The sequence below is a fragment of the Prinia subflava genome, chromosome 1 (assembly GCF_021018805.1).
Source record: "Prinia subflava isolate CZ2003 ecotype Zambia chromosome 1, Cam_Psub_1.2, whole genome shotgun sequence".
Classification (NCBI taxonomy): domain Eukaryota; kingdom Metazoa; phylum Chordata; class Aves; order Passeriformes; family Cisticolidae; genus Prinia; species Prinia subflava.
This window is the reverse complement of record NC_086247.1, coordinates 105572665-105840633: the sequence shown is the minus strand read 5'-3', so window position 1 is coordinate 105840633 and position 267969 is coordinate 105572665. Positions and strand designations below refer to the sequence as shown.

The 267969-nt window shown below is 40.0% G+C and overlaps 2 protein-coding genes and 1 long non-coding RNA gene across 3 annotated transcripts; 1 reads left to right on the top strand and 2 right to left on the bottom strand.

The window, feature by feature from the left end:
* The first annotated feature begins 24938 nt into the window (after positions 1-24938).
* Positions 24939-55535, top strand: DCLK3 (doublecortin like kinase 3). Its single transcript, XM_063406402.1, has 5 exons — positions 24939-25223; positions 38405-40290; positions 48386-48518; positions 49418-49585; positions 50525-55535. The coding sequence occupies exons 1-5, from the start codon at positions 25163-25165 to the stop codon at positions 50719-50721; spliced, it is 2445 nt and encodes an 814-aa protein (XP_063262472.1). The 5' UTR covers positions 24939-25162; the 3' UTR covers positions 50722-55535.
* A 56387-nt stretch (positions 55536-111922) lies between these two features.
* Positions 111923-183808, bottom strand: STAC (SH3 and cysteine rich domain). The gene is made up of 11 exons (XM_063406389.1): positions 181829-183808; positions 158289-158565; positions 139593-139693; positions 137370-137451; positions 135837-135952; positions 131442-131523; positions 128206-128270; positions 127235-127323; positions 123210-123261; positions 122947-123084; positions 111923-114937 (listed from the first exon to the last, which is right to left on the bottom strand). Exons 1-11 carry the CDS (start codon positions 181943-181945, stop codon positions 114839-114841), a joined length of 1218 nt encoding a protein of 405 aa, XP_063262459.1. The 5' UTR covers positions 181946-183808; the 3' UTR covers positions 111923-114838.
* A 6114-nt stretch (positions 183809-189922) lies between these two features.
* Positions 189923-233075, bottom strand: LOC134562792 (uncharacterized). Its single transcript, XR_010083269.1, has 3 exons — positions 232632-233075; positions 230393-230499; positions 189923-191665 (listed from the first exon to the last, which is right to left on the bottom strand). It is a non-coding gene; the product is annotated as an uncharacterized LOC134562792 (long non-coding RNA).
* Between the last annotated feature and the right edge of the window lie 34894 nt (positions 233076-267969).

Genomic DNA, 267969 nt, shown 5'->3' with positions numbered 1-267969 from the left:
AATATTTTGCCTTTAAAAGGGTTCCTCTTTGTATACATAACAAATTGCTTCCATAATTACCTTTAGTCAAATACTTTAACACTTATTATTATGCTCAGTGTTGTGGAAATGGGACATTTTACTTGGGTAAAAATGAAGTGCTGCTGGAGAGTGGAGCTATGTGGGTAGCAGTAATAATTTTCTATTGCATTGTAAAAGTCTCTTTCCAAGTGTTCATTCTAAAAGAAATTTTATTCCTAAGCAAGCATTTCTTGATAGTTTGGACACATACACTGATGAAATGTAATGCAAGTCATTTGCACTGTATAGAAGTCAAGAATTAAGGAAGCTGGATCATTAATGTAAATTATTTGGCTTTGTTTTCTCTAATGATGGGTATTTTGCAGCAACTTTCCTGATTAGTTTCCCAGCTTCACTATTTACATTTGTAGCAGTAAACACTACCTAAACTTTTTAAGGACAATTACAATCTCAGAATCCATGCTGGCCCATTTTAAAGATTGAATTGCTATACTTTTTCTTTCTTTTTATGAAAAAAAAACCCAACATAAACATTAACACAAAATACCAAGCAAAGGGGAAACAAAGAAAAAGAAATAACAACAGAAGTTACCAAGAACTTAATCTCAGGTACCTTTCCTTGCAGCAGAGACCTGTGATTCTTGATGTGGTTCCATGCAACCCACTGGTTTTTCTCTGATTTTGAATCAGCACTCCCAGATGGAACTTATTTCAATAACATATGAAATACTGACTGCTAGACAAAAATAATTGCAATTCAAATCTCAGAGCTTACAGTTTCAGAGGTATATTAGGTCAAGATTTCAGTGATGTTCAAGCAGAGATGGGAAATCCAGCTGGATTTTAAGACCTATATCGCTGCTTTAAGGTATTTTTCCCCTATGCTGGTCTGGATAAATAAACATAAATATTCCTTTTCCATGGCAATCTCTTCAGATAATAGCACTGTCAGTGCAGTGATCCTATTTACGTATTACATTAGCAAAATGAGTTTGTCCAGATAGACCCTTGGGTTGTGGGATTTTTTTGTTCTGGTTTTTTTTTTCCTTATTTTTTAAAAAACCTTTGTCACCTCTGGTGGAAGTCCCAGTGTTCTGGCACCAGCTAACACCTATGACTCAAAGGCCTTGAGACCCACGGCAGGTGCCTTGGTATGTGTGAGATGCATATTGCACTGAAACCCTGGAACTAAGCAGTGGATACAGGCTGTCGAGCTAATCCACCCACTTCTGCCTGTCTGAGCCATGATGAAAAGAATTTTGAAAAGGTCTCAAAAGCTCAGAAACTGGTGACATAAAATGCCTCTCCCTGGTGATACAGAATGATACCTAAATTTTTGTTTAGTTTAGAACTATTTGCTGCCGTTGGAAGGTGGTCCTAAAGGTCCTAAGGATGATAAGTCTCCAAATTTCAGACTCCCCAAGAAAAGAAATCTCTTGTGTTGTTGAACCTCACATTAATACAAAGGACTGTGTGGTAAATGATGTGTACTTTTCACCTTTTTCCTTTATTTCTCTTAAAAGCATTTTTTTATTATACTGCCCACAGTTTTATTCCAAAACACTTTCCTAACAGTCAGCTGCTACAAACTCTGACTCAGCAAATCATTTAAACACCTGCCATTTTAAGCATTTGCTTTGATTCTTAAAGGGAAGCCTTTTACCTCTGTACTTACTGAAAACATAGGAGGAAAGTAGTTGTCTTATCTCTGTAAATTAAAAGGTTTTCCTGCCAGAAATCCTTGTGACATTATTTGCTGAAAACCGATTAGGAAGCACCCTTCCTTACATGAAAGGGACTGCAGCTGTTGCTATTGAGCTTCAACCTTTTTTGTTGAAGTATTGGGAAAGTTAAATACAGAAAAGATGAGCTAAAAATATGTATATATAACCAAGAATAACAAAATGGCAACTAAAATAATGATAGACAGGGACACTGCTATATCTGTACTCACTGTAATGGTTATTGTTGATCAGCATAGGAAGGGTGTAGACCTGCTAGAATGAGTCCAGAGGAGTGACATGAAGGTGATGGGAAGGCTGGAGCATCTCCCATGTGAAAACAAGTATAAGAGTTGAAGTTGTTCAGCATGGAGTAGAGAAGGCTCTGGGGACACCTTAGAATATCTTCTACTACCTGAAAGTGTCTTGCAAGAGAGCTAGAGAGAGGCTTTTTACAATGACATGTGATAGGGCAAGAGGGGAATTCTTTTAACTGACAGAGGATAGGTTTAGATTAGAGGTTAGGAAGAAATTCTTTGCTGTGAGGGTGATTAAGGCATTGGAACAGGTTGCCCGGAGAAGCTGTAGATGCTCCAGCCCTGGCAGTGTTCAGGGCCAGGTTGGATGGGGCTGTGAGCAAGCTGGTCTAGTGTGAGGTGTCCCTGTCCATGGCAGGGGGGGTGGAACTACATGATCTTTGAGGTCTCTTCTAGTCCAAACTGTTCTATAATTCAGTTTTCATTAAAACCTTCACACCTACATTTACTCAGCAAGACCCAGAGACACATTGGTATTAGATTTAGGGAACAGGAGATCCAGGCTTAACTCCACAGGGCGTGTCTGTCTGTTAGCTCGTAACTCTGAAATGTATTGGCAAAGTACCAGGCAGCAGCCCTACTCTTTATCTTGATGTGGTAGATGGCAGAAATTTTGAGTATCTTCCCTAATGCTCTCTCTAAGAGCTGGTTTGGTGGGGAGTGTGGGGAGTTTGCATACTTTATTTTGTAATTTTCATAACTACATTTGAACACCAGGATATCTGACTGTACACATACTCAACATCAGTGTGAAATACCTCAATAGTCAGATACCTAAACACCAAAGCAGTTGAACTGTCAGATTAATAACCATTACAAATAAGTGTTCCGGAGGATTAGAGCATTTATTTCAGTTTTCTGGCATGGATTTCTATAACTTTTCAGCCTGTCATCTGAGCATGGTACATGCATGTGCACAGGTAGTGTGTATTTATGGTTTATGCTGTGTTCATCCTGCCTTGTTGCAAGAGGATAGGTTGCAGTGTTTTGGAAGCCTGTTATGGTCATTCTGTGCTGCTTGATCTATGGAAATAGTTCCAGTTTCTTTGGAAAGAAACTGGTAGGAGATTCTTACCTCCCTACAGCCCTTCTTCTGCTTAGGGCACACACAAAGTTTCATGGTTTAAAGGTGTAGTTGCTAGTGATTAAAATAAGGTTCATATGTAGATATTTAGAAGTTACTTCCAATGGTCTTTTGATCAACTGGTTTCTCAACTGTCCTGTGTAAACCCATGCTGAAACTTTGGCAAACAATTGACAGAATTCGGTTGCCTCTTCAGCATTCTGCAGGCAAATAAATAGTAGTGATTCCAGAAAGTAGTTTTCATTAGGTCCTGTAGAAGTAAATCCTTGGAATTCTCTTTTGTGAAGGGGTGAGTAGATTTTTACTGAAGCTACATTACACAAGTTTAGTGCTACCTCTCTCTCAGTACTATTCATTGTAGAATTAGCTGGTCTGGTACTGCATTAACAGTAGTTATGGACAGGGTCTGCAAAACTAGAAGAGCCCTCGAACACAGAGTAGCTTGATGCTGAAGCAGAATAATTCAGGTGCCTAATTTCTGTGGAGAAAGTTGGGTACCTTATTATGATTTATGGAGCAGAAGAGCACTGAGCTGAAAGGTGCTGGTGATCTAAAATGGTGTTTCAGAAGACATGCAGAAAGGAAACTGCTGAGTACAGGTGAGTTACAGACCCTTGGTATCACTGGAGTTTTGACTGGGGGAGTCTGGGTGAAGGAGTGTCTGAAGTGTGGAGCATGGAAAGCTTCAGGCATCTCCCTGTCAAAAGAATAGAGTTCTTCACTTCCACCAGGAGACAGACAGGAAAAGTTTGCTTGGAGGAATGTGTGATGATGAATACTTATGTAACAGCTAAGTGGCTGGAATACTTTCTAGGCTGCTGAGACAGCCAGGTTTCAAACTCAGCCCTCCCAGGAAGATGCTCTGAGCCACTGGATGCCAATTTGCCTAGAAAACATTCACTGCAGCTGCTGCTGAAGGTGTCTAATTCAGGATATTTTGAAGCCAGAGAGAGGGTGGAAGTGGGACCCATTCAGGAAGTGAGTACATACATTCAAGTTGTGGGTGTCAACACAATAGTCCTACACATGAAAAAGATCCACCAGATCTTGGAAGGGGACCTGCACCTCTAGTGCTGGTGGTGCCTGGTTTCCTTTCTTTGATAAATGCTGACTTCATTGTGCAGTGAAACAGTTTCAGTAGGAGAGGTGGGATTACCAGCAGCCCCCCAGCCAGGCTCATCCCTGTTAAGTGATAGGTGGATGTGGAGTTAAGCCTGGATCTCCTGTTCCCTGGGAGAACACTCTGATCACTCTGGTTCAGGAGCTAGTGAACAGTAACTGCTTTATGAAGATTCCCATGGTATGCAAAAACATCAGGGAGTGCTTTACTGAACTAAAGCAGATGATAAGGAGCTGCTTATTTTCTGGATCCTGGTTGGACTTGTGGGGTAGGTGACATGCTGAGCTACTGTGTTTGTCAGAATATGGGAGTTCTGGGCATATAATAGAGGTTCAAGATTTCATGGAGGCTGGTAATGACTCACAAGTGTCATAGATATTTTTTTTTTTTTTAGCGGAACCCACTTTCATTATCTTCTTTCTGACATTTTAAGGGTAGAAAATTAATTACGTTAATTAACAATGTTGTCCCAAGTGTGATGCAGACCAGTATCTTGCGTTTGACACTGGCTGGTTGCTAATCCTACTCATTTTCTTCTGAAGCCCTTTCCTTCCTGTCTTGGTTTGGAAAGACAGATATCTGTCAGGGAAAGTTGGAGCTCTCCTTGGAATGGAGAATGTAAACCTCCTCCCTCCAAATTATTATAATTTTGAAAGTAGGGGCTTTCAGGCTAAAAGATGGGAATAGGAATAACAGTTCTTTACTAGGAATATTAAAAATACAAATGCAGTAGTACAAAAAAACAAGCAAGCAAGCAAACAAAAGTCCTGGAAAATCCTGACAGAATCAGAGATATGACCTGACACCCTGTTGGTCAGGGTGTTGGAAGCAGTCCAGATAAATTCTCCTGGAGTAACAGATGTTGTTCTGTGGAGTAGAGATGATCCAGTAGAAAGGTGGTGGTGAGATGGATCCAGTCTTCCTCTGGGAATCCAGTGGAAAACAGGCTGCCTGATGTTCCTACATCTCAGTTTTTATCTTGATAGAAATGGTTGGCTGCTCCCCCACTGGGTGGAGCATCTCACAATGGGATGATGTAATGTGTCACATCACTGGTGAGCCTTAATGGCCCATTAACAGAAGATATCCCCCCTGGAGGGTGGACAGTGGTGGAAGAGATAAGAAACACTGCCCCACCTGGTTTTAACAGCTGGCCTATTATCAGAAGGCCACCCCCCTCCCCCCTGGAGTTACAAGAGATAAAGAAAAACATCTCCCAACTGCTTTCAACAGATGAAATAGAATACACCTTTTTTTTGGTTACATAACCCAAGACACTTCCCCCAGTCAGTCTGCTGCTGTGTAGCATACAAGTTCCAAGTGACATTACCTTCAAGGTAAGGAATGCTGCCTCATTCCCATACTGGTGGCCATCCCCATACTGATGATGCTGCTCCTGCCCTTGTGTCCTTTAAATGCAGATACTAACATCGCTCACATAACTCCATCAGTTTTGGAATTGGGAGATCTTAGGGCAACTGGTGCTTTGCAATCTTGTATGATAATCTTTCACTGGAGTAAGTTAGTAGTGCTATTGAGTGTATTTGAACCACGATTACTGGGCAGATATAAAGCAATTGAACACTTTGTTTTAACAAGTAATGCAGAACCATGTTTTTCACAGTTGCTAGATAAAACATGGTCAAGTTTCCCTAAAAGATGCACTTTGAGCAGTTAACAAGGAACTCTTGGCTAGAGACGTGCATAAAGAACAGAAAGATCAAGCTGAAATAAATAAGCAAGTGCCAAAAAACAGTTTTCAAGTTGCTTTGCTTGTCTCTGTAAATAACGTGCCTGGATAACTCTCACTTTTTTTTGACCCTATCACTTTGAATGTCTCTGCTGTTCAAGCCAATCTTACTCAGGCAAGATTAAACACCAGCTAATAGGAAGGAATTTCCTGATGTAACATTCACAGTTTGTCACCATTCTTTACTTTTGCTGGAGGAGTCTGATGTTTAAAAAAGGAATAAACTTGTAGTACAATGAACTGTACCTGTGAGCTGGGGTATTTATAGCTCTGTGCAGCAGCCTGATTGCAGGGGCGAAGAAAAGGCTTTGGTTGTTGTGTGGAGTATGTTTTGCATTGTGAATTAAAATTAGGTTACTTGTTTTTACTGATCAGTGAATATTGATATGGAGAGGGATTTTTTTTCCTATTTCCACCATATGCCTAAACACATAAGTCCTTTTTCATGGCCTCAACTTGCCTACTTTGTTGTCTAGTTCATAAATTGTTAATTCTGCCTGGTTTCTGCTGGAGGATCTTTCTGAAGTTCTTGTGGTTTGTGAATAGGCAATAAAAACATGCTGAACTTCTTCTCCCCTTTTGAGGACCTAGGTTAGACAATCCCCTTTGTCTGGCAGGAGCTATAGCTCTCTTGAGCAGCTGTCAGGATTGACTGAATCTTGTCCAAGGCTGGGGTCATCACTTGGGACCAGTCATTATTCCCCAAATGAAAAACATTTTCTTCAGGTGTAATGAGTTTTTAATAGGAACTGTAATCACCTAGTAATTTAGCCTGGGCCTCTAATTGGAAACAGTGATGCATGTACTTGTCTGACTGAAGCCTTTTGATTGAAATTGCTAGAGTACAATCTGAAGAAGCTGTGTTGTTATGGAAAAAGGGACACGATCTTTCCAGGTTCAAAGTTGTAGTATGGACCTACATCCCCATGTTTCTTCTAACTAAATTGGGACGAGAAAGAAGAGAAAATGGCGTGTCTTGTCTGATGCTTATCTTCTGAATGTTATCCCAAATTATGGTTCTTTAACCCAGCATGCATGAGGTCATTCCACACATGTTCCAGAGTTGAGATATTTATAGTACTGCACAAAAGCGGGTGCTGGCTGGCAAATCCACGAAGCTATCACGATGGCTATCAAAACTTTTTGCTATTTATACATTTTAGCAAACAAAGGCATTAATGTTCACTTGCTTCAAGTTACACAGTTCTCTTATTAATTAGTATTCTCTCTTTTATTGGTTGAGTCCCTCAGTTCTTATACTGATTAGTCCACATGCTCAATTTTTCTCCTCAGTGGTTTTCTTGCATCAGTGGTCATGAACTCCCTCTGCCAGAATCACCTTTTCCCACTCAGAGCTGATTTCAGCACAGTTGCTTGAGTTGGCTTCTTAGTTTCTTCGTTATATTGGGAGCTTTTCCAAATGTCCCTATGGCCTGTAAATCTGCATTCTTTGTATGTCCTATAGTAGTACATCCTTCTCCTCTAAGTCTGAGATCACTGAAATGTTCAAGCCCTAAATCTTAACAAGGCAATTCCACCAAAAAGTAACTTACCTTTCTAATGCCTGAACATCACAGCCATCCCCATTTTGTAACTTGTTCTGCAAAGTTTGCTTAAAAAATTACCTGAAAATGTGGAATAAAATTATCTGTCTACCTAGTTTGATTGATTGATAGACCATTGCAGGTACTTGCGGGAAAAATAGTTCCTTTGACCATAAAAACCAAAAAAGTCCCAAATCATACAAACCTTTTTCTTTATGAAAGCCACAATATACAGAGTAAGAATGAAGCTAGAAAGTTTTTGAAGTTAAGACGTTTCACCTCAGTGGTAAATGAGACGACATCTCTCTTTTTTGTCTAATTTATCTTGTGTTTTCTTTTGTGTTTTCTCTTACAGCACCATTGCAAGTCCAGACATTGACATCTGGACCAAAATACTATCTGAACACAGGTTTTGATATTCTGCTTAATTATACATGGTGGGCAATTTTGTATTCCATGACCACAAACTTTCCCCCACTCCTCATACTGCCAGATGCACAATTTAGAATTGTTGCACACTGTGGGCTTAAAGCCATAGGATTGCATAGTGTGCTTATTGAAATATGATGTTTTCTTATATACCTTTATTTCCTGAGTCTTTTCAACTGTCTTCAGCCAAACCTAGTTTTTCTCCCTATCCTGGAATACTTGACTTACTGCTTTCTTTAAAAGAAACAGAAAATCTGGAGTGAGCACTTCCTTCCAGGAGCTAGGTATTAAAGATAAATACCAATTTGCATTAAGATTCAGGATTAAACCTCAAAATTTGGAAATAATGAGGCATATGACTGAATTGGACTGTTTGTGACAGGGAAAAGTGGAAGAAAAATAGTTTATTGTTGGATATCCTCTGTTTCTTCCCGTTCCTAATAGATAGGGTGGAGGTGATCAGCAGTGAACACCATGTGGGATTCTACAGCAGCTTTTTAGTCATCACCTAATAAAATGGGCTGTAGAAACCTCTTCTTACACAGGGGATTAGCTAAGAAGAAATGTCATATTTCAAAATGAAGCACTTGGGCAGTGGGTGTGTGTGGAGGAGAGAGTGGGATCATACTGTAAAAAGTGCTCACATTTTTAGCCAGACAGCAGTTCTGCAGCAAATAAAATCTCTCTCTCCAACAGATGGAGGAGAGGTGAGTGGGAGGGAGGTTTGGAAGCGCACTTTGTCATTTCTGTTCGCTCACTGCTTCGTCTGCAAGGGAGAGTGCATAAAATGCCAGTTGATAAAAGGGTGGATTCAAAAGTGTAGCAGGCTCAAGGAGGTAGAGGCAACTGTCCATGGAGCAGCTCCCATCTGGGACTGTCAAAATGCTTTACAAACAGTGGACAGCTGAGCTTTGTGATATCCCAGTGGACAGGTATTGATAATTCCTATTTAGGGATTTAGAAATTCAGGAACAGAGAGTACTGACAAGATTTAGGTGTGAAAGGATAATGATTTGTAGGGCTGGACTTTTTGCTACTGTCATCTCCTGCTTCCAGTGCAGGACCTCACTCCCTGTATGTTGTTCAGACTTTGACTAGCTGCCTGGACTAGCATGGACAATTCTGCCTGACCCAGCCTCTCCGTGAAATACACTGCCATTTGCTTTCCATGATCAGGCTTAATCTACCTGTCATTTTCATTAGAGCTGATGACTTTAAATCTCTCCTGGAAAGCAAATGTTCTCATCTGAAAATGGCAGGGATGGAATCACGAAGCAAGAGTATCTGTACTGTTTCTACCTGCAAAGATTTTACTTATTCCTCCCTCAACATTTGTTTTAAATAGGGGGGAGGGGTAGTGAAAAATCATCTCTGATAATTTGTTGCAATAAAAATTAATTAGCTTTCCACATTCCCTCAAAAAAGGGCTGCCGTTTTAAAACAAGGGGAAAACCGTGGTTGCATGAAGATATATGTATTTGGGTGAAATGTTTAAACATGAGCTCAAAGAGAGCTGTAAGTTCTGCTGCCCCTGCACTGGAAGGAACTTTATTTGCACCCAGCATAGATGCTTCCAAACACATCTTAATCTTATTTATACTTATGGAAAAGTGGAATCAACCTGGTAAAAATCAGATTACTTTCATTGCCATAAAAGGAAAACAAAGAAAACCAGAGTCAGATTCTTCAGGTCTTAGTGCAAGGGCAGTCAGGTCTCTATGTACAAGCTGAGATGTACTTTCTGAACTACTCTGAGTTTCTGACCTGTTCATCTAGTCAGAAATCAAAACTGGGATGTTCTCTTGCCAATTGGACTGGACGTCGATACTATTGAGTAGAAGGCTGCAGGACAATTAACCTCTCGTTTGCTTTCTCAGGTTCTAGAAAGTGTTTATTGCTGTGGCTGGGAGAGTGTGTCTCTGTATACAGGAGGATTTCCTAAGCTGATGTTCTCAAATGTAAAGACTGCTGTTTTTCAGCCTTTGTGACGTTATTCTGCCTGTGTTGCATAAGGGCCTGGTGTTCTGGCTGATTGATTAGGTAACAAAAACACGGACTCATCCCCTGGGTTTATGCTTTTGAACTGTGATATCTCAGATCAATCAGTCCTGTTTGTTGCTGCCTTCCTAAATTGAGGTAACAAAATATATTCTGACAACGTCTGACATTCATCATCTGACTATATTTATAATTGGAAACTATTTATATCTTTGCTAACTATTTATATCTTCAGTGCTGACTCATAAAGCAAGGTATTTCACTGAGGCTGAAAGGGAAATGACCCTGCATCTTTTTCAGCTTATTTGTCATTTCATTTTTTCATCCCTCTTTGGGGATCTCTGTCCTACTTTGTGTCACACATATTAGCCTTGGCTGATTGATATGACAAGATAAAAAGCCTTGAGCAAAACCAGCCTTATAAACATTGAAAGAGAATTATTTTGCTTCATGTATCAGAAAAATATCTTAAGCAGAATGAAAGAGCATTAACTGACCCCTTTCCAGACTAAGTTATGAGTAGATTAACAAAGAAATTAAAATGTATGTTTGCTGGTTTATTTTTCTGCCTTGGTATGAAAAGACAGACTAAAACAACAGTGGCTTCAAAACAGGCATGCAACTGGGCCCACTGTCACGAATATTTTCTACTAAAATGTGTTTACTGCTTATGTCCCGAATATTGCCATGAAAATGTATATTGCAGATTAGAGTTATTTACAAAATCCTTGTAAATTACGCTGAGGACAATGTCTGTATTTGCTGTCAGTCACAGAAGTCCAGTCAGTGTAATGGGTGAAATCACCTCCTGTGATTTGGTGTGTAGGATTTGCTGAAGGAATAAATTATATGCTTTTTTCCGCATGAAAAGCTAAATACAATACAAGGACCATTAGAACTTGACAAGTTGATTGGGTATTGAAACCTGGGTTGAAGAGAATTTACAAACTAATGACAAACCTTTAAGGGGAGGAGTTAACCTCCTCTGATTCTAGATGTCTTGAAGGACATATGACCACACAGAAATGCTTGTTTGAATAGTTTTAACTTCAAAATATAATTCAATAAATGTGTTGCTATTATTCGTAGTATTCCATGTAATTATATTTATTTGCTTAAAGTAATCAAGTTTTTGCCTATTATATATAATTGATATTTTCGTCCAAATTAGCTTAACCCAAATCACGAATAGAAAGGAATCCCCATAGAAACGAAAAGCATTATCTGCCTTTTTCTAATAGAATACAGTGTAACAATTAAGTTGTCCTGGGGTGACTTTATGATGCTTGTATCTTGTATCCCCAGTTGTCTGTTCTGTTTATGCTGGACATTAAGTCCTGCACCTTTGTGACTGGCTCTGAGAGTGAAGCAGGAGAGAAGACACACGCAGTTTGTTTTCAGAAGGTGCTCTTGCTCCCTGCGTCCTCCTCCTGGGCTGTGTTGTCTGCAGCATGGACAGACGGAAGGAGAGAGCTCTCCTCCACTTTTAGTTAGGTTTTTTTTTAACTAGCTGAGGCAGAGAAGTACCCCAGACTGTGGCTTTTCCTTTTCTTGAAACTGTTCAAGTTTCAAACCTGCTCTGGACTGAAAATCCAGAAAAACACTGGGAGCTCACACCTGTGGCCCAACGTGGCCTGGGATGCTGCATTCCAGCACTGGAGGGACTGATAAGAGACTGAGCGAGCTGAGCTACCCCCAACAACAAGGACTTTCTGAATCTGCCAGCTCTTCAGAACAGCAAGAGGTTTTATTGTTTAATATTATTCATTCTTTATGCTTGTGAATACTTTGCTTGGTAAATAAACAAGGTTTTTCCCACTTTTCTCGAAGGAGATTTTTGTGTCCCGAACTGGGTGGGGGAGGGGCCACTTGAATTTGCTTTCCAAAGTGACCCCTTCAGAAATTTCCTCCCTAAATTTCCCCTAAACCAGAACACTAATATACATTCTTCTAGTTACCAGAGAAAAGGTACCAAATTTAGTAGAAACTCCTCACTTGCAAAACAGCATGCCTTAATAATTGCTAAAAGTGAGAATTAGTCTTCAGAAAAATAACTAAGTATAACCAATGTGAGATAAGAATAAAACCACATTTTAAATCAGGATGTGTTCTTTGCTGAACTAAATCATGTTAAAATTAGCTTTTCCAGCCTTACCCATATGTTACCTTTCTCTTTGAGCTCTTGTAGGATTTCTGTGCATTTGATGTTAGCTGCATTTGTGAGTTTCTTTTTTTTTTAGGTTTTCTTTTTGGTACCAGTTGAGTAATGAACAATTAATAGATGACCTCAAATGATGTGCTGATCTCAAATGTACATCTTTCTTTTCTGTTTTGTGAAAGCACATTAAGGCAAATGTGTTCAGTGAATGTGTTAGGCACTCAAATGCCTGGTGCTTGGCTCCACAATGAAATCCAAAATCTTCTGTTCAGAAATGTATACAATTCATGTAGAGAATAAAACTCTTCAGGATGCAATCCAGTGCAGCCATTACACTTATTTTATGAGATCAGCTAAAGCATAGAGCTGCCTCAAGCTAGGCATGTGGAAATAATGGAGAGGAGAATGAATCTCTGCCTGAGGTGCTCTGGTGTCTACGTGGGATCCATCTCCCTGAGACAGTTCCTAGAGCTCCATCTTGAAGACAACAGTGAAAAGGTGGGACCATTTGTACACAAAATGGTAGCACAGAGAGCCTTTTCTCACCCAGAATATTCAGACCATCAATATCTCCCAATCTGAGACCATAACACAAAGCCAAACAGGAAGCAAGGCTCCCTCTTAAGCCTGCTCCTTTCATGTAAAGAGTCATTAAGAGAGTTCCTTGGTGAGGAAGTCAGGGGGTCCAAGGGACCAAGATCTTGTTGCCCAGTGCTGGGGTGGTAAAGCCTGATCACTTCTCTGTGGTTATGAATTCTGCACTAAACAGCTTCTGAATAGAACAAAGGTGCTGACAGAACTTAGACACAGCTGAGGGAGAGGGGTGGTGCTTAAGAGTGTGATTTTGGTTTGGTGAACTTAAGCCTCATTTCTGTGACTTTCAGCTCTTTCTTAAATCTAGTTCTTGGTCAGTCCTCTGAGAATTCAGAAATAAAAGAACCAGCTCCCCTTTGTTTCTCAGCACTTGAATACTAATTGTTTCCCTTTGGATTTATGCCATGTCATCTAATATTCAGTGAATAAACAAAGCTGTAAGTCATGTGCAATCATCCCCAACCTACTGGAGTTATTAACAGCACCCACTCATGGACTTTTTAACAGAGATTCAGCTTTCCTTTAAATTCTGTCTTGGAAAAGTGGCCATAAAACTTCCCAGGCTCAGATAGGCTCTATTCTGAAAGAATTCTTATTGAAAACTTTCAGTATTTACCACAGCACGATTCTCTCTAAATTGTCCTCCTTTGGAGTGCTTGCTGAACATTCAAAACTAATAAGCTGATATATTGCCTCCAGAAATTTTCTATTCCCTTGCAATATAGTTGTTTTTTTTACTGTAACACAGAAATATGATTGAAACCTTAATCTTTTATAAGTCTAAAATAAATTAATTCATAAAACTGCCTTACCCACCCCCCAAATTTAAAATATAAAGCAATAATTTGTTGACATGGTGCTGCTCTCTTGCTTATCAGCTCACTGGGGAGGTAATTTTTTGTTACAATCTTGATTTTCAAGCACAGTTCACGCTCACCACATGAAGCACTGAGTAGAAAGAAATAATGGGTGTAGCTTCCTTAAATCTTCCAGTGGAAAGGGCAAGGGAACAGCCAGTCTGCACTCTTTTCAAAACATAATATTAAAAATGGGTCTGAACAGACTGAATTCAGTTCCTCATCTCCAAATCTTGGGAGTTTGCCACACACTGGGCAGTACTGATGTATGACCAATGTGTGCATTGGCACATGTATGATCTATGTATGTAGATCTGTATTTAAAAACACCTGAAACTCCAGATATTCTCAACCAGTTATGTGAAGTAGGTGAAATTTATACATGGAATACCCATTTTCTCTCTAAAGAGTAGAGTCCCTACATTTGTCCCTAAAATGAGGAAAATGATCCATAAAAGATTCTCATCTGCTTGGTTTAAGCAGACAGACTAGGAGTTTTTACATCTTTAGTTAAGGCTGACTCTTTCTTTTGTTCATATTTGATGGAAAACTCAGTAGATAATTCTAATTACTCAGATACAAAGTAGGAATATTGATCTACATCTGCAGTTTCACACAAGTGTCTCATGTATGCCACATGTATTTCAGCACCTGCTTCTTGCAAGGGAAATGCATCCTTGGAGTGTGTTTCACAGTCTTATGGTGGTCTTCAGCACAGGCATGGGAGGATAAAGCCTGACTAACAACTCTGATCAAGATTTTGTTGTAAACTTCACTCTTTTCTCTGCAAAACCCATAAAGACACATGCTGTATTTGTATCTTGTTAAGTAAATAAAATATATAGCTAGTGACATGTAGAATTTCTCATTCAGATTAGCTGGCACATACTATCCACAGGGCTTTACTGGTAATGAGAAGAATTTGCCTGAATAGCAGAATATTGTCCCCAGGCTCCCAGGCTGAGGGTAAGTAAAACAGTGCAGGCCTGTTTCTAATAAACATAGAGGAATTAGAAAGTGATTGCTTACTTTGAACTGCTTCACTTCTGCTTCCTTGCTTGAGACAGATTTATGGATCATTTAAGGGAGGGATAGGGGACAATTTAGAAGTGAACTTCAATTTTTGGAGACTTTGTATATTTTTTTTAGACAAACTACTGCTTAACTAGATGAAGTGATGCAGACAACATGTGCTTACTGCATTGTTGTGCCTTTGCTTGAAGCGAGGTGCCACATGGGCTTTTGTGAAGTGATCTGCAGTGGATCTAAGATGGCTTTAGAGAGACTGAATTTTCTCAGATGGAAATTGCAACCTGTTTTTCTTTTCTCACCTTTTCACCATTAAACTGTCAAGTCTAATTGGTTTAGACAGAGAGTGTCAGAAACACTGGAAAATGAGAGAAGTATAAATTAAAGGTTGTAGCCATCTGTAACCATAACAGTAAATATCATTGCCTGTACAGTTAACACTTCATCTATGTCTGCTGCCTGAGAAGACTGAAAAGCATTTATGCCAATGCATTATTCCTCATTATTCTGCATGTACAGCAGAATTTCATCCCTTTCAGCAGGAGGAAAATTGTCTAGTCTCAGGTCTTTGAGTTCAAAGCAGTTTAAAATCTTGGCATAGCTGTTAAGGAATGAAATTTGAGCAGAGGTCTGGTAGAAAGATGGTTTTCATCTCTTACAAAATGGCTAATTTAACACTGTAACAGGTCATTTCTGCAACAGAGCATATACATTAACTGCTTTGGTTTGAATTTCCCATCAAAGCAGGACATCAAAAATAGCATTGGGCAGAGCAGTAGAGAATGGGCTGGAACCACAAATCTATGTCAGGGAAGGAGGGACAGAAAACTTTGACAGAACATCTTATGCCAAGTTCTATTCCAACAAAATGTCTCTGAGATAGGGGCAGCTCTGATCTGCCTGATCTGGGAGGTAGAATGATGGATTGTGCCCACACCACCTGATGTGTGAACTCATTATGTGTCTGAAGGACAAGTGGCAGGGGAAAGGCTGTACTAGGCAGAGTCCTCTTGTCTAAGTAAGCATGGTTTGGGATGCCTCTCAGATTTTCTCCACTTTCTTTTACCACATCATGAGGAGAGAGACAAAAACCAGAAAAAAAAATCTTTCTGCAATGCTAAAGCACCATATCAAAAATCCTAATAAAGCTCTTAACTGGCTGTTCTTGCCTTTTATGTCTTTCTCCTTTACTTGGGTATATACTGGCACCTACATAGAAGCACTTTTAGTACTTCTGCTTACTCTGGGTTTCATTAAGGCCAGTGGAAAACCACACACTTTCTCATGAATTTTCACCTTGTCCAGTTATGTGTATCTCTTACACTCTTGTTTTGTAGGCTAAGTCAAGAAAGTGATGAAATTATTGCACAAAGAGCTCAGAAGCTTATAAATAATGTATTGCATCATATTGGCCTAGGAAGCAAAGAAAGTGCTATCAAAAAAGGTGACAAGGCTTTTAAGATGTTTTTCTGAGGAGTCAAAATGAATGCCATGTGTTCATTTTACTGTGTTTACTGTCCTAAGATTGACAGTGTGTCTGTGCTGTGGTCCCTATGCAAACGCCAGAGAGATTTAAGTGAGTTTTTCTGTGAGCAGGGGGACTAATCAATCCTGGTTTCCTATGAATTGTCCTTTGCCTCCAGTCTGTTATCTCTTCCATTATGCTTTCCTCCAATTTGGATAATGTCAGCCCTCCACTATGTGCTGTTGATGCAGCAGCTGTCGATGGTATCCCGGAAAAACAGGGCTGGGGCTAATGTGAGGCTGCCCATGGATGATTACACATGTTTTACTGCCAGTTGGCTGTCAGCAGTTGCATATGTGAAGAGCAGCTACATCCTGGTTGCTTTGCTCTCGTGAGGCAAAATAATGTGGCTCGCTGTGTGCTAGCCAGCTTGAAGTTTTCACAAAATGTATACAAGGCAGTTATATTTCAAAGATCTACTCTCTTGTCAGTTTTAGTAGAAATTAGTCAGTGCTGTCAAAATTATTGGGCAAAAAGAGGGAAGGAGACAAATGAGAAACTGAAGAGAAACACGTAGCCTCAAAATTCTTTCTTTCTTGGGAATTCAGGCCTGAAACTGTTAATGCCCATATTGCATATTTGTCTGCTGCTTCTTTAAGTGGTAATACTGGTATTTTCAAGATACTCTTTCTCAATCAGGAGGGTCAAGCATTTTTTTATGGTAATGTAAATTCTCACAGAACTGTAGCTGAGATTTAAAAAAAAAAATTAGTTGTTAGATTGTGTGATTAATGGAATATAAAAAGTAGCCAGAACAACTTCTCCTATTTTGGTTCTCTTGCTGATTTGATATCTTGTTCATCAAAGTCCAGAATAAATAGCTAATTCTAACTGGGGCTCCCAAAAGTTATGGCACCAGTGGCACCAGTTGTCCTAAGCATGCAGAGAAGGAACAGCTGGTGACTGTTTTTACACATAGTCGTCCTCTAAATATCAGAGGGAGCTTTGCAATATGATATTATTATTTTTACCTCAGTAATACCAAGATGTCCTAGCTGAAAGTGGAGCCTGAAGGTACGGTTTTTTGGATCTACAATGCTGTAGGAGACAGTCATGTCCTCAGTTTCCCTCTATCCCTTTCCTCCAAAATATCACAGCTGATTAGGAAGAGGAAAGGAAGGTGCCACGAAACGAGGTGCCTTGTGCCAGGCTCCAGAGCAGATCAGTGTTGTGTGTGCTGAGAATAGAGCTCAGTCTCCTGCTGCCCAGAGTCTCTTCCCTGGATTCCCCAGCTGCATCTCAAGGTCCCAACTAAAGTGTTGCATTTCTAATACGGTGTTACAAAACTCAAAAGTTTTAAGGAAACCTTATTAAGAGTTCATAAATATGGACAAGTCTTGAAAACACAAAATATCTGTGTACAGCTGAGCAGTATTCATTCACTTCAATGCAAGGTTGTTAAAATCTTCATTGAGACAAGGAAGGGAGGGAAGTAATTTGTTTTCAAGGATTCTGCATTCTTGCATGCTTTTCTGACACTCATGATTTGTCATTCGCCTGTGATTTCTCATGAGAATTACATTCCTAATAAATACATTTGTATTTACATTGTCATTAGCATAAATGTGTGAACACTCCGTGCACTTACCATGCACAGGCTTGTCTTGTCTCTTGGCCTTGTCAAAACAACACGTTTTCTTTTCCCCAACATATTCTATTCTTTAATACACTCTTCTATTCTGTAGAATGCTTCTTCCTTTGTTACTGACCTGAATCACAAATGGTCTTCATTTCCCTATTCTTCTCAATTAAATAGCTAAATGCAAGTTTCTGTGGATGTGAAAAGGGTTATGAATCATACAAAAAAAATATGTTAATTTCTTGTGCATGCTGTAATCCATTAGAAACATTCTTATTCCATTTGGCCTAACCTTGTACTTTCTTCCTATTATAAGTGACAATCATCAATTAATTGAAGCTTAAACTTGGACCCAGCTCAGGCTGTAAGAACCCTGTGTTGCAATGTATTCATATAATTCCAGGTGCCACTTTACATTGTCACCTCTTAATATTCCTGTACTATGACAATAACGGATTGAATAACTGGGATTTCAAGGCAGCCTTTTGGGGGTTAGTGTAATAAAAGTGAAGGTAAGTTACATGCTCTAAATTCTCCTACCTATTGAGTACAAAGCCCTTTTGCAGGGACTTTTTATTTCCATATGGAGAGAGATCTGGCTCTCTTCAGCTCCCAGTAAGAGCAGGCTGGTCCTATCTTTCCAGATGGTTTGACCTGACTGGTGTGATTGCTTGGGAGACCCACTGAGGTCTCTATCTATGAATATCTATGAAAAACCTGTGTAGGCTTTCCTCATGAATCCTCCTTGGGGAGAAGTTTCAAAATGCTGAATCCCTGTGTGCCTGAGTTCCTTCCAAGTCATATGTGCTTTTTATGGTGAGATGGGGAAGGCCATCAGGAACACCACTGTGGCCGACTCTGCAAAAGCATGGGCAAGAAACAAGTTCTGTCCTGGGTAAGAAATGTAAAAGCGATGCTGCAAGCAAGCAGAAAGTAGAGGTGATAGTGCCCTGTTTGCTGTCTGAATTTTAATTACAGCGGAATGTATTCAAAAGTGATAAGGGAAAATATGGATTCTTTATCCATTTTTCCTAAGAATCATAATCACTATTAATCAGACTAGAGCTTGCATACAGGACAATTTTCAAGTATTCTTAATGGAAGCACAGAAGACGATGTTTTTTATAACAATGCTAAAGTCCACATTTTGTATTACTTGGGAAGTTTCTCAGATAAAATCTGAGTTTTCAAATTCTTTCTTTTCCCACCAACCACACACATTGTTTGCATGACAAGTCTTTATTTCAAAAGAGAAGTGAGAGAATTTAATGAAGATCTACAGTTATATTACACAGAAGATTGACTGCAGTATCTTGGCCCCTCCCTTCTGCATGTATGAACACGACAGGTTGTGGCCACATTTCCCAAAAATGCAGCAGAGGCTGGGCAGCTTGAGTCCTCAGCACTCCTGAAAGCAGAAACACCTTCCTTGTTTTGGCTTTTTCATTCAGTGCAGAAGTGAGGAATTTATTTATTCATTGATCCCAGCTGCTGAACATGGAGAGAGAAATGTATATTGCTCTTCAGTTTACCTGAAGAGGTACCCTGAAAATCAGTGATGCCTCTCTTGCCTTCCCAGTACAGCCCCTTTGCTCTGGTGTCACTCACAAGCCCAGCCTGTTTATCAGTACTGACCAGTGTTAGATTAAATGACCTTGGGGTAAAAGATGATGTCAGACTGATATTGCTATTTCTGGTTTACTGCTCTGTTTTTCCCATCCATCTCTATTTTTCTGGTAGTGTTCCATTTCTACAGTAACAATATGGATGTGATTAGTAAGTATGAACTGCCTGCTTCCAAACACTACAAATTGTGTCATTTAAAAATGTATCTGTACAAACACCGTCTCACACTGTTAGCAGCCAAATTTTCTGTTCCCTGAGCCATCAGTGGCAGTGAAAACCAGTGTCTCCAAGAAGCTAAGGTTCCTCTTCACTTTACATGAGGCATGAAATAAGTTGATATGTAGCAAATAGAAGTATTCACAGCAGGAACCATGTTCAAAACTTCAAAGCAAGGAAGGGAGAGTAAATTCTGAGCAAGGAGTGTATTTTTAAAGCTATACTGTAGCCAGGGGATATAGCTTCTAAAAAGTCCACAAAGAGCTTACATGGATATGTGAATACCTAGAGTACTTTCAAAAAAACCACATCAAATATTTTAATGACAATGGCAAATATTGAGGTACACAAAGTCAGGCAGTTGGGGTTTGGATTCTATTTCTGTGACTTGATATGTGACCCTCATTGAGTGTCCCCATGTTTGAAACTAGTTACTTTTAGTATTCACTGTTTTTCTCCAGCTCCAGGTTTTGATCAGGTCATCTATTAATGAAGTACCTAGGTGCCTTATATTATTGTGCAGGGTTTCACTGAATGTTGATGACCTTAGCGATACTTGAGTGAAAGACACTATTAAATGCAAAATATAAATATAATAAAAATAAATAAAATGTAAAATGTCCCCTTAGAGAAGTGTCCTAATGATAAGTATGGCATTCTGTGAGTCTTACTAGAAGTTGTAATTCTGTATATATTGTTTATCACAGGTAAAGCTGAAATCTGATGTGTCAGGGGATGCCAGGCGGTCACAATTTCTACTCATTTGATACCAATGAGTGTCTCTTTAATACATGAACACTTTCTAAAACAAGTCATGGAGAATTATCCCACATCATCAAAACATTGCCATTTATAATACACCTATTATCAATGCCCTTTTCCACTGCAGTTTCTAATTATCTGAATTTGACACTGATTAAGTATTTTCTTGACTTAGAAGCTGAAAAAAGGCAGTATGTTAAAGGAAGATAACAGACCTTACTTTGGTGAGAATACAATGCTCTTTTTTAAATATGCCCTTTGAATAAAACGTTAATTCTGGAAAGAAGTAGTCAATTACGTTCATTATCTTCTTTCTCGGTAGGTAATAACTTGCCAAAGTCTGGTTTTCACCTTGGATATCTGCTGGCCTGCTGACTGTAGCTGAGGAGGTTTTGGACCCTGACTTTTTTTATCTGATCTTGTGAATTTGTTCAGTGCTGGTTTTATGTAAATGCCCATAATATCACTGTTCTGGCAAAATTATACATTGTCTTGATTCCACTCTAGTATTAGAATTTGGTTTCTATTGGGAACTCTTTCCTTCATGACATTTAAGGAGTAGCATGGATGTAAATGCTTTGATTTTTTTTAAAATTTATTTTTGAGGGTGGAGGGGAAATCCTGTGTTTTTCACATAGAGCTTGGCATTTGTTTTTTGTTGTTTGAATAATGCCTGTCATTTTTGGTATTTTACTGATGACTTTTGATTTCTTATTGAAGAGGTCTGAAATATTAGCTTATGGAGTTCAAACAGCAGCAGACAGTTAGCTACCATCACCTTCATTCAGATTAATTCCTTCATCTTTTGCCCCTTGTATTTCATATACTCAAGTCATAGAAGATGAGATAGAAATGTGGTTTAGAGAGAACTCAGTCTTATTTTTAATCCTCTGCAAAGGTCAGGGGTTTCTTTTTGTCTTTCGTTCTTATATTAAATGCACTGGGTTTCTTTTTTTTTTTTTCTTTAAAGGGAGCCATATTAACTGCTGTCTTATTTATAATATAGGTATTTTTGCAAATAAGAAATAATCCCTGGAAATTCTGCCAGAAGTGTCAAGGTGCCTGTCACACATTTGTATTTCCACCTGTGTGTCAGTGGAAGCAACTTTACACCCCATGATGTGACACAGCTTAATGTGCCCCAAGCAACTGTTGGCTCCTGGGTGTTTGGAATATCCCAGCGACATGGGATATTCATATTCCTCTGAAAAAGATACACACACTTTTCTTTGTAGACTACAAAAAAATTACATTATAGCACTGGGCTCTGAGACTTCAAGCCTAATTTGCCACCTCAGGGGCTATTAGCAAGTTGGAAAACCACCGTATGAATGACTTCCACATAAAAATGACAGACTAACATTTTTGAAACCACATTATGAAACTGCTATTTCTATGCTGATTTAATCAATATCCTAGATTAGATTTCTAGACATTAGGAAGACAACACTCATCAGACTTTGTGAATAAACTGATTAAGTTTAAAGTAGCTGGTTTTTTTTATTGTCACAAAGCAATTTTAATTTCTTTTAAATTATGCAAAACAGAGGCAAATGAATATACATAGTAGCTCTTGCTACTTTTTCCTCACTTGGTATGGTGTGTATAGGTGATTTATCATTTTCAAAGCAATGATAGTTTTGTGATAACAGAAGGGATGATCCTATCTAGGGTGTAAGTTAATAGGTCTACCATGAAAAAATGTGGATTTATTTTTAGTGGTATATTTTAAGAATAAAACAAGAAACAAACAAAATGCAATTTCCAAGCATGATCATCTAGGGACACGAATTCTTCAGTCAGATCAGGTAGAAATTTTGGTTTACCTATCTCCTTTAATTTAAGTACAGCCCTTGAAACAGAACAGGGGCCCACAGAATCCTGGTCTCAAGGGAGAAGAAAAGAGAAATGAAGGGGCGGTTTCTAAGGCAGAAGAAAATTGCTGATTTTAGGACAAGGCCAAAAGAGAGTAGGATTTCTTACTGAAAGAGACTGAATATCCCATTTCCAAGGGTGTACCAACACATCTGTTGTCATTCATACCTCTGTTGGTACTATGTATGAGCTTAAGGTTAAGTTAAGCATACTATGTATGAGGTGTGCAAAACACAGAGATGTGTATTTGACAACTTCCTGCTGATTCATCTGTGAAATTCAGCTTTCTTACAGGTTAAAAGGGTATCATTTAGAAGCAAATCTAGTGGTTCTTGTTTCTATTTACTAAGAAATGGCAAGGAAGTAGCATATGGTTTAGTGGAGGAATGGAGTGGTTGAGGTCACTGGCTGGTTAAAAAGTGGATTAAAGGAAAAAACACTTCACTGATTGATGAAGGCAGAGGTGACAATTTTCCAGAGGGAAGTAGAAATGAGGTGTCTTCAGAAGTCTGTATTCACTCCTCTTTTTTTTTTTTCATTTCAAGAAGAAATGAGAGTTCCACTGATCTAGTGTTTACTTTTGGGTCATGTTGCATCCTTATTTTGGAAGCCAACTGCAGATAATTAAGAGTGATACTTAGCTATTCTAAAGGATTTTGCATCTATCAACAGCAAATCCCTTTAACTGATGTTGTTATTGACATTTCACATTGAAAAGGTCATACACAGAAAAGTAGAATGACCTGGTGGAGGAGTCCCAGAGACAGGAACTGAACATGGTCCCTGATTTCTTAAGACAAGGTTAATAACTGAGATGCCAACAAATGCAGAAATCAGTCATTGTTTAAAGGACTGGGTGAAAGATGTGGAATAGCAGAAGGCTATTCCTGCCACTGCCTTTACTCCAAGATGTCACATGGACATTGGGTGTGTCAGAAGACGCAACCTGTTACACAACACAAACCGCACGTGTGAAAATGACTAAAAAGCAACACCTTAGTTACGCTCCTTCAGGCAGTCCTGAAAATCTGTTGTTTGGAACTAACTTTGATACACAGGGCAAACAGATAATGAAGACTGCAGGACTGGAGCAAGCAACAAGCTCTAGATAACGGAGTAAAGCAGAAAAAAGAAAATAAATATGGAATTTGAAAGTTTCTGAGATTTTAAACAAACATGAAGATTTCAAAAGATGGTGAAATTATGTTACCTTTTCTGGTACTATAATGTATTTGACATTAGGGTCAAATCAGGGTTTTGACAACCTGAGTTTTGACTAGTTTATAAGACAGCTTTTGTCTATGTTTTTAATTTTAAATAGTTTCATTCACCACATAGTCTAGCCAAATACTAATTCTCCACATCAAAGAGTGAGTAAAGCTATTTAAGCTTTATACCCATTTCTTTATAAGCACAGTGAAATACATTTCAGGGAAAATATTGTTCAAGATCTACTTTTACAAAAGTTGTTTGTGTGAGACTCTGTTGCCCCCAAAATGATGAAATACCCTGAAAGTAAAATCATAGAAGACTAGCTATTAAACAGGGCAGCTTGACAATACTTCCAGTAAATGACAAAAATCAGAGTATAAGATAAATGTTTAGCATGTTCTGCTTTGTTCTGTTCATACAGTTTGAGGCCAGAATGATGTAACACTGCATTTTTTAGTCTGACTGGATATCTCTGGCCACTAAATTTTGCATTTAAATCCAACTTCTTTGTTGGGGTACTGTATTTATCAGTTATTCGTACAGTATTTACATACTATTTTCCACAGAGAAATCTTGTGTTATTAAGAGATTTCCAAAGAATAAAATACAGCTTCCCTCCACAATTTGTGCCAGTGATTATTCACTCCCATCAATAACATTTCTCATTTGAATTTACTCACATTCAGCTTCCAGACATTGACTTTCTTACCCATTTCAGCTACAAAGTAGAAGGGCCTTTTAGTTTGTGGTATTTCCCCCTATGTATGTGCTGTTATCAAGGAGCTGCATCTCCTTTTGCAGCATGGTATGGGGATCGATCTCTATCCAAGCCTTAAATCAGCTTTGTGGCTCATCACTTCACTCGCATATTTTTCAGATGTGCTGGCCATGTATCCAGCATCCCATGAGCAGTCTGGATGAAATAAACTCCTTTCTCCTATTTTACTTAGATGTTGGGCAACCAGTGGTTCATGCATCCAGCATGCACCTTATTTACATCGTTCAGTGCTTGTCTTTTTTAATCCAATTGAAGTTGTGTCAGGAGAGGTTTAGGTTAGGTGTCATGAAGAGGTTCTTCCCACAGAGGGTGGCTGGGCACTAGAACAGGCTCCCCAGGGAAGTGGTGACAGCACCAGCCTGACAGAGTTCAAAAAACATTTGGACAATGCTCTCAGGCAGATGATGTGACTCTTGCGGTGTCCTGTGCAGGGCCAGGAGTTGGACTGGTGATCCTTGGACGTCCCTTCCAACTCAGCATATTCTGTGATTCTGTGAATGCTTCACCAAGCCTACTTGGCGTCTACAAGGCGACAACAAAAGCGTTTTCACTCATGAGCGGGCTGGCAGCAGTGTCCCACATCCCGCCACCTGGGGACACCCGCGGGGACGCACGGAGCCCCTCGGGCACGTAACAAACACCCGCGCCCGGTGAGGGGCAAACGAGGACAGCGCGGCGGCTGGGGCCGAGCTGGGGAAAGGCGGGAGTCAGGCGGGAGGCAGCGGGCCGGGGGCGGGCGGGCGCTGAGGCGGCGGGGCGGGGCGGTGCCGCCGGCGGGGCAGCCCCGGGGAGGGGTGCGGGGGTGTGACCGCCGGTGTGGCCGGTGTGCGGCGCCGCCTCCCCGCCGCGTCCCCTCCCTCCCAGCCGCTCCCTGCTGCCCTCGCAGGCGGGAGGCGGCGCGCAGGGACCGCGCGGTGCTGCGCGGGTAGCCCCTGGCCGGAGCCGAGCCGAGCCGAGCCCCCGCGCCATGCCGGCCGCCGCGCCGCCCCCGCTGCACCCCGCGGCGGGCGCCTGCTGCCACTGCCAGGGTGAGTGCCCCTTCCCCCGGCCCTTTCCCCGCGGGCAGCCCCTGCCCCGCCGCCCCAGCACCCTGCTCCGGCAGGTCTTCGGCTGAGGGCTCATTCCGGGAGGAGGGGGCGGGCTGGCGGCGCGGCGCCCCGGCTGAGGGGGACGTGGGGCGGCGGCGGCGGCGAAAGTTCCTGCCCGGGTCCTTGCGTGTCCGCGGGGAGCGGGGGAAGCTTTCGGGGGCGTTTGGGCTGGAAAATGAGGGCTGGAGACTGACGGAGGAAGGTGCAATGCCTCTTGGCGGTGGGATTGAGGCGAGGGCTTTGGGAGGGGAGAGAGGACCCCGAAGCTCCGGAGTTGGGGGTGGTTATTTCACCGTGCTCCTTTAATCACCTGTATTTTGGATTAAAAGGGAGCCCCTTCGCCCCCACAATTTTGCGTTGTAGAGGAGGCTGGTGAGGTGGATTCGCTGGGGAGTGGGCTGCTTTGGGAAGCGGAACGAGGGGCGGCCGCAGCACGGAGAGCCGGTCCCTCCCTGCTGCCGGCTGCGGTCCCGCCGCCCGTGGCCCTTGGCGGGGCTGAGCGAGCACCGCGCCGGTGGCGGGGCAGGTGCGGAGTCTGGGTGTGAAGGCAGAAGGTTTGCCGCTGGGAAAGGCACGCACGGTGTCATCTGTGCTGCCGTAAAAATTGAAGATTTGGAGTAACTTGCACTCTTAATAGTCGGCACGAGAGTATTTCACTCGGAGCGCGAATGCCTGTGGGCTGCTCAGCGCACACCGATGCTCTGAAAAAAAAAAAAAAAGAAAAAAAAAAAAGAAGTAAATAGAATACAGTGAAAAGTTTTTAAACCATTGCACAACTGTGTGTTAAAACACACTTGAGCTGATGAATCTTCCATCATCTGGGTAATCACAACTGCTGGAGGTACGCGAGTTCCAGGCAGGGGCTTAAAAGGGTGGGGAGGGCTCCTGTGTCAGACGGAGATGCTTTGACATGTGGTAGCCAGACCTCTCTCGGGAAGAATGCTGGCTGTGCCCTTGCATCCCCTGGCTTCTGTCGTTATATCGCTTGTGTTTGCTCCTGTTTAATATATGAACAGATATTTATAGGGGAACTACTCCATAACTTTTCCCCGTGCAGCATTATTTTCTGCCTTCTTCAGGGTACATTCAGTATGCAATGTCAGCAGGACTGGACGGGCCACTGGTTTGAGCTAATGGAGCAGTTTTCAGGTTGTGAGACACAGTATTTGGGAACAACCCCATAAACTGAAACTTTAGCTACACCAAGTACTGAAAGGTTTCATTTTTCAAAAAAGAATAAGCTCAAAACCAACAAAAACCCCCAACACCTTGCAATAGTGTAAAAACTTTCTAGTTCCTTCCTCTGAGCATTTAGATTGAAACCCATCCTGTGTGAAAGTATAAACTAAGAATTTATCCTTGAACCTGATAATTTGTTATGCATGCTTTGGATACTAACTTTATAGAGACATGAAAATGTGCACATATGCAAGTTTGCAAGCAAGTTTGTCTTCCCACCTTCTTGTTTCCTTTTCCTTTAGGTCCCCTTTTTTTTCTCTTGATGCTTCCTGTTTTTTTTTTTTTTAATATGATCTGAATGCAGTTTTGACACTTTGAAATGTTGAGAACTCAGCAGACTCCCAAAACAGTGAGCAAGTGAAATGAAGCTTACAAAACATATTACAGCTGCTTTATGTAGTAGAAGTGCGGTTATTATAGCAACTCATGCTCTTCTCAAGAGGTGACTGAATTTTATATCTCAGGAAGCCACCGTTCAGCTCTCCAGATAAAACTGATCCTGCTGAGTTAGTCCCTTTCTTCTAGTATAATGGGTGTGGATCTTCTTAAATAGCATGACCTTTTCCATGAAAATTTTTGTAGGATGTTCAGACACATCAGCTGAGAGTTAGCTTCTGATAAATCTCCATCTGTGGCTTATTAACTTGAATTGGCTAATTGGTCTTAAACTGTCAGCAAAGATAAGATGACTTGGCTTAATTCAAGTTAGTGGCAGCTGTTCAAAACTCTGAATTTGAGCAGTGGTTAAGTTACCTTGTTTATACTGGTTTCTTTTATGCTCAAGTTAATTACCTGGGCATGCTAGCCTGACTTTTGAATGTATCTTTATCTGGTAGTGTCACTACAAGCTTTGTATCTGTTTTCACTGCTGCTTTTTCTGGTCATGTTCCGCAAAGCGTCACGATTTTGGCACCGGCTGGACTTCAAGCGTGTGGTGACTAAGGGAAGTTGTGTGGGATTCATTTCCCCATTTCTAAGATTACCTAGCTTGGTTTGTTTTCTGCAGAAACATCTACAGTTTTGTAGAAATAAGGGAAGTTTGTGATCCTTCCTTCTCTTCTAACAGCTCTAGGGTGAATTGAGTTGGTTTCTGTCACTGATTTTCTTATTTCCTTAAACTTAATGATTCCTTGACATTTAACAACGTTTGAAAATAGTGTTACATAGATTTTCTTGTAAATAAAATTAGAATCTTTCTTGTAAATATAATTAGAATCAGAACAGTATGGTGATTTTAGCTGCCTCATCTGATCCAGATCTCAGTGAAGCTAATGTGAGTCTTTTAATTAGCTTCAGTGCAACTTAGATGAGAGCTGAAAATGTGATAGTTGAAGAGGTGAATGTGACATTTTTCTTCATAACAGTGTACTGTTTTCCATGTTCTTCTCAATTTCAGGTATGAAATTTGTCCTTCTGGAGTGTTCATTAGGTTCTGGAAACAATGAGAAAAGAGTGGGAGCTAATGCCTTGACTGACTCCAAGTAAATTTGGAGTTTTGGTGATGCTTGCACATTGTCCATCTTACCTAGCAGTAGTTGGCTTTCACTGCAAATGAAAGTTGGGCATGTTTACCATCTCCTCTCTGTTGCTAGCATTGTTTACGCACTCTAATTATTGTAAGAATGCAAAACAACTATGCCACATATTTGTGGAGGAAACTCTCAGTAGACATTCTGAAAACACAGTCTCCCACTCCATCAGTAGTGCTAGCCTGAACGTATTTTTCAGGTTCTAGTTTTCTCATCTCCCCAAATAATGTAGTTAATGGAAATGCTGGGAAATGTCTGGTGATGTGAAAATCACGATCTTTCTGCTTGTCATCATTCTTTTGAGTCTAATTAGCACTGGCTTTCAGTTTTCCCTGAGAAACCCATCTTCCTTTATAAGTCCTGTGAAACAATTTGTTTTGCAATGTTGACTTTAATATACGAGTCTCTTCTGAAAAAGTGCTTCTGTAATGATGGGGTTGGGAATTCTACTTTTGTTATGTGAGTTAACATCTCTTAAATGTGCTATATTTACAAAGAAAACTTCTGTGTGATTTCCCCTTTTGCAAACCAGATGGAGAATCAGACTCTGGCGGGTCTTTCCTTTAGTTATGCAACAAGGTTATTGGTAATAAAGGATCTGGAAGCTTAATTAAACTCTCAGTGACACCTCTGCAGGCTCTTTTATTTTCACTGGGTTTGCTCAGTTGCAACGATTAGTCATCAAGTTGAGATTTAGGAAGCAATGCAAATAAAGTCTCCCACAAGAAGAAACAGAATCCTGCTCCTTTGACTTGAGGCATTGTTGGCTAACAGGATTAAAAAGCAGTTGAAAGCCTACTTTGTAATGAAACATGAATAATTAATTTGAAATATATGGTACTTCAGGAGTCAAGAGCATCAACATGAGAGTGAAACTGCCTGTACAGTGAGCCTTGAGAAGCACATGGAGGCTTTGCCAGATGGATTCTGGCAAATGCTACAGTTGTGTAAGATGTTTTTGTTCCCCTCTGTCAGTTCTGTCCCTCTCCTGAATGATCCCTGATGGAAGGTCCTGGACTGCAAGGCTGACTTCCCTGGTTACTGGGACAGACCCTAAAGCAAGCAAACTACAGAAAGCAGCCATGGCTGTTCCCAATGAAATACACAGCCTGTCATCTTTGAAAGAAATTAAATAAATGAGCAGTTTCATAATATTCTTTTTTTGGTTTTATGCAGCCTAAACCAAGCCTCACACCTCCAAAGGCACTGATTCATTTCACGTGCAGTCTTACATTTCACATAGTTCTTTACAGATTATGCATCTGTATACTTCTCTGTAAGACTTTCCTTTATGCTCGGTTTTTAATTTGCTACCCTTAAAATGTCAGAAAGAAGATAATGAAAGTGGGGTTCTGCTCCAAAAAAAAAAAAAGTAAAAATTGTGGCACTTGTGAGTCATTACCAGTCTCCATGAAATCTTTACCTTCATCTGCTGCTCTGGGTGTGATTCAGCTCAGTTTAACACTAACACATGGCAGTAACCATCTGTGTTTGCTGTAAATATTTTATTTTTTAATTACAAATGGCTTGATTTAGAAAAGCTGCAGTGGTACAGTGGGGTGGTTGTGGGCCTGCAGAGGAAGAAGATAAGCACCTGGGAAGGTAATTTTTGCCCAAGCACTGTTGCCAGGTTGGAAAGGGGAGTGTAACACAGAGAGCAACCCAGGCTCCCCTACAGCAGTCCAGACCCTGCTGCTCCCGTCTTGGAAGAGCTGGACAGGAGAACACCAGCACAGACTGCAAAGGGGCTCTGAACATTTAGTGAAGGAGAAGGGGGTGGGGGGAATAAGGCAAAGAAAACTCTAAGTTTATCTTTGAGGAGAAAGAAGGAAAGGTGGTTGCTAAATGTCACCCATCGTGATTCTCATACAGTAAATATGGTCACATGTTGTGGCATGCTGAGCCTCCTACAAGCGTTTTGCTGTGGGATGACACTCACACTGGGGCTGAGGGTGTCACAGAGGCACCATCCATCCTCAAAATGGAAAAAGTCCAGAGCTCCCTTAGCCACAAGGGAGGGTTTTCCAATGTGGGCATCCCTCAGGCTCCCTTCCTCTGCTGAAGTCCAGCCAGCTGCAAAGTTTTTCCATCAGACTGTCATTCTAGACAGTCTCATCCTAGGAACTCCTTTGCTGCAGCATCTGCCTGACCTTAGCTGCACTGATGCTCTTTGTCCTCTATGAGCTCCCATTAACTCCGAGGTCTGTGTCCCAAAACAGGAGGTGAAAATGGAGTGAGATAAGTGGCAAGGGGGAGGAGAGGAGACTCACTTCTTTCTTTCTAGGGTGAGAGGCTGTGGAAGAATGAGAATGGACACTTAATGGGACTGAAAGCTTTGGGGAACTCTAGTTTGCAGTTTGCATGACACAATGTATGTTTGTTCTTAAAATAAAAAGCAGATGTGCTGAAGATAAGGTGTACAATGCAAAGTTTTGAAGTCTTCTTGCTTGCCCTCATGAAGCCAGAGAGTGGGTTCAGAGGTGCGTGTCTCCCATAGTCCTGCAATCCAGGTGTAGCCACTAAGGACATTTTCTTTCCTTGCAGCTGACACTTTGGAAACTCACCTAATGGGACCAGACACATTTGGCCGGGAGAAACTTTAGTTCTGTTGGTGACGTGTGGGACAGAAGGAACCCAACTTGACACATAGCTGAGCTTGCAGGACTGACAATTAAAGGAAAAATAATATTGCATGTGAATTTAAGCATGCTTTATGTGAAATTGTGAAAGAGAAGGAACTTGGAATCCCATCATACTAATTTTATATGATCTTTTAGGGCTAAGACTGTATATTTATGAGATAGAGATATTATTCTGATTTTTTTTTCTTTTTCTATGTGAGCCCAAATTAGTTTTTCTTCACTGAACTTAGAACACTGTCTGAACTGCTGAATGATTTTAATTTTCTACAAATTGGGTTAGACTGGGTCAGCAATTGATCTCCCCTACACTGGTGAATATCAGTCATGGAAGTGCTGGCATGAGTATGACTAGAAATGCCCACTAGGGTAGCAGAAAGGATGATATAGAAATTAAACTGATAACTGATCCCCCTCCCCTTTTTTTTTTTTCATTGTGACAGTATAAAAACTGTTTTTGAAAGAATCCAGCTGAAAAATTCTATCGAACATGGTTTTGTTTTCCTTCTGCTCCAGTAGCTAATGCAGATAAGAATTCATGTAAATACCATGATAAGTTGTTTTTTTTTTCTTTTTTTCTAGTTCAGTTAATCTAATTGAATAAAAAAACACTTCAGCCTTCTAAAAAGACTGAGATTCTTTTAGTTGGTTTTGTAAACCGTGATTATAATACCATATACTTTACAATAATATTTTATTGCATAGTGTAGTTTATAACTGCCTTACCATCAAATGTATTCTGAGCACATAAGGCTTGTTCAGTGTATTTCTTCAATGTATTAAAATGTGTTTCTACAATGCCAGGTGGTTAAAATCTAATATTATTCAGGTTACAAAGTCAAGCTTTTATGACTATTGATTAGCACCGCTATTCACTCAACCCATGTTCCTGTGCATTAAGATATACACATTAATTATATTATCAGATGCTGCTTTTTTTATCCCCAGGGGCTCTGTCTCCATCAGTGATGGAGATTATGTGATGGACAAAGATTTCCTAATAAGCCTCTCCTCTGCTGTTTACCCTGGCTCTTCATGCCTCCTGCTGTGTGTTTTTTGAACCCTGCTGTTAAAACAGCCTTATTAACTTCTGGGCTTTTCTGTCATGGTTATTTCTACAGTAACAAATACGAATTAGCCTATCTGTGGTACCTGCAAAGGGAGGGCTTGTGGCAGCAGAAAATGAAGTCAAAAGTACTTTAATTGGGCAAGAAAGCAACTTGAGATGCCCAGGTCCTGAATTTTGGGATGACTTAACGTTATCTATGTGTTGTGTTATATTACCTTGTGGTCTGAAGTACCTCTCTTCCAGTGTATGCTCTTGCAGCTGTGAGCACTGAGTAGGTTTGTGGATCAGGTCTCAGAATGTTGTTTTGGCTACCAGACTCTTATCCTCTCTGAAAAGTATAGATTAAATTGATTGCTTTGAAACTCAGTGGAACTGGTTGAGATGAAATCCAGTTTTTCAGGGCTGCCATGCCTTAAGCAGAGAAACTGATCTTCCTATAGTTTTTTTTCCACACATTTTTCAGCTCTTCTAGTTACATATATTTCTCTACAACACAGTCCTTAATCCAGTTTACCTGAAAAAGAAGGTCCGGTGTACTGTGGAGTAGGTGTAAGAAAAATTGTATTTATGTCTAAACTGTCTTGTATACATGGAGGAATTGAATTCACAAAAGAAATTCTTTAGGTTGGAAGTGATCTCGAAGATCATCTAGTTTCAAGCCCTCTGCCACAGGCTGGGGAACCTTATACTATCCCAGCTTGCTCAGAGCCCCATCTTGAACAATGCTAGTGATGGGGCATCCAAAGCTTCTTTGACAACCTGTACAGTAAATACCGTCACAGAAAAAATTTCTTTGTCATATCTAATCTAAGTCTCTCCTCAGTTTAAAGCCATTCCTCCTTGTCCTATGACTCCATGTCCTTGTAAAAATCCCTCTACAGCTCTCTCTTAGGTCCCTTTAGGTGGTGAAAGGCCACTCTAAGGTATCCCCAGAGGGCTGGTTGCTTTCTCCCTTAGGGTTGCCTTCTCCAGGCTGGACATCCCCAACTGTGTCTTCATAAGAAAGGTGCTCCAGCCCTTTGATCACAGTCATGCCCTCCACTGGAGCTGCTCCAACAGGTCCACATCCATATGTCAAGAGCCCCAGAGCTGGGTGCAGCACTCCAGGTCTCATGAAAATGGAGAAGTGGGGAAGAGCTACGTCCCTTCTCTTGCTGGCCACGCTGCTTTTGAGGCAATGCAGGATGTGGGCAATAACTAATTTTCTCCTGTCTCACTGAAGACCTTGCAAATGTTCTCTTAATGTATTCCCCTCTTTGTGTGCATTTAGTTCTTCCTGTTATTTAAAAAGATATAAATCAACGTAAGCGAATACAGCAAGTGACAACAAAAGCAGGTAGATGTTCTGTATGGAGAATTGCAAAGGAGCAGACCATGTGAGGATAGTTCTATTGCTGACTTCCAGTCCCATCTCTTTGTCTAAGTTTGGCATTCTACCTGACTTCTTGCTACACTCTCATTCTCATGTTTTGCCGCTTCCCTGTTGCAGTTTCCATCTGCTTCCACTGTGTCAGTAAAGTTCAGGGAAATGGCTATCAGCCGGTATAAAAGTTCGTAGGAACTGCTGTGTATCAGACAGTGTCTGACTATGGTACTATTTGCTTCCTTCTCTGCAGTCTGTTGCAATTCCTCTTTTCTCTTATCCTCACTGTCCAGTTCTTCACTGTGTTTCCTTTTCCATTTTCAATTCCATACGTCTGAGCTGAGTGAGCATTTGGAACGTGCTCAGGCTGGAACTAACAGCAACTGTCCTGCTACATTTGACACTGTCTTGATCCAATCCTTGTGAAATTTGACTTTCTTTTTCTACTCAGGATTAGATGTGGTCAAAACTGATAAAGTGTGTCTGCCTCATGTTGAGGCTGAAGTAACCACCAGTCCTGACTCAAACAAATTCTCTGCCCTAAAATGATGTAAAACATGGCAGGGGAGGCAGAAGAGGGTATGACTCCCCAGAAAAAAATTCACTAGTAGTGTTTCCAACAGTGGGCTGTAGATAATGTAAAATTTACTTGCTGTAAAAGGATGCCTGTGATCATGTTTTGTTTCTGTGCATCTAATCTAGTGAAGTGGGACTTGCCATGTTTCTGCTTCAGTCTTGGGCACTAACAGTGTATACTAGCCCTGGAAGTTGCAACTTTAAATAGTTTATAGCAGGGAGAGGAGAATAAGATGGCACATTTCTAGAGGACTCAGACTGCATCCTGGAGCCAACTGCTGATGCACACTGGTAACCTGTGTGAGCTACGTACTTGGCTGCTCCGAGTTCAGTGCCAGAGGCATTCTTCATACTCAAGTACTTGAAGATACTTGTTAGTACTGTGAAATGAATCAAATGTTTTCTGTTCCAAGTAGGATTATCCTTTTTTCCCCCCCCATGGTCTTTGTTTTACATGCCCTCAGCAGGAATTTTCTTAAGAAAAAACAGACATCTGTGCTGCTGTCCTTTCTCTGCCCACTTAAATAGTGTTTTTTTATCCTATATTGTGATCTTTAGCCTATATTGGGTATATCAAAACAATTCCCAGATATACACGATTTCTGTCATGTGCAAGTTTAGTTGCTGCTAATGTTTTGGGGTGTTTTCATGGTTGCTTTTGTAAGTGGAAGCCTTCTAAAGAAATTGGAGGGCTTAAATAACACTATCTTATTCACAGCAATGCCATACCTATATCTTATTTCACTGCTGCCTTCTGTTTTAAATTGTGTTGTAAAACCCCTTGTAAAAATTTAATTCCCCTTCAACCTGTGACTTGATAGCAGAATGGTGAACCATTCAGTTAATTACTGAAACTGTGATCTCCAGCAGGAGAGCCAAGAAGAATGCAAGCTGAGTGGCAATATTTTAATTAATGAACAAAATCTTATGGACTGGCCAGGGGAAAGGATAAGTTTTGAAAGACAAATGGAAGCAATACATTTTTAGTTGCAATGGGTGATCTCTGGCAAACCCTGTTACTCTGCTGTTTTAGCTGGTGTAGGCAGGCAGTTCCTTAAGATATAGATGTTAATGCTCTGTGTACACAACTTCAAAGCTTAAGTCTCCAGAATTCATTTAATTTTACTCCGTGATCCAAAACACTGCAAGGAAATGTCTTCTAGAGGAATTTTTGTGATTTCTCCCCATGCTTTCCCACCCTCCCCACCCCCACAGTGGGATGGACTGTGATGATCACAGATAATTTTGTAAACTTTAGAAATGAATCACAGAAGCTGTGCCTGCAGGGGAGTACATTTTCTCCCTAGGGAGCACTTTGTGCTTTGGTCATAGGTGCTAAATTTCTTGTTTCTGCTACCTGTTTGAGTCCCCAGATCCCAGCTTGTTCCATCCTCCATGCTTCTTTAGAGCTGCTGTCAGTGTTTGCCCTACGAGACCATCATGTCTTCATCGTGTGGAGCTCTGTTTTCCTCCGTGGGTTCTAGTTTTCATTGCCCTTTGCCCATGTGCACAGTTTAGGTGGCGTGCAGGGTGCCCTTGATCAGCTGTGTTGCCTCACCCCTGCCTGTCCACAGCAGCAGCCTCAGCATCCTCCTTGGCCTTGCTGCACCATTGATAATCCATAACACACTAGAATATATGGATAGGTGTGTGTACAGATAAAACCAGACACACTCATCAATCCATCTTAACATTTCTAAGGAATATTTATATTTAAGGATCATTAGCTCTCAGGAGGACAGCAAAAGAAAGAGCACATTTTATTCTCAGATGTATAATTTGCCAGTGCTTGAACTCATTGAAGTGTGTTTCTCATACCACCTCCCTCTTCCTCCTTCTCCCACTTGTATATAAATATGGAAACAAGATTTTGAGGCAATATAAATTGTAGCTTTAGGATTTGGGTATGTGTGTGACCTTTGAAGGCTTTCTAGAAATGCTTGTTACTGCTTTAAGCACATGCACTTTCATGACAGACTGAGACTTGCTTCTTGTGTATCAGTTAAATATAGCATAACTGGAAAATAACAGAAATTATGACTGAAACAGTTGTAACAGGCAACTGAAATGAATTTTTAATTGTATATAATATATAGTCATTGTGACCACCACTTTGACAAAATTTGACATTTCCCCTTTTCTTGGAAAATATTAGAAGATTCTTTCATGCAATGATTTAAGCATTAAATTAAATGATTAAAGTAATTTCCTTTCTCATCATAGAAGAATATGCAATTCTGCTCTTGTAGTGAACATTGTTACATATCAACTTGCAGCTTTTGTCAAAGTGGTTGTGGCTAGGAATCGAGTCAGTTTAAAAAGAACAAAGCATCCCTGTGTTCTTCTTAATAATGACATAAAACTGTTCTTATTCCATTTGTTACAGAATTAAAAAATAAGCTTGTCTTCTCCTTAAGGCTTAGCCAATTTAGTGAAGAAAGGAAACATAATTGATGCCTGGGTAATTGAAACAATCAACAGTACAACCAAGCACTTAAAATCAATGGTTTATAGAAAGATATGATAATAGCAGCATAGCCAGGAGGAACATAATCTGTGGGAAAAGTCATTATTAGTGCACCATTGTTTTTATTGTTGTACCAAGATTATAAGCAGTAAAAATGTCACTCAGTTCCCATAAGCATGATAAAGCTTTGATGACAGTGGGTATGTAAGAACCTGGACATGTTCATTAAATTCAGAGTTTCCTCAGTTCCTGGTAACTAACATGTTGTGGAGTTGATTTAGATTTCAGAGAACTGTTGTTACAGCTGATTTTTTTATCCCTTCATTCACAGTAAGCTTTATTCTGGGTGGAATGTAAATACGTGAATGTTGAAGAATCACTAGCACGTATGTAGTCATCTTTTGATAACAAGAGATCATCCTTAAAAAGCAGAATGAAGACAGAAATAACTTGTACAACCACCAAGCATTAGTCACATGTAGCTCTTATATAATGCTTACGTCTTCAATCAGCATGCTGGCAGCTGGGCTTCTTTGTAATATTTGTTTGGAGAAGAAGCATCTATCTCATTTGGCAGGGGAAGAAAATGAAGCCAAGAGTTAAGGGACATGCTGGGGGGCACACAGTGCTTAGCTCTTGGGAGTATTACAACTAAGAAGTGTCCATCATCCTGCATCAAGCAGAGCCAGCAGCAGAGTGGATTCTATAGCGGTGTCTCCTAGTGTGCTTTCCGTGCTCAAGCCCTGGCCTATTGGGTATTTTTTGAGGCAGAGCAAGTGAATGCTCTGCTGCAGCACTTCTGCCATTTTCCCTTTTGTTTGTTGTTCTAGGTGAGGAGGTGTATTTCTTCTTCACTCTACTATGCTGCGATGGAAAGGGCAAATAATAGGTAGCATGAAATACCGAAAATGGCTTCTCTGGCACTTGAAACCTAAAATATAGTAGGCATGAGCCTTACACCAAGAGAAAGGCTGATGTATGCAGATTTTCCTTTGAGGATTTGGCCACTGCACCATGACTACGGAATCACAGTAATGTATGAAAATGGACCTGATTGTCTGGGAGATAAGCCATTGGTGTACAGAAATTTCCTTGTAGTGATTTGTTAACCATTCTGACTGTTCTCTTTCATCCTGGTCCTTCATATATATTGAGTGTTTGTTCCCAACTGAAGAGAAAGGCTATTAAATGGAGTTGGAAACACTCTGTGATCTCATTCTGAAAGTTTATTTCTTGAGGCTGAAAATAAATGCGTTGTAAGCAGGTTTTAATCCTAGCAAATACAACAGCTCAGAATACTTTTGGGGAACATTTTTATTCTTAGCTTATTGCTGATAGACAGGGAATTATGTTATAGCTTGGTTTGTCCATAACCATATGTTATGTTTTCAGTTCTTCCTTTTTACAGTGTGTAACAAATGGTGCCATTTTCTTTGATGGTGTTCTAAGATGAAATGTCAATGCCCCCAGAGAATACTCAGAACTTTGTGTGATTTTACATAATATTTAGAATTAAAAAGTCAACCCAAAGTATTGAAAATCGTGACTCCAATTATCAAACCAAACTAAGATGGCCTTTCTTTAAGGCAAAAGATTAAACTAAACTACTATTAGATGACCTATAAAATTACTGTAAAAATTATAGCAAAAAGTAATGCTTTTTAAAATAATTTATTTAATTTGTTATAGAAGGTCCAGGCAAAATGAAGAGGAGATAATTATTTATAAAAATGTAAGATTGCACACAGAGTACCATCTGGTAATTTTAAACCACAAATAATTAGTTTATTTTACTTCATGCAGTTAATTGTGGAACTTGTCACCACAGGGTTTGCAGAGGCCAAAATTGCAATTGGGTTCAGAAAGGAACTGAGTGAGTTTATGGGAGATATATTAATAAGAGAATACTAAACAATCTGGATGCAATTCTGCTATCCTTTGAGGATTTCTGAAAGATGTGGCGATGTAGAAGAAAGATCTGTTTGTGTTCAATATTATTATTTTTTTAGAGACATTCCTCTGTCACAAAATGAATTTTGATTTTCTCACAAACTTGACAATGATTGTAGTTGCAACTATGTGGAGATACTCCTTAGTGGTAGTTAAAAGTTCTTTATAAGCCTTGAAGTCACCTACCCTTTCTCTCTGAGGTCACATGCACTGTAGAAACATGCTGCTGAAAGAGGTCTGATGATTAATGGTCAAAATGATTAATATTCCTGCTTTTTGTTTGCCTTAGGACGCCAAGGTGTGTTGGACCATTCACCACACAATGCGACCTCAAAAGTAAAAGAGAGGAAACTACATGGGACTTGTCCTCCTGTTGGTCGTGGAAACTATGGAAAACCATGTTTGAGTGAAAGCAGCCACAGGTCCTCATTTTTCAGTCCCCAAAATGGTTTTCACACGATACATTCAGAGCACAGTCCTGTGAAGCCAAGGATAATTACAGTGGTGAAACCCGGGGGACGCACGCTCAGGAGGATAACCTTGCTTCTCAACAGGAGATCTGTCCAGACCTTTGAGCAGCTGATGGCTGACATATCAGAAGCTCTGGGATTTCCTCGTTGGAAGAATGACCGTGTGAGAAAGCTGTACAATCTGAGAGGCAGAGAAATCCGAAGTGTTCCTGAATTCTTCAGGGAAGGTGATGCGTTCATAGCTATGGGGAAGGAGCCCCTCACTTTGAAGGACCTGGAGGTGGTATTACAAGAACTTTATCCTGAAAATCCTTATGCTGCCAGTGCTGCCATTCAGCAGGATGAGGAGCAGTCCCAAAAACTGAAGAGCAGGCTGTATGACAAGGCCTCGAAAATAGACAGTGGCTTTGATGAGACAGAAATGACCAAGAACTGCAGTGATGGCTTGTCTTCCCAGCTGGTAGCTGGACATGAAGGAAAAAGTCAAGCCAAGACAAAGCAAGAGGAAAAGATGAGAACCAAAAAAAAGTGGACTAGAGAGAGCTGGGGTGGTGAGCATGGAGTGAAGCCTTCTAGAAAAACACAAGAAACTGAAAGGTACCTTAACCATGAGAGGAGTTCTGAGGAAGGCTTAGAAGAGAGTTCGGAGGAGGTGCTGAGGTGTGAGAAATGCGAACAGGAAAGGCAGGCCAGGGAAAAGATAAGGAGGGAAAGGCAGGCTGAGGCCTCATTTGAGAATAGAGACTTGAACACAGGTGCATGTCAGAGGTACCATGTTGAAAGAAATACAAAAGTCAAGAACTGTCGAAAATCTCCTGAAACTTGCCTGGAAGGTGAGGTTGTCTGGAAAGATAGTAGCAGTAGGAGGATGTGGAAACCACTACATAGGATTGTTAATGAAGGCCTGGAGAAGCAAAAAAGGAGCATTGAGAAAGAAAGGGTTGTGGAGAAGCATGAAAACCATGGGAAGGAACAAGTCAAAATCAGGAAGAATACTGTAGAAGGGCTCCAGCTATCTCATGAAGTGAAGGAAGATAAGGGAAGTAGCTGTGTAATGAGCCAAAGTGGTTGGCTAAAGAAGGAGATTCTGAGGGATGCCGAGAAATTGTCTAAAACACATAGGGAGGGCAGAGAGGGACAAAGGGCTAAAGAGGAAGCTGCCAGAAGAGAGGGGAATGCCACATGTAGAGAGAGTGACATGAGTCGACGAGAAAAAACAGGGGAGCGCAGAGTGAATAAAGAAGACAACAAAGCTCAGGGATTGGAAAGCACAAGCCGGAGGTATGCCATTAAAAGCAGAACTGATGTGGAAAAACACTATGAGATTGGCAGAACTATTGGGGATGGGAACTTTGCAGTGGTGAAGGAGTGTCGCCATTGTGATTCCAATCAGATCTATGCAATGAAAATTGTTGATAAATCCAAGCTGAAGGGGAAGGAGGACATGATGGAAAGTGAAATCCTGATTATCCGGAGTCTTTCTCATCCCAATATAGTAAGCTTAATTGAGGTGTATGAGACAGAAGCTGAGATCTACTTAATCTTAGAGTATGTCCCAGGAGGAGACTTATTTGATGCAATCATAGAAAGCGTGAAGTTCACGGAGCATGATGCTGCTGTCATGATCACTGACCTGTGTGAAGCACTGGTTTATATTCACAGCAAGAACATTGTCCACAGGGACCTCAAACCAGAGAATCTTTTGGTAAGTATTGTCAAACATTTGCATTTGTGCAGGAATTCAATTTATTTTCCTTTCAGTTACGGTTCTTTGAATTGTTTTAAGCAAATCCCATGCAGAAAATGTGCTGTGGCAGGACTGTTTGAAAAAATGGGTACAATTTTGAAGTGAAATTACAATTGCAGTTTGCTTTACACAGATCTCCTGTGCATTGCAGATAGCAGTGGTTGCAGAAAGGAATTCAAGTAAAAATTATCAGACTTTCAGGGATAGTGAGCATTTGTATTCATCAAAAATCAGACCTGTTACTTAGCATCTGACTTTCAGGTGTCCAAGGATGAATCATAAAGCATCTTCCTTGCAGACTGAAGTTTATTAAAATTGCTAATTTATCTTATTTATTTGTTGGACTTTTTGTCCACTGCATTTGTATATCTTGAATACTACTGTGCTGGTCCTCTACTATAGTGATTTCTATCTTGTGACAATTTCTTTGCTTAGAAGCAGAAGTATTGTGCAGTTGACTGAAATAATCTGACAGTAAAATGTTTTGGTGAATACAGCATTTAAGTCAGCTCAAATAGTAACTTCGTGCCAAAGAGAAAAATTCTTGTTTCCATCACATTTCTGAGGCTGCATTCTTTGCATCCAGCACTGAAGTCAATAGAGTTACTGACATGTGTGAATATGCATAGAAATGTTTGTAGTATTGACACTTCACAAGATACCCATTGTAGAACTGTGGCGGTAAACAACTCTCCCTTACTAAGTGTGTGTTATACTCTTGTATTAGCATTCCAAATTTCTTAATGAATAGATAAATAGCAAGTATTTGCCAGTCTCTAACCAATTGGATTTTATCAGCTTTTGTGGAAGTTCATGGTGAGCCAAACAAAAAAAGTAATAGATTATGTAGTCCTATGGGCCATTCAGTGCTTTTAAGAGAATTACTTTTGCACAGAGGTCAGTGTGAATTTCTGGAGAAAAGCAGCAGTGTAGCTTCAAGGGTAATGCAGAGGTTGTACAAGGCTGGGCTGGAACAGTTTGCACCCAAACCTTTAAACTAAGCAATAGCATCTTTATTAGGTCCTGCTATGAATCCTGCTTAGTTTCATGAAAATCTTTGGTATGGGATCTCTGTATAAATAAAAGAATGGATGCAACTGTGAATGCAGTGAGTGCAACTGGTTGGTTTGCAGGAAAAAGTGGGCTTGTAGATCCTGCCTTTGTGCTTTATTTGCACAAAGTTTGAACAAAACTTCACTTAGAACTGCATGGCTTTTTCCAGAAGCTGATTTTCCATTATGAACCAGGTCCTCCTCCTTCCTATTTGCTGAAAATAAGCTAGTGCATGTGAAACACCTGAGATGTGATGCTTCATTTCCCTCTATAATACATAATCATCACAGTGATGTAGATAAGCAAAGAAGGGCAAGATAAAGGTCTGTTCTGGCTGTTTTCACATTTAGTTCACAGAACTGCAAAACAGAATGCTGGGCAGTGGCAGCATTGTGTAGCTCTGAAATAATCATGTTGCCCGTTCTGAAAGTCAGAATACATTTTCAAGGACACAGCAGCTCCCAGACTGTAGGTATTTTGTCATACAAGAACAGCATTACCTAAATACTGCAGGAAATAAAATTTTACCTGTTCTAGTTTCAACTTACTGTTAATTGTGCACCAGTATTAGATAGCATGCACACGAAGTATCCTTCTGTGAAGCAAGTCTATTCAACCATGCAACTAAGTTTATAAGGTCCTGATAATACTGGATAGGTCACCTGCTCTCTAATAAGTATCCGTATAAATAAAGGCCATTTGAGCAAGATTTTGTCTTTTTAGTGTGCTGCCTCTGTCTCTTTAGAGTGACTGAGGGAACAAAGTAGGAAGAAGACCTGCCACTAATCTTACCATCAGCCAGTGCTGAACAGTAACAAACAGTATTGAAGCAAATTTCATGGGTTAGTGGCTGTTGGTGGAGCAGGAGCATCAGGTGATGAAGCAAAGTGCCTCAAGTTCCAGCATTCTGCAGAGATGTCCCTGTTTGTGGGATACCTCTTGTTACACTGAGGATGTTTAAATCTGAATTAGTCTACCTAGACTTTGTACACAGAGGTCAAAATGTAGGTATATACTTTTAGGCTGTTGACTTGGTTTTCCTGTTTTGGGTCTTCTTTTGGTCCGGTGAACCTTGAATCTTTATCTAATGTTTGTCCCCTTCAAGAATATGGGAAATGGAAGAGAAAGGATCATTGGACTGTTTTACTAAGGAAGTGTGTAAGTCTGCTCTGAACCTGTTTTGTGTGAGAATCTAACCCTGCTCCTAGTGACTTTTAAACATATTGGCTAATATAAGAGATGTCAAAGAAGCAGCAATCTGGGAAAAAATATTTCCCCAAGTTTTATGAAAATAAGCAACTGGGGAAAGAAGGAAAATAGTTTCTGTCCCCACAGAAGAAAAGGTAGAAATATACTTTGATGTCTAGTAGATTGTAAAATTATTGACACAGGAGAAAGTTGGAAACCTGATTTAGCTATTAGTTCACTGCACTTCAGTTTCTCTTATGTTACTGTCCTCTAGTCAAAAACTTCTGTGCCAGGCCACCATCATCCTTTCTGCTTTTTCCCCTCCTTCTTTCACTACTGTGTCTGCCCACATTGATCAGGCTCCTTGCAGCATAGCTATGAGGCAGAAGGGTGGTGACTTGCGCTACAAAAACAAAATCTGTTTGACAGCTGGTGTGAAGACAGCTGCTACGACTCCCTCCCATCTGCTAACAGAATCACCTCATTTAGGACTAGGTGTTCAGCAAGAAAACCTTTGCTGCCAAGGGTGGGCAATGTGATGTGTTTGGTCTCACAAATGAAACCAGTCACTTCTTTCATGCTACCTCACGGAGCAAGATTTGCTGGCAAGGTTTTTAGGTAAGGGACTGTTTAATTCTACAGCAGCTGGCATTTCTTCACTTGTGAGTGAGAAATTAATGCCCAAAATGTGGTGTTGTTTTTCCAGATTGTAGCTGTAAAAGACATAAAGTCACCCTTTTTTAGGGGGAAGGGAGAGGGCTGTATTTGTGATTGTGTACTCATCTCCTTGTACATTTCCCTCACATGCTAATGTGGTAATTCTTCAACACTCAACTTTATAAATGTTGTAGCTTTTTATGCATGTGAGATTATCCCCTGCCCCTTTTTCTGTCTCTCAAGTTTTCGTGTGTGTGTGAGAACTTCAAGTATAACCTTTCTTAAGTTAAGTTCACTTAAGTTTTGTGACACTGTTTACATAAATACAAAGGATTGTCCATTTTCTGACACTATTTACATATATACAAAGCACTGCCAGTTTCCTGAGTGCATGTGAGTCCAACTCCTGTTTAACCACGTACCTGTCATAACTTTCAGAATTTTCTGTAAGATTTTTCATAGAGATTCTTCTAGTTAGCAGCAGGGGATGTCTGAAACTCAAATGTGTAAGCAGTAATTTTTTCTTAAGCTCTATCTATTGCCCATGTACAAAATGTCACATGAGGTAACTGGCTTTCATGATGTCCATAAAAAGAATCTGTGCAACCATATACACGTGCATACAGAGAAATATTAGTGTTGTAAATCATCATCTTAAACACACTGATGGATTCCACAAGCTAGATATGAAATCAAACAAGAGCATTAAGTACTGGGAGTCATCCACAGACAGGACAGAAGGAGGAAGATCTTTTTTATTTCCCTTTGGAGATGAATTTGTCCTTGTATTATAATCTTCTGGTTGTATGGCTAGGATAGCTAGAAATCCACAGACAATATTCTAATATTCTGATGTGTCATCTGTATTTGAGTAAGTAGTGTGCAATTGACTGCCTTTAGTCCAAGGCCACCAGATGCTGGCAGTTGAAGGACATGAGTATTTGTATGGCCTGAGCTGGCTGTCTGTAGAAAGTGTATTGAAGTGTTCTGGTCTTTCTTACCTCAGTTAAGTCTATAGGCAGGCAGCACTACTTTTGCTTCATTCTCACCATTGCATGGAATACATACTGTGGATATCAGAGGTTAGATTTCTCTCGAGCAGGTTGTGCATTTCTGTAATACTGCTCTGAGGAAGTAGTCTGGCCTCAGGAATGATTAACAAGAGAAGCCTGAGAAGCTTTTGTTTCTACAGTGAATTTATTCTTTATTATAGTGAATATTTGCATGCTCAAGGTGATGCCAGGTGATGGAAAGATAGACAGAACAGTAGGAAGCTGGAGACAAAGACAATTCTCTGAGCTGACTGAGTTGTTCTGAGCACAGTGTTAGTGAAGCTGCTGAGAAGTTCTGGGCTGAGGTTTTCAGGCTTGCTGACAGGTTACATGCTGTCTCAGAAGTGATTGTCACAAAGCTGTGAAAGTATACCCACTGTGCCTGCTGTTCCTACCTGCTCCGTTGTTAAGTAAAGTGGAAGCTCAGTGGTTTTGTCCTGAAAGAACAGATGGTGCTGTGTTGCCACCTTGTGCTGTAATGGGAGATTAGGAGTCTGGCATCCAGAGAAAATAAAAAGTTTTTTACAAGGCGAGAAATCTGAAGATTTTGGGACTGGGATTAAGACCATTGCATTCTCCACCCTTCCCACCACCCTGCTGTTTTCTAAAAATGTGTATAAACGTTTCAGTATTGTTTGTCTTAGTACAGTAGCATGCAGGGTAGTTGAAATTCCATGTGACATGCTTTTCTTATATAATTAAAAAAAAAAAATAGAATAGGAAAATACATTCATATTTTCATATTGCATATAGAGTTGAACATTTCAGTTGTAAATTTTTGTAACATCTTACCACTATTACCCCTATTGTTAGAATATAAATTCTATAGGTAGATGTTATTCTACAAAGCAAGTGTTACTTTTATAATTTTTTGTCATTTTTTGTCAGTTTGTGTCAACAGCGCATGATGGCAAAAGATTGTCACATAGTTGCCTGATATAATAGAGAAAATGACTGTGGCATTTTAGCTTCTTGCAGAGGTTTTGACTGCATGGTTGTAGTAAACTCTGTTTTCATACTCAAAAATATTTTTCACGGAAGAGCAGCAAAAAAAAAAAACCCAAAATATTTTGCTTAATCAAAACTGGGACTGGAACTGCTGGTTCATGGACAACTTGTTGTCCCCTGGGGCCCCCCAGCTTCTTCTCTGCAGAGCTGCTTTTCAACTGGTTAGCTCCCAGCCTGTACTGATGCATGGGTTATTCCTGCCTGGGTTTTGGCTCTGCACTTGTCTTTGTTAAATTTAAAAAAGTTCTGCCCTGCCTATCTCTCAGGTCTGTTGAGATCCTTCTAAATGGCCACGTAGCATTCTGGGGCATCAGTCACTCCTCCCAGTTTTGTGCATTTTTTATAAAGAAGGTAAAAAAGGATTAGTAGGCTTTACTGTGTTATTTTGTAATGCAATGCTTTTTGTTTCTGAAAAAGAAAAAGAAAAAAAAAAAGAAAAGAAAAAAAAACCCAAAAAAACCAAACAAAAAACAAAACCAAAACAAACAAACAAACAAAAAGTCCAAACCCATTTTGCTTAATCAAAATTAATGCATGTTTACAGTTTCTATAAAGATGATTAATGGGGATTAGTCAACTGTAATGTACAAGAGCAAATTTTGTCACATCTTGCCTTTAGTTATCTCGTAACAGAGACCATCCTCAAGTTTTCACTTTCTTAAGCAATGTCTGATGGCAAAGTATGAGGTGTTAAGCATGGAGTATACCTGTCACATTATATTCCAGTTTGTCCATTCAAAACCGAGTCCAGGTTTACTTGGCTTTTTTGTAGACATTTTAGCTGCTGATCTGTTCCCCGTAGTTCCAGGGACAAACAATTTTTCATTTAAAGGAAATCAGTGACTTTTCTTACCTCTCAAAGAATATTTGAATGTCATCACTAGTATTAGCCATGCTGATTTATTTAATTATACTGCTGTTTTGTTTGTGACTTGGCCTTTGAATATGGAATCCTAGAATGGTTTGGGTTGGAAGGGACCTTTAAAGGTCATCTGGCCCAAACTCTTGTAATGTGCAGGGACATCTTAACTAGACCAGAGCCTTGTCCAATCTGACTTTGAATGTTTCCAGGGATAGAGTATCTACCACCTCTGTGGGCAACCTGTTCCAGTGTGTTGCTACCCTCATCTTAAAACATTTCTTTTTAGTATCTAGTCCAAATCTACTCTCCTTCAGTTTAAAGTTATTGCCCCTTCTCCTATTGCTGCAGACCCTGAGCCTGCCCCATCTTACTTTTAAGCACCCTTTAATTGTTGAAAGGCCACAATAAGATCTGTCTGGAGCCTTCTTTTCTTCAGGCTGAATAACTACAACTCTCGCAGCCTTTCCTCACAGGAGAAGTGCTCCATCTCCCTTTCCCGGCCCTCCTGACTCCAATAGGTCCTTCCTGTTCTGGGACCCCAGAGCTGGACACAGCATTCCAGGTGGGGTGTCACTAGAGCAGAGGGGTAGAATCATCTCCCTTGTCCTACTGGCCATGTTGCTTTGGATGCACCCTAGGATATGTTTGGCTTTCTGGACTGCAGCTGCACATTGCCCTCTCATTTCAGTTTTTCATCCACCAGCTACCCCAAACTGCTCTTCACAGAGCTGCTCTCAATCCATACCCAGCCTATATTGATACCAGGGATTGCCCCAGCTCAAGTGTAGGACCCTGCACTTGTCCTTGTAGAACCTCTTGAGGCTCAACCTTCTTGAGCTTGTTCAGGTGCCTCTGGGTGACATCCCATTGTTCAGGCATGTCAAACTCATCATTCAGCCTGGAGTTGCCTGCCAGCTTGCTGGGGGTGTGCTCGATCCCACTGCCTATGTCGTTAACATATTTAATTTCTTAAAATAACCCTTCAGTAACTGCATTATAAAATACTGCTTAAGACTCATGCATACAAAATTAGAATTGAAGAAAATATTTTGACTACTTGCCAGGTGGATGTAGGAGATGAGAATTGCTGAAAAGGCACAATTAGGAGGTCATTCTGCATGGACCTATTTCTACAACTCTTGCTGTGTGGTGACAATTACTAATCTAGTTTCAGGGCAGCAGGTAGAGTAGCAGAGTAATTTGGAAAGAACGTAAAGCTTTTGTTGGTTTGCATTTTGTTGTTAGACCAGTATGATGGAGATGCACTTTCCACGTGTCTTGGTTTTAGCTGGTATAGTGGCCTACTGTGGATTTAGTGTGAGAATAACTTTGATAACACATTGATGTTTTCGTTGTTGATGAGCAGTGCTTATCCTAAGTCAAGGAATTCTCAGTGTCCCATGCTCTGCCAGGCAGCAGGTGTACCAAAAGCTGGGAGGGAGCATGGCCAGGGCAGCTGACCTAGAAGGATATTCCATGCCATGGAACCTTATGCGCAGTAAATAAACTGAGGAGAGTTGGCCAGGAGTTGCTGGTCAGTGCTGGGGTCAGGCTGGGCTGTGGGTCAGTAGACAGTGAGCAATTGTATTGTGCAGCACTTGTTTCTCTTGGGTTTTATTCCTTTCTCTTGCTCTTGCTCTCTCTCCCTGTCCCCCTTTTCATTGTAGTTGTTACCATCCTACTGTTATGATTATTATACTTTTATTTCAATTATTAAATTATTCTTATCTCAACCCACTGTTTTTTGGGTTCTCCTTCCCATCCCACTGCAGGCAGATGAGGGATGAGTGACTGAGCAGTTGTGTGGTACTTAGTTGCTATCTGGGGCTAAAACACAAAGTCAGTGGCTTACCTGGGCTCATTGCATTTAAGCATAAAGACATCCACAGCATTCTTTGCTTTCCCAGGGAAAAAGAACATTTTTTTTTCCTCAAGAGGAAGTAATAGTATTTAATTGACTCTTGGTTATTTTTTGTGTTCCTTCTATTAATTTCTTGGAAATTGCTATCTGCCAGAGTTTGTAGAGCAAAGTTTTCTTTTTTTCATAATTGCTTATCCTCTTAAATAAATGAGCCCTCCTAGTGTATGAGGGAAAAGGACCACATTCTGAATACTGTTTCCATTATTAGCACTGTTATTAGAACTCCCTCCTGTTTAATTTCCTACTTCTTTTATATTTTGTTGTTTTAAAATGCATCTGGACTAAACATAAATATATTTTGTTTGGATATAGGTTCAGCACAATGCAGATAAATCTACTACACTGAAACTGGCAGATTTCGGCCTTGCTAAGCAGGTTACAAAACCCATATTTACTGTCTGTGGAACACCAACGTATGTTGCTCCTGAAATACTTGCTGAGAAGGGTGAGTGTATATTTTTTTAATTTGTCATAAATCTTTCAATTATGCTGAACTTTCTAATAATGGAAATAGTCCAGAATGTTTCAACCTACTGAGATTTTTTTTCAGTGTAGGAGGGTGGCTAGCAGTGTAATTTGGGAAAGGAAACCTCTTAGCTTTTAACAAACAAAAGCATGACATCAGTATATTTGCATTATTAGTGTCTGTGCTAATATTTCACTCACTTCTAAGCAGATAAGCTGTAAAATATCTTAGATAATAGCTGAAGGGGGGAAGTGACCAAAAGTTTATGTTGCAACCTACGAGTAGCCAGGCCCATTTCATTACTGTAATCCAAACAACTTTCCAGAGCCCCCGATGATGCAAAGTTGTTGTGAAACATGTATGTTAGATTTATGTAACAATTCAGAACGTGTTTTGCATCTCAAGTAATTTTGAAGATTTCATCTCCAAAAAGATTCAGACCTGGAAAAAAGTCAGTTTTGTTGGTGACTCAAGCAAATCTATTTCTGGTTTTTGTTCTGTGGAGCTGGGTTGCACATCTCCAGTTCTATCCAATTTCAATGGAAACTTGGCACTCTTAGTTCTTTTTTGAAGGGAATCTGAGGACGACTATTTTAGAAATATGTACTCTGTTTTCTCAATTAGTCTCCAGCTGACACTGGCCTTGTGAGACAGTGTTTATGAAACATGTGGACAAGAGAGACTGTGGGAGCTGTGGCTAATAATGGGAAGCTTGTAAGCGTGGTGTACCAGCCCCTCATTCTTTTGCTCACCTCATCTTTTTGAGGAACTGAGCAGAGATTCTGTGTTTTTTTCATTCTATTTCCAAGAAACAGTCCCCTTGCAGTTGTGAGTTTTCTTTCTGAAACAAGGCTTATGGTTTGTCCCTTCTTCCTTAGGCTATGGCCTCGAGGTAGACATGTGGGCATCTGGTGTGATCCTTTACATCCTGCTCTGCGGTTTTCCCCCTTTCCGCAGTCAGGACCGTGATCAAGAGGAGCTCTTTCAGATCATACAGCTGGGTCACTACGAGTTCCTATCCCCTTACTGGGACAATATTTCTGCAGGTAAGATTGTGCACTTATAGCAGATCTGAGAAGTGGCAGTCTTCTTCCCTGAATTGGGAAAAACTCTTTTTTCAGGGCAGTGAGCTTGATCAACTTGGGGTGTTTTATAGGTCTCTCCTGTGGGAATCTGTGCTTTAAGGGTGAATTTAGTCCTCTGGTACTATCAATGGCTATGTTTCTGCATATTAGTTCTGAATGCTTTAATGGAGTCCTCAATTCCTCCCTTTTTAAGCAAAAGCAAGGATTTTCCTCATCTTGTTTATGTGTCTCTGCAGAAAAAGGTGTCAAAATAATCTCAAGGGTTATGTTAGATTGTAAAGATGTTATCAAAAATCTCAAAAGCTGAGAATGAAATCCTTGCCCTGCAGAGCACAGTGTCAATTTCCTATTCACAATGGGGCCTGCATGTAGTAGTTTTTTATTTCTCACAGGCTAGTACAGTGTCTCTCGTGCACTCTTCAAAATTAGAAACCTTAAAACTCCTCCACTCCCTGTACAGTCTTCTAAAGAACATGTTCCACAGCATTTAACAACATTTATGCCTCTTAAAGGATGACCCCGTGTTCATTCCTGTGAATGTGAACACTTAGCCTGATGCCTTCAGAACACTTTTGAGATTAAATTCCCTTCACTTTCTCCTCTGTTTCTGAAGGGGAGAAGAACATCAGTCATGGAGATTTAATATTTTCTGTCACTAACTCTAACTGCAGTTGTTGAAATAGCTTCTGGGGATAGTTACAAAAACCATGGTAAAACTAATAAAAAAAATAAGAAGGACATTTTGTGTGGTTATAACTGTCACCATGACAGGATGGGTAAGATTGGAAGTGACTGTGGTGGGTGATGTGTTTCAAACACCCTGCTCGAGCAGGGTCATCCTAGGGCATGTTGCACACCACTGTGCTTCACCCCTCTCTCCTTTGCTTTCTTCCTTAATAGCAGCAAAAGACCTCATCACCAGGCTGTTGATAGTGGATCCCCAGAAGCGCTACACAGCACGGCAAGTACTTCAGCACCCCTGGATCAGAACAGCTGGCAAAACTAACAGCAGGAATTTGCAGAGGGAAGTGACAATAAATATAGAGCGCCATTTCCGGGCCCAGCGCCGAAAGGAAGTTGTTGACGAGGACACATGAAATCTTTCAAGCTCATTTTGTCTTCTGTTTACTGATTAACAAATCATTTATGTTTTCTTTTCTAAATGAATTGGGAATTTAATGTGTAGCTGTTGGTGGCTATTGCCATGCCTTTTTTTTGATTCTGAGATTCTGAAGGACAGAGATCAAATTCACATCCACCTCTCCTGATGTTACTTGGCAGTCTCTCTGTTGAAAGCAGTGGGGACTAGATAAATTCTGGAGAGTGTCTATTATTTTTCTTTAAGTACTAATTTGGGCTTTTACATCTTTTACAAGTGTTTGCTTCTGCAATTGAAGCTAGTGGTGAGGCTTCTCTCATCCGTTTTGTATGATATCCTCCAGGAGTTTTTTGTTTGTAATGTTTTCAAAATAGCTGTCTGCATACACATCTTGCACTAATTCTTTAAACAGTCTTTTCACTAGTTCCTTCTAGCCACAGAGAGGGAAGAATAAAAAGTAAATATATACTTTAGCTGTAGGATGTATTAAACAAGCAGCCAGATACTATATTGTGTGGGAATACAAGCCCTTATTGACTAAATCTGATGTTTTATGATATCCCCCTTGTCAACATCTTTCATTGGGTGTTTAGGGTAATAGATGGTACAATGTTCCTGTTACAAGAAGGTGTTTCTGTGTACTATGGAGTTTTCATTTGTTTTTGGAAGGGGGAAGATATGGTTGATACCTTTTCAAGATTCAAATAGTAAAAACTTTCAGAGAGGTTTTCTTCCTACTCTGGGCAGTAGGAAGTCAAGCAGTTCTAAGGGCACTTTGCTTCTTTTCACAAAACCATAATTATGGAATGGTAACTCAGTTATTTTTTTGTATTGAGTTTTTTCCCTCTTGGAGACATCCATGTGCATCTGTGACTTTTCCATGCTGATAGAGAAGAAAAAACTGGGAAATTGTGACTAAAGTTAACCCTTGCCTTCACAGTTTCCCTTTCATCAACACATTTCATAGCTGAATTGCTTTTTTATACTTTTCCAGTGTAGTTCAGCAATTTTTTTGTTTGGTTGGTTGGGTTTTTTCTGTCTCTTACCCTCGCTGTGACCTTTTTCTCCTTGCTTCCATGAGAATAGGCAATGGGATGAAATTAGACTAAAATCCAGCTTGGGGAAAAACAACTTGTTGGCTGTGGAAAGGTCTCTCAGGGGAAGCAGCAGATGCTCTATTGCGTGTGTTTTTTAATATTTATATTGGATGCAGTTTCAAAGAAATCCTATAGGGGAAAATTCAGCCCAGAGAGGGGCCATGACCTAGACCGGCTTTTGAATCTCAGAACTTTTGATTAAGTAATTAAATTCAAAAGTTGAGTTTTCCATTTCATAATTCTTTGTCCTTGAGTTCCATGTGCTAGCAAATAATATTGATTTAGAATATCAGTGTTGTTGGCATTGAATACACAGCCTGTAGAAATGAAGGAGGGTGTTTTACACTTGAAGAGCTGCTGCTCTGCCTATGTATTTCATAATGAGAAATGTCAGAACCATTTCAGAATCAGTGAAACATTTTCACATCTATATGAACCAGAATATTATTTTTTGGTGAGTGCTAATACTTTGTGTGAACTTGCTGAATAACCAAAAAATGTAGGGTGCTGTCATCATGTTTGTTTCATCTTGTGACTGTTTTACTGCAAGAATTATGTATAAAAGTAGAGATCACTTGATTCTTACATGAAAATTGCACTTTAAATTGATTTAGCTTATTTCTAATACTTACTGGAATAAGACTTGCTGTGGAGTTTAAGAACTGGTGAAACAAACCAATCAAATCTTTACTGTATGCCCAAGTAGTAGCTATATGATATGTCATACTTCTGCTTTGGAGTCCCTGAGTCAGGAAGACTTTTCCTTTTCCTGAAAACAAGAATGGATTTAAGTGCTTCCCTGAGTTAAGGGAACCTAATGTAACCTAATATTATATAAGCATTACATTGTATTTGAGTATTAGTAATAATGTATCCTCTGTTAATTTAAGTCTATTTTGGATAGGAAACTGTGGAAAAATAGCTTCTGATGTGCAATACTATATTTTGTAATTATCTTATTTTTTGATATAGTTGTTTAGGAATAAAGTCTGAAGTGACAAAAAATATTTAATCAACAATGAATCTGAAAGTTTGGAGATTGTGCTACAAGTTGCCTTTTTTCACCCTTAGGAACCTGTCTGCAGCCTTATTCATAGTGCAAAAGATAGAGAATTTGCTTGCAATGATTATAAAAGTAATTATTTTTTCAATGATTTTGTTTTTCTTTCAAGTTCTCTGTATTCCAGACAGGCTAAACATGGACTGTGCCAGGTGGTCACTGCATGGCACCTGTAAGTACAGATGCTGCTCTGGCAGTGCTGAGGCACAGGTTTGTCACTGTTGCTAAAAGATGTGTGGCATTAGGCCCTCCTCCTTCAGGTTGGATGCTGAAAAAGCTTCCAGGTGCTTCTCAGGGTTTTTACCTCTTTCTTTCTCTCCTACTTTGTTATTTCTTCTTTTCTCTTGTTCCTTCCAGTGTTCTTGCTCTGCCTCTGTGCTGTCTGAGGGAGTCCAGGTCCCCAAATATTATGGTTTAAGTTACTTGTAGCAATGAAAACCTGTATGACTTTGGAGAGCTCAGCCTCAAGCTTTGCTTGCTGATGTTGAAAGTAATATTAGACAGGACTAAGACAAAAACTGGTGAAAATCCCCTCTCATCTCCTACTGCCTTTTCCCTCTGTGTGACATTCCAGTGCAGACCTGATCTTTTTGCTCTGTGAGAGGGGTTTCTAATATATGAACCATGGTCATGCTCTGTGATTGAGGATTATCAATGTTCATCCTTTCCTGAGGTTATTCTAATGTATGCTGTCTCCTTGGGTTTTGGAGTCAACTTCTCCTGAACGTTTTCATTTCTTGATTGGTTTCTTTCTCTACAGTAAGTCTGAGGAAGCTCAAAGCTGGGGGAGATTATAGACGCAGAGCAAATTCTTGCTGATTTGTTAGGAAGAAGAAATATCCCTTCTTGCCCTTCCTTAAGTCTTCTGGATTAGACTCTCATATGGCTTTATATTCCACTGAAAATAAAACAAGTTATGGTGTCCCCATCTCTTTAAATACTAACAATGAGGAGAGTCTGAATATATCACCAAGAAGAACAACCCTCCCCCTAAGAGCTAAGTGCAAAGTATTAATTAATATTGCAGACCTCAACAGGAAAGTTCCACCTTCAGAAGATTTGCTGGGTCTAAGGCAATAGAAGGCCTTAGACCTTCTAGAAACAGGCCAGAAACCTGTTTGTTTGCTTTAAGCTTTAGCAAATCAGCTGAGTGGGAATCTTTTCATGCCTCTTAAAAGGTGTTGTTTGGTTCCTAACTCATAATGGAGATCCTGATCAAGTTCTAGTTATTCCAGGGTTATGTCTTTACTAGCTGGAATTGACTATTCAAAGAATATTCTCCTTCTACAAACCAGAGGCTGTCCATCATCTTTAACCATCAACTTGGCTCTTCTTTAGTTGGTTGCAGCATTTAAGCATGCTTGCCTATTTTCATACCCTAACTGTAATATTTTTCAGGTTTGAAGCAAGCACAAAGATCCAAGCATACAGAATTGAGTTATCAATATTTAATTTTATAGTAAAACAGATGTATAATAGACAGAGTTGCTTTTTTAGGTTTTCAACTGCCTGAAGATAAAATGGTCCCTGGATATCCTCTCCCATTTGCCACCAAGGTCAACTTCTTCACTTTCCCATATGCTATTACATTTCATTGGTCCTAGACCTCACCTACATATCTTCTATCACCTGTCATCTGCCTACTGCAATTGGCCTCTTATCCCCTTGGATCACTCCCATTATTGAAACATGGTGAAATCTTCACATATTAATGTTTTTCTTCAGGAAATTCTGGCCTTAGAAATGGGAACGATCAAAAAATTTTGGAAGTGTTTAGGCACGCAAAACTGTGCTAAAGACTGGTGCTTCACATTGCATGGTGCATACCTGCCTGAAAAATGAACAATGGAAATTTGGTCATAGCTCGTATCTTTAGTGTCCTAATATTTGAAAATATGTGCCCAGGAGATTCGTGATTGAAGCTTGGCAGTACAGCAGAGACTGTTTCCTCTGAGACACTGACACTTTAACTTCTTTCATTCAGGGACCATCTTAATCTAAGATTGTTTAGCAGTTGTGTGGAATAACTGAACTCAACCACCATCAAATCTGCCACCTTGCCTCTGACTGGAATTCTAGGTGAATTTTCCTAGATCTCTGTTACTGCAGTTTTTGGCTGTAGGGTGATGGAGGAATAGTGGGATGTTATCCCCTGAGCTTAGGCCTCCCGAGTCTTGGTCCTCTTGTTAAAGTGAACTTTCAGAAGTCAACTGCTTGCTTTTTGTCAAATACACAGATTTGGGGAGGTATTCAGTCTGTTTGCAAATATAGTAGATTTGCTGTGCTTATAAAGTGATCTTCCCAAAGACACAAAAGTATCACACTTAAATATTTTTCCTACAATTTCTTCTGTCACCTGAATTTCTTTTCATTTAAGCAATGTAAGGTAAATGCTTTTTATGTTTCTGGGCATGGTTTTTTTTGTCTTTTCTAAGTCCACAAGTAATGCTTTACTGTTGACATTCTTGCTCCTGGAAGGAATTATGGGCACTTTAACTGGGCTGACAGTGTATAATGGCACTGTTTGTTCTACAACATGGTTTATTTGTAACTAAGCTGAAGGTGTAATTTTCTAAATTAAAATACATTGTAGACTAAAGCAGAAAAGTTGTTTTTCCTCACCCTGTACCTCCAATAAAGGTAAATTATACCATAGATGTTGTGTTTCAGTTCTTTCCAATACATTGGGAAACCAATGGATGGCCAAGTATTTTGAATTTTGTTTTGTAGGGTGTTTTATTTGTTTTGTTTTTGTTTGTTTGAATTTTTTTCTTCTAGCAATGTATCTCTTTGGGAAATTTTTGGTTTAAAAGGTTTCCAATTTCAGTAAGTATGGTCTGTTCCTTCATTTATGAGTAGCGGAACCCGTTCTAATGTTGCAGTCCTTTGAATACTTATAGATGTGTTTTTCTTTGCTGCTGCATGTAATCCCATTAAAACTAGCACAAGTCTTTGCAGAACGGGAGCTGAGATTTATTCTGCCACTGTTTTTTGGCCTGTATTGTGTTAGTCACATATGCTGTGATGTTAGAGCGATCATGACAGGTACACTTAGCTTCACATATGCTTAATGCACACAGGACTGATTTCTCCCATCATTAAATCTTTTTCTGTAAAAGACAAGGTTCTTTAGAAAAAGGTTTGCTTTCTTTGTGGAAACAGGCATTCTATTTGAAATTGAGTTGCTTGCAAAAAGTGGCTTTTTCAAAGGAGACTGTTTCTTAGTAGCCTGTGTATATCTCCCTTCTGTTATTAAAAATGGTGTTTTCCCTCAGGCCTGCAGTACCGTCTGAAGCAGTGGAAATAAAATTGTGTCTAGGATATTGATAGTGTTTTTGAAGAAGCTACCTTCTCTGCATGTGAGCATGTGTGATAAAGTGGCTGCCAGTGAGAAAAGTTTATTGCATATTGGTCCTTAAAGACATCACAGCCTCCTCATTACTCTAAGAATAACTGTAAGCTCTTTGGAATGACTGACTTTTATGATAATCTCGCAAATTTATTGCACTTCATTTTAACAATTTGTATAGGCAGCTAATTAAATCTGATTTAATGCTTTGCTTTTAGGAGTGGGATTCAGATGTGTTTCCTGTGTCAGAAGCAGTTGAAGGCAGAGTCCAGCAGTGCAGTAAATTTGTGTGATTATCATAAAAGTCAGATGCTGTATTCTTGCAGAATTTTTTCTTTTTAAATTAGAACTGTTTTGACAAAGTAGCAATTGGAAAATCAGACAGTTACGGCTAATAACCGTAAACTGTCATTGGAAATACATTTTGTTTTCTGAATTCAGAAACTGATATGAGGAGCTGGAAGCATATTAAAAACCAGGGAAATACAGGAATTATTCCCAGAGTGTTTCAGCAGTTAAGACAATAAGAATATTTGGTGCAGTGAGAACATGAAGTACCTTGGTAGGGCTGAGCAGGTGCTGCAGCAGGAGCTGTGTGAGATTGCTAGATTGGATAAGAAGTGGAGGTCTGAAAAGGGGGTGCTCCTTATAACCTCTGGAAATATGTATTGAATCATAAAAGGTTAATCCTGCATTGTCATTGCTGTCTTTATAAAGCTTTCTAAATTTCAGCCACAACCACTGTGCCGTAAGAAGGCATTTCCCGTGAAGAATTGCAGCACAAAACATTTTAGATACTGTTTAACATAAAGGATTTCAGCAATAAAGATGATTTTCCTAGAAAAGGGAAGTGTATGATTGTTAACCCCTATGGTGAGTTGTCAAGAAAACATTATTGCTGGATTTTCAAAAAGAGTGCAATTTTGTGATCTTAAGCATTTGCAACTACCCAGCTTGCAGTGTTGAGAGCTTCAATGACATTGCACTGCTACAGCATAAAAAACTTATTACTTAACAGCTCAGAAGAAACATTTGTGCCTAGTGTAAGGCTGGAACTAAATGGGCCGAATATGTCTCATTAATTTCGGCTTGCCTGGAAACCTACTGGCCAGAATATTGTTCACATGGTGAGTGATGGATGAAAAATGTGTTATTGACCAGTGTTTCCAATGGAAGCATAAAATTGTTCTTGAAAATGGAGCATGTTGGCTGTTCAGCTAAAAGTCACCATGTGTCCTGGTAAGGTATTATTTCTTCAAATAAAGAAAGGGAGAGACACCATATTAAATAGCCCCTTGTGATTTGAAACAAACAAATAAAAAAGATTCCAAAAGAAAAAAAGGGAGAAATAAAACAAGAAAAGAAAGAGCTGAAGGAAAACATAACTTTTTTTCCCCAAATGTTTTATTTTCCTAAGTAAATCAATGCTGTAGACAAATTTATCAGAGCTTTATGAGTGAAATAAAAAATGTCTTTGCCTTTGCTGGTGTGTAGCATTCCTGTGGTGGTTCCCCAGTTACTTCTGTGTGTCTAGAAATAGTTGATTCCAAGCAGGTACTATGGCAACCACTAGATTATCTCACCTGGATCATAACTTTCTAGTGATGGGACAGAAGAAGAATCCCTTAAAAGAAATAAAAGCAAAACTGCTCCACCATGTAAGTAACTTTGAGCAATTATTCATCCACAGGAGAATGTTATGGAAGTTTATTTTTACATGTTTTCATAACTCACACAGTTAATGTTCAAGGGACAGAAGTTAGAGCTGGATGTTAGAATGTGACAGTAATAAACTCCTCCTAACAGCGGAAGCCTTACATAAATTATTGGCTAACAACTGGTAAGGTTATAAAATCAGAATATTCCAAAACCTCTTTTTACTTACAGAGTTACCTAGGGAAATGCAGCAGAATACATGAGGAAAATAAACAAGGATGTGCAGATAAATCCCTTAATGACTGGGGAAAAAAAATGGTTCTCTAAATTCCGAAGGAGACCACTGAGTGTGATGGTCATTGAAAATGAATCCGCATTTCTTTTATGATGAAATATTTCTTTTACTATTATTTTAGGCTTTGATGGTAGGACTCTTAAAACACCCAAACATGGATTTTAGATTTTCACTTTCTGTGAAACAACAATACAATTTATGCTTTTGCCTTGAAAATTCCACCCTTGTCTAGAATATTTTCTGCTGCTCACTAATCCAAGTTTTAAGGAAAACAAAAACATTTAGTGTTGTATTTCTGGGACACTAAACTTATTTCCTATATACTTGCCAGTAGCAAAGATTCCTTCATTAACATCTTCCAAAATATATGTTTTGAAATTAAAAGATCTGCCGGTATTTCCAAGGGCATTCCTGTGTTTCAATGGGTTAGAGCTGGTCATGGAGACTTTTTTCTCTTAGCTGGAAATAACAATTGCTTGAGGCTTTTCAGGTTTGCAGTTTGTGTGTGTGCATGAGTGTTTTAATGGTATAAATGCTGAATTCTGCGCATGCCCTCTGCTGTGTTGGTTCTTGGGTCTGTCTGCCAGCGTTACTACTTCTCCACACAGCAGAAAAACTCCCCAACCTTATTTAAAGTGCTCTGGCAAAAATAGTGTCAAAAGGTCATTTTTTTAATGAATCAGTGATGGGACTCCTCTAAATTGTACCAAAAACTAAACAGCCTTTATCAGGAGGATACTTTGGATGAACTTTTGGACAGATCCTATACAAGGGATTCTGGGAGGTGAACAAAGAATTCAGCAACTTCATTCTGGCAAGGTAAATGACCAGGACTGACTGTTGCTCAATTTGTTTTCAATGTCATATGGGCTGGGAGAGGAAGGGTAAGTATGGGACAGCTTTGTTTTTTAGTTGGAAACCTTACTGGCAGGCTACAATGGTTTGGATTCTGAGGAATTTTTTTTAATGCCAGTCCAAACTATATTTTGTGAGTTCCAGACTTAAAGTTTTTCAGTTCATATGTGCATACATGTTTGCAATTTGAGTAAGACAGTTCTGTGTGGGCTGAAAAAAATCCTACTTATTTTCATTGGTGTATTAGTTAATATACTTAGTTATTTTACTGATTTTCAGGTGTAGTCTTTTTTTGGTGACGCATACAACTTGCAAAGCTGAATCGGTATTTAACCCCATATAACCAGAGAAATTTAGGTTTTCAGGATGATGCTTTATTTATGCTTCCTTGAAAAAAGATCCTTTGTATCGCTGAGGTGTGTGGACACTTTCCGTTCATGTGAAGTTTTCCTAGGTGTGTGTTAGCTGTTAATAATACCAAAGGCCTTCAAGAACTTGAGCTCGTGTTCATGAGGAGCGAGTGCCTTGATGCCTTAGGGAATGGCACTTCTTTAAAAGCACAAACAACCTAAATTCCTTCCTGGGAAGAATGCTGGAGAACAGGGTGCAGAACAACTGGGATCCAGAATTCACTCATGCTCTGCCTGCTGATCTGATGCTGGTGTGGTTCCGGTGTGGGGAAACATCCTGGTGTGAGATCTGTAGGTCAGGGGCTGTTGCGATCCTGCAGAGGAATGAGAGAGGCTTTGTGTGCACAGAGCAGCAAGGATGTTTAGTTAGAGCAAAGCCTGCCACACATCACTGTCCTCTCCAGCAGCCCTCTGTGGTCCCCAGTAGCCTTGGGTCAAGGTCTGTCCTCCTTGTTTTTGCCATGCCCAAATTTGAAGTCTCCATTACTAGGAACAGAGAGAATAACAATGTAGGTACAGCACTTCATGTGTTCAAAGCTCTTCACAAACACTGAGTAATTAAGCCTCAGCAAGTCCTTATGAGGCAAGTATTTATTCCAGCTGAGTGTTTGTGTCTGCAATCAAGAATATGCTAGACTTCATCCACCTGTCAATCAGCCTAATTGATTTAAATGTCTAATTGGGTAGATTCCCTCAAGTAAATTCTGTTTTAGAAAGGTTAGCCCAGGGAAAAGAATTATACAGGGGAGAAAAACATTGCAAGAGGAAATCCTCAGCCAAGGAAAGGCAAGGACAACTGTCAGTGGTGGTTTTAAAAGCAGCTGGGTAGACAGGAGCTATTTTTTCATTGCTGCAAAGTATCTTCAAAGAGTCTCAAATAACCTAGAATTAAACAGTCAGTCTTTGTAAATGGATTGGTTTCAAAAGGAAAAATTCAAAGAGAAAATCCCTAGTAGTGGCAATGAGTAGTAGTATTAAGGAGTGCAGTGAGGAACTGAGGGAAGCTGCTCTGTGTATGAGTTCCGACTGTCTCATCTGCACTTGGTCTAGAGCTTCCCTTTGCATCTTGCAGGAAGCTGGCATTTTGAAACTAGATGATTTTTAGAGGTCCCTTCTGACCCAAACCATTCTATGATTCTGACACTTCTTCTGCCGTGTTGAATGGTAGTTAGTGTCTAAGTGTGCTGCAGGCTCACATTGCCATGGGGATGTGGAGAAGGGGAAAAAGTTACAAATGGGAGACCTGAGCTGGCAGGTGTTGCAAAGGGAGACCACCAGGCTCAAAGAGATGTTGTGCTATGGTCTCCTCCAGACGTTTTCTGTGACATTTCAGGGAACTAGAAAATGTTTCAGGAAGTCACAGCCCTATCTTCTACCAAGGTATGATTCCCGGGGCCTTCCATATGGCCGCTGGCAAGCCTGGCCTTTAAAAGCTTAAGGAAAAGGATCCTGTCCTTTTCTCAGTCATCAACTGTGGCTTGTGTTGATCAAGGCTACAGTGGGACTGCTGTCTATGCTGGAGTACATTTTGCATCCTCCTTCACTGTCTGTGCCTCATTGCAGAGCTGCGTGTAAGCTACAAACACTTTCCATTGGGTCTTTCCTCCTATTCCACACCAGTCTCATTCCTTTCTGTGTGGCTTCAGCAAAAACAAACCTTTATAGCTTGGGACATTGCTGCTGGAGAAATATTTTTGAGAAATAGTTTTAGTGGGACTTTATATGAATATTTTAGCTACTTTTCTTAGATAAGTGCTATGAGGATTAAGAAGAAGGAGGTCTACAAAGACTGTTTAAAATACCTCCCGTGGAGCAGCATCCAGAGACCCTTCTTCATTGTGGTAGGGGATGTATAAGTAGAGTCTAAAGAGCAGCTTAGAAACAAACAAGCAAAAAAATCCAGTGCCATTCTTCAAAATTTCACTACTGAAGGCAATGCTTATAAAAATCCACAGTGAAAGTAAACAGCAGGTAATTGTTTTGCAGTTGCTACAGAGAATCCATCTTCTTGCCTGCATCCCTTTCTACAATCTGCAAACAGCTTTGAAAAAAGATATGGTTGTAGTTTCAAGCTGACAAGGATTGCAATATGAAATTCATTTCAGATGGAAAAAGAATGAAAATTTGAAAAAGGATGTCTGCAAAAGCACATGACTCAGGAAGCTGTATTAACCAGTGAAAAATATTGCTTTGCGTATTGTAACATCAAGAACCTTTATGTCGAAGTAAAATCCAGTAATGTTACCGTGTTTTAAACACAGATGTTACTTTTGTGTTCACCCATTTCTTATAAACAAAAAGAAGAGTGTTTAAAAACAAAAGTAACTGAATACATTTCCAAAGTGCTTTAAGCATAAGACAGATAATTTAGATGATGTTCATCAAACATCTGGTAAGCCTGGAGAAAAGTATGTTCACAGGTAATATCACTCTAGATTTCTAATAAGCGTGGGCTTCAATTTCCAGTGTCTCTCAATAAAATTGGGCCCTTGTAATTTTAGGAAATGAAAGTTACACTACACTTTGTTACACAACACCTTCGTGCACATGTACTTATTTTTTCCAGTGTTGCTGACTTGTCACAGAAACTATACCGCTCACAGTACAAAGCACTTGAGAGAGGATTTTTCTATTAACCAAAATGATAAAGGTTTACAGTGCTGTGGTGTCTTGAAGTGTCTCTTGACTTGAAGAGCCTTTTCAGTAATTCTGTCTTTACTAAAGCAGCTTTGGTAGTTTAGCAAGAAAACATCTCTCATGGTGCAGCTGCATTTAGGTGAAGTGACATCCGGAAGATAAACAGGACAAGTATGTGCTGGGTATATTCATCCCACATTTGTAGTATTTGTCATGGCTACGGCTGTGTGACCTGCCAGCTGGTCTGTCTGCAGAGGAGAGAAGGTGCTCTTCCTAAACTTGTAAGGAAAATGAAAGTGGAAAGGACAGGAAAGCAAAAAGAAATGAGAGGAGGAAGAGAGGCGAAGGATTGTCTTAGCTGACAGGAGGCTTTTGCCATGGTTCCTGTGACCTATGAGCTAAAGGTGCCTTGGGTGACGTACACATGGGGCTGTGCTGCCAGGCTGGGCCCACAGGCTCCCAGATTAGCCCTGTCTGACCCTTGCCTCCTTCCTGCTCATGCTGTTGTGAGCTCTTTTTATTTGGTGATACTTCAGGTAGCTGGTGAGTTCACTTGCCTGCTTGGTAAGGTCTGTAGTGCCAGGCAGAGCATGACTTTCTTTAACCCTCTTCAATCTTCCCTCTGATCCATTCAGCTCTTATATAAAACCTTCAGAACAGAGTACTAAAAGCAGTGGACCTTTCTTATCCTTTGCACATGGGCCTTGAGGCATAGCTACTGGGAATTATTTGTTATATGGACACTCTCCTTTTTCATCTTAATAGAAGTGTACGTTTTCTTTTTCTTCCCAATGATTTCCATTAACAGCCAATAATGCTTGTATAAATTGTTTCCCACAGGACTGTCTTCCTTGGCAAGACTGAATTATTTAATATATTCCTGCTTCAGGCAGCAGGAGGATGTACACAGAAATCCCACGGTGCTCAGGGAGGTCTTCTCTGGTGAGTCTGCCCCAGGGAACCCAATGAGTGCTCAACTCCAGCCAAGGCCTGTGAGCAGGATATGGAAAACTACTCATGAACATTTGTTAAAACCATACTTTTAAGGCCTCAGGATCATCAGGTCTTCAGAAAAAGAAGTCAAACTTCACTTGACCCCGTGAAACATACTGGGTGTAAGTAAAGTGATGGTGAAAGGAGGGTAGAAAAGGGGAGGTGGTGGCCCATCACTGCCCAGGTCAGCAGTACCAGACCTGTCTCGGCTTGCTGAGGGTGCAGGGAGCTGTGCAGGGACCAGGGGCAGCTGCTGTGCAATGCAGCACCTTTGATATTCTGGTACCTGCCCCCCACGAGCAGCAGAGCTGCTGTCCTGGAAAGCGAGGTGCTGGAGGAGGAGGAGGCGAGTGCCAGCCAGAGTAGGACCGTGGTTTCCTCTCCCAAAGCCTCCAAGCCTCTGCAGCCCTGCACATTCACCTGGTCCCAGAAAAACCCACCCCGTGACTCTTTCCTCTTCAAGACACCTGTAATGCAGGATTTTTAAAATTTGCTCTTGGACTGCCTTGTTTTCATTCAAAAAACACACCCAGGCTATCCATACAGCTCTGTACACAGCTATAGGTTTCTGATGTTTCCTTCCGCTTCAAATGTTTCAGTTTTATTACGGTTTCTGAGGGAGAGAGCCCTGGCTGGGAGGCCACCGGGTGGTGCTCTTGGCACAGCAATGGGGGCTTCAGACGCTGCTCTGCACTCGGGATCGAGCTCCGTGTGAGAGTCTGGGCTTGGCTGCAGCAATAATTTACAAATGAACTTTGACACCAGCAGCTGTTCCTCTCAGGATGCACAAAAATTTGCAGATTTTGAAATTAGTCCAGAAAAACACACATTTTAAATATGGACATCTTCTCACGATGTCTCCCATAAGGAAAAAAAGACCAGTTTTGAAATGGGAATCTTCTTGACAACCCCTCAGCAAAGAGTGTGGTCCGGTGGATGGCTCTGATGATGCTTCGACTTGTGCATAAGGGAGGTGTGTGGGATCACTTGTGCTAGCACAGCTTTTGCTACGTGTACCATAGCTGCCATGGGCAGTGAATGTGGAAATTTGGTGGTTTTGTTTTAAATGTCTCCAGGGGAAAAATGCAAAGATGTCTTCCTTCCGCCTGTTTCCCTGGATAAAATCTCCAGTGTTTTGGTCCCAAGGATTTGCCCCCGTGGAGCTCACATAGTGCCTGTCCTTGTGGGGAATTCCCAGCAGGGATGGTCCCAGCAGCCTGTGCCACTGCTCAGAGCCCTTGGCTGCCTCTGTGGGAGCCAGGCTCACACCTGGAATGTGCTTCCAAAGATACTCTTCTCTCCTTCTCCTACTGAGAATCCTTTAAGGCTTCCCTGCTGGAAACCTCTACAGCCCTTTTATTTCTGGAATGGTTTTCTGTTGCTATCTGTGCCTGTAGAAGTCACCCTTTGGCAACAAATGGCACCCTGTGTTTCTCACCATTTGAAAGCTTGACTGTTTTGGCCACTATTTCGCCCTCACCTCCCATTCAGCTTGTCTGTTTTAGAGATGAAATCCAAGATCGTGCCTGTTGCTGAGATGATTAGAACTGTTGTCAGTGATGTGCCATCTGACACTGTCAGGTCGAAGGAAGGATCCAAACAGAGAAGAACAGGGGACAGTCTTGTAAGTCATGTCCCCAAGTGATAAGCAGATTGGGAGTGGATGGAGATGTTGGAGATAAAATGTGTTATTTTGTTCTCTGTCTTACTGACTAACGTGGGCTGTTTTCTGTCCTTTGAGTCAGAGCTGAGGAACTTTGTTCCTATGCAAAACTAAGGCTGACCTGTGCTGCTGTAGCTTCAGCACTGGTCCTGGACCAGGCATTCCCTATAAGCTGAAATTGCTGGGATAGGCAGGAGTCAGCTGAAATGGGGGCTTGTTGCCAGGCAGAGTGTCAGAGGAGGACTTGGGACCTCAACAAATTCCCTTTCCTCAGCCTCTTTTTCTGATGTTTTACTTCTGCTGGGGGAGACACTGAATTTTTATAGCACTTTGATTCTTCAAGTTCCTCTCAAGTTACGCAGCTTCTTCCCACAGCCTCCAGCATCCTCCTGAGAAGGTGAGGCACCTGGCAGAACAAAGGCTTTTGAGGTGCTGGTGAGCAGTTCTCTTCCTGCTGGCAGCCCAGTACATGGTCACTGCCTTTCATTTTGGGTATGGCACAGGTGCTGCAACAGCACTGGCCTCTCCAAATTACTGCAGGAAGCAGCTGCCCCTATATATAAAAGAAAAGATCACTGGTGCTACTGTTGTAACAGCTGACACTCAAAAACCAAACAAGACACCAGAATGGAACACTGGTTTTTCTGTGTGCAGCCATCCTTTAATGGCTCATGACTGCTCTTAACTGATGATGTCAGAGCCTGACAACAAATTTATTTTTTTATTTCCAGAATGTATTTGGGGAACCTCAGGCATTTATATTTCCCTTGCAATGTCCAGTAAAAGAATTGCAGCCACATCTGGTTCCTGATTCTTTGGGCCATGTCAGAATTCTGCTGGGTTATTTTCGCCCAAATTTTGAGACCCGGTCACCCAAGTCATGGATTCCAGCTGTTCCACTGCTGCTGCAGGGCAGCACTGAGGGACAGACTGCAGGTCCTGTCCCACGCTGAGAGCAGGACTCGTGCCCTTGAATCCAGGGTTTTAGCCTGTGTCAGAAATGGCCATCACTGCGCTTGGTGGAGTGCACTGTGCAAATGCACATGGATCTAATTTTAAGTCTGCTGAAATAAATCTAAATGTTTATGATGGATGAAAATTCATTCTCCTTCTTGAGTTAAACTGACCTTTCTATAGGGATGTCCTAACAAACAGGCAGGACAGGGAGAAGCAGGAGGTTGTTATTTGAGGACAAGTCTGTGGTAGGGTTGTTCACTTAAAGAGCCCACTAGTATGAAAAGAGGGAAAAGACAAGGAAGTTGCCTGGAAGGTGTTGTGGTGTGTGCTTGCAGTACATCCTTCTTTCACAAGAGGTCTCTCTGTTGTCTTCCAAAGCTCGGAAGAGATGAATTTGCAAATAAAACGTCAGCTATGAGGGAGCTCCTCTTCAGATTATTATTATTATTTATAAAAAATGTTTGGGATACATAAAATGGTGCCAGACTTGGACAGGGAAAATGAGTTTCATACATGACTCTGATTTTTTTTCCTTTTCATGGACCATCTCTTTTAGCAACATAAACCATTAGAATTGTTGGATTTCAAAATCAAATGGAATTGAAGTGATCATGCTTGTAAAGAAAATAAGTTATGGGGTCTAATAGACCCTATCCTTCTTATAGTAGATCAAAACTTTCCACTTGGGGTTAAGTGTACTGTTCTGTTGCAACAACAATAATAACACCACCATCAGCAGCAACAACAATTTAAAATTATTGTCTTATTCCCAGAAACCTGAACTAGCAAAATGTCAGTGTTGATGGCTATGCAGCAGCTGAAACTTGTCTGGGTTGTAAACAGTTCCAAATACACTGCTTCCTTTTTCAGTGCCTCTCTGCCGTGTGCTTTGCTGCTAATTGTAGCCTGTGCCCAAAAGCAGAACCCAAGACCCTGAACAATCAGCATTTCTGGTGGAAACCTTCTTCTGCACCAGAAGGGGGTCTGATGTGGGAGTGAAGAAGTCTGAGGCGGGGGTTTGTGACCTGAGGTGGACCATGGGCTGTAAGCCTCATTATGGGCAGTTTTTTATCTTGTGAACATGCTTGTCTCAAAAACAGGGGGTAAGCAAGGGGAGACAAAGGTCTATGAAGGCATCAAGTAAAATGGAAATTCATTTTCTTTATGTTTTCTCTTCTCATGTGTGGGTGGAAGTTGGAGCCCTTGCTGTACAGGCATTGTGTGAAGGACAGAGTCCTGTGGGCACTGTCTGACACTGGCAAGTGCTCATGCCCCAGGCGCTGGGGGTCACCTGCTTCCCCTGCTGGAGGTGGTCACTGAGCTGGCAGGGAGGTTTGCTCTGGGCTAACATTGCTTTCTCTCCCCTGATGTCTCTCCCCTGGTGTGAGTTCTACAGCATTTGCTCTGTTTCCTTGGTGCTGCTGGCTGTTTTTCAGTAAAAGGCACAAGATCCTGGTATTTCTAGACAGGGTGTTGTCTGGGAAATGCTGTGGTGGGCGTTAATGGCTGCCTATGTGTGTGCACAGGTGAGGGATGACAACAGTGGAGTAGTGGCATAAGTAAAAGGACACTTGGGTACTGAAAAGGGTCATATTTTCTCTAATTTGGTGTCCTGGACGCTAAATGGCCTGACTTGAATTGTTGGTAAGCAGTTTGCTTTAAAATACATTTCATTTCTAAAACATACTTTTAACAAGAAATTATGCTCTGAAGATGCTCTTGAAAGAGTTGCAGAAGATGTTCACATGCACTGCTTGAAGGAAAAAAGCTACACATAAAATGTAATATGCTTTGAACATCTTGAGGAAAAGGCCAGAACTCTTTGCAGCCATGAAGAAAATATGTGTTTGTGCTTTAAGTGGTGGCTGAATGTTCAGACCATGAGAATAAGGGAGAATTTTCTAGATAGGCTATGCAGATTTTATTCAAAAGGAAGTCACTGTGACCCCATAAAGTTTGTTAGTAGCTGACAGGTGTCAGGCATGACCCTGTGGCTTGACCCTCCTCTGTTCCTTTTGTTTGCCACTGAAAGGTGGGTCTGATATCCAGCTTTATAGACCCTCCATAGCATTCAGTTGTGTACAAGGAACACACTTGGGAGGGAAGCCTTTTGGAAAGACACTTTTTTTTTTTTTTTTTTAATGGAAGTGCATCCAAGCTTTAGGTCTTAGCTTAATAAAGAATTGTGGGAATAAACAAATTTTGGTTATGAGGGTTGAGGTCAGCCATACTCACGAGTTCACAAGAATAAAACTTTGGGATTGGGTCATTTATGTGTGTTACAAAAGGCTGCCAAGTAGTTTCTGTTATAGAAACAGCTGATTGCACGAGTGCAGAAAATGTCTGAATGAGAGCAGTCTGTATTATCCAGGCATATTTGGGTTTGGGACTGCATCTGTCTTGCCATGAATGGAGCATAAATGGCAAAATGGTTCTATTTGAAGCTCCAGAAACTCCTTAGGTTTATGTACATTTTAAAATTTGAGCTCTGAATTTATCTGCTCTCATTTGAATTGTCATCTGAGTTTACACATCTATTCTACACATCATATTCTTTCAGCTGTTAAAAAAATAAAAAATAGGTTTGAAAGGGAATTAAATATAACATTTTTAAAAAAACAAACATTCTGGGTTGTTTCTTGTTTTGCTCTGTCCTATTTGCTAGATAAGCACCTAAATTCTGATTGGGTTGACTCATAAGATAAAATCATTATATGTTACCCTGTATACCACTTTGATTATCCTTTATGAGATGGAATGTCACACCTGCCCAAGTGTTAAATGTAAAATATTTTTATATGGCATCCTTTATCTCAAAGCACTCCATGAAGCAGTGAAATGGTGCTCTAAACTTCCAGATGATGGGGACAATTACTGCTGGGTGAGTCATGTTTTCAGAAATGATTAAGGATTGGGATTTGGATCCAGGAGCCTGTTCCTCCTCTTATGTTGTCCCCTGCAGTGAGGAATATTTCTGGTGTGTTGTAGGGTACAACTGCTTGGCTCACATGGTTTAAATCAAATCAGAATCAAAGCTCTTATGGTTATCTAGTAAACCAACAATTGGTGGACATCAGTATTAGCAGCACAACAGGTAAATCATGAGACTAGATACTTTCAAGATGCAAATTAGAGTCTACACGTGCCTAAACTTCCTCTTATAAATAACCCTACTAATGCTCTGGCAATGCTGAACTGATGTTTACCTGCTTCTTTTATCACTTCTCAGTCCTGTAAATTTTCATGCATCTTTCTCAGTTGATTCCAAGCTGATGCCTTTCCTCAAGCCTCTACAGAATTCCCCATCCATTTCTGTTTGATCCATCTGATCTTTGTCTTGGGTAAACTCTGTGAACTCCTGTTCATTTTCTCCTGGCAGTGTGAATTTTGAGGCAGGGACTGTCTCAGTACAGGGTTCTCAGGACTTTATTTGCAAGCACTGTTTACTCCTGCATCCCTTTCACATCATCCCTTGTTATTAGGGGGCAGGTGCCCCATGCTGCTGTAATTTCTGCTTCTTCCTAGAATTGGAAGTAACAAAATTAATCTCTTGATAGAGAATTTTAAAGCACCTGAGCGGCCTAAACACACCAAATCGTGTCACTTTGTGAAACTGGGACTCAGAGTCCCAAGATGCAATTGAGAAAGCTGCTCACTGTGATTTTTTCCTAAGGACTCTTTCAGCAAAGAGCACCTTCAGTGAAAAATGCTGTGAGCTCTTCAGCATACAAGTAGAATGTGCAGTTCTAGGTCTTGTAAACTCAGCTGGAGGCCCATCTGCCCGCTGCACATGTTGGATCCTAGAGCATTTTACAAAGGAGTGTAAAGAGGTTGCCCTCAGAAGACAAGCAGCTCAGCCTGGCCAGAGCTGTGCATCGTCCTGTGGCTGGAGCTGGACAAGGAGCTTCCTCACTGCCAACAATGATTCATGGAAACCACTGATGACTCATGGAAACCACTGTTTCAGGTGGCAGAATGACCACTCATGCACACAGGAGCCTTGACCCATGTTCCAGCAGGGATAAATTCCTCATGCTGGTTCCCAGTTAGTGGGTTAAATGTCCTTGCAATCTTCCTCAGGGCAGCAAGGAGCTGTGAGTGAGATGGCTTCCTTACAAAACCACTCAGGCTCAAGCACAGAGTGTTACTGAAGCCTGAGGAACAATCAGGTCCCCAGGCAGCAGCACTGTTCTTACAATTACTGTCTCCAGCTGTATTTTTGAGAGAGAAGTTAGTGTTTGAAGACTGTCTGTGCAGGTGTTCTTGTCTGCATTTTCCTTTCTAGACAGCATGAAGGACACTTTCCCTGCTCTGGGCTAAGGATGCCCTGCCAGAAAAAGCACTGAGCTTTGCAACTTCTTGAGAATATCGAAACAAACAAAATGAGGAGCATAAAAGATGAATTTCCTTTGAAATTCAAACATCAGGGAAAAAAGCACATCTGATATGTGTCAACTTGCCACACAGAATTGTTTTCCGACAGGATCCATTTGTCCTTGCCTGGAAATTTAATCATAAAAGATATCCATTAAATACACCCAGTATTGATAAAGCTATTTAGACACTAGTTCAATAAAAATTAGGCTGCTCTTTCAGGAGTATACGTTCCATTAATGCCTCAAACTCTTTAATTCTAGTGGTACAGGTCAGATCTTCTAAGTTATCTATTTTCCTTGAATATACTTAGAATTTTATTTGAGCTTGAGTGAATCTTTCATTGAATTCAATGCCTGAGATGATGGTAACAGTTCTTAATACCTTTACAAAGAAATTATAATCACCCAGTTACTGTGGTTCAGAGAGCCAAGGCTGTATTTATCCTGCAACAAACTACTCAGGAGTTACATAGTTGTGATAAGGCTCTTTCTTGGTGGATTTTCCTAATGTCTGTTCCGAGCTTAGGGGGAAGCTGCAGGGAATGAGGCACCTCCCTGGTGTATGTCTTCCATCATCCTGCCTTGGACATGTGCCTCTCCCATGTGTTGTCTTCCACCAATTCTTCTAATTCACAGCTTTGCTTCTTTCTTGGAAAAAATGAAGTTGAGATCCTGGAGAATGGCAAAGGGGCTGTTTTCCTCCAGACACAGCAACACAGCTGTGCAAAGTTTTCCATGACCACCTCTTTGCCGCACGTCTTGCTCTCCCTCCGCCGTGGGGTTTGTGGCGCTTGACCTGCTTGTGCAGCCTTCTGGGACACACTGTAATCACAGGCTGCAGGCAGGGATGTCACACACTGTTGAGGCTGCTTCAACCACTCACTGGCTAACTCTCTTGTACAGCAAAACCCCAGGAAAACTGTGCATGCATGTGGAAAGGAATACTGGTTTCTGAGTTACACAACAGAGCTGGAAAGCAGACAACCTGTTTTCTACTGGCTAAGTAGGTGATAAACCTGTATGTTTGCCCCAAACTTGAACTGAGCCTAAACATGAAGGAACAGAGCAGTTTGAGTATTTGCCAGCCTTTTTGCTCCTAAGCTGTTTTACTAAGTTGCTTTGCAATCCCCAGCCAAAGTTAAAAATAATTAAGGGCCTAATCTAGAAGGTGATGGAAATCAGTGAACACTTTCTGTGACTAACAGAGAAGTCCTTTTAGAAGACTATTTACTTTTTCCCTCACCAGGAGCCCAGCAGAAGTAGGATGTGCGTTTGCAGTGGATGGAGATATTGCCTCTGGGATTCCTCGTATCATCCTGACCCAAGCAAAAGCCATCTCTGCCCATCTTTCTGCTCTCAGGACCTAACCAAACTGGCCTTGTGGCTTTGTTCCTTCAACATAGGCTGGGGCATTTTGAGAGCAGTGATAATGTGCTTTCCCTGAGGCTGAAGTCGGGATGTGCTTTCATCCCAGACTCGCTGTATCCTTCTGGGGGCTCCTAAAAGATTTTAAGCAGAAAAGCCTAGTTTTGGGGTTTTTTCTAAGCCTAGAAAAAACCCCAAAACTAAAAGGTCCCATTGTATCTATGCTGTGAGATGAAAATTGGGTCTGAGGTCTGGTTGGAGAAGATGATTTGCTGGCTGTATCTCCAGCTCAAAGCATGCACTCTGTAAGGAGGAAGAGCCATACCCGGGGTTAGGCTACTCCTGTACCTGTAAGGTTTAGTCACTTTGACCAGTTTTCCCCCTCTCTGGGACTGTTTCACAGGTGGGTGACAGCCCTACAATCCCCTTGTCTCACCAGGACGGAGGTGAGCAGAGCCAAAAATCCTCAGCAAAGGGAGTGGCAGAGCTGGAGATAAAACCCAAGAGTCAGACCTGCAGGATCAGAGAAGCATCCCTGCAGATGGAGATTCCCATAAATCTGTCTCTTAGGATGTTCAACCATCACTAACAGATTGTGAGGGCTTCTGTCTGCAGAGGCCAGTGTCCTGTCCATTGACAGAGCAATTTAACTTAGGGAAATTAGAGAAATCTGTATTTGATGGGTAGCTTACTTGATCTACTCGATCTAAGATCTTACTTGATCTTACTTGCAGTACATACAATGATTTGAATTTTGACCTTGATGTAAATGACAATTTGTTACAATAACTGTGTCATGCTGGAGAGTATATCTGAACTGGGAAGGCTCCTTCACAACCACTTCTCCTGGGATACAGGGATTTTCAACATATTCCTTTCATGGCAGTCAATACCCTATTTAGGTGATAGCAAACCTTAGTGACTGTAATTTAGCATCCAGTCTGAAGTGAGGTAACCAATTTGCTTTCCTAATGATATAATCAATGGTGCAAGGGCAAGTCTGTGTTTTTCTGCTTGCTGCTGGCAAGACAAGCAGCAGTGTAACTTAATGAATTACATGAACTGCCTGTTGAGTATCTTGAGAGTCATTAAAGATTAAAAAAAAAAATCACACCTCTCTTGAGAAAGCCACCAAAGTGTTTTGGAGGGCAGAGTAATATCTCCAATCAATTACCATTGGCAGACTACTATGTTGAATTTCTTATGATATTTTTGTAAGATAGATATAGATATATACATTTTTTTTTTTCTACAACCTACCAGTTCTGTTGTCAGTGAGAAACCTGCAGGAAGCTCTCATCTGGCTTTCTCAATGTCAAGAATCTTCTCTGTAGTAGCTGAGCTAGGAGTCAGGGCTTTTACTTTACTCCCATCATTTTATCACCCACTTCATCAATTTTATTTACCAACCTTGCCAATTGATAAGTGCCTCCACTTTCCATTGGTGCCACTTCTATGCCCAGGGAAGTGGGTGAGCTCACAATTCCCACAATATTACACCACAATAGCTGCAGTGCCTCTAACCCATGAAGGATAAAATCCAGTCTGCTGCATTTGTCCTTGTCCAAATTAAATCACTGGAGAGGCAGATGAGATTTTTTTAGAACACCAGGAAATGCCCAGACCTTTGACACTGAGTTCCCCTGTCCTCCCACGAATGTCTCTCTCAGTGAGAATGGTTTTGATGTGTTGGTACAAAGCCAGGCTGATTTGACTATTCTGAGTTCTTGCACTGTTTTGAAACATCTGCTGAGCAAACTTAAATTAAAACAGCTTAAGCAGGTGCAGCTGTTTATCCTGGGAGTTACAATAGTGCAATTAGCCTGATCTGAGCTGTATTTGGGTACATTGCAAACTCTGTGGTGGATCATGCCTGAGTTTCACTCTCTATGTCTCAGTTCAAAGCAGAAATATGCTGGTGAAATATTGCCATCCCCAATCTTCTCCAGGGGCATTGTAAGACTGCAATTAACTTTTTGGAGGCATCAGTTACAATTGCCTTTACCCCACCAGAGTGGAAGGTTGGCTGTAGCATCAGTCGTGCTGGTGCTCCTGTCTTCCAGAAGCCAACAGGTGTCTATCTGACTGCTCCTCCTGAGATACTCACTACTGAACTGGAGTCTGTCTGGAAACTAACAGCAGGGGAAGAGTAATGTCTCTGAAAAAACCACATGTGGGTATTAGAAAAAAGAAGTAATATTGCTTTAGTATCAGATCTTCACAAAAGAGGTGATGAAAATAGTTGGAAGATTCCACATTGTGTTCCTTTCATACTAAGTTGGGGGACAAAGCAATGAATGGGGGGCTTAACAATGAATGGAGAAAATATTTGTCTGGGGTGCAGGCAACCACCAGCAGTCTGCATTGCACATCTTCCTAATCTCCTTTGTGGCTCCCTGTTAGCCATTGTGTTAGCCTTCACTCCTGTCTGAATAAACTGGATCGAGCCTGCAGCTATTTTTATAACACTGCCTCAAGGTACCCAGGCTGCCTGTTTGCCTCCTGTTAATGGAAGTCAGGCCCAATTATATGCATGTTGGGGATAAGCTGTTTCCTCTTGCTCATAATGAATTCTGACCTTTCCCAGGATCTGTCTTGTCTGTTTATTCAATAACACACTAAGTGTTTTATTTATTCAATACCCATCACACTAAGGAGAGAAATGGAAAAACCCCCAGCACAATGGCAGCCATCTGCCTTCTGTTTTAGCAGCTAATGATGATAAAGCACAGGTATGAAGCAAGCAAATGTGACTGTGTAGGTGGGCAGCTTTGACCCTTTGACAGGAGGAGCATTTCAGCTGCAGTACTGGATTGAAATTCTCTCACATGTCAGCCTGGAGAAGCAGCTGTGGGCATGGGGTGCTTTTGTGCTGGTCACAGTGGTCTTTCTCTGTAGGGACCAGTCTCTGAGAGGAGCCCATACTCCTGGGCCAGTGCAGTGTGGTTGTGGGTGGGGATGTCCCTGAATCCTTTGTGCCTTGGGGCTGCAGTGCCAACAGGGGAACTGGATTTTTGTGTGATAATTTTGGAGGAAAAGTGTCATGAAAATTCAGAGGTTGTGCTCTTGGGTAGGTTGGGAATGTGTAAACCTCAGAGTCTTTTGAAAATTTTCACCCTAGCCTTTGTCCATGGTACCTCCAAGCCCATTTTTCCTCTTGATGTTTTCATCCCTCTGTGTGTGTGTGTGTGTGTGTGTGTATGAAGATGAGGCAGCTGCCAGCTGCTAAATTACTGGAACAAAGGCAAGTTTTCTAAAGCATTTTATATAACACTTGTTCCCTTCCTTTTGATGAATGATTCATTAATGCCTCTGTTTGAGATAATTATTAAAAAAAGCACAATTTTAATTATTTGAATGAACACAAAACATTTAAAAGAAAAATTCTGGAAGGACCTAATTCGTGACCATCAAAAGAGGTGTGGTTCTCAACAAGCTGTCTATGTATGCATTAAACAGCAAACTCATATTTGCCACAAGGGCTGCAGAGAAACAAAATTTCCCTAAATGTTCATTTAAGAAGCTGATGCATTTTTATTGATGTTTAGGAAAAGCCTCCATTGTTTTCCCTTGGCTGCTCCTGGATCTGCCAGGCACAGCTCTGAACAAACCAACCAGGGAAGCTCCGAGGCCTCTTCCAGTGTGTGACTATCAGAGACTGTGTTTTGTTTCTGTACTTTCCCCCTTCCTTGCTCTTCAACCCCAGGAGTAAAAATTTGCCCTGTGGAAGGCAGTGATGATATGTTATCCCAAAAAAACCTGTGAGTGGGAAGGGGCTGGCACAGCCCTGCAGTCTGTAGCAGGGAGTGAAAAGGAACTGACAAGACACAGAAAAAGGAGAGGGGGAGAAGAAATGGGTCAAGAAGGAAGAGTAAGGTAGCTTTGGTCATCAAGAGTGTGCTGCAGCCTTCTTCCACTGCCCTGGGTGGAGTATGGTGCATGCAAAGTTCTTGAGGTGCAAGATTGGCTAAAAAAACCATGGCCTTCTAAAAGAGGATAATTTGTTCTACTTGTAGTATCTGCAGTCAGCAAGAATATAATCTCTGCACTGTTAAATCTGGGCTGGACCACTTTATTCTTTTTCTTTGTTTTGTGTAGTGGCTTTTCTGCCCTCACAGGAATTTCAGGGAGAGCACAGCAACTTGCTTTAAACACAGTTTTCCCCACGATGTCCTAGATATTTCATGACACTTCAGTCTTAATTTTGCTGTAGATCTTAATGGTTAGAAATGTTTTGAAACGTTCATGCCCTAGCCAGTTGGGAAAATGTGAGATGGAGGCATTACTTTTTAAAACCTTATTTGAGGACAGTGCTTTCTAAACTGCTCAAAATTTTGCTCATTTGAGGTATTTCCTCTTCCTTTCCAATAAATTTCTCAGTTAGCTCTGATTGAATATATTGGAAGGACAGAAGGGCCATTGAATTGCCTAAAATAAGCCCAATTTCAATTTAATATTCTTTGAATTAATTATTTTTAAATACAGAGGCCTGAGGATGACAAGATCATTTTTTCCAAAACTCGAATTTCAAGAATTCTCACAGGTAAACCTTGTGTCCATCAAGTGTTTTTATCACTTCATAGAAAGTGCTGTTACCAAAGTGTCACTAACTAATAGCTCAATAAGAATTTGGCATGAAAGCTAGTAATTTGATGGATTGCTTGTAAGCTTTCCTCATAACTGTGCAGTAAATCAGATAGATGTGTAACTGGTACCACATCCCTCTGGAGGATCAGTAGGGGAGTTTAGCAGTGCGTGGAGGGCAGTGTGATGGCCCTGCCCCTCCAGCTGCAGGGACAGGGCACCCAACAGCAAATCTCTGGGTAAAACTCCACAGGCAGGATTAGTGTTCCCAGGGATTGGCTGTGGGAGCACTGGGTGCTTGCTCAGGCAGTAGCTCTGAAGGGATCAGGCTCAGGAAAACACCTTCCTCTTCTGCCTTCTTAAGCCTGACAGTTGTGTCACTCTACCTGGAGGCAGCTGAAGTTCCCTGATGCAACAGGATGCAATGAGAAGGAGAAGGGACACAAGCCACTTTGTCAAAGTGTTCTGTAAAGAACTCCTAGCCTGCATCCCCTTTTTCTTTTTTTCTTTTTTTTTTTTTTTTTTTCTTTTTTTTTTTCTTTTTTTTTGAAAGGACATTATTAAAAATAGTGACCTGTTGCACATTTTTGTCTCCGTTGGATCAAAACCTTCCATGTATGCCTTTCAGCACCTTTTATTTACTCAAAAAATGGGAGCATCCCAAAGTTAAAATCAAGCACATGCAAGTCTCATTTCCAAACCAAACTCAAAGCATTTCTGGAATGCCACTCATCACTACATTACAGCCATCATAGCTCCTCCAAACCCCTCTCCAGTGCCACAGTTATTCTCTGGCTCCCAAAGCTGCTGTGTAATTGCTGTCATCTCAAGTCCCTTTAGAGCAGCAAGAGATATTGTAGGGAACCTTGGGACCTGCAGCTTGATCCAGCCAGAATAGGCTCTGGGAAAAAAAAGGGTGCAAAACATCCGAAACACAGTTTCTCCTAGGCATCACTTGGTATTTCAGTTGGTGGTTTAAAAAAGTAAAAAGGGATTTTTAATTTTTTTCTTTGTTTTTTGTTTTTTGCTTGAGGTTTGATTTTTTTTTTAGCTAGTGGGTTTGTTAATTTATCTCATCTCCATGAATGTGTTTTTTTATGGAGATACTTGTGGAGAATTACCTAAATTAAGATATAAAAATATACATGTAGAACTTTGCATGTGCCAAAAGATGACAAAGATACTGGGGAAAAATGGGCATTGATTATCTTCCACCTTGATTTAATACAACTTTCCTCTAATGAAAGCTCCAGCAAGCTCCACAGAAAGAAGGAAGATCCCTATACACCTGTCAAAAGGGAAGGTTTGGAGACATCTTAGTGTTTTTGCAGTCTGTACTTTTTTATATTTTTCAGCATTGCATTTTTAATTGAAAAATTAATTATTAAAACAGTTTGAGGGCAAGGAAACAAACTGATTGTTTTTAAATGAGAAACTATGTATAATTTTTATATTTTTACAACTGTTCAAGCATAAAATGGAAGGAGAGCATGTAGGCTGTAATCTGCCAGCTGATATTTTGATTCCTCCTTTGCATTGATTGGAAGTTAGCACATTCTGCCACTGCTAGTCCATAAGACAGCATTAGAAATGGATGAACCACCATGCCTACACTGAGAACCAGTGTAGGCTGAGAATTATGAACTGTATTCTAAAATTTTCAAGTCACAGCAAGAAGATGTTTTTTGTTTTTTGGTTGTTGGTTTTTTTTTTTTTTTTTTTTTTTTTTAACAGTTTTTTGCCCTTTCTGCTTCTGTAGGTAACATGTGAATGGATAAGAACAAAACTGGGGAAATATAAGAAATATCTTGGATGTAGAGAGTTTTTTGGTTCCACTTCTGTCTGAGCATGGTTGAGCCTGAGAAACTGGAACAATTTCCTAGAGGTTAGACAGAGCAATTTCTATCCTTCCTTCATCTCTTCATGTGAGGTAGACAAGAAGGGACAAAGGAATCTCCCACCCTGCTCCACACATGCAGGGAAGGACTAATTTTAATCTTGTGTAATATAGAGGAGTAGACCCTGTATCATACTCTGGTTAAAAAATATTTCCATGTGGCCCAAGGAAGGGATTGAGAACTGGGATAGTCCAAGTTTGTTCCTAGCTTTTCCAGAAGGGGAACTCAGACAAACTCATCTGATGTTTTTATGCCTCTGCAAAATGGGGAGAGATACATTATTTAGGATTAATAAAGATAATTTGTTAACATCTGAAAGGAGTTTAAGTTTAAATAAGTTCCCTAGAAGGAAACTGTTGTAGGAAATGTAGGAAAAGTAGAAAAGAAACACTATTGTGCTTCAGTCCAATCTTTCGTTCACCCCTTCTTTCTGCTTTCTTTGCTCTAAAATGCCAGTAAAACAGAGTACTCCAACATCTTTAAGCCTGAGTGAAATTTTTAACTGGGCTAAGTCACCCTTGCAAATTGACCTGTGTTCTTTGGAACAGAATGGCCAGTGACAGACAGTGATGTATGGTGTGGAGTAATGGGTGGTTGATGCCCTTGGGAAAAGGAAAGTTTCTTAGAATAGTCAAAAAGTTTTCTCTCATTATTTCTCAGCTGGAAAGAATGGAAGTGAAATGTTAGTGACAGGACTAACACACCACATCCCTGCACACATTTCTCCTTCCTAGCATTATTCCCTGTCAGTTTTCACACTAAACACTGGAAGCTCCTGAGGAAGAAAGGGAAATGAATAGAAGTCTAATTTCCCTCGCGTGCTCACTGCAAATGCTGTGGGGCAATGCTCTGTGCCTTGCAGAGGGGTGACAGACACAGCTCCCCATAGCAGCTCTGCACGGACAAGTGCAGTGTGTGTGCTTGGATACTCCCTGTCCACAGCTCCGTAAATCATCGCTGGGAGCATCACAGGGGGCTGAGAACTGACTTGCTGCTACTGCAGGAAACAAGCTGAAACAGCATATAGACAGTGCCCTGATTTACAAACATTTCCTCCCTAGGCCAAGGATGCCTCTACCTCTGCCTCTACTTCTACAAGGAGCTGATTTATCTTCTGTCTACTCTCTTGTCTGCAAAAGTGCCGGTCATTAGTAGCTCTCATTGTTCAGCTTCTGAAATTTTTTGCCATTGCTGTGATGCAGCAAACCCTGTGGACTTTTTCTACATACTTATGTCCTGAGCAATGACAGAATGCACTGATACTTCCAGGTCAAGTTGTTTCTGCATCTGTACATGCTCACAGAGTTTTCTCTGACTCCTCACTCACACCTGTTCCAAAGCTAACAGGAGTCACTGTGAAGTTATTCTTCATTGAAGGGAAAGATTGACTCAGTTTTCTCCATCTTGTCTTACATAGCAGTGCAAGAAGTTGAGCCCCAAACCTGCAAAATTATGATATTAAAGGCACATCTCTACTAGAAGTGGCAGGTCCAGTGAAGGCAGGAGTTTCAAAACAAAAGGTTATTCCTGATGGCACAAACCTGTCTCTTCTCTGTGTCTTATGGTCACATTTTTTTCTCCATTTTCTCTAACGTGAGCCTTTCTGACACACTGGCACACAGTGAACATCTTTGCTCTTGAGTACATTTGCTCCGAACCAAGGCCCACAGAAAGACAGTTGCGTTTTTGAGTGCTTTGTATCAGGAATAGTTCCCCATTTTCACACTGCTGGTTATGTTGCATGTATGGACTACAACCCTGTAGTCTGGTATACAGGGAGTCCTTTAAATCTTTGCTTTGTGTCAGAAATGCAGATGAATGAAGTCATCTTCCATAAGAAAAGACTTTTAGAAAATCCTCCCACCATTTATATCTACCTGAAAGTGTAAATGCACTGATGATCTGGAGCACGTTGCCTGTATAGACAAGAAATTGTTCTGTTGATGAACTAGATATCGAGAGAATCTGCACGTACTCTGAGTAAAATGTCACTGATTTAATTCTGGTGAAACAAAGGGTACATAAAGAGGTTAGATTGTGCTGAGGATAAATGGATGCTAGATGGTGGCTAGATAAATCAGTGAAATATCAAACTATATGAACCTGTGTTTTTTTAAAATATGTGTCCCTGACCATCTCCTGGGGGAATTGTTAGATTCAGGATATTGTGTTAGCTAGACTTTTGGTCTTGCCCAGTATCCTCGTTCTTCTGTATTTAATAGGTTCAGCACAATTCTTTGCACTTCTTGTTTGAAGAAGACTTGCAGAGTGTGAGCAGTCCCAGGCAAACAAAATGTGTCTGGTGCTCAACAGCACTGTTGCATTGTTATGTTAAATCATCTCAAACAAAGTGGGTGAATTTTTTTCCTTTCCAAAGGTAAAAGGGAGGCACTTTTGAAGAACACTCTGGCAGAAATGCATAAAAGGAGTGGCTTGAGCTGCATTATGGAGATGATTCCTTGTCAGCTATGGAGGGCAACCAAACAGCTGCCTAAATATAGCTGTCTAAATTTTAAATCATAAAACTTGGGAGAGATGATTCTTTTTTTTGCAGTGACATTTGTCAGCTACTCTCTTTTAATGGGCGGGACAGATCCAGCACTGGTCCAAGGTCTAAGCTGTACCATGTTACAGGTACAAGATGAAGACTATGCCACTCAAATCATGCTTATCCTGTGAGTATCTGGGAAGTATTTCTGATTAGTTTTTGCATTATGTCAAGTGTTGCTCTTGCCCCAACATTGAAACTTGCTGAACCGAAGGAAAGTGTCCTTCGATGTATCTTATCTGTAATGCCATCCAGTGAATGTCAGAGAGAGGCTGATGGTTGTTTATTACCTCCTGGGAAATTGCTCGGCCTAATTTATGTGTGGAGCTTTGCTAGATGGGTGAGAATGCAATCCCATCAGTCTCGGTGTGGAGGGGGAGGATTAAAAGACAGCCTCATCTGCAATGAGAAAACTTCTCTCTGACATCTGGGCCATTAAAGTAAATGACAGGTTTTACTGCAGTGTCCATCTCTTGGAGGGACATGGACAATTTGCTGCTTAAAACACAAGCCACAACAGAGCAGTTAGGTGACAACTGAGACCTTGGCATCAACAGCCAATATTGATAATATATAGCACAAACTCAACAGGAAAGGTGGAAAATGGCACAAAGACATGCCTCGTTGGAGTAGGTAAGAAAAAAATGCTTCCTCCTCAGTTGTGCTCCAGGGAGAGAACCTTTTTGCTCAGTGCGTGCTAAAGACAAGGAGCTTTCGTTCTTTTTTTTTTTATTTATTCCTGACAAACATGATTTATGAATTAGAATACTTGCTTCATTACTGAAAGGATCTATCTGCTCAGTGCCCTGACACAATGATTTCCTTCTAAGATTTTCTGCTCATGCATTTCCTAGCCCCATTTTTACACTGTCTTGTCAGTTCAATAAATCATTACAGATAAGTAAATCCTTCTCTTAACCTTATGGATTGATAGCATTGCTAACATTTTCTGAACATATTAGTCCCAACCTTTCTAAAAGTAAAGACATGTTGCTTTGTTGTGCAGCACAATAAACACAAAAGCATACTGGTTCCCCTTTTGGGTAAAATTAGTAGTTTTTAACCCTTTGCATTGCTTGCACACAAAGTCTTTTAAGTTCTCCACCAAAGCTGTGAAACTACTTTTGAAATGCATGTGTGCATCATCATATTTGAGTATTTTATCATTGGCTACACATATTGAACAGTGCATTAAGCTTCTTAGCAATTTCACAAACTGTAAAAAAAAAAAAAAAAAAAAAAAAAAAAAAAAAAAAAAAAAGGAGTCTGTATTTTTAAAGAACTTCTTACTTTGAACTTCTCTCTCTACTAGGAGAGTAATTTGGTATACAGTAGCATGGCATTCAATTTGCTTTAGTTTTGTTATAGTTCTTTTGCCAGAAAGATACAGGTCTGCAACATGATTAAATTAATTCGACTTAGAATAAGAAAATAAAGCCTGGAGGTTAATGGAAATTCATATGCAATGAAAATGGAAATCAAACTGGACTGCAGAAAAATTGCAGCAGAGACAAAAACATTCTGTTTGGGAAAAAAAAAACAACCACAAAACCCAAGAAACATCTCATTGCCTAAATAACCTTTTCAATATTTCTCAAAGAAAAATTATACTTTGTGATGTCAGAGGATTTTTTCTTCCATAATTCTCAAGTGCTCAAACAGTGTTGTGATAGGATTCTATTTTCCTAGCTCACTGAAAGGTAGCCACTACTTTCCTCCTCTGTCCAGAGGAAAGATAACTCGTTTTAATTTCTTCTGTGTGACCATTTAACAAATATGCAAGACAAATCTCTCTTGCCCACCTTTCACAGTGATGTCTCAGCCCCTCCCTTCAAAGTTTCGTGTCCCTTTGATGTCTGTGAGTAGCCAGCTCACCACGCTGTGACATGAATTTATTCATGGAGACAGGAACAAGTCAGGAATACAGATGTTCCCTTAAGCATTAGCTCTTTATCAGAAAGCCAGCCATGAGTTTATCCCTGACAGTAAGTTGAAATAAGGCCTTAGGTGTGTTGATTACCTCTTCCTTTTTGTTAGGGATTCTTTTGCAGCTCTGTAGGCTCAGATGGCCCACACAGAGATGAGCAGCTGCAGCAGTTTTCCTTTACAGAAGTAAGTCCTTTCTTCTGGAAATCTGGGGGGACAGGATGGCTGCACAGCTAACCAGGGGTCAGATTCTGATGTCCTTTGAAGGTGTGAGGACTTAGGCTGAGGTGATTTAATTTATTTCTCTGGCTTGCTCCAGTAACAAGGTACAACACATAGTGAGCACAGGTCACCCACAATGAGAGCAGTTGCTATAATTAGCTGTCATCATTCTGAAATACAAGCGCTGAAAAAAGCTCTCCAAGCAGGATTTTTTTCCTCTTTTCTCCTTTTTGTGGCCTCACCATTTCAGATGAATACATCTTCCCTGAAATACATCAAAAGACTGCCAAGCTATGTTTCACAAGGTAATGCAGCAGGTCTCAGATCATACTGGACTTTCCTAGTAGTGAATCTTTCAACCCAGAGCGTTTTTTCAAGACTGTGATACATCACCTTATCTTTCCTCTTTCAAGGTATTCCATTCATATTTAATGTTTCCTGGAACTTCATCTGTATCCAATTTCCTGTGCATATCTTGGTCTAAATAGTAGTCATGCAGCTGCCCTTCACAGGACTTTTATTCTATTTTCTGGATTTTCCAGTGTTGGGTGTGCCAATGCTTACGCCTTAGGAGCAAAACTTACCCAATGGTGCCCACAGAGGCTGTGGAAATGGTGTTTGATATACTCCATCTCTATTAATGTAATTGGTTAGTGATGAGTGATGGATGTAAAATATGCAATGTCCACATCTTAGAGATAACTTGTGATGGAGTAGGAGTATGGTTCCAAAAAAAGAAAATAAGGTAGACAGATGTCTGATGCCCCAGTGCATAGGCATCGACCTGTTCCAGAGCTTGTTGAACTCTGGGGCAAGGAGACAACCTGTGAAAGCTGCTCAGACTGTGGTGTTGCTCTTGCCTGTGATCTGTCTAGAGGGAGGAAATAAGCACTGGGTGTTTGAGGTATGTGAATAATGTTAGTCTCCAATGGGATGCTCTGGCTCCTGATTGTCAGACAACTAGCTAGAGCAAAGAAGGTGTTTGACTCTGTGACTTGTACCTTTGAGCAGCGAGCATGCATTTAACTTTCTGGTGTCAGTGGAGAAGAACCCCCATTGAAAACACAGGTATTTACAACCCTTTATGAAATTGCAGCAGCCAGAATTCTGAATGTAAAGTAAAAAGTGCTCTTTACAAGGAACAGTGACCCATTCTACCATTACCCATAGCTAATTATTGCTTGTAATTTTCCCTTTGAAAAGGAAAGATAAAATGAATGACAACAGAATCTGATTTTGTAAGCTCTAATGCATGAAAATACTTGCATGTAAGTCCTGATGAATTTTACTGGAAAAAACCCCAGAAGTTATATAAGGCAGAAATAAATCTGGAGAAGCATTAAATCAATGACATCCAAAGAAAGTTACTCCATTCTAGTTTCATTGCCCAAGGACAAATAAGAAATAGAGATCTGTTCTGCACTATCTGGGAAGGTCAAAGATGCAAAGAGAGCAGTTGTGCCAGCCACAGTCACAGAGATTGCTTGCCAATGATGTAGCAGAGGCATCTGGCAGGTGCCAGCAGAGTTAGAGAAGGGAATAAAGCTGCTCTGTGGAGAAAGGTCCCCAGATGTTAGACAGTGAGACCTGGATTACCCTCCACAGCTGGAAGGAAAGAAGGTGGAAGGAAGAGCTGGCAAAGCAAACTCCCTGGTGTACAATGTGCCTGACACCTGTGTGTTTTGGAATGTGATTTGTTTAACTGTGTAGACACTCTCCACATCCTTCCTCTGGATAACAAATCAGGTTAAGATCTGGTTTGTACTGTCAAAGACCGGAGTGAGAAAATTTGATACTGATACCAAGAAAAAGAAGGTTAAAAACAACTACCATTTAACCTACAGTGATGTTTTTAGCTGGGATATTTTTTTGATGGTGGTAACTCAGATGTCTACCAACAAGTAGAATATAATGCTGTCTAAAAATACAAAATATTCAAAACTATCATACTCTCAGAATTACCTTAGCAGTAGCACTACATGCTAACATTATAATAATTGCCATGAAGCTGATCATACTCACTTTAATAACTGTTATTGTGTCTGCTACTGCAACTCTAGGCACACCGTGCTTTTATTGGAGTTTTTAAATAAGTTTGAAGAATCTTTGAGCCATTCAATGTAGACATGTTGTATAGCTGTGGAGAAATTTCTAATGAACTGTTTCCTGATGAAACTTGAAGGCTTCTGACAGACAGAACCTGACACTGACACTCTCTGACATAATTTTGTAACTCGTCAAAACTTTTCTGTCATCTAGGCAATGGAGAGCACTGATCTATTAGTGTTTGAATTCTTTATTCTTCTCCTAAGTGAACTTTCTGGTACTCACTTAATCTTATTCCAACTTTTTTTTTAGTATGTGAATGGAGCAGTCCAGGAAAGCCCCAGAGATGGATCTTGGGTCAGGCACATTCTCTGATAATTCTGGTACCATCAGTAGCATTGTGAACTGCTTATGCTTTCCCATTGATGCATCCTAATTTACTGCTTGACTGACTTAACTCCTCTGTTGAGGTTGTCTGTAGGACTCCTCTTTAGCACTAGTTTTATTCCTATTAACTGGCAAAGTCTAAAGTTCAAGATTCCCTTTTGTTTGTAATGATAGCAACCACCACTTGGGCTGTAGAACCAGAAGAATATGTGATAGTGTGCAACAATCCAGACCCAGACAAGATATTGGTTGTTGCTCTAACAACACATGAGGCTCTCCTTCACCCCCTAGCCTGCATGGTTTTAAATAGCATTTCTGCTTGACTTTTCCTACCAGACACCCCAAAAATTTCTCTCAGATGCAAAACATTCAAAACCCTTGGCAGACCAAATCAGGGATCCAATTTGGACACTGAACAAGGGCCATCCAGAGGAACAATTAACTGTCTCTGCAGCACTCCATGGAACAAAAATCCAGCAAAGATGATGGAGAAAGAATGGTAAAAAGTCTCCATATTTCATTTATATAAGACCTAACTCAATGTCTTTCTACTTCTGTTACTAATTTCTAGGTTGAGACAGAAGAAAAAGTAATATGGGTATGGAGAAAACTCCAGATTTCCCTCTGTTCCAGTGGGAACTCAAGCCTGTTTAAGACAAAGTTGTTTCCACAAAACACTTATATGCTCCAATAATGGAGCAAATACAGCTGAATCAGTGTGTTCCCTTGCTTGGAGGAAATAGTCTTATAGCTTGGGATCATATAATTTCAGTTTTACTGAACCTGGGATGAAGGTAGGAGATTGTGTCCATGCTGCTTCATTGCACTGTATGGCTTTTGAGTTGTGTTCCACCTTCAAGCTGTATCAGCCTCAGTCTCTAATTTCTCTTTCTGCCCTTGCTTGAGTAAAACTTGGCCCTGATTTAAACAAGGCAAGGTGCTGTCATTAATAGCAGCTGCCTATTGATGTTGATGACATGGGTAGTTTATTCTGCAGATGGTATTCAGAGTGGCATTGACTTTTGGGTTGCTCTCAGCACCCCATCCATCAGCTGAGCACTGCATCAGCAATGCTCTGACACTTAATAAATTTAGAAGGGCTAGGATTCTTTAGACAGCTTTATCTGTTTTGGTGGCTTACAGAAAACCTGTGCTTTTGTCCTACCAACAAAACAACTTCTCCATTTTTGTCTTCTTGGACATCTTTGGGGGAGGAAAGGGCAGGATGGGATTGCATTCCTATGCAGAACTACACAGGCTAGGTGAGTGAGACAGAAACCAGATTACTGGACCCTGTAGATGTTTGTCTGTCCTGAGCCAACAGGGTTGTAGAGTAAAACTTTTAGAAGGTCTGAATATATCTCTTGATGACTTGACTTGACCTTGAGGTGAAGAGAATTTTCTAAAAACTGAGGAATGGAAATATTTGGAACCAGGCTGTAGATCTGTAGTTTGCTAAACAAGGAGCAGAGCATGAGAGCCTTTCCTGTGATTTGAGAGGGAGCTGAACTGGATCCCCTGTCTTAGGACAAATCCTCCCAAGTTACTCAGTGATAGCTTTGCACTAGAGATGCTCTTCTTTCCCTGCCTCTTTCTTTCCTTGTGTGCCTTTCCTTATATCTGTCAGAAATGACCAGAACAACACAAGGTCCCAGGCAAGAAAACTCTTGCACACATCTATGTGCAAGGCAGTACCTGCTCCCCAGCCTCCCGTACTGCTCCAGGAGCTGCATCCACACTGCTCCATCTGTTCAGCTGCCCTCTGACAGACCACCTCTCTCCTCATGCTCATCCTCCCTGCGGTTCAGTGGCCTCACAGCTGTGCTCTGTCTGCCCCTCTCTCACCACCACCCCCCAACAGATGTTCCCTTTCCAGTTTGTTAGCTGAGGTGGGAAAAGGTCACTGGCATGGCAAAACAGAGAGGGAGACAAGTGATGTCATCTCTGACAGCTGTCCCTCCCCCTCCTCTCTACGGGGTGGTGAGGACAACAGGCAGAGCTGTGCATGTGGGATCAAGCAGCCAATCCACCTGTCCCTTTTTCTGCCTTGAACATGGGTAGGCTGAGGTCTAGGAGGCAAATTGCTTTTGGTGCAGGCACTGGGATTGCTGTGAACAAGGAGGTTTGTGGATTTCCTTGCACATGCCAAAGCAAATAACCGAATCATTGCTAATCCTGACTTCTCAGCTCCTTTCTATCCCTTTATTCTGTATTTTGTATGTTCCTCACGTGGCCAAGCTTTTTCAGGTGTCTAGGTTGAGGGGATGGCTGGCTGCAAGTGCCTCCTATCACAAGGGTTTGCCCTCTTCAATTTAATCCCAATGGAAATGAGCCTGTGAGGCATGCTCTCAGAGGATGTGTCTGCCTACCTAAAAGCCCTTTGCATATCTGACAGAAGTGTATTTGTCTCAAAGTGTCCTACAAGGCTTATGAAAGTGTCTTGTGGAGGAGAGTGGTGCATCCAGAGAGGAGAGGCTTGTGCTACACTGGCATCAGAGAGTCACTGATGTAAAGAGACACTGGAAGCACTGTTCATGGGTGTTATTTCTAGAGTGGAGTCATTGCCATTTAGGCAAGAGGGAAAGTTTCCTAATGACATGCCTGCTTTCTTCTTTATTTATAATATTGTTTGTAGTAGGGTTTTGTTTTGTTTTGTTTTGGTGCTGCAAAGTGGCAAAGATGGAAACACATATATTCAGTGCTGTTCAAAAACAAACTCTAAGAGCAAAGCACTCGCAGGCTAAAGTAATACAGGCCTTGCACATCTCCCTTCAAAGGTGAGCTTGGTTTAATGGAGCATTCAAGCAGTGTTTGGTGTGTTTTGTCTGAATACATCTCCTTTCTGAAAAGAAGCCCACAGACTAAGGTCTGTGCATCCCTGGGACAAGCTTGAATTCAGAAGCTTGTGGATAGCTCCCTCTTGCATCTGTCATCTGACCATTCTAAAATTTTATTTTTTGTGTAACATACAGAAGGTGATCTACTGCATTGTGGGTTAGTATTTCTTCAAGCTTTCAGGTCATCAAAGACCTCTACCAGCTTCTTTAGATTATATAGACGAACCAGGGAGCACATGGGGCTCCTGATGGCTGGTGCTACAGAGCACTCATGGATTATAGAGGAGATTAATGGGGTTCCCATAATCTGTACCAACATGCAAAAATGTAAATCTGGCTTTCTCTCAGTGCTTTGTGCATTATGATCTGTTATTAATTTTTCCATCTGCCTGAGCTACCCTCATGGGACCTCCAGCTCCCTGGCCCTCCTCCCTGCTGTACTGCTGCCTAGCCAAGCACTGATTGTCAGGCTGTGCCACGTGGGATCATGTCCACCACAAAACTGCAAGAGTCTGGGCCCAGCACCAGGGTAGGAAGGGGAGAACAGAGGAGGAGAGCAGGACAGAAGGTTGTGTTTCACTCCTGGCACCGGTGCAGATGTGCTGTGCCTCCAATGACACATTTTCTCCCTTGTCTTGCTGGGAGATGCTCAGCAGTGTCTCTGGGAAGGAAGATGTGGCCCCAGGGATGTCTGATCCAGCTGGAACCCAGGATCCATGGGGAAAATGGGAGCAATGGGGAAATGAACTGTGACTCCAGCAGTGCTCAGTAGCAGTCCAGAAGGAGCACATTTTCCTTATCACGAGGCTGCAGATACAATGTGTGCTTTTCCTTTTGTAAACTGTAAAACAAACAGAGAAACAAACAAACCTTGGGGATTTTACTGATTCTCAATTTAACAGCTTCTCATTTTCTAGTGGAAGCATATATAATTCCCTGAATTTGTAACCAGCTTTACCACTGTCTTCTATTTCCATTTCCTTCCCATGATGTGGAGGTGCACCCTGCAGATGTCCTTTCATCTACTCCTTAAAGTAGGTGAGTATGTTTCACTGTAAATTAGCCAGACTTTTTGCAATTTGTCTTTTGGAAATGATCTGTAGTCTTTTTATATGTGGCCCTTAGCTGCAAAACCCTCTTAAATCTCTGTCAAAGAGGTAATAATGAAGAGAATACATTTTTATGCAGCATGGTCCTTCTGACTGCAGCACACAGTTATCTCTTACCCTCCGATGTTCCTGCAGTACATTGAGCTGTCAATCATCAAATGACCTGAAGAGGAAAAAAGGGAGACAAAGAAGCTGAGGAAAATTCGGGTACTTGAGTGAAAGCAGCTACATTTAGCCAAGAGAGATATAATAAAGATTGCTGAAAAATGTGCTTAATGGCAAACTAAATTAGCAGTATATGTCTAATTTGGATCTACAAAAACTGATGTCTCTCAAAGATACAGCCCCGCACTGAAAAACTCACATGCAGCAGAACCTCCCTTTTTGAGCTGTCTGCACAGGTGTACACCTACACCCTCATCCACCTCACAACCTTTGTGTCCCCTTGGACATTATGGATGCTGTGGAGAACAGCCAGTGCACGTGTCCCATGCACATCTCCACGGGGTCTGGGCACCAGCACTGCCTTCACCTGAGGATGCTGCAGGTGGGAGAGGCTCCAAGGGGGATGTGTAGAAGTCAGCAGCAATGAGAGTTTTCATTGGTGCTGACCAGCTGGTGGCTGCTGAGGACTGCAGTTGCCAAAGTCAGCTGAGGGCTGCTACCTGTGGGTGGCTATTGGACTTTGGCAAAAACACGAGGCAGACAGGAGGTGACAGAGATGATGAGAGCAAGCGTGGATGTGCCTGTTTCTGATAGAACACAGATTTTTAGAGGAGTTACAGCTGGGCTGCATTTCCAAGCACCAGACTCAAGACAGCCTTATCTCCAAGTTGTCCAGGAAGGACTTTTGCAGGACTGATTTTGGCAAGGGAGTGAGGCAAGTGAGGGGTGTTGAAACATCCCAGAACAGATTGTTTGTACTGGCTCAAGTTAGGGTGCTCTACTGTTAGTATGAAGGGTCACCCCACATCTTTCATGTCCTGTTGGGAATTTCACTGAAGAAGCTGTGTTCCTGTGAAGATGAGCTGACCACAGAGCACTTCAGACCTTGTCTTGTGATGGATACTCATTTTCTGAGTGTACACAGGATTCATGGAATGTCTTCATGCCTCACACAAGTCCTCTGGTGGAATTACCTTCTGTCATCCAAACCATCCTGATGCTCTCTTGACTGACTCCAGAAATACCTTGAAATCCACATCTGGTCAGTGAAAAGGAAGACCAGTAGTTTCAGTCTCCAAATCTCTCAGTAAAGTGCACCAGTGGGACTTGTTTTTCTCTTCTCGAAGCGTCATATAAAATGTCTCTCCCTCACATGCAATATTTAATACATAACTCACTGTTTGTACATATGCCAGTAACCCCTTCAGTTCCCCAAAACTGAAATACATCTTGTTTTTCTGACAATGTGTGCTGTGGTCAGTACCCTATTTTAGCATTGCAGGATTCTTCTGAAGGCTCAGGTTTGTGGAAAATCTGATTTCTGTGTTTAAGAAATCACTGAAGCAAGTGATGTGAAAGTGCACACATTATTTCATGGGCAGGAAAACAGGGAAGGAAAATATTAGCTCACACTTTGAGCCTTGTAGAGCAGTCTGCCTGTGATTGCCTTCTCTTTGCTCACAAACTTGACTCATCTGTAAGTACAAAGTTAATTACTGTCTTTATATGGACAAGCCTCAGATCAATCTCTCTGTTACAGACCCATCTGCTTGTGTCCAAATGAAATTTCAGCCTGTCTGTCTGGCATTGCCTCTTGATGTGTCACCGCCGGCTCCAGTTCAAGAAAGCTAAAACTCAGCTGTTCATCCTTCATCACAACTCTTAGCTGTTATCAACAACCTCTTTTGGGGCAGCTCTGCTGTTTGGTAGGTTGCCCATGTCTTGTGTTTTTCCAAATATTTTGAGTTTTCTGCTTGCTCTTTCCATTTTCACATTTAGAAAACACTTTTTAAACATCAAGAAAAGTGATCTGTAATCTTTTGTTGAATCTCCCTTTAAAACTCTCTTTTGTTAGGAGATTAAAGAAACCCTCAAAAACCCAAACCAACAAAAAAAAAAGGTCAAGAACCTCATGAATAACTAAAATTACTTGTGCTTCCTTTCCGAAGCTGAGGCTCAAGTTATTCAGATTTTTTTCTGAAATTTGCTAGTATTGCTATTTAAGCAAGAACATGGCACCTGTAAAAAAAAAAAGTGATTTAGAATGGAGAACAATTCCATTATTTTCACTATAAATTCCACTACTGTTTAGATAGAAGGAGATTTATTTCTTCCTTCAAAGGCCTCCCATGTCAAGAATCCAATGGCATCAAAAGCACAACATCAGAGTGGAGAAAACACCAATCCCTCATCTGAAATAAGTCCTTCAGATCCCTGCATTTCGCTGTAATTTGGTATCCTTCTCTGGCTGGGCCAGGGAGCTCTGCCATTGTGTTAGATCTGTGCTGTGTGCCTCTGAATTTGTACATTTTTCCCTTGTATGGGGCTTTGTGACTACAGCTACAATTTGCAAAGACCAGTGTTTTCTAATTCTCTAATTTGCTTGTTGCTGTTTCCATGGTGCTCTCATTTGGCAGGCAGGGAGCACTCTTAACAAATGCACTGAAGTCAAGCTGGAATTAATTTCTGCTTCTCTCTGTTTCCTTTCCTTATCCCTCCAGTGGAGAGGTGTGGAAAGGGCCAGCAGGAGTGTTTCTTCCTGTCTGATGGGAAGCAACTGAAGCTGGAACAGAGGCACTCCTGCCCTCAGCAACACATCCTGCCCCTCATCCTGCAGCAAGCATGTCCTGGGCCAAGAAGGAGGCCGGACCTTCCTGCACTGACCTAACCCTGATGGAGGAACTCTGCTGATGGAGAGGGAAGGCACAGCAGAGTTGGCAAGGAACACGTCAGTGAGGCATGGCAGGGAGGTGTGCTGCTGCCCTGGAAAACAAATGGGTGCCTCTGTGAGCCCAGGCTCAGGGCAGGAGGCAGACACAACCCTGTGTCACCAGAGTGTGTCTGTGTGTCTGTCTTCCAGGTCTGAGGTGGTCCCCCATGAGTTTATGGAAAGGCAACTGGACAACCTGGTTAAGAAACCTGTTTATTTCCTGCTCTTGATGTCAGGGCATTTATCCCTTGCAAAGGTTATTTTACTAAAATATAAACTAATAAGTAGACTGAAACAGATCTAAATGCCTGTGCTTTCATTCTGCCTAATATGTGTGTTTCTCCTTAAGTACTATTTGCTCTGTTTCCTCATCGACCTTTTTTCCTTTTTTCTAAACCTGCAAATACAATTTATTTTTTTTCAATCAAACTTATAAATTCACTTCTGTGGTACACTGCCACAGTATCCTCACTCTCAAAACTTCAGATGTGGGCAGAATCTGGCTGGAAAGCTATCCAATATCTGGCTGGAAAAAAACAGCAGAGCCAGGGCAGTGATCATTCCCTTGCACTCAGCACTGGTGAGGCCTCCCTTTGAATCCTGTATCCAGTTCTGGGCCCTCACTACAAGAAAGATGCTGAAGTGCTGGAGCGTGTCCAGAGAAGGTCAACAGAGCTGGGGGAGAGTCTGGAGAAAAAGCCTGATGAGGAGAGGCTGAGAGAGCTGGGGTTGTTTGGCCTGGAGGAAAGAGAGCTCAAGGCAACCTTATTGCTCTCTGAAAATACTTGAAAGGAGGCAGGGGCACGGTGAGGATTTGTCTCTTCTCCCAAGCAACAAGCAACACAACAGGCAGCTTGAGGAAATGGCTCAAGTTGCACCAGGTGGAGATTGGATATTAGGATGAAGTTCTTCACTGAGAGGATGCTCAGACATTGGAACAAGCTGCCCAGGGAAGTGGTGGAATTGCTATCCCTGAAAGGGTTCAACAAATGTCTCACTGTGGCACTTAGGCACATGGTTTAGTGGTGGACTTGGCAGTGCCGGGTTAATGGTTGGTCTTGATGATCTTTGAGGTGTTTTGCAGCCTTAATGATTCCATAACTCTGTGATCTTCATGTTGCTGCTTGCTGTTGTCACCCAGAATTCACAGCTGCTTTATCAAATTTCTGTCCAGGTGACAGTTTTCACATCCAAAGCAATTTGAACTGACTTTAACAGTGAGATTTTGTGACATGATGTTAGATACTTTGCACGATCACTGTATAGCATAGTTGTTCTTTTTCCATATTTCATACTTTTTATATTTCTTTGTATCAACTCTCTTCAGCATTCTGCTTGCTTGATGTCTTCCTTTCCTTCCTTCCATTTTTCTGAGACTTGCCTTGTGGTTATTGTAAATGTGGGATTCTCTGCCCCTCCCTTCTGCCTTTATCACTTGTATTTAAAAAAAAAATCAAATAATAATGCATAATTACATTATGCTTCAACATATTTACTTGGTTAATAAATATATTAAGAAAATTTAATAAGTACAGAGAACATGTTGCTAAGTCAACTCCTCATCTTGTATCACAGTCCTTAATTATGTAAATAATCACCCCACAAATAGTCCCTTTGGGTTCAACAGCAGTACATGGACAAGGGAGGATTTCTTATTAAACATTCAAAATTGGGTCCAATGCACAACATAATGAGACTATATTATGGTAATGATGCCTGCCAAGGTAAAAATAGGAGAGGCAGATGGTAGAAGAGAGAAAAATGCTGAATATTTATCCCATTAACTGTGTGAACCAGTTTGAGTCTTAAAATGAGGGCAGGGAGAGGCAGCACTGTAAATCCTTTTCTTTGGGGGATCAGTTTCAGTTCTCTTGGTCATTAATAATCATTAATTCCATTAGCAGCTGTATCTCCACTTCTATTATTAATAATACCACATGAATACTTACTGTACAGGTTCCTATTTTCAGTTTAGTTTATATGATCAGATTTATATTTCAGTTCCATGCACTTATTTCTAATAAAAAAGCAAATGAACAGCACAGGTAACTGAGCCTCCCATTAAGAAGCTAGCAGTATAGCCCTTTCTCTTGTAAATTTGATTTTCTTGGTAGCAATCTCCATTCTGCAGCTCCCTTCTTGGACAGAATTCTTTTGGGACATGGAGAAGAGTCAGAGAAAGGCAACTTTCTTCAGAATTTTCAGTTTAAGATGTCATTGACATGGGATTTGTGAAGTTTATGTGATCCTCCCTTAATTTTCTGGGTTTGTCAGTGTAACTCTGTGAGTAACACGGTCTGTTGTCTAGCCAAGTTAATTAGCTCTCTGTACAGGGAATGAATAGGAAACTTTGAAATCCAAGCTCTAAGCAGAGTGCAGGATCAGCATGAAAAGGAGCAGTGAGGATATATTATTTCACTGGACTGTATTACTTCAGACAGCATCAAATAAGTTGGTGGTGAGAAACACAAGTCTGAAAATTGGGTAACCTCACAGTATCCATTGCTCAGATGGAGAAGAACAAGACTCTTGCCTTGTTTTCTTTCATGTCTTCATGACCACTCAGATTCTTGGTTCTTCTTTCTGTTATCCCTTTTAAAGTGAGTCTCTTCCCACCCTGTGGTTATTGAAGGACTACATTGTCTTGTGCTGCAAAATGGGGAAGACCTAACCTCTTCTGGTTTCTGCCCACCATTCCTGGTCAATTCTTTCAACAAGCCAAGTGGCTGCACTGTGGCAGAAGCCTCTGACAGAGCAACTTCCAAGTTTCCTTTTCCAATTGGACTGGTTGGTTACCTCTGTAGAGTTTGCTCAAGGTCCAGAGGGTGTAAGAACTGTTAGAGACTGAGGATAATCAACACTGTGCAGTGGTTTAAACCCAGCAGTCACAATGCCTGAAAAGAGTTGGTGTGAAAATTTTACCAGGATTTGGTCTGAGCTGAAGAATGCTACGTTGAAGGGTAGGACAGTTAACAGGTCTTAGGAACGTGACAACAATAATTAGAAATACTAGAAGTCCTGTGCAAAATAAATTAATATACCAAAGATTGCTTTTTAATCAAACTGCTTTTGATTCACTGTGTTTAAACATGTATTATATAGCACAAGGTGTGAGTCTGATTATTGTAAAAGTACCATAAATAACTTTCATTCAGTTCTTGAAAGCTGCTCCATTTCCTTAAGTGAAGTATTCCCATCTTATTTAAGGAAAATAAGGGTTTCCATTTATTTTTTAATCTCTTGATCTGTAAGCTATATTTTCTTCTCATTTGTGCAGATGCAGTTCTACTGCAGTCAGAAAGGCTGCATTTTATTCAGAAGTATAAAATAGTTTTATCAAATGCACTTAATAGTAAAAGAAAACTTCTATCATGCCCCATTTCCATTAGCTTACACTCTCCTCATTATGGTGAAATAATTTTTTGACTGCACATAGATTGTAAATATCTAATATACTCTGCACTAACTTAAATTTTCAGGGATGCATTTTTTCCAAAAGTATTTTAGGGAAAGCAGGGATGCAATTAGATGTACAGTTTGTGACTGAGTGACTTTAAGTGGTCAAATTTTACAATACCAAAAGTCTGTGCAAGGCAAATCAGCCCTAAATTAGTCCTTCTCTGAGAGCTTTCATGCCAAGATTAGACTTAGAGCAAGTATTCATTTGTACCCCATCATCTAAAAACCTATGTGCTTTTGCAGTAGAAGAAGATGATAGTATTGTGGTCCACAGCAAAGCATGAGGTTTAGCTCCTTGAAAGGATCTGGAAAACTGGAGACTTGGAAACTTTAAGGTGAATTGCAGGTTTGAAATTTTTTTTCAATGCCTTGGTCATTTGAGACATCACTTTATCTGTACTGGTTTTTAAAAAATTCCTTTAGTCTCCCTCTCTTTCTCTTACATAAAAGCAAGGGAAAAGGGTCAGCAAAGGGCTATGGCTCAATTTCTCTATGAGGCAGGTTGGATTAACAGGAGGAATGAAAGAGCTTTGTGCCTTGTTCATCCTTTCCATAAACAGCTGAAAATGAAACCACATATGTGCTTGCTTTTCAATTGCCAATGCTGAAATGATAGATTTCCATCAGGCTTAGTTTGTTTACTGGTGCACAGGCCACAATGTTTGGAGGTCATGTTGCAAACAGACTTTGCCTTGAAACTGATGCATATCTCATGCTCCTGCTTCTTTGCAGTGAAGAGATGGAAAATCAGCATTTGAATTGAAGAATGTCTTGTATTTCAAGTAACCCTACCCTGCAGAGAGTTTCTGGTCTGTAATTCAACAGGTACCAGGCTGATTATTATTACTGAAGGCTGCTGAGACAGGTAAGTATTTGTTGATGTTCTCCTGTTTGTCAGAATGAAAGAGGAGGACCACGCTCAGCTCCCATTTATCTAGGCTTGTGCTATGGCTCAGAGTGACAGTGGTGTGACTGAGATATTTGGATTAATAAAATAAGAGGGTGTCAACACCAAGTAATGTGGATGGGAGACTGTGATGCTGAAGGGTCTTATGAACAAATTTAAACAAATGTGAAGAATTGAGGAGAGATGCAACTATGTTCTCAAGATCCATGTTCATACCCATGGCATGAACTGAGCATATAAAGAAAATTCATGTTATACTTAAGATCCTAAATTCACTGTTTATCTACTACATGCCAGTGTACTAAATGTTTATTTGTTATTTGTATGCAAACATGTGATAGAGCACGCTGGTGGAAGCCCATATGATCCCGGTCTAATTGATGTTAGTCCAGGGTCTCCAAGTCCAGTAAATAAAACAGGTTAAATACAATTTCTAATTATTTGTTGCTGTTGCCCCATGAAATAGCCTCTAATAGCATTAGGCTCTGTGCTATCTCCTACAATGGGCAATGAAGTGTATTTATGGGTAGAAAAGCAGTCCTAGCTTGAGTTCCCATCCCTGAATGGAACATTCATTTTTCTTTCCTTTCAGGAATGAAGAAGGAAGTGCTGTACAGCAGCCTCTTGCTGATGTCAGAGTTCACAAGAGTCATGTCTGCAGCCTAGTGAGGCAAATTTTTTGTCCCATTTGCACAAATGAAGATAAATCCCAGCTACAAAGGAAAGGCAAGATAATGTCTTAATTATTTTTTATATTCAGAAACACCTCCATTAATAGAAACATCAGTGTAAGTACTGCAAGCTGAGCTAATGTGATAAGGGAGATACAAGACAAGATAAGCATGGTAACTCACAATGATCTTGTTTCCAGTCATGTTTCAAAGATTTCTGTCACTTGTGAACCTGAAAAGACTCCTATCCTTTCAAGGGCTAAAGGTCTGGTCATGGTGTCAGAAATGTGTGGGTGTTTCAGGGAACCAACACAATTCAAAGGACAGACATTAAAACACGTTTTAAACTGTGTGGGACCTGCTTCCCCATTCCCATATGTTAAGAAGATCAATATTAGCTCCTCTACAGTCAATAGAGCTCACTGATGTAAAACTGTTGTGTGCATGTTCTTAATGATTCACAGTTTTGAATCCTGGCCAGTTCTATAATTCAACCCTCACAAAGGCAAACAACCTCCTGCCAATCTGCCCTTTCTTCTCTCATTCTGTTATTTGTTAGGCGTCTGTAGCCCATTAGCTGGCTTACTATGGTATTAATAAGTGATATAATTATTCATAGCCAGATCTGCTGATAAGAAATCGAATGCTCTGGTAAACAACTGACTACTTTTTTTCCGTGACATCAACATCAAAGTCAAACAGGGTACAGGAAAAAGGATAATTCCCAGGATCATGCTAAAAGAATGCATAGTTATGTAGAAGAGGAGAAGAGCTGCTTTCAAAGCACTGATCAGGAATGTCCTGTGTCATTTCCAGCAGATGCATGCCACCATGTCTTCTGGTCCCATCAATGACATATAAACTCTTATGGCTGTTCACTCCATGCCAGGTCTGACCACCAAGGGAACCTGTCTGATCCCACCATCTTTTTCTCCATAAAACCAGTGCCTCAGGGTACAGGACAGTACAAGTGGCTATTGGATTAATTTGTGGTACTTCCCTCCCTGGCCAGTCTTGCAAGTGCTTGCTGCCCCTCCCTGGCTGGGGGAGTGGGTTTGTGGGAAGCTCTTTGCACATTGCAGGACAGGCTGAGCAGGTGTCTGTCAGCACCCAGGGCTGCTTCTCACTGCTGCTGACTCATGTGCCAGTCATGCTGGCATGGCACAATCCTCACAGTCAGAATATGTGTGGTTTGCAACATATATTAGATGTGCCTTATATTACTGTGATTCCTCTGGCTTTGTTAGGGTTGCTCTGACACCCTGTGTGACATCAAACCCTTCCCCTCTTCCCCTTCCCCTCCCAGTGACTGCATGGCTGTTAGGGGTTTGGGACTGAGATTAACTGTGGTTAGAGAATTGAAAACTCTGGTTAATGCTGTAAACACTTGGACAGCTCTTCTTGACAAAGTAAGCACCATTTTTAATGCTTAAAATCATTTAAACCCTTTGTTTCTTTTTGTTGTTTGAATACTCTGAATAGGAGTAAGGATATTTACAGAGAAACACTGCTCAGTGATTGAATACCATTTTGTGTTTCAGGTTAATAACAGTGATTTTCAATGATAGTTCAGAGGTTAGGTTCTGACATGACCTTTATACTGCCCTTAACATTTCAATGTTATTCCTGGTCTTGCAGTGTTACTGCTTTGATTTGAGGCTAGTAGCTTCAGTGCAGTATGAAGATAGTTTTCTAAGTCTTCTTTTTGTTAAACTCTATCATTCCTCTGGCATCTTGTCCAATCAATCAATTACCCTTGCTCCTCAAAACACTTTAAAAAAATCTTGAGGTCTTGGTGCTTTTTATGTCTTCTTTGGCTGTAAGAAATTGTTACTGGGCTTGACCTAGCTCTATGAAAGAAATAACACCAGGTGAAAAAATTACTCAGAAAACCATAATTTTGATGAGTTTATGAGTAAATGTCTTGCTGAAAGTAATTTTAATCTGACATAATTTTTTATGCCTTTTCAAGCACTGGGTTTTTCAGCACCTAAATTGCACCTAGTTCTGTAGCTAGTATTCAACTTTTCTGTGTTGCCTGCACAGGTAACACAATCTCCCTTACAGTAGGTCATATATTATTTTTAGAATGTGTTCTAGGATCTTTTATTAAATCCCTAGGGCTTGCTGCTGAAACTTCTTTTGTCCTGGGTGAGAAACCTGTAGAACTTAGATTCTTCTCAGTGAATTCCAAGATGTGACTGTCCTGATCTGAAGGTCTGTGGTATCTCTAAGGGTCTGTCTGGGAGAGATCTTGTGTCTGTGGGCTATCAGAACACAGCAAGTTTGAATGGGTCTGTTTACAGGTGATTCACCTCCTTGTGAGTATCTCTTGTAATGACTTTCCAAAAAGATTAGAGCTGTATTTGCCTACTGCAGACCTAGGCAAACGTTGAAGGTTGCTAACGTTGAACTTCAGCACCAACGTTAGCAGTTCTTAATAGAACTTCTGTGTAACAGAGGTACTCAAAACTCCTCTCTCCCAATCTTGACTATCTTAGATCTTAACCTGGTATCTTCAGTACAGAGGTTTTACCTGTAGAACATAAAAAATGAAAATTAAAGATTAAGAAGAAATCCAGATTCATTTTTTTATGCGTTGTAATTTGTTCTATGTCTGCTTCTACCAGTTTCTAGTTTTCTGTCTTGTAATATCAGGAAGTGAATCCTTTATTAGAGAACAAGAGAGAGTGTTTAGCAAAGGATTGCTTTCACACTATTGCACTAGAGTCCTTCCACAGAGAGAGACAGGGATTTGATGGTCTCCTTGGGCTAGCATCTTTTTTTTCCTAGAACATATCTTCTCACACAAAAGTGACTTGGAAACTCGTTCTTCCCTACTGACAATCTATACATCATCACCTTCACCCTGGCTGTAACATCTTCTTAGGTGAGCATACAAAAACTTCACTGGGTACAGGATGTTTTTCTTTAAGGAATACATATATAGGCATTCACCTTAAACATTCTAATTATTAATAATGATGTTCCATTAATGTATCTGTTCTTGCCTTGAAATTTTAAGCTTTTCCCCAAATGCATGGATCTCCATCTCTTCCTTCTCTGCCTCTTCCATCGCACCTGTTTTGAAAAATAAATTTCTTGATCCATCTTGTTTAACTTGCTCTTTAATTATTTTCAATGTAAAAAATAGGCAGTGAGAGGTCAGATTCCAGTCTCTGTGAGAGTCTTTCAAGACTCTCAGTTCATCTAGAGAAGCAGGACTAGGACCTGTTTGGTCTGAGCCATGAGCTTTGGACAGTTAAAACTTTTGCCTACACAAAACCCTGATAGCATCTCTGGGACTTGACTCGATGGGGATGAAGGCCATCATATTTAAAGAGAGGATGGAGCACAAGTATTTCATTTATTCCTCTGGGATTGCACGTTTCTTCAAGATAATAGAGGCCACTGTTAGTGTTATTTTACTCTCAGTTGTTTCGAGGATGATCAAAGCTGAAGTGCTATATGCACTTGCTCAAAGAAAGATGTAACCTGTTCTGTTGGCTTTCCTGTGGTATGGATTTATCAAAAGATGTCTGTCAAGTGGGAGGGTGAGTGGGTGGGCCAACACAAGATGACTTTCCTGGGCACATACGTCCTTGAATTTCTGAGAGGAGTTTTAGCAGCTCATTTCTGAGTATGGAAAACAAGGCAGAACAAAAGGGCAGGTGGCATGCCCAGTGAAAGGCTGAGGATAACAAACAATCCATGAGCTGCCTGCATTTATAGATTTCAATGTTGTGGCAATTTGGGCGTGAAAGCTTACCAGCTCTTTCAATAACATCTGATTATTTTTTTCTAGAAGGATGCTTATGTTCTGGAAAAGCCATTATGAAGTTATTGTTTTATTTTAATTTAATTTAAAACCATCCACCCTTTTATAACATCAGGTTCTGCATCTTACTATTGAGTAATAGTCATTTGAGAAAAAAAAAAAAGGCCTGATAATTAACTTAGTTTTGTGTGTTTATCTACAGAGCCACTACAGCAGCAAGAGATTTGAGAGGACCGTTCCTTCTCTTTGTTTGCCTTCCAGTTGCTAAATATGCCATCTCTTCTGTTCTCCAAAGGAAGCAAAAGATGACAATACTCTGCTCACACTCTGCTCAGCTCCTGCGCTGTGCTCTTCATGTGTATTCCATTCAGTATGAAATACTGGAAGTAAAAAAAAAGTATTTTCCTTAAAAATGGGCAAAGTTTGAACAAATATTTATTGGTTGTAATCAGTGCCTGAAGTCACATAATGCTATAACAGACCCCCTGACAAATACCAAATTCACAGGAAGAACTTTGAAACAAAAGTTCAAGTCAGATTGAACAAATATGCAACTCAGTAAAAAAAAACCCAACAAACAAACCATCAAAAACAACATTAAAAAATTGTGATGGTACTTCTGCCACAGAGGTCTTGCTTGTGGGGCAAAGCTGGACTGCAGCTTTCCTCTCAAGGGAAGGTGTGTGGCTGGCTTGGACCCAGTACATCCAGAGCAAACAGGAGGTTTGCTGTGCTGAGACCTGAATCACAGGGGTGTTGCTATGGGTGTTCATCCTTGCAGGATGCAGGTGGGCAGAGCTAGCTGGTGGCCTGGGACTGTTTATCAGAGGACTAAAGAGAAGTGGATGCTGGAAAAAAATACAAGTGTTTGATCCTCAAGTACCATCACACCTGCCCACTGTAGGAGGTGGCCTCATGCTGCACTTGCAGTTATTTGACTCTTCCCTTAGGATACTAGAAAGATAAAGTATGTCCACAAACCACTGCCAGGGGTTAGATAACAGGCTGAAACTTATCCTGAGACATCTCATTTGTATGCTCCAGCCCTGTCTGTCTACTGAATTATTTATTCCTTTGGCTTTTCCCCTTTAATTTCACTTTTCAGAAGCTCAATTTTCTCTAGCTATCATTCTGTATCATGAGTCATGCCCCATACACTGAGCAGTAAGAGCGCATACAAAGAGAATTGTACCAGCCAACATTTCCGAAGAAAACATTATTTTTGGAAAGTGGAATCTGCCATGTTGCAGCAGAGCTAGTTTCCAGTTCCCAGTCTTAATGAAATTGCTACCTGAACACTTTTTTCCTAGATTTATTTGCAGCTCTTTGAGATTTATTTCCAGTTCATGAAAATGTGATACATGTGATTATAGCAGCCTTAAAAGACATCACAGATCATTGCAAAACAATTCCTCTCTGGAGCCAGTAGGACTGTAATTAGTGTAATGTCCACAAATGACAGCCCAGTGTGTGAACCTCAGTCACAGCTGCTTTGGGTATTGTCAGTCTTTCAAGACTTAAAATGAGCCAAGTCATGCATAAATGGTGTTTATCTTTGCATTGCAAATATGTCTGAGAACTTATTATGAACCTCTTTGATTCCTTTAAGATTGATGCTCTAGATCAGCCTGGCTCTGCGTGCTCTAGCCCAGGAGCTGAACAGGATATTTATGCAAAAAAATATTGTTGCACCAAATATTGAACTTGGAAAAGAAGTCATCAAGGATTTATCAAAACTGGTCTTTTATTCAACATGAATTAAAAAGTCATGACTGGATTCTTCACACATGTAGCAGAGGAATCTCTTGTCAGCTCCAAGAGGTGGGTGGATGCTTTTTATTATGCCATCCATCACAACTCAAAGGGGACTCTTTCAGTTGCCCTTTTTTTTTTTTTTTTTTTTTTTTTTTTTAAATGAAGGTGAAAGGGAGAGTGATGACAAATTTATCTGGAAACCACCACTCCAGGAGGAAAATCTGCTCCAATAGGTAACTTCCAAGAAGCCCTGACCTTTGATGGTTGCATGCCAGGATTCACTAAGAGATGTACATTCAGGGCACAGAGAAGATGAAAACGTAGTCTTCTGCCCTAGTTTAAAGACTGTGAGCTATTCAGTAATAGCATGGAGAGAAATTCTGAAAATATTACTGTCTCTGAAATAAAACATTTGTCCTGTTTCCTCCTTTCTTCTAGACAGAAATCATTCATAGTCCAGGGATGATATTTACAAATTTATAATTAATTTTTCCTCCTGCAAACTTTTCCCTTCCTCAAGTTTTCTCTGAGACCAAAGGGTTTTTCTGGCAGCTGCTCCAATGGCAAATTTGGGTTGTGACAGCAGCATGGTGTGCTTTCCCTGTGTCATACCAGACCTTGGCTGAAACTCAGTCTCAACAGAGAAGAACAGCAACCCCTGCAAACTGACACCACATAACCCTGTAGCCCCTACATCATCTTTAAACATCTAAGTATATAAGAAGTAGCATCCATTGCCATATAAATTTTTTTTCTAATGTTATTTTCTTATAGAAATGGAAATTTTTAGTAGCTGAAATTGGGATTTTTTGAGATTCTGACTCAGAATATGCCATCAGGAAATTTTTGGCATTTTGCATGCTTATGGTACATCAAATTTATGTCCTAGAGAATGTCTTGAGCTTAATGAAGAGGTGAACGTAACCCATGTGAAAACAGATTGCAGTTAAAATATTGTATGCTGATCAAGTCTTATCTCCCAATGACTTTTATGAATGCAGCCTTTTCATTGCTGGACATGGTACAAAGCATTTCAACCCCAGTTGTTCTTAACGTAAGACTTTTCAGAGGAAATGTCTCATAGGAATCTGTTTGGAATTTTTAGATTGTAGGCAGGTTTTTTGTGTTGTGTTGGCCCTTCAAAGCTGTCTATTTCCTCAGTTTTTTGGCACCTCCTTCAGATAGGACATAAAGGCTGAAGGTGTTACAGTCATTTCGTTTTCCCAGTAAAAAACATCCCTGCAAGTCTGCAGCAAATCTGGGAGAGGTGAGTGGTCAGCAGGAGCTTCCAGTGAGTCCTCTACACAGAGAAAAGCTTGTGTGAGGAGAAGGATGGTGGAATTGTTGGCAGCTGTGCCAAAAGCACAGGATGAATAAAACCAGCAAGAGATAAAATGAGAGCTCACTCCTCTCAGCAGCTGCAGCATTCCAGGATGTATACCTGTAGTGTCTCTGGAGTCTAACTGGGAGAGAGAAAACTTTGTCACAAATGTGCATAAGGCAATTGCTGCCTGAGATGTTCTTTGGGAGCCTGAAAGGTGCTGCAGTTTGGCTCCCACTGCTTCATCTGTGTATACTGATACAGCTGACATAATAAGGAGGAAAGGCAGAGCCAGGGGTTTCCAGCTGAATAATTTAAAACAATAAATAAACCGGGATTATCACTATTGTTGGAGTCTAGAACATCCCTCTGGCCACCCTGGAGGGTTTGGAGACCGGACAGGGGGGTCTGGGATCAAGACAGGGGGGTCAGTTAGACCCACACAGATCCCAGGAGGACACTGACTCTGATTCCTGTCCATGGGAGTGAACACTCACATGCAGGAAGAATCACAAATCCTAAGAATTTGAAATAAGTAGTGGATGGTTTATTATAGAATATAAATATAGAAATTAGGATTCTTAGCATATGGGGCTGAAGAGACAAGATGGAGGAATTGGGGAGTGGCCCCTGTCTTCCTTGTTCTTGCTCTCGTCCCCCATCTTGTGCTGAGCTGGGTTTTAGAGATTGGTTTAGAGTAGAAATGACATGTTAGCATAGGTAATAGGTATTGGTAAAATTTTGTAAATAAAAAATACGTCTCGGACAGTGGTTGGGTCAGGGGTGCTGTACATAAGGTACGGGGCTCTCTGATCCGCCCAGTCCGCTGCGTGTCCTGCTCTGCTGGGGATGCCTCGCAGAGCTGAGAAAGAACTAAGATAAGGTACCCTGCCAGGGAGGCCTGGCAGAGCTGAGAAAGAACTGAGAGATAATGAAGAATAAACAACCTTGGAAATGTGCACTGGTGGACTCAGCTTGTCGTCTCTACCTCTGGTGTGAAACACTTAGGGCAAAGAGAAGACTGAAAACCTTATTACCCCTGGGAACAGCAACCCAGAGGAAACCCTCAGGGAACAGCAACCCTGGGGAAAAACCTTATTACCTTGGGGCCAGCAACCCCAAGGAGAATCTCAAGGAAACACCAATCTTGAGAACTATAAACTTTTTTCTCCATTCTTTTACTGTCTTTTCTTTTTACCTTATAACTAATTTTCTACTTTCCATCTTCATCAACCGAGATTCCTCACTCAATTTTTCTTAACAGCTGTCCAAATCTGTTGCCTATCACCTGCTACTTACTTTTGAATTAAGAACTTGTCCCCATTTTACTCATTTCAATTAATTGTCATGTCTAAATGATCTTTTCCAATCCTCTCTAACCCCAAGGCAACTCCTATCTGCTGTCTTGATAGCTGATTAATGACTTTCCATTCCTGGAACCAATGTGAAAGACAAAAGAGAAATAAAACAACCAAGAAAAGACTCTTTTTTAGCCTTTCTTTCACCTCAATCATTTCAGGAAGGAAGACAAGAAGGGTAATAAATGTTTCACTCTTCTTCAAGGAACATCAGCTCAGTTGGTGCCCAGTGTTAATTACCCGAAAAACATTTAAATGAGGCAACACTACTTAAAAAGATAAAGTTCTTTTCTCTTGTCAGGTTGGAGTGGTGGCACAAAATAGATTTATTCTGTGCCTGTTGACACTGTTAACACCACTTTCCTTTAAGCTCTGGTGTCGCTCCTCAAAATCCAAACAAACCTAAGAACAAGAGCAACTTTTTTGTGGGTGTAACTTTAATCTAGTTCAGTCTACAGTGATTTATAGAGCACTAATTGCTACCCAGTGTCTGTTTTGTGGTAACACTTTGAACTTAAGAGGTACAAGACTCAAAGTTCTTTACAGGTGGAGCTCACCTTGTCCCACGTTTAAGGGATTTTTATCACCCTTGTCCACTTGTTCTCAGCCCTCAGTAGCATGGATGAACACAGATCCAAACTTCACAGAATATAACTGTTGCTGTTATATTCCATGCCGGAAGCAGGGGATTAAATTGATCCATAAAGTCTTCTTGCTTCCCTTCATCTTCTCTAGGGCAACACCAAGCACTCAAACACATCCTGCCTATTTGAGTGATGACCTATTATGCTGGGCATTTTTTCAAGTGCTTGACTGAGATTTGACAATCACCCGTGGCTTTTACACACTTGGAGGCTCCATGTACCGTTCTCTCCATGGTGAGAGCCGCCTCCATTCCTCATTCCAGTGACACATAATCTGACCAGGGGAATGTCAGATGGGCCCTTCTTCCTACAATAACCTCAAACCCATGGTTAACCAGATTATTCTCAGCCTGCACCTGAGTAGAGAGTCATCATTCTTCAGCAGCTCTGTGCATAGCTGATGATTCTGTTTTGAGAATAAAATTTGTGGTGACATAATGGATTTGAGACAGATTCTCAGGAAGCAGGAGTGGCATATTTATTTAAAAGTCATTTATGTCCCTGCTTACAGGTCCTGCTGGGAATCCCACCGTTTAAGGAAAACATTGAGTACAGCTTTGGTATCACCTACAGTTATTTTACTGGTTTTACTCAAACCAGCTCATTTAATATTAGTCTTTATGTGGTGTGCCAAGGGCTGGATCACACAGGCCGGTTAGCAGGTGTCGCCAATGGAGCAATGAACCCTAAAAGTAACATCTGTCTCATCCTACTCAGGCTCTCAGATGATAATTACATCACCTGCTACATAGCTCATTAGCACTGTCAGCTCTTCCTTCCTTGTCTCCCGAGGCAGTGAGGGTGGGGGTAAGGCAGGGAACCTACCCCATCTGTGTTTGGATTTCCACTAAGCAGGTGTTGAATCTTCATCCTTTCATCGAGAGACTCAGAGGCTACAATGTTACATTAGATGCTGCTCTATCTACTTGTCAGGACTTTGCTTAACTTGTTGATCTGAGATCAAAGCCACAGTGATACTGCTTAAAAGAAGGTGAAATCTGACTTTCAAAAGGGTGACATCTTTAAAAGCTGGCTATGAAAGTGGTATTACTCTGAAGGGCCAAGGGGTATCATCCTGATCTTTGAGTATAAACATGCAAAGACCACTACCTGGTGCTGCCTGCCTTCAGAAGGGACTTTTAGGGGTTGAGGATGTGGCTTAGTCTGGAGGTGGAACCTGGAACCCCCTTAAAAGAATGAGAGCAAAAGTGACCATTCCTATTACCTTTAGCCCCCAATGCTACACTGATCTGGCAGGCAGAAGAGTGCACTCACAGAGACAGCACTGAAGGCAAGAGGCTCCTTTGATGCTGCAGATTGGTTTATTAATTGCTAACATTAAATGTGACTAGTGAGCTAACTCTATGAGGGACGTAATTGGAGCACTGAAGCAGAAAGACTTCTTAAAGAGCACTCAGAACTGAAGAAATGAAGGTGCTTCCTTCTCAATTAGCAGACCTCATGTAACTGAAGTCTGAGGGGTGAGTACAGTGCAGTCAGATGGAGAATGGTGTGTCTGCTCAAGCATCTGATTTCTCAGCTCGTGTGTTCTGGTGACTGGGTTTGTGTGCTGGGTTTGCATTATGCAGAGAAGCTGACTGTATTTTTACAAACTTTACTAATATCACATGAGCCAGCATAAAGACCACAGGAATTTTTGAGAAACCAAGCTATAACATCATGACCTGTGAATAAAACATGGACAACCCTGGGCAGCTGCTGCCTGACCACAGACTGGGAAGTGGCACTTTCTGTACAGCTAACATTGACCCTGCACTCCAGCCCTGCTGCAGGGCAGGTGAGGCCTAGCCTAAGAAAAAAGCTTCATGTCTGCATGAAGCATGCTGTAGGTACAGGTATGCCCAGCCTGCCACCTTTTATTTGAACAAAATGCATGTAAATGTGCAGGATACAGAATTGTCCCAGTTAACATTTCATGCAGGCTTGCACGTTCCATTGCAGTTGTGGCACTTGGGCTGAGGATCAGCACGGGTTCTTTGTGATGTCTCTGGGGTCTTTGGAGAGCAGACCCTTGCAAGTGATGTGGGGGATAGCACTGCTCCTGCTGCTGTGGTCTTCAAGAAGAAATGTCTCTCTTCCACTCTGGGTATGTGGGAGCTTTTGCACTCCTAAGGAAAACTGTAAGAAATGCCTTAGCATCCAATGAAGATTTATGTAAAGGAATTAAGCAATTTTTCTATTCTTTCCATAAAGAACCTGTGAGTTAGTTTCAGGATGTCAGTAAAGCAGATTTGCCTGCCAGTTGTACTAGTAATGTGTATTACAGTAACCTCCAGAAGCCACAGAACTGCATACACCTCTACAGAAAAACTACAGCAGGCACTTTAAAAGCTGCAGATATAGGATGAGGGGTAAGAGTAAGCTATCAGTTTTGTCTTGGACTGTTTTTGGTATTTGTCATTCTATTTACATGGTAAAATACTCCAACCAAATAAATACCAGTAACACCAATAGGGGTCTGATAACACTCAATCCCCCAAATCAAATAATTCAGCTTCCCACTCATCTAGGGTCTGCTTAGGTTTAGATGGTCTACCATGGAGTTTAAAAAAAAACACATGACCCTATGTTTCCTTGCAGCAGGATGAAATGCAAACCAGACTGCTGTGCTGGCCATAGTCAGCCCTGCTTGAGATACAGGTGCAACAATGGGCCTGGATGATGTCACTGTACCTTGGATAATATACACAGAAATATATCTGTGTGTTTTCCCCTCCTGTGGCAGGGAGGGGAGACCTTTGCAAGACTGAGCTGAAAGACACAAGGCAACAGCTGATTAGGATGTGGAGGGAGTGAAAGAGAAAGCAAGAAAGATTTGCACTTTGCATTTCTTGAGCCAAAATGTGGTGATACTGAGTAATAAAGAGTGTGGACAGGCTAAAACAAGAAATTGTTCTTCCATGTTTAGTATGACTCATGAAACACTTGGGCTTAGAGACAGAGACTTGTTCCAAAGGCTCAAAATGAGAGAAGGGTTTTCCCCCTTCTTCCTTCATCAAATGGAAGTGGACCCCTGTGCTGGTGGAGATGGAGCCCACAGCAGCCCATACTCCCTTGAAAGAGGCTTTTTCAAGCAGTTCATAGATGTCCATGTGGGAAGGCTGCTGAGCCAGGGCCAACGCTAGGCTTGCCTCTTTTTTGGGACATCTAGCTTGACAGCAAACATTTAACAGAGCAGATGAATTGGATGGGTCTGAAAGGTTTCCCCTGGCAGGACTGAGTGAGACTCAGTGGGTGTAAAATGAGGATAGCTTGTGAGAAAGGTGCTGCAACCATTTTTTGCAGTGTAGTTTGCAACACCTTAGAGGTGTGCAGGAAGGCCAGACTGCAAGGTTTTGGGGACTGCTGCTATGTTTGGCTGCTCTTTTCCTTGTGATTATTGTTGTTGTTTTTACTACTATTATTATATTAATTATTATTATTTTCTGCTAGACACAAGGGCAAGCAGTTGGCAGCCAGAAGCTGAACTGGCAAGACCTTTGAAATGAAGAATGACAGGAAAGACAGTGGCTAAAATGAACAGTGGCTAGCTCTGCTGGCATGGGGTGGGCAGTGTGGAAAGAACCCAGAGGTCTGCTTTGCAATTGTGCCCATGTTCCTGCAGTGCTGCCCTTGGAAGAGAGCAAGGGCTGGGACCTGCTGCCACGTCCACCCAGACTGGGCCTGCCAGGGAGAGAGGGCTACAATGGAACAGCACACACTGAAGGGTTTGCTTCAGTACCACCGCTGCGCTGCTTCTGTTAAACATTGAATTTTAGCCACAGCTATGTCTCATTTTTTCCTGTTTGTGATGCAAAGCTGAAACAATTCTCACGATCTCTCAATTTTGTGTTGTCAGCCTTTGACCCTGTCAGCTGGCAAACTGCTGGTAGCATAGTAATTATCCAGACGTTGATTCACTTCATTCAAATGAAGGTGGATTTAGGTGTCCTTCTCAGTGGTGTGCATGTGTGACTGATTAGCACGTTTTAAAGACTCCTGACTTTGTCTCCTTCCCACGAGAAGTGTGTGAAGTATGTCACCTTCCCAGGTGTCCCATGAGAAGTTATCCTTTATTTCCAGTTTCTCATTACTGTGAGGCACTGGGTCAAAGCAGTATGATTTACATGATGTTCTGACAGTGTTTTCAGGCTGGCAGTTTCTATGTAGTGTGCAGTCTCATTGCCTGATGAACAACGTGCACTTCAGAGCAGTGAGCATCCAGACTCTGCTTGATGTATTGCATTACTTCCTGGCTTTATATATGATATGCATTGTCTAATACAGACAAAACTCCTAGACTTTGTCCATCTAGCTGCCTGTCTCAGTACTTACTGGGCACCATCCACTACTGTACGTCGGTGCTGAGCACAGTAAGGAAGATTTCAGTCAGGACAGATTTTTTAAGGGCATGTACTCTTGCAATTGGATTGATGTTAATGCATGTAAGATATGCATTCATACTGATGCATGTGTTGCTTGTATTTACACGAATAAAATAAGAAATTAAGTTAATTTGATTGAAAAAATGACATTAACGTAGGCAAGTGCTGTGCAGAGTTTCTTGGGGCACTCAGGAGGTGGATGTACATGCTGACCTGCAGCAGCCCTACTAAAGTTTTTCTGGGCCTCTTTTGTACCAATCCTGCCAAGTGCTCATTCTCTAGGCACATAACAGTTTTCTATATAAAGGATGGTTTTAAAAATAACTCTCATGTACCTCTTAGATCCAGATGCTCTTTTTAGCTGTGGAAAACTCAACATTGTGATGACATATATTCCCACTGGAGAAAATATTTATTCTCCTTGAATTGCAAAATGTAGTGTGCAAAATCCGGATGATAATTTGGGACTGCATTTATTATGAAATGCCTCAAATATGAAATGAAACACTTGTGCTGGTCTGATCCTATTTGTAGTAGAGCAAAGTACAGAAGGAGTATGCATGGGAATATCATTCACACTCCTCCCTCCTTATATTTTATGTGTTCTATTTAGGAAGCGACCCTTACCCACCAACCAGTAAAGGAAATTCTATAAAAAGAAAAGGGGGAAAATGCGCTTCTTTCCTCATTTCTAATAGTAACCATGAGCAGTACTTTCAGAGGTATGGTAAAAAGTACTAGAGATGTGGTAGTCAGGTGTTATTTGGTACAGATAAATATAGATCAGACAAATGACATCACAGGTTTTTGGGAGAACAGTAACACTGACGAGCCTTTTGCAAGTCAGTGAACTTTAGTCCCTATGGCATTCAAAGGTTCTTTTTTCTTTGGATTTAAATGGGATAAGATTGATATGGCACAGTGCTTTTATTCAGCATCTTTTATGGAAAGAAAGATGACTTTTAAATGCTCAATAAATCAGACTTGTCTGCACATATTTAAAATAAATGAGTTGGGTTCATTTTACAACGACATCTGTCTAGTTCCATTTTAGAAAACCTACACGGTCTCCAGTGGCTTCTTTAGAAGGTTGCAGCTCTTCCAAATCTCCCATGACACTTTCTGCCGACCCTGTACATGTTCCTCTGATGGCACTGAGTGCTATATTTAGTCAATTGAATCTTGACAAATAATTAGAAAAAAGGGCTGTAAGCAATTCTAAGGTACCCAACGCTTGTAGGCATAAGTGTGGTAGTTCCCCTGGGGCAATGAATCCACAGCTGAATGGTGCTGTGCTGCAGCACTCATCTCCAGATGGAGTCACTGAGTCAAAATGGCCATAAGAGGAAGGAAGAGGTCATAGCAAACTGTGATAGTGTGTTATTTACTGGTGGGAGAAGGTCATGATTTGGGCAGCTAATATTCAGTTCATGTTGGTCAGCTGTTCCTAGCACATAGGAAAATATTTTACAGGCAGTTGTATGCTGTGGTGAGATGTTCAATGGCTAAAACTACTTTCTGATATGCCAGAAACTAGTGTTCAGGATGGTCCCACCACAAAACTTCCCTCTTAATCTACATGTTACATACATTGCAGAAATATGATAGAAATGATTTGCTAAATGTGGCAAATGCAGGTGCTGTAAATTTTAAATGGAAATGCTCAGTAACCTCTGTTGCTGATGAGTTTAGTGACTGTTCTTCAAGGTGGGTAACCAAAAATTCCATAGTCTGATGCAAAAAAGCCAAGACACATATACTTCTAGTCTCCTTCCAACCATCACATAGTCTTTATTAAGCAGAATATTAAATTAAATCTGAGCAGCATTTATCTCCTAAAATTCAATTTTTCTGAGCATATGTCAGATAAAATCCATTCCATCTTTTGTCTGATTTTTAACTGCTTGCTAACACAGTACCTATTGCAAACTGCATATGGTAGTAAAAAAAGTGATGAGATACTTGTCTGGATTCAGAGTAAGGCATCCAAAATAAATTTGAGTAAAATGACCTTAATTTAGCAAACTACTTCAGCTTTAAACATGGAAATAGCCAATGAATCACATGCTTAAAGTAAGATTAATGTATGATATGTGCTTGTTGCTAAATTAGGCATAAATTACATCTACATATTGAACGGCAGCAAAAGCCCAGTAAAAAGACAAAACCAACCAACCAACCAAAAACAAAAAGAAAAGATAAACATGAAAGCTTTGGTTCAGAAGCAATAGTTTCTCAGATGTAATGCAGTCCACATAAGGCCTGTTTTGTTTATACTCAGTCACTTTATTATTTATTGCTCAGTATCAAAAGGAATCAAGACTGACATTGATTAAAGGCCATTGTGATTTGTAGGTAATATTCATATAATTCTTTGAATAGTATGATGCACATTGCAGGGATAAATCAAAGTCATAGAAGACTGAAAAAGGGGGAATCACAGTATGATGCAATCATGTAAACAATAGCACATATTTATAGATTAATAAAAATTTCCTTTTGTCCATTTGACAGGCCTGATCAAAACTAGCAAATATTTTAGTTGTAACAAACACTTGAGTTTTTCCTTTGAATGGGTGAATATATATAAAAAAGTAATCTTATAAAGTAGACTATATTAATATGTCTCTACTGTTTTTCCTCTTGATCCTTAAGGATTATCAGAATCCTCTCCCACTGAGTTTATTGGTTACTCAAGAAAATGAGCTGAGCAGATGTTTCTTGACATGGAAAAAACCTCTGCTGATATTCTCACAGAAGATATAAAACCAGATACTTTTGATCAGCCAGGAGTTTGTTAATAATCAGTATGGACTGGTTGCATTACAAAAGGGCCATGTTTCAGCTGCTGGAAGCCCTGCAACTTCCTCTGCAATTAAATGATGCATAAGAGCTGCAAAATATGTCTCTGAGGGGCTGAAGACCAATCTGCTCTGAGAATTTCTGGTCAAGTGTAGAGTCCACCTGGATTTTATAAGGCTTTGAGCAAGATCAGCAATTCAAACAGGGCAACTCAGTTACTGAGACTTGGGCTGTGCAACACAGATTCAACCTGACTCCATATATGGGAACAGAATCAGTAACTGCTCTTTTTAGGAAGATTATCAACTTTGCAAAGGCCTATACTAGCCTGCCATGCAGTATCAGGATTGAGGACACCAATTTGTGGTTAGTCACAAAAAAGACAGGCATTCAGCTTCACGCTAGTCAAAGAAGGCATGAATTCAGCAGGTAGCTTTAGGATAGGGCCTAATCTCTATGTCATAATACATGCTAAGCTGTTTAAATGTATTTGATGCAATTACATCCAATTAAATACTTGGAAATTAGGTTCCCTGTCTTCAAGTATCATAGGGCCCCTGCTCTACAACAGAATTGGCACTGACTGACCTGTGTAATTTAGTCAAGACCCACAGGTCCCACAGACTGCTCCCCAGTGCGGAAAGGTTCCTGTGCCCAGAAGATGGAGGCTTATATGGACAAAACAGGGATGTCTGCACAGTCTCACAAGCATGGAAAAGACTCAAGGGATGATCACGGTGGTTTGTGCCAGGGAAAAATTTATGTAGGTGTATTTACTGCTGAATCTGCAAAACTTCTATTGAGCAAATAAAGAAGAGAGCTTTGGTGTGTGAACACACCACGGAGACACTGAGTGCCTTTCTGTCATGAGTTCTGCATTTTGATAATTACAGACTTCAGTCCTGTGTGCAGCCTGTCCTTTCCTAACATTTTCAGCTTTCCAGTGGGTTATATAACTGTTTTATTTTTTTATAAATAGGATTAATATATAAAATGTTTTAAGTGCAAGAAACACAGAAAAATATAAAATGTTTCAAGCCTGTGGCTGTCTCCCAGCATTTTACCCATTTTCTGTATCACCAAGTAAGGGTGAAGGAAACACAAAGCCATGCTTCCAAGCAGGCTTGTGAATCCAAGGACCAGAAATTTTTGTGACCTATGAGAGCAGCCAGCACACACTCAACACACGCTGAGAGCTTTTGCTCATATACAGAGAAAACAAAGGACACACAGATTTGCTACTCTTTCCTATGGGAAGATTGCACAGAAAGTTGCCAGCTTCCAGGGCACAGTGCATTTCTCGAACTGACATTCACATGGCGTCTCCAAACCGATTTGTTATGAGACTAAACACCAGGACTAAATGCTTAAACTCGGTTGGTATTGGGGACAAAACTGTAGAACCACAGCCACACTTTACTACAAGCATTGGACTGTAGTACGAGGACAGTTTGGACGGTATTTCCCCCCTCCCCCAAAACACACACTTCAAACAAGAAAGCAGTCCAACAGTTTTCTAAGACACAAGAGCAGGACGCTAGTTTAGTCCTTCAGAACAAGCTGTCTGTCTCCATCAGGGCTGTAGCAGTCATCTTGCACCAGAAACCAGCCCAGGCTTTGTTTTTCTTCCTCCCTTACCTTATTCCTGTTAGAATCCAAGGACCTCTCATTTCCCTGGTGGTTTCTGACTACATTTTCTTTCAAACATTCAGCTTTTCATATTTTTAGTGTTGCTGTGGCAGTCTAAATGTCTTTTTCTTCATGTTGTTACAGTTTTCTCAGTTTCCCTGAACATCTGCAAGACAGCCCATCTGGGTTGACACAGTGTGAGATGAGGCAGACAGGCATTGCCAACAAAGGGCTCCCACTGCAGTGAGTGGCCTGTTGGAATCAGATGTTTTCTAAGACGTCTGTGGGGACAAAGCCTTTCTTCTTCCCGCTGTACACTTTGATAAAGCCATCGTGTTCCTTTTCAGAAGTCACACAAATCTGAATACAAAAAGGGTACAAAAATGTTAGACTCTTTGCCATGATCAAAAAGACAAATTATTCCAGGGTATTGAGCAGGCAGGTTAGACATCCTGCTAGTTACCTCTATAAGTAGAACAATCCCTGCTGGACTCTCAGTGCTTTGATAAGAATCTCAGACTCACATATTTAGAGAGTTACCTTTCCCTTGTCTCACTAAAGTGCCAAATAAGCATGAGAGATATCAAAATTTTTAAGAACTTTGCAGTGAATGAAAGATTTTGAAACTTGAATTTTGACTTCAGCCTACTGTAATGACCATGCTGTAGTTGTCTGTGCCTGAGAGAAATGGGTATTTCAGATCACGACCTATCTGACTCCCTCAACACCTGATGGTGAAAAGTAATTGTGGGTCACTTGTAGCAGCTGACCTGAAGGCAAGTATATTGTCTTTTGCAAGTTAAAGGAGCCTTGGTGCTTCTGAGACAGGCAGTGGATTGTGTTACCTACTCAGCCCTCACACCTGCAGATGACTGTTTTGGATACCAAAATATGTGACCCAAATCCAGCTCTGTGAGAGTGTTTCCATAACCCCTACTCCACAGGGAAGCAGTCTGGAAATCATGTGGTCTTTATAACAGCATAAATATTACATTGTGGAAAAGGTTTTCTTTCCTCCTGACCCTTGTGATGTCAGGCATTTCCAATTTGAGGCCCTTCCTGAAATATCTGGTAATGGCCAAGCCATTCGAAAGTCTTGTGGCACAGGCAGTTTAGACTGGACACAGCACCACACCAAATAAAGACTTGTTTTCAAATGTCTGTGCCAAAGAACTATATATTTCCTACTAGTCAAACAAGGTTAAAATATAGCTGGAAAACTGAGGGTCCTATTGAGACCACTCCACGCACCGATTTCTCATGATCTCAGTGCCAGCCCTTTATCTGGACTAACACTCATCTCTGTCTGATAAGTATTTACAATGTTTATTTACAATAATTCAGAGGATATGAAATGAACAAAAATAGCTCCAAACTGTTCCCGGATCAATCCATTTCAGCCTGACTATATGGGTGACACATCTTAATTCCGGGCCAGCTTGTCCTGTTGTTGCATACATGAAATTTATTAGCAGCACTGATGCTGCCAGAAGGAAATGAAAGGTTATAAGAAGGAGGTGAAGCTGCTTCATATTTACCACCCTAGTATTTGGGAATAGGAAGGTGGATCTCTGCACCTGCAAACAAAGTTTTGGAAAGTAAATGGACTCATTAATTTTCTTACTTATCCTGCCTACTCAAGACTAACTGAATTGGATCCCTGGGGCAAAATGACTGAGCACACCAACAGGGCTGACATGCAATTAAAAAGAATAATGTATTGTTGTTTGGGCTAAATCACATGGAAAGCGTGGGAGAGGTCTAGAATTGATGCTGTCTAGTTTAGGTTCTGTTGCAAAACAGCCAAGCTCATTTATGTAATGAATCCCCAGTACAGCATCTGCTTCCTCTGCAGTCACATCACCATTCAAAACAGAGAGGTGCAAAGAACATGGACAGAGAAAGGTGTCTCTAACTACTACTACATGTTGGCCTCTGTCTCTGAGAAAAAAATGGTGAGAGAAAAAGCCTGCAAAGAAGCACAAGACTAAGGATGGCCAAGTATGGAAGACTAACTGGTTGAAAAGTTTCCCTTCTCAGTTGATCCCTACTGCCATGAGCCTTTGCAGCTTCTCCATCACTAGAGCTGGCTGGTTAAAAGGAGTGATTCACTACATCACTGTGTTTTTCTCCTAACTGAAGATATCTGCAAGACTTCTAGATTTTTGATAGGATCCCCAAAATAATCACATCTTCAGCAGATCTACATTGCTCACTAACCCTGGTGCATTTTTTTTTCTTAACTTCTCTGGTGCTGTGCAGAACATATTGCAAGAACAGAGTGATTTTCCCTGTTGTCTAGTATTGTCATCAGAATAATTTGTGGACAAAAGAAAAATACTGAGTTTTTTGAACACTATTTTTCTCTGGTTTTGGAGTGAAAAATATGGCAGATTTCTTCTTTTTCCACTGGTGTGGGGTATTATTTTTTTTTCTGTTGCTCTTTTCAGTGCTCCTTGATATCAGTGAGAGTGCTCTGCTGCAGCAATAACTTTAGGTCTTCACTGGGCATGAGGAGTGCAATGTCTTTATGTGAGAACTCTCACTCTACATACCAATACATAGATCTGAATTCTCCCAAATTCCAGCTGAAATTCTCTCATGCTAAGACCCTAAGCCTTGCATGTGCCAGACCCCAGGTGGCAGAGTTTTTTCTCACCACCTTCCAAGGAAGGGTAGGGTTCAGGGACAGAGTAAGCTAGGCCACAATATGCCACAATATGCCACACTTCCACAGTCCTGTGCAACTCAGGAGATCTCCTGGGTCTGTGAGAGCTTCTGGAACTTAAAGCCCTGGAGCTGCTCCAAATTCTGCAATTTTCAGAGAAGACTGAACAAAACACCATCTATGGCCACTTTTGCTCTCATCTCCTTTTGTGTATGGAAGGATTTCACACACGAGTTGTATCCTGGAGATTTAGCTCTAGATTTTCTTATGTGGGTGTAAATTTGGAGTAATCCCAGATGATGACATGGTAGCATCCAGAGTTTTGGATTTCACCGGATGAATCAGCTGTTGTTGAGGATTAGCCCTGATGAGAGATGGCAAAGATGGTGGTTGTGAAGGAACGAGGTGCCACAGGTACTGACAGGTGGTCATGGTTTTTCTGGATAAAGCTGAAAACTGCTTAAAATGGCAGCTACTCAGGCTGGCATATTTTTGGTGGCAGGCTGCTGGACTGACTAGAAAAGTGAGCCAGAGAAATCACTCTCCAGTGAATTTGGTAGGAACACAAAGGGGGACAGTTGGGATTTTTCCCCTGTTCTTTGGCTCAAAAGATAAGTAGTGGGGTAAGCCAGAAGGTAAGAAGCCACATCTCAGGCTATTTCTCACTCAATCAGTTATCTTCAGAATTATCCGAAAGTTCGATCTATTATTATAAAGTCACTTCCCCATTCTTTCATCTCATTTTCCTTAAAAAAATAGTCAAAACATTAAAAAAACTCAAACAAATATTCAGACTATGACTGCTGTCTGAACCTGTCAACAGCTGCCCTGAGAATTTTCTATCTGTCAGTCAGCCCTGAGCACGTGGGGGAAATGAGCAATTAGGAAATCGTCCTTTGACCTGCATGGTTATTTCTATTCTTCTAAATCCTGTGCTTTGAATTTGGTCTTAATTGGCCACTTCTCTTTGGGAGCAATTCTGAACTTGCTGTAACTTTTTGCAGCTGTCTTTTCTTCCTTCTTCCACATAATTAACCCATCTGACAGCCACAGTCTGGTTCTGATGAAGTAGGACTTTGGTTATGAGGGCAGTACAGTTTCAAGAGCTGTCTTGGAGCCCGCAGACAGTGCCAGGTCAGGAGGTCTGCAAGTTCAAGTCTTCTGTTTGCAAGAGTGACAGCACAGGGACACTGTGAGCTTCTACATCTGCTGCTGCCAGTGCACCGATGTCCTTGCCTATGTGAGCCCTCTGGATGGAGATGCCAAGCAGCTCCATTTCCATACCCATACAGTCGTAGCGCAAATGATGATGAAGGGTTTTATATCAGTTGTTTCTCTTACTTTTGGACTGAGAATAGTGTCCTGTTTCACCTATATCACCTACTTAGGGTTTTAAAGAAGACCTGGACTAGACTGGATGCATAATGATCTGTGCCCTTGTTTTGGACTCTTGCAAATCTTTTGTTCTACTCAGCATCTCTGAATGAATGGGGACACACATCCCTTCTCAGCAAGACTGATGTCAGTGGAAATCAGAGAGCTGGAAAACTACCCTGTTTCCTCTCAGCCCAGCTGTGAAATGCAGCACTTAGAGCTGGGGAGAACATGAAGAACTGTAACATCGCTTTCAATGAGGAGTTTGTCTTTTAAGTGATTTAATTTAAATGCATAAGTCACATAAGTCATGATTTTCAAAGGCAGCTGAGTCATGCTCTTAGAAACTCAGCTTCTTTTATAGCATCCCAAAAATATGGGAATATAAAGTAACTCACAGGAAATGAAGTAAAAAGCCAGGTAGTAACAAAGCATCCAGGCTAATCAGACGACCTGACAGAGGTGGATTTCCTGGGTCTGTAGACCTGTCCTCCAATCCTGCCTTATTAAGCCTAGCCTTGTGGATATGTGACATTTGTAAAATATCACAAAAGGGGGCTGTTGCATTGACTTTTATGTAAACTCACAGTGCACTCTGGATGAGGCAAAGAGTGATTCCCAGTTTGTTACAAATGTCACGCTCTCAGGTGATTTCTGTTGCCCAAGATCACCTTTGCAATTTAAAATCAGTTGTGTTCTTCAATTACAAAAAGCCCAGCTCAAAACTAATTTGTGTTAATGTGACTGTAGATGTCAGAGGCAACTAAGCAAAGGTGTGAGGACGATCTTTTTCAAAGTAAAAGCAGACATTCAAAGAGCAGATTATTTTGACTTCTTTAAAAATAAGGGTGATCAAATACCTTAAAGACATTTTAAGAGACACTTTTCCAAATATTGATGATGTATTAGATATTGAGGTTTTTTTTCTTTTTTGAACAGAGGTCAAATCAGAACCTGTTGTCATGCAAAGAAATATTTGTATGATGTTTGGTAATGAATTTGGGAAGTCTAGGGCAGAAGTAACAGGGTGGAAAAAATTATATATATATATATATAAGTGATGATACAATCAATCACAATTGGAAATTATACAGTTCATATTGTTTGTGCGAAGAGCGTAAAGTGTGGAAAGCCACCAAAATTGGTCAGGTTTGATTTCCTTATTGATAATCTTGCTTTACTAATGTCAGGGGCTATGCCTGCCTACCTCCTACAGATCCCTAATTGAGGCCTGGGTTTCATATCGCATAGTGAAATTTTCAAGGGATCCTTTGTGAAGACTCTCTTGTGCATATTGCTAAAGATAGGTGAACAAACTATGGTTATTCTTCAGCCCTCTCCCTGAGTATTGACTTTGCCAGAAAGGTTTGCATGATGCTGAAACTCTAAATGTTATTTCCACAGCATGAAACTGCCAAACAATTCCAGAAAAAATATCACTCACTGTGCCTCAGATTTTGAAAATATCTCTGCTTGCCCAAAATGGCTTTTCTTAGGACGGGCATGTGGCTTTGTTGATGTGAACTTATTGCCTTTTGCCTTACAAGAGTAGACTCTCTACCCAGAACAATTCATATTAGGCATGAGGGGACAGAGACGTGAAGGATAAACATGGAAAGTATCAAGCAATATAAGGAAAATTCATATTATTGTCACTGGAAAAGTTTTTCTGTTAGTATATCATCCTTGCCTTCATTATCAGAATGGATGTGTACTCTTGTTAGGCCACTTGGAAAGTGACTCAGCAAAGTAACTTTGTCTGTGATACCATAGTCACAGGAATTTATTAGACCAGTTAATGAGTTTTTCTAGCTAAAGTGAAACTTGACAGGAATAAGTAGTGATGAATAACCTCCCCTGTTTGCTAATCTGGAAGAAGTTAGTGTTTTGCAGAGAGTACATGTATTGCAGTCACAGCACTCTGAACACTGTGCCCAGAGACAGGTAACATGGCTGATGACATCCCACAGAAATTCCCAATAAAACAAAAGACAAAAAAATTCTGCCCAAATTTTCCCACAAGTCCCATTCAGATGACTTTGTTTTTTTCATGCCTTTCCCTATTGCACCTCTCTCTCAGCTTCACATGGAAAACGATGGAGAAATAAAGGATAGAAAATAAGAGAAATGGCTGAAGAAAGAAGAAAATAAATTTGACTTTGGAAATATAAAATAATTTTTTAGACTAAAAAATTCCCGATAACAATTATAATGTTTTTCACAATAAGAGTTTTTCCACAGTGAAGGGAGAGTAGTTTTTTATTTAAAAAAAATACAAAAGTTTGTGCCCTGTATGAAGCAGATATGTGTAGGAAGCAGGTAAGTGTCCATGACCTCACTGTGGCTGGAGTGAGTAATTTCCCACCTGGAAATTACCCAAAATGGCCTTCAAGCTACTTAAATGTCCCCCTTTTGTAAAATTGGTGTGAGTGGAACAGGATCTGATTGCTGTGTTCCTTTCCTCTCATGTCTCTGCATTCATGTGTTTGTGCAGTCTGATCTCTGCCCCCTGTTTTGCAACAAATATTTATTTCTTTTTCCTCTGAAGCCTTTCCCATGTGGACGAAGCACCCGACAGCATTCATATTCAGCCTCATTATTTGTGTGGGCTTGAGATAGACCTGTAAAAGTTTGGGGTTTTTTTTTAAAAAAAGGAAGTAGTAGGGAGACAGGATAGATTCATCCCTTTCTTTACCTCCTGCCTTGCCAGAGACGATGAGGCACCCCTGACTCCGAGCTCCCTTTGTGATGCTGTTATGAAATAGGGACAATAGGAAGGTCCTTGTGTTTGGATGACGCTGCCAGAGCTGCCCACTTGGAAACTGTGGTATTGTGAGAACTGAGGCAAACAACTGGGCTCTCACTGCTTGCAGCAGTTGCCACGCTGCTAGAGATGATCTGGTATGCCCACTAATGAGAAGTGACGCACATCTTGACCATTCCCTCATACTGGCACACCATGTTCCAACACTACCACTTCCTACCTTTGCCCTTGTGTATTGCTTATTTTAGAACATAAAGCCTCAGAAAGCTCTTGTTCTGCTGTGGTAATATTTCTTTTGTCTGTGTGCACAGGCAGAAAAAAATTAAAAGAGATACTGGGTAAAAAGAATGTAAGAACTTTCCTTCTAGAAACTGCAGAGCTGCCCAATGTACTATGTGTACAGGTGCTCTTAAAATATACTCTGGTCACTGTATTTCTGTGCCTTCCTTCAAAAGCTGTGTGCACCCAAGGATTGTTAGCACTTTTATATTTTGCTATGCCACAGATCAGCAGCAGCCAAGCTCCAAGTTAATCTTATCCACCAGTGGAGTGAAGCGTTAAAAAAGTTCTGTATGGAAAAATCTACCACTCTGAAGTCCACACTGGTTCTGACTTCTCTACTTTATTAAAATCAGTGGTTGTTCAGGCTGTAAAGCAAACTGTTTCTGGTGATCTGACACAGTTGCCACAGGAAAGACGTAACAGGCAGAAAAACGTTGGGCTTCACAAGGTACAGTGAGAAAAATCTACGTTTTTATTGCATCCAGGTGTCAGAGAACTCAAACTGTCCATGTCAGTATGTCATTGTCCTATTTATATGAGCTTATGCCACAAACCTGTCCCTTAGTGCAGCTTTTGTCATGGCTTGTGACTGGTGAACACACGTGAAAGACACCAAGTAGAAGGAGCTGATAAAAATACACCAGGGTGAATGGACCCTGCAAGTCCTCACTGTCAGTAGTGTACTTAAGCTCACAGGAGCACTGATAGCTTAAAATATATTACAGCCTGTAGAAAGGGCATTTAAGTGGTGACACACAAAAAAGTAAGGATTAAATATACCTGGCAACTGGCGAACAAGTGTTACATTTAGGATTTACAGCTCTGTGTGATGCTGTCCTAACTCTGTTCCTATTGAAGCAAAGACAATGGGCTGTGTTTAGATCTTTAGATAAGTTAAGGTCTGGGGAGGGAGGCTCTGTCTTTTATTAGATTAGCTCTAACAGTGAGGAGAAAACCAGATCATTTTTCAAGCACACAAGGTCTACTGCTAAGACTGTTCATCCCTCTGAAGTCAGCAGGAGATGGAGAAATATGTAAAGCATGACTATGAATGTCTGTGAGACTGAAAATTCAGGCTGTGTTAGGCATTGAGTATGTATTTGTACAAGACAAGCACTGCTCTTAACTTTCTACTAGACACTGCTACCATACAAATAATAGATCTTGTAAAACTGCACTGAAAAAATCTGCCTGTCCTCATCTTACACAACTTTCCCTTCAGCCATTGGTAAGACTGCTGGATGCTCTTGTCCAGTGAGGGTCCAGCACAAAGGCTCTTACCTGGTTCTCTTTCAGAGTTATCTGCCCCTGCTCCTTGCAGCCAATGAATGTCCTGATACACCTGTAAATCTTCTCATTTTGTTGTACTCTCTGAACAAAATTAGCAGGAAAATATCCAGTTCTGTCATCAATTCTCCCCTGTGAAGGAAACATATTGATAGTAGAAGATTGTTAACAGTAGCAGCTTTAAGATGTGTTCAGTATTGAAAACAAGGTACTTTTCCTTTTGGAAAGAAAACAGATATAATCTGACTAGCACATACCTTCCACCAGTCCTCATTAGAGTCTTCCAGAAGTGTGATCATATCCCCTGGCCTGTAATTAGAAAAGGAACAGTAAGTAATATGACTCTTAATTATCATGTTGAATCAGCTTCCACAACTCCCTTCTAGCAGGAAGGTGCTCCTTCTATGGTTATTTTGTCTGAGTATTCTGAAGGTAGACTCAATAAAGTGGCAAGGTTTTCTTCAGTCACACTTGTTAATGTAGAAAGAGAGTCTCTAGCTTGGGGCTAGATCTTTATTTTGAGACAACATCTGAGAACTGGAAGTTTTGCTTCCTGTTTAGTAAGGAACTGTTTAAAATACAGTCCCTCTTTGTTAAAGGTGTTATTGCTTTACTTTAAGACACTTCACACTGTTGGGACACACTACCTCATCGTCTGTGTTTTCAAGCTGTGATTGCAGAAGGAAGGCAGCAGGAAAATAGTTCTATTTTACTGGCAAAGGCAATTAATCAGCAGGGATATAATTCTGCCCAAGAATGTCTTTTTGATTTGAATGGGACATATTTTCCTTTATAATGTGTGGTGCTGAGATGTAATTGCTAAATATCAGCATCCAGCTGACTAGTTCCAAAGCAGAGCGAGGAGAATAATTTGGCTGGAAACACTAATAGCAAAATTTGCTAAGCTGATTTTGTGCGGGTAGTTGAACAGTTATTTGACCTTTCCCCCCGCATTGGTGACACTTCACCAATATTCCTATGTAATTATAATAGTGGTATGTTGTAGAGAGCAAGTGGGAGACTGTTTCCAAAGGGATTAACTCCAGAAAGCTCTGTTTGCTGGATATGAGACATTTCTTGATCTTAATAAAATTAATTGTTGACTCCTAATTATTTAGCTTTCCCTGTTAGGTTCACTGTATTGTTATCAGCACAAGAGCCTGCAAACACATCTGGAGCATCTGTTATGATGGATAACTAGTCCAATTTAACAGGCTCTTTCAGAGCATGCATAGGAAATGTGGATCTGTCCAGGATGCAGCTGGAGGTGTGGTCCCTGGTGGGCCCCTTTGGTCCTTTTTCCACGTGGTTATCATTGCTGCTGACAACTGGAGAAGCAGGAAATTAGTCTTCTAACACCTTGCAATCTGAAAGAGGATTTTCCTCAAGCCCTCCTCAAGAACTTGCTTCAATGTGCTTCAATGTGCTTCAATAATTAAATGTTGCTGAGGTAAGGAAGGAAGATAGAGAAAATGGACAACTTGGTATCCCAGTGGTAAAAGATTTTTTAATGGGAAAGAATATCTGAGTACTTTACGACAGTTAATATTTAATATGGAACACTCAAAGAGGTTTAAAGGGAACCCATAACTTCAAAGTGAATAGACTGGGGTCAGCACCATTGGAGCTCTTACACTGAAAAGAAAAACACTTTCAGCAAGAAGGATTTGGAGAGCCTTGTCCACCCAACATTCTTCAGCCTGGTTGCTGGAAAAATACCCAGAAAATACAAATTTATTTGGCTGTCAGAGAAAGATGGCAACTGAACCTAATGTCTCACCCTGTCACTTGTCTGAGCACAGAGAATTTTAGTTTGAAAGCCTGCTGATTTTGGTGGTTTTTTTTTTTTTTTTTTTTTTTTTTGTTTTTTGTTTTTTGTTTTTTGTTTTTTGTTTTTTTTTCCTAGAAGAGAGCTAATATAGATGTCTTTAATCTCCAAAAAGGATTCAAAATAGAAATCCCATCTGGACCTGTTATTCTTGCAGTCTAGATTTAAGATGCTAATCCCTGATAGAGGGTAACCCACTTCCTTCTTACTATTAGTTGAAATCAGTCAGGTCTCATATTTTTCTTCTGTAAATCACAACCTGGATAAGTTGTGTGCTCTACCTCTGTGATCTAGAGTTCAGATGTGGCAAGACAGGCACTCATGTAGGTCCCTTCCAACTCTTCTCTTCTCTTCTCTTCTCTTCTCTTCTCTTCTCTTCTCTTCTCTTCTCTTCTCTTCTCTTCTCTTCTCTTCTCTTCTCTTCTCTTCTCTTCTCTTCTCTTCTCTTCTCTTCTCTTCTCTTCTCTTCTCTTTCTCTTCTCTTCTCTTCTCTTCTCTTCTCTCTTCTCTTCTCTTCTCTTCTCTTCTCTTCTCTTCTCTTCTCTTCTCTTCTCTTCTCTTCTCTTCTCTTCTCTTCTCTTCTCTTCTCTTCTCTTCTCTTCTCTTCTCTTCTCTTCTCTTCTCTTCTCTTCTCTTCTCTTCTCTTCTCTTCTCTTCTCTTCTCTTCTCTTCTCTTCTCTTCTCTTCTCTTCTCTTCATCTCTGCTGTGTCTGAAACATGGGGTTGCTTGTCTTCGGGATTCTTTCGTGTAATATAAGGCCCATTTCTCACAATACGTGTATTACTGCAGTGTCCTATTATTTTACTTATGCCAGAGCACTGGAAAATTCAACTGACTGCTCCTGCTGTTAGGGAAGAAATCTAGGCTGTGGTAAGTTCTAATTTCAGCTGAAATCAGGGCTACATATCTTCACTGCAGTAATCTCCACTCACTGTATCCTCTCAGAGATGAGCTGAGAACTCCAGCAATCTGCCCTAACTCTTCCTCTCAGCTCAGGTTGTTCCCCTGCTATTTGCCTTTGTTGATCAGTGCCTGGCTGGTTCCCAGCTCGGGTTCCCTGGACAGTGCTTGTCAGTCTTGACAACAGTGCTCTGCTGAACCCACCTCCAGCACCTCAACTAGACTAAATGGGAATTCATGCAACTGAATTGGATCCTGCATGGCTCTGCAGTAACAAAACAGCATTACCAGCCATTGGGCAGACCTTATGGAACAATGTTAATACATATATTACTGAATTTCTGACCAAGGGCCAAACAGTGTTGCCGTGGTTGAGTACCACTAGCCTAAAACCTAGCTAGCATCCCTGGAAAGAGCCTGGTGTCCCCTGAAAGGGCACATTTCAGACTACAGGCTGCTTTTCCCCCTAAAATGTGGAACAGGAGGATTTTGAAGGTTGATGTGCTTTCTGAATTTCTGTGTCTGGATGAGGATGGTAGTCCAGCGCAGGCTTGTCTGAGATACATTCTATGTCATGGAAGAAATGCACAAGATGGAATAAGCTCCTAAAGAGCAGGATGCAAAGTGGAATCTTTCAAGCAGAATAGCTGGAAAGTTGCACTAAAGGTTGCCATATACTGTGGTTATTTCCTGAAGAGCTGACATTCCTAAAATAATGATCAGGAAATGCCAGTAAAGCAGAATGATAGGAAAACATGTAATTTATGCATTACATCCAATCCTTTAGTTCCAGAGAAGTGAAAAAGCACAGCTGGGAATAGGAAAAAGGCTTTCAGTACTGGAGATGATGAGGAGAGGGTCATTTCTTTGTCAGTTCCCTACATTCTGTGGTACATATATGATTATTTTGATATAGGGATGCTTTGAAGACTAGTGACATATTTCACACTAAGAACTCTAGCAAGACTATGCAAAATGTGAGTAGCATGAACAAAATAATTTCAGTGAAAGAAAAGCTGTCCGTTTCCTTCAGTGGGCTTGGATTAGACTTGTCATACAAGCAACTGATGCAGAACTGAGAAAGTAAGTGCTAAAAATAGCAATTAACAAGGTTATTTTGCAAAGTTCTCATGTGAAAATACTGCCATTCAGCAGCTGGACACCATTCACTTTTTTCAGACACAACTGAATAAGAGGGAGGGTCAAACAGGACTGGTAAAATTTTTAGCATTAGCATGAGAGCTTGCGGAGAATTCCTAGCTGAAAACTTCTGACTGAAAAACAAAGCATCTGAAACATTTATATCTGAAAGCCATCTTGTTCCTGAAGTGATATAAGTGTTTTTGAAACTTTTAATCTATTGTATCCTTGTCAAAAGAATTGGGCATCTGTTCTTTTTAACTGTAAGAATATCTTTGTATCTAGATGGTTATGCCTATAAAAATGTGTATTAAAAATGTCAGAAGAAACCCTCTCTTTCCCATAGTCATGTATAACCATATGACCATCAGTGCAAATGTGTCAAATAAACTAACAAATATTATAGAGTTTACCTCATCTCCAAGTCTTCATTTTCTTGTGGTACAAATTTGTACAAGGCAACATAGGTGTTCATTTGTAATGTGGTTTTATAAAATGGTCCCTTTAAGAAAAAAAGAGAAAGAGAAAATTTAAATATCTGCTCTGTAAAGGAATTTGGTTTGCTTTGTTAGAGCCAGAGGAACCAGAACCTGATCTTACAATAAATTAGGCAGAATCATCTCTCTGTTCTCACAGCTTGGAGGACTATGGCCCAGGTACATTGCAGGCCATTAAGGCAGTAACTATCTTAATTTAGATAGAAGATTATTTGAACTCCAAGATCAAATTCCAGCCTTCCAAATAACACAAGCAGAAATTTGCACTGGCTGGTCTCTGGGACAAGATCTTAAAAATAAGTCTGCCTTTTTTCTCTCTGTAGTATATATGATAGCTCTTATGAGCACAGTAGTGTATTATTGGCATTATATAAGGTGTCTGGTCTACAGTCCTCATTATGGATGGAGCTGCAATTGTACTGTGCACAGGTGCAAATTCACTTTCTTAAGTGATTTTAATGTGTGAAAGTTTTTGTGCAGGTTTTCCAACAAGTGAAGACTTTCTACTCTCTCTCTCCTCACTTTTTCCACTGTTAATCTAGGGGAAAAAAAAAGAAAAAGCAGCTAAACCAAACACTAAATAATTTTCAAAATCAATTCTGTGATTTTTACATTATGGCAATCCTATTGTAATTACATGGCCTGCACACTTGGAGTATTTCCAAATCAATTTGCAATAAGCAGAAAAACATAAAGTGATGACAAAGGATAAACCAAAAAGCCATCCACTAATGTATATTGCTTCCAGCCCAGAAATGGTGCAAGAACACGACAGCCAGATATAAGTGACCTATCAGACCTAGTCAAGGTCCTCAGACAGCCACAAAAACAAGAGTTTTACATGACTTCCCATTACCATTGCATCATCACAAAATTTATGCTCATACCGGGGAATGTATACTTTTTGGTTCTTCTCCAAAGTGTTCTGTGCCATTTTCAGAGTATGTAAACACTGAAATAAAGAAAACACATGACATTTTAGGAGCAGTTTAAGACTCTTCACCTTAACAGGATCACCTCTGTTCCTTCACTTGCTCATCCCTTCTTTCATTAACATATATTTCTGGGACTAGCCTACATGGTAGCTAACAAACTAACAGAGTCTGTGGAGGAGATTCATGAGGGAAATAGTAAGGTTCTTTGATAGTAAAGAGTTGTACTGGGATATTGAAAAACATGACAGTGTTCTTATAACAGATAAAAGACAAGCGAAACGGCAGCCACAACATGCACAAGAAAGATTTTGTACAAAGTGACAGGCACTCATAAGCACACACATCTTCTCTGACAAAATGTAAGACAACATTGTAGTCATAAAGTTCAATCTGTGAATTTGAAGGGAGCATGTGAGCTGATGCCTGCCACAGTTAATGTGAAAATGCCACAAGTTGTGTCTGGATGTCCTGACTGCAGCAAACTTGGGGCCTCAATATGCTTCCCACCAAGTCCTGTTTCAAAAGGACTCTGACCCTGCAGATTATTACAGATATCAGAAAGAAAACCTTAGAAATAAACCTAATTTCCTGTATCATTAAAATATGTGCATATATATGTCTGGCATCTGTATGAAGGGTTTAAAGTGCTGCTATTACAGTTTGGCAGTGTTTAAGTCCTACTCAAATCTCTGTGCTTTGTTTTTCATGTTCAGAGGAACAGGAATTAGGTGGCAAATGGAAGATGTTCTGGTGAATACTAAGTTGGATACAGGAGCCTTTTGGGCTTGCAAAAAGTCATTCACCAGATGAAGTAAAAGCATTTCAGCATCATGCCTGGAGTAATTCCTGTTTGGTAACAGAAAATAAAGCAAGTTACTAATGTACAGCCTCATGAACTGTGGAGCTGACCCAGCTCACGGGGAGGGAGCTGAACTGTATCCTTGTGTTGGCTGAGAAGTGCTCACCATAACTCGGTATGAAGGGAGGTCATCCCATATTTGATTCAAGGGGAAAGTGCTCAAATCACTGTTGATAACAGGCTCATAGATGTCTCCTAAAGTACATTTTTGCTTTTGGGACTTCTGTTACAGACAGCAGTTCACAGCAGTGAAAAGTGTAACTGGCTTAGAGGAGGCTGAAGGGCTGGAAATTAGGTATGCCATCTCACAGTTGTAAACAGGGAAGCTTTGCTTCATAGGATTTATGCCAGGGCCTGAATGAAAGAAACTCCCCTTGAACTTGTTGTCATAGGAGTTTTACATGGAAAATCACATGGTCACATATGTGCTGGGTCCTTTTACCCTTCTGGAGGCTACCTTTTCTACTGTTTCCATTACCAAGGAGCATCAAAAGTACATTTTCCTGAATACTTATTTGCAGAACAGTATTTTAATAGGAAAAAAACCCAAACAGCACAAACTAAACTCAGAATGGACCTGAGTCAACAGGCATTAATGTGGAACTTGTGGAAAGAGGCAGTGGACAACTGAGGAAAAAAGAGTCATGAGTCACTTTGTAAAAACATTTTGAATGTACTTAATTTATTAATCTATGTTTAGTTCGTGGTCTCTGGATGTTAACAGGAGGCACTTGAATCTGAAGCCATAGGGGTATGTTGTTCATATCTCCACACAACAGAAATCCATCTATTTTCTTATTTGTTTGCCCTAGCAGCAGCAGACAAAAAGAAAAAAAAAAAAGGGAAAAAACCAGGGATTTTTACACTCTGAAAAGGATTTTACCATTTCCATAGCATGTAGAAACAGTGCAGGCAGTTTATTAAAACTCTACCAAGAGGAAATTTTTGGAGTGACTGATGCATAATTTATACCCTGAGCCTCTAAAGGATGGATTGTAAAAAAGCTGGTGCTGATCAAAGGAATCGTTAATGTGCTGCAGAAGTTATTTGGAGGTTTGACACATGCTGAGTTTTTAAACTAATCTCTTTAAGTGAGTTCCTTGAATGCTTTTCCGTGCATTCAGTGAATACAGATCTCAGAAAAAAAAAGTTTCTTTCGGTTTCAGAAATGAAACTATTGACTTTCAAAGAATAAAAAAAGGCTATCTGAACATTCAAACAGGGTTGATTTAATCTCAGGTGGACAGGATTAAACAATGTGGTGCAGACTGAATTCTCTAACCAGGTCAGGTCAACCTGCATTTGCAAGACAGCAAACTTAAAAAAAAAAATCAGGAGAAATGAGATAATATGAATGAGATGTTCCCAAAATGAGAGGAAGGAAAGGTCTGAACACAGGGAGGGGAGGTGATAGGACCAAGAGGGGAGGAAAGGAATAAGGAGGTGGCATAAAATAAAAACAGACAGCTGAAGCTGGCCTTTCACCTACATGAATTGGTAGCAGTATGTAAGGAACATTGGGGGTACCGTGAAGAGAAAAGGTTATGCTCAGTGTGGTTTGTTTTTGTTCTGTACATCCTGTGAGATCCAGCAAAGCAGATTTCAGGTGCTGCTAGAGAAGTTGCCCTGATGCTTTGGGCCTGAAGTTGTGCTGAGCAATAACTCTTTTTGTTTATGGCTTCCACCACCATGACTGAATTCAAGAACAGGGTCACCAACACCAACTCTTGATGGCTGAGATTTCATTACTAAACTCTTGATGCTATGCTGGTTTTCAAATCTCATCAAGTCAATGCTGTAAAAACCATTGCTTTTATACTGCAAATCAAACAAAAGAATTGGGCCATTGATACTACTGGGCACATACTACAGTTGTACTGAGAAGCTGCAATTATAATCAAAATTCACTGTGTTGTGTACTTTACAGGCACAAAGATCTTTTATGATTCGTCTTCTGTCCCAAAGAGGTTATGATATACAAAATCTTGTGGAAAAATCAAACATATGAAAAAGAAAGTAATTTTTTGGTTCCACTTTGCCAATGTGGAATTGCAGCATGTTAAGTCTACAGTCATGATCATGATAGGAGATAGGGAATGGATCTGAACCTTGTCCAGTGGCAGTTTTGGACACACTACATTAAGGAAAACGGTGGTTTCAATTTCATCTGAATGGCAAAAAGCATTCCCCAAATTCTTGCACCAGCTCACCTCCTGCTTGGAAAATCAGAACACTGCTAAAACCTGGACATGCCATAACCCCCCCTCTGAAGCAGACTGCACATGGGCCTTTACACCTGAGGGTGCTGTCCTGGCCTGGGGGCACTCACCACTGTTGCTGCGTTTTCTGCTTATGTCAAGGGTGCCTGCAGAGCTATTGCCTTCCTCCGGAACTTCTCCCAAGTCAGCTGTCTGCAGGAACAGAAACAGCAAAGGAGACAGGGTAAGCCAGAAAAAGGGACCAATGAAGTGAAATAAAACCACAGCAAGGGCCTTTGGGAAATGCAGCACTTGAGTGGTGTCAGAGCAGAGCAGAGTCAGCCTAAGGGGATGGAAACAAACACTGGATCTGGTGATGCACAACACATGCCTACTGCACAGGGAGAAGTAGAAGCCCAGAAGAAAATTCCAGACCAAGTTTGGAGTCTGGAGCACAAAAGATTTCTGCAGTATAAAATAAAGTGAAAGTTAAGGAACAAAGGATTATGTTAAGCAATGAGCTTCTCTGTACATAACAGAAAGGGCATGAGGGAATTTGCAGATTCTGCAGGTATACTAAATAGCTATCATCCAGGGAGACCGAACATTATTTGAAACTACTGAGTTTTAATATGTCAGCCCTGAATACATTATTCAGTAAAATAACTGTAATGTAAGGGTCATTTTACTTCTGTTAAAATGCTACAAAAGAAAGAGCTTGAGTGCAATGGAGTGGTGAAGTCAGTCTTTAAATATCTGCCCTCACTTTCTTTTTAAACAGTTATCTGGCCAGTATGGTTAGGGAAATTGAAACCTAAGGGTTGCTTTTAGAATTACTATGATTTCTTCTTTGCACCATATTAATGTCAGTCATGATTAGGGACCCAGTGTTCCAGGGTGTAGGAAAACGTGGGATAACATAATCTCAAGCCTTCAGAAGTATACTCTGCATACAGCACCAGATTCCTTGGTTGGGTAGTCAGCTTCTACTTGTATAGCCCAACAATGAGGAGCTGCTCCAAACAACTCTGTGCTGGTCTGACCTTAACAAAACTTCAGTCGTTGAACTCTCTACATCTTTGAGAACCAAAAAAACCCCAAAGACTGAACTTGGGTCAGGTGCTTTCTCTAATCTGAACAAATGTAAATGCTTACATTATTCCTATGCTTTATTTGTTTCTAGCTCATAAATTTTAAGTCACAGGAAGGATTTAATGTTATTGTATAACATTTTACAATTGTACTGTACACACAGATTGCTCTGTTGGTTTGCAGTCCTGTGCCTGCATCACCAAAATATTTCTGTTTTTGTTTAGGGAGAACAATCTGAATTACTTTATAGATTTTACATGTTGGGGTTTTTTTTTCCCTTTTACTCCTGTTGACAGCAAAGCTTTTTTTTAGAAAGTACTTTCACAATTTTATTTCTCCTATCTAGTACTTTACTAGCTATTTGTCTATGAAGGAAACCAATAAAAAAAGGGGTTGAAAGTAGATTTGTGCCACATGTGTCTTGTGACTATCTTTTTTCCCCTTGCTATTTTGAGACTATATGCTTTACTTTGCTGCTCTGTTGTTCCCTATTTTTAGACTCAGCCTTTTGCAGTAGGTCATGTTTTTCTTGCACCTTGCCCAAATAGGTCACCCAAGGATGAGAAGGCACTGCAATAACAAAGTTTACACAGATCCAGTGTAGAGCATATCTATGGGTTCTGGTTGCTGGGTGGAGAAGAAAAAGACTGGCTTTGTTGAAAGACTAAGTCCCAGCTATTTTTCAGCTCATTGCTACAACATGTTCCTCAGTTTTCACAGACTAGCTTCATTATTGCTGATTAACAATTAATTTTATTTTGGTAAGTTCTAGAGCATATGGGATGTGTAGTGACTGTCTCTTCAGTATATACCTCATCCAAGACCTTCTGAGGCAACCTCATTTCTCTTTAATGATTTTTCACTGAATGACTACATGACAAATGGTCTAATAGAAATGATGGAGGTGCAAAGCTGCTTTTGAGAGGAGCTGATCCACAAAAAACTAACACAAACTAGAGTCACATTTACATCACCTCAAGTGCCTTTTTGTATAAATGTGGGTTGCAGAAGCACAGTTTTGAAGCAAGAAGTAGGTAGTAAATCTAGAGCATATGGCCACTTTCTTTTATGGGAAATGCAGAATCCGGGTGGAAAAATCACTGAGTACGTCCACACAGCTCAGTCATGTTAAAAATATTTAGCTAGTTTAGAGGAAGGTGGCTGTCCACTCTCTGCAGAGACATGAACTGCATGCAGTATAGAATCTTCATGGCTGTTGGGGCAAGGTACAGCTCCTAGGCCAGTCACCTCTGTTTTTCATCACCTTCAGCAAGAGAAGCTCTGCTGTGCTGACCCAGAGCAAGGCCTTGGATAGCTTGGACACCACCTGCAAGGTGAAGTGGTATCCCAGGTGTCCCCATGTCCCTGGTGTCCCTGGTTGGGTGGTATGGCAGAACCTCGAAGCACATTCCATCTCCTGGGGCTGGGACTCAGCACAGCCCCACATCTGCATTGATGCTTCTGCCTGGAGAGCAGCAGAGGAGCCCAAAAGTGAGGATCACTGGGGAAAGCTTGTAGCCCCTCTGAGTTACTAATTACACATGCTTCTCAGGGTTCTGTGCCACATCCCTGTTGCAGTCACTGGTCAGTACCTGCTCCCAGGTCACACATCAGTTTTAAAGGTCCACAGCTCCATAATTTCATTCAGGGCTTTGTCTACCCTGTTTTTTATCCTTGTCTCAATCCACAGGCTTGTGCTGGCAAAATGTATGGTTTTTCAGGTCTGTTTATTCAATTCTCTAATGTGTTCTATTTCCTGTATGCTGACACATGTTACAATCTCTCTCAGCTTCAATACCCTGGAGAAATTCCCGTAATGATCTTGCCTTCCTAATTCTACACCCACACTCCACCTAGTTATGATCAGCTCCCTAGAGTAAGCTGACACAGCGCTAGTGGTTTCTATGCTTGAGTTTTCATTTATAATTCCACACAAACTTTATTGATTTAGAAAGCAATAATTACATTTGTAGAAATTTTGTTTCAAAGGAAATTAAATAATTGAAAGAAAGAAATGTAATAATGCAACAGAAGGTAGAGTCTCTTTAGGTTTAAAAAAAAAAAAAGGGAAACAGCAAATTCCTTTTAAGGCACAAATGGGAGTGAATAGAGGACATGTCCCTTAATAAATCCATTGCACACTTCACTTAGTTCTTGCTGAAATTAGTTTGTCTTCTTTCCCATCTGACATCAGTTGATGCCTGCTTAAGGTCCACCTATACCACCTGAGATTACAGGTCAGCCGTGTGAGTGAGCATGCATTTAAATGCCAGGGAAATGTTGTAACAAACAGACACAGATGTTAGTATGACTTGATATTAAACATATAAGTATTTGCTTTGAGACCTGGAGACCAACTCTTGTCATGTTTCTGTGCCCAGTCTTTTGAGGTCTGTACAGAAGAGATTGTCAGATAATGTGGGTCTGATTTTTAGAGATGACAATCAGCTTTAGCCTCCAGTGGATTCAGGTGTGATTTTTTTTTTTTTTTTTGAGGGAGTGGGAGGGGTGGAGAGGGGATGTTTTGGGAATGGAAGGGAACCTCAAACATAGCTGTAAGCTCCTGTTTATGAGAGGCTGAGAGGGTAGGAAATGTTCTTTCAACAACATGAAGGAGCTCCTGATCTTGTGGATCCCAGTACTGGGATAAATAACCATTTCTGTAAGGAAGAAATTGGCAATTGTTACTGTTGAACAAGGTGTGGATATGGCAAAGGCAGGGCCAAGGGAACTAACCATTCCCTTGTTCTCCACCTCTTCTGCCATGGTCCTGAAGAAAGTGACTTCTATGATTGGAGAGAGTGAATGACAAACATTAGCATCAAGGCTAAAACCTCCCTGTCTGGATTCAACAACCTGAGCACACCTGTCTGTATTTGGGGTTTGGAGAGAGAAGCCCCCATCTGTGATGCCTTCCTCACAATTCCGCCCTGGACAGGGGTGGAGGTCCCAGACCCTTGCTTTGTTGCAGTAGCAGTGTCTTGATTTTGTCTGAGCCTGTACTGGGGTCATGTACTTTTCAATCTAGGTTCTGAGGACTCCAATTCATCACTATTACTTGTACGAAGGGTAAATGGCCACCATCAACAACAGGACGTATGCATCTACTCCTGCCTGACAGTTCAACATTGCTGTTACACTTCTATGTGGACATGCAAAATAAAATGATTAGTGTTTCCTTTTGCAATCTGATAAAAACAGTTTGCTTATTTAATTAGTACTTTTTTCTCTCAGGAGTCATCTAAAAGATACATGTAACTTGAATTAGCAAAAATGACAAGTTTTCTGGTCTCAATATGGAAGCTGAGAGCAAGAACTTAATGGGTTTTTTTATAGTTTGAAATAAAATTTTGTGAACTCTGATATAAGGTCATGTGAACGAATATCTGTTGCTCCTCCAGAGAGGAAATGGAAGAAAGATGTGGGATACTTACAGAGTTTCTGTTGGGAGAGTCGGACCCACTTCCAGAACTTCCCTTTTTGGTTTTCTGGGCTAAAGAAGTCCCAAAGCGGAGAGTTTCATACACAGGGTCAACTTTATTTCCACAGGCTGCAACAGAAGGAGCAAAACATGCATCAATCAATACCTTGAGGATATTTCTGGTCATGTTCCTGCTTAACTGCAACACCTGCCTCTACCAAGAGGTTGAGCTGTATGCTTAGAAACAATTTGAGAGATTATCCTGATAAAAAGTGAGTGTGGAACTTAATGAAATTGCTGCCAATTTTCTGCTGCCTCTCTACTCCCATGAAGATCATCCTCCTCTCAGACTGGCTCTTCAATTCTTGGCCATTGCCTTATCTTTCTTCACCTTCTATTCTTCTTCTCTAATCATCATTGGTGCTGCCTGTGTAGAGGTAAGGAAGACAAAATACCACGAGGTTCTAATCCATATTTGCTTCTACCAGTGACTTCTTGGATCACTCTCAACAGTAGCTCTCCCTCATAGCTAGCCACAAAAATCATGTCCAGAAATGGATTTCTTCACTGGGAACAAGAAAATTCAGTTCAAACTCTCTTCTACATATTGCATTCTTAGACCTCAACTTCCCTGGTGACACACGGCCGTGAGCATGAAGAATACGGTACATTTGTAGCACTATGTAGAAGAAGGGAAATTTTAGTGAAAGTACTGAGAAAATACAAGAGATTTTGGATTTTGATTAGAGCAAAGCACAGCTCATGTTTTGGCCAGAGTTTGTTGAAAATGTTTTTATTATTTTCTGATAAAAATGATGGGTATTTTTTAGAAAGAGAAATTAGATTAAATCCTTGTAATTTTTTAAAAACTGCTGACAGTAACAATGCAAATATCATCAGACAAGTAGTTTTAAATTGACGGCCTAGTTTTAGCTTTGATTTTTTGCACTTCTAGGTCTGCCTGGTTAGAGGACTGCTGGGGAAAAATATTTTCCAGAATAAACTTAACTTCTCCATTTCAAAATGCTTCTTTTCAGAAATTACAGTGAGGAAGAAGTGGTCTTTCAAGAATTCAGACAATGTGTAGACATGATCAATAAAGAAAAACATGGGGAAAGTAAGAAATATGGATGAAAAAGGACAGGAACCTAGCAGAATCCCTCAAAAGCCAGACCAGTGATTTGACTGCCTCCCCTGCTGTTTTAATCTCTCTCCCTGTTTTTTATCTGTTTTTTCCCAGCTCAGACCCTTATCTCAGTATTTCAGTGTTTCCTCACTTTTTGATCTCAGGTAGTTGTTATTATAAACGGGGTAATTGCCAAGAGGTATGCATACAGGGTTTTGAGTGAAACACACAATGAACACACCCTCTCCTCTTCCAGCTTTGTATCTTTGGAGTGGTCCTTTCCTGAGGTGGCAGAAGGGCACCCAGTCACCGAAAGGAGCTGGACGGCTGCTGAGGGTAAATACCATGGCTGGAAGTCTGCCGCTGCTGTTGCAGAGCATTGCCAAAGGAAGACTGAATGGAAAAGCAGTCAAAACCTACCAATAGGCATCACTTCTTTGATGCAGCCAAACTGCTCGTGAATGAGTAGTGGTGAGCTGTAGTACCGCCGAAATCCCTTTGGCTGGAGGGAGGAAAAGCAAAAACAAGTGAAGTGCATTGCTTGCCTTGATTGATGAAGCAGAAATAGCCTCAGCTCTTTGGGTAATGGTGGAACATTGCGGTGAGGCTGGAAATTTGCCTCCTGTTGTCCAGTCACTGTGAGATTTAGAGATCAGATGTTTATTTGATTTGTCTCCTAGAATAAAAACTATTTCCTATATTTATGTGGAAGGAGGGGCTCATTTTCAGCTCTCTTTTTTCTTTTGCCTTACACAAAAGCAACACTAGTTATTGCAGCAGAAGTGCTGAATCATTAGAGGTTCTGGGAAAGTTTCCCTCTCCCTATCTTCTTATATAATGTGAATTTACATTGTGCTGTATTTGTTAAATATGTGACTATCTTTCCTCACCCTAACTCCAAATTCTCCTGTAACCACATATGCATATGTGAAACTCAGGGAATTTAGAACCTTTCTGTAGATTTTTCTAAGGTTTACTGCTGACTGACTGCAGATTCCACTGCCTTTTTTTTTTTTTTTTTTCTTTTTGGCTTGTAAGGTCAAAAGACTCTCCAAGCTGTTACCAGATATTCCCACAGTGTCCACTTGTTGAGAAATGCACCATAACAACTCAAGCTATATCATTAAAGAATACCATAATAAGGCAAATAATGGTGCCTATACCACTCTAAAAACATATCTCAATTCAGGCAAATGCTTAGTACTCAAAATGAATGCCTTCAAGGCATTGGAATTTCACAAATGGTCTCTCCGATTTCTTATGTCTGCAGGCTGTGAGAACTTCTAGCCACAGTGAGAAGTGAGGAAGATTTGCAGAGATGTGCATATTCTCTATATCCTCTGTTCAGTGTACATCAAAACCTGATAGGTAGTGAGCTGCAGAAAAGACTGAAAAAGACTGAGGGGACTGATAATCTTGGAGTCTTAGAGGAATAAATTCCAGATTCTTCAGCTTTTGTTTACCCCCAAGCTAGATTCAGACCATCGGCATGAGCTCACAAAACTCCTGTGACTTTGCTGACAACTTCCTGATGTAAATTTGGTCTCTAGTTTTTGTTTTTGTAAACTAACAACCACAAGAGCTGAGGCTGGAATCAAGAAATGCATGAATCAATTAACATGGGATAACATTTGCCTTGTCCAGGGCTTGTCACTGAGCTCTTCACAGACCAACTTCCTATACCAGAATGTCTTATGCTAGAACTATGATTATGGTTTAGCTACATAAAGACTTGCCTCAGGGATATAAACAGTAGCTTTCAGTGAACACTTCTGGATGGAAAACATCTTTCCAGTGAAAGATGGGGTTTGTAGCACTGTTGAAATCAGTTCTTGCATTTTCCCATCATTTAACACAGTAAAACTGTTTGGTTTTAGCTCATAGCTGCCTCAAGTGCCTTCAAGATGCAGCAGATCTGAGAACATCTGAAACACGAATCTATGTATTGAGTTTTCATATTCCAATTGGTATTTTTCCAAGTTCTTTTTTCAAAAGTAACCAAAAGCAACCATATTCCCCTAATAGACAACAAGGTGAGTTAGAATTATCTCAGACACAGTGTTCTGCTATTGCCAGTCATGACATTTTGCTGCTCAGAAGGCAGCCCAGGCACTAAAGTGCTGTGTCCATACAGAGGCAGGCTGCTCCCAGCCTCTCCTGCTGAGAGATTGCTTCAAACTTTGCAGTGTCTTACTGTGAAATATCCTTTGGTTTTCTTTTTAAGGTGAATTATGTTTTTTTATTCAAGCCCTGAAAGTGGAGAAAACAATAAAACATATTTTGAAGGATTTTTCATTTGTGAAACCCTACTGAAACACTATGATTAATTTATAGTATTCTTTGAGAGTTTTACACTGCAGCAAGCACAGTTGAAATCAAGGTAATTAATTCTGTTAGCTGGCTAAATTTGTATTCTCTAGGGGTATTTTCACATCCACAAAGCAGGTCAGGTTTGCGCCTTGGTTTTGTTTGCATTTTTGTGCAGCAGCAATGGCCCAAATTGACAACACGGCACTACCTGGCTTCACTTTTCCCGCCTCAGTAAAGTGACCTGGTGTGGGTTGTATTAATGCAGCAGCTAAATGCACACCTGGGGTTCAGGCACAGGAAGGAATGGCTGCAGCACAAGGGCTGTCCACTTACCAGCTTGCCCATGCAGCGCTGCTGTCCGATACTGTCTGCACACTTGTGGTGGATGCTCATCTTGCAAGCCTTGCAGCGCAGCCCGTGCTTGGCGTTTGTCCCTGCAAAACGCACAGCAAAGATTGAATTAGATAAAATCAATAGTTTCCATCCGCCTAAACAAGTGACCTGGAAGAACTGATGGGGTCACTTGCAGTAGAGCAAATACTGACAGCATTCTTTGCCTTACCTGCTTTTAAAAATGCACATTAATACACCCATTTTCTCTCCATTTTAGGCATTTGTCCCCCGGGCTCTTTCCCTGTTGCTGCGTTTAGATACATATCGGATCATGCTCTGCTATATGATAATCTGACCAACAGTGTCTCTGCCTCATGAACACCAAGCAAAACCTCTTTGTTGTTTTGAAAGGTCTTGGCATGGCTGTGCATGGCTGATGGAGCCACTGCAGGAGCACCCTGAGCAGCTCTGGGGAGCTGGGCCATCAGTGGAGGCCCAGGTCTTGTGGGTCAGAGGTAGCTCCAGGCATGTGTGAGAGGCTTAACGCAGCTCCCTCACCATTTCCCACCCACAGGCAAACACATCCCTGTTTGTGTGGTTTCCTTTCCCTGCGTGGTTGCACTGGATTAATGTGCTGTGAGGACTTTTTCAGTTATAGTTTCTTTTCAGTGACACATGCTCAAAACAATACTGACAATTGCTCCCAGGGACTGCTTCTCTCACCATCCTGGGCCAGTGCTTAGAGGGTGCAGGAAGGGCTCTTGCATGTCCTGAGTGGGGCAGTGAGGGTGCCACGAGTTTGACCGTGCTCTCCTCCCTTGACAGTGGAAAAGTTATGTGTCACAGGTAGGGGAGCTACAGCAGAAATTTTGCTTTTAAGAAGCAGAATTCTCCCACTAGGCCAACAGTAGTTCTGCATTAGCTTCAGTGAGGACCTACTCTTAAATGACAGACCCAAATCTGCTCACTTCCAGGTAGGAACAGTCTCTTTTATTCACACACTTGTATTCATAACACTTCCTAAGCTATGCAGAAGCAGTGATGCTGCAGCAACTCTTTATCCCTACAGGACTGTGTAAACAGAACGAGTAAACAATGTATCTGTTCATCATATCTACTGTGAGAGTGAGTATGAAATGAGGTAATAAAAAAGCCCTAAAAAGTCTTGACATTTTAACCAGCCCTCATTAGTCAGACAAGATAAATATTAGTCAGAAGGATCCTGCATCTGAAAGCACTAATTTAGCTCATTGGTTATTTGACTAGTCAACGCCATGTACATACTGCCAGTTTCATTCAGTGAAGTGCTGCCTCAGAAAGAGGCACTTCAGGGAAGGTTTCATCAAGTTGGTGCCAAACCCCAAGCCTCGTGCTCCCCTTTCAGAGGAAGAGGTCTCTGAAATGGCCACTTTCAAGCCAGAGAAGGCAGGCTGAGGCAGCCATGGGTCATTGCAGGGAGCCAGGCTCAGATGTTTCACCTGTGTGCTTCCTTTAGGACAGGATATCCTCCCCACCTTCCTATAGAGACTTCTGGGGAGACAGGGACTGAATGGGGTTGAGTGTGGGGTGTGCCCCAGGGACTTCAAGGGAGTGAGGTCAGTGCCTGCTCCCCACTTGTTGCTGCTTTCGGCCACTCTTCAGTGTGTGCAGCCATCCTTTCTATCCTCTTTTCTAAGGTCTTTTTTCCTAGCAAACACAGGATTTCTTAGAAGAACACATGCCTGGTAGTTTGGTTTCTTTTTCCTGCATGGTTACAGTTGGATTAGTGTGCTGCGAGGATTTTTTCAGTTCTAGTTTCTTTCCAATTACACATGCTGAAACCATTATTGACTTCTGCGGCTTTGTGCTTTTATTACTGATGATGAAATGCTGAATCATCCTTCCTGGTGATCAACAATTGGCACTGAGAAAAGAGTAGTTCCCCCACAGTTTTTCATTATATTTAGAGGGCAGAATGAAAAAGGGAAAATGACATCACAGTTGGCCTATGCAACGTCAGTGCTTACACCAGGTCTAATTCTCCTCTCATGCTGGTCTGTACCAAGTTACTCTTGTGCCAAGTCACTCCTAAGATTTAGCTGTGAAAAGGCAGACAGTCTCACAGTCCCTCCTGCTGGCTATGTTATGCTCTTCCAGACATTTTAGCGTTAACTTTACAAGGTGGGCATTGGTCCTTACGTGTTACAACCATGTGATCACACAAGATACACGTTTGTCAAAACAATTGTGTGCCCAAATGATGTGCAAAATGAATGTGAAGCATCTGTGTTGCTTTCAAAAATCAAACCTCAACTTTTTCAGAACAGAAATCTGTGGTCATGTGAAAATGAGTAAGACAATTACAGAAGAATAACATTGTATTTCCATTGCTGAGTGCTGTATTTTTATATTGAGTAGCTAAGTGGTGGTTCAAAGAGAAGAAAAGTTTTTCAGTCACACATCTGAGTCTACAAGAAGGCTTTGTAAATCGAAATGAAATCCCTGTAACTACCAAAAGCTCCAATCTTCAACCCATTTTTAGTTCTAACTACTTAGTTCATGGTGAGGCTAGCATGGAAAAAACTGCCCTGCATCTACCTGCCTCCCACTGAGGAATAACTGAGGAGCTTGGAGAAGAAGCATTTATGCTGTATTTATGTTAACCACCATATCTCAAGCTCTGAAAATGGCATTTCTACAAGGAACATATTTTTTTTTTCCCAGCGAATATTTCTTTCTTCAGTTTCTCTTCCCCATTACACTAAATCACTTGAACAACCTTGGCTAAGCTGTTTCGAAACTAGTGCATGCCAGGGATCAGGTAACTACGTACTGGCAATGTACCTGACCCAAAAGTTCCTGAGATTCAGAAATGAGGCACAATCACAGCTCACATCACAGAGAAGAGATTGCATTCAGTCCAGGTGTAAATGAGGCCAGGCTTTGACCCATTGCTTCCATTTCTGCCCTCTCATTTATGCAAACTTATTGACCTTGCAGATACCTGAATGGGGCAGATTTTTGGAGATATCTGGTTGCTTGAAATGGTGAAAAAGCAAGCAGAACATGGATCTAGCAAGGAATTATTTAAAGCTGAATGAGTACAGTGAGAGTTCTACACTCATGCACTAATATAAGAGAGTTATTTCATTAAACTTGAAGTAGTGGCACAAGATATAGCAATGTGTTGAAACACTATTTTCCAGTAAATTCCCCTGGAAATCATAAGAAAGTTAGGAATTTGTTCAGAGCATACATTAAATAATAGAAAATAACTGGTAATAATGACTCATAAAAATTTAAAAAAAAATTACAATGACAAGATAGTAACAATAATAGCAATAGCTACAATAACACAATAGGGCAGACTATTTGAGGATAATTTTTCTGCCATAGGGTACCAGGCCTTGTTCAAAGTTGAAAGCCTCTCTGTGGCATGCTTATTCCCAGTGGGTCAATCTTTCTATGGATTGAAGCAAGGGGCAGGGGAAGGGGAAGGGGAGAGTTCACATTTGAGCTGGTCAAATGTGGACAGCACTGTCTGGAAGGTGCAGTGCTCCAACTAGCCAAGTCTCAGACATGAACACAGTCTCTTCAGGGATGTCTGCTGAACACACACTGATGACCTGCAAGCCTGGCCATCCCTGTCTAGGTTGATTCCCGTCATCCTAAATAGCTGATGGCTTGATTTGCAGCCTACTGTTTATTCCTACCAGCAGATATTACCCTATACCAACCTTAAAGCAAAGCTGGAAGCTACTGATACTCACATACAGTGGTCACTGCTATGTCTTAGCCCACCTGGAATAATTTCAGTCAATGGTGGATCAGAAATACAGGAGCTAAAGGCTTAACAATTAAGCTCCACTTGGAGTAACCTAGCTGCTTTTTTTCTCTGGTTTTCATTCAAAGGGAGAATAGATTAACAGCTTTGATAGCTTTGCTGTTAGCTTCAAAAAGTAGTCATCCCTCCTACCTTCTTCTCCAAAGACCCTTATTAAGGTTACTTAAGCTGGTTGTTAAGTACTGAGCAGGACAGAACAAAATCCTGCTCAGTCGCTTTTTGGTTGCTGTCTGGGGTTGTGATTTTCACAATTTTTATTCAAGGCACATTACTTCATTCACCAAACAGGGCAGACAGTGTTTGATGAATGGACAGTTCTATTGAATTTTTTTTTTTACTTTCCTCAATGTGTCTTTAAGCACCATCTCTTGAGTACCGTGTTAACCTTATTCCATATATAAAGTGATTAGTGGCCTCATGAGTTTTCTTATGGGCTCACTGTCTTTGTCTCTTGCCAGAACTTGTATGAGATGGGTCTCATTTAGTGGACTAAGGAGTAAAACTCTCAGAGGTTGCACTAATATTATTTTGACCCACATGCTGGTGTTCAAGCTGTAAATTTGCAAACTCTAAAAGCAGGAGTTTAGAATGGAAAGTGCTAAATAAATTTAGCTGACTTAGAGCATCCATGAAGACTCAACATGTCCTCTTCAGTGAATGAAGTAGTGTCAATGTAGTCATGAAATTCACATAGGGAAAAAAACACACAGACATTTGAACAAATGTCCACTGTGTCCTATTCATTAATGTGTCAGCTATCTCCAAGTCTGTATAGGCTGCTGTTCCTTTTTCAAACAAAAAAAAGAAGGCAAAACTGACAAAAGAAACAGTATTTCACTGGAAAACAATGAGGAAATTTCAGGTGAGAATACTGAGTATTTCTTAAATAAACTTACAAATGAGGTTCTGCCCTGTCATTTTCTTCATATATCAGCTAATGTATCCAGGCACCTAGGTCTGGAAGTATGCATTGTTTTGAGAAGCAGGTCATGTTTAATAACACCTTGCTAGAAATAATCTGTGACTGGGTCTGCTCCCATTTGAATTTCTAAACCAGTGGCAAGGTTTTCCAGAACAGTCATGGAAAATTGAATCTTAAACTGTTCTGAAAATATGACCTTAAATACCACTAAAAGAACACACTGCATCACTTTTGTAAATTTAATTTTTTTTTTGGAGGAAGCCTAAATGGGAACAGAACACCTCAATATAGGTGAATGGAAATACTTGGACTCAGAGAAAGGCACAGGGCAGAACAGGGCAGAATTTAATTCCAAGTCTTTTTCTTCTGTGTTTCTACCAAAGCAGTTTAGTAATTACTGTGCATTTCAGGAAAGTCACATTTTTCCTAAGGAATGCAAATGGGAATCTGCTTGTTACACACACACACAAAGGGAACCTGTCTCATCCTCTTGGCCAGCACAGCCACAGCACTGTTGGCTGATGCTTTTTGCCTGTTGTTCCAAGTCTCAACATAAGATTAATAGCTGGAGAGGGAGAGCAAGCCCTACAGCCTGGAGACATTTCCAAGAAAATGTTGGTAACAACATGATGCTATTCTGACTGTATAAACATAAATATATTAATGGCTTATGCCAAACTGAGGAAAAAAACAAAAAGGAGAGGATAAAAATGTTCAGGTCTATAAAAGAGAGAAAGAGGAAGGGAGACACAGAGAGACTGTCACCTCCAGCTAATCTAGCTATGACCCAACCACTATTTTTTATCATTCCAGCTGAGAGGAACATACTGGTCAGAAATTGTTTTGGTTTAAAACTTTCAAAAAGAAATAAATTTAAAATTACATCATTTCCACAGAACTTTAATTTCTGCCGTGGGGGCTATATTGCCCATTTCTCCCAAAATGAATTTACAGTTCTCACCAGAAAGCTTAATCCATGCCAAAATTATGGAAATGGAGAATTTTAAGCAAACTGGGCCAAATTGCAGCAGTGAAAGGTTTCAGATGTCACCTTAAAAAGAGGAAATCCCTGAAATGGGACTGGTGCCTCTGCAGTTGTCTCTAAGCCTTTGTCCACTCTACTCTCATGCCCCCTTCTTAGTTTTTAATTAATTGGTTTTGTGTAAAGGCTCTGATGCTGAAAAAGGTGACTATTTTTAAAATTCCTCTGTAGCTGCTTCTTGCCCCTGTGGCTGGCTGCTGCTGGACAAGCGCTTCTCCTTCTCTTGCTCTATCTCAGTCAAGAGCTGTGAGGAGATCAGGAAATGGCATTTTCTGTGTGAGACATCCAGATTTTTAAAGTTAAAAACATTGAGCCTAATTTATCCCAACCGCTGTTTGTAAGAATGAGCTGGGAAGTCCTTTTCTCACTCTTCCTCAGCCTCCAGCCTCCCTGAGTGCCTCCTGCCACCTTGGGAACTACACTCTGTCCTAATGCCTGGCACCCTTCTGGTTACGTTTTTTTAACTGATGCCACCCATCACTTTCCCCAGCTGACATTTTGGAGAGTACAGAGGTGCAGATAGATCCTCAGCTGTTCATCAGGTGAGCCATAGACCAAAGCCTGAACACAGATTCCCCCAGCCACCCTAGAGGGCTGAACACTGGAAGGCATTGTTGCCTCATACCTGACTGAGGATTCCAATTGATGGACACAGAGCTACTCTTTTGTAATGAGATTTTTTTCTTTATTAAGTTGTGGGTTGGATTTTTTTACAGTTAAGTCTGCCAGTTCAAAATGTACAGAGCTTTGGGTGTGTTAAAGTTAGAATTTCTTGGGATGAGGTACACTGTACAGAGATGTCCAACAACATGTTGGAGCTAGAGGAGGAACCTCTGAATTTGGGAGCAAGCTGCCAGATCTTGATCTGATGCCTTGATTGCCTGAAATGCCCTGTTCCCCTGACACCTTATGTCCCTCTAAACCAAATAGGGTGTGGAGAGAAGCTGGAGCTTATGTTTATATTTATGTTCTGTAGAGTAGGACTTGATATCCACTCATGGTACCTATCCTGTCAAATGAATAAATTTTAGATTATATGTCACTGAGAGGTGTGGGTCCACTTAAATGTCTACCCCAGTTTCTCCATAACAATATCCAATGTTTAAATAGCAAAAAAAGTTGCCCTGCATGTAGGCAGGATACAAAACAGTGCATAAAATTAGAACTGACTTCTTAGTGACATAGTTTTCTTTAGAAATGACATGCTGAGAAAAAAATGAGGCAGTAATAGGCAGGTTTTTCTGCGGGACTGTTACAGAGATGAAAAATATCCCTGCTAAAATAAAGTATTTTACAATTTTGGACATAAGATTTTTTTTCAAAATGCACTTTTCACATATTCAGCAGCTTTGCTATAAAAGTCTATCCCTGAAAGGAAATATCCACCTCCGTGCATCTTAAAATATCATCTCAGGTTTTTGATCATCTAAATGTTAATTAGGATGCTGGAACGTCACAGTAAATAAACTAATAGCTACTATTGAAAGAAAAAGTGCCTGTCCTCCAAACACTAAATATGCTAAATCATGTCTAACATTCTTTGCTCTGAACAAACTGGCACTGATCTATCGATACCTACTTTTCTAGATAATTTTCAAGATTGATGAGCCTGTGCTTACAGGTCTTTGAACTGGGCTGCTTTGCTGAGAAGGAAAATATTTCATACAAGATAGGCATAGACTTTCCTGTAGGAGGTGATGGTGCCAGAGCTGAACACGACAAGGAAACATGGAGGAATTAATCTTGATGTGTTATCTCAAATGAGGACAAGCAGAGATGAATAGCTGATCTTGGTCTCAGTAGTATTAGTAAACATAACATCTTTAGTAATTCCTCTTGAGGTGAAGATGTTGAAAGTCAGATTTCAAGATCTCCATTTTGACAAGCTCAGGTTATTTGCACCTGTGTTCTTGCATGTTCTGAAATGAAAAGTCATCGGTTGCAGCCTTTACTTTCTGTGTTTTGAAATGCTTTGAAAAAGCAGTTGAATTTTGTACGGCCGCTCACATGTGCCAAAACCTTTATCTTCCAAGGGCCTTATACCATTACAGAGGAGCTGGAAAACAGAAACCAGAAATCTGAACAAAAACTATGATGCGAAATGAAGACCAGGACTGTGAGCTTGCTGAAAATATGGGAAAAGAATTACAGAACAAAAGAACAGTCTGTCCTCAGCAAAGGGATTTAATATCCTCTCTTCTCTGCTAATGGATTTTTAACATAGCCTGTTGCTTGTGTGGCTCCACCATCATCAATGGGCTTGAAATGAGAGACTGCTATTTGCCAGAAGACCAGGAAAATCAATTATAAAAGATTTAGTTAAAAAAAAAAAAAAGCCCCATGAGATATATATAGCTGGTTGTTCACTGGCCTTCTGCTGTTTCAGATTTACTGAGGATTTGGGCTCTTTCCTCCTGCAGTAAAACCACTCCCTCACCAGCACAAACTCCCTGTGTTGTTGCAGGTCTGTGTAGTGCCTGTAGCAATGGGCCTTGCATTCAAAATGCTGAAGTGTGACTGACCAGGACCACTACTCCTCTTCCTCCCTCCTTTTCCCATTTTATAGTAGCTAGTGATGGAAATGGGAAGTGGAGCAACAGAAGATAACTACAAGTGACTAAAATCTTGTGGCTGGTTAGGATGTGGCCACACAGAGAGATTTGTTCCAAAGCCATTTCTTCCCTTGGATCACACACAGCTGAGGAAGATCTCATCAGAAACTACAGGTATAATTGACAGCATGATTTGTTTGGACTAGAGGGAATTCAGGGCACCACTGTAAGTAACTGGGTATCTACACCTCTTTGGTGGGATCAGTTTTCAGGGAAGTTATTTCTACAGTTAGTAACAATGGGCTTCTGCCTTTCAGAATTTTACAATCACATTTTATAGCAAAATATGTTTCAGTTTGTTTTCCATGCAGGAAATATACAATCACTGAAATAGTTTGGGAAAGACCTCTGGGATCATTGATCCAACCTATGACCTAACACCACTTTGTCAACCAGACCATGGCACCAAATGCTACATCCAGTCTTTCCTTAAACAGTTCCAGGAACAGTGACTCCACCACTGCCCCAGGCAGCTACTTCCAATATATTTTTTCCTGTTTTTTGTGAATTCTTCCTAATTTCCAAGCGACGGGAAAACATTCAAGTGAAACCTTTCACACCAAGTGTAGGTTGCAGGAGGTAGGGGGCAGTGGGGGGGGGGAGGGTGTCGGTAATTTTTTTCCAGAAATAGTTATTGATTTCAGTGAAATCACACAGGTTGGGCAGTAAAAACACTTCCTTTACAACTGTCATCTGCTCAAAGAGGCAATCTCAGCCCTTACTGCTATAACCTGAGTGAATTCATTACCTGACACATAGTAGTACTGGCCTAAAGCACACCTACAGGTACACTTCCATGTGGCATCAATTACTAATTAAATGAAAAAGAAAAAGTTCTGTCAAATGATGGACATAGTCAACTCCCTGCATGTTATAAAGGAAACTACAATGAAATCACAATTTTCAGCTGCATGTCATTTCTAACAGAGCAGATCTTCAGAATTAGAAGTCAGGACCCACAGGTTTGCAGCATCCTTCAGGGTACCAGATAAATTTATGCCAAAGAAGAAAACAACTCAGGATTGTGTATACCTGGAAAACTGAAATTTCTGCAGTTCAGAGAAGAGCAGTGGCAAAGTTGCAGTGACTTGCACTCCTATAACCAAAGCAGAAAAACATGCGATGATCCATGTGAGCCACAAGGATCACTGCTCTCTGAGACATCCTTCTATATTAAGGACAGCAACAAGCAAATGTGGGTAGGCATTTTTACTCTACGTGATGGCAGTGTGCTTCTTCTTGCAAAAGCATTTCTGTTAAGTGCCTCATTTTAAGATTTCTGCAACTCAGAGTAAGGTAAAGCTAATAATTTTGCTTCTAGATAATGCTTTTGTCAGCTATTCAGCATTGTAATTATCCACATAACAGTCACACTCTGGTAGATAAGGACTCTGAAGAGAAAAAGAATGTTTTTACAAGAAGGTCAGCTTTAAAGAAGATGCACTTAATTTTAAACACCCGACATCCCATGTGAGCTCTGGAAAAACTACATAGCAGGGCATAAAACCCCCACTTGCATTCTACTTCATCCCTTGGCCTTTAAGAAACCTTGAGCTTGCCATTATGTTCTTCACTAGAGCTGATACCAGAAGCAATGGTAGTAGGAGCCTACTCACTACTGAGTAGGGTGTTTGGTGGTTTTTAATGCACTTTTTGGTTAAAAATCACCATGGCTAACATAATACTAAAATATTAATTGTAGATAGTCTAGAAATGCTTATTGTTTTCCATCTAATTAAACAGCAAATGTTGGTCAATATTTTTTAAAGTCTCTTTTGACTGAGGATTAACTGCAGTTTCATATTAATAGCAATTTCCCCCAAATTAAAGTGAGCTTGAGAATTATCTAGTAACAAATATGAGACATGTCTGATGTTGTTCAAGGACAAATTAGAATTTAAAATATATTTCTACCCTCTTTTCTCAGCTAAGCAGTTCCTGATTATCCAATTTACTGATAACATTCCTGCCTCATCTCAGAGGAGGAAACCCTCCCAGAGGATAAACAAACTATGTATTTTCTTTTCAATATTTGCTCTAAAGTATGTTTAACTCTTTGCTAACAAAAAAAACCCACCAAAAAATTAATGCAGGGATAATGTGTGGCTCCCTGTAGCCTTTCTACAAACGTTGGGCTGTGTGAATTGGATACTTTTTGCCGCTTCTATCAAAAAATAGGAGTAGAAGTAGAGGAAGCACACCTATACTGTGTAAACCATATAAGTTTCTACATCTTTACTTCTGTTTATTCCCACTTTATTTATTTTAACAAACACTCCTGGAAAATTTTGGAGAGTCCAAATGATTTCATATCTTGTAGTATCTATAACTGGTCTATAACTAGCAGTTAAATGCATATTGTACAGTTTGGGTAAATTAATACTTCATATTTCCAGAAGGCTTTCCTGTAAGCCCTTCTTATGGGACTCCACTCAGAAGTGGAAGGTCTAGGCTTATGGAGACTTACTAACTTGAGAAAGAGATTTCAGGATAAGTCAGGTTCAATTTTAATCTAATAGGGTAAAATGATTATTTTACACCAATTTTTAGCAGATGCGTGTTAAAAAATACAATGTTTTTGTTTGGCCTAAACCTTAGCACAGCAGAGAGAGATGACTTAAGCAATTCTCACTCACACTGACTCTCAAAAGCACTAGATTTATGTGCCCAGAGCCATTCCTTGTTGTCAACCGAAATGAAGTGTCCTAAATACAGGAGTAAATTTAGTGGAGGGAAGGAGTAGGTAGAGGCAGAGATTATAGATAATTTAGTAATATATTGGATGGCACCTGGTACCAGTTATTGAAAAGGTTACACAATGTCCCTTTTCCAATGAGTCACAGAGTGACTGGGTTTGGAAATGACATCTGGAGATCATCTAGTCCAATCCCCTGCTGACTCAGGTTCTACTAGAGCAGGTTGCACAGGATAATGGCCAGATGAGCTTTGAATATCTCTGTAACATGAAACTCCACAACTCCTCTAGACAACCTGTTCCAGTGCTCTTTAACTCTCACAGTAAATAAGTTCTTCCTCATTTTCAGGTGGATCTTCCTGTTTCAGTTTGTGCCTGTTTCCCCTTGTCCTCTCCCAGGGCACCACTGAGCCTCGCTTCATCTTCTTGCAAACCCCCCTTCAGGAACTTACAGACATTGATGAGATCCCCTCTCAGTTGTCTTTACTCCAGGCTGAACAACCACAGCTCCCTTACCCTGTCCCCTAAGTGGCAGGCAATCATTTTGGAACCCTCCATTGGACCTGCTGCAGGATCTCCATGTATCTCTTACCCAGGGAGCCCAGACGTGGACACAACACTCCAGATGAGGCCTCACCAGGGCTGAGTAGAGGGGCGGGATCACCTTCCTGAGCCTGCTGGCAAAGCTCATCCCAATGCACCCCAGGATACCATTGGCCTTTCTTGGTCACAAGGACACTGCTGGCCCTTTGACAGCTTGTTGTTCACTGGGACTCACAGAGCTGCTTTCCAGCAGGTCAGCTCCCAGCCTGTACTGGTGCCTGGGATTATTCCTCCCCAGGGTGCAGGACCCTGCATTTGCCTTTGTTGCATTTCTGGAGATTCCCCTCCACACAACTCTCCAGGTTGTCCAGGTCTCACTGGATGTCAGCACAGGACCACAGGGTATTAGCCACTCCTCCTGGTTTCGTAATGTCAGTGAACTTGCTGAGGCTGCACCTGTCCCTTCATCCAGGTCATTGATGAATGCATTGCACAAGACTGGACCTGGTACCAACCCCTGGGGAGCACCACTAGCAATGACTATCCAACTGGACTCTCTGTCTCTGCCATTCAGCCAGTTTTCAGTCCATATCAACGTCCATTCATCCAACACTTCCTGAGTCTGCCTACAAGGTTGTTGTGTGAGACAGTGTCAAAAGCCTTCCTTCAGTCAAGGTAGTCAACATCCACGACTCTCCCCTCACCTACCCAGCCACTCGTGCCACCACAGAAGATTATCAGATTGGTCAGGCATGATTTCATGATTTTTCCGCATAAATGAAACAAAAGAAGTCTGGATTGAGCTGTCTCTGAAAGGTTGTTTCCATAGGGAAACTCTTAATAAACAACACAGATTTATTCTCTAGTGTCTCTGGAGAACAGATGTGGGAAGGCTCGCCTGTGACTGCACAAGCCCTGCTCCAGGGGTATGTCCTCCTCCCTGGAAGATCTTTACCCTTCTCTGCAGGGGACAATTCCCATACTGATGAAGTGGCAACTCCTCCTTCAAGGTCATCTGTGTTGGGAAATGTTAGAGAGACTAGGAAAAGTGGAGGGCAGGACTGAATTACTAGCATTACCTTTTCCTTCATCCTGCAAGATAAATAAAAATGCCTTTTTTTGGTTTTGCTTTTTTCCAAGATCTCTGTCCAAAGAGTCTTCCAAACTACCATAGCGTTGGAAAAAGTCAGTTATAGTCATGTTTCCAAGAGTACTTCTGCTTTGTCTTGCTGCCAAGAAGTGGTGATCAATCTGTGACCATTTGCTGCACATTTGTCTACCTGGATAATGCTGGATATAGGCAGGTTTGGACCAAACCTGAATGCCTAGTTCATGAAATGTGGCAGCAAGCTTAAAAAAAGTCAAGCATATTTTTTTAGGAGACAGCTGATCAGACTGGAGGCAGAAAGCACTGTGTCATAGTTCCTGTGAAATTTTTCTATATTTAATAAACATCCACATAAATTACAGTTATATAAACACTTCCTCTAACCATGGATTTTTTCCAGTACTTATTAGTCGCAGTTACTGATGGTCTAAGGGAAGAAATTCAAATGCAGGATCTAACAGAAAAGGGAAACCATAGCTTCAGTCTAGATCTCTTTTCTTTCCTTTATTCTTACAATTGAAAAGCTTGGCCAATTTATCAACTTTGAGCCTAACTTTCTGGAGGATTTTACAATACAACTTTGGGGATAAAAGTGGTTGAAAGTTCTAGCGGCCACAACTGCACGGTGAAATAAAGAAATACAGGCTGCTTTTAAAAGATGTAGTGAGAAAGAATTATTCATGGTACTTTTTTGGCTGTCTGAACCTCCAGAATGACTGGCTAAACCAGAACAGACGGTGGTAGGAGTGAGTCAATTCTGAAGGGATAACACAATTTCACTGCTTAAGCACTATTGATTAATAGACTGAAAGGAAGCTATGCTGCAGTGATATTTTGGTTTTATCTTTTTTACTTGTTTATTTGTTTTCCACAGGTTTATCTAGCTGGAGTCTAGTTAGTTTCCCAAGAAGACAGGTACTGAGTTATTTACCTCCAGAGCTGCCAAGGTCCAGAGGATCTGATTCCAAACCAGAAACCCACTTACCCTGAGAACACCTATAAATGCACATATCTACCTATGCCAGGGGTGACATGAACCAGAAAAACCTGGTTTTGACTATTACTTGATATTGCAGACCACAATTTTTTCTGGTCTTCCTGCAAGTTTGTTCCAGGAAAACATGCTCTAACAGGTAAGCCAAAAAAAGAAAAAAAAAAAGAAAAAAAAAAAAAAAAAAGAAAAAAAAAAGAAAGAAAAAAAAGATGTGTTTGATTGAAATTCAGTGCCATAGTTAGGGTTAAGAACAGAATGAAACAGTAAGGTACACTTTGGAAACACAAAGAAAGATATGATATAAACAAGAAGATATTTCTTTAAAACACAGCTTTGACAGACTGACTTTAGATATATTTTTAAATTTTTGTGCAGTACTTATATTTGACTTAGAAGAGAATACATTAATTGCATGTAATATGCTCGGAATATGTGGAAAATAACATTTTTTCCATGTGAATCTGCACAGGAAATGATCTGCAAATGAGTAAAACGTTGAGAATTCTAAAAATGGAGGTTTTTCTTAAAAAATATAAAATGTTTTTCAACTATAGAGTACTGACATCATGTTTTCTTCAACAGCGAAGTGTCACAGAGATGATTGATGACACACCAGAGACTGAAGAAGAGCAAGAACTTGCTTCTGATCAGCATAGTTTAAGATTGTATTCTCATGCAACATTAATTTAACAGTATCTATCTTTGCCAGTGCCATGTGGTTTTGCCTCCCTTGATTTGTCATTGCCAAAGCTTATTACATTCTTGCTAAACACAGAAAATGGTATATATGATGTAAACTCAGAGGTATCTGACTTGGTTTTCTTTTCACTGTGATGTAAAATAAAAACTCCAAAAAAACAGTGTCTCCTAAATGATGATTTAGTAATACATTCCACAAGGCACTTTGATTTTCAGGATTTTCTCTTGCTGGGGTTAGATATTAAAATAGTAATAAATACTACTACTAAACCCAGAAAATTAATGGTTTTCTAAGAGACATACTGTGAGAGGATGTTCAAGGGTGGATATGTTTAGGAAAATATGTAGGCCTCCATGGAGCCGAAACCTCAGTCCTAAACTAACCGATGATAAGCACTCACAACAGCAAAATAATGAGCGGGATAAAGGAGTACAGTGTCTGCTCCAACACACTATTGGTTTGCTCTGAAATTGTGTGAATTATTACCGTTGAATTCATGATCAGAAATGATGATTTTATTGGAGAATTACGTGCTGTAAGAAGGCCCCATTAACGTAAAATGGATTCTGCATGAGCTCTTCAAAGCTCCCTCAAATGTGAAATTTCCTCCATTATTTCATTTGACAGAAAATTACTTTTCTGTATCAAATTTTTCTTCTGTTTACTGAGCTAGAACTTGAGTCCCAGCCTAGTACAATTAGTAGGAACACTGACTCCTGCCTTTAAAATGAGGTATGAAGCACACTATTCATTCTCTTTTTTCCTTTTTGAAATCAAATCAAACCCCAGATTTTCTTTTGACTGTGTTGCATTGCACTCTGGAATGCATGAAAAACATTTGTAAGAGTAAGTTTACTGATATATCTACTGATTACACTGCATCCCAAAGGCGGCATTTGGCTCATAGTGCCCAGGAATCAAAAAGAGATTCTGCGCGTATTTTTGTCTAGTAAGATAATGTTTCAAGTTCTTTAATTTTGCTGCGAAAAGAGCAGCACAGGGAACCTGCTGCCTCTGCTTCATGTGTCCTGTTCACTGTGAAGCTACAGACAGATTCTGCCACGAGTGAGACTGAAGCAGTCACTGCACATTCATGCTGTGCACTGCTCTTTACACTGCCGTGCAGCAAGCCGAGCCACTTAGTTCATAGATCAGAGTGCCATTTAAGGTGAACCTGGAATCATTCTTGGTGGCAAAACTGAAACCATCTAAAGTCAAGACACTATCTGGAATCTTTCCTCCAGTCTTCAAAACATGTATCTGTCTTTGCCTTTATTCTCATCAATAAGGAATTTAAAGTCATAGACTCATTACTCTTAAATGTCACCGCCTGTGAAAAATGCAAATAGAGAGAACAAATAGGCTCCATGTTTCGAGCATAAATTCAGAGTCCCTGAACAGAAAGGAGGCTTTTTCAATCTGTCTTTGGGAGCAGGCTTGACAGGGTTTCCTGAAAGCTGCCTGTTTTGCTTCTCTATTCCTATAACCCACAGTTGTACAACGTGTATGGATTAATTGGACGGCAAACAGTAACATTGAGATCTACCATGCTGCTTAAAACACAACACAGCAAAACCAGACATGACTGCAGTGAGGATCAAAGAGAGAAGATGGCAGGAGTAGAAAAGATATTTGTCTATGAAAATCAGGGCATCTATACTCCAAGGCATCTTAAATAATACTCTCAACATCTCTTCTGCCTTACCTCCAAGCAAAGATGAGCTGGAGGAGGTCAGAGCAATTCACCTGAGTCAGACTGCTACCAGACAAAATAGGTCACATTAGTTTCTTCAGCAATTATAAAAGGCTTCTTTAGCTAATGAAGTGGTTAAGATACAGAACAGAAAAATGAAGCCCTCAGCAGAGAGAACAGAAAAAGTTCAGAAAGCACGGGGAGTTAAAGCTGATGTTTTGAAGCTTGGAGCTGTGCTTTAGGACTTTCCTATTCCAGGCAGACACAGATGGCCCAGCAAAGGAGAAGGGCAGGAGTGCTTATGAACTGGATTTACTCTCTGCAAAGTTTGCTGCCAGCAATAATCCATCATGAGCAGCAGTATTTTGAAACACTACTGCTGAGTCATGCAGATTTGTGATGATATTTATCTCCATATGACTTCACAAGAAGATGCCAGAAATTCAAGGAACATATATTTGCAGTATATATTTGTGAAAATAAGCTTTGATAGAAGATCCATCCACATTACCGAAGAAGACAAATTCTGGGCCTTTTCCCATATATAAAGTTATTTCAATTAACTACTCTTACAGACTTCCTGTCAATTTCTGGACTGTGAACTTCCCTCATACTGATACTTTCTTTACTGCTACTCTCTGTTGCATTCCCCTGGGGAATGGTTTCTCCCCACTCAGAGATCCCTAGAGCCTGTAACCATGTAGTTTAACCCTTCCTCCCCTTTCTAACCCTATTGGCTGTGTCCCAATTATCCCTCCCTGGGAGAAGCTTAGATAAGACCCTCTTCTCCTGCACTCATGCTCTTTCTCCTCTGGTCACCACCTGGAATAAACATCTTGAACTACAGCTGGGGGTCAGAGCCTCTTTTGGATCCTTTGTCCTGTCCATGAAATATTCCTCCAAAGCCCTCTAAGGTCTGAGCTAGCATTGGAACATTGGAAAGGCTACAGGGGGATTTATTTCAACTCTCTTTAAATTATTTTATCACTTCAAGTAGAAAAAACCCTTCAAAGTCTGCAAAAATGACACCAAAAACTGTGATTAAAATTCCTTCGTTTCCTTAGATTCAGTACAGTTGTGGTGAAGTTAGAATATAAGTTAATTTATGGAAACAAGATTGTCTTGCAGCAATTTTAATGTTCTGTAGACAGCTGCCTTTTCCAAACACCACAAATTTCTCACACGAGTGGGGGACACTGAGCATCCTAATTTGAAAAATGTTGGTCAGTCCTATCAGCATTTTTCAAGAGTTTACCATACTGTTACCTAAAAGGCAGAGACTTCCATGCCAAGGGACATAAGTTTCTGACAGTAAGCTATACAAATTACAGACAATGTTTCTGTACTCAAAGACCTGTACTACTTCTACATGAAGTAAAAAATCTACAAGAAATCAGTGTGTAAATCCTTGTCCTGCCTAAAAACTTGGAAATTTTGTCACTCACTTTCTCATTGGTAAATTGCCACTGAATTTACTTCTGCTCTGCTGTGCTGGGACAAATAGATGGTAACTAAGCAGGACAACCAAATCATGTGCACAACACCAGCCATGAGGATGTGAATTTCCAGGATCAGATTTCTGAATAGCACCTCCTGCAGCTTCCCTGTGGTGGCACTGTGGTGGCCATGCAGGTTCTATACCTCCAGGCACTTGCACGTCTCTCTTGACCTCTCTTTGCACAGCCCCATGGATGATCTGCATGAAGGCTGGCTTTTTAGGTCTTCACACTGCCCTTACAGTGAAAGTATCATTTGCACTGAAAATTACCTTACAAGCAGGGCTCAGCAGGGAAGGTTTTTTCTGCACACTAAAGACAATAACATAAATGATCTCCTGTCTGTCTGTCAGTCAGTCAGTCCCTGGCCAGAACTTACATATTGATGGGCAGCTTCAGAGAGCAGATAGGGCTGTCTTTCAGAGGTATAAAGTCAGTGTGAGGCTTTGTGCATAGCAGGGATCATGTAGAAGAATCCCAAGAAAGTCTGCAGTGTAAATTCACCTGTTATATTTGAGTTTTGACCTGGTCTCCCAAAATATTCATACCAGAAAGCCAACACTCACACCCACACAAGCAGATAAGAGCCTACCACCCAGCAGATGCTACTTCTTGTCCCTTGAGTGACATGTGGAACAGCTGGGGGAGGTAGGTATGGTCACCACAGTGAAAGGGAACTGGGGGTGATGCAGGGTGTGAGGGCAGACACAAGGAGAATCACTGTTGTGGAAAAGAGTGAGGATAGTGGAGACATTTGCAATACGGATTTCTGCTGTTTCTAGTGTAGCATACAACTTGTGCTTGGTGCTCAGTATAACCTGAATGACAGAAGAGTTTTATTCCAGCTGAATCCCTCACCTGTAATTTGTGATAACAGTATGTGTCTACAAGGCAGGACTGTCAACAAATGTAGAACTTGTGTTAGCCTGTGGCAGATATGACATAAATCCAGAGCCTCTATGGATGAATATTCTCAAGGAGACATCTGGGCTCACAAGGTTAGAGAAAGGCCATCTTGCAAGTTCTAGAATGGACACACAATGAGATTTAAAATAAAATGTTTCTTACCAACAATCATATGGTTGCAGACATCACAGAAGGTTGGTTTTTTGAAGATGTGCTCCTGGAAGATGTGAGTTTTGTTGTTTTCTGACAGCTGTTGGGCTCTGGTGGGTGAAGATGCCTGGCTCTCTGAGTTGGGGAGCTGCCCAGTGCTTGTGCTCACCTCAGGCATCAAGTCTACTTGCAGTTTCACATCACTATTAGTCCTTTGGAAGAAATTGTCTGCACTTTTACTCCGCAAGCTTTTCGTCTTGAAGGAGAGGGATCTTTTCAGTTTCTGCAGCTGCAACAAATAAGCCAGTTATAATTACTATTTTTTCTACTCTAAAAGCAATGCAAGCCTCCTGGTTTCGGGATGTGTTGTTGCCAAGTGAACCTGGGAGCTACTGTCAGACCTTAAACCACCTGAACAGTAAAACTGACTTTAAACTTGAACCAGCAATTTCTGAGCAAAAAAACCAGATCCCAGTCAGAAAACAACCTACCCTGCATATGCTTTCTGATGGACAATAAACTTGATAGTTCTAATGAATGCTTCTTTTCGTCTTTATGTACAGGTACAACAGCAAAGAAGTATTGCTGAAAGTTGTAGACATTGAAGAATACACCCTTTGTATCCAAGCATGAGGGAGCTTAGAGCATTAGTCATCCTCTAAGAGTATTTACTCTGTAAAGGCATTACAGGACAGCTGTTAAATGGTGGTACATGACATGTGAATTCAGTAAATATAATGGATATACTTACATTTCTTGAACTTGGCAGAAACAAAGATTATATGCATTTTATATTATGTGTATTTTAGATTATATGCATTTGATTTGCTTTGACTAAGAAATTCTACTTTTATTTTTTTTAAGGACAGAAGTCTTAACAGCATTAAGGGTGTAATTAGCTGGCCAATTGATATTTAATGCATTAATTAATACTAGTTAACACACATTCAAATATGTGTGTTATATGTTGTATAGTGTGTTGATGATAGTCAGACTATCAAGCACCACAAGAAGTCCTTACTAAATTAGAGCTGCTAACTCAGACTCTATCTGTAAACTCTCTTGTGCCATATCAGCCATCCTCTCACTTTTTGTCCTCTTCCCCAATTTTGCATAAGGTTGAGAAGGGTACTGAATGAGGCACTGAAATGATTAAGAAATTAGCCACACGAATTTGTGGGTTTGTCAGCTCCAACATCCCACAAGGAGAGGCCAGGTAAAAGGAAAGCCAGCTCTGACTCTGCTTTGTGTTTGCCCTGTGTGGAGTGCAATAATTCTGTATCACCTTTCACTCAGCATTATTCAAACCACTGCAAAATAATTTCAATCACCGCTGCTATTCTCTGGGCAACTGTAATGTAACAACTGAAATTTTCCATGCCACTCAGGCTGCCTGTGGTAACCAGCAGGAATGGTTTATATTAGAAACTGTTTATGTTAGAAGCAATGATTATTTGGAATCATAATTCATGCTAATATAAAGGGAGGGAGTTTACATGCTTTCCCAAAAAAAGCATAGAACTGGTACGTCACACTGACTTAGTGGTCTTGAGTACTTGCTCTCCCTAGATTCTGTTTCTTATCCATTCATTTTCTTTATGATGTGGCTGACAGCAAGCTGTTGGAGAGGAGAGTCAAGATACTCTGGGGGAAAGCCTCTCTTGCACCTTCAGAAACAAGCAGCTTGTTTCTGGAGAGAGAGACACCAGCTCGCTACCCGATGTTTCACAATAAAATCCCAGAGTCAAGGAAATGCACAAGGAGCTGTTGTTGGCTCCAGTTAACAGTTTGGATTTGCCACATGGAAGCAAACTGCGTCCTACTTCCCAAGCTGTTTGTTCAAAGTGGCTTTGGGAGTAGGGAGGTATCAGAGTCTGGGGCCCGTCCCACATGCACCTCTCTCACCCACATCTCACTCTGGTTTCAGGGGAAGAGCCCTCGATCCAAAGGAAGGAAATAACTATTTGCAAGAAACTCTCAGTCTCTAGGAGAATGTGAAAATAAGAGCAATTAAGTAATTAAAAGCCAGCTATGAGGTAAATGCAGTTTATGTTTTCTGAGGGTCTTTCAGCTGAAGCCTAAGCCATGGACTGATTGAGCCTAAAACTCACTGTAAACTGCACCACCAGAATGTGAGTTCTTCCCTCTTCCTCTTGGATATTGTTACCAACTCTTGAAATCACTAAGGTTATTCAATTCTGAGATTACTTCATCTCCCCTGTGACAGCCAGAACTCAGCAATAATTCACCTCCTTGCTCCTGAAACGTTTCTCACTGAAGTCAGACCTAATTAGTGTAGCAAAACACAGAGAATTACAACACCACAAGGTGACTGAAATGGCTTCCATTATTGATTTGCCATCTATTCCTACAGTGCCACAATGAAGCTAATTAAATTTCAAAACTCTGTTCCTGCCAGAGAAGGAAACCTAAGCTGTGCTATACAGTATTTGTTTTATCATGAAACAACAGTCCTGCTAGTTTGGACGACGTATGCTGTACATTTAAAGCAGCTTTGCATTTACTATCCTTATTCCATTCTCCTGTGCACAGCCATTTACCAGTCGAGGGATCTACCAGCAGCTTTTCCTCCCCCAAGCAGAAAAGTCAAGTTTTCAAAAAAAGAATAGTCCAGCATTCAGGCTATACCTGCCCAAACTTATGGGTAAACACTAAAGAGCATGAAATGCACTCTGTGCATTCCCTCCCAGAATGTTCAGAGGACACATATCCAAGAATGAGTTGAGCAAGTTACCTTCACACATTTGGCAGGCTTCTCTGCACAAGCTGATAGCCCTTTCTGAAATTCACTGAGATCTGTCCTGTGTTCATGTGGTTAAATAACTCCCAGACAAGATGGACATCCTTGTCATTAGCCAAATACAGATTTCATGGCCATTTGCATTCAGACTGGAAGACACCTACATGCTTGGCTTGTGTTGCATACCTAAAATCACTGGAAGCCTGGGACTATTACATCCCAAATAGTTATATGTGTAGAGAGGTGACTCTGAGGAAATTAAGAATACAGGCAAAATTTAGCATTTTGCACAGCTAATTACACGCTTTTGCTGTTAAAAATACCTCTCAGATCAGCAGGTTTTATGCCCTTTATGTGTAAGAGAGGGTATAAAGGGTCAGAGAAGATTGGCATCAGGTTTTAAAATCAGATCCAACTTTCCTTTCTCATATTAGGCTCATGAGAGAATTTGAAAAAGGGCAATGGTATGTGATTGTTTACTTAGGAAAAGTTGGCCCAGGCAAGGGTAAAGGCTGGTTGTTATACATATTGTATAAACTATAAAACCATAAAAGCTTAAGTAATTATTAGACTGGAGTTGGGTAAACATCACTTCCCTTACTTAAATATCACCATCTCCTCATTTTGAAATTTGCTGTGGGTTATCCCCATTCTTTTATTGCAAGAATTCAAATGTAATTAAATACAGTTATGTCATATATGTCTGATTTTGGTCTGCTGTAAACTGAGTTAAACGCATTTGTGATGCCACAGTGGCTATAACATTCACCTGAGGTGGGAAACAAATTTGTCAGTGATGAACCTGTGCAAATTTTGTTATTTATACTTCATTTCTGCAGAGTGAACAAGTCCAAAGTGAAACCCTGTGAAGAAACACTACAAAACTTTGGGGAAAAAACCTTGCACCTAGGGTTGGTCTACACTTAATACTTCATCTCTATGGTGAAAGATCATGTATTGAGACTGAAACAACCCCTAAACCAGGCACAAAACTGCTTTAAGAAACACATTTAAAATAAATCCCTAAGACTCTCACATTTTCTCCATTGTGAGCAACGTTGCAATTTAGCTTTCATTTAATAAAAATAACTTTCCCAAAAGCACGGGAGGTTTTCTAGACTTGTGGTAGCATCACAAGACTTCACAATGTTGACACTTAAAAAATATGAGTCCTTGATATTAAAGCCAGGATGTTCCTGTGGTTTGAAATTAGAGTAAGGGAAACATCTTTGTTTCTGGTTAAAAGCTTTTTATCGGTCACACAGATTCTCAGTGACTGCACATACTAACCCCACAGGCAAGGTAGAGATAAGTGCAATAGCTCAACCTCAGAGCTTGATTAACCTTTATTTTCTCTATCTTGCAGCACAATCTCAATTTTCCTCCAAGTCACTGAATGTTCAAGCTTCAAGGGATCAGGAAGCTCTGTTATCAGCACTCCTCCATTCCTAATTCCCCTATACTACAATTCTCTAGCTGCTATAAGGAGAAAACAGAAGGCAGCAAAAGAACAACTATTCAAATTCATTGCTAGTGTTAGCTACGTGCCACTGCTTTTGCTGTGAATGGGAATTGCACCTGCCCTCACCAGGACTTTATTTGATGTAATTGTTGGAAGCGCCCAATGCTTTTCTACAATTTTCATTTAAGAAGTTCCCAGTTGGAAAGATGTAAGTGATTTCGGTTGTTTTATAATCCCTAGCTTTGCAATTACAAAGGCACGGGTCTTGCAGAGTACTTTATTCAGGCTCCTAAGCACTCCCTGATATCTAGGAACAATTTTCCCCTTGATTCTCCAGCTTGCCGACATTAGCAGTCAGTAGGGCTCGGTAAAAGCGGATGGGGAGAATGAAGCAGGGGGTGTTGAGCACCCAGCATGCACACCTCAGGTTATTTCCCAACATGCTTGGCCTTGCTCCCTTCTGGCTCACCATCCCTGCCAGCAGCAGAAGCTCCTGTTTCCACTCTTAACTATTTTCCAGGAGAAATGAATAAATGAGTCCCACTTATCAACCCTAACTCACTGGCTGAACATATAACCAAGCCCTTATCGTTAGACGTCAGCTGTTTGCTATATTGTTACTGAACTAGCAATAAACAAAAAAAATACTGTTTGCTGTTTTCTATCCTTTTCTTTACATTGGTGTTCACAGTATCATTAGATCCACTTCAAGTAATTCAGGGTATTAACAGAGTTGGAATGAGCCATCAAGCCAGTTTGAATCCTGCAAGCCTTATAAAATGGAGATATTTTGTTTAGTATGCAAACTAAAAATGCACTGTCAACAGATTTCACTCTGCTGTGAGATAAACATCCCCCTTCTCTAAGGAACCATTTCTTCTCCCTTGCAGCTTCTTAGAGCAAATTTCCAAATTATTTGACTCTCACATTGTTATAAAAGAAGGACTTCAACACACATGGCTCAGATGATGTTGTGTAGATTTGCTAGAGAGAATGTCAGGTACAGGGGCTATTACCAAGAGGGACTCAGACCAAAAGCGTTTCAAATAAGGGAGAGAACAAAGCCTTGATGAATGGCATCTCCTCTACTGAGTACAGTCCATTTTCTGGGTCAAGGAACATTCAATTTGTATTAGCAACTCTCAGAACATACTTCAGTTGTTTACTTGCATTGTTGAAGGACTGGATGTTACCAGGGTGTAAGCTACCCTGGCGGCATTTCTGGGCTCCAGCTAGCTGTGCTGATCCCGAGCCAACAGGGAACCAGCTCAAACAGGAGTGCTTACTTCTTGTGAGCATGAAGGATAATGATTTTCTTCTAAAAACTGAGATACAAAAGCAAGTGATTTTTGAGGACAGACAAGAGTGGGTATTTAACTGATTTTGAGTTGAAAATGCTCTGCCTTGGAATTTTAATGAGCAAAAAAAAAGATTATAACATGCCTAAAGGCAGCATGCAATTTCATAAACAATATGTGTGTTTGCCTGCTGATGAGAGGAGTACCATGTCTTATAACATTAACAAGATAAAAAAAGATATTTCTAATACTTAGGGGTTTGTATTGTTTATTGGCATAGCACCCACGATAAAACTTGTAAGCAAAGCTGATTTCTCTTCTACCATCTTCTTTCTAAGTAATAAATAGTCAAAATACTCTGCAAGTACAATTAGCTAAACTGACTTCAATTGTAGATGATTTATACAGTCTGAGAAGCTGGATCTATCATGTAGATATGTTTGCTCTAGCCAGCTCTCTTGGAAGCTGTATCCTTTTAATTCACCACAGACAAAGAGAGAGTGTTCATTTTTGCAAAATCTACAATGTATTTTTATTTGTGTATTTTCCCAAACAGATTGCATAGCTGTTGGTCAAACAAATATGTTTGTTAGTGATGTAAATAGTAAATAATTCAAACTTTCTGCTTGAATACTCTATTGAAGCAGTCAAAGAGGAGAAAATTTCCATAATATCTACCAGTAATTATTAGTGATTCATTAGGTACCTTCAACTATTCCGTTTGGTTCTCGCTCTGATCATCATTCTCAGATTCCCCTCACTGTCTTGTATCATTTTTTAAATCCACTCATGGATTCTCAGACCTATTTAGAATATAATCCTTTCTAGGAGGGGCTCTTTCTGCGATTTTGTTTCACACATAGAGTCCTAAACTACAATGAAATGCTCTGATTGACATGACAGAGCATAGCAGCAACAATCCTTGAAAGAGCCTCAGGGTTTGAAAACATGAAATCTGAAGGGATGCCCAGGTGTCACTGCCCCCACAAATGTCTCTATGAATCCCATGTCCTCAGCCCCCTCCTGATGTACTACATCCTTGCCAGCTGTGTGTATGCAACTCTAGTTAGCAGACTTCTGAATCATCAAGAGGTCAGCCTGCACATGTAGCCCAACAAGCAGTTTGCTTAGCAGAGCTGTGCATTCTCTATAATTCTGGTTTGGTTTAAACCAAACTAAAAACTACCTGGTTCTCAACAACTGTTCCTGCACTTGGTTTGAATTTATCCTGGATTTTAGTGTGTGTCGTCTCCTGACTCTGCAAGGAACCAGGATTGGCAAATATGTGAGGGAAATGTGAAATAAGGTACATGAAGGTACCTTAAGTACCTTTAAGGCCTGAAAATATGAAAAGTCTCCAATGTGATGTGAAATTCCTTTATATAGCTTCAAAATTCAGCATCAGATATGACAGAATAAAGTGATGTAGTCCAGTGAGTGATAGATTTGAGGGAACACTATTTATTAAATGCTTCAATTGCCATCAAATCTCAGGGAAATCCTTTTCTCTCCCCATTATGTTCTGAACTGTCCACTTAGTCCTAAGGCGTAAAAAGGGTAGACGCTCTATTAGATTTTCTGCAATTGTGACTTACCCTGAGCTCACGTTACCTTCCCTGCTAAATTATATTTTCATTATAATTCAAAAGACTCACAGTCATTTAAAAAGTTTAAGATAGTTTATAAAAAGGAGGAAACATATGCAAAACATATACTTGTATGAATGAAAATGAAAAAAGTAAGGCTTTTTAAACCAAAAACTGAGTAAAATCCCTACCCAAACTCTCAAATTTTATATCTAACATCCTCTTTGCTTCTGTGGTTTTGAACAGCTCTGTTTTGATGTATTCCTTTGATTTCTTTTAATCAAGCTGTGTTAGAAATAATAATCTAGAAAGAAAATACTGCATATTACATTATCTTCATGAGATCTAGTGTCAGTATTTCTTCAAATTCCTAACAGGTTTGATTCAAGTTTATTTTTGTGGGAAAAATGCTTGCAATAACCCTCAACCATGGTTTGCATTCAGCCTGCTTCTAGCAGAGAATCTTTCTCAAATTTGCAGTATTTCAAGATAATAAGCCACAATATCTTTCAGAGAATCTGTACTGTAGCTTTCCAAAGTTTGTAATCTAATTGACAAAAAATCAGATTAACAGTCTCAAAATAAGATCTACTGAGTTCACTGTGTTGAGCTTGATGATCATCAATTCTCCCTCCTTTGTCATCATGTGCATAAATCAAAATGTTTCGCAAACCAAAGAACCCTTCAGTCATTATCAAATATCAGGGTTGCAAAATATTTTGTCTCTTTGATCTCCCCTGCTGCGTCACCTAACAAAAGACGGGCTGCTTCTCTCAGGAGCAGAGGCAAAGACTACACATCCTGTAGCTATATCCAGGATTCTCTTCTCCCTGCTGCTGAATAAACGTTCCCACATGGGTGACAGCAGCTGCAGGACATCCTTTATAATTCAGGTTATGAAAGGTGTCTGGTGCAGACCTCTACACAGCTCCTGTCTCCCTTTCAGTGGAACTCTCTTCAATTTTTTCTCCTGAAACCAAAAGGAAAGCTCATGAAGAAAGTAAGAGATGGTTAGGAATAGTCCTTCCATTTTTTAAAAGAATCAGGCTGTACTTTCAATTTCAAGAAAGGTAGGTGTTTACAACATCTTGTTTTGTACTTTGGGGTTCACCTCAGGCACCTGGTTGCTAAGCAGCCAGTCATCTCCATACTTTGCCTCTGTCAGGATGTTGTTATCTCTTGTCTCTTGATGTAGAAGGCATTTGGACTGTTATCTCTGATGTCCCTTCTGGGAATCCCATATTTTGCATCTCTTTTTGGATAGCTCTTTTCCATTTCAGCTTCTATATGGAACACTGATTTCCCCTTTGATTACTCCTGATTCAGTCATTTATTAATCTTTGCTGTGGTGGATGTGGAACAATGAAATTTGGAGATTAAAAGGCTGGGTTTCAGAGTGATGTAAATCCAGGCAGCCCCACTGAGGTGAAAGAAGCCACACTGGTAACTACCTGCTGAGGGTCTTCCAGAGTGATAATAACAGGACCTCAGTTTTGCTTCTTTTCCTTCTCATGAATAATGTGGAGCAAATGTGATTGTGAATGTAAGATTAATCATCCTTGACTGTATCTCATGTCTGTACCCCTATGAAATGTGCATTTCCCCTGCTGATCTTATGCCTCAGTATGACACTCTTGGACCTCTAAAAAAAAATACCCAAAACACAACAATGTTCTGCTAAAAAATGTTGGGCTATCTACAGCAATAGTTTCCACTAATACATTTTATCCATTTTCTTTTCTTTTTTTCCCCTTTATTTTTGTTAACAGAGCTGTTTTATAATATTTTAAATGGTAGTAAGTATATCTCCTGATGCAAATATGGAAATACGTCTCTCAAAGAGGCTGACACTAACCGACAGCAAATTAACATGAACACCGCAACCCACATGCTGAATTATCACATTTGTGTCATCTCAAAACAAAAAAAGAAGTCCGAGACCTGCCGGGACTTGTTGTAGTTAATACTCTGTCAGTGTTTCCACTCTTACTTCTGGGGCTCAAAACTTACACTGTTAAAATTGCTTTGCAATGAAAACATTCAAGTGCTCAGCTCTACAACAAATTGTCACTGGGCCAAATCCTAAGGTCTTTGCTTACTGCTAACTCCCACTGACTTTAGTGAGCACGTATCCCGAGTAAAGGCTCAGGGTTTGGATGGGTTATTGAAAGGTTTCTTTGTTGCTTGCATGTATTGAAATAAAACTTTAAAAAAAATACTTTATATTGTGCATTAAAACTAAAGAATTTCTGCATGCAGCATGAAAAAACACCTGTCCACATTTGAGAGTCTGTTACCTGGCTGACCTTATCTAACTTTTCAATTTCCTCTTCTTTTTCTTAAACTGCTCTTTTCCAAACTGCGCTGCTCCACAACCAAATATAGATAGATAGATCCAGGTGACATTATGCTTCTGCTTTTCCTGTCCTTCCTAGACACTTGTATCAATTCATACTTTGTGTGAATATATTCTGTCCAGTTCCTGCTTAGCTACTGTGCTTTAACTTTTCAGTCAAAGAAAGAGCTAGAATACAATTCCAGAATTTGGGTGCTGTATGGCCTATTGGCTTAAAAGAAGACCACAGGCCAATATTTTGTCTTACTTGATCCCACTAAGGTTTCATCACTCCCTTCTTTGCTGCCAGCTCACAAACAGAGACTCAGATCCAAATTTTACAACTTGTTTCCATGTTTCCATTTCAAACCCTTCTCAGTGAGAGGTGGCATAGGAACTTATACCTTACAGAATATTATCAGTGTTGGTTCCCATCCAATTCTTCTTTTTCATGGTTCCTTTCCTCTTCTTGTGCATATTTTTGCAAACTGGTAGCAAATTTGCTGCCCTGTATCTTCCTTTTCTCCCCCCTGAAGACTAACAGTGTCTCACCATGTGAACACTCCTTCTTGCCAGCCACTCAGGAGGCCGGGGCATTTGGCCACCCTGGCAGTGCCGGTTCAGACACCACAGGTCCAACAGGATCCATACGGTCCTGGCGCATCTTGCTGCCCTGAAACCACTCTGGCATGAAGTCCTGGATCTGGGGGTAGAGCTGATGGCACACGAGGTGCAAAGCTAGTTAATCCTCTGGGCTTCTCCATGCTTTACCTGGGTACCCCACAGGGTTTCCTTCATCTTGTATTTTCAGTTCCTAAGTCCTATAGCAGCTACCACATACATAACAAATACTGTGTCAATTAAATTTTTTTCTACCTAGATAACATTGTCCTTGCCATTTGCTCTGCAGCCAGTTATCTTACTGTCCACCATGACAAACATATGTTCATTTTCAGATTCTGTTCAGATCAGATACGTTTTCCATTAAAGCTCTTCTCAAAGTGCAACTTACAGTATGTGTTTATCCCTTTAAACAAATCTACTCTAGGAGCTCTCTAATTTTCAAAAGGAGTTTCCAAAACTTTTTGGGGAAATTATGCTTGTAGTACCAGTTTCCAATGAATCTGTTACTGCTACAGAAAGTTTCCACTCTGTCTTTTGTCTTTTTGTTATGATTTTTTAATCATGCCCAGCAAAAACTGCATTCACAATGTCCTACATAAAGAACAGGCCAATTCTCCACATGGAAAATCTGTTTAACTTGATGATGATATTGTCATACAGATGACACACAGTTACTTGACACTTTATGGAGACATTTGAAGGCCTAAACACTGCTTCAAGAAGTTGACAATGTAAACACGTATATTTGAAGATGTTAGTTAGCAGGAGTTGTTAAGTAAGAGATTTATGATCTATCTTTGACTCCTTTTGCCTCAGGCTAATCCATTTCCTTTATATTTTTTCCTAAACCTCCAAGCTGCTGAACATATCTTTAGCCAGCTACTGTTTCAAGATCAACCCTGCAAAACAAAAACACTTTATTTTTATCCTCACCAGCTGCACAATTTTCCTTCTCAAATTACCTCTATCAAACTTTCAGGATTATAATGACTGAACTGTAAAAATGTTGTTTCACACTGAGATAGCTGGTTTTGTGTAAAAAGATATTACATACAGAATACCATATGTAGAAAGGTAGAGAATTTAAGACTATAACTCTTTCTAATGAACTATTTTGTTCTGATTTTAAGACTGTTTTTTATGTTCCTCAAAACTCTCTAAATTGTTGCTAATGAAATCCTGCACAGACACATCTAATAATTGTAATAATGTTTTTGAAAAAAAAGCTTGTAATACTGTAACCGTGTTGGGTTCATCTAACAAATGAAGCTTCCTAATTTTGATACTGAGAGAAGAGCTGTTGTCATTGACATAAGTTACCAATTATTTAATTTGGTAAGAGTTACTGCTTTGATAGGAAAGTCAGGGATCTTGAACCAGTCAAACTGTGAAGCCTTGTCTGACAAGAATTAGATCTGTGACTTCAAGAGGAACAGCATATTGCATGGGGCTGCATGAAGGATTCAGGCAGGCAGGAAAGCAGGGACATAGAAGGAAGAAGAAAGGAAAGTCAAGTTAATAGCAAGCGAGTTTTAAAGGATGTGAATATGAATCCTATGAAAGAGGGGGGTTTTCCATAAAGAGCTTTCCTTTGTCTCATCTATTCTGCTGTTAGAGTAGGTTCAATTCTTGAATTCTTGATATTAGCTGAGTAACACTGACTAATAAGGCATGTGAAATATTACAGCAGATATCCAGTTACTGTCTACTGCTGAACTAAAGAGCAAGTGCAGTGCTAAATTCTGAGATTTATATCAATTTTCTCCTATCAGTAACTTTTTTTTTATATGCAGCAGAGGCTATTGTGTGGGACTATACTGGAGGGATATTAACTCATGGAAAGGAGATTTTTTTTTTCTAGAATTCAGCAGCTGGTAGTAAAGATAAAATGACATTACCTCTATTACTACTTCGGGAATATTGTATTTATTACAGTGTGTTCCCTACAATGCCATAAAAAAGTAGGCTATGGCTTTCTCATCTTGTTTAAAACAGAACTGATTTTTTTTTGACTAGAATTCTTATGGCCAGCATCTAGTCATAGTTGCATTCTCCTCTGAGGAAAATCACTCTGTTAGGATTTTTCATTTAAAGATTGAGTGTCATTTTTTTTTGGACCTTTATGAAATGTTTTTGATTTGTCCACATTCTAGCAGGATTCAGGTAGATCTATTACAGCTGTTGGCACTCATGTTAGCTTTGGTTATCTCTAAAGAAGATGTTCAGAGCATTTTTCTTGGATGCCAGGCAGGTACTGCTAAAAAAGCCAGAACTGTTGAAGGGCAGAACTGCAACCTGAGGAAGTCTGTGGGAACCTGATCTTCTGGGGGAGGCAGGAGCTCAAAAGACCTTCAGCAGCAGTGTACTTGAAAAGGGCTCTTTTGAGTAGCATGGGTCCTCAGTTACCTACCCTAAAAGGAGGGGACAAGATGGGGAAACTAGTAAGAGGGCTTTCTTTCTTCTCCATAAGGACTTTTTGTATTACCTGATTGTTCAGGTTTTAAATTTGTTTCCTGCATAGACATACAAAGACACAATGAGGTTGCATGAAGGGATAAATAGGTATTCACACACGAGGAATGGGCCATGTAAAACCAGAAAATGTGAGGAAATTAAATGCAACTGAGGGCATTCCTCTGTGAATACTGCAAGTACAGCTTGAGTATGGGTGAAAGGGAAAGTACAAACTGTGGGGTTTGCTTTTTTTCCAAGCATACTTCTGGCATGAGTGTCAGCATCCACACAGTGTTTATGAAAGGTCCTTTTCCCTAACAGAAGAAACACCATCCATTTTCCTAACAGAAATCTCTAAACTTGGATAAGCCTGGAAACATGGAAGTTTTTCCTGTGAAGACTCATTGTATCAGAGAGTCTGGTCATGCTTTAAAGCATTAGTGTGAGAATAGGAACAGAGAGGGAAGAAAGAAACATGGGAAGGCAGAGTGTGAGTGGATGAGGTAGTAAAAAAGTTAACTGTTTGCCTGGATCTTTAATGGCCAAGAGGATGAAATCCATTTGTCACTACAGCTGAATACAGGAGGTAGATCTGACTGCTGTGAACCTGCCAAAGACTCCTGCGTGCCCATGCTTCGTGAAACTGGTACATGATTCATCTTGTGGCTACAGCTTAACAGCAGCACTTCACACTCTGAAGCCTGGATAGGCTCACACTTTTCTCTCTTTTTCTCATGGGTGCGTAACTTTCCATTATAGGGCTGTCTGGAAACAGCAGTTCCGCTGAGCAAAAATTTTTCAGAGTTTGAATGATTTTGCTCCACGTTGGCATAAAAAAAACCTGCAGCTTTTCAGAATATCTTTGAGACACCTGTGGGCAGGAGAGGGGAAAGTCAGACAGACTAGTCATGCAGGGGAACAGACGGCTGACCAGTCTTTGTAGGCAAGGTTCAAGACCTCGCTCTGACAGAATCTCAGTGGTGTTCACCTTACTTAGATTTGAGCTTTTAACTCAGCTGTAACTGCCTGCTCTGGTCAATGGAAAAAGATTTCTGCACAGAGAGGCTAATTTAGATCACACAAAGCAGGCTTTTCCTCTAAACCACCTTTGAAAAAACAGTTTTGGTCTGTGTTCCCTTTGTAACATAGAGGGACTGAACTACTGACTTACCTGCCTATAGCTGGTCTCTAATTACAGGTGAGGCTGCACAATGTAACCTAGGATTCAATTTTTTTTCTTTACTCTTTTGTCTGGAAATTTCACTTGCAATCAGGGAAAGCTCCTTAGCAAAAGTTTACACAATTACGAAACTGAACAATTCTTCAAGACCAGATGTTTCGACATTGAAAAATAAGCAGTGAATGCCTTTTTTTTTTTTAGCACTTAACAAGCACTCATTTAACTGGAATGCTCATTATCAGAAATATTTGGCAAATCATTACTAGTCACCTTATGTTTATTTGTAAATTATTCCTTAATTAGATAATTTAAATTAAAAGAGGACGTGCGAACATGTGAGAAATTAACTACTCTCACTTATAAATAATATAAATAAGTGCACTATGAGATACAACAAAAATCGTATATGCCAGGTCCTTGAGTTGACTGATGCTAGCTGATAAGAGTAGGTGCATTTTAAAAACGCATATGAGCCTGAAACGCCTTAACAACTGGATTCTCAATTTAACCGCACAGAAATCAGGGACACTGACAAGTTTACCATGCTGAATGTTTTGTTTACTTGTGAGCACAGAGATGTCCTGTCAAGGCCATTTCTCACTGTATACACAAAGGCAGTAGAGGCTGGGTCAGGGCTTTTAGACTTTCATTTCACTCTCAAGATATTTTGATTTTGGGGACCACAGCACTTTAACTGGCAGGGAAAACACTGGCAAATCAATGATGAATAGTATACCTATGTAAATGACGTTTTAGAAGGTGACTTGTTTCAGTTTTTGCAAAAAAAAAAAAAAAAGAAGAAGTTGAATACCAAGGTAATGGCGTTTGTCTGTAAGATCGTATTTAACAGTATTTGCTATAACAATCTGTCAGGTTGACTTTGCCCTCTCACCTGTAGCTGTGTCTCCAAAGCAGACATTTCTTTGTCTTACTGTGATGAATAAGTGAAAAAAAAATATTCCAAATGCAGATTTTAACAGCTCTGTAAGTACCAGTTTATAGTATTTTCCTTCTTCCTTAGAAAAGCCTGATCATCAGTTACTGTAGGTCAGCTTCATTTTCCTGTTCTGTTCAGAACACTAGACTGCTAGAATGATCTTTATTAATAAAGCAGTGCATGTGTGGCATTTTAATAAAGCTTTTAAATGGCACTCAGAGATGGAACATATTATGTCTACAAAAAAGAAAAGCATTAAAATTGTTGCTGTTACTCGCCTAAAGGACTGCAATTCCATACTGAACTTGCAGCCTCCTGTGGCTGGGAAATACCTCTGTCTCACAATTATTCATGTTATGGTATTTTTAACATCACTGCAGCCCCTAAACACTTTCATTTGACATCACTTAGCAAACTACTCTCATCACTTAAAAACAGATCAACTAAGAAATGCTGACCTGCCAGGGAGAAAAATTCCATGAGCCTCTAGTGTGTTTATGTGAAACTACAGACATGGAACTCATTTCATCTTAATAAATAAGAAGATGGGCAAGCCATTTGTCACATATAACTGCTGATATCAGAGACACAAGAAATCTGTTTTTCAGACATCCATGTAAATATGTTTTACAGGGTTCCTGGGGTAAATTTCCTGACAAGGAGCATTTACTCTCTGAGCTGGTCTACTGAATCAACGGGAATTTCCTCCAACAGAGGCATATGTCTAAGGAAAATGAAGTCAAGTTTTTTTCAGTCACTCACACATAGAGTTCTCATTTTCACAGCTGGTCCTCTTTGCTAATGAACATGCAAAGTTTGCTTATGCTTCAGCACTTTCCTGGGAAGTGCTCATTGAATACTGAATGACTGCTTGCCTATGCAACTGGGAAGTTGTGCAGGACTGACTACTGGGTTAAGAATATTCAACTCACACTCACGTCTGAAAGCCTAGTCCACTGCCTGACAAACATAGTATAAATTTATCAAATATGCAATCTTATACCCATCAGGAGTATGCAGAAATGGCTCCTAGGCAATAGGCAAAATGCTCGTCATACAAAAAATTATAGTTTTCTATCAAGTGGTTATGACTTACCTGCCTTTAAATTAAATAAAGCGCATAGGAAAAATGAACCTCTACACCATATTTTGGATTCCAAAAATCCAAGATTGATGTTCTCCATTACTCTGAAGAAATTTCAGGCCTTTAGCACTCTCAAACACCTAGAGGTATATTTTAGACAGCATCAGTCTTTGGAGTGTGACATAGAAGGACCCAAACTAGTAACTGTAGGAAGGTATGAGTGTTTCAGCAGTGGCATGGAAAGCAGCAGAGCTGTCTTGAATGTGCTTGGATATGTAAGAGACACATAATTACTTCAAAGCTGGTAATACTAATGCTAATGCTATGAAACGAAGATAAATAAAAAGACTCTGTACATGTGTGCTCTTGGAAAACTGCGTGAAAATAGTTACCTCAAAAAGGAAATTTGGACTAAGAAAATAGTCTTCAAAGAAGGTGGGGAGGGAAGCAAGAGAAAGAAAGAAAAAATAAAAGAAAAAGAAAGAAAAAAGTAAAACCAATGTTGTGGAAATAAAACTGGACCTTTCAAGCACAGTTCCTTAAGTCAAAGGATATTAATTTTCAAGAAAATCTGAGTGAGTCGTTTGAAAATGTATTTTAGGAAATGTCCGCGGAAGATTTGGGCTAGGGAAAGAAAAAGAAGAAAAAGGCTGTGGTACAGTAAGGACAAGATAAAAGGCTGGTTTGGACCTTCAGCAAAGACTTCAGCTTACCTTCTTCCCAGAACCAGGATCCTGGGGAAAAACAACATGAATAATAGGAAAGAGATTACAGAAATTTATGGCACAACATTAAAAAAGCAGTCTAATGTGTCTGTTGAGGGGAGAAATGTGTCTGTGAAGGGGAGAAAAGGGGAGAAAAGAAACTAGTTAAACTGTGTTATAAAATTTTACTTTGAAAGTCTAGAAACAGGTTTCCTTAACAAGCTTTATCAAGACAGAAATTATGTAAAGTGAAATTGAGGTCTCTGTTGAGAGGCAGACAATGTGATCCCAGCAAATACAGATTTGTAGATGTGACCTCAACAGAATTTGACAAAACCAAATCAAAATGAAACAATAAAAAAAAGATTAAATCCTCCAAGATCAGTTGTAATGAGTAAGATGAACAATTTTTTAGACAATTTTCTGGAAAATGTTTTAGGTCAAAAGTGGATTTTGTCTACTTGGATTTCCTTTAAATTATTGAATCCACTGCTGAAAGAGACTCTCAGCCAAGACAGAAAAGAAAGAAAGTTGTAAATAAGTTTTATGGAAAGTTCAGTGGGAGATGGTTGCTGTTGAAAGGAGAGGATGAAGGTTGGTCATTGGTGGAGGTGCTCAAAGAACAGCTCTGACACAGTCTTAGGGTCAATATTGCTCTCTCTACTTTTATAACTGGATTTTTTTCAAAGATTAGACATGCCATAAGGCCATTTCCCTCTGGCATTGCTGAGGAATACATTTAGTGCAGATAGCCCTGTGTGCAGCTGCAGATTGGGCTCTGGCTGGCAGAACCCCAGACAAGACTGTGAACTGCTGACCCTTTGCACAACAAAGGGTATGGGGTCCTGTGGCACAGCCTGGTGACCCGACACTCAGAGACATGGCAGGAGCCAAGGACTCCAGACCTTCCCACGCTTACCTGTAAAGGTGTAAACTCCCAGGGTTTCCTTGGCCTGGGGCCCCTCCTTGGAGGCAACTGCCTCAAGCTGTTATTTTGCTGTTGTAGCATGATTAAATTGTTTTAAGGATTGAAAGAGCTGAGGATGTGCTATGGGAAATCTGGGGTCACGTGTGTAAGGAAACCTGGTGTGCCTGTGTGACTGTGGGATGTGAACCTGGGAAGGAGCCTGGGTCCCTGCTTGGGTGGGCCGAGAGTGATTGTGCCAGAGTGGCTCCTGCATGGTCAGACAGGGAAGTTTCTTTAACGTGAGGTGGGAGGCATTGTCACATATGGGGAGGCCTGGATCTTGAGGGATGGAGTCAGGGAAATGTGATGAAGTTCAGCCCTGGCAATGCAAACTTCTGTGCCCGAGACCTGATTCAAACCACTGCAGATGAGGAGAGAAAAATGCATGCTGCCTGGAGTCCCTGGAAATTCCAGAAAAATAGAATGGAGACCTCTGGTTCACCAAGGGGTGACTAGGAGACACAGACATTATAAGCAAGGTTTCTGGGAGTTATTGATACTGTACAAGCTCTCATAGAGAATACCATGCACAAACTCAATCACTCTTTTTCAAGAAAGATTATTCAATACTGAAATGGGGGCACTGGTCTGCACCCAAAATGAGATGAAGAATAGACATTTTATTTTAAGTCAGCCCAGATTATGTAGTATAAAAAAAAAAAAAAAGGTTAGTAAGAGATATGAAAGTCTATTATGTGATGGAAACCTGCACCAAGAATGGAAAGGAGATGTTTAAACCACAGCAATATTATTAAAATTACAGTGCCACACAAGCTGGCAAAAAATAAATGTAGACTGGAATTAGAAGAGGATGAAGCATAGAGGACAGCCCTTAGCAGTTATTAGACCATAGAGATAATGGCAGAGCTTTTTAAAAGTACTCATAAAAGCTAAATACAAAAGAATTACTTTATGAAGAATACAGTGTAAGAGACAGCGGACTGAACTCTTTTCCAGCTGGGTAAACAACTTGTTTGTTTCAGTGAAAATTTGCACTATTTTAAAAAAATCCATTTTTTTTTTACCACACCAGATTTCCGTAGTCATTTTTAGTTGTTAAAAGTTAATAGATGTCTTCTCCATTTTGGCACCGCTGAAAGTGTGGATAGAAGAGAATGAACTGATCACATTTTGTTTTCTCTTAGATCTCTCAAAGTGTCTAGAAACTTATCTGACATATACGTCAAAGTAAAAACAATACCAGAGAGTTTCAATCAGAACATGAGTAAGAGAGAAAGTCAAAATAAGTGTAAACAAAAGAATGAGTCTGCTGAGGAGACATTGATAGGTTAGAGTATTATTTCCCTGCTTTAATGAAACTTTCCTTTACATAATTTGTTGCAAAACACATAAAAATATTTAATCTAATTTCTTTCCCTTAGTCTTACCTTCACAGCATGTACTCACCATTTTACAGAGAGGCATGGAAGTAACACTGTAGAAGGAAAACTGTTCTTTCTTCCCCTTTCACGGGATGTTTTTAAGCTGTTTGGTATTCCTTTGAAGACTACAGCAGTAGTTTACATGCTGGATATTTATCACTGGTGTGGAGGGTGAAACACTAACTGCACACCATACTCCCTGCCCTTTTAAAATATTGATGAGTAACCATCTATGGAGCCTCATAAAGTATTAACTCTTTAAGTGGGAAGATCTCTGCTTAACAGCATAGCACAAATTTTATGTGATTTAAATCCCACACAATCCAAAGAGTTTCAAGCTGCTTATATTAGTTCAATATCCAATATTAACACCTGGTTTTGAAACCCAAGGTTAGCAATATTGCTCTGTTGATGCAGCAGGACAGGTATTTTGTGCAAGTTTGTGACCGATGTGGCAATATTCATAAAGTCTACATCTTGAACTTCAATGCTTAATCCTTTTATTGGTTTCCTAATCTTTTCAACTTCTATTTTATGTACTATATATCAGGTTAGTTCATGTGGGAATAACTGTTGCATCTCCAGAACTGGCATACCTGAATTTGAAGGTAATGGTCTGCATTTCCCTGAATATTGTCCACTAGGTCAGTGTGTGAAAGCGTCAGACTAAGCCTGACTCATTTATTTTTTGAAATGCATAGCCCAGATACTATATTTATTTGGAGACCAAATTTATCTTTCTTTCTTCAATTTTTTTAGCTGTTCAAATTTTATAGCTGACCTGAGTGTAAGCAATTTCTTCAACCCATGAATTTGTGGTACAGAGGAAAATTCTGAATCCTTCCAAAGATATGTGATTACAGCAGAACACGATAGTAGCTGTATTTTAGCAAATAAAGTTGATGGAAATGGGAAAACTGGCGGGGGCCGGGGGGGGGGGAGGTTTGTCTTCACAGAAATCCATCAGTGTTTTCAAATAAGTAACTTTTACATGACAGATTGCCTTCAATGGCAGGGGCAGGACTTGATACCCCTTCTGGGGTATATGAGAAAGTCTGAAAGACTTTTAACCTTGACATGGAACTCTAATATCTTGAAGATCAGCAGTGCTAATCCATCCTAGTGGCACTAGCTCAAACATTGTAGATGCTCATGTGTCCCCTAAAACTTAAAAATGCTAAGGGATTTTTCAAAGATAACCCTATTGTCTAGGAATTTTCCAGCCATTGCTCACAGAAGAGTGACAACAACTTGATTGATAGCTAAAGAAATAAGCAGATGGGTTCTTTCCTCTTCATATATAAATGTCAGCAAGACAAAACAAGAACAAAATTAACAGAATTATGTGCCCGCTATGCCAAAACATAAAGAAATCATGTCATGTGTAAGATGTGTCCTTTGGACACATATTCATTCAAATTTTAGTTTTCTTTACTAAATTCCAAGGTACATTTAGATAAAAGACATCAGAAATATGATCTCTGCTGCCACTAGATTTCTGCTTATATTTCTATGTTAGCTATTCAACAAGTGTGCAGTGTGTCTTTAATTGCTACCACCCAGAAGAAATTTTCCCTCAGGATTCATTAACTAATGACTTCCTCCCTTGCTGAGTTGTAAATTTACAAAAGACTTTGGCAAACCAGTAATTTTCCCTCTTGGAAACCAGCTGCAAATGTCCCAAACAGGTGGGAGCCATAACTACAAACACATGAATGTAATAAATATAGCAGTTGCATGTACTTGTGTGGTACCTTCCTGAAGTCATTCTCCTGGTAAACTTTAAAGTATCCACTCAAGTCATACTGAGGTGTGAAGTTAATGTTTTCAAGAGCCAACAAATTAGTTTAATAAATTAATTATTAGTTTTGCAAGATTCTTAGCTACTCAGGCTCTAGGGTTTTTAGCACATAGCAGTATATAGAGTCCCACAGGATGGCTCTTTCACCAGCCACAGTGTGCTCACCTGCAACTATGCTCCTAGTCCATGGGAAGAGGTGGTGGGAGGCTTGAGCATGTGTTTAGGAGTGAGCTGCTTTCCTGCAACAGAGATGTGTGACTATCATGAGTCATCCTTCCAAATTTCAGCTACTTCAGGTAGCAGCCTGAAGTTCTGCCTCTCAAACTCAATGCCCATTAGAAATTGCAGTACCTGCTCCCTGTCATCTTCTAAGAACAGTCTGGAGGGTGCAAGATAAAACTAATTTCTGGACTTTAATATGACAGATTACATGCCACCAATGTCTATGGTTACATTAGACTGGAAGGAAGCTTGCAGCTATTAGTTCTACATTATTTTTTCAAAACTGCTCTTCCACTGAAGTGTTTTCAAAGACATTTTGAAAGTTGCTATTACCCATGTTGGTTCTGTTCGTATATTTGAAGTCATAATAAGTGGAGTGTTTTGACACAGAAAAAAATTATCAAGTTTGGAGTGTTTTGACACAGAAAAAAGTTGTTGTGGGCTAATCAGATACTGCACAAACTGTTCTGCAGTAAATGCAGCAGACATGAACTTTTTAACCTAGGCAGCAGAGTTCCTGATGAAAGCTTGGTTTTCTGTGAATGACAGGATAGCTCCCTCAGCATGGGACACCACAGGATAAAAGCAATGACCTATGTTTCTGTCAGACTCTAGTTTTTGAAGTACATCAGTTATCTTTGAAAATAAAGAAAACCCCAAGGATAAACAGCATCTTTATGAAATCACAGAATTTTTTCCATCCTCCTGTTAACTTGGACCAAAAAAAGAAAGCTTATTATCCCAGTGATCGGAAGGTTCTTTTGACTCTACCTATTGATATGACAATACATCATGCTATCTGATCATATTTGCAGCTTTAAAATGTGAATACACAGATTATTATTATTATTTGTTTACTTAGAATATCTCTATCCAAGTAATGGCAACAACAGCATGGTCAGAGCTTCTGCTTATTCCAGTGTATTGCTTCAAATGCTCAAAAGACTGAAAAAAATTGATGATGATAATGTTTGACTATAAAGTAGTTTGCAGCCTATTTGTTCTCTGGCTAGATGTACCTAATTCCTGTTGTCATCCTTGGAAACACATGGGTGTGCAAACAGCAAGAAGAAACCCTCTGTGCAGCTCTTCACTTTCACTGAATTTTGGATCCATGCCAGTCTGTTTTGGGAACAGCATTCCATGACCCAGTGGGAAAGTCCCTCAAGCACCATTGTCATCAAGTGGCCCATGGAGCTCCTTAACCATTCTGGCACAGGGTGAGGATCACAGCTGGGATCACAGGGAGCACGCAGCCCACCAGGCCCACGCACAGCTCAGAACACTTTAGCAGCTGGTGCTGGCAGTGCAGTGAAGGCTGCAGTTACTTTTGGGACCTCATTAGGGGCAAAGCTCCCCACTGACCACATAACACTTCAGTAATTCCAGAGAAGTGGACTCAGCGGGGTGGGATTTAGGCACTGTATCCTTTTAGACCCCAGGCTTATACCAATAATCCATTTACTTTTCATTTTCCATGAACCAGGGAGACTCCAGAAGAGCTAAATGTATACAGTGAATATGCTATTGTTACTGGAAAAGCTCTTTTCTCTTCAAGAGATTGTATTACACAGGGAATACCTCAGCTCTCCTCCTTGGAGTATAGCTTCTAAATAAATATATAAAATAAAGAAGCCCAAAGCCCACATCAAAACTCTACCCACACAGACACAGAAAGTGGTGAGCTATAACTGCAGAATAATGTAGCAGTCTTTCTATATTATACCCTATATATAATACATATATACTATATTAGTTTAAAGGCAGCCACTGCCTTTAAACTCAGGCCAGCACAGACCTTGCCTCTCAAGCAGCTGTTTTGCCCACACAATACCTCCTGAGGCTTTACCCACCTGTAAGCTCCTAGTGACAAGAACCTCCCCGTTTTTACATGTTTGCACAACATCACTATGAAGTTCACAGAAAGATATGTCAGGTGCTCTCATGGTATCAATCATAAGTAACAGAGAATCAGTGAAAGCATATAATCCAAGTCAGCTTCAAGGAACTGTCATTATGTAAGGGTACTACTTTACCTTTTATCTCTCTGTCTTCCAAGTAACACCCCAGCAGTCAGAAAAACTTTTCACATGCAAGTCAATTAAAAATTCAGAGGCCATGCAATTTGAGCTGAAAGTTGATTTTCAGTAAGGTAAATTGAACTACACTGAAAAACCCACAAACAGAAAAAAGGCTGTGAAAACAAAAATCCTTCTCTGTGTGGTGTAAGTAAGGTACATTGTGATAAAACAGTGACTTATCTTCTGTTTCAACAGACTCGTTAAACAGTGAAAGTTCACTGATGAGTCTGCCAGAGAAGTAAAGTCAGGTGAAATACTCCAAGCCCCCAGACAAAATTATTTTCTCTGAACCTTTGAGAAAAATCAATTTTCCAACAAAAACCTTTTAAGTGATCTGATACTTGGTGTGAAAACAGATAACAGTGTCCACTGACAGTGAACCCCTCCCTGAGCCCCATCACTGCCCCAGGATGTTACTGTAATAAGGAGGAGAAAACACAGGCAAAAATCCACAAACCCAAACATCTCAGCAGGCAGGTATTTTCCCAGCTCAGACTCCTGAGGTGACAGGGAGAATTCAGAAGCAGGAGTGTCGGAGCAGGCACCGCAGTCAGAGGTGGCTCACAGCACTCTGCCGCTGATCCTGGCACAGGGCTCCAAATGAAAATCAAAGCAATACATCTCTTTTCAAAACAAAGAAAGAGGGGAAAAAATAAATCTCATTCTCTGAGTACCTTTGATTCCTGGCTGGTAGTTGATGCTGGAGAGGGGGGCTGCTCTGTGCTCTCCACTTCATTCTCTTTCTCCACACTATCCACGCTGACTTCAGTCGTGCTGCTCGGAGGAATCATTTTACCTCTAAAACACTGCTACTGTCAGGGAAAAAAAAAAGCTACAGATGGTTCTTGCTTTTTTTCATTTAATGTCCTCTTTCTTCTCTGCTCTTCTGGAGCAAATGAACTCCGACCGCTTGGTTTCACTATATTTGCCAGACTAGAATTCTCTGGATTTTCTTTTTTTTTTTCTCCCCTCTTCTCCTCCTCCTTCCCCTCCTTCCTCCCTCCCCTTTCCTATGCAATTGTGCTGCGAGGGAGTAAGTTATCGATGGTTCTGTAGGTCAGTTGTGTGCCTGCTTCTCCCTGCTACTCCTCCCCTCTGTATGAAGCCTGGATGTGTGGAGCAGCGTCGTGACCGTCAGCCCCACAATCAGAGCGGGGTGAGCTGTGGCAGCAAGCTCAAGCCACGCACACACACACACAGGCACACACAGACACGGCACTGGAGGGAGGAGTTGTGTTTCTAATGCTGTGAATAGCTCTGGAGGAGCATGTGCTGTCATAGTAGTGAAGGAAAGTAATGCGCCCATGCACATGCACATGCACATGCACACACACACAGGCAGGCAGTGTATATGAGGTTTGGGAGCATTTTATCTTTTAACAGACTGGAGAAGGCAGAGTTGATGTGTACCCTTATATTCTTTCATGTCTTTTACTGAAGAAAAAGAAGCCCAGCAAAAGAGCTCTAGAAAAAGAGGAGAAAAATTACTCTTTTTCCTTGTCCCAGAGAAGGCTGTTTAAAATCCTAGCTACTCAGTGTTTCTAAGGCTCCCACCTTGCCCACATCCCAAACTTGCCAGCAAATGACAGGACAAAGTCAGAGGAGAGTTACCTGTGGATCCACGTGTTCCTCGCTCCCCTCCCAGGCAGGGAAGCCCAGCTCTGAGCCATGCACACGCAATCTGGGTCATCTGGAGCTCCCACTATCATGCACTCACTATACCTGTAGGTTGTCATAGTGATAACACTCCATCAGGCAGCAGCAGAGCCGAGGCAGCCATTGGGAAGAGCCTGCTGGCTTCCCCCAGTGCCGTCATTCCTGAGGATGCAGCACCAAAGTCACGTTTGGGTCTGCAGCACTACCGGCAGAAGGTCAGCGTGACTTTGTTGTCAGGCTCAGATTGCTTCGTATTGCTTGAGGTTTTGCCTCTGATTTAAATCTGCTGCAAAGGTGCCTGTCAGCTCTCTTCCCTGCTGAATTAAAGTCTGTATTTGTGAAAGGCTGAATGGATGTGCTTCCCACCAGATACGCTTTGCTGAGCAGGAGCCACTCCATATGGCTGGTGGAGATGACTCTTTCATTTAAAGAAAACAGAAAAAAGCAACCCAAATATGTTTCTAATAGCAATTCTTACATCCTGGAAAGTGAGAAGAAAAAAAAATAGTTTAGTGGATCTATACAGGTGTTTGGAGGTGATTTGATGGGGTCTAAGTCAGAGATGATCTTTAATACCTTATAGCTCTGGGAGAGGAAACTGGATTCCCCTTTGGCCTCATCCCTTAGAAACACAACTGTTACTTGGAGCCGCCTTGCGGGCCCCCTTCACCTCAAATAATCAGTGTGTGAAAGTGAAAGCAAGTTTACAAGACAGTAGGGGCTACACAGATGAAAGCCAGAGCAGAAATTGCCCTGCAGCCTCTGTATTCTTAATAACTATGCAGAAGCCAGAAAAAAAAAAAAATCAGCTTCTCTTTGAATCCCCAGCGAATCTTCAGGACTAGAACTTAGATAGGGAAAAGATCTTTATGTTTTTGAAACAGAGCATATAGGATACCAAAATCCATAGCAGACAATGAAGATGAAACGCTGCAATGCTATTTGTACAGCTACTTCAGAGCAAAAGAGTGTCTTAAGGGTCTGCCAGTCAAATCCATTATTTGGCCTGTAGTCACTAACACGATTACAGGGATCAAAACGAGAACAGTGTTTGCTCTTGAGGCAGTGACAGTGACAAGTGAGATTGAAGCAAAGGAATACAGAGCTCAGAGGGGCAGATTTGGCAGGTAAGTAGAAGAATTTATTTCCCGGTGCTTGCTTTCTAAAATGCAGCAGTATCTTAGACCATTCCCTTCAGTGCTGGAGGAATTCTCCAGGTGCAAAGGTGATTTCTTCACTCAGCAAGTAAGATTTGGGCTTTGCTGTAAAATCGTTCTCTTAACAGTGAGCAGTGACTCATCAAAGCCACAGTTTTGGAGAATTAGGGCAGCTATGGGCAATGGACATCCTTGCAGGGCAACAGCAATTGAATGTTCCAGCTCTGGCAGTAGCAACCTTCCCTGACAGTCCAGCCTAGAACAGCCAAGCCACAGCTAGTGCATGGGATCTGCCCCCTGCAAGGACTGTTCTATGTAGCCAGCAACCTTGACAGGTGAGAATCATAAAACTAAATTCTGCCTAGTTCCCCACAAGTGTTGTGATCTGGTCTTTCCTGTCAAGAAGCTCAAAAACCTCTTATTGTGAACTTGCAGGTTACCTTTGAAATGGATGTGGAGTGGCTGGTTAATAGTTAATTCTCTAAGTGTTGTAAAATCCTGCACACATTTTGTATGAAGAGCTTGTAACGTCATGACTCTGTAAGTGACTATCATACCACTCCTTACTCTAATTGTTTTACCAAATTAGTACTAACACCTGCTGCACTCCTTCTCTTCTCCCAATTACTCACTTGTCAACCACGACGGATCTGTCAGTTTCTCGACAATTAGCTTGGGAAAGATGAGTCAAACATAAAATTTTACCAAAAAAGCAAAAAGGAAAAGAAACTGGATTTGTTGCGTTTTTGTTTCCTTCCATGGGAGCTGGCTATCGAAGATCTAATATATGGTATAACAAAACAGACTGATCAAGTTAGATGAACTACATCTCTCACCCACGCTTCACTCCTGAGAAGTTGGACTTGTGATTACTGCCGATCAGCTTCTACGTGAAGGTACTCAGAGGAAATGGGAACACTGCAGCACAGTGCTAAACAAGAGGAAATTGAACAGCTTCTGTAGTGTGGAGAGGAGCGTAGATTTATGGAGTAGGGGAAAGCAATTTGGATGAATAAAACCTGACTGCCAATTCCCAGCCCCCAGCTGAGGTTGTTTCCCTGTGTAAAAGCTGTTGTGTGTTGCCTGGAGTCCCTGCCAAGCATTCCTCTGCTGGTGGTCTGATGCTGGCTGCATGGGTGCCGTGGTCTGATGCTGGAGGTGTGGGTGCCATGTCTTGTCTGCCTTCCTTTGCTCACACTCTCTGGTCCCACACACAAAGGTGACGGGGTGTGTTGTGGCACAGCCCTCCGCGCTCTGGTAGTTCTTCCTGAGCTCTGACAGAAGCCAGCCTCATAAGAGCATCACTGAGGCTTCTGACTCCAGGAATATATAAACACACACTTGCTGTACTGTCAAGCCTTACCTGCTGGAGACTTCCAGAGTGGCAAGATTAAGTTGGTGGGATCTGGCCCATGTCATGGTTTTTGATTCCCTTTTTTTTTGTGTTTTGGGTATGGACATTCCTTTGAAATATTTGAGCACCTCTCTGCCCATGATATACATGAACAGTGCTGGATTTCACTGAAGGAATGATAAGAAATCAGTACTTATCAAATATTTTATTTCTTTTTAGACTCTCATGTTAGTGGAGAAAAAATAACAATGGAAAAGGAAAGAGGGAGATATAACTGTCAGTATTCAGAGCTTGGTGCATGAACCATCCCATGCTTCTGAGCAAAGAGGGTCTAAGAGAGCACATAGAGATGATATTGCTTGTAGATGACACTGGTTTAAATTACTATGTACCATTCTCTAGAGTGTACACAGCAGTGAGGAAGTGTACACAGCAGTCTGGTTGCTGCAGTCTGGATTCCTTTGCAGACACTTGAAGGAAAGCAGAATCAAGTCTACTGAGTCCAGCTTCCACGAGGATGCAGACTGAGCACCACAGAAAACCATTAGACACAGAAAAAATGTTGTCATACTAGTACTTGCAGTGAAACTTGATCAGCCTCACCCCAAGCCTCTCATTCCAATTTGTGAGCATTCCAGGTGAGAAATCGTTCTCTTTCTTGAGCATTCCAGGTGAGAAGCAGTTCTGTTTCTTTGTTGAATAGATTTTGTCATTGTGGAAACTGGCAACAGGATACCTTGTTCCCTCTGTGATGAGAATTTTACTTTTGGCACGGTGGTCTTGGCCAGATGTACTGGTCAATATCTTCACTCACCTGCAGCTGGCTACTAGACTGCAAGGACCACTGCTCAGAGTATCTTTCTGCGTTTCCAAGTGACAGGCTAGCGGGCTCTTCTCTCCAGCAAACATTGTACCCACAGAGAAAACAAGATTAAAATAGTATCACATGGCTGGGGCTTTTTGTTTATGATCACTCACCCCTTGTTTGCTTACTGTACAATCTTGGCAGTTCATTGAGCAGCTAACATGCTAACAACTCCCCGTGGATTCTGCTTATCTAAATGCCATCTGAGGGGTACAATCATCAGCTCATCAAGCTGGAAGCAAAAGCTGGTCAATGCTCTGAAAGCATTCCCAGTACTAATGGAACACTGGTGGTTTGCATTTTGACTAAATAATCTCAAAGTATTTTTTAGGAGTAAAGTATTAAGCCTCCCACTGCTCCAGGGAGTGTAGCGAATGAGTAACTGTGGAGGAAGCCAAACCAACAGATTTGTGCTTGTACTTAAGAGGGAAAAAACCCGAAATCTCTGCCTGAATATTAATTTCAAAGCCCTCTTTTTCTCCATCCATAATGGTGCCACAGGGAGTGATGCAGAGATCACGCTGTATCTGGGGTGACTTGAATATATCTTTTAGGGAGGTCATGATGAGATTGAAAGGCTGTTACACAGACATCTAGACCAGGAAAATGAAGAGTACTGCATCCTCTTGTGACAGCGAGAGATATTTGAGAAGGGGAGAAGAGGATGTAATTATAAAAGATGGAATTTAGCCAAGATACAGCATGTAATATGTTCAGTCTTACAAAAAGCATGGCAATACCTTTAAATAACCAGCGACAGTCCCGACCTGATTTTACATCTCTGCTGGCAATAAGATTTCTTCTCACTTTTTATAGGAATGCGATATAAAAAGAAGAATCAGTAACAACATTTCCTGCAACTCACAGATGCTCCTAGAAATTCCTGCCTTTTAATAGCCATTTACTGATTTGGTCCGATATGACTGTAACAGGAATGACCCAAACCAGTTCAATGGGTTGCTGATGTGTTGGTATAGTCATGTACTAAATCCTTTCAGGGTATCCATGCCACAAAAAATTTAAAAAGATAATAGAATTATGACAAATAATGCATTCTCCTCTACTCTTTCTAGACTCTACTTTACTTCTATTTCCTTGGATAGTCATTAAGACACTTCTTGGGGACTCTCAGTAGCAGTCAGAACGGTCTCACATAATCATACCATCTCAGCCAGGTCTATGTCCCTTTATCCTCAGCATTTTCCAGGATGTGGTGGGAGGAAGCCCAACAGGGTAACCATGATGGCTCTCAGGTTTTTCTTTCTGAAACATTTTTCATAGAAGGGGGCTTCAATCACTTCTTTCTTCCTTAAACCTTTCTTAGCCTGAATTGCTCCTTAAATTCCTTTGTCTCATTGTTAGCTTTTCCAAGTGTGAGCTGGGTATTACAGCTTGCAGAGCTTCACTGGATTTGTTTCAGGTTCCTGCTCTTTCCATTTACTCTGGTATTGAATACCATCATCACGAGCTATTTCTTAACTAATGTCAGTGAAAATGCATTGAGAGCAATGTTTTGCTTAGACTGTAAATAGAATCCAAAATAAGATCTGGCAAACATTCCTAGCATAACCAGTGGTGAACACAAGGAGATATATATATGTTTCACTTTTTTTTTTCTTTAGCTATCTTATGGGTATGCACCAATTTTTAACAGGCTGTGCATGCAAAGTATTTCCTGTCTTAGGTAGTTACGGCATGCTTGTCACTAATATTTAGGCACTAACATGCATGCTGAATGCAAAATGAACGTCACTGTTGACTGCAAACCCGCAACTGCTGTACTAATGTATTTTGCTTTGGAAGAAAAAAAGATTTCTCATTGTGCTAATGACCTTGGTCAGGAAAGGGGGCTTTTCTACAGGGTTTGTAGAACTCAGGAGTGCACAGAAAAATCTTTTAAATGCCTTTGGACACTAAAGAATGAAAAGCTTTGTAGAAATAGAAGAAATTATTATCAAGATTAACATTTCACTCTATCAGATTAGTGCATGTGTCAACTGGAATAGAAGTGTGTATAATGAGGGTTGCCTGCAATTATGTAATTTAGTATAAAGTTCTATCACAGCTCTCAAACAAAAATCAAGAAAGTAATTGTTTAGCCTTTTATAAATTGGATGAAAAAGTGAATATCTTGAAAACCAAATGTATTTGTTTTATTCCTTGATTCTTGATAAGATGTAAAAAGTTGAAAGATATTGATAGTAGCTGGGTTGTTAGCTCTCCACGTATTTACCAATTCAAAATAGAAATGGAAATAAAATTTTACTTAAGCAAAAAGTAAACTTTAAAACACTGCAAGAAGTTATCTATAATGATTTGTATCATTTTATTTGAAACAGTAAAAGCCTTAGAGCTCAGTGAAAAATGATAATAAGAAGGTAAGTCTGTCAATAAAGACAAGACTATCACAATCCTATGAGCCTATGAAGTATTCCATTTTATAGTACTCAGGTCAATTTACATAGAAAAAATCAGATCTTACTATTAAGACTACAAGCAGTATTTAAACCACTAAGCACTGTAGTTGAGAACCTTTAAAACCTGGTTTCTTCATAGAAATAACACCTACTTTATTGTGCTTCATTCAGTTGTTTTAACTGTCATGACTGATGTCTATTTGAAATCTCAGCACAGAGCATCCTGGAATCACTGCTTGTTTTGAGAGTGACATATCACAGCCTCTTATTATTCAAAGGGGTCAAGCTCAGCTACAAGAGCAAATGATTTTACTAGGAAAGATAGCCGAGATTTTAGAAGTGTGAATGTCATAAAACAGGAGAAATAAAAGAAAAATGAGGGGAAATTGTCCAATGATGAGTGCCTTTACCTTCCTCATTCATAACTATTTTTTTTTTCATTGGAATCAAGAAAGAATCATTCAAGGTTTCTGTATGTTTGTTAGTCATACCACCTGCTGTAAAACCACTCAATAATTGTCATTCTAATGTCTCAAAGTCTGTCTGAATTCTTCAGGCAGAATGGGACTGCACACTGGACACAGTAAGAGCTGGATCTTTCCTGCTGTTTCCATGGAGAGGGGAATCTCAAATTCACATGCCTAATCATTGAGGTCTATGATTTCAGACTTTGAATAAGCCAGGTACTGAAGTATGTTGGAGATTTATCCATATAATTGGTCAAAATTATTTTGGTAAGATAACTGAGACAGCTAAAGTTACATGAATAATGATTTAGGTACTACATCTCTATAATTTCAAAATTCTATTTTCATTTTGTAGTCCATAACACTTCTGTGTCTTATTAGCCTCTTTACCTGAACCCTGAGGAAAGAAAAGACTACTGAGCAATGCACATCAGAATGGTTGAAATTTAGCCAAAAGCAGAACTAACAGAACGGAGCGGAGGTGGTTGGACATACGTAAACACAGGAGACCAAAGATTAAAGAAAGCAGAAGTTTATAGCAGAGGGGATACCCATCATCTCCTAATGTAAGGGATTGTTTCAAACTAGGGCATTCCTCTAGAAGTCCAGATACAAGGAAATCCAGCTGACTCTGCAGTCCACACTCAACATTCAAGAGATGAGACATTAGGAAAAGATAATTTCTGTCAGAGAAAGACTTTAGTTCACAGTAAAATATGAAAGGTAAAGTCTAGTTGAGACAGCCCAGGCCTGGATAGGAAGGCCGGGTGTCACCACGGGATTTCAGGTGCAAAAGTCCCTTTGATGGTGATATAAATGAGAGACAGACACGATCTGGTGACCTGAAAAAGAACTACTTTAATAACAAATGCAAAAACAATGCAAAACAACAAACAGCAAACTGAGCTTAGGATAGGGTGCACCAAAAAATGCAAGGTCCAGGGGCTTACAGTAACTTATACAGGGTAGGATAAGGGTGGAGTCTGAGGGCAGAGAATTTATTGGGAGAGTGGATTACGAATATGAATACTATTGCAGCAAAAAGTAACCAATGGTAACAAGGGGGACAAAGAACTTTCTAGTCTAATCTACATAGGGAGCTCCCATGAGGCCTTTCGGGTGAGAGTTCTCTCACCCTGACCAGGGGGATATTTTTAACTCCTTAAAAAATGAGAAATGAAAGTTTTATTTTAGTGAACCAAAACTGTATCTGACCTAAATGCAAAAAGTAAGTTGAAAGTAGCATAAAAAAACATGGTAACAAGCAGCTGAAAACATTTTTTCCAGTCCTTTTTTGTCAGGTGGTGTTTATTTAGCAGTTGGTAAATAGGCTATTAAAAAAGTCTTGGGAACAATTTTGCAAAAGACGTGAATGACACTCAAGTCCTGAACTTTGGTTAATAACAGACAGATAAAGATAATATTTTAGTTTAAAGAGAACACATCTCCCTCCCACCCTGAAAGGCACATTTTGAAAATTACAGTAAAAGCTTCTGTGACAATTCTAAGAAACATCTCTGAGCAATACAGCTTTGCACATGAAGTTTCAGTCCTATTATTCTATTGACATGGGGGAATCATTCAGATTCAACTATTAAAAAAAAAAAAGTTAAAAAAGGATTATCTTAAAAAGAAATTTTGAAGATGCATACAAAATCCTGGAACGACTGAAATCAGTAAAAGGTCCCAGGATTTCATCCTTTCAAAAAGATTGAAGTGGTTCCAGTTAGGCATGTCTGCTGCTATCTGTGGGAATAAAATGATTCCAAGAAACCAGGTCATAACAGTTATCTGGCAAACAGGTCAGACAGTGCTATTATAGTCAGCATGCAAGCCATTTTCCCTGTTAATTATATGCGTCTAATGTCAGAGATCTAATTATCCAAGAAAAATTAAAATTCTTAAAAGAGCATAGAACTGAAAAAACTGGAATACAGCCAAACATCCCTGAAGTTTTAACTCATTGAAATGTTAGCCAGAGAGATCAACATCAATTCTAACAGTGCTTTAACTATGTTGTGTTTTTTTTTCAAGTGGAATGAAAAAATAAAAAAAAATCCTTGGATTTGTCACTCTCAAGGACTTACTTCTTCCCAGTGCTTTTTGTACCATTTTATTGCACCAAGTTATGCTGATTACATTTTTCTTTCCATCATTGTGGAGGAAGCATCTCCTGAAACATACAAATTTATTTTGTGAAACAGTTTTACAGCAGCATTCATTTTATCTCTGAGAAGACCACTCAAAAATTCCCAACAGCATGGAAGAATACAAAGAACTGCTCTGTTGAATAGTTAAGGTCATCAATTATGATTAATATTTAAAACAGAAATTAAAGTTTAGGTGAAATTTCTTCCTGAAAGCATAACTTTTCCCTGCATAGCTATCCAGCTTGTTTCAAGAAATGAGTTAGATATTCTGATGATGAGTATTGCTTCTTTCCATCTTCCGCCCAGAGGCTCCCTGGGCCGAGGACCAGGCCTCCTGGGAAGCACTATCCATGTCAACAGCAGGTTTGCATTTGGCAACTTTGTCCCACTGTCTCCAGCTGATACCTTGTCCTCCTCTTCAGTCAAGATGCTGCGAGACTATGCTCTTCACACAGAAAATGGAAAAAAAGTGAATGCAAGAAGAAGTAAAATGCTGTGAAATGTCCAGGCATTGGGTTGGCCCCCCACTGGAAAGTGGGGAGCCACAACCCAACTCGCTTTTGAAGCCATGTGTGGAAGTTTCATTTCTTTGGATCTTATAATTTTTTTTAGTTCAAACTTAAATTCTCTGTTCCCAAGTTTCAACTCCTCTACTAGCAGAGGATATAATACAAGCTGAGGGCAAGTTTGTAAAAAATCACCAAAAGGAGGAACAAGCATTAACTTGACATTACAGAAACTATATTAACTGCATCATCTGGGACCACAGATGAGACACAAATTAATGAAATAATTGCTCTCATTTTGTAAGAATCTATCCACAAGGGAACAACTTGACAAAATATCAGTCACTGTTTTAAATGACAAAGCTGAGCCAATTTGTTTTAGCTGACAGACATTCCAATGGAGAAAGGACAGTCCCTGTTTTTAGCACACAAATTCCTATTTTCTGTATTTTTCTGTAGTCTGCCTCACAAAGAAGTGTAACTATTCCAATGCCTTTCAGCACAGTTTAAAAGCCATGTCCCTATTTCAGCCTCAGGGGTTCCTATTAATTCCATTCAAATGTTACATGTTAATTCAGGAAGCAAAGGTTTTCTGCTTTAATTAGTCACCTTACTTATCAGCTCATGTTACACTACCTGTCCTGGACATATAAATGCTTTATATGTTCTCCACAACAGTAGCTTTGATACTGGAGGCCTTATCTAACAAATGGTTTGCCAGGTCCAACAAATCTAACCTACTATATTTTCACTCAGATTATACTACAACACTATAATCCCTATTGGGATTTATTGGCAGATGTGAAGAAGCATGGTTGCCAGCTTAGGTAGCTTAGTAACCAGCTGGATAAGTTTTCCCAGTGTGGAGGAGGTGAATTGCTGCTCAGCAGGAGCATGGCCGGTGTCCTGGCCTTTGTTAAAGACTCACTGGAGATCTGCAAGAAATCCATGACCTGTAAGCCTTCTTGGGAGACATTTTCTAAAGGCATGTGAGCGTGTCCCTTTGAGCTGCTGCTTGAGGATTTTCCCTCTTTCCCCTGGTGGGGAAGGAAAGACCATGGAGGTATAGAGCAATTTGTCTATCAATGTCTCTGATAGAACCTGCATGCCAGTGTTCACACCGTGTGGACTCAGGAACAGACTGCAGGCAGATCTCAAAACATGTTTAGGAGAAAGCTAGGGTTTGGTCAGTGATTAGCTGATGGAGGTGAGAGGAAAAACTGCTTCCTATTCATTAAAAGTGAACATCTATGCACCATAGACTCATTGGCTGTTTCAGCTTCATTCAAGCATGAAGGACTGTTATTCAAACTGAAGAGAAAGAAGTGGTTTTTTATTCCTTGAAATTCTAATTCAACAATATAAAGTATCCTATCAAAGACAGTTGAGCCTTTCCTAAGCCCAGTTTTTCAGCTGTAATACCTTAAGTCATGTAGGCATGAGGACTAATACCTATAAATACTCATTGAGACACCAAACACAGCTCCTAACTCCCTCACTCTCAGACCAGTGCAAACTACCCTCTCCCACCCACACTCCACCTCGGCCTTTGACTGCAATAGTTGTGCACAATTTATCTCATCTCTTCAGACAAATCTCTCCAGTGTTTAACATTTATGACATGGACAAAGTCTTTCAAACCTGTGAGTCACTACAGCTTGGTCAAGCCATGTGGGTGCATGAAAGGAGGAAGGAGTGTGTCTGTGGAAACACTTTGATTTCTTATCTGTCATGTGTCTGAAGTAAGATTTTTTCTAGACAACTACTCATGAGCAGTGGTCTTTCTATAAAAGGAATGGCAATGCACTCTGTATATTGTGTTCAAATGAGCTTTTCATTCTGAATGCAAAATTCTTCATAGATGTCAGCTGTACATACCAATGTATATTTGAAATGGAAAATGGATCAAATGTTGCACAGTGCTGCAGCTGTAACATCTTCCTTCTCTTCCAAAATGAAACAATTTGATTTTTATTTTATCCCTTAAGAATAAACAAAAGTAAAAGAGCAGAATATCAAGAACTCAGTGTCTGAAAAGGAATGTGGGGTTTAGTTTTGCTGAGTCAGATACATGGATGGTGGATTTACTGCAGTGCTTTTAAAGCTAATGGCAGCACTTTAAATTTGCACAGCAGAACATCAGCAAAACACTCTCACATGCAATCAAATGAAACTGCAAAAAGTGTCTGATTTTGATGTAAATCTGTCAGGTCGTTCATCTGTTTTAGAGGAACATGATTTCTGCAAATTTTGATGCACTTGACATTAACTGTTACTTAACCGTAGCAGAACTTGAACCCAGTAGAGCACTTGACAGTTTTAGGTTTAGAGATATTAAGAGACATTTTCATTACAAGGTTCAACATAAAGGAACATTTGATATACTAAATTCACAGCCCATATTAAATAGCACAGCATTCCTGTGACTGCTCATCAAAGTCAATGGATAACTTGAAGGCTGTAATGTAAGAGCTATGGTTTCTCTGAGAATAGAGCAATTGCACATTTAGGAGAGTTCAAAATCCAATTTGACATATATATATATATATATATGCTGCAAATGCTTCTCTAGGCATGGTGTGCTTAAATAATTATTTTGATTACAAAAATTACAGCCAACAGAGAATTAGCTCCTGGGCCACCACTATGGAGTGAATAAATCTCATTAATGTAAACATCTCCAAGTTTCAGATGTAAAAGATGAACCAATGTCTGAATTCTGCTTCACACCATGCAGCCTCCCTGTCCCCCCTGTTTCCCTCTTGGTCTTGCAGCATAGAAATCAGGCAGCTTGTTCCATCCACAGCCCTGTCTCATCCTTTTTGTAGCTGCAGTGTAACTCATCATCAGCCTCCTCATGAGTTTTCATTACACTTCTACTAGAAAAATCTATTTCTTATGCAACACTGGAAGATGCATTTCTGACGCCCATGGTCCCAGGCAAATGTCTCTGGCCCTGGAGGAGAATTGAATGGGATCACTGAGATATGAAGGGGATGCAAGAATTGTGGCCTGAAACTGTATTAGCTGTAGGCTCACAGCCCCTCAAACTAGTATGGGGGGCTTTTTGTTTATGTCATCTACAAAACAGATTTAAAGCTATCTGGGATGGCCAAACTACCTTTAAATGGAAAATGCGTTTAATCAGCCTGCACTAATCTCTTTGTTTAGATCCCTGTTTCGCGAATGTCTGTCCAAATCCCTAACCTTTTAACTCTATGGCTGTTTTTTTCTCTCAGTATAGCCACAACTAAGACCTCAATGTATTTGTAGCATAGCTCACCCACAGAATGTCAGCAGGATAGTTTTTACTTCTTCAGCGTTAAGCTGGTCATGCATCTTTGCTTGGAGCTGGCAGTGGCTCACAAAGGGCCTCAGCAAAGGCTCATTTAACACACAGAAAAGCAGTTAGAAGCAAGGACACTGAGCCGGGCACACCTCACAATCAGGTTGGCTCCGCGCTGTGAACCAATCAGCCTAATTAGACAGATGTGATGAGGAGCTACTGACCGCTCCAGAAAGACTCAGCTGTGCACAGAGCTGGCAACAGTAATCAGCCTTTTGTCAGAGACGAGAAACAAAACCCTAGTACTACAAACACCATGGACTGACAGGCGCAGAACCTTGGCTGTCTCTGTGTGTGTGGCACTGGGGCATTTTTAGGTTGTGGTAAAACTCTGCTCCAGTAGCTAGACTTACAGAGAAAAAAAGAGTAAGAAGAATGAAGGATGTATATTAAGTTCTAGAAGAATTAATTGAAAGCTGTCAAAACTGTGAGATGTTGGAAAAAAACCTCCAAAAGAGGCAATTATATACCTGCAGTTTTATGAAGTTATTTCTGTGTTGATACAAAAGGAATTGAACAAAACCTATTTTAAAATGTTGAAATGAGACAATTTCTTTCCTTGCTGTTGTATCTGCACAGTTTCTTGAAAAATTATAGTTTCCAGTCCTTATGATTATGACTATAATTTCGAAAACATTAATTGGAACACTATACAGAGTAGAAGTGTCTGCAGTCACTGCCTGAAACAATGGATGGATATGAATTAGTTCATCTTAGAATATATTAATTCTGAAGACATATAAGAATAATACAATTACCATTTTACTACTATTCATTTCATTTGAAATACCTAGCTAAAGCACATATCTCAAAAACTCTTTAAGCATAAAACCAAGCATTGTCTCTATGCATAAAACCCTCCTGACTATATTCTGTGTAATCAAGCATGAACACACATTTTTCTTCCAACCTGTTGGTTTTTTGGAGGTCCTCTGACAGAAATGTTTTCTTCAGGCTAATAGTTTCTTTCAGTGCCTTTAAAAGGGTCCATTTGCAACAAAATATGAACTTTCAATAAAGCTGAAACATTTTTTCAGGAGCTAAAGTTGACAAAGTCTGAATTGGAAGAGGGCCGTTCCTTTCATATTTGGGTTATACTCCTTCACTGAGACTGCAAGGACCTAGAAAGCTGTGGGTCATAGTTGCAAAATAGGTTTTATTTAAACTTTGCTTTAAATGGTCTTTGAGTTCCTTCAGGATCCGTTTAACCTAGTTACAAGCTGCACCAGTGTAACTAATCAGTGCACCACATTAGACAAAAGCCAGAAAACAGAAATGCCAGAAAATTTTTCACTTTTTTTTTTTCCCAGTAAAAGAAGGAACCAAAGTGAAAGACTTTGTTTTCTTCCAGTCTAGTTCCTCCTACAACTCATCTATTAACTATTGTTACTTTTTTCTCCTCACTTACATTTTATTTCAGATGCAGATCTGGAAACTAGTTCTCTGTTTCTAAATTTGTGTCACAGGCCCAGTGAGCCAGTGGGAGATTAAGGCAGCGGAATTCCACCGGCCCCCCACGACTTCAATTAAAATGAGGGCCCGAAAGCAATTACTCTGTGAAAGCATATATATCTGCAGCCGCCTGGGAGGGGTGGCATTAATAAAGAGTTTTAATCCTGTTGCCTAATTAGGAGGAGGAGAGCTAAGGTCAGCAGTTTTGCATATTGCAGTGATTCAAAAAAATGACAAAGAGGAGCGAGATATAGTACTTCTAAGGTAAGGAAGGCTTCACTTTCAAGCTTGAGCCAACTACCTTTTCATCTGATAACTGTATGACAGATGGATGGAAAGAGTCTAAGAATAACAGAATTTTCTAAGTTGGAAAAGACCCCTAAGATCATCTAGTACAACTATTAAGAGTGTGTTACAGATTCTGGAAAGCTGCATCTTCAAGAAAAAGGAAATTCACCTCCATTATTACTATCAGGAAAGGAGTCATCTGAATTAATGCATTTCTTTTTAACCTCACTGCTATCCCATAATACTCTTCCTCCCTCCTCATGTCTCACATTTGGGCAAATGCCAGCTTAGTGAGGGTGACTCTTTGGACTCTGGGTGATCTTTAAATTTGCTGGTGCTTTTGTTCCTTTCATCATTAAGTAGCAAGAAGTTCAGGGGCTGAAACATCTTTGTTAATCTTATCTGGACACTGTAAATTAATTTAAAAGGGATCATCATCCTAGTCAGCTCTCCCTCATTGCACTCAGAGTGAATTTGAATGGTGGCCTGCCAGGCAGGTAGGTTTCAGTCTCCATCCCCTCCTCTCAATGACACCTGTGTGAAAAGCCAGACCCTCGCCTCTTCTCAAGGAGGTCGAAGGAGGATTAGAAACCAACTGTTCAGCCAAATGGAGCTGTGGTACAGGAAAGTTTTACTAGGAAACTTTCTCTAAGGGTGCTGCACTGCCTCCTCTGCCAAACTAGACTACCTTTTCCTGTGTGACAAGCTGGTCTGTAGCAGTTTACATAGACAGGGTCACTGGATCATATTCTGACTCTAAGAAGAACTTGAGACAGGCATTACTGCAATCATCCTCACTAGAATGGATAGGAAACTCCACACTTATGGCAGGGCATATGAGACCATGCTCTGCCTGCTGTTCTTCAGAGCCTTTGTTTTGAGTGTTATTAATCTGGCAGTACATCCAGAGGGAGAGAATCCCCTACAGCTAATTTGATCATTGGTGAGTTTGAGATAGAAGCACAACTATAGAATCATCTCTTCCTCCAAGGTTCCAGATTTCCAGCCACTCAGCAACCACCCTTACCCTGTCTGTATTAATAGAATTTTTGAGGCCATGACCCCATGGCATACAAATCCAATAGGTTTATGTTGGACAAACTGGCACTGTAGGCTGTTTATTAACAGAAATAACTACTTCTCATGTGCTAATTATTTACTTTGCTACTGGGAAATGTGCCATCCTAATATCAACATAGAGCAGACAGCACATAACATTTACACTGAACTTTGAGTCATTTCAGGTACTGCCAGAACATTTAAGAATGAGGATCTAAAAAACAACTACTACTACCATATATTTAGAGTATGATTAGAACAAGTTCAATTGCTCTCAAATGCTAGGATCTCCTTATATATGGTCAGAAGGGTTAAAGGTGATAAAGATAGAAACATATATATATATATTTTCCTTCTTTGCTGTCCAATTAAAACAATGTATACACATATTACAGTAAGACTTTACAAGTACAAGTCTTTCTCCCCAGGGCTAATATCAATCAGAAAGATATATGCTCAAGTGCTATTATGCTTCTATACTACCAACTAAAAGAAGAAAACCCACCTCGTCTACTTTTCTGACATCTCTCAATTGCACAGTTTTGGTCCCTGCAACCAGCCAGCTGGGGAAGTCAGACAAGAGCAATCCTTATATTTTAGGTCATTCGGAAACTATTTTTCACTGTTACTATCGTGAAGGGTAAGCAAGAATCTTTCAAGAAGTCTGGAGAACTGACAGGGCTTTCTTCCCTTTTCACCACTCACACACAACAGGTCCACACACAGGACAAGGAGAGCATTTCTGATGGAAGTTAAAAGCTTGCTCTCCCACTGCCAGTGAGGAATTAGACACCAGGGCTCTGGCTTTAAAGCCATCATTCAGTTCACAGGCTCCCAAAGGCATTCCAGGATTCCTGTTGTTATGAAAAGTCCTCTTACCAGTATCAGCTGGAGCTCGGCATGTTTTACCTGTGCTACCTTGCTAGGTAGTCTGGACAAAACTCCTACAACCCCAAATAGTTGGGGTTAAAACCAAAGATGGGACAGAAAGAAAACAATGGGACTTTAAAACAAATTAAAAAATAAAATTAAAAATCTTACTGAAGTCAGAAAGATAGTGAGTATATAGAGTGGGAGTATATTAAATGGTAAGTCATGCTAAGTGGCTTTCTATTATGTGGACCTGGATGATACCAGGGGAGCCCTGAGCCAGTACAGGGTGTCAATCTGCCACAAGATAGCAGAGAATGGTAGTGCTGAGTAGCTCATACCTTTTTTTTACATTACACTGTGAAGTGTGGAAGATTTTATGATATAATAATGCTACATCTACTCAGCATGTGTCTGCACCATGGAATTGTTTTTAGCCTCAGTGTACCTGGCTTATTTTAGCTTGAGGCAAAAGCTTCACTACAGCTTTGACTCCATTGTGAAATGCTTGCCTTCTGTGCTGGTCTCACTCCTTGATAATTGTCTCTTAAGCAGCAGACTTCTTAAGTGTGTTCCTGTGAGGATGTCACTACAGAAGCATTCCTGACAAATGGCTGTTAATGTCAACTATAAGAATGAAAGGCAGGGGTCCTGAATGTGCCAGAGACTACAAAGAAACAGAACAAAGTTTCTAACATGGTACATAAGACAAACTGATTCTTACAGGGAAAAGGGGAAAGATGGAAAGGAATTAGGGATTTCAAAATTATCTCTTTAATTTGCTGACAAGGGAAAAAAATGATGCTCAGTTCTGGTCCTAAACCTCCTAATTCAGTTTTCTACATTTCCTCTCCATTTCACCAGTCCTCATTCTTTCCCAGATGCATTGAGGACATTTTAGGTGCTTAATGGAGATCTTTTCTTAATGCTACCACTTAGTGGAAATAACAAGTTTCCTCAATACACAACTGAAACCTTCCCCTCCCTAAGTGGAATTGAAGAATCATTCTCAATTTTTATCTTAAGGTTGGCATAATACCCACGGGTCTCTCAGGAAGTGCTGCAAACCACATCAGACTGTGGTGCATCATGCTTGGGAAGAGGTGAGTCATTATCTGCAGCCAGCATCAGCACTTGCACAGTTTTGCTTGCCCTTGTAGCCCACTACCAGGACCCTTTTGGCCTATGATCCCAAGTGCAAACTTAATCCAGCACTTTGGGGATGGTTTATGCTAAAGCCCTGCCCTTACAGGGATGAGTTAGAGATCCGTACGACCTCGTAGGCCAGCCCCACTGTTTCTGTATCCACTGAGCATCAGCAACTATTTAGCACAAAGCAGAATATTTGCAGAGAGAAGGGGACTTTGAAGACAAAATGAAGAGATAGGAAGCAGAAGGGGGTGACTTGGTTACACAACATTATTGATTGTTGCTCATTACTAATAGGCATTTACTGCTTTATGTAGCTTTATAATAGAATAACAAGGCCTGGAATAAAGCTGGCTGTGCCTTTAAATACAAATAGAAGACATCACAAGTCACTGGAACCTCAAGGAATTGAAAAAGCCATCAAACAAATCCAACCAAGCTTGCTGGCCTCCAATTAAACTAGAAGTGAAAATGCACTTGCCTGAAAATTGCGTTGGGTTGAAAAACAAGTTTTACTCAAATTCTGAAAAGTAAAATAGCGGAAAACTTGATAAAAAAGGCAGACAAATTTTCTCTGCTAGCAGAATACACAAGACTTGCAATTCTCTATTAGTGATAGGAAGAACTGGGTTTTCACTAAATACATTGATCAATCAATACATTTTCAGTACCATTTCCAGGAATTAGTGTCTGCAAATATAGGATGATTTCTCAAATTCTCTCTTCTCTTACCAAGACAAACAATTTTTTTTGTATGTTGTTTTGAAAACTAGAGAACTCTCACCATCTTACTGCTCTATCATTCATGGTGGAATTTTAAGTGTCTACACAGTCCAGCTTCTTGAACTTTCTTCTGAAAATCCAGCCTCTTAGCTTTGTGCCTAAATACTTACTGTGAATTAAACTAATTTGTAGAATCTGGCCTTGGAGATGAGGACCACCTAAGATGTGCTCAGATTAGATTCGCAAACATCTAAAGAACCACTAAAACAACCATGAGATACAAGCACTTTAAAAACTGATTATTATGCCATTAAAGCAATAAAAGGGAAAAACACCAAAACCAGTTTAGCCAAAGAGGAATTGTTTGCATGTCAGGGAAGACCATAATGATTAAAGGTAGCTGTTTGCTGGAAGCAAAGCTTTATGAAACTGTTACAACTCTAGTTTGGGGTCTGCTAATGAGGATGAGAAGGGCACGGTTCAGGTGTCCCATGTGGATGTGGCAAGTTTGTTCTGTGGTGAGGGCAATAGGAGAGGTGCCTGAAGAGGCACATCTCTAGCAGAAAAGCTGGTGTTGCCACAGCCCCAGGGTTGCCCAGTGTCCTAGGTTACAATGTAAGATGTGCCCAAAGTATGTATTCTACCACCATCTTCAGGAGCTGTTGAAACTAGGTTGAAACTTGCCCCTTCCCGCCAGACTATCTTCTGTTAATGGGCCATCAAGGCCTCTGGGAGCCATCTCTGTATAATGGGCACTCAAGGACCCACTGCATGACTCATACAATGATATTATGCTCCGCCCAGGGGGAGGAGCCAAGCATTCCCACCTGGATATAATCTGGGATTTGGGACAACAAAGGAGCCCTTACCCACTGGATTCCCAGAGGACAAGAGCTACCAGACCTTTCTACAGGATCACTGCTTCAACAAGACCACTTCATCTGGACTGCTACCACCACCCTAACTAATAGGGTGTCATGTTGTGTTCTTTCTCTGTCAGTGGTCTTTTTGTACTATTGCTTTTATTTTATTTTATTTTACTTTTTTTCCCCCTCTCCTATTAAATTGTATTTCTGACTTGGAGTCTCTCACTGGTGTTGCTTTCAAACCAGCACACCCAGGAAGGCAAAGGGTGGTCAAGGGACATGGCTGGTGCTTCACGGCTGCGCACAGCTCTAGGAGGGAGGAGTGTCACAAATCATGGAATAATCTGTGTTGGAAGGGACCTGCAAGAATGACCAGGGGCTTTTCACATCTGTCTTCAGCCATGCTGACCTCACCAGCTCCTATTGCCAGCACAAGACAGGCAGGTGCACCAAAAATGCCCTCTGTGGGCTCCCAGCATGCCGGGTGATGCGCTTGCATGACAGTTCCCAGAATTTCACAGCAGGCAGACAGGCGAGGCATTCGGCCTTGAATTTGCTGCTGGGGATGTCTTCACAGGACTGTGTAGACACCGTCACTACTGTGAAATGTCAAAGCAATTTTCACTTCTACAGATCCACAGTCACAAGATTATAAACAGCTAAATCCCAGATAAACTCTTTTTGTATTTTTTTTTCCAGCACATTGGTGTTTTTTTGATTGGTTGGTTGGAAGGTTTTGATTTGTTTTGTTTTGGTTATTTTTTGTGGGTTTTTGTTTGTTTGTTTGTTTGTTTTTTGTTTTCTTTGGTTTTGTTTTGTTTTTTTAGTTTCTTTTGTTTTTAATCTGACAGCTGATTTCTGAATAGGCTGACAAGGAAATTATATGATGAACTCCTGTTATCAAATTTTTTCTCTCTCTACTTTCCAGTAGCCAAAATAATGTATTTAGAGAAAAACACAAAAAGAAGATTAAAGAAACAGACTTACTATTATAGCATTTTTTATCATGTCAGAATCAAGAATCAAGAACACTTTCTAAAATGGCTTCTTTTTTCCTGAGGAATGTGATAAAACACATGGAATAATTAACCTGAACTTCCTGTCAAAAAAACATAAAACAAACTAACACTTTCTATTTTTCCCTGCTGCTGATTCTTCTTGGGAGAGGTAGACAGGAGGAAATTCTTTTTTGCTTATATGAAACAAGTTTCCCAAAGGTGGCAGAATCTTAAGAGTTCGGAAGCTCAGGAATCCGTTATAGCAGGATGAGGTATTTTGATTCTTTCTCTGAAGGTCTTTGCAATGTTTTGGGTTAGGGTTGGGTGGGGGTGGTGGGTTTTTTTTGGGAGGGGGCTTTTTTCTTTTTTTTTATTTTTTTTTTTTTAATTTTGGTCAATTTTGACAAGTTCTCTGTTTCTAGTAAAAATAGGTCATCTCATGGGTTTCTTAGACACATCCTTCTAGTTCCATACCTAAAACCAAGACATTAAGCTTTCCTCATGCTATTTTCCAAATTCTGTATGAACACAGAAGGCCAGAGTTGTAGGAATAATTAATGAAAATCTTAAATATGTTAAGCTATTTTTCATCATAGCTCTTCAAAAGATGGAACTTCAGAAATAATTGCTTATTTTGGGCTAGTGACTGAAACCATAAACCAGCCAGCAACAAATGAAATTCATAAGGTGCCTTCCTCCTGCAACTCATCACTAGATCAAAGAAAAAGACAAACAATTTTTTTTAAATTTAAAGCTGCACTTTTCTATTAGCGCTGGTATCTCTTTCTTAAATTTTATTTTTGTTTATCATGATCTAAAGTAAGGATTTGAAGAGAAAATGTTTTCTCTTTGAAAATGCTGCAAGAAATATGAAAAAGAATATTATAAGATCCTCATTTTTCCTGAAGGAATTTTTTTTCTGAACTTAATTGCCCACTGGGAGATTGTTTAGGTCATGCATAAATTGATTTTTCAGCTAGTGAACAATGTGACTGAAAAGTTTTGCTTTAATCTAATATTCCATCCAGTTTTATCTCAAACAGTTCAGTGATCCTAACCTCATTTCATAGGTTACTTTCCTACTTTCCAGATCTCTTAACATTTACTTAAAGATAGATAAAATCAGATATGCCATTCAGTCAAGGAGTAATTGCACATTCAATTCAATCATACTTTTTCAGTAACCATACATTTATATGAAGTATATTAAAAGCTTTGCTCTTTTCTGATTGCACGTTCCGTAGAATTCACTAGCACCCACTAGGAATTAACATGCTGGATCCTCAGAGTCCCTCTAAATGTAATCATATCATATCATATCATATATAACAAATGTGTAATCATGGAAAAAACCCCCATTTCTCCATGCAGAGTAAGGCATTTATAAAATATGCTTACTGACATATGCCCACATCTAGCATTCTGTGGACTTCAAAAATGTGCTGATATCAGTTAGGGACATTTTAAGGAAGTCTAAAGAATACCAGGACACAAAAAATATTTACATCTACAAAAATGCGAAGCTGGAAAAGATTGCAAAACAACCTAAATGTAACAATGTACGAAACTACAGCTGGTTAATAAAAAAATTAGGAACATGGTAGATAGTCCCATTATGGCTGGGCGAGGAAGAAAAAGCATTAGGAAGACGTTACAGAGAAATACTTTGTAAGAATATTTTTGGGGGGATCTAAAGAAGAGAGGATAAAAGGGTTATAAAAGTTTATGTCCTGGCTCTGTGTTCTAAGGCAGGCACACCATAATGTGTTTCTCCTGAGAAAAGCACATACACATATAAACAGATAATTAAATAGGATGACATTTCCCTGCCTTTACTTTTATCTCATTAAAACCGACTAGGTTGTGGCTGATATTACCAACTCAGTTCAGGCGGTGCAAAAGAATCTTATTTTGCAGAGGCAATTTCTCATTTGCCTTAATCATGGCAACTTCCATGCTGCAGATATAGCAGGCAATGCAAGCAGAAGATACCACAGGATCTGTAATACACACCCAGGTCATGGTCAGCACTGATTCCATCTGCTGGGAATTAAGAAGGATCTGCATGCTTCCCAGAAGATGTGAGTGCCCCATCTTTGCTCTGCTAAACACTGAGTGGCAGAGAAGGCTGAGGGCTTGCATTTCCTGTGAGCAGCACAGGAGAGCTTTGCAGCTCAGCACCCCAAACCACAGGCAACATCTACAGCTGCTTGACTAGAAGCTGCTCAGAGGCAGCTCTTTTCCTCACTCTCTTGGGTTTGGAGTATTTAGCCAAATTAGAAATCTGTTCCTTCAAGCCTTGGGTTTATAGCTTTCAAGCCATAAATTTAACTGTGACTGGGGCTATTGTTTTCCCTTTGTAGCACATCTCAGTGATTCATAGCTTGAAATGATTCATTTACAAACTCAAGGACATTCAAAAGGAATTATTTTTGGAAATGTCCAAATATCCCAGCATTGCAATAGCATCCTGTGGAGTTACTCATCGAAAGACAGAGGAGATGGCTGAGGGATCATAAGCAGCTGAACCTCGAGCTCTGCTACAAGCCAGTGTGATGCTCCTGTGTGTATGTGGATAAGCATCCCCCTGTGTGTAAGGGGATAAGCAAAGCAGTGATATGACTAATTAGTGCCATCAAATTATTTTCTTCACCATCTCAATATTTCCTCATTATATTTCCAATGATTTTTTTTTTTTTAATTTTGTGACTGAAGTTTTTTAAAAACAAAGTGTTAGAGAACAGACATGGTTTTTTGATTTGAAAGGATTTTTAACTGACTTTACCTCAAGGTAAATAATTCTCTCTAACTGTTCCCTAACTAGCAACTCACACAAAACCCACTAGTGACCCGTGCTGTTGGAGTTGGAAAAAAGCCCTGTCAGTAGAGAGGGAAAAAGTCCTGTCAGTAGAGAGGGAACAAACCTTTTATTTCAAGTGGATACAACTCAACAGCCCTCCCTGGGTGCAATGGATCAGTGCAGTGGAGTATGTTCAGTGCAACATCATTCCGCTCAGCCTCAGGCAGACAAATTCTGCATTTAATGAGAGGGACAAGCTTCTTGCCCAATTCCCCAGAGTACGAAAGAATGAAAGGGGAGAGCAGAAAGTGTAGGAGTAGTCCTGGTTTCTCTGTCTTGTCAAGAGAAGACAAATAGCTGTTGGCAGCAGAAAAGGGAAGACCACCAGCTTCTAAAGGAACCACCCTCTCCCTAGACTGAAAGGGAGTTTCTCACACTCATCACTTGATTTTAGGGCCTTCTCTACAGGTTCTTTTTACCCCTGGGAAGAAGCTGTGCAAAGTTAAAATACTTTCTTTACATGATGCTTTGCAATCGAAAGGAAAATGCCTCCCCATAAAACTCTTCTCAAGTAACCTACCTGAGCTTTACTATAACTCTGAGTGTGAGCCAATACCAGCCAAGGAGATGCAGGAGTCAGTACAAAAGAACAAAACCTCATGAAGACTAATTTTTGCCCTGAAATGGAGGAAAAATAAAATAACATGAATTTTATCTATGTTTCTTTGTAATAAACACACATGTCAAGTTAGAAAAGAAGTTTGAAAGTCTCTGGAATACAACCTGGCTCTCTGTAGAAAAATAGTTTTGGAGTGGAGTGGTTTTTGTTTAGATTCAATTTCTGCAGCTAATCTTTTGAATCTTGGATTCTCAAAAAGTTGCATTTTCTCATAATCTCATTTTCTATACATATCTACCTTCTGTATAGGAAATCCATTCTCACATGGCAGGGCACATCCTTCTGCCCCCATTAGGAGCTCCTGTCAGTGAATAACATGACTTTCTGACAATGGATTCTTTCTGGTTTCTCTCTTTCTGGCTGAGTTAGGACTCTTTTGACGTTACACAAATACCAGTTTTATACTCCTGGTGTTTATAATTCTCTCACACTGAGTTAAGGAGTTTGTGACTCTCATGCAGTCTGTCCACTCTCTATATTTAGATTAATAAAACTAATATCCTTCTATCAGGAAATATCCCATTCAGACCTATCCTTTCATCCTCTGAGGATTTCACCACTCTGCAACCATACAAAAAAGACAGAAAGGCTTAGTTTCCCCCTGTATTTTGACATGGGACAATATCATAGTCTGAGCTCTCTTTTTCCCTTAAAATTACAGCTTTCAGTAAGTGACTCAGCTTCTTTGCCCCAATCCCATTGGAATTTCTGCTGCTGATTTTAGTACAGGAAGGACAGTTCAACTTTTTACATCTAAACATGAATTATCTTTAGGTTACCACAGTGATATTAACTTTGTGCCATTATCTTTTTTCCACCACTGGTCATTAGTTTGATGTAAAGAAAGACAAAAATTATTATTATGTTATTTGAAAAATGCCTCTCTAAGGCACTGAATTTTAGAACCCTCATGACATATTGATATTTATCTAATGCCACTGAGCATTCTGGTTATCAGCTGAGATGGAACATCAATGCTAAGTAGTATTACTTTGCAGTGATGAGATTGTATTTTCATTCTGGACAAGAGTGCAGTATTACTCTCCACTAATTTTTTCCTGGGGTGCATACACACTTGCTGGAAGCTTCAATCAGAACCTAATAGAGTATCACCTAGGGTTAAATGAGAGTACAAATAATTAAGTGCAACATTTATTTTCCAGGTTTTAAGTACCAGTTTGTTTGGTGATTTCACATTTTTCATCAGACTGGCTGCTTAGCATATGACAAAGCATGGAATATACTCTCTGAACACAGAGAATAAAAAGGCAATCACAAGAAGTGAAAGCCAGAGACTCTCAGGTACAACTTGAGACAGCTATACATTGTGCCTGGAAGAGAAAACTCATCTTGCAAAAAGGCAAACCACAGAGGAAGATGATCAGGCAAAAGAGATACTTATTTGAAAGATACTCATTAAAATCAGATCTAGGATAATATCCAAGGCATGGATTGGAAAAGCTACATGCAAAAAGAGAGATGTGTGTATTATATGAGGGTTCTTTCTTAACCAAATGAGAAGGTTATTTATGGATGACTTCTATGCATAGTGTAAGTACATAACTTATTTTTACAAATGCACACAGCTGGAAAAGTACCTGAAGTAATATAAGCATGAGCTTTCTGCTCATCATGTACTTTATGTGACTCAGGTGGTTCTTCTAAATCTAATTCTTCATGGGAAGAGTACATGCTGGAAACTCAAGTTTGGACTCAAATAAAGAGTATTCTGTAACTTGGGAAGCTTGGCAGAAACCAGTGAATATTCACAAACTGCAAATCTCCTTGCCCAGAAAAGAAATTACTCTGATTTCCTGTCTATGCCTCTGTAGACCAAGAGTACTAATTTAAGTGGATGAGAGCTCACATGAGAATAGGCAAGGCTGGATATTGGAGGTGAGTCACTGAAAACATTTCTGGGAAAACTGAAAGTGGAACATAAAAAGATACAACATTACAACCTTATCTCTGCAAGAATCGAACTGAAGCACAATTTCCAATGTGCTCCCAGTGTGTCTGGTCGCAGTTGTGATTTTCAATCCAAAAGGGTAGCAAACCCTTTGCACATCTGGAAAAGGATCATACCCAGAGAGATGTATTTGAATGGTTTTATACACGAAGGTAGGAAGAACTACATTTTTATTTGATGCACTTGCCAAGAACATTTGGATTTACTATGTCCATACTAAGAAAAAAAAAATTCCTGCACCTCTAGTAAATGAACAATCACAAAACTCGTTTGTAGGAATTGTTAAGTGCCTAAGCAGTTGGCAGCAAGGAAAAATCACAAAGAAAATAAACACATTTAAGCTGAGAACTCTGAACACAGCAGTAGGGAAACAAGAATTACTAGACAACCACTTTGAAAACAGTGAGCTGCATTCATCTGGTATTTTACTCTGAGTTTAATCTGAAATATGAACACACACACAAAAAGCTGTAATAAAAGCGGTGAAAAATGGACTGGTAGTTGCTTTGTCATACCAGTTGCTTTGTCTGACCTATTGAGACCTGATTTCTAGCAGAACTGCATCTGAAGTGTGTTAAATGTAGCAACAGAGACCAAACTCACCACCTCCCCCAGCCTGACACAATCTTGAGCCACCCTCTCTCACACAGCTTGTTGTTGTGAAAAGAAGTTCCGTGTTTCTGCCAGGTTTGCCAGAAGATTGGCTAATGGTACCGCAGATACCAGAGATAAGTGAAGGAGAGGGTTGGTACCCAGATTTTTTTGTCAACACTTTGTTGGGCTAGGAAATACAGCAAAAAGAAGCTCTGGGAAATTGTTCTCCAACACCATTTAATGGAGTTAAGCATTAAGTTTAGCGTTACTCGGGCTGTGTTTATCCTCTGGTCAAAGTGACGGCAGAGAGGAGTTTGCTGCAGCTCCAAATAAGGATTCAATAGTGGTATCCCAGGCCATTAGACATCTTGGTCCAATTCAGCTTGCTTTGCCAACATGGGAACTGTCACACTAGCAGAAATCATCTTGGAAGAAGTTCAGTCAGCTCCACGATCTCTTTGTTAACTCTCTGTTTGGTAAGTAACAATAATGTAACAATATCTGTCAAGTAAGCATTAGCTGAGAAAATAGGCCACAAACTGGATAAGTAGGTAAATGCAAAACACAGTGTAGTTTTGTTTTCAGCAAGTGGAATCTCAGAGAATAACAGCAGCAGAGTCAAGTGTTTTGCAAGTATGTTCAAGACCTCACTATCAACTTTAATTAAAGTGCTTCTTCAAAACACTTTGTAATGAGCTTTGACTGTTCAGAATTAGGCAGACATAAGAAAGTAAAATGTATTTTTTCCAGAAGATTTCCTCTAGAAGTGAGGAAAAAACCCCTAACACTTAGAAATATTTTGATACTCCTGTCTCCATGATCTTATAGGTCCAAATATAAAAAAGTAGGACAATTTAAACCCTAAATGCCTAACCATGAATCAGTTTTATTGGAACATTCCTGTCTTCCTATGAAATTATTTGGTAAAAATCTCAACTAAAATGCAGATCATTAAACTGTAATTATAAAAATTTCTTTCAATATTTTGCCCTTGCTGTCATGCAGGAAGCTGTAAACAAATATTTATAAAACATACTGTGTCTGTAATTAAAGAGATCAGTGTTGGTAGTGAGAGGGTTGAATGGGTTTACATCAAAGTGTTCCTCTCAGAGCCCTTATTAATTTAAGAGGAGAAGCTGTTCATAATTTTTTTCCAAGTTTTTGAGCAAATCTTTAGGTGCTAGGAAATAAGATGAAAGGCTCTTTCTTTCCCCTAAACCTAAAATGCTGTAAATGACAAAGTTTTTATTAGTTCAGTTAACAATTAAAGTTATAATAACCATCGATATTTCCAGCCAAGAGTTTAAGTGAACCCTTTGTATGCTTCATCTTTCGTGTGAAACTCAACTTTGATTCTTTTAGCTCTGCAATTTATTTGTTGTTTAAGGATTGAAAAGCTGCCTAAGGAAATTATCCCCCTTTTTGTGCCCAGGTAGAGGTTTGATACTGAAATTTGTTCTTGAATAAAGACAGATGATTTTTGCAATGCAAAATTGTCACCCCTTTTTACCACTACACAGGGCACAAAGGATCAGTTGAACCTATGTTACAATGGAGCTGTTCCAAACCCATATTTTTTTCCTACAAAATGAAGGTGAAAAGTATAGCACGAGTTTCTTGCATGTTGTGTGACAACCTTTAAATGCCATACAAATGTGCTTGAGAACTGCATTGGCTACTTGAATGCTGTAAGTTAAACTAAAGATCTCTTCAGCCTCTCAGAGTAAATGTCCCATGCCCAGGCTGCCTTGCCTTTGAAATCTGCATGAGAAAATGAGTCTAAGAAGGAAAGCCAATGAATATAAAATATGTGGGAGAACACCACCCACGACAAAAATGACAGCTTAAAGTACCCATAGATTTGAGAAACTTTGTTGTGTGCTATGAAGATAAGGAAGATTGCCTTAAAATCCTCAGCATACATCCACATACTTCATGGAGAGGGTGCCAAGGGTTTGCTCTGCTTCTGTGTAGAATGCAAGCTGAGGCTAGAAACTTGCAGATAAACTCTGTGAGTCACTTCCCAAAGCTGAGAACTCAACCTGGTGGCATTTTAACTTTAGATTAAAGGAAGGTATTTTTGTGTCTTCCATCCCTTTGCTGTGCTTTCTACAGCAAAGCTGGAAATGGGAGCTGGGCATGTGGGTCACAGCCAGACTGCAGAGCATCCATCCCTCACTAGTCAAATAGCCACACCACAGGCTAACTGCTAAGCCTTCCTTTTCTGTATCACATTCACCCCAGATTCCTGCCTGATATAGCTGAGCTACAGCTGCAGCAATGTGCTATGCAAATCAAATGAGAAATTGCTTTAATATTCCCCTTTCATTGGCTCTTTTAAGTTCTGAGGTCTCATTTTCCCATTTTCAGGAAACGTGCTGCTTGGGTTTTTGCTTTTTAGGGTCAATGTTATAAGTTGTCCACAAGTGAATAAACAACTGATCTTTTCTTCTTTGTCCACTTTCTCCTTAATGTGACATGAGAAAGAAATTTGAGGAAAATAAACATTTTGACTGACTAACTCGAGGCTTGTTCTTCTCTGCCTGTTACAAACAATGTTGTAATGAGTTCATTTTAGTTCATTCCCATTTTAGGTGTATTATGAGTTGTAGCATCATCTCTGCTCTTAAAATGGAGCACGCTCTTTGGATCTGGCAAAGACACCACAAACATTAAAACCTTAATTTAATGTGTCCTTTATATTTTGTATTTATATTACTTAATAAGAATCAGTGGAGAAATTTTGACTTGAATAACTTCTTGACAGAAATTTTAGTAGGAGGGGAATCAAGGGGAAATCAGTATGAAAAACTCCCTTGTTTTACATTCAGAAAATAAACTATTACAGTTTGTGCCTGTTCAACCAAGGATATTTCAGTTTGTCCCGTTCATCAAGAAGCATTAAGTACATATCATGTTTGATAAAGCATTATGCTGCTCCTCATACTACAGCACAGACTTGAGAAAAATGATTGTAAGGTCTGGGTTTTTTACCCCATGGTGGTGCATTTCCTAGAAGTGTAATTCTTTCAGGACAAGGTTACACAATACTTTTCCTTGTACAGCAAAAATTATAGAAAAGATTCCACATCTGCTTGTTTCTGTCCTCCACCTCCAATGCCATTCACTTGGAGATTGCACTCTTACCTGCATCATTGGGCTGGGTAAGACTTTGTTCTGGAACCCTGTTTTTCATCTGGCTTACACTGTGGCCCCCAGAATCTTCACCAAAACAGAGGCATGGAAAGAGCAGGTGAGGACCAGAGCATCTCAGTCTGGCTTTAGTCCTAAGTGCAGCACACCCTCGGGCTGTTCTTGTGCAGTGGCCCCTGCAGCCATCCATCTAAGCTTTTGATTCATGAACAGAACATATGGGAGAATTGTGGGAGATGCATCCCATGGGAAGGATGCTCTGTCTGGAGGGAGATGCTGAAAGACCAGAAATTCAAAGGGTTTTTTTTTCCTTTTTTTTTAAATTCACAGTGATAAGAGAATGTACCGTGATAATTTACTCCAAAGTATTGTGTGATTTCAAAGGGATGATCCTTTGAGAATTTTAATTGGAACAGCTGAAACACTCCTAAATTGAATGACTTTTGAGAATTTCTACCTCAAAGCTATTCTGATTTTACCACTTTCATCAACTGACATGATATTCTATACTTTTCTACGAGATAGGAAACATTTGGGTGTTTATTTCGATATCATCAGATGTCATGTAAAGAAATATCTTATTAACCTTTGTGTATTTTTTTAAAGTTAGATGAATACTCAATGAGTATAATAAAATAAGCTGCAACTGAAATAATTTAAAGCAATTTAACATAGTCAAGGGTTGGACTCAGCACTTCAGTTCTGATTTTTATTTATTAGACCTTTCCAACATCTTAGGGGGTATAGGAATATCTCTAGCAAGCAAAGACATCAAAAAATAATCTCAGATTTCATCAAAGATAATTGATTTCAACACGTTAGTCACAGCAAAATATATTTAACGTAGGGTGTTATCTGTTCAGAAAATGTCACTCCAAGAAGCATCAAATAAAATACTTAAATCTCATTTTGCTTTCCTTAGCAGTTCAACAAAATAAACAGGTTGGAAAAATGAATTTGGTCAAGTCAAAAGTATAAATTTTTTGGGGGGTAAAATAATTTAGGTTTTTTTCCCCCTTTTCTACTCTATTTGGTGATCAGTGCATATGGCTGATGCATCCAGTCCCAGGCACAGGTGTTGATGATTCACCAGCAAAAATGAAAGACAGAAATAGAAAACACTTGCCATACTCAGTGATAGTCAGGTGGATTGTCAGGTGGATTATTGTCCCTGGTTCATACTATTGCAAGACATTAATCTTATAATGGCAGAAGAATATGTTTGGATTCCTACTGGGGATGTCAAAAGGATTATAGTTCTAGTCCTCCCTTTCTTCACTATGTTGGTATAGAGGAGGAGTAAGCTTGACTATAAATCATCTACTGCATACATAAGCTTAGAAAACTCATCAGGTTTTGACATAATGTGTCCCTAGGCATCAAAAGAAAAATTCAGAGAGAGAGGACTGTATTGCATTAGGAAAACTAATTACCTAAAGCACAATCCAATTAAGATAGGGCATTTAGGGGACAGGATCCCAAAGCTAGGATTGCTAGGGGACTCTTGGTAAAACACTGAACAAGGAGCTTCTGTGAAGCATCATATCTCCTCTATAGCCCACATTAAACCAGTGCCATTTTCTAACAACACTCCTGAGAATCACTTTGCTGCTTGAGGTCTTATGAAATGCTATGCAATTTCATGGTATAACATAATGACTCCAAAATATGTGTATTAAGCATAATGTATGGGTTTCCATTTCCACATCCTGAGGACATATGTCCTTCCACCAAATGTAATATAAGCCAGACATGAGCATGGATATAATACAAATAGTCTGTACAAAGCCAGTCTGGGTATGTAAATAATGATATTTTGCAATTACTCTTTAAGAGCATTCACATTGAGAACCAGCTCATTCTTGGAAAAAAAGAAGAAATGAGCCATTTTTCACACTTAATTTGAAATACTTTATAAAAAGCTTGGAGATTCAGCTTTCCTAAAACCTGCTGCTCTTGATGGTCTCCAGCTAGATACCCAAGTCAACAAAAACCTCACTCTTTATAAATAACCATACATCAAAATTGCACTTGACATAAATTGAAAGAGGCAAGCAATTAAATCCCTTAATATTTTTTTAAACTTGGGTGTGGATGAGAAAAAGGTGAGAAGACTTGTTCAAAATCTCAAAGAACTTTTCTGGAAAGTGGATTTTGTGTTTAATTTCTATACTATGGCTTTAGCCATATGGGAGTGCCCCTTCTGACGGCCCCAATACATGAAAAACCACCATGCAATGCTTGTCTTCAAGTTGTGGTGTCTCACTGAACAGGTGGCTCAAAAAGTTACCAGAAATTAATATATTTAATGATGAATTCTAGCACTTGCAGGAAGATATACCTAATTGATTAATTATTAATAAATTATTAAGAAATGCCCTTTTTCCTAATGATTACACCAAGACATGTCCCAAAGACAGCGATTTTGCTAGTCATTTAAAATGTAGCATAGAGATTTAAAAAAAAAAGAAAAAAAAAAGAAAAAAAGAAATGTGAATAAAAAGCAAAATGTCCATAAAGCAGTGACCGAAAGAGACATTATCAGAATATTTCTCCTGGTTTTCCCAAGGTTTGGTGGTTTGATGGTATAAGTCCTTTGGGACTGATTTACTGTTTGTCTGGACTTTGAATACGTTGAGCATGGGCAGATGGATATAAGAGGAAGACTGCACCTATCCCTGCATCCCTGTCAAATTTTTTATGCAAATTTTGGACAAACAGTTTTAGAAAAGTCTTCAAGTTGGCCTAGGCTGTGGCAAAGTCTGTCTGCAGCCAAGAAGAGAATCACAGAGCTGTCAGCAACTCCTCTGTTGCTTTTGTATTTGTTGACAGAGGATATTTGGGTCATGCCAGACAAACCAGCTCAAGTAATTAAAAAACAAAAAACTCCAAAACCACCAAACAACTGAGGAGGGGAAGTTGTGGTGAGAAACTAAAGAAAGAGGGAAAAACGTACCTAGAGACTGATTTTACTACTTAAATTAATTTATTGATTAAATATCTATTATTCATCGGATACTTTAATGGTAAAACTGAAACACAATTCAGACTGCACAGCTTACTTAAGTAATGGTGTAAAATAATAGAAAAACAAAAATATTTCAGGCTTATGCCATCAATTCAGAATAAGCCATAGCAGTCAAGGAGAATATTGATTTTTTTAAAGTAATTGTTCTAATGTAGCTGATATATGCCCCAAACCTATCTATCCTGAGATATTCTTCCCTAGGGTCGCTCACAGTAATTTATGTAACTATAATTGTCTCTCAAACTCTTACTGCTCACAGACAGTGCCATACCTAAAGACTGCAGTTTGTTGCTCTTGCATGTTAATGCATTACATGCACTGGAGAAACTGCAGTGAATGAGCTCTGAATAGGCATCTGCATACTGGAAATCATTATGTTTTCTGTGGAAATAAGGAATCTAAATGATATTTTGCGTGCTAATGAGGTTTTGCTGAAGTTTCAAGTCTACAGAGATATGAGATTTATTATCAAGATGACCTAGCAGCTACCTAGTTTCCATGACATTTTTATAAGTGAGCAGAAATGAAAATTTTGTGTGTTAGCTAGAGAGCTTATTTTTTGAAAATAAGAAACTAAAAGCTAAGTTTTATCATAGGATACGGCTATACTTTTATTCTACTTCAAATTAAGCCTACTTGGAGTAATAGACTGTTAGGAAATGAAATTCCTGCTGCCAGAACAAAGCCCCAGAATCATGATCAATTAAGTCAGCAATTCAAATATCCATATCCCTTGCCCAGAGAAGCACAATCTTGGCGTGTTCCTAGTGAGAATCCCCGAATAATGCCTTTATTTTTTTCCTAGCTTATTTGTTTTACTTTGTCATCCTCTCTCTCTTTGTGATACTCCATTATGGTTTGTTCTTGTCACAACTGGAAAAATTATTTCTCTTGTTTTCAGTCAGCTTCTTCTCAACTTATGCCTGCACAAGCCTTTATCTCAATTGTTTTACAAAAGGAAGGATGTAACTTCTTAGTTTGCTTTGCTGGCTTTCACTGCTCCCCTGGTAAATATGAAAATGATCTTACTGTGTGCTTTCTGCTATTCTACATCTGAGGGCTGGGGAAGAGCAACCTATTAGTAACTCCAGTATTATATTGTTATCCACATCCACTTGTAGGAGGATAGCTTGTATCATAAGGTAGAGCTATCCACACCTGGGCCTCAAACTAGGCCTCAGACCAGGCCTCAGGCCTGGTCTAACAGGCCTCAGTACGTTCAGCATACGTAGTAGCAGATAAACTTATCTGCTACTAGGACTGTATTAAGATAGAACAGTTACTAGCATAGAACAGTTATTGGGAAGACACGGTGGCTACCTTAAACTGCAATAGCTTACATATTTCTGTATTCTCACTGCCTATCAGAATGCACCTGTTCTTGTAAACTATTCTGTCTGTATTTAACCCACCATCTCACAGAATAAAGCGGATTACGTGCTTAGAACCATATTGGTGTGGACGCACGTTATTCTAGTCCCCGATCTTTAACTGTTCCCAGCTTTCATCCACTGACTTCCCTAAAAGTCTTGCTTCAAAGGTTACAAAAAGGCCCCTATTAGTGTACATTCCTCTCCTGTTTCCTACATATTCACAACTAACCGTGACTATAAGACTACAGATATGCTAAATGCTCATCATCATCCAAGTATTTCTTTGCATCTTTCAAATTGTCTTCATCTGTCTTGCATTTCTATCCAAAATTCTGGGAAGAAAATCTTACTACCTCTTTATATAACACACCAAATAAGGTGAACCTAAACCACATCTTGAGATCCTAGCCACATGAGTTATAAGTAATATCCTTTGATCATGAAATCTCTTCCCACACTTAAAGTCAGAACTGCAACAACCTCTTTGACACAGTGCTTAAAGCATTAGAAATCTGAGCTTTCCATGCATTTCACAGCTATTCAACAGCATACTGTATAACAAAAAAATGGCAAAAGACAAAAGCCATCAAATACACCTGGTATAGCAACAGTGATAAAGAAGTGTGAGGTTAAACCATAGGGGACTGTTGGTGAACACTTGCTCTTAACTCCTTTGGCTAGCTCCCACATTAACTCATTGATGCCTCTGGGAGATACCCTCTGTGAACAAAAGCCAACCATGCATCTTTCTCTCAGTTAAAGATTTCTTGTTTTCACCTCAATACTGAAGTGAAACAGTATTGAAACATGTTGATTTGATCAATTCTTTATGATACTTTGCTAAATTTATCATCTAAATTGGAAAGATTTTAGTAGACATAACTGGGGATGAATTTCTCCAAGGTTTTAGTGTTCATTTAGATGCCAGAGAAGATGGCAAGTGTTTCAGAAGAGCTCATTGTGGTAGATTACCGAATCAGCCTAGAAACATAGCCCTTATTTATAGATGGGAATAAAAGTTTTGAAAAGCTTGCTGTGAACACTTTAGAACAGTTTACATTTAAGATGGGTGCATTCACAAGTTCTCAAAAACTGAGGCTCTGGTAGAGTGTTGCTGCAGCTAACCCAGACTGATACAGAATGAGTACAGGAGTAGCAGAATAGTGCAAAAGTACCAAATACACAGAGAAGACATAAAAATTGTTCTTTCTAAGTGATTATTGTCATCCATAATGATGCTACAACATTATTACATCATCATTAAAGGATCCAACACAAGACATGAGTTTTCTTTAAAATAACTACTTCAAGCAATTAGCAGAAGTGGCTAAGATTAAAAAAGAAGGAGGTGCAAAGTAACTTTAAAATCATAAAACTATTTTTATGAGCTACAAGTCTCCTTGAAGCTGCTGTAAGAATCCACTGAAATAATGAACCCAGGAATAGGAACTTCTAAAAATTTCTGCTTCTATGGAGAGCAAATTTGGAAGCAAAATTGTCAAAACCCTTCAGTCATTAACTTTACTTAGCTTAAGGGAAGCATAAGAGCAATAAAGGGTCATCTTTTTGCTGACATCCATCTTCACAGACAAGTATAACAACAGTGAAACACTTGGTATTTTCACCACACCTACAATAAGATTTTTCCCATGAAAGTTTCCTGTGGGAAGGATCCAAATTTGCAGAAAGGTCAGAGAAGATGACATGTGAAAGAAACACCTCTCACATACCTGGAATAAAACTGAGGGAAATGGATTTCAGAGTTGCACAGCCCAGAGGACTATCCAAGGTAGCTGATCTTACAGTTCCCTGGCACTATGCAAAACCATGTTGATTATCAGCCATGGCTCTTCCACGGAATTGGTACTTGAGAATAAGCATTGCTACAGTTTCCAAATCAAAGGCTAGAACATGTCTGAACTATGCATATGGTGAAAAAATATTGAACTACTTTCCTTAGAGAGTCCCACTTCTGACTTAAATATAACCATATTTCTTCATGTAAAGATAGCAGCATGGCGGTCATGAAAACAAACCAGCATCCAACTCAGTATGTAACCAAAGGCCTAAACGCCTTTGCAAAATGCTAATTGTTTGTATACCTTGAGTACTAGAAGGAAATGAGAGCATCTAACAAAAGCATCCATCTGAATTGACCAACAATGAATAGTTGCAAACATAAGCATTTCACATTTCAAGTATTTGTCATGTCATTAATTTTTCTAATGTCTTCCTCAGAGGACACTCCAATCTTTTTCTGTAAAATTCTTTGGATTCATTAAAATAAATAAATCAGGACTTAGAACCACAACAAATCACCAATTCAGTAGGAATTTGTTTGTCTGGGTTTTTTTTGGGGTTTTTTTTGTTTTTTGTTTTGTTTTGTTTTGTTTTGTTTTTAATTATTATAACAAAAGCCTGTTAAAACCCCTCCAATTTCCTCATGGAAGGTGGGTGATAATTTCTCCTTCTTTGCAGTGTACACAGACACAAACACACCCAAGGTGTCTGGCAACATTTCACATCTCATGTCCAGAAAGAAGACATTTATCTACCAGGATAACTAGGAACACCATTGCCCTGTTTGCATCATTCATTTCCATTCTGAAAACATCAAGAAATTGTCCCTATGGTCTAAGTTTTAGTAACAAACGAAGAAAGGACCAGCATGGTAGGTCAAATGGAATAAGGAGGGAACTAGACATACTTGAAATCATATTAAAATATAGACATTTTATCCCTCTGTTTACTCCTAGGCCTTTCTCCCATTTGACAAGTTTTCAAGCACTTGACTGTTGTTCAATGTGCAAGTTCAAAGAATTAAATAAGAGATAATAAGAAATTTAGTACAAGACTCTGCTGTGTGATGCATGTGCTCTTTACCAAATTTTTAAGAGCATTTGAACAACAGGGTAAGACTCGTAAAAATCCAGTACTGTGAGACAGATCCACTAATGCTAATTTTAAGGCTGCCTCTTGGGTTTAAATAATTTAAAACCTTTGCACTGTACAGTTGAATTCTCATCTACACATCCATTGCATTAATGAGTTCTAGATCAGAGCAGGCTATGTGAACTATATGGATTTTCATTTCTAGACCTAATTTTCTCCTCACTTCCCAATGTTACTAGACCCCACAAGATATCCTCAGCTGAGGCATCTTTTTGCATCTAACATGAACAAGCTCCTGTTTTGCAAGAGGTGCTACCAAATAAAAAGTAGTTCTTCACCACTCTGAACTGTATTTGGGTTGATTTTCTTCCTTTCATAAGCAAATCAGCTGAAGACAAGATTTAGTGACTCCCTCCAGCTATCTGTAGATTCAGTAGTAGAGATTAAGTCTAGCATTTTGCTGCAATTTAGTACCAAAGTGCAGCCAAAAACAGTGGTCAAATCCCTTCGAGTGCAGACCTGCTTTGAGTTGCAGCATCCAAGGAAGAAAAGGGAGACGTATTAGCAGTTGGCTGAGTAAAGAGACATAGTCTCAAAGCCCATATTCACTCCTGAATGTTACTGGAGCATTTTAGTTTTCATGTTTCATGTACCTTTATAAAAAAAATGTTTTTCATCACAAAGCAAGTTAAAATGTTGTGAAAAGAAGACAGGGAGTGCTTTAGATAAAATGGCCACAAAATGTATTTCTGAACGATAACTATTGAGAGAAAAGAATTCTTTTTGTTATAGTTGCTATCAATTGAGTCCTGACAAAATATTTAAAATTTTCTGTTGGAAGCCACACTGACACAATTCCTTGTGTCCAGCTCAGCACAACCAGCAATGATGTGAAGGCAGGTGGGCCTTCATCTGACAACACAACTACATATGTTCCTTTCACATTATCTTCCACCAGCAAGAGAGGTGAAGCTTTTGCCTTTTAATACTTTTAAAGTGGTAATAATCCTTGATGAGATAAATGCAGTGTTTTTCAGAGGGAAGAACAGTTTATTCTTCATGAGATTACTCTGATTGCTTGGCAGTACTTTATTAGGGCTGGGTTTTGTCATTATGAGTCAGGAAATGGATTGTTGGAATGCCAAGCACAAGATTTTGGATGCTCTGACTTTCTCATTTGAATGCTTAAAAAAAAACCTCAACAGGTTTATTGTGTTTTTACTTTCATTTCCTTCCCCATGAATTAATCAACAGGCTGCAGAGTAATCTGGGAATTGAAAATACTTTTAATATTAAAGCCATTGCAAATGGCTCAGCTTCTGTAAACAAGCCCCTAAAAATTAGGTCTATTTGGACCTAGTTTTCAATTTCTTATCCTTCAATCAAACCGCAAAATATTTTCCAGTTTTTATTCTGGATTCAAAGAATGCTGCTGAGGTAGAATACATTTTCAGAAGAGGTCTGTAAGCATTCCAGGAACAAGCTTCCAGGGAAAATACTAGGAGCAGAGGAAAGCTGTATCAGATACTCCCTCTGCTCTTCCCACTGGGACCTGCATCAGGCTCAGTGTTGCAGAGGATTTCATCACATCTGTGACTGCACCAAGATCAATTGGGTCTGTGTCTCTACAGCATGAATTAATACACACTAGGAGCAGCTTTGAATCCTCTGGGAGCCAGGGCTGGCCTTGACATAACTTTCTAAAATTTCCCTCTCTTACTCCTCTTCCCTGAGCCAGGGATGGAGCAGTGCAACCTCTTCCTGGGCTGCTGGTTTAATTCAGCAGTACCAAATTAAAGCTGAGAAGAGTAGGGGGTACAAGACCTTCTGAATGACAAAGCTGCACCATTAAAAGGAACTATCAAATTATACACGAGTCAGAACTCAGAACTTTCTACATCTAACTACGGAGAGGAAAATAAAGTGACTGAGGTCTAAAGTTAGGCTGTAACCTTGACCTGCAATAAAACACCCTTTTCTACTTTTTTTTTCTTTGTCCTTCATTTAAAACTGGCACAAGAAGCCAACAATAAAATTATTAAGGGATTACTTCCGAGTTTCAGACTTTAGAAGATTTTTTTCTCAACAAATACCATGGGTGTTGGGAGAAAGTAATGGGAAATTTTTAAACAATTAATAGAAACATCAGTGAGCAAACACTGTTTGCAGATCACTGCTGGTATCACTGGATGCCTTTGCACAAATATGATGTTTTGTCAAATAAGGTGCTATGCACTGCAGATTCAAGTTATCAAATAAAAATAGCAGAGATAATTTCAGCTCCATCCACAGCACTGGGAGCTAGGGAGGGGAGTAAAGTGGAGGTGGAAAGGATTATCTCTGGAGTGAAAAAAAATCAGAATTTTTTGGGGGTGAGAAAAGAGGAGGAAAGATTTATATAAGAGCTCTGCAAAAATTGCTGGAAGAAGAGAACATACTTAATCCAGGCCTGGTTCATTTGCAGCTTTGTGAGAGTCTGCCAATCTATACACACAATGCTGTGTGCCACACATCATCAATATAATTCTGTGAGTATAATTGCGCTCACTAGGAAACATTAGTGCCATAGGCCTTTGCACATATACCTCAGCTAGACAGCCTTGTCAGAATACATGACAGGGTTAGTAGGCCTGTGAGAGACTTCTAAGAGATCAGAAAGCAACTACATGGAGAGCTCAGCTCAGCAAGACCCTGAGGTGCACAACTGACAGCTATGGGTTCAGCCATCAAGAGTGATGCAAGCAGTTGGCACAAATTCTTACATGGAGGAGGGAAAAAACCTGCCCCAAAATCTTAGATATCGGAGTTAATCTATGTTAGGACATTCAGAAAAGTTTATCTGGAGGATTTCTTAATGTTGATTGGCCACGCAATCTTGAAACCAGTAGGTGAACTACAGTGTAAGAGCAGCTGACATTCAGCTTCCCTTAAAAAAAGAATAAAATGAAACAAGCTTAATTTCAGCCATTTGTTTCTCTGAAGAAAAGATTCCACAGGAAAGGTATAATACAGTTCAGCTATAACAGAATTATATTCCCTCTGAATTCTCTGTAGTAGAAATAGAAACCCCAAAGGGGTAAGCCTAGATATTACCAAAAGAAAATTCATACAAGAGGAGAAAATCTCTCTCAAACTGATATCCATATAGATATATCCCCTCCATGCTAACAGTTTAGGAGTAATTTCCTTTTCTCAAATGAAAATCTGTGACAAAATAACATATGCTGATTTATTACAAATTCTGAGCAAAGCAGATTTTCCTACACTTGATATTCATAAATTCGATGAGGCAAATCTTTGTATCACACAATCTGTGTTTTCAGCAGAATCATGCTTAAGGCAGCCAAATATGTCAATTTGTGGGGTTTAAAAAGTCTCGGGTATAAATAACACATACACATTCCAGGGAATTTTAGCCATTATTGACTCAGCAGGAGCAACATGGGATCTATGGACTATAGACTATATTCTCTGTTCTCTCTCTCTCTCCCTCTTCTTTACCTTTATTTTTCTCCTCCCTTGCTTTGCCTAGGCAAAGCACAGCTCTCATATTATACTCCGTACTCTGTACTGAAGTTTACTGTGGGACTGGGGAGCTTGTGGAAGAGTGTTTCTACTTCTGAGCCAGCATCTTTGAGAAATTTCTTGTGAGGAGCTGAGAGCTCATTGAAGGGTACTGTACAGAATTAAGGGCTTGTTATCAACCACTTGTGAAAGTCTAATGTACAAACTTGAGGGCTTGTTAGCCAATACCTTTTGAGTGTAGATAGGGCTGGTTGCCACAGTTCAGACAACTGTGAATAAAGCACAGGATAATAAAGCACAGGAATTCCCTGACCTGTGGTCTGCTGTCTTTGATCAGACTGATGAGAATTTATAACAAACATCACGGTACCTACTGATGGGTCACAATGCATGCCTTCCACTCCAACCCCTTCCTTAAAGGAACAAATTAAAAAAAAAGAAAAATTAAACAAGAAAAAAAATATTGTACAGCTGGTTCTATGTGCTATCTAAAGTTTTCTCGCTCTCAAACATTTGCTAGTACCTCTTCCCCAGGAAAAGTCTTTCCCAGGAGACCTTCATTTTCTAGGAGAAAGGTTCAGAGAAATGGATGTGTGGCACGGCCCAGGACAGCGACAGTTGTGGCTTCCCATATCCTGCATTGGTGAAATGTTTGTGACAGCTGTATTTCCTGAAGGTAATTCAGGTTTAATCCTGTGTTTCCCACAGGCCTGTCAGCATAGAGAGTCGTGGTGGGCTGTGTTTGAGCAACCTGCTCCCCTGGCCTGATGGCAAATGTTAGGTCTGCATCCCTGCTCTTGCATTCTCCCTTTTGGGAGCCTAGTCTGTAACACAGGATATTTTCACTGCTCTTGTGTGCTGAGACTGTGAAATATAAAGTTGTGTTTCATGTCAGGGAAATAAAAAAGAATCTGTGTAATTGTAATTGTAGAACACGGCCATGGGACAGTGTCATGGGTTGGCACTGGCCAGATGTTAATGCACCCATGAATATATGTTTTTTCTCTAACAACTCCTGTGGGATGTGATCAGGAACAGAGCAGAGCAGGCTTAAATCTTGAAAACAAAAAAAAACCTACCAAAACTTTATTAATTACATAAGAACAGGGACAGAAATACTCTTAAACACACACAGAGACAGAAATAAAAACTTCTTAGAACATTTCTTCTCCCAGTTTCTACCTCCCCACCCATCACTTTTCACAGACCAACCTTTGGGTTTTAGATCAAACAATCACCACTCAAAAAAACTAATCTTCAATTCAGCAAGGGAGAGAGGAGTCTCTCTCGCACCACAAACTGTTCTCCAGAAAACAGGGGTCCACCCCTTATGTGTTTCCATGTCACCCATAGCACCGCCCGGAGAAGTCTGCTAAGGTGACACTCTCTTTTTCCTATGTCCAGCGCTCTCACCGCTGTCTCATAGGCCAAAACTACATACAGGGCTTTTTAAGGATGCTGCATGCCGAGCTCTCCCCCTTTTTACCCAGGGGCCGGGGTTCCAGGAGCAGGTCTGCCCTGAGGGCAGAGGGCGCCACCTCACCCTCCCCCTCTTTTCTCTGCTCGCTCCATTCTTCAAGTGCCAGTCACTGTAGCAAAAGCAAGGGCAGCTGTATCCACCCAAAAAATGCAGTTTATGTTCAAAAGAGACTTAAGTTCAGTCCATGGCTGACATTATGCAAGAGAATTCCAGCTCAGAAGGCTACTCCTCTCATTCTTCCATCGAGTTCCTTCCAATCATGCTTTATCATCTCGGTCCCAGGCCGCTTCCTTCTCCTTATTTCCAAAATCACCAGTCATGAGAATCAATGTCTAAGAAAAGTTTCTTTCTGCCAAGCAAGGGTTAACAGTTTCTATCTCTCGGCAGGGTGCAGGCTCAAGGCACTCCCAGGCTCCTCAACTCCCACGTGGCTCGGCACCTTCTCCCGGAGTTTGGGGGTGGAGGGGGGTGAGCACACACAGAAGGCACTTCCACAGTTTTCCACCCCTCCATCCTGGACGGGGCAGCTCAGTTCCAGTCCTGTCCCCTCTCTTCTCCCCCCAGAGCCCCAGCTTACTTTAGTTCCCCCGCGTGGTTGTCCTGAGCCCGGCCACGTGGCTTCTCCCTCCCCCACTCAGCCCAGAGCTGAGCAGGGGAGAGGAGATGTTTCCACTGCTGAAACCGGAACCCAAAAGAGGCCGAACCCCCTAGACGCCTGCTTTTAACTCTTTGTGTCCTCAGAGGCGTGTCCAAACCTCTGAGTGACCAATCCAGGTGCTAGCAGAAAAGCTGATCACTGATTGGACTGCCCACATCCCCCTGGAAAAAATTCACCTCCCCCCCAACCACGACAGACAGTTATAAAAATGAGTTCTAATAAACAGCTGAGGAATGCATGGAAGGTTTTTTGAACAAACTTTGTTTGCAATTACCTATTATGAATCTCAAGCTATTCTGTAATAAGAGTCTTTGAATTATAACTTTAGAAGCTTGTTTTGTATTAAAGAATTTTAAACTGTAGTTTTAGAATGTAAAAAGGCTTTCTCACAGACTGGTAGAAAAACATCCTGGATATGGAAGAAAGGCTTCAGCTCACTGATTTATGGTTCTTGAAAAAGGGGAAACTGAACATCACTATCAAAGACTGATAGATCTGGAAAATAGAAGCTGGACCCCACATCTGGAAGCTGGACCCCACCACCTGGGATACATATCCTGGATGTACATCCTGGAATACTGAAATCTAAAATGGACCACAATAGGTATTGAATAATGATGTTAAAAATTGGAAATAGAAACTGCTGAGAAAGCTTATGAATATGTATGAATACAGCAAATAAAATACCAGCAAGTCCAGCAATCAGTGTGCAGTCGGAAGGGAAAATCCTTCCACTGTACCCAGAGCGCAGTCTTTGCTCACACTTTACCATGCTAATTAATTAATTATTAAATTGAATTGCTGCTTGATATATTGGCCGTGTCAAGCGTCTCATTTCTAACAAGACTACAAGTACATTTGTGCCCTCACACTTGCTCAACACTACATATTTGGGATAGATCTGCAGCTGCTTCAGAGTCCCATGCATAGAGAGAGACTTGGTCTCCTTCAGTCTCATCAGTCTTAGTCCCAAAGCTTTCATATATGATGAATGAATTTTTATGAGTCTGAAGTTAAAGTTTTAAGCATCTTGGCTACTGCAGGAGGAGAGTGTGACACAGAACAACATGCTCAAGCACTACCTGCTTGTGAGCAGCACTGACTCACCAAAATACAAAGGAACAGAAAGCAGTCCCTGCTTTTCCTTATTTTCTAGATGTCTTTGTAATGTAACCATGTCCACTGTCATCCAGTAGCAATGACTGAAAGGAAAGACAAGTGGTTCTAGGAAAGTGTTGTGCTACACAAAGAATTTCAAGGCAAAGTGGATTTAAACAGAGCATCTCCGTACAACTTCATTTTTGTAATTCCTTTTCAGACTCTAATCTCTGATTACTCCACCAAATGAACTGGCTGCAGTAGCAAAGCTGAGCAAGCCTCTCCTTTAAGTGATGCTTGTCTTCCTACCCAAACCCCTCCAAGGCAGCTGACTGGTCACTCTGTGGAGGCTTTGTCATTCCTCTCACAATGTGCTTTTTTCGAGGGCTGCGTAACATTGCTCTGCCTGCTTTAAGGCTGCATGAACGCAGCTGTCACTGGCTGAATTTAATGAAACAGTGACTCATACTACATCTTTGATATGAAAAAGGCGTGGGTAGTATTTTGTAGCTTTCAAAAAGCTATGATTTCACATTATGTTTAAATAAGGAAGGGCAATGACTTTAGGACATATAAACCATAGATGATAGATTATATACCATGTATTAAAAAGTTTGGGCAATATTTTATGTGGTTTTGTCATCATCTATCATCATGAGGACCACAAGTAGAAGAGAAGTGCAGACAAACTTTCAGAAGAGTAAGTATACATTACAGGAAAGTAAAGTAAGGAATTAGAAACACAAAGCACTTCTCTATTCACTCCCAGATTAGATTTTCTTTAGTAGGGTAAAAAGTTAAAACTGTACATGCAGAGGCTCTGGCTATATTTGGCTTCATCTCATACATTCAGTCACCTTTTTGCAAAGTAGATTTAAGTAATATTGTTCTTACAGAGTGGAATTCTCACGCTTGCCTTCTAAAATGAGGGCAGCACCAGGTCTTAGCAATGGAGGCAATTGTAGGCAAGTAATTTACAGTGTTAGAAACACATTTAAGTTCTGCTTCTCCCCATATCTCCCTTTTCTTCTGCTACTCTCCCTAGATGTTCAGTTTTAAAAATATTTTCAAAAACTAATTTCAAAGCAAATACTGAAGAAACCAGAAGTACACTGTGCTGCTTAACCTCTGCAGGAAATAAAAGTAAGGAAAACACACCAGGAACTTCTACAATTATCATAAAGAAGTACATGCTTAGGGTGCATAGCGATGGTGCACTTATTCAGCTGAGAAGCAAGCAGAACACACAGTGGTCAAATTGGTAATGAAGGCAGCCACTGGAAAATTTGATGAATGCTTCCTTTTCATGCGCTTCAAGCTACAATCTGGTTAAGAATCACTTTAATTTTTAATGCTGTTCCTCTTTTGCTGTGTATTCCAACTCAGCATTACTCATTTCAGGTAAGATGCTGATGTAGAAATAGGTTTAAGTAATCTGGAAAGTGTTAGGCAGATGACATCCTGGAGTTATTTGGAGGACTGAATGCAAATACTTCTGAGCGTGATTTTGAACACCGTAAAGTCCCACTTCTTCCTAGTAGCCAATAAAAAAGTGACTCAACCAAGAAAAAATTAATTTATTATGTGTACTTTGCACCCATCTTTCTAACTTGAATATTTCCCAATGATTTGCTATCATTCTGCTTTAGTCCTCAACTCTCTGCCTTGTAGTTTCTTCAAGAACCAATGTAAGTTTGAAGTTCTCAAGGATGCCACAAAGTACTAAATAAAGAATAAGTCTTCCCCAGTATTTCCCCCGTATTTCCTTTATCTTCATCATGGCCCATTAAGTCTAATTATATCCACATTAACATCCCCAGGGTGTTAATCCAACAGCTCTCCATCTGTCAGATAAACTAACAGTACATTCTAGAGAAATGTATTTTAAAGTCTCCTTGTGTTTCAGGTCCCACACATCAAAAGATACAGATGCAGATTTACCCCTTCCTCTGACACTCATATCAGCTCACAAAAAGGGTCATTGAGGAGATGTAGCAGACTTGCAATTCAGGTTGCCTTTTTGCTTGCCAACCCTTCACACAATATGGGAATTTCATGAAGAGCTAGGAAAAACAGCTTTTATATGTTTCAAACAACATCTTCTTTTCCTAGAATCTTGTCCTTGACTAGATACAACATGACAATACCAGATTTCAAGAGACCCTAACTCTGGATTTAGATTGTTTTGTAGATTCACTGGTGCGGCCTCACCTTGAATATTGGGTGCACTTTTGGGCACCACAATACAAGAAAGACATCAAACTATCAGAGGGCACCCAGAGTGGGGCAACAGAGGTGGTGAACGCCTTGAGGGAAAGCTGTGTGAGGAGTGGCTGAGGTCACTTGGTCTGTTCAGCCTGGAGAAGTGGAAACTGAGGGGAGACCTCATTCCAGTATGCAATTTCCTGGTGAGAGGAAGAGGAGGGGCAGGCACTGATCTCTGCTCTGTGGTAAACAGTGACAGGATCTGAGGGAATGGCCTGAAGTTGAGCCAGGGGAGGTTTGAGTTGGATATTAGAGAAAGGTTCTTCACCCAGAGGGTGGTTGGGCACTGGAACAGGCTCCCCAGGGAAGTGGTCACAGCACCAGCATGACAGAGTTCAAGAGGAATTTGGACAGTGCTCTCAGTCACATGCTGTGACTCTTGAGATGTACTGTCCAGGGTCAGGAGTTGGACTTGATAATCCTTATGGGTCCCTTACAACTCAGATTATTCTATGATTCTCTAATTCACATCTGGTTCTTCTTGGTCCTTGGAAACACTCTAGGTATACAGAATTTTAGGCTTAGCATTAATTTTTTCATAGTAGCATAAAGCAAAAAGAGGAATAAGTATTTACTACAGAGGATTAAGACTAGGCTGTTTGGGTTGAGTTTTGTTTATTTGTTTTTAGAATAATAGAATAACTTTTTTTTGGTTTTAGAATATCAGAATAATTTAGATTGAAAGGAACCTTTGGAGGTAATCTGGTTCAAACTCACTGCACAGTCTTGGTCAATATCAAAGTGACATTGGGTTGCACAGAGACTTACGAATTAAAAGTGGAAAACATAAAATCAAGGAAGGAATGGCATTCTAGTGCTGAGGGTATTTCTCTTTATTGAGATGTCAGAACAAGAGCTTTTATTGCCTTTCATCTTACTCTTTATCTCAGGAAGAAATATACAGCTAATTGCCTAGTGGAGATCCAGCCAATTAAAGAATCAAAACCTTATGAAATATGTCTTTCTTCCTTAAAGTTTGTACACTCCATGCCAAAGGGAATTTGGAGAAAGAATGTGGCACTACAAAGCAACTCTGGCAAAAAAAATATGGAAGTGGTTTGCAAAGAAGCTGCTTATTAGTTGTAATGACTTAAAGAATGTAGCTGAACTGTCCCAAAACACTGTCAAAGCCACAAGAAGGAACTTCCCATAAGATAAGCCACCACAGCAGGAACTAACTTGAGATAAGTGCAGATGGCACAGCAGGAAGGAACTAATTCGAAGCCTGATGGAGGTGAAGGTTTGATCACCATCCAGACAGAAATTTCACCACAACATCTATACCCGGTGGATACCCAGGACTTGGACTATATAAAAGTGATACCTCCAGAAGAACAACTCTGGGACCCCCAACAATAAGAAGACCAGAATGAAGAAGGACCAGCAAGGACTGCAGGGATCCATGTGCTGGTGATATCTTTTGCCTTGTCTCTCTCTCACTCCTTTCTTTCCCTTCCACAAACCTATAAGTATTTTAACACAAAACCACTAAGATCCTCTTCTTGACACACAACCCATTAGTGGTGTATCAGCTCTCTATTCCTAGCAATATGCTCCCAGTCCATGGAAATCTCCATCTTAGGCTATACTGCAAAAGAAAGCAAAATGTTCTGTCAGAATCGTGTCAGAAATAAAATTATTTCCCTTAAAAGTAGGATTTGTAAAATAACAGGTCTCTAGAATGACAACAATTGGCTAATTGCAAAATTCATTACCAAAGGAGTTTCTCTGCACACTCAATCTCCAGGATACAGCAGGACAATAAACCATAGGGGACAGTCAGAAAGGTAACCCTTCTCTTCCCTAATGCAATGATAATGGATGCAGCTGTCCCTTTGATAAAGGAGCTATCCCACAGTTCCTGCAGAGGAAGACAGAGATCATCTATAAAGGGACATGTGCCCCTCCCTCTGCTCGAGGTATTTCTTCTGAATTCTCTCGTAGTTTGGTGCATTTCCCTCATTCCAGTCATAAACCACAAGACACCAGTCACTCTGATCAAATACTATGAGCCAGCTTCATTACCGAAACAGTATAAAGAGTAAAACTATGCTGAAAACCTTGGGAGCAGAGTAAAACTATGCTGAAAACCTTGGGAGCAGAGTAAAACTATGCTGAAAACCTTGGGAGACAGAGGATTCAGTTTGTGAAATATGAACAGTGAAGGATAAAGGCTTGTTTTGTACAGTGATGATCACTCAAAGTGACATTCTGTCACACATTATGTGACATTAGATGACAAACACGGAGAGGATGATATGAAAATTTAAGAATGATTATGAATTAGAAGTTCCAAACCACCTTTCCTTATTAAGTCTGTTAAAAATCTACACCGTGTGTACATTTATGATGAACATTCTGCCTTATAAAAAAGTATTGTCAGAGAGTGAGTAGTGGTTACCATTTTTCTGAAGCTGAAATTCTCAGCCTGGAGGTCACTGAAGGGACATGGGCAGTGGTAGGGCAGGAAGAGACTGCCACAAAGCTCTTCTGGCCAAATGAGATGGACTGGAAAAGAAAACGTGAATGATCATCAATCACACTGACTAACACTAACAGGTGTCAGGCAGAAAACAAAGAAAAATTTATTTCCTCAGATCACATGAATGAAATTTCTTGCTGCATCATATTGTAGGTGCTGAAAGCTGGCACAGTCTCAAGGCTTGATTGAACAGGTTCATGAAACAGGAACCAATTTGAAGCAATTAAAATGATACTATCATCGCTAAAAAAACCAAACAGCTTTGTGCCAGAGCTCCAGATTATTTGAAAGCTGAGAGAGTCTTTGAGAGAAAACAGCATGATATGTTTCTGCTCATTAACCATACGTCCCTAAGGATCAGCTTCTGAGCATTGCCAAAGGTCTAGCTGAATCTTTGCTTCAGGGGCTGTTTTCCTAGACATATTCTAGGAAAATGCACTCTGATAGGAAAGAGGAGACTGATCACCTGTGTAACTGTAAAGGTGTGTTTGGCCCTCCTTTTCAAACAAATATGCTTTGTCATGCAGCTTTACAACTGTGTAGAAGCCTGAACGGCCCTTACTGATTACTAATGACATTTTAGAGTACTGGAGCATCACAGGACTGTGAGGATCCAAAGTGACGCAGGGCTCCCAAGCAGATGCAAAGGAGAGCCCCTTTATTCCAAAAACCTGACCTCTGTAAGCCATTAGCTGGTTATCAGTTACATGCTTTTAAACCATAACAAGCATAATTCAACCAACCACCATACACCACAATGAATTCACAATGGTTATATAACATGTTTTTCAACCCCTAATTCAGCTGAGTCTCCTTCCCATGGTCCTTTTCTTTCTTAGCCAAAGTAACAGGCCTGAGACATGATTTTACAAGGCCTCTCTTTTATGAAGCCTTGCTTATAGGTAACATAGGAAAACTGAGATGCCAGTGTACTACATTGCAGAGTCATGGCATATATCAATGTAAATCCCTTGGGCTTCCTAAAATTCCCAGTTTTATGCTTATTCCCACCTGTGAATAATTTGTCAGTCTGTGGAATGGTAGAAATGAGGGAAATTACAAAGCTTCTAAGCCAGCATTTACTATGGATGTCACAGATGCCCTGGGAGAACAGGCCAGATTCCAGTGACCCAACGAAGCCGTTCAGTAAATCCCAGAAAGGGTAGAGTCAAAAAGAGAGCAAAAGAAATCCATGCTGATATTTCAAGTCTCTGGTTTAAACAGAAATGAACTTTGTCCTTGGTGAAAGTACCTACAGTTCCCAAGAGCCAAATGCACCAAATACCTGCATGCTTCTAATGGAATGCCCTTCAGGACTGTAATAGTTTAAAATTCATAACCAGGCAGAACCACCAAATTATGTAGTGGTTTCACATTTGCAGAATTCTGCTTGCTAAATTTAGTGTAGTGGTCTAAATATTTTTCTGCAGTGAAATAGAATTAGGAGAAAGAAGGCAAAATGGGTTCAACTTAAAGATAAAAACAGATAGATTTATTAACACACACTAAAAGAAAAAGGGGAGAAAAAACAGAATTAAAATGAAAGTTTTCAAAGCGCTCCCCTCTCCCCATCAATGATTCACTTTCTCACATACAACATAAAGATACAAAACCTGTAATTTTCAGTCAGTTTCACCATTAAAAAATAATCTTTCATCCGTTCTTTTAGGAGAGGAGTCTCTCTTAGACCTTTCTATGCAATTTCCCCACTGACAACATAGAACAGTTTTCTTGTGGGTCTCATCTCACAAAAGACAGCTGCGCAGGAACCTGCTTTTGTGAGGTCTCTCCCAACAGCAGTTTTTGCCAACACTGCATATGGGCCATATCTGGTTATTAGGGGTACTGTTTAAGGATACCTCTTCCAGTATAAAGCAAAGATTCTCTTCTTCTATCTCCAAAATTATCTTCATCTCAAAACCTAAAAACCTCCTTTTCCTTAAAGAGCTTCATATCACTTAACTAGAGTCTTACATCCCCCCGAACAGCATTCATATTTTACAGGAAAAATAGTCCATTATCCACAGTTTACTAGAGACGTTCAGCCAAATTAGGCCACCCCTCCTCCTTTGTCCTAAATAGTCTTTCCACTCACTCTTCACCGAATTCAGTTTCATATTATGCCTCTTTATAGCTCAATCACTTTGTCTGTTCTCACTTTGGGAAGGGGCAGTGCTCTGGGAGTTCCATCTGCCGGCAGGAAAGAGTTAAAACTTGCCCAGGCGAAGTACCAGGTGCTCATGTGGTCTCTGGTCTCTTTTCCACCCCTCGATCTGATGACGGCCGCTCAGAGCTGCTCCCTTGAGGCCCAAGGAAGGAGGATGGGCGGGGAACATTCCCCCCAGCCCTGGCCAGCAGCACGGGCAGCTGCCGGGGCTTTTCCTCCTCTCCCCCGCTGCTCGCTGTTATCGGGCACAGCCACGGCCTGGCTCTCTCTGCCGTGACCCCTGGCACGCAGCCAGCCCGGGCTGCAGCCTCCCCTCTCCCCGGCAGCCGGGGCAAAGGGGGCTCAGCCGGCCGGGCCGCCCCACGCCGTGGGCACAGCGGCTCCGGGAGGCCCGGCCGGGCTGGGCCCTGCTGCTGCCCACGGTACTACCCGGGGGCTCACCGGGAGGAAAGAGAGACAGCTCGTACATACCCTCTGTTTTATATGGGTATTACCAAAAGTCACGTTCTGTTTTCTCAGTGGTCAAACCACATGCCAATAGCCAAGAACTGACCCTTGATAGGTCCCTGTCTTTTCCAAAGAAATCTAAGGTCCTAACTGTGTTAACCCATAACAAGGACAGTAGGCTAAACAGCCATTAAGTGTGGCACAAGTCTCTGAGGGAACAGTTATCTGTCTTGCTGAATTGCAAGGGAGAGCAGCTTTAATGAGAGGCTGAGGCTCCACTGACAAAGCGCAATGTTCCACAGGGTTGGGTGCTGGTCGTTCTAGTACAGATCGAAAACTGATGTTACAGCACTCTGAGCTTCTTATTTCAGCTCTGAAGAAAGACTCTCTTACTGTAGAGAAATCAAAACAATTTAAGAAATGGAAAAATTACACTTTTAAAAAAGATATTTAGCTAAAGACGCAAATTAATTTTGAAAATTCCTAATGGGTGCCATACTGCAACTTCAACTGCTCATCTTCAGTATGTCTACAGATATTTAATACATATCAGAGAAGAAAAAGGTTCATCAACACCCTTTCCCTCTTCTGCTCTGCAACAAAATGTTTGGGGAGATCCTCATTTCCAAATCATCCTCAGTGGTCCAACTTACAGATATATACAGTTTGCAAAAAGCTTGACTCTTAGAACAAAAGGGGTTTCTACATAGTGCACAGGGAAAACCTGGATTACATGTTTTATCTTCTCTCTTGAAACTCAAAGGCCAGTAAAAAAGTAGTGCCTTTTTTTCTATTAATTAGTTTATTATTTAAATGAAAGGTTTAGGACATTGGGGCTAAATTAAATCTGAATTGACAGCAATGATGAATGACAGAACAGAAAATGTGTATTAAGTTTCCTCTGGTTTGATTAGAAGAAGTCTGTTTTAATCTTCACCATTTTAACTCAGTCTACCTTTAGAGAGAGAAGAGCATTTCCTACTCTACTTTGAAACTTAAGAGGCACACTTGTTTAATAAAGGCTTTGAACTAGTAAAAATTACCCTCTGTTTTATTAACTATATTACTGTTTGTTGTCACAATACCAAGGTCTGGCTTTGTTCTTCAAAGTCTTCCGAGATGAGTTCACAGGATGAAAAATTCCATAAATATGCATGGGGCAGCAGTGTGTCTTTTGTTTCCTAATTAAATGTTTATGTCATTCAGAGCTCCAAACACTTCAGCATTACAGAGCGGGAAACCATGGTATGTAGCCCAATGATATAAACTATACAATAAAAAATATCAGAGACAGCCATTTCCTTCTACTATTTTCAAAAGCTATTAGAAGAAAAACAAAACCAACTATCTTGAATTAGACCAGTGGAAGACTCAGAGATAATTCTATCAAGAATTTTAAAGTGAGTTTCCCAAGAGGACGACATCTCAACTTCTCCACAACCAGTGTTTTCATCCCAGGAGAACATAACAAGAAACATGTTCCCATTATCATTCTTTTGTGTCCCTATATTGGTTCATTTGTACCTGACACCTTCTGATAGCACTGTGAAATAAACATCATGAAAAATCAGTACATCTAAAGGTGAGACAAGGAAGACATATTAATCTGTCATATTCATCCACAATGGGAAACAGTGAAGATACTGACATTGGGATATATGAATTGATACAACCAAGAAAACACTGGAAATTTGAGGAACACTCTTTGCATACTTTCGTATGTCACAGCGGGTTACCTTGTTTTTTTTTTTTCTATAGCTACATAGATCTGATGGGCATTACATTAAACTGGAGTTCTTACCTGGAAGTTTGGAATCATTAAAATGCATTGCTAGCTAAAATAATCATAAGCCGCCTCCACCTGATATTTAACTCAAAGAAGACTTGGCAAGTGTTTGGAAAAGCTAAATTCTGTTCTAGAGAAATATAAATTTCCTCCTACCAATACAGGACTAAACAAGCTAGAAAATGTTAGAAATTACTGAAGTGAAAAAATTCTCAAAAGATGAAATGTGATCAGGAACTGCAGCAGAGAAAAAGAACTGCATTATGATATACAAATCATTCTCTCTTCTTACTATCAACAATGACATAATTTTTATTACTTTTTTAAACATTTTTAAAATTTGTACCATTTCAGACAGTTTGCAGCTATACCTGTCTGCTTTTTAAAATTTTTTAATTTTTTTATTATCTTAATTTTTAGTTTATTCAATGATGGGAAGAGGAAAGAAGAAAAAAACAAGAGAAACAGCAGATATCAGAAGGCGGAAAAGCCAAGAGAAACAGCAGACACCAGAAGATTTTTGCATAATTTTGAAGACAGAAGTGTTTCATCTTAACACCTGCAAAATAACCAAGGAAAAATGCATTTTAAGTGTCATTACAAAACAGACACACTTTCCTTAATAATTTCTATGTAGGAACTCTGAAAGCATTCAGATTGGAGCTCTCGTTCATAATGTTCCACATCAAGATTACAGCTAATGAAATCATCCAGACTAATTCTAAGATGCCGGATTTTCTGGTTGTCAACAAATGTAATAGTGAGAATTTTTTACAGCTATTTTTCCTTGATAGATCTCAAAGCACCACACGTTCATTAATTCCAGACTGCAGCAATCTCATCTTCTTGACAATGTACTCTGAACAAAACCAGAATAGCTTGCATAAACTTTATCTCCAAGTGAATAACCTAATCTTTTATTTCAAACACATACACCCTAGCTTACAGACAGAGTCTTTATGTGATGTTACTAATTTTAGCAACTGCTTGAAGGTAAGAAGGCTGTAAACTGTTAATCAATTGAAATACAGGATTTAGGCAGCAACATTAACAGAACATGACTCAAGAGTGCTTTCTGAAAAATACAATGGGAATTCTTGAGTGCTTGAATATCAAAAACCAAGAGAAAATTCTGGAAAAAACCTCAGATATTTATAACCTGTTTATAAATAAACATAGAAGATAGGAGTTCATTACACTGTTCCCTGGATGTCTCCACATTGCCAAGTGTTTTAGTTTCCCCAAAGCTCCCTACAGACATCTGAACCCATCTGGCAGGTATAATAGCAAGCATGCTGCAAAATACAAAGCAGGATGTTAAGCTTCTTGGTTAATTGAAAAACAAAATAAGTCACCCAACAATTTCTTCTTCATACTGTAATTAGAAGAGAGTTATTCAAGCAGAAGATAATTTCATGTTTTCCCATGTAACAAGCCCTGGATTGAGGAAAAACATAGATTGCCTGGCAGGTAATCTGGGTGTTTTAGCTGTTTGTATAAAGTGATACAAATGAGTGCAGAGCAATAAGATTCCGAGGAAACACTTAAAAATCTGCTTCTCTCTACTTGTCTTTAAAAGTAAAATAGAAGTCTTGCCTATGCATCATATTGTTCCAAGTATGTTTATGAATACATTATCTGTAGCATAGGTTGCAGGGTTACACAATTTTTATGCAGGTACAGCTACAAGTGTTCTTGGGACTGACTGTTCAGTAAAAGGCAAAAAAACCCCAACAACAACAAACAAAAACAAGGCAAAAAGAAAGGAGCTAAACACACAGGTATAATAAACACAGGAATTCCCACTGATAGAAAGCGCACAATTTTGTATAATACATTGGAGTGTGTGCTTAAGCTGTTAAGACTCTACTAAAATACTGGTGAAGTCTAACAACCAACATATATGCCCAGACCCCTGGAATGTGAAGTAAGATGTGCTTTCTTAACCAGCTCTTGAATACAAGCTTTTGCAAATCCTGCTACAAAGAGGAGAACACAGCTTTATTAAGGCCCCTAAACTGCCCAATGGTTCATGGGAAAACCCAGTATGAGATCCAAAACACAGATCAAAGCAGGGGAATTCAAAGTAAAAGCAGTGTGAAGAGTTAAAATTTATTCCATGAATGTGAGTATAGTTTTGTAAATTCTTATAGCTAATTATGAATTACAAGATTATATTTCTTCCAGCCCTTGCAGAATACAAATTAAGTGCTATTTTGTGCCTACTGCTGTAATCCCGGGTACCTCAGGTTTTCAAGCAAAAAATAAAAGGAAGGAAGGAAGAAAAACAAAACAACACTTCATGCATCTTATATACATACCAAAAAGTAAAAACTAGAAAAAGGCAGAGATCACTCCATGAGGCAGAGAATTCATGCTGAAAGCCTCCCATATTATTGCTGAACTATATTATGTGTATGTGTATTGTTACACATACACACTGCACTTTATTATTTCAGGCTTTACAGGAGCAATTTCTGGGATGCAATTCAAACATTTTTAAGCACATTGCTTTAGACAAAGTACAGCACAGCAGGAAATGAGAAGGCAGGAATCCACCTTTATATTCAGAGTAGCTTATCTCACTTGCAGTGAAATACCTGCAGTATCATTTAGCAAGAAACCCAAATGCCACCTTTGTCTAGGGAAGTTATTTCCTTATATTAAGAGGAAGATGTGATGCAAAGTTTGAGATGATGGCTAAGGGACAACTCAACTTAATGCACTGATTTATTACCTAATCAATATTGCAGACAAAGAAGGTAAGGACAAGGTAAAAGACATGGTTTGCTTTTACAGACAAAAAGACAAAAATCTGCACTTTTCTCTCAAGAAAGGAGCCAAATAGTTCAGCTTATGAAGAAACCAAGTGAGAAGCCAAGGAAACAGCACAACAGTCACTAGCACAGCCCAGAAGACCTCAAGAGAGATGATAAAGCTGTGTATGCAAATTAAATGTATTGTGCATGCAATACACCTCAAATACCAGCTTATTTTGGTCCTAGAGCAGAAATGGCCTGTGATGGTTACTGGTTTCTGCTGGCAAATAAGGCCCACCTCAGTTTGTGGCTAGGACATTTCAGGCAATTCTGTATATCTTATTTATATACATTACAGAGCTGCTACAAGGCCTTACAGAGCAGCCTTGCCCTTTTCTCTCACTGCATCAGACTGCTGGGCAATATGTCATCAATCCCCTTTGGACATGTCTGAGTTTAGGCAGTGGTGTCAGGCCCAGCTCCTTCAATCATCTGCTTGATGTCATGATACCTGATCAGCACCACGGAATAGTTTCTTGTCTGGGCAACTGCTCAAATTGCCGGCTTCGCAAATTGGACAACCTATACACATCATTGTGGCTCATTTTTCTGACAGAGATGATCTGTAAACTCAGAGATGTCAAGCCTATTGCCCATCTCATTTTTCTTTCTGCATCAGCAAGTCTACTTGGTACTGTGTACTATGTTTCATCTTTTGGCAAATGTTTTTCTAGGATGGGGGAAAAATATGCCTGCAGTGGTGTTCGGACCCCTAGATGTAACAATATTTTAAGCTATGCTTTGGAAACACCTATTCAGAAATTAAGCATCTAACACTGCAGTTCAGTGACTGTTTCTTAAGTTTCAGCATCATTTTTACTGGCAACGAAATCCTACCATTTGCAACAGTAACTGTGAAATTTTTTTCTGAGGGACAAGGTCAGGGAAGTTGTGGAACACATCAAGCACACAACACACAGAGAAAAGATAAGTTAAATTTTCCTATAATGGATTCAAAGGTTTCAAGACATAAAATGATTTGAATGGCCAATAAAACTGAGAAATCATTGGTGCAAGGCAAACCCTCCTCTCTGAGGACTCCTTATAGCAGTAGTACTTCCATGAATCAAAGATGTTAAAGACTTAATGTTTATTTTCCTTGCTGTATAAGAAATCCTTGAATGCTCCCCATGGCACTGCATCATGACAAAATAATGTCACTACATAGTTGGTCTATAACAATCTTATCAAAAGCATTTTTGCTTTTAGCCACAGTTTAAAGTTATGAGAGAACTACAATTGTCTATCTATTGAGGTTTGTACTAGCTCTAACAATTTTTTAGGACATGCTGACTGTAGGTAACTCTAACTCTCATGCTCTGGAGCTCTATAAATGGTGGTATTTGTGTCTTTCTACTTGACTTTATCTATTCAGTTATTTATGCGTAGGTTTCTATTCACTTGGACTGCCAAAGATATGCATAACTAAAGCAAAGTGGTATCAGTCACTGAACAGTTGAGCTGGAAGTGCAAATATTGGTGCGTAATTGCCAATCCCCTCTAATCAACCCAAAATACTTACACTGACCATAGTTACAGAAATTAGATTGCAACAAGTCTGTGTTATTTACGACTTGATGTGAGGCAAAAATAACACTGTGACTCTTTTCCAGTTTCACATCTAGACTCTGCAAGCATCAGCCTCACTCAGTGAGAAATCCACTTGGAGCAGGAGATAACAGCATGGGCAAGGCCTGCAAGTAGCAGCAATCAAGACTAGGGTGAGAATTGATTTGGGACCTGGAGTTTGTATGAGGCTGTCCAAATTGACCATGTGAACATGGCTCCCTAAATGAGCAGGGCCTAATAGTCACCATTTTGAATTCTTAGCAATTTTGAAATAATGCAAAATGTAGTTTCCACGATTATCATAAATGGAAGGGAAAAAAAGGGATATGTTACAAAGAAAATTCCAATGAGAGAGCAGTATATGAGGATTACCAGTCTGCATCATCCAAACCCTAAGAAAACACTGTGAAACTAAAACACCCTTAGAGCAAAAATTATTACTTGGGGAATGGGAAGGTGTGGAAGAGATGTTTTCTTTAAGAATTAGTAGTTAAACAATCAGTCCAGTATTCTTAAAAATCTTTTAGGGTGAACCAATCGATTTGCTGCCATGGCAATTACTGACTTCAGTGCTAGTGTTGGAGAACAGATAAACTTCTGATGTAATTCTCAGTATTAGGATGTAAGATTTTAAGCATATCAAAAATTACAATCTAATCAAAAGAAAACATGAGACATTTAGCCAAAACAATGTTATTTGAGATACTTATATCTCCTGATGAACCACTGGGGAAAGTTCTTTATTTTAAATGAGTATTTTTAAGCGAGCAGCAGAAAGAAAGAAAAAAAGTCACAGAAGGAAAACTAGCTTTCCATTAACTTCCATGGACACGCAATCAGGATCAAGGTAACCATTCAGAAAAACAAACCACAAACATACACAAACCCACTGATTATTATATTGTGTCACACAAGCTCCTTGAGCTTGAAACAAATGACAATGTTTAGGAATCTAAAATATTCACAATTCAACCACTATTCAATGTGATCTACTAGTCCTGCTAAGAAATCGTGCTGCTTTATTTGCAGCTTGGCAATTACAGTATAGGACAAGGTTTACTAGGAGGTTTCATAAGCAGAAAAATCAGGCCAAGTGATATGTGAGAACTTGATTCAATCTGGTGTGGCAAAGAACAAAAAAAGACACATCCCTGGTTCCACACAAAACCCCCTCCAATAATGCCTTTTTTTTACATATTTTTTATCAAATAGCTAAGTTTACGTTGTTTACCCAATAAAGTCTTTGGTTTCTTCTTGATCAATCCTGAGGTTTTTTTCCCTACATTGACTCATAATAGTCATGCCACCTGTCTACCAACCTTCATAAACAGCCCCCTTACTAACCTGAAGTGTGCTTGAGCCTACCTGCTTCGTGTGTTATTTGAAAGAAAACATTTCCCACAACATTTTCCCAACTGAAATTCCTTAAAAAAACAGTATCTGACACTTTCATATTACATCCATCAGACCACAACAGAAGGTAATTTCCTCTTGTCTTTCTTTCTTGTGATTTCAATTTTCTGTGTAACAGAAAATAACATTTAGACATAAGACATAATCTCCCAGTCTCTGTTAAGAAGAAAAGTAACAGCCAGCAGAAGCCCTGCTTTTCATAGGAAAGGTAATTTCTCTATCTATTCCTCTTTAAATTCACACACCTTCTTCAAGTCCTCTCAACTCTGTTTTCTCATCAGGTCTTTCGGCATTTTGTCTTAAGAAGAGAAGGAAAACAAAACCCAGCCCAACCATCCAAACTTGACTTGCTCTCTGCTCCTCTTGGAAGCAATTCTGGCCTTTGCTGGCCCATCTTAATAGATCACTCATAGCCCCACCAGTCTCACCTGGAAAGTGGTGGGAGTAATAATCAGTGCTGCTCAGAGGGCCAGCCCACCTTGAAACATGCAACTCTTTAAGACAATTAAATAAACAACTACTAATTAAAGCATTATCAAGAAGCTTTTCAGCATCGGTAGCATTTAAAGTACAAGACATACACTTTGTCATGATTCTTGAAGGTCATGTTCAGATCAGAGAACTTAACTGATGGAAAGCTTAGTTTGGACATCTCAAATTGATTAAAATAAGAAAAGTAGTTTTGAAACCGGAGAATTCTCTTAGGATGGATTTCTAAAGAGCAAACAGGAATAAATAGTCTCCAATGATACTCTAATTATCTTATAAAACTCTCTTAAAAAAAAATCTTCTGCAGAGCTGGGCTAATTTGATGCTAAATCATCTACAGCTAAAGAAAACCAAAAGTATCTCATTAATATTGTATAGAGTTTCTAAAGCACAAGTAATTCAAATACACATTGGATTGATGTTGACAAAAGTGATGGGCTAACACAGAGATTGCCATCAGGCAGAGTGCAAAAAGATGATGGATAAGTTTCCCTGCAAATTACCTGATAGTGCAAACATGCTGTGTATCAATTTTAATTAAAAAATAAAACTGGAACAGAATAATAGGGTTACCCTTATTTTTATATATATTTATATATTTATATAAATATATATATATATAAAATCCATAAATATGGCACTTCATCAACCTACTCAGGTGTTGATATTTCATGCCTAGAAATAACCTTCACAGATTATTTTACTTGCTTGTCAAAGAAAGTTAAAGCTGGACTCTGGGAGTTCAGAGCCCAGTGCTATAATGCTGTGTATTTTGAGAAGCTCTTTGTGAGAAAGAAAGCATGGTGAGAAAACACTGGAGGAGGGCAGTGTCTTGTGCCTATGATCTCAGCTTGATTAGGCTGGCTGGTGGCCCATCCACCCACCTGGTTTCTATGACTAGCTTTTCTATCTTGACACTACCTGTGAACATGCCTCTTATAATAAAAGAAATGGGGGTGAGGGTACCATCTTTTGAACGGTCTGAAAGCTAAATGAGAAAGGAGAAACTGTTACAGATTTATTGACCAGAGTAAACAAACAACATTTAGATCCAAATTCTTGAAAAACACACATCTGGGGTTTTGGCATAAGCATCAGTGCAATGTATCACCCAGCCTGAATGCATTATGTAACATTTGCTATGGTACTGAAGTTGCTTAAATAAAGCAAGTCCCAGTAAGGGTCATTCATATCTTCTTACGCCACAGCAGTTTAATTTGCTGGTCTCTCAATAGAATAGTGCGTGTGCTTGTGTGTGTCTCAGTTTAGCTGGGGAAAAATAACTATTTGCACAGGTAGATGAAATTTCAGAACCCTGACTTCAGTCTAAATGTGTTGAAGTTAATTTACATTAATTAACTCTGTTGCAAAGAGCCAATATTAAAACATGAGTTCTTAGGAGCAGATAGGGAAAAGCAATGCAAGAACCTATTGGAAAGAAGTAAGATTGCTGAAAGATGATTAAAGTCTCTAAGTCTGTGTGCAGCTTGGCATTTCTTCTACTACAGGTGCAAGCTTTGGAATTAGAATGACAACTCTTGGCTAATGAGGTTTCCTAGTTATGAAACAGATTAACCTTTCAGAGGAAAGTTTCTTGGTGATGTCACCATCTGCCTTGATCATATTTTGCATTGGAGGAGATCAGGAAGGTTGTATTCACTCTGACAACGGAGCAAATAATTTACAACAAATAAAGTATTAGGTGCTGCTAAGCCCAAGAAGTTAAAGAAGCTCCTGCAATCTTATCTCCAGATTCAAAAGCTTGGTTCCAAACACCGAGGCTTTGTTTCTTGGAGATTTAAATTGATATGAAACATTTCAGGAAAACAAACAAACAGACAAACAAAAATCCCTCCCAAACACCTCTAGCCCACAACACAATGATCAAGGCAACTGTGTCACAGGTTGAATAAATAACAGGCATCATCTCAAAGTCCAGAGACTATTAAGCAAAAGAACAACCCAAAGCAAATTATGAAATGAAAAACTGGTCTGTGTTAGTTTCTCCTCAAATAACAGCTATAACCTGTAGAAGATATAAATTAATTATTAGATTATCCTCTTCCCTCCCAAAGTTTCCAGTCTTCTTGTTTCACAAAATTCTTCTGTGATTGCTACTTGCTTGCTTCCACTTTTTCAGATAAGATGCATGACTTGTTTACTCATGGGTTCATTTTTCACACTCTTCCACAGAGAAAATTCCTTTACAAGCTGTAAGTCTGGTCTTGCAACCATTTAGAGTTTTCAAGCTAGAAATTTCAAGGCACAGCTGCAAGTGACAGCTTGGCTAGTAAATTACCAGTATCCTCATCATTCTCCTCTGTGCCTGCAGAGGGGTATTAGAATTGGGTGTCCAAGCCTGGCATGGCCTGGGGAAGCATTACCTGCTGAAGGGTCTGGTGTTCTGCACAGACAGAACACAAGGCTCAACCAGGCAGGCTGGCACAGAGCATCCCCCGCACAGAAGAGTACCTACATGGCACAGAGTAGCCCAAAGTGGTTTGCTATAGCTTAACAAAAGTGATCAGAATTAATAAATCCATGTTTAGGGAGAAGGAACACAGTACTCCTCTCACAATAAATTCAGTCATTTTTGTATCACAGCTGTACACATATTATCAATTCATGTACAGCACAACTTCTTCTAATTTTCAAGCAGCTTCTGCATCTTTAAACATGACAAAGATGGTTTCTCAACAGATTACCTTCAGAAATCCTCAGAATTTCTTAACATTTGGAAAGATAACCAACACTATGGGCAGTATTGCTCCCTGATAACTGTAACTCCTTCATTTTTCTACCTTCCTCCAGCTTATGTTTAACCAATTTTTGATCTTCATGCTTTGTTTCACTGCTTTCACACACATAACTCCTTTACTTACAGAGAGCTCTGTTCCTGCCTTTCTGAGGTTATTTCATATATTTTTCCACGACAGAGCAATTAGTAGTTATTGTACATGTTTCCTGTTTTGTAATAGGCAAGAGAGCCTTAACTGAAAATATGCTAATTTTGAAAAGAAATGCTATTTTTAGAGTTGCAAATGTGCTTAGACCAGCCATTTTATTACAACAAATTATATGAGTTCTCAGAGAGAAGGTCTGCTGGCAAGTAAGGCAGGCTGACATCATCTCTGTTAGCTTAATCTGGAACACAGTCTTCTTATCAATTCTGCCTGGGGGTCATCCTCCTTTTATCCTGCATAGCTGATGCATTCACAAAGCAGCAAATGTCATGACAGAATCACAGAATAGTTAAGGTTGAGCAGGACTCTCAAGGTTTATGGCTAACCATCCCTGCTCAAAGCAGCACCTGCTAGAGCAGGTTGTCCATGGCCTCATCTCCTTGTGTTTTGCAAACCTCCAAGTATTGAGTCTCCACAGCCTCCCTAGGCAAGACATCACCTTCTAACCCTTCCTGCCCCTCCTTTACTTTCTTTTTTTTAACAAGTTGACAAATTTTGTAGGAAAAGAACCCACACTATTTTAGCAAAAGTTCTTACTGTGCCTTAAACTAGGGTCTTTGATGAGAAGAGTTTTTTCAGATATTGTGACAGCAGAGGGATGTTTTAGTTCTGCAAAGTTTCTACAAGAGCTATATTAATAGCTAGTGAGCTGGATCATTTGTGTATTTGAAAAACATTTATCTCACCCACTGTGCGGTATCATCCTTTGCCTTCCTTTTCTCTGTGTTCTTAAATTTTTACCTACTCTTCAAAGAAAATTATCCTTATTTAGGCTCCCAGTGTGCAATGAGAAAAAAAAATTCCTTTTGCCTGACTGTAAGGAGACATCTGAAAATTAGCAAAGGCAGAACCCCAGAACAACAAAATACTACTTATGTGTCATCCAGAGACTTTATTTCTACATTTTTCTAAACTCAGGAATTTGAAAAATATGCAAATATCTGTGACATGATGTGGGTGGAGCCCACTGCTCAGGGTTGCTTGAGAGGAAGGCAGTAGGAATGAAGCTCTTCCTCTTTGGACAATTAGCAAGGGAGGAATGAGAGATCTGCTGAAATCTGATCTCTTTCCTTCTCTCTTCTGATACAAGAAACCTTCTGCTTTTCAGTGGAGAAATAAGAGTTGCACATTAAAAACATTATTATTTTAGACTATTGTTCATCAGCACTGAAAGACTCATCCTTATAATTTAGAGGCAAGCAAGAAACTAGCTCTTATCCTTTTCACTCTATTGATAAATTTACAAGTACCTGCTAAAGAAAGCCTAGGGCATCCTCAACACTGCAGTTCTCTTTGGCTCTTGGACTGCATGATCCCTTAAGGCTAAATCCTGATGGGTATCTTCTCTGAAGTAAGGGCAAACAGCTACTGGCTAAGAAAAATAGTTAATTTAAACAATTTATCTATGGCTTTTCCACATCTCTTGCATTTTTAAAATTCAATAGAGTCTGCAGATGTGCCAAGCCTTTTTTTTTTTTTTTTCCCAGAGTCATCCCTTTCCTCTGCCTTGTTATCCAGAAAAAGTGCTCAGCACCCTTGGAAGGCTTGGAGAAAAAGAGTCTCTTTAAAATTCTCATAGTACATAAAAATCTCAAATCTAAATCCATTCGAATTGTGTACATATGTTCAACTACTTAGCTGTTCACCTAAATTTGCAACAGTTTCTCTCATGACTGCCTCCAGGTTTCATTTTCCCCCTCAACACAGCTTCTGGCTATGTTATGTCTGTGCTTTTAGGTATTTATGGTTGGCCTTTTTTCAGTCCTTCTGCTCATGAGCTGTGGAGACTCCAGAGACTCCAATCCACCAGTGACATCATTGAGAATTTGGGCTGGATTACTCTTCCTTTTTACACCATGTTCCTCTGAGTTCAGTTCAGGATTCAATACAATGTCATGTAGCAAATAAGAAACTCTTTTTATGTCCATTAATATGCAACAAATTGTAAATGTGGCTTTAATGGTTTTCATGTTTTATAACAAACTCACCATCTAGAGTATACAATTTTTTTATGATAGCAAATTCTGAGAAGGTGAAAGGTGAAATTAATTAATCCACTAGTACTACCACAGATTTGTCACTTGATTTAGACTAATGAATGTCAAAGCAAAAGGCAGAAATGTCAAGACATTTTCAATACTTCTTGACTGAGTAAAAGAACTAGTAATGTCATTTGAAGGCTGGAAAAAACCAGGGATCAAAACATGCAGTTCAGTTTACTTTTTCTGCAAAGAAACTGATCACAAATGCTACAATCTGATAAGAGCAAAGTAGTCACAAAAAGTAGTTTCAGGTCAAAGGAGAAAAATAGAATTGAATAGGAGAAGCACTGCTATTAAAAACAAATCTAGAAACATGAATGCTTTCAAAGAAAGACAATCTAAAGAAAAAATCAGTATAGAAAATGCAAACTTCAAAATGTTCTGCCTAAGAAAAACTTACATTTACCACTAAATTCCAGTGAGTCCAGTGTTGATACTGAACCTGCTGAGGCTGCTCAGTAGTACTACAGAAATAAGGCAACCTTGGTATTCCTTCGTAATGCTTCGGTGAGAGAGAAGTTCTTGCAGCATTTTCAACAATCCAGTTGATCAGTCTGGTTCAGAACAAGTTTGGTTTCCAACCTTTAAATTAAATTTCATACAGCCTAAGTTGGCTTAATTTTCCTTTGGTTTATAATCAAGAAAGCTGTCTCCAGCTATTTGACTCTCTCTGCCCTCGATGAAGCAGCTTCAGACTTACCCCTGGTAAGTCAACAGAGTTCTGCTACGAATCACTGCACTAATATTGATATTTCTTCCTAATTAAGATCTTAAATTCTTATCAGCTATCTGAATAAAAGAGTTAGTAATTTGTTTATATTAATTCCCCCACTGTGCTAATTATTTTCATTGAAGGCTGAGAGAAACAGCATGTTTTTACGTAATAGGGTCTGGCTGCTTTTCCTGTTGGTTAAAGCAGGATTTTCAGGGCATACAAATCATGATGTGAAAGGAAAGTTTATGGTCATTGCATGGAAGCAACAGGTATAGAAAGTATTAATTTAGTAACAGGAAGATTTTAGGTGAACAGAAATGGAGCAAAAAATGTTTCTTGTTTAAACTGTACTAGCTATTTGCTCCCTACCTTGCTTTTCTTTGCCCTTCCTATTGTTTCATGAATTGTGTAGCCACCAATTCAGAATGTCTGATGGATTGTAGGAAATTTTCAATAAAAGTTGGTATTTCGGTAGAAGAAGGCTGATGTGGAAATTTGATTTAACAAACCTCTACTTTAACTAATAAGGAAGAGAGAGAGGCAGGAAAGAAGAAGAGCATTTGTGGAACTAATAGGAGATTACCAATACATACGAGAAGCTCAAGAAGCAACAAGTTTATTAGACATTCCATTACTATCAAATGGATGTGTTTTGCTGAAACTCATTCTACTTTATCCTGTGCAAAAGACAGCTGTGCCATCAAGTGTAGACAAAAAAAAAAATGAGATGTAAATATGTAAGAGACAAATTACCAGGCAGGCAAAAGAGCTTCTATTTTGGTTTGGTTGAACAGGGGATTAATTTCTTGTAATGGAAGTGAAATGTACCAGATCAGGCTTCTGTATCACCAATTGCCTTCAGATTCTCACTGAACCATCACCCTTTCATGTTTGCACTGAGCACTCTGTGTCAGAGCCTTTTACCCACGCATGACGCAGTCCCAAATTCAGTCTGCTATAGGGAAAGATTTTAACAAGGGCACATTTCTCAATAGCTGTCATTGGGTAGGCTGTTGGAACTACAGTCTCTTATGTAAGCCAAAAATTATCCCACATTAGAGTTTTGAGGCACAGAGTACTCACCATGATGTTGTAAACACACCCCAAAACAAAAAGATAAAAGTCACAATGCTGTGTCTTCACTCAGCAGTGTAAACTGATGGATCTCCTAGGCAAGATTTTATTAAAACATGGTGGCCAAGACTCAACCTGAAATACCATCCAATAGTCTTCACTGGATTACCCTCCCTTCTGTCTGATACTCGGCAAAGTGTGCAGAGGCACCTCTGACCCAAGGATTGCAGCAATCCAGAGCATGAAATCTCACTTCTGCCAGGAAATGTGGGTTTAAGTTCTACTACACAGCGGCCTCTGCATGTGCAAAAAATGTGCCTCAAGAGAGCACAAAAAAGGTTCATGGAACAGGATAGCATCAAGCCCTGTTCAGAGTAATACCAGACCAGCTGTAGAAATAACAACTGAAGGAAGTATTTAATTCAGAAGTACACTTAAACACATGCTTATCTCACATAAGCTGATGAAGCTTAAACAACCCTTTTCTGCATAGAGAGAGTATTATAGCTCAACATTTTTAAATAGCATGAGATGCTTCAAAAATTATAAATCTTTCACCCTTTGAGTATATATACATTCCCTTGAGAAACAGGATGGTATAATATGCAATCTCTGTAATTTGTCATAATTTTCCATAGCTTTTTTCTTGATCTACACCTGTTTTTCTCTGATATTTAATCTTGTTTTTCATTACCTCCTCTTCTTTCTGAAAAATGTTATCTGCAGCAAAATTACTATCCTCACGATCTCAATGTCTGAGAAATTTTCTTCCTTTCACTACTTAAATGGAAAACTATATTTGGAAAACTAATCTGCAACTTGGAAAGCAGAGATTAAACTAAGTTCACCCCCAATGTTTTCTTCATTTTTTTATTTTTTGTTTCAGGTTTCAGGCCAATTCTTTGTCAAGGGAATCGATGGGACAAGGTGCTATATGAATAAAATTTTTTAGGGCACTAGTACAGAATAACAAGCTGGACTATATCAGAGTTTAAAACCATCTGAGCAATGAAAAACACATGATCTGCAGAGAGACATTTAATTTCATACATGGATGATGAGGAAGGCTCTTAAACAGAACAGAATGGAGCAAGATAGAAGAAAAATTTCTGCTTTAGGAACTCTGAAAACACAGGGAAATGGCAATTCGTGCTGCTCACGTGTGATTCGTCTGTCATCTGCAACCACTCAGGGAGAAGACCCGAGTACCACAGCGGGCACTGAAGCAAGACCACGCTGTCAGCACAAAGTGGCAGCAAGAACAAAGAAAGATGTTCACCTGTGAAAATGGAACCTGAACTAACACTGGGTATTAGCACTGATTCCAGTCCTTCTTGCTAGTAAGAAGCCAGCACTGCCCTCCGACTGCTGCATATAATTTGCCGGGCCTGTTTTGAAAAGGAGATCATCACAAAATATGTAAAAATAAAGGAAAGAGAATGGAAAGATTTCCAGCAAAGGGAAAATGAAATAGAGGCCTATATAAACTGCATGCGGGGGGTTGGTTGAGGAGATTTTCAGACCAATTTGTTGCTTTAAATGCAAAGTCAACCAGACATGATTGCTTTCTGATGTCAGAATACAGAAAGGGAACTCTGCATAAAATGTCAAAATTAATAATAATAGTTATTTACACAAAGTATTTAATAAGACAAGGCATTCTTAAAAGGGAAAAATGTAGTAAGGCCTATAAATATCATTATCAAAACATTCTGAAGCTCTCAAATGACACTCTCTCCTGTTAAGAAAATTATTTCATTGTTTTGTGTAGTAGAATTTATACTTTTAAACACCTTCCTCCAAAGCATGTTTTGCTGATTACTATCTTGAGATACTACTAAGGCCAGATATTTTCATTAGCTTCCTTGAGATTTCTCCAGTCTTCAGTGCCAGTTAAAGAGTATTCATCTCCAGTGAGCACCGATTTGATGACAACACTGAGCAGTGTTAAAGGTGCATTTCTTTGCAAAATTCACAAAAGTGGAACTTCTGGGAATATAGGTCCCAAGACTAAAACAACTTTGAGGAACTGCTGCCATGAACATTTTCCCAAAGACCAGTGACTCAAGTTTTTTCAAAAGCTTGGTGAGTGACCTTTGACACCAAAACAGTAATGACTGGCCCAAGTGGGCTTTGGTTTTTGTTTGATTGGTGGGGTTTTTTTTTAAATATTTCCTTTTTAAATTTCTTATGACAGTTAAAATTTTCACCCACAAAACAAGAAATGAGGTTCCCAAAGAAATCAATCATACATTCAAGTAAATATAGTAAATGTCAGGAATGCTGACAACAAAAAAAGAAAGTCATCCTTTAAAACCCAGGACCTAAAAAATATTTTGAGTTTTTAATCCAGAAAACAGAGAAAACATTTTTTTCATGATGATAAAAGGTATACAACACTCTGCACATTATTTTCCTTCTTCAGTAAGCCAAATACCAGACTGGGAAACACTCAAAAATTTATCATTGTGTTATACTGCATTTTACTTTCTTGAGGTTGTGGAAAGCGAACATTATAGAGAGCTTTCATTTTTTTAACCAAAATATATTGTTCTGCAGTTACTGCTTATCAATGTGTTTTATATCCTTAGAGACTATAATCTGTTGGTCTACTTACCATAATCAAGGCCATTTTTAAGTTATTGCTGTAGTAAGTAATACACATTTTTCAGTTTGATATTTTTCCTGGATCTGCACTGATATGACCAACTTAAGCAAATGTTAAAAATGTCCTGGGTAAGTACTGAAATGCATACTCATATGTTCAAGATTTTAACAAAACCACAGCAAGCTTTTGTGTCTGCATAAGAAAGAGGATACAAAGTGTTAGCAATGCAAGCATAAGGACAACTAAAACACAGGCACATAACTAAGAATGACTATAGTTAAGGACACCAAAGAGAATAATATTACAGGAAGGAAAAAACAATGAGAAAAAAAATCTATGCAGGGACATATTATTCTCTCAAAATATATTCTGGTGTCTCTATTGATATTTGTCTCATAAGCCTTACTTTTCCTGATTGAGGAATATCAGTAGATTTCTTACCAGCAAGTCTGACTGACCTCATTTCCAGAAAGCACAGAGAATCTCTGGTCCTCTGTGATTTGACAGAAGAAATATTAAGCTAAAATATATCACCTTCAGAAAAGGAGCCATGGATATGGGCAACTCCAGGATGAAAGCTGTTTGTAATTGGACACTGTGCTCTGCAGCAGTTTGCACCATGTGGTACTGGACAGTCAGGCACCCAATGAACCCAAACTCTTCCAGGCAGCTTGGCTCCAAGTGATTATTGAAGAATTCTGGAGACCTGGATTTAAACAAACTGGAATATCCTTAGAGGAAGGACAGAGCAGTTAAGTGCCCCACCAGACACATGAAAGCACTCAGAGATACAAGGGCATAGCAAATACTCCCACCCCTGAGAACAAAGGAACTGCATTTTCAGTAACAAATCTATATTGGTTTGAGAAAACTCAAACAGAGAGAATTTCAGTGACTACATGGACACATTCTCTGGAGCATTCAATAAAAGTGATCAATATACCTCCTGTTGTATTAAAGGAAACAAACAGACAAATGTCTGGTCTCAAAGAGTGTGTGAATTATGATTGCCAGAGTCCCTGCTGAAGAGTCTAAGGAATCTAATTCCTTCTGTAAGCATAGGGTGGTCAGGGAAAAAAAATGCCTCAGCAGTATTATCAATTTGAAAAGCAGTTCTGGGGACAAGAAAGGATTTTGTTTAATGCCGAAGGAATGTTAACTCCTTAGATGTTACAGAGGAACATGTAATAAAAGATACAGAGGTTATTTATAGACCTAGAAAAAGGGCCAAATATATTCTACATGAATCCTCAGATGAACAGAAATATTGAGTAAGCTATTAAGGCTGTCATGTATGACAAAAACACAGGCCAGGTCAAGCAAAAGAATCCCTTACAGTACCACAGGAAAAACTGGCCCCAGAGGGGGAAAAAAACACACAAGACCTTTTTGCAGAGCGTGTGCATGCAAGCAAATCTATTCCCTGTGTTCAGCTATCTTTAACAACAGACAGAAGAACTTAAGAAGTCACTGGATTTATTACTTGCTCATTCTCACTAGACATTATATGCCCAATGGGTCTCTGCTAGTCCAGCATGTGTCTCAGCAGTTATCAGCAGTGTAAGGGATTATTTACATGTAGTCAGCATGAATTTTCACAATCAGAAGCAAGCAGCAGTATTGTGGGAGACTGTTGCAGTCAAATGGATACTTTTTGGGGGCAAACACAACACCCTTCACAACTGCTTTAGAAGGGATGCAAGAAGCAGAGACCTGGCTGCTGGGCTCTGTGGCCACATGAACTCTCCAAGACAAAATACAGCACAAAGACTTTTATTTAACAGTCAAGCTATACAAAACTGCAATATAAATATGCAGAAAGCCCCAGAAAACTCCTAAGTAACAGGTTGTTCATATATGTTTAAAATGCTCTATCCCATGGCTGTTGCTTTAGCAACAATTATTTTATATATCATAGCTATGCATTATTATTATTTTTATTACTCAAACTTCTGATGAAAAGGGATGATGAAAAGGGAAAAATACCTTTTGGGCAATCTCACCAAACCATTTAGAGATGGCTGTTGCACTGTGCAGAGGCTGTAGCTGCAAGCTCCAAAGAGTTTAATGTAGCTATTGAGCAAAGCCAACCTCTGCCAGATGGTTTGGCTTGCAATGGGTACCAAACAACATAACCCGTAAATTTTAGATTGTTCACCACTCAAAGTATGCTTTTTATTTTTGCTGAATTTCCTACATCGTATACAACTGCAGTAGAAAGAACCTGAACTTTCAAAATACTTGCAACAACGGTGGTTTAACATGGAGATGAAAATATCATGGGAAGAGGCATTCACAGAACTTGATCACTTCTCCTGCTGGATCCAAACTTTACAGTATGAACTTTCAGGAATATAAAGGAAACACTTACTGACAACATGAGAGAAGTTAAAAATATTCACCAGAAGGGCAAACAGGAGATGTAATAAGGAGCATACAGTTTAAAAAGTTACTTTGAACTAGTAGCTTTCTGTCTTGTCTAAATTTAAAGAGCCACCCACAAGAAGGACAAGCGAGAAAGAGGAGTTGCAAAAACAGAAAAAAATAAACACACTAAACCCTACTTCACCCCATACATGCGTGAGTTGCAACAGCAATCAATCACAATACATTCCTCTGTTGGGACTGCTTCTGTGTCCTGGATAGGAGAGCTTTGCATCAACACATTTACGGTTAAGTAGCTGAAGCATCCCCAGAGGCTATAGTAAACTTCAGACCGATTTTGCAAACACATAAATAAAGGTCAAGGCTGAAATTTCAGCCACTGCTTTTAGGGACACATGGCTCACTATCCCTAGAGACATGGGATGAAGCAGGCATAGTGCCGTGACACAGCCTCATGTATTGGCACAAGCAGTCAGTGTTTCCAAAATAAAGATGTGGGCAGGAGTCCCATAATCAGAAAAAAATAAGAGGGAACAGTTTCAAAAGTGACTTCAGAAGGTAATTTTGTGTCATGTGGACTCCAAAATCACTTGGAAAATATTACTTCAAATCTGCTTGTTCCTGCAGGGGGTCTGACAGCACCTCTTCCCAGCACCAGCACTATATTTGCTTTCAGAGACAGAAAAAACATTCAGTGTGCCAGCTTTCTGGAGACTACGTCCCTACCTAAAGGGCCATGAGGCTTGCTAGGCTGCTCTCTGCATATGCTAGGGCTGTGCTGAGCCTGCTAAGATTCTCTCCTAGCTGACATAGTAAGCCATGTACCAAACCATGTCACAAAAGAAGCGTCTTGGTAAAGAAAGGGAATGGTGTGCACAAAGAACCAAAGTCTCACTACCAGACTTTCCAGACTGGCAATGGCTCTATGATCATTCTCTCTCACATATTAGAAAAAAAATGAAGCCTTAAGTTATCTTCTAAAAATCAAGACAAGGAAGGATTAGAGCTTTCGAACATAGTAGAACATTCCCATTTCTACAACCAAATAATTGTCATCATTTTAGTTACTATACATTCACTACAGTAGTTTCTAAATTCTTATAGTTACTTGAAACTGAAATAACTAAGACTGTGAAAGAAAAGGGAAGTGGCAAAGTGATTGTTTAGCATGGGACTCATATAAGAGAATGCCAACTAATAAACAGTAGGAAAGATGGAGAAAAGCAAAATGACTAGACACTCAATTTGCATGTGTAATAACCCACTATATATACTGTAACTCCACAGATAACATAGAGACACATTGCAAATAGTCAACTCAATTTACTCTCTTCTATTTTACAGATGCATTTGTAATGGAGATTTTTAAAAATTACGTAATATTGCTTTCCAACAACATTTTTTTATTCACAGATAAGAGTATACACAGTATAACAGTAGATGAAGAAAAAGGCTTCCATTTCATCCTTCAGAAACAGAGCATATATTATTTCCACACTGTGTATAATGGTCAGGTAATACTACTGGCCAGCAACAGGAGAGTTGAGGCTGCCTGTAATCTGAGTTCCACAAAAGAATAAAGAGGAAAACCAGGAGTTTCCCTTCTGCTTAGGGGCTCACATTCTGAAGGGGTGCACCCCTCAGGCACAGATCATACATCATCAGGGTGCATGACTGCAGCAATGCTCTGAGCAGCAACATTCCATGAGGTCTGCAATTAGTCATATCAAGAGTGAAATTTGAAGGATGTCTTGATTTTTGGCAAATTTTTGAGATGTCTGTAAATCTACGATCCATTTCACGTAGGTTGTACAGAAAGTTACGGGCTTTACTCACCATGCATTCTACAGCTGACACTGTCCTCAAAAATCTCCCAGGATTATGGGTAGTGCTTAAAAGAAATGGTATCCAGCAGCCAAAACCACCAGTGGGTATCAGAAACTTGCCTCATGCAAATCCAAAGGCTTTTCAAACCACTACTGCTGTCAGAAAATGAACAGGATATCCAATATATATCATTAAAATTATTAGGGGCACCTCCCCAGAGGAAGAAAAAGATGGAGCTTTAAGCCTTCATCATTATACATTAAAATGAAGGAGGTTTCGTCAGGAGAGAAGATTAAAGTAGCCACTAGCACCTGACCTATTATTTAAGGATTCCCAAAGTATGAATCAGCCATGCTAAAAACCAAAGAACCTTGAACGCTGACATCAGAGATATTAAAAAATTAATGAGATGGTCTGTAACTACAGACTGAGCATTGAGAGGTTGTTTCCTCAGTCATTGCCTGTATATTCCAATTCCCAATGTGAAGAGTACAGCCACTGAAATAACTTTGTGATTTAATGTTAACTAATAGAATTTAACACTTTTTCTTTCACTTATATTGTGTTTTCATCTGCATAATTCTAAATGGTAAGGAGGAGCTGGTAGGTCTGTGTTCAGAGGAAAAACTGAGCAATCTGACCATTAAGAGATTAATGGTATATTTGATGACTAAACTATAGAAAAAGCACTTCATATCTCATGAAATGGTTTCAGGTAATTTTTGTAATAATCATCCTCTGATCTTTTCAGCCATTATAACCTTTGGTTGGTCTTTCTATTGAAGATAATAAGGTCCAGGTAGAGGGCCCAGGGCTCAGTCAAGAAAATAGTTTTACGTGGTATGGAGTATTTGTACATAATTTGTGCTCCCACATTACAGTGCAACACATTATAATGTTCAGGCCAGAGAAAAACAGAAAAGCAAACAAATTAATTTCAAACAGAAGCTAAATTAAGAACATTAATCTGTTAAACAAGTGTGACATTTGCATCCCTATTTGTTTATGGCAACAACTATGGCCTGATATATGTTACTGAGAACTCCAAGGTCTAGGCTGAGTTTGACAAAGAACAGCAAGGTTCTCTTCTGAATTTCTCAATTAAACTACACAGCAGAAAATTCAAAAAAGCATGACTGATTTAAATGTTACATGGCTTAAAATCACCTACCCCTTTAACAGATGAAAACCAAATTTCAGCTCTTTCTGCATGATGCAAATTACAAAATGGAGTACAATTTTTAGATGTGCAAGAAATAGGATTTAGCAGAGGCTGTTTCTGTCTTTCAGAGATAAAATTTCCCAAACATATGTTTTCACCTCTCTTCCCCCTGTGATCTGGATATATCTTTCAAGGGATAGGTGTTTGGGTTAAATTCTAAAAACACTCAAACTCGTACATCACACAGTTATTTTTAGGGATGTTCTCCCTTACTCAGAAAGCCAGCACCTAGGCTTTATAATCACAACAGCAGTATCTCTGTAGTAAAAAAGGATATAATTTGAGGACAGACCATACATTTCCTCTTTTCATTTTCTTTTTCTTTTTTTCATTCTGTGAAAAAGCAGTGAGCATGCCCTGCATTTGTAACTTCTTGTTTGTACTCAGTAAAGTGTTATGGGTCATAGGTTTTACTTTTATCGTGCTCCCAAAATGTTCTCAAATTTTAAAGCACATTAAACACATATCTTTCACAACTCCTTAACCCTTCTTAGACATCTGCACTCATATTTTGGCACTGCCTGGTGTACATCATAAAACTGAATATAAAAGATGTGTTAGAACTCTGCTGAAGAGCTGTTTGCTGCAAGACATTAAAATCCACAAGCACAGACTATCAAAACTTACCATTACTCCTACTAATATTTCAACTTGTCGTACTCCAGGATTTTACTACTTAAAAAAAAATCATGATCTTAATTTACTTGGAAGTTACAACAGAGCTGACAAGCTATTGGTAAAGGTTCTTTTAGTTAAGTCAGACAATTTTGACACCTTTTTAAAAAAAAACTGTAAAAAGCAACACACTGTATGTTGGTTACACAGTGAATGATGGTTACATGTGAGTGCTATTTCCAGAAACCTGCCACTCATTTCGTTAACGTGTGTGAGCCATACGTGTGGCTCATGTTTGTGACTCACAATTAAGCCATACTGACCAATTTCCATTATGCTTACTCACAGTGAGTGGACACAGTAAAAAAAAAAAAAAAAGGTCAGCAATTCAGCAATAAACAACTTAAATCAAAACAGAAAACAGAAACAAAGGCAAAAATGAACATATGAACATACGAACATATGAACATATAAATTTGGAGAGTAAGTACATACTAAGTGCAGACAGAGTTGATAATTAAACCAGAAGTTTCCCTTCAGCACTAACCTAAACCAAAGATCTGTCAATAAGAATGCACACCCCTGTTAACTCTTAATCCATTAAGTCTTCCAATTTTGCTTTCAATTCTCCACTCACAAAATCCCCCTTTGCTGCTTCCATGGCTTGCTCACCCTGGCAGCTTGTCACCCTCAGATATGCTTACTCTTGGTCTCTCAGAGGAACTCCCTTTACAATACAATGATTTAACTTTCCTCTTTAGATTTCTGAAGTTCCTCCTCCCTGCAGTAGTTTCAGATGGCTGCTGCCTGGCTGAGGCAGACCTCCCTTTGCTAACACCCTTCAGTGTTGTCTCCTGCCTGACACTCACCTGTGAGCTTTCAGTGACATCCAGGTCCCCCTTCCAAAATCCCCTTTGCTCACTATCTTGGTGAACAAATTCCTGCTTCTCCAGACTCTTACTGCCCTTGAAATGGATACTGGAATGGAAAGAAATGGATACTTCCCTAGTAAGTGAGACCTCTCATAGGGGCTCCCCCATTATTGCCAACCTCAAATTTCAAAGCCCCAGCTTTGGAGGTCCAAAACTCCATTGAATAACTTATGGTGGCCACAGTACCTGTGCCATAGCAAAGACTCTACTGCTGGACTCAAAGCAAACTCCAGTGATGCATCTGCTCAGTGCAGTCTGATATCAGACATCATTTGCTTTGCTCCAAATTGTACCCATCCTCAGCACAGCCTCTTCCCACAGCACCAGAGAGATACTCTGAGCCCCTGTGCTGTGATCAACAAGGTCACCACCCAGAAGCAAAGGCCACACATCACAGCGTGCATGCAACAAGTCTGTTCTCAGTGTATGTTCAGGACACAGCTGATCTGCCCAGAAATGGCAGGTCCAATTTGCTATATGTGACACTGAAGTGAATTTGTCACACAGCTTCACTCAGCCCCACCGCTGAGTCAATTAACAAGGCTCTGTACATGCCAAAATGCTTCTGTTGCTAATCACACTGACACTTGGCAGCAATGATCAAGTAAAGATGTTCCTGATGTCTTCTTCTTACTGAGTTTCTTGATTACTTCAGATCAACATACTCCATCTTCTGCTTTTGTGTGTGTTTACAACTTTCTGGATTGTTTCTGTCTGTTTCTTTATTCAGAAAGATTCCCTTGAACCTGAATTCTTCCCTGCAGACTATTGTTCTCTCCAAGACAGTGGACAACTCCAGCAGGAACAGGGCTACACAGAACCTTCACAGCTTCTTCAAACCCTAGCTCCTTCTCAGACACGAACCAGTGTCAATGCCTATATCTGTGTTTTGCAGCTGCATCTTCTTTTGAAAGGAAATATTCTGTGAGCCCCACACTTAGGTCTCACACTCCTTAAACTTTCCCTTTTTTTTGATACAGTTCCCCAACCAAAAGAAAGAAAGAAAGAAACAGAAAAAGGTATTGTGCACATGGCGATTTTGTAGTGTCTGCCAAATACAAAATATCCATCCTGGGTCCCACTGGAAGCAATGAAGGTGAGTCAAATATAATTTGTGGAGGAGGGAAAAAATAATTTTTTATGTTCTAGCTCTTCTAACAAGATCACAAAAATACTGCAGTTTATTGTCACTGATCACAATATTTGCTCCGTTGCTAAATAAGTCTCCAAACAAGTCAGTTACAGGGTATTTTGGCTAGTATTACTTCCAGGTATCAGACCACCTAGAAAAAAGGGCAGTTTATAGCACAAAGTATTGCTCAGTTTCCATAAGCAATACCCAAAGACATTTAAATACCTTCAGAATCGGACACATGATGCTGGTCAGCATCACTCCTGCCCCACAAACGGAGTGTTCTAGCGGCTTTGTGACAAATGTACCCACGCCTGGCCCATGGATGAGCCAGATCAGAGATGCCTCTCTCACCAATGCAGAAGAGGAACAGCCTAGCATCTGTGGAAGAGCCTCTCTGCCAGGCATCATTCCATAATCAATCAGCATAATCCACTGAGAAAGCAAGAAAAAAAAAAAAAATTATTTTTACAACTCACACTATTCTGTTCTTAATACATTTTGAAATTAATCTGAAGATTTCACTGTCTCAGACTCAAATATTTCTCTTCAAAAACTTAATTCTCAGCTCTGTCCCACTCCTTCTGCCATATGGCTCAGTCTAAGTTTTCCAGCTGTAAATCACAGCCAGGGGTGACTTTCAACAACACTGTGCCTTTACAGTTAACAGAGCAGGACCAGCTGGTTCTCCAGGGTCTCACAGGTTACAGAAGTTCTCCTGCAGAGGTCATCTCAGCCTTTCATATTTGCAGAGATAACTTGGTTTCTCTGCTGTTTATTCTTTCATCTGAGGACCTAAGGTACAGCAGAGAGTTTTCCAAAAATGAAAGTATTGACTTCTGCTCTTACTCTTCAACATGCCTTGTCTTCTTCCTTAAGGGGGTGGAGGGCTCTGGCTGCATGGGCTGTTTGATGGCTCACTTCCCAAAGCTGTGCTTTCTGATATTTGACAGCCAGAAGAGGGCTGCAAGGCTGGAGGCTTACAAGAATAATCTACACATCACTGAACAATCCACCTATAGAAGAAATTACTTGCAGAAAGGATCAGAATCTTGGGTTTTATCCCTTTGAGAGCATTGCCTTATGTATATTTTAAAAAGAAGCAAATGGAGCAAAGCAAAGGGATAATTAAGGGAAGACAAATGGGAGGGAGAAAACCAAACAAATCCTGAAATATCTGATCAGAACATGATAAAGTCGGACAGCATTTACATAGAATTTTAAGGAAAACATATCTATGTTTCTTCCAAAAATTTTGAGATGAGCGCTTCACAACAGACCTTATACACAGGCTTAAAATGTTAGTCATTATTTAAATGAAATTGGAACTTATTTTTGCCTTTTTAATTTTTTTTTAGACCACCAAAATTGGACTGTTGCAACAGGAAAACTTTTCACAGCCCTTGAGAAAAAAACAGAAGCTGAGTGGTGGACTATTCCAAACTCCTCAGGACACTGCATTTCAGAATAATTTTGAGTGAAAATTTAGGAGTCATTTTAGGATTTTGTTCAAAAATGGGTTCAGATCTACAATCCAACAAAAGAGGGGTCTGTGCTTCTTTTTAGCCAGTGTGCCAAGCTCTTACAGAGTCTCAGTTGCAGGCTTATGGTCTTGCTCTTATACCGGGTCAGGGTGAGACAAGTGCAATTTCCTGAACCCAAAATCTCAGTATTTTTTGGCCTTTACATTAATAATAATAAAATGTAAGAGGAAGCAAATAACAAATATTGTATGTTTAGTGCACAATCACAGCTGTAGATTGTAGGTATATGGAATCTTATCCCAGCTAGGAGCTGCTTTTATGAATTTGGAAAGAATACATTTTTCCCATTAAAAATGGCAAATTATTAGGCTTCCTTGTCACTGGACATACTGTCACAATTTTTCTACTCTACATTCAGTCTGCAGTTCATGCATTAAACAGTGATTTGGAAAAGTTCTTTTGAGCTCATATTATTGAAAATCAATTTACCTTCAGCACCTAACTAACAAGAGTAACTGAAAATTCTCACTTCAATATCTGCTTATTCACAAAACCATTGCCCTGAAAATTTTTAGTCATAGCAAATTTCAAACTGTGACTCTGAAAAATATTTCTCTGTTAGGTAGCAGCTTTTCTCTATGCTTTCTTAGTCCCCTTTCTATTGCTTTTCAGCAAGCAAAGGAACAAGAAGTCTTTACTGCTCTCTGTAACACAGGAAATATACATCACACTTGCACATGTGAATACTTGTGGAAGAAAGAGTTTGTTTTCTCTATCAGGTGTTTTTGGAGAAAAAGCACAGGACTCCCAAAATACTTTCACAGTAGCCAGAACAAACAAAACTACCTGCATCTTCTGGATGTAAGACAACAAAAGAAACATGCAACAATTCTGTGTCAAGAGAAAGTTTAAACTAAAACTAGGTACTGATCTAGTTAACTTTGCTTTAGTCTTTCATATGATTAAGGTTTCTTCTTTCTTTTTTTTTTTGGCTGAAAGGATGCTTCTGGCAAGGTCTGCATGCCCTAGAAAAACAAAACATGACCAAATTCTAAGGTTTTCTAACCCCTTTTTACCACTGTCTCTCCCTGCGTGATTACATGCTCCAGAATTTTCTTTCCAACTGCTAATTTCAAAAGATAAACTAATTAGAAAATGGAACAGGAGCACTGAATCATGAGTTCTTTGGCCTACTCCTCAAAGTCCATACGATGAAGGTTTTCAGACTTTTTTACAGCTGACACTGAGAATTAGTTTACATGACTGATAATTAGACTCATTAGCATGTGCAGCTTAATGTTTGAGCCTTCTCCAATTTTCCTGTGTGACCTTACTTAAATTTAATTCACTTCAAAGTGAATTCACTAAAAATACCCAAACCCAAACAAACAAAAGCCCCCACCATTTCCAATACCAAAAATACCCCAACAATAAAACTCTTTGCCTATCCAGTCTCTGTATATCTTGCCTGTAGGATGTTTTAGTTTCGGGTGTGTGGACAGATATGGCCTTGATTATCATTAAGTTTTCTGAGATACTGCATACATATAGCCCTCTTTCCCCAAATGCAGAATAAAAGTGTATCACATTAACATCTAGCTGAGGCCAAAAGATGTGTACATCAATTTCTGCTTTGTCTTTACATTTTGTTCGAGAGCCTAAATGCAGCAAAAAAACCTTCATAGAAAATCTGCTGAAAATGTATCATTAAAGGATAAAATTGTTTTTAAAAAAGGGATTTTGTCTAAATGACCTGCATTTGTTAGTAGAGCCTTCACCACATCAAAGTTACTATGTTGTCACTTCACATAGTCCAAGACTTCCAACACTGCACAGCCCTGGAGGAAGAAGCAGTGATAAGTCAGATCTGGGGGTTCACAAGTGCAGAAAGAGAGAGTCTTGCAGGGCAGGGAAACTCCCAGGGTTGGCTTCCACTCAGGCTACCTGCAGTGCTGATGCTGTTCCTGAATGGCTTCTTTTGGTAGCTAACCCAGGGTAATACGTGTACAAGTACAGTACTAATTATTCTCAGTCTTTTCATTCCTTTGGCAAAATCTTTACATCTGAAAAAAAGATCCTTGAGAAAATGTCTTAATTTGAAATTACTATGACCTTCAAGCTTTAAAGGATTTGTGTTGGATTTTCTGTACCCATAGACAATTTAACACAGATAGTCTGGGTACAGAGTATGGTTTCTCTTTATTGAGAGTGGTTTTTATTTTTCTTTTAGCTTGCCAGGCACTTAAAATATTTCTTTTAGCAAGGTAAGAGAAAACCCACACAAACAGTTTAAAAACAACAGCCCAATTAATCTTCATTCAAATGAAGGATTCTGTAAAAATAATTTTCAGACAGCCTTAATGGAATCTGAAAGAACTAAGCTTCGGAGGGGGGAAGCAAAATATGTTTTAGTCCCTGTTTTTCCAGTGGAACAGCTTAAAACTAACTGGTTTTCCCCGCAAAAAAATTTCGGGCACAGTTTTTAAGGAGACATCAGGGATTTAGCAATGTCATTTTGTCAAGGCTAAATCTCCCAAACCCTCATGCTTAGCTGAGGGGATCAGCTAATGTATGCCATAATTTTACACAGACAGCCCTAGAGACTCTTGCTGCTGAATTATTTATTAGTGAGACTAGTTGTTTGTTAAGGCAGATAATGGGAAAAACGTTCCCTGGAAAAAATAGATTACATTCATTCTTTTGGTTTAAAAGAGTACCTCATTTTATACATTCAATGATATTTTTACTCTCTGAAGTTGAAAAATATTTAATAGCTGGTCTTAATAGGTTAAAGAATACTTTAAAGACTGAAAGATCTCAAAAGATGTACTTAAACTGAGGAATAATCTGTTTTGGTTAAAAATTTTGAAATTATACGCTTTTGAAAATCTACTTAAGCACACTATTTTTCTGAAGGAGTAATGAATTTTGATGAAGAAAGGTAATATTCTCATGCTAAAAATATTTCAGCTTTTGTTACTGATAATGATAAAAAAAAGAAGAAAAAGAATGACATGGGAAGGATCAGTGAACTGGGCAGCCTTAAATATAAGGAAGAGAAACTCTAGTAATACACGCTGCTATTCGTGTCCAGGCACCTCTGAAGCAGCACACCTTTCCCAATAATTCCCTTGGCAAGGTCTCAACATTTGCCCCAATAACTCCCCAGATGGACAGTGAGACCAGTCTCTACTAGAGACACACCTTTCACTGTACCACAGAGGCATTCTGATGTCACTGAGGGAAGGATACTAAATTACAAACCCTGCCTAGGCAAAATTTTGTGTGTGTATTGACCAATGTCTGTGGTAAGATCCAGCTTTTGAATGCTATTTATCATTTTCTCTCTAGTGGCCTGATCTGGTTTTGGATGAAGGCAGTGGAAAAACATCTGTCAAAAGAGTTGGCAGCTAGATCAGGTCATAGATTGAAAGATACAGAATTTCAAAAGCATGGGGAAACAAGCAGGCAAAACCAAGATTCTCTCTGGCTGCCAGTGAAAAGTATAATACCCTTAAAAGTTACATTTTTAATCGAAATGTTAAGTCAAAACTAAACTATAAGCATTAGTAGCATATTTATGTATTAGGCCGCACATCAGGAATAAGGTTTAGCTACATAAACTTGTAATTATGGCAAACATACATATAGGCTAGAGCTGGGTCTACAATGAACAACAGAATTGGCAAGTGTACTTTTGGTTTGCTTCTGTCTGCCAATATCGGTAAAAGAGTTACAGCAAGGCTGAAAGTAAAAATCATCAATAACTTTCAGCTGGGCTCAGGGAACTAGCAGGTGAGGTCGACTGCGAAAATGCTTTTGAAGGTGCTGGAGTCTATCAGTGCTGGTCATTTTTCAAGCACCACCTCCTAAAGGCAGAGAAGTAGGCAATTTCTAGATGTTGGGAGTCCAACAGATGAGGAAGGATGGCAGTTTGGCTGAGCAGGTAAAGCAAAAAAGGATGATCCTTGTGGGTCACTTCCAACCCAGGATATTCTGTGAATCTGTTTTAATTTCTGGGATTCTGTGACACAGAACTGGAGCTCTAATGTTATAATGCTGAGTTAGAAGAAAATAATATCTCCAGAGAAAAAAAATGGGGCAAGAGGGCTTGGGGGAGGGATTGTCATCATCCTACATTTACTCAGTGGTTATCTCTTAGGCACAGGCAAATTTGCTTGTTGCCTAAGGCAGGAGACAGCCAGAAGCCAATGAGAAATAAAGGGAAATATTAGAATGCGGATCCTGCTACACTGCTAGAACAAGAAATGATGGAAAAATATTAGGTGGTGGTTCCTGCTATGGGAGACAGCAGACTTTGGTAGAGATCAGGTTCTAAGGATCTCTGATCCTCCTAAAAAGCAGGAAGAATAACCCCAGCTCCCTCCAGATACCCACTCTATTTCCTCTACTCCTACTCCATGCTACTGAGAGACTTCAGCAGCCTCTGAGGGATCCTTTTTACCCGGTGGCTAATAAGTGCCACTTTGAACTGGAAATAAATTTGAATACATGCTGATCTTTAGACTGAGCAGCAGCCTTTGGAAATGCACTCATACAATACCTAGAGTGTAATAACAGGAGACAGTGTAGCTGTTTAAAAAGGCTGTAACAGACTAGCCAATATAGTTATTAATCTATTCTAGGAAACAGAGAAGTACTGTCATAGCTTATGCTTTCCAGATGACTGCTCTAATCAGACCCTATAAGTCAGAGAGAACTCTATTTTCCCCTGTGATCGGTACATTCTTCATTAAGCTGAAAATCAGCATGAATTAATCAACCCTTAATCTGTGCATTCTAGGCATAAAAAAATATTTCATATAAGAGAATTCCTGTTTTCTCTAGAGTCTCTAATTCATCCCTATTAGGCCTTGAGACGTAGGAGAGCTTCACAGAAAGCTCTCTTCTCCCACTCAGGCAAATTCTCACCTAACTCAACAGCTGCTTGCTGTGCCACACACACGAAGTTCAACAAGGTCCGTGGTGTCTGCTTCTCTTCCAGCATATGATCCATCTCATTAAAGTGAGTGCTTCACCATAACCCCAGACACTGAGAGCACGTGGCTTTCCTCTTGTCACCCAGAATTCAAAATCCCTGATTTAGGCAAGGAGGTCCTCGACCACAACAAGAAGGGAGGATACTCAGTGAAAATGGAAAGAGATAGGGCAGGTGTAGAGCACTTCTCCCCCGTATGTGATTTCCAAGCATCCGGCAATCAGGAATTTAGGGGGTTTTTTAAAGCAGAGATTGCATCCAGATCATCATATCTAATAACAACTGATAAAGATGTGAACAACTCTGCAAGTCCCCTCTTGAGTGGATTACATTAAGTTATAACCCTGCTCTCTAATGTCACTTCTATATAGTATTAACTATATATTTTCATATCCTAGGGCTGAGTTTACTCCCTTTTGATTGCACTAGCAAAACCTACAATCATTTGAAAGCAGATGCCATTTGGATTTTAAAGAGTCTACACAATGTCCCTGATATCAGAAGCTGAGACATCAACCATCATAAAAATCATTATGACCATAGATGTTACTTCAACCTTCCCATGTCTGAAGGGAGCCTAAAAGAAAGATGGAAAGACTATTTACGTGTAGTGACAGGACAAGGGGGAATGGATCCAAACTGACAGAAAGTGGGTTTAGATTGGATATTAGACAGAAAATCTTTTCTGTGAGGGTGGTGAGGCAATGGGACAGGTTTCCCAAAAAAAGTTGTGGATTCCTGGAAGTGTTCTAGGCCAGGCTATATGGGGCTGAGAGTAACCTGGTCTATTGAAAGGTGTCCCTGCCCGTGGCAGGTGACTTGGAGCTAGATAATCTTTAAGGTCCCTTCCAATCCAAACCTTTCTATCATGACAGCTCTCTGACTTCTAAAATAAACTCAAGTAATTTAACAGTGAAGTTGTTTCCAATTATGTTTTCTGTTTTGCCAATAAAGCCAGCTTTTCTTTGGCAAAATTCTAAGGCATCACAGGGAGATTACATGTGTTTCTCTCAGACATATAGAGTACTATGCATACGCTGGGTGTTGGGTGAACATTCCATAGCCCTCAGCTTGTGCTGAGGCTGCTTTCATTAATCCACTGTTCCAGTGTTCCACTTTACAATCTGCCTAAAAATAGCAATTTGATGTAATTGTCAGGTTTTTCAATGGAAAAGCATGGAGCAATTCTCCTAATTGAACCAGCTATTTTTCTTTCACTTACCTTTCAGATGGGTGTTGACTTCTTCTGAGCCTAGCCTGCATAAACATTTTTGTGAACCCATTTTATACAGAAACAAGCTGAGCATTAAAAGTGGCTCTTTAGATTTTCTGGGAGTTGGCATTTCATTTGCTAGCAATCCTGCATGCAAAACATCTTTGAATGCATGATTACATCTTTCTACAGGCCTTCCTCTAGTGGGAAATCAGTGATCCATTTACAGGAGAAGGGCTAAAATGGTTTAAAATTTAAAGAGCTGTCATGAATTACCCCACAATAACACAAATAAAATACAAAATCTACTTTCTTGCATCTTCCTCATCTACAGTGCTAATGTACCAAAAAATTTACCTGTCAGACAATTTACCAGGGAAAGTGTCCTACCAGATATTCTGAAGATACATGTGAAAAATAAAGGTACTTTTCAGCAAGAACCATATTGTAACTGGTGTGGACAAGCAAACAATCACTTGAACAGCTGAGTGGTAGGGAGTAAGTATTGAAACCCTGCCACTTGTCCTTTATCTTGTACAGCCTGCATAAGGGCCTTTTGTAATTCTACTTCCAGCACATGTAGAGACAAAGAAAGGAAAGAAAGAGAAATATCTCTGTGTCACTTTTAAGTGTTATGGTGTTTAACAGATTTTGTATGAAGGAACAAGTACCATCTGTACCCAACTTTTTAGAACTTGAAGTAAAACCTGTACAAAAAGACCTTATATTCAGACCAAAACCACTACATTTTCAAGGGCAGCCAATGATAATTTTAGTTTATTTAGCTAAGATACCTTGTGAGTAAGCAGGTAACACAGCTACAGAGAGGTCCTTGGGCTGGCAGGTTCCACCAAGGTATCTGACATATTGCCAGCAAGAGAGAGAAAAGAAGAGCTGTTTCAGCTCCTTCCTCCCATTTCATTCTTTCCATCAAAACCCAAAACACCTGTGCTGTATTGTTTATTTTGCCAGACCTTAATCTTTTTCTGTGCCCTTGTTTACACTGCCACACATTCTACACACATACACCTTGATTCAACTTTCATTTTTTGCTTATGCTAAACTAAAGTGGCTATACTGAAATCATGATATATGAAAAGTCATGGGAGTTAAGTGAAGAGCTGGGTGACTGGTAAAAGAGAGGACTAATTGCACACATTTTTTACAAAGGTGGAAATGTGGATTCCTGGTAACTATCAACCTGTCAGCCTTACCTCTGTGGCTAGGAAGATCCTGGAACAGATCCTCCTAGAAGCTGTGCTGAGGCACATAGAATTCAGTGGAGTGATTCAAGATAGGCTGCATGGCGTCATCAAGGGCAAGACCTGCCTGACCAACCCTAGTGGCCTTCTGTGACAGAGTGACCACAGGAATGGGCAAGGAAGAGTTATGGATATTGTCATCTGGACTTCTATCCAGCCTTAGACATGGTCCCTCACAACATCCTCTCTAAATTGGAGGTGGATGTATTTGATGTGTGGACAGTTCTGGGCACAAGGAATTGGCTTGATGGTCACATCCAGAGGGCAGCAGTTAATGGCTCAGTGTCCAGGTGAAGTTCAGTGACGAGTAGTGTCCTTCAGGGGTCCTTATTG

What these genes read in the sequence shown, in the direction of transcription:
- DCLK3 (XM_063406402.1), top strand. Translation starts at nt 25,163, where the DNA reads ATGCCGGCCGCCGCGCCGCCCCCGCTGCACCCCGCGGCGGGCGCCTGC. An exon ending in TCAAACCAGAGAATCTTTTG is followed by an intron (nt 40,291 to 48,385) that starts GTAAGTATTGTC and finishes GTTTGGATATAG; the next exon opens with GTTCAGCACAATGCAGATAA. An exon ending in TGAAATACTTGCTGAGAAGG is followed by an intron (nt 48,519 to 49,417) that starts GTGAGTGTATAT and finishes CTTCTTCCTTAG; the next exon opens with GCTATGGCCTCGAGGTAGAC.
- STAC (XM_063406389.1), bottom strand. Translation starts at nt 181,945, where the DNA reads ATGATTCCTCCGAGCAGCACGACTGAAGTCAGCGTGGATAGTGTGGAG. An exon ending in CTACCAGCCAGGAATCAAAG is followed by an intron (nt 158,566 to 181,828) that starts GTACTCAGAGAA and finishes TATTTGTTGCAG; the next exon opens with CTGCAGAAACTGAAAAGATC. An exon ending in CAGAAAACGCAGCAACAGTG is followed by an intron (nt 128,271 to 131,441) that starts GTGAGTGCCCCC and finishes TCTTTATTTCAG; the next exon opens with TGTTTACATACTCTGAAAAT.